The sequence below is a fragment of the Sebastes fasciatus genome, chromosome 11 (assembly GCF_043250625.1).
Source record: "Sebastes fasciatus isolate fSebFas1 chromosome 11, fSebFas1.pri, whole genome shotgun sequence".
NCBI lineage: Eukaryota > Metazoa > Chordata > Actinopteri > Perciformes > Sebastidae > Sebastes > Sebastes fasciatus.
Window position 1 is genome coordinate 27,639,631 of NC_133805.1, and position 218,967 is coordinate 27,858,597.

Below are 218,967 nucleotides of genomic sequence, written 5' to 3' on the forward strand. Positions count from 1 at the left end.
AATAATAATAACATTGATAATAGTAATGATACGCTTTATTTATATAGAAACTTTTACAAAACAATGTTTACAAGGTGCTTTACATGGTAAAAACAATAGCATTAGAAACATGCACGTTTTAATCATAAAACAATAAGAAACAGCCCTATCCAAAACAATAATTAAAACAAGCAGTAAGGCGTTTTAATTTGAAGGCCGGCCTATGCTGAGGCGTGTCTAATTGTTAATAATAATAATGATAATTATAATAATAATAATCATAATAATAAACTGTATTTATGTGGCACTTTTCCAAAACAATGTTTACAAGGTGCTTTACATGGTGAAAACAATAGAAACATGCACGTATTAGTCACAAGTCAGTGAAGTCATTTTAGAGCACATCAGAAACTAGAAATATTGACAAAGGGCAGCCTTGCAACAAATGATCATGTGAAATGTGTGTGTTCACATGTGAAATATCCAAAAACCACATGTGCTTAAACATTGTGGGAATTTAATATCTGTACTTTTCCTGGAGTCCACATAAATGCATTTACAATACTTTAATGAACAATTTCGTGAATTATCTGATGTATATGAGATAATCACAGGTTGAAATTTCACATGTGAGATGCAGTTTCACATGATAAACATGTTACATGTGCTTCACATGTGATAAACTCACAAGTGTTTGTTTTTTGTTCAAAGAAATAAAAAAATACAAATGTTTAATTTAATTATTTATGTATTTATATATTTGTTTTATCTTCTTTGCAGTCTTTGCAGATCCTGGTTACATGTTGGATTGAATCTATATTTTTATGTTTTGGTTTTCTTCTTTCTTTATCTGTATTTTTGTGTGTGTTTATTTTTAAATTTGTGAATATTTGGAATTGTGAATATTATGTGTTTGTTGATTTAAAAAGAGTGAAATCCTATCAAAGCAATCTCATATATGAAAAAAATAATTATAGTTAAAATAAACTAAAATAAAAATGTCATCGACCCCAACACCAGCATGCATTATCCAGACCATTCCCATTGTATCCACCTGCCTCAACACTATGGAGGATTAAAGTTGATAATATAATATCAATACTAAATGACTCAATAAATAAATAAATGTAGAAATAAAAACGTGAATTATCAAATAAATATGCAGGTTAATTTGTTAATTTGATGAATATGCACATAAATAGAAAAATGCATCAATAAAATGTATTTATTTATTTGAAAAATTACTTATTTTTATATTCATTTATTTTCCCAATATATTCTTTTCTGTGTACATTTATAACTGTTTTTGATTTATTTCCCTATTTATTCATTGCCCTATTTATTTATTTATTTATTTATTTATTTTCTCTTTACATTTATTTCTGTTTTTATTTATTTCCCTATTTATTCATCTTTTTTTTTTTTGCCCGATTTCAAAATAACGTACATTCTTTTTCTTTATTATTATAATCCTCTGTCTGTCTCTGAGCAGTCCCACTTATACAGGAGTGGCACAGTGATGATTAAAGAAGAAGAAGATGCTGATGAAGATGATGATGTGGTGGTGGGCTCTCTTGCAGCCACAGCACCCCCTGCTGTCTCACAAACAAAGTGATGTTTTCTCTCTGAGCTAATGATAAAAGCGCTCCTGCAGCATTGGCACTGATCCCTGCCAATGAGTCAGCGTCTGAGCATATCTGCAGGTCAATATCCTCTGATGATTATCAATGCATTCACTTCTCACCTGATGAAGCAGGCTGCATTTATTTAACATCTTTATTTTTTTTTTATCCGGGGCTAATTTCATTCTGAACGCACCATGGATCAGTTTCGTGGTTTATTTGCTAAACTGGATCAAAACGAGGATGGATTCATATCAGTGTCGGAGCTGCATGATGAAATGAGGAAGCATGGGATCCTGTCAGCGGATGGAAAGGTCCAGGTAATATTCTTATTATTTATTTTTTTGTTTAAATAGTATATACTGTACAGTATGTGCCAGACTGTAATTTCATTCATTCATTCATTCATTCAAGCACTAATCACCACAAACCTGCTCATTTTCTTCTAGAATATCATTGATTCTTATGACAAAAACAAAGATGGCCTGTTGGATTATAAAGAGTTCCTCAGCTACATGATGGACAGAGAGAGGAAATGGAAAATATACTTTCATGACCTTGACAAGAACAAGTGTGGTGAGTGGTCACAGACTTACCTCTTTAAACATGTTTTATTTCTCAATGAAACATAAGAACATGCTACAAACTACAGGCTACAATAGTTGAATATAGGTTACTTTAAAAACTAATGTATTTATAATCTGTTTTTGAGCATTACACCTCCTATTTTGATAAACAACACACTGTGTTTTACTACTGATGTAGAAGATGAGTAGTTTACCTGGGCCTGTTCTTCATAAACTACCATAAATGTGAATTATTTGACTATAGACTGTATTTTCAAGGACACACAGGAAAGCGAGGCATGCATACAGTACGACTTGTTTATGGTACACAGTAGACAACACACTGCACAATCCTGCAGGCTGTGACCTTTGCACAGTATCCCTTCCCTGAAACATGATGAGTGGATAAGCAGTACCGGTACCTGTTTATAACTGTGCATTTCTTCTCTGATCAGGGGTGATTGACCAGGAGGACATCATATGTTTGTTTCAGGAGTTAGGAGTGGTCATATCAAAGCCGAATGCAAAAAAAATAATTCAAATGTAAGATTTTTTTGCCCACTACCTCATGGATTCATTGTTGCATCTAAACAAAACATTAATTTATGCAAAAATAATACAACTTTAACAGTTATAGTACTGGGTTCAACTGAGCTCAGAACACATTGGTGCATGCTTTCTAAACAGGTGTTATATAAAGTGTGCTTAAGGGTTGATATGTGAATGGTTATATATCTATTTATGCTCCCTGATCAGTAATATAGATAGATAGATAGATAGATGTACTTTATTGATCCCAAATTGGGAAATTCTTGTTACAGCAGCAAGTTATCCAGACAATGCACAGGGACATTAAATACACAGTAAATATACAATAATCAACACTAGAGATAATATCTATAGTATACACAATATAAAGAATATATTAGAATACACTATAAATATACCAGACTACTACAATTAGCTTAGAAAATATAAAATATGAGCATAGAATAACAATAACATACTATATACAATACAACAGCAAGTATACATCATAATACAAGTAAAATAAGTTTAAATAAGCCATCAAGCCTGCAGTTACACAAGAATAAATGGATGGTTTGTGTCCTTCAGTTTAAACTCATTACCCCTGTGTATTTCTGTATTATAATGGCTTATTGCTGCTCTGTCACAAATCAGTTATTTATTACTGATCATAAAGACATTACCAGCATTAATATGCCTTATTGTAGAGGGATGCTAGGATGATGCCACACAGCTTCTTTCATGACAGTATGTGATTTGTGTTTCTCCACCAGGATGGACAAGGACAGCTCGATGACGGTAGACTGGGGTGAGTTCCTGCACCATGTCATCCTCAACCCTGTGGACAACATCGGGGAGCTGGTGTCGTCATGGAAACACAGTCTGGTAGGATCTTCTGGCAGCATCACGACCATGTAACTTTTGATGATGGTGTGCACTGTGTGACACATCCATGAGTGATAACAGGATGATTAAAAGATGATGAATGTAATTGCTCATTTCGTTCATCTGCAGGTCTTCGATGTGGGTGAGAGTCGTGCGATGCCCATCGAGTTCCCCGACGAGGCGTCTGGTTTTGGTGCGTGGAGGACATTTGTTCTCTCAGCGGGTCTGGCAGATGCTGTATCTCGAACTGTGACAGCACCCATCGACCGCCTTAAGACCCAACTCCAGGTCAGCTCCACTATTTATGAATGTTTCGTCCCAAACAAATACCCAAGTACAGTATGTGCTACTTACTTACAACAGAGTAAATTAGACTAACTTGATATGAAATGCAAAACACACACAGAAACACCTGAGATATCACCTCCAGACATGCATGGTTCTGGCTCAGCTCTTATAACAGTGGTGAACTTTAAGTTTCTTCTTTTTAAACCCGACCCAATATATTTATTGTCATTGCCTTGTACGTTAAAACATCACATCAAAGAAACACACAGTAACATACAACAGTTTGAGTCCAGAAATACGTACATTGCATACACACACACACACATACACACGCACACACGCACACACTCAACTTGCACCGATATCAAATAGAATACAAATAAAACTAAATATTTCTACATTGTTTAAAATGTCCTTTCAGGTAAAGGCCTACATTTCTTCCTACAAGTCTTACCCTTAGCAATGTTAGTTAGTCTTTCCAGACCATAAAGCTCCTTTATTCACATTGATGGAGCGTCCATACTCTTCCAACATAGTGCACTTGGTGGGACAGTTAGTTTTATTTTGTGAGATTTTTGACTGGTCTGAAGCTCAGAGTATGAGGATTTGACATGTCTAAGTGCAGTGCCATTTACTGTATATCTCTATCTATAACTGTTTTACCAGAGAGCAATCTTCATCTGAAACCTCACATAAGGTCTATGAAACAAAGTAATCTAAGCTCAAAAGTCCACTTACTTTAGCTTCCAGCTACATCTCACAGTATAACTTGTTGTATTTGCTGACTGAAGAACACAAGTTGTGGTTTAAAGCCACAAAAACTAACAAAGCGGTCCTTAATCTAAGTGATTTTACATATACTGTTCCTAAATGTCGAGAAGGAACTTCCATGGTTAATTAAACTTGCATAGTCATGTAGTGTCTTTGGAGGAGCATTTAACATCTGATCTGATATTTTAAATGTGGTATACTAAGCCAAACAAGCATAACTCAAACTGTAGAGAATGAAAACTTAAGTGTCTCAATCTCTGTAACAAAGTGTTGTCCCGGTTTTATTTTTATTGTGTCTGGGAGTAAAGATAGCCTGTTATCAGCTGGCTTACCTTGATTTGCCTTTTCCTGATACTGGAAGACCATTTAGTTTACTCAGCCAATTAGACTGTTGTCAGGCTATTAAATAGGCATTATCAGTCGCTATAAGCCCCATAGATGTGGGTCAATAGGCGACTCCTACACCTACTTGTAGGTTTTATCATCTATTCACATGGTAGTTCACCGAAAGAAGGTATAAAAGAACATCACAGCGACCTCTAGCGACTGTAGTAATTATGACAGGAGCAGAAGCGGAAGTCAGGCGCTGTATAAGGCCTATAGACAGTGTGAAAACTGGAGTTTGCATCCCGTGTCAAACCAACAATATGTAGTTGCATTTGTGTTCGTAGTTATTTTAACCCAAAACACAATGTTTTTCCCTAAACTTAACTGTTTTTTTTTGCTTAAACCTAAAGAAGATGTAGTTTAATTGCTTAAACATGTTTTTTTTTGCCTAAACCTAAAGAAGAAGTTTGTGTTCAAAATGTGACGTTTCATTCAGTTGTACAACTTGTTAGAACGTGTTGCTTTTAAGTTTCACTTTCACTTTTACAATGTAGTAGGCCCCTACTGACCCACATCTATGGTGCTTTTAGCGACAGATAACACCTATTTAATGGCTTTATAACAGCCAAATCAGGTGCCCAGCTTACTGCAAAACATCAACATGTGAGAAAGAGAATGTGTTTAGTGCTGTGGTTTGCAGTCGCTTAAGTCAATGCTTCTCAAAATCTTTTATACACTTTATGCTGAAGTATAGCTGAGAAAGAGCTCCGTCTGCATAACATCTAGTAATGTTTCTCTGTAGCTGACACAAGAGAATGACAGCAGCGTCACATAATTATTACTGTCTGTGCTTCTCATTGCTGCACATTTATTGCGTCTTCCTATGAAAGTGACTGATATGAAACTCTCCCCTGTGTGTTCTGTAGGTTCACGGATCCAAAGCCTTCTCTCAGGGCTTTCAGGAGATGAAGGCGGGCGGTCTGCGGTCGATGTGGCAAGGCAACGCCGTCAACGTGCTGAAAGGAACACCGCAGTCAACGCTACAGTGTCTCATCTACGCCCAGGTAAGGCTTACAGTAACTCTCCAGTGTGAATTATTGATACACCAGGTTACTATTTCTAATTAAGACGCTCACTCAGAGCTTCTCTGCTTCGTCCAGATGAAGGTGTACACCCAGAACAGCACGCAGCAGACTCTGACGGTGCAGCAGCGTTTCGGCCTGGGTTGTGTGTCCGGTGCCGTCGCTCACGCTGCCTTCTACCCTTTAGAGGTATTACACATCAGTGGCACGTCTCAGTGCTTTGGTAAAGAAAAAGATAATGCCTGCACACTACTCCATGCCACAATATTTTTATTGACTACGTTACGATCCTGCTTGGATCTTCGTCAGGTCAAAGTGTATGAGAAAATGGAAACACATACATATTTATACATAAAGCACACCAACAGGCAGACAAGCTCTATGATGGCAGGTGTATTTCATCCAGAACACCGGTGTGATAAAAACATCCACAAACAATTCACAATTTGATAAAGCCATACTTCTAAATATCAAACATGTTATTTATGAACATTATGTCATATTCATCATCACATATATCAGAAAATTCATCACCTATGTTCAGAATTATTCCATAAAGGTAGAGTAAAAAGGAAAGAATATTTTATGCATGTACAATAATTGGGTTTAAAACACCCTTCTAAATAAGTTATAAGTTATAAATATATCAAAACCTCTACGTGATGTGTGTATAATTAATCTTCTTCAACTAGGTCTCAGCGCTTTAACATCTCTGTCATGTATTTTGTCATAACAGCTGAATATTATTACACATTTTAAATGTCCGTATGTCCTTGTCAGATTAATCATGAACCCTTGGATTCACTATTGCAAAGAAATGAGAATATTGTGGCGATAATTCTGTTGCATCAAATATTTAAAAAATATTATGCACTTGGGTGCTTTAGGCTTTGATCAGGAGGAACACAATAAAATCTTTGGAGATGCTGAGTAACCAGTGGTGGAATAAAACTAAGTACATTTACTCAAGAACAGTTTTGAGGTACTTGTACTTTAGTATTTCCATTTGATGCTACTTTATACTCCACTACATTTTGGAGCCAACTATTGTATATTTCACTCCACTACATTTATTTGACATCTTTAGTTTCTTTGCATTTTTAAATTATTAATACAAAATCAACTTATTTAATTATGAAGTAAGATGTCAAGCATTATATAAAGTAATTAAAATTAGCTCAAGCTTTACCAGCTGCAACATCAAAGTGATCAATAATTATAATACAATAATATAGGATATATTATTCTGAAATGACCCATTCTGCACAATGAGTACTTTTGGTACGTTATTTTATTTCATTTTGATGCTAATACTTGTACTTTTACTTAAGTAAGATTTTGAATGCAGGACTTTTACTTGTAACAGAGTATTTTACATTATGGTATTACCACTTTTACTTAAGTTAAAGTTCTGAGTACTTCTTTAACCACTGTGGGCAACAATGATGTGTATAAAAATATGAAAAACTACCTGCACACTGCTATCTCTTTGCTCTTCTTCATGGGCATGAAAATGTCATGTCATGTGTAATAAAAAAAGAATCGGTGAAATAAGTTTTATCTTGATACTTAATTCCAGAGGTGAAAGATGTCGGATGTGAGATTTACGCCCCCTTTTGCTTATTTCACTTTCTCCCATCATAACTGAGATGTTAGTATTGACATCTTCTCCTTCTAAAACCCATAAAGCCGTTTCCCCACTCCACTGTAAAAAAGTCCTAGATTTTTAAACCAAATCTGACCTGATGGTACATATTATAAAATGCAATAGTGAGGCCAACAGACGCTTTGTATTAACCCCAATAACCCGTCTGCTGTTTAAGGGAGGCTTAATCAGCATATCAATAGCTCTGATCCTTACAAACAAAATGGGCCATCATGCTCGTTTTCAACCCCTCCTTGTGTGTTATTATGGTAATCATTTTTAGCATCAAAGTTTGGGTGTGTCCCATTCTCCTCAATGAGAAATGACTCTGTAAAGAGGTCACTGAATAGATGTCTGTGTAATTCATTATTTATGATGCTTATAAGGAAGTAGTCACATTCTAGGTGTTGACCCTTGACCCCATGAAGTCAGAAAGATTAGTGACATAGTTTCATTTGAGTAAAACCTAAATACAAGTAAGTTACTATGAGTAAATCTTTGCTGTTTTACTTTATCAATTGCCTATTTTATGTATTGGTTATAAGGACCATAGTTCCTACTACTTCTACTTACTGTTCTGTAATGAGCTGCTCTCATATTTGACACATACATAGAATACTTTGTTTGTTCATATATTCCACCATAAATCTTGAATTCAAGTATTCACATCAAATTAATTTTCAGTTTTAAACAGTCCTGGTTATTCTGAAAAAGAAAATGTGCCATACATCCTTATTTAAAGAGTAATACGAGACTGAGAGGCTGATAAATGGAAGTACTGATCTCCGTTGTTTGCAGTAATCCCACCTCTCAAATGGTTATGACAATGTAAAGAATGTGAAGGGCAATTCTAAATACACACGTGTGTGTATATCATCTAAATTGATAGTGAAAAGATGGACTTTTATTTTGCAAGAAATATTAGGGAAAAAGCTGCAGTGAGCTTTCATCACTCATTAACCATTACCATTGTAGTTAATTTATAAATGAGTGTCACATATTTGAAATAGGAAATGTTTTGAATGAAACTCCTCATTTTTAGTGTATGAATGGAGGTTATTGTAGTAATATCTCTCCTGTTATCTCCTCTACAGGTGCTGAAGGTGAGGTTGAACCTACAGCAAGCTGGCACCTACCACGGTGTTGTTGCAGGCGCCCGATCTATTTACAGACACGAGTCGCTGTCCTCCTTTTACAGAGGATTCAAGCCGAGCATCCTCTGCATGATCCCCTACGCAGGTGTGGAGTGTGCAGTTCATCAGGTGAGACCGAAGAACAGCACTCAACGATCAAACGTGATGTGATGTGTAGGAATGGGTGGATCGACACTGGGGTATCGATACTTTGATACTCACAAGCTACTCATATCGTATTGATTCCTTTAAAAAAAATATCAATAATTAAATTATATACATAGAAACACAGGTGTGGCTGCATCACTTCCAAATGTTTTCACAACTTTTGTATAATGTATGTATGCTGAAACAGCCCTGACACATTTAGCTGGCCCGTGTCACATGACAGTGGAAACCATGTGACATCAGAACCCGGCAGACAGATGCACACTTCCACATCAAACATGAGAGAATGGCAGAAAGGAAACGTAGCATGGTGTGGTGCTACTAGATAAAAATACAACAAGATGCACTATTTGTGACAATACAGTACCACACAGCAACATGAGTCCCTCTTCAAACAGTTAAAAACAACACACCCTGAAAGTTATAAGGAGGCTAATTATTTAATCATAGTATTTCTGTAAAATACTGGACTATTTTTTTTACACGTAGTGTCACAAACATTTTTATTTAATCATACTCATATTTGTTTTTAGTAATAAATGTGTGATTAATGGACGCTGTGTGTCATTATTTTGAAAAATCACATACCCATTTAAGAAATGATCAGTATCGATATCAGTAAAATTGTAACAACAGGTATCAATATCGTATCGAGTATTAAAAAGTTTGGTATCGCACCCTAATGATGTGTTCAGTGATGTGTTCATCTGAAAGATTTTCTTTAACTATTTGCTTCTTGTTGCAGTCGATCATGAACTGGGCAAAGAATGATCCAGCCTACAACAGCGACTCCAAACTGTTTTTCTTCAGTTTTGTGGCCTTTGCTTCTGGACAAATCACCAGTTACCCGCTGGCAGTGATCCGGACTCAGCAGCAAGCACAAGGTAAACACGTGCATTTCCTGTGACACTCTGAGATTATTTAAAACAAGTTGCGATGTTTTACTCATCGCCATTTGTCTTGTTTTGCAGCTTTCAGCCCAGATTCCCGTCAAGCTTCAGGTGTATTACAGGGACTTAAAGGGATATATGAGAGAGGTGGAATTAGAGGATATTATAATGGAATGGGAGCCAGCTTCGTCAGGGCTATTCCCTGTGTTCTGATAAACCACACTTTAACTAGAAAATTTGAAGATCTGGTTTCTTGAGATTTAGCAAAGAGACTGTGAACTCTTATTAATGTTAACTGAGTGTCCAAAAATAAGTGGGGAAAATGCCTGGAGACATGCATTATCAAGTGATTCAGTTTTTAATACCTCTGTAGCTTTTTTTTAAAGCTTGATTTATGTGAATGGTTTACGACTGACCAAGAGCATGAGACATGGTGACGTTTTTAAATACAGCACTTACTCATGGTTGACATTAAACTGTGTCAAAGTGTAATAATTCCCCACTTCAGACTGGGCTGTGTAAATGTGTTGAAGTGTGCAATAAAATGTTATTTCATAACACGGGTCAGACATCTTCTTTTCCATTTATCATTTAACAGTGTTAAAAACAGTGAGTTTGAACTGAATGTGTGTTACGTAACAGGTGTGCTTTTTCTTTTTTTGACAAATAAAAGCAGATAGTGGATTTTTAAGACAATTGTTGCTAACTTATCTACACAGAAGGGCAGCCAAGTTTGGAAAAAAATATATATAATATATAAAAACCATAACATTATAGGACTGTGGGAAATCCATTTTAAAATTTGTAGTATTCAGTATGATAACAAACATAAAACATGGTAATAAAATGATAAAGTCTAGACTAAAGTAACAAAATAATTGCAATAATAGATGCAAAACTTTATGAACAATGTCTTGTTAAATAAATAGCTAAAAGGGTATTACCCTCAGATAAATACAGGGCGATTTGTAAATACGCATAACTTTACTCTGTAAATACGTATTTTAAGGTTTACATGTAAAGTGATAAACACACATTTGTGCATCTATTTCTACACGTGGAATGCTATTTGCGCATATGCAGATTGCTTCCTGTGCATTTGTGGGCCATGTGACATTTGTAACTTTCCTCCAGTTTGTTTACAGAATTGTGTCCAATTACTACTCCACAGATCTGTAGAAACAATGGTGAAATATTTGCAGATCACGGTACACATATGTGGAATGTCTTCTGTGGGTTACAACTAATAAAGTCCAATAAAAAAATCTTCTTTTTCTTCTTTGGTGTTTATTGGCGGTTGGCAAACTATCTTAAAGGTGCATTACCGTCACCATCTGGACTGGAGTGTGGAACAAAAGATTGTGCAGAAACAAAATAATAAAAAAAATAAAAATAATAATAATAATAATAATAATGATGAAAACTCTAGATTCGTTTAACTAAATCAGTTTCTCTTAAAAACTGAATAATTTCACAGTATATATTAACTGCTGTATTCCCCCAATAGACCTGACAATGAAAAGTCCTGATGTTTTGCCTTCCTTAGTGACTGTAAGAGGTGATTCCTCTGGATACTGTAATTCCTGCAGTGTATCAGTACATGTTCGACAGTTTCTGGTTGATCACAATAATGTGCATTTCCCAGTTGGGTGCTTGTCTATTCTATATAATGAGTGGTTAAGACCTGTATGTCCGATTCTCTTCTTTTCCAGCCCACCTTTCTCCCTGCTCCAACATGTTTTTGTATAATATACATATGCCTTCCAGTTTCCTGATCATCCCAGTACTCCTGCCATACTTTTTGTGCATATGTCTTGATGAATAGTTTAGCCTCAGTCCAATAAAAACTTCCATACATTGGAAACAAAAAAGGGCTTCAAATGGAGAACGAGTATGCCAGTTCTCGCGAGATGTCATTTGACCGCGAGTCTTCCTGCCCCTCGGTCTCCACATCCCGTGAGCGTGCTCGGCCATCTTGTCTCCGCGAGCAGAAGAAGAGCAGCATCATGGCTGACTACAGCAGCGTGGCTCCACCGTCTAATAACGCCGGAGGAGGAATGAACGACGCTTTTAAAGACGCGCTACAGCGAGCACGACAGGTAGGAACACCACAAGAACAAGATAAGGTAAAAAATAATGTCGAAATCTGGACGAAAAAAGCGACTTTAGCTGCTTTCTCTGCCGTTACATCCGGCTGCCCCGCGGGGCTAACGATGCTAAGCTAACTATTCTAAGCTAACTATGCTAAGCTTGATGTTTACGCCACGCGGATAAACAGATTTTACGAACGGTTTACGGAAACCGAATATACGTATTAAATTAGACAAATATTATCAGTAATTTTCACACGTTTTTACATGGTTTAATGACATTAATGTTGGTTAACAGTGTAAGTATTTGTTTCCTTTGTTGGCTCAGACTTCCGGGGAGAAGTTGCAGGCCGCAGCAGCGTGTCACACAGAAACACGTCACACAGCAGCGAGGATATCATGTTTAACTCGTTTTCTTTTTGTTTATCTTGTGTTTCAGATCGCAGCGAAGATCGGTGGTGATGGAGTAGCGGCTCCCCCAACAAACGAGTTTGGCTACGGGGGCCAGAAAAGGCCCCTGGAGGACGCTGGTGGGTATTTTCCCATGCCTAACCTGAATATCGGTCAGTGGCTCAAATCGATCTAATGCAAGTCTTCATAGTTAATGCTCGCCTGTGTGATTTATAGCAGCTTCTAAAGTGTATTTGAAATTTCCTCAACTAAGTTTACAGTGATATTTGTTTTTATATCAATGTGCACTAATGACTGTATATTACTACTACTAACCACATGAACATGATAAGAGTGTAAGTTAAAGTCAATACAGTATGTTAGTTATTGCATGCAATTGAGAGTTGGATGATATTTTCACTGTCTGTACTCACAGCTGTTTCTAATCAGTACCTGGCAATGAATGATTAAATCTTAAGGGTGGGGGTTGAGAGTGATTATACTCATTGTTGGTTTCTGTTTCGCTTTGCTAGATCAGTCACGTGTAAAGTATATGATTAACAAATCATACAGCAATCCTACAATAAGTCTTCAAGGCTGTAATGTAGCAAAGCGAAAGCTCAATTGAGTGTATTACAGCTCTGTGTGTGTGTGTGTGGTGGCTAATATATATGCAGGCTTCTGGTATTTGCCCCTAACCATTTACATTTCAGGCAGTGTTGATTAGCCGTTTTTCAGATTGAAGAACACTTGTTAGTGATGTGATGGTGGGTACAATGATAGATACTTATACTGGTTATTATGTCATGTTGTCACAGACCAACCAGAGACGAAGAAAGTGGCTACAAATGACGGTAAGTGACCTGGTGACGTAGCTGTAGTTAGTTATGTATGTGGCTGTAATTTGTGATGATTCCCAACCTAAAGTAATTGGCCCAAAAATTAGCATGAATTGGAAATTTGTTGCATGTGTTAAACTTACATGTTGTGTATTTTTTCCCCTAATGTACTGTAATGTCTGTTTTTGCAGCCTTTTCAGCGATGGGAGGAATGGGTGGTCCCCCAAGGTAGATACTCGAGTTATATTAACACTTTTTTGTCTTCCACATATGGCCATTTAGGACAAAGCTCACATTGATTTGTTCTGTTATTCTCAGGTCAATATCAGAGGAGTTCAAGGTTCCAGACGGCATGGTTGGATTCAGTAAGTAGCTTTTGTTTAAACACTAAACAGCAAAAGCCGTTCCATGTTGCTGATATTGAATATTTGAATGTAACCCTCTTTTTTTATCTTTTAGTTATTGGAAGAGGAGGCGAACAAATATCACGACTGCAGCAAGAGTCTGGATGTAAGATACAGATTGCGCCTGGTAAGTTTACATCTGTTGCTGATATTGTGGAACCTATAAGGAAGTTTGCATTAACTGCTTCCTCTCTGTGTTATAGACAGTGGAGGAATGCCAGATAGGTCGGTGACATTAACAGGAGGACCAGAATCCATCCAGTAAGCATAACAAATTAATTTACCTTCGGGGAAAATCTTAGTTTTTATCTCAGTTGTTGTTTGGTCATTTTCAGGGATTTCAGACTGTATATTACATAACGTTTTCTCTCATCAGGGCTGCAAAGCGGCTACTAACAGACATAGTTGAAAAGGGGCGCCCAGCCCCGGCATTCAACCACAACGACGGCCCGGGAATGACTGTTCAGGAGATTATGGTCCCTGCCTCTAAAGCCGGACTCGTCATTGGGAAGGGAGGAGAAACCATCAAAAGCCTTCAGGTGAGTGTCCAGTCAGTCAGAGTGGCGGTGACCTCAGGGCCTGTCATTCAAGCAGGGCACACATTCGGCAAAGACACACTCTGATTCTTCTCTTAACCTGCAGGAAAGAGCTGGAGTGAAGATGGTCATGATCCAAGATGGACCCCAAAACACAGGTGCAGACAAGCCACTCCGCATTTCAGGAGAGCCCTTTAAAGTTCAGGTGGGTCCTCGCCCGTGCGACCATTATACCTCTAGCATTATAAAGTTGTAAATCCATGTCTACAGACTAAATGTCCTTTACGTGCCTCATTACCAGTGGAGTTGTACTTTAATGAGATGTACCTTCTTTTCTCTTCAGCAAGCCAAAGAGATGGTGATGGAGCTGATCAGAGATCAAGGCTTCAGGGAGCAGAGGGGCGAGTATGGTTCACGAGGAGGTGGAGGAGGAGGAGGAGGAGGAGGAGGAGGCGGTGGTGGTGGTGGTGGAGGTGGTGGAGGAGGACAAGGAGGTGGTGGTGGAGGAGGACAAGGAGGAGGAGGAGGGGGAGACAGCTTAGATGTGAGTATTTGTAATCTCTTGTCTTATTTATCAGTTTGGAGACGTGGGTGGGGGAATCCGTTTCATAACTTTGTTTTTTTTTCACTGTCATCATTTAGGTTCCCGTCCCCCGGTTTGCAGTGGGAATTGTTATTGGCAGAAATGGAGAGATGATCAAGAAAATACAGAATGACACGGGCGTCAGGATTCAGTTCAAACCAGGTGAGTGATGAAGACATTTATGAAAAAAACGATAAGCAAAAGCCATGTGAACGCAGTTAAAAATGTGTATGGTCCTTGATGAAACTCATGCACCACGCTGAGAAGCTGATGTATAACCCCAACCACAAAATCTGAGACTTGAACACAAGGCTATGGTACAATGATAGACAACTATGGTTAATCCATATATGCCTATAATAGTCTCTAATCATCTGCCTATTTTCTCCCTCAAGATGACGGCAGCACACCAGACAGGATAGCCCAGATCATGGGTCCCCCTGACCAGGCTCAGCACGCAGCAGAAATCATATCTGATCTGCTCAGGAGTGTCCAGGCCGGCGGACCTCCAGGACATGGCGGTGGCAGAGGCCGTGGTCGCGGGCAGGGGAACTGGAACATGGGCCCTGGTGGCCCTGGTGGCCTGCAGGAGTTTACCTTCACCGTCCCAACCATGAAGACGGGCCTCATCATTGGAAAAGGCAAGTAACCCCTCAACGGTACTAAGTTAAGCCATGTCTGGTTAAATGTTACAAATAGACTTCATTACAACAGATAGCAGATTTATCACTCTTGACAAACAAACTGTTGATAAAAGGAGAGAAATGTGGGCTCTCAAAGCAGAAAGGCTGGTAAATGTATTTTGTGGTTAATGTTTGTTTCTGAACTCTTCAGGTGGTGAGACAATCAAGGGCATCAGCCAGCAGTCTGGAGCCAGGATCGAGCTGCAGAGGAATCCTCCACCCAACGCTGATCCAAACATCAAAATGTTCACAGTCCGGGGCTCCCCTCAACAGATCGACTACGCCAGGCAGCTAGTGGAGGAGAAAATTGGGGTGAGATGCTAACGGGTTTGACTATAAGCCCCCTTTGAAAACCTTTATAAGCTTGTTTACTGACCTGGATGTGTTTGTGTTTTCAGGGACCCGTCACTCCAATGGGCGGCCCACATGGTCCCCCTGGTCCACACGGAGGTCCAGGTCCACATGGGCCTCCTGGTCCACCTGGACCCCCTGGGGCTCCCATGGGTCCATACAATCCTGGACCATACAACCAGGGACCCCCAGGACCACAGTAAGTACAATGACCTCATCTGTAAAGCTCTTGGTGACAAGAATATTTAGACACAGGCAAAGGTGTGGAAAGGTAATGGTTATTTGTTTTTCTCTCATCAGCGGTCCACCAGCGCCCTACCAGCCTCAGGGATGGGGTAACGGCTACCCACACTGGCAACAGGGTCAGCCTGATCCAAGTGAGTACCTGCTATCAGTTGTCCTGCTGATTAGGGCTGTCAGTAGATTAAAATAGTTAATCGCATATTTTTTATCTGTTCAAAATGTACCTTAAAGGGAGATTTGTCAAGTATTTAATACTCTATTCATATCAACATGGGATTGTGCAAATATGCTTGCTTTATGCAAATGTATGTATATATTTATTATTGGAAATCAATTAAAAACAATGACAAATATTGTCCAGAAACTCTCACAGGTACTGCATTTAGCATAAAAAGTATGCTCAAATCATACACTTGATGTTTGAAATTAAAAAAATCATGATTATCCTCTTGCTCGATCAGTTTGAAGTCACTAACTCAGATCCATATCACATTATATAATGGGCAGTTACGACTGTATGTTTCTAGCTTTTATCTTGGCCTTTTGTTTTGTCCTAAAACTTGTTTGTTTTGTTCAGATAAAGCAGCAGCCGATGCCAACGCAGCAGCGTGGGCAGCCTACTACGCACAGTACAGCCAGCAGCCGCAAGCTCCCATGACCCCGACGAGTGGAGCTCCTGGCACGACTCAAACCAACGGCCAAGGTGACTGAAGTGTTTCTCAATAAGTAACTTCTAGGAAAAGCAGAAACGGTTGAGACAAGAGTAGAGCAAGTGTAGCTTACTAGCTTTACTTTAGTAGTGTTCTGTGCTCACGTCTTCCTAGTGTCACTAACAGGAAGCAAAATGCTTATATATTACCCCAGGGACAGGATTTTTATTCCACCATCTCTAAACTGACAGACCCGACCCAGGCAGGTGGAGGACGAGCTGCTCAGAATAATCCACTAATTACAAGTTACCCTGTTTTTCTAACAGATGACCCTCAGGCTGCAGGTCAGAGTGGACAGGCAGATTACTCCACGGCCTGGGAGGAATATTACGAAAAAACGGGTATACGAACCTAGTTTCAGTGTACACCTATTAACACAAGACAGTCTAAACAGCGACTGGGCATTCAATCGGCTTCTTTTCCAGGTCTGGGTATTTGACCGTACTGCTGTGGAGCGTTTTCAGTGTTCCTCCACTTGGTTTCACATTAAACGCCTTTGCTGTTTAGACTGCAACACTTTTGACTATACAGGACTGAGCTGTCGACACAGAACCACCTTCTCATGAGCTTAGAGTAGCTTATTTTCTAGACTATCGTAGGGCTTTATCAACACTGATGGCAGAACTTTGTCATGTGCCTTGAATGTGTTAACTGCTACTGACCGTGTCTAGAGTTAAATGATGCAACATGTTTGATTTGTGGGTCATGGACATAAGCAATGTAGGATCATTGTTGTGAACAGTTGGATGTATTGACACATTTTTATCTTCTCTTTGCAGGTCAACAGAGCCAACAACCTCAGGACTACACGAAAGCCTGGGAGGAGTATTATAAAAAACAAGGTCGGTACTCCTTTCTGCTGAAATCAGACAGATCACACTTAATTCATCTAACATTTTACTCCCCATTCTTGCATTGCATTGAGTTCAAATTAAGTTGGCGGATACATTCAACTTTATTCTGTTTGTGCATTTGTCAATCCATTTATAACACAAAACCACTGAATTGCACCGTTATGTTAGTGCTGCCTTATATTTTCATAATGAAAACGTAATCAGAAATCATTTTATTTAATATTTTAGTGAAGAAACCTCATAAAACAGCACAACACAGTTTGCAGTTTGTGTGTGAGGCAAATTATTTAGGAATTAAGTGTGATCCGGGTGTTTAGAGTAAGGTAATGTGACAGAAACTCAAGCCGGAAATGGAAATGACCCTTCCCAGCTAGAGAAACTAGTTAGTCTAGTCAAAGTGAATGTTTTTAATGTTGAAGGGTGGCTGTGATCCTCTAGCAGCCCTCTTTAGTAGAGTGGTTGCTCTCTCAGCCGCCCAACAGAAAAGCAGAAGGTTTCTGTCCCGCCACTCAAAGAACGTGGTGGTGGGTTCGTTCCCCTTCTCATAAAATGTTACCTAAAAAGACCTTTTTAACTGTTTTTGTGATCTGAATCTGTTTGGTTTTAGAAATGTGATTAGTAGCAGTTGAAACTATCTGGATGTAAAGGTACTGTAGAAGTAGAACGGACATTCTCATTCAAGTGGAGTGGAGGATGGTCATGGGTTTTTATGTGTACCGATGCCATTGCGACCTCTATAGCTGGCTAACTTCCGTATCAACTAAAGCGTCTTAAGGCAAGTCGCGAACACACTGAGGTGACTTTTCCAGTAACGACTAAAACTACCAGTGGATTAGTAACGTTACGAAGCATTGCTATCGCCAGATAAGTGACAACTCATTTTCTGTAGGGATGCACCGATCCAACTTTTTTAGTACCGATAGCGATACCTGGGATTTGGGTATCAGCCGATACCGAGTACCGATCCAATACCAGTGTTTAATTAGTAAGCTGTATGGCTCACTGTGTGGAAGTGACTGGGATCATTCTTTTATATGTAAGGCAACATCAGGCTTGACTTAAACATTGCTTTCCTAACTTTGTAAAACAAAATGTGACCAATAAATACATAGATATAAATTTCTTTAATTGCTCTTTATTATTAAAATAATAAATCATTCACCAGTAACTTGGTAAATAAGCTGTAAACCTTTTTAATGCAGCAACAAATTGGTCAAAGCAGAACAGGAATTAAAATTCCAGTATATAATGTATATGGCATATAAACATAGAACTGAATTGAAGAGATTGGCCCCATTGTCACCGATATCCAATCCAGCTATTTGAATCCGTATCAGCCCGATATTTGATCCGGTATCGTTGCATCCCTAATTTTCTGTAACCGGTGTAGGTTTGAAGCATGGTGGAATTAGCAAGTTAGCTAGCCTGCTAATGCCACCATGCTTTAATGCTACACTGGTTACAGAAAATGACCCGAACGGCGGACTGGTAGCCAGCAGCAGCGCTGGGTCTGACGGTCCCTCCGCCTCACTCCCCACCGCTCTGGAGGAGGACAAGCTAACTAGCCAGCCATCCATCTTTGAGGCTGCGTACGCTCTCTTCCCAGCGAGCTGCGACCACACTTTATGGCCCCACTGATGTGTTGTCACCATAACAACAATCACCATTTACTTCTGTACTGGTCAGATGACCACGGAAAACAGTTCAATGTCCGTTCTACTCCTATGATTGTATTGCATAGGTCTTACTTGCAAGAAAATCCAATCACTCTGTAACATTTGAATGAAGAGTGATTGCTTTTAAGTTGCCGGGTAATTGTTCACACTGCAGTAAACAACTACTAAGCATTTACATAAACTAATAACCTAAAGTGACTGACTCATTTTCCTGAAGTTTATTTGCCGTTCCAACAAGTTCCTTCTTGTTTCACCCTCCAGGTCAAGCGGCCCCTCAGGCCACCGCAGCAGCAGCAGCAGCTGCCGCCTCGCAGCCTGGAGGCCAGCCAGACTACAGCGCTGCATGGGCGGAGTACTACCGCCAGCAGGCTGCGTACTACGGCACAGGCAACCCACAGACGATGGGTGCAGCACCACAAGCCCCTCAGGTACATCCCCGAATAGAATCTGCCCTCCACATCCACTGAATACTCAATTCTGTTGTGCCCTAACCGCCTTCCCTCCTCAGGATTTACAGGGCTCCAGGTGACCGCAGCAGCCTCACACACTTAACCCAAACTATTTCCTCCTTAAACAGGTTTTTAGCTTTTTATTTTGGGAAGCTGAGTCCACTGTTTCCGCTGTTAACATGCAATGTATCTTCTATGTATTTCTTCTGCACAGGGCCAGTAATGTGAAGCGGACATAAAGTAAATGCTACATTGTCGAAACAAAATCCTTTGTTAAATGTTTGGATGCAGACGCCTTGATGAAGATCTTAAATTTCCTCGGTTTGAAAGTGTTTCACATAGATGGCAGATTACCCGGCGAACACGTCCTCTTCCTTTTTTTGTTTTCCTTTTTCTTGTAAATGCTTTGTTTTTAGTGAGGTAACTATACATATGGTCATTCCAGCCCTGTATCTACATTAAAATGTGGTTAGAAGTCATGTTTATTAAACTGTAGACATTACCATGTAAATCATCTCAGTTTTAAAAATGCTATTGCCTGTTGTGTTTTTGCAATAAAACAAACTGAAACCTCCTGTGTTGGTAAGTTGGGGTGGTTTTAAACTAAAGGGGGTTAAAAGGAGTTTCTGTATGTTTTTATTTTACAGGGGTAAAAAGTTTGAAACGCAGGCCATATGTGGGGGTTAATTGTCCAAAAACTCAAAGTTGTGCTGTCCTGTCTCTCTCCAACTGTCTATAAGGCTCTTAGACACATTATGTGCGTGCAATGATCCGGTGGTTCAGACCAACAATCGTCCTTGTTGATAGACATTACTTTTCTGTTTCCTGACTTTGCTCTGACTTCAGCAGTAGACAGATGTTTTGCCATAAGAAAGTCGACATGTATCGTAACTCATGCATTAACTGCGTTGCTGTGGCACTCCCTTTTTTTTATTAATCTTGTCTGGTTTGCTGACATTGTTGAGATAGTATGCACTGTATATTGCCTTGATATAGACACTTCCTCCTCCACAGGCGAGTTTAGAAAAGCGGTAAGCAAGTATTTCTCCTTAACATGTTCCTCAGAAAAACGTGGTTGCAAGAAATGTTGTTAGTGTTATATATACATATATATATATATATATATTTTTTGTGCTGTTCTTTTTCCAGGACAGTCAGGTAAAATTGCCACTGTATCGAAAAATGCATTGAAACGTTTGTCTTGCCCATTTCGAATTAACTCACATGTATAAAGTTGTTTTTTTTAAAGAATGTTTTTTTAATATAAAAACATTGCAAAAATCGTTTTTTGCTGTCCCCATTCTGTTAGTGTTTATCCAGTATAATAACATAGATGTTGTAGGGTCGGGGGTGGCTAAGCAGTCGTCATCCAACAGTTGAGCCCTCCTATACTGTAAGTACAAAAACTGTGACTGACTGAGAGATAAACGCCTTTTTTTGATGCTTTAATCTGCAAAAGATGTAGTATTTTTGTCATTTTCCCCATGTCTCTGGGTAAGTATGAAATGTTCAGAGGAGAGGAATAGTGCACTAGTTTCTTGTACCACATGTTTCTGAGACTTATTTGCCCTTGTGTGACTCCATTCAGTCTTTGAATCTTTACAGTATGTTGATACTTTTGTAGATTGTGTAGGTAGCATTTCAGCGCCAGTTGGATTTCTGAACTGAGGGTTTGAATGTCAGCACTCTGTTACTCTGTTGGTAGGAACTGTTTTAAGGATGCCCATGTGGATTTCTTGCGTTTTTGAATACCTGACCTGCTTAAGTGCCATTGTCTAGTTGAGACTGTCATGTTTTTTTTAAATGCCATTTATTGCTTAGAAACTTCCTACTGCATAACTCCAGCGTAGCATGCTTAGGTTTCTGCTGTTCTTACTTTTTATGAGCATGTGGAATGGTAGTAGTGGTTCTGACTAGCCCAGTATTGATTATCATGACATTTATTTCTGAATGAAGCACTGTTGTGAAAGGCTGTTAAATTGAAGCATTGTTCACTGACGGCAAACAGTGCAATATATCTGATCTTTGCAGTGTCGTCCCAGACCTTGCACCTTAGGTTCTGCTGCAATAACACAGGTAAGCGAAACCTAAGGAAACCAGTGTTTTTGTCCAGTGACATGACCCGATTTACATGCAAAAGAAATGCTTACCTGTGTCTCTTAACATGCCTCAAATGCATTTATGCTTTAGTCGTAAAGAAATGTCCATTCTGAACAGCCCTTTTTTAAGATCTGCTTTCATTGATTGATCTGCATGATTTTTGTTACATGAAGTTTGACTTTTCAAAAAGTGACTTTACCCAGAAAACGTTGTTGCATAGGCTCACTGAGGAAATGCTGTCATTGTCGTACATGCTTAATATTTGATATTAGCCTTATGTTTTTATTCCGGTAAGTCTGTCAGCGATTGTGTATCGATGCTTTAGACTGGTATATCAAAACTGCATGCCATGCAAATCTGTTGCCAGAAAGTTAGCAATGTTCTCGGATAGAAAAAAAAACCGGTGAAATACATGATTTTTTAAAATTTCTGTCGTGGTGTGAATCTGCCCTCAAGTGCAGTGCAAATCTACTATTGAAACGCTGCTGCCTTCACTTCTCGCTCACAGTGTTGGAGGACGCTGCAAGCGTAGGTCATAGAGTCAGGCGCTGTCGTAGTTTGTCCCCAAAAGGAGGAATCCTTTGAGTCAATCCCCACTGCTGAACGTAGACCGTTCAAGAGCTCCAGTGATAAGGTAAAAAAACAGCAACGCAATGAAATTTAAATTCTGTGATTGCAAAGTGTTGGTTAGATACATGTTTTTCTGCTCGGATCAACTGTTGTTTCTTAAATTATGCCATAGAGGTGTCTGATGGTTTCTATTACCGCTTTTAATGCCTTTCATTAGTAACCTTTAGTCAGTAGGAATGTGCTTTAGAAAGTTGGACGAGGACAGGAACTGATGTACTTTAAATGACATGCACATGTTTTTATTGGCAGTAATATTTGGGAGGGGGGAGGGTTACTGGTTTTTTAAAAACTCACTTCTCTGTAGTTAAAGGGTCACTTACTGTTTGTTTTGAGGCTGTTCACTCTGTATATGTGAGACACTCAGTGTTTCAACACAGGGGTCGTGGGGGTGTAGAAGACAAAACAAGGAGCATGCCTTAGAGGTAAAAAAATAAATAAAAGGTTTCATGTGCTGTGTATATCATCAAATATATTGGTTTGTTTTTTGAACTGTTCTGACTTTTGAAATGTTGCCATGTTAATTAAAAAAGTTGTAAAAAATGAACTGGACGTACTCACTGTTATTTTACACTGTAGATAAAAACTTGGGAAGAAAAACACGACCAATACATTCTCATCAGTCTTTATTTGCTTAATTTATACACAAAAACAAACATCTCACAAATGTAAAATTTTCTCCCCGTGTTGACAAAATAAAATCCACCTTAAAGGATAGTTTAACATTTTTCTTTCAGTCTTGAAACAATGGTCAAATGTACATTGAAACTTCTTGATCCATCATTCCTCCTGTTAATACTGGCTTTGAAAATATCCCTTCATAATGCAATTAAAGAAATGGATCCTGTTTTAAAAAGACATCTAAAAGTTAATGAGGCTTCAGCAGTCTGAGTTAGACAAAGCATAAGTTCAGTCCTTTTTAATGTGCTATTATCTCCACTGCATACTAGCCAACCTTTAGACCTCAAAAATAGAGGGGATTTGGAAACTAAAGAGAGCCCCCCCCCCCCGGAAAATGATTTCTTTTAAACTTTTAAAGAATGAAAACTGCAAAAAATAATTATAAAGTACACTGCAACAGCAGTTTTATGCTCGAGTAGGTCTATTTCTTCCTCATACTCTCCATTTCCTTATTTTCTCACACACTGAAGTGCACTGAGTGCAGCTCAAACCGAGATTAGCTCTCTTCTCCCAGAAAACACATTTGGTGTAGCTATATGTCCGAGTGGAAACAGTAGGGCTTATGGCTTTTACACTCCACAGTGCCAGAAACAGGTTGAGACAACGAAAAGGGGTGAAAAGTTGTCATAAATCCGGAGAGTTGTGACCCCGGGAGGAAACTGGGAGAAGGCAATGCGAAACGAGTCTCCCGGGAAAATCGTGAGGGTTTGCAAGTATACTCCACTGTAGTTCAGCATGGAAATAACTTCTATTATTGATTAATCTGCCTTTTATTTTCTCAATTTGGTCAGCACAAGTTACTCAAGCCCATAATGACATGTTCAAATGTCTTGTTTTATCTATTTAAAAAAAAAAAAAAAAAAAACATTACCATCTGAAACTATTAAACCAGCTCTAAAGTAAACACCGTCCAAGGGAATTTCAAACTAAAAGACTTGAATCTAACTCGATATGACTCAGACTGTTGCAGCCTCACATTAGTTTCAGCTGAACTTCAGATATTACCAGAAGGAACGACCACAGTGACCAGTTACTCTTTAGTAGTTCACAGACCTGAAAAAACATGAATCTATCCTTTTAAGAGGAAAATTCTGCAAATGACAACCAACAATGTGAATCACTCCTAAAATCTATATCTAGCATTTTTGGAACATGAACTCTTCATCGCAGGTTTATTTCTTCCTGCAGTAACTGCTGCTCTAAGCTTCATGTTGTGTTCTATACATGGCAGTGACTGATCAGCAGAGCAGACGATAATATATTGTAGTGTTAAGACCGACATTCAGTGATGAAGACAAGGCTTGAATATGTGCATTTGACAGTAAGGCTTCTTGCGTGTTGTTGAGCAGCTGCAGGATTATGTAATAGTGATATATATATAATCTTATTTCATGTAGCTGACTGTAGGATGGGATTAAAGGCCTTGTAGGCTGCTTCATTTAAATATTGTGTGTCTCTGCTGCTTTTAAGTATCTACATGTAATGACTCCGACACATTTTACATACTTGATTTCCCTGTGCAACGTGTGCTTGTAACAAAAACTAAGTACATTTAATGGTTTTGCATTGTTGATGTTCAGAAGGATGTGGAAATACATCTAATAAATCTCTATGATAAAGTTTATTATCAACATTGATGCATACAGTCTACAACTACAATTTCTAAAAAATAAATCCTGCAACTTTATAGTAAAATAAATACTGTAAAATACCCTTTTTCTTCACACAAATTGCTCTTTAACAGCAATAAATATGCCTTTAATTTACACAGCGGAATATATCTACTACTGTCAAATGTCTCACAGCAAGTTTAAATATTATTGCCATGATATTTTAAAACTAATGTGGCACAGTGAAAGAGGAGGCCACACTGGAGGTAATGATCAAGTGTGAAGGCAAGACAGTTGGTACAGTTTTATCCTCAGATACAGAGCACAAAGCATGATGGGAGATGTGATGAGTGCGCGTCAGACTGCGGTGAAACGGTGTTTTCTTGAATGAGCCGTTTTGTGCAACGGTTGGTGTGAACTCACCGTTGAATAAATGCTGACGTTTCCATCATGTGGTGTTTTGATGACGCGGGTCTGTTAGGATACTTTTAGTCCCCCCCGTCTCGCACTACACCCGAGCCTCCAGCAGGGCGCTGGGCAGCAGCTGCACCGGCGGGGAGCCGCAACCGTTGACGTGCCGCAGGGAGTCGGCTCCCAGGTACGCCACCAACAGTTCAGAGCGCCGGTGCAGCAGACAGAGCATGTCCTCCGCTAGACTCTCCACTGAAGAGTAGCGCACTTTGTCCAGGTCAAAAATGTCCTTCAGGAAGTACAGCACCTGATCCTGAAGGAGAAGAGAGGACACTTTTAGGACGCGTGCTTAAAGGGTAACTTGGGTATTTTTCAACCTGGACCCTATTTTCCCGTGGTTTTGTGTCTAACTGACTAACAGGGACAACAAATTCGGAAATTGGTCAGGGTCAGAGCCAGAGTATATGGATATTCAGATTTCACAACGAGACTTCTCCTTGAGCGGGACTTGGTTATTCACTGGTACTGTGAAATGCATTGAGAGTTTGAGAGATGAGCTGCCTCTGCATTTTGTCCTATTTAAGGTATATTAATAACATTACCTGCAGGTTAATTGCTAAGTCTTTCTAGCATACTGGTATGTTAAGTGATTGGTCATTTTTGTGTCGGAGTTATTAAAGAAAGTATCTGATATCTTGCATACTAATGAGTCTTGGAGTGGCTTCATTATTTTTCAACGTGGACCCAGTGTTTCCATGTTTTTGTGTCTAACTGACGAATAAGGACACCAATTTGTGGTTGTCCCCATCAATCACGTAGACACAAAAACATGGCTACAGTTTTTCCTCTGTTTTATTTATTAGTATGATTTTGTGTGCCCTCTTTGTATATATAAGTCCAAATTATTATTATTATTTAAATATCTGACTACTGTTTTATTTCTTATTTATTACGTTATGTTCTGGTGCTGAGACCGACCTTGAAGAAGCAGCAGAAGTCATGCAGGGAGCTCTTGGGCCCCAGGAAGCCCCAGGCCAGGACGGGGCTGATCTGTTCACACACAGCGTAGAAATGAGCGATGAAGCCATCCGACACCTGAGACATAAAAGAGCGGATAGGTTACTGAAGGAACCGTCCTAACATCGTGGTTATTTGGTGTTTCCAGCCCTAATGACCTGAGATAAAAGTAGATAAAGCATTGAGGCTGATCTCTAAAGACATTGTACAAACAATACATTTTGAACGTTTTGTTGGAGGTGTACCTTCATGTGCTGTCTCTTCTGCTTCATCACTGACCAACAACTAGATGCCACCGCCTGTGAAATACAAGCAGGTTAAATCATTTATGAAAAGCCCAAATAGTCAAAAATTAAATGCACCAACTTAAAAATAAAAAGCATGATACAGGAAACTACAAAGTCTCAGAAAAATTTGGAAAAACACATACAGTATTAATCTCTATATTTGACATTTTCAAACTGACATCAATATTTATGCACATGCTGTACACAATCAACAGCCTTGTCTGGAAGTATCACTGTTCTGTAAGATGTCTACTTCTGTTTACAATTTAATTTTCAGAATTACAAGTTAATGTGGTAAAATAATCTAAGAAGTGCAACATAAAGCATCGTCATGTCTGATCCCCTCTACTCTGCTGCCAGTGATCCACTGAAGTGTGTTTGTGTGTTTTACTCACCGTCTCCTTGAAGGAGCTGTTGAGCCAGCGGTTGTTGATCACGTTCTGGATGGAGATGGGTGGATTCTCCAGGTCCTCGAATGAGTCCATCAGGATGAAGTCCAGCACGATATCGTAGAAGTTCAAGTGCTTCACCTGGTGAGGGTCAGTAGGAAACATAAAATAGTTTAAAAAAAAGAAAAGAGGCTGTCCACTGCTGTTGGTAGCATTTTGTGATCAGACAGGTTGCAGATGAGTTTAATAATTCGGTAGAGCAGCACTCGTACCCCTCTCGTAGCCAGCTCCACCTCTGTGTTCTCCCAGTGCTCCTCGTGCTCCAGGAAGGAAATCATCTCCTCAAACTCGTCTTCAAATCTCTTTGGGCTCTGAAAAAACAAACGATAACAACATTTAGGAAGGGAAGCACTGATTGTAGATCTTATTTTACACTAGTTATTGTTTCAGTCTCACCTTCTGTGCTTTAACAATAATGGAAGACAGTATTTTCTTTCCCGTGTCGGCTAGAAACAGCCGCGTCGTTCTCTCGCACAAAATGAGCTGGAGAAAAAAAACCAAACACATTTTAATGAAACGGATCCTTTTTTGCTTTATAGTAATTCTACACATGGTGGCTTTAAATGAGTGAGTTAAATGGTTCCCATCTGTGACATTAACATGCATTTTATTCAGTAAGGTCGCACATTTCTATAAATTTAAGATTTTATACCTTCCTGGTTGTTTTAGCCATATGAATATTAATTATGTTTATACGATACACCAATAAAACAGCTAAAAAACACCATCTGGAAACAACTTATCACATGGGTTTCCCTTCATTTATGTTATGATGATGATAATTCATGAGGTTTTACTGTACCTGACATGCCTGACGCACACAATGCAACTTGGCCAGGAAATCAATGTCCCCAAGACACTCGAGCATCTCAGTCCTGACGATGAAAATCAAGAAAAAGACCTGATTCAAACGTTGGCAGACAAACTAATGAACTCCACACAGCATGCTCCAGGAATGTAGGTTTTTCTGTGTTTCATGTGTGTTCCGCGAAATGAGTTTAATTACCGCAGCACCCTGCAGGAGATGTCGCCATCCTCGGCCATCTGCAGCGCCTCTTCGTAGAAAAGGTGATGACCCAGAGCGAGGACGCTCCTCAGCTCCCGGTGCTCCGACAGCTGATACAGAGACACGCAGCAGAGGGTAGAGAGAAAGATGATTATGGAGTAAATAATGATCATTTCAATCCTCATTCCTGCTCCTTATTAATAATGCAGTAGGTCGTCCAGACCCCAAAAGACTTTACTACCATTCCTCCCAGTCATCTTGTGATGTACATAGTTGTGTTTAGTTGTGATTAATAGACGAGAGTAATTGTCTTCTTTAAACCCTCTGGCTGCCCATAATAATAATAATAGTAATAATAATAATGCAGTAGATCCTTCTGTATGCATGCAAAAACAGAAAGCTTTTGGATTCTGACACCAAAACCTTTGAGGAAGAAGAAGAGGTACACACATCCAAAAAAAACTCTTTAACGGGTGCTTGACCAGGAAATATCAAGGCATCCACAGTTTGTTTGCTCCCACAATAGTTCTTTATTCACTGTTGTATTTTTTTTCGGGCAGCTAAACCTGACATTATGTTAAAGACAATAAAAGGAAAGATGCGTGTAAAGTTGTATTCTAATCAAGGTGACTGGTGCTGAACATTGAGGTCAACCTGGTCTCATGTCCCACCTAGAATAAATACAGGTTGTCCTGGAACACAGTGTTAACTTCCTAAGTCACATCTGACCTCTGGACTTTACCCCCGGCCGTTATTAGTTCATAAACTGTGCCATTTTCCCGACCAGACAGAGATCTCTCCATGTTGCTGTGGTGCGTGGAAGTTAAAATGAAAACAGCTGCAGAGTAACAGCGAGCTGTCTGTTGTATACCGAAGAATGTTGAAGGTCTATTTATAAGCACGAGTGACCCAGTTTGACTCGTCTATCTTCACTCACTGGTCTGTAAGTGGTTAAACAGGTTTGAGGGCTAAAATGCCTTCATTTAAAGCTTTTATGCATTTTTAAAGATGCATTTACTTAATCGAAGGTGAAGACCTTTATCTGAACATTTCCAGGAATTTAGCTTCAGTAAACAAATTCTTAACAACCACTTTATTTCTGTACTTAGTGGGTCAAGTGCTCCGGTAGCAGCGGATACGCAGCTCGAGCCCCCACAGTGACTTAAGCAGATAAGCTGAGTGCAGGTAAACACGCCGGCTGGTGAACGGACTGGAAGATCACGGCTACTTGAATCAAACTCCTGCTGGGATTTGATGCCTCAGACGGTTTGAGATTTAGACGTTTGCTTGTTGCAGGTGCTCACCTGAAGCATCTTGTTTATTACACTACTGTTCATTACACCAATATCCTACCTTATTATTAGCAAGTGACACCTACACGATTATTTCTAACTGATATTAGATTATTTTGCAAGATAATGAGATGTCCCATTTTCAGTTGTAGCAACACATTGAATAGTATCAAAACATCAATACAATACTCTCGTAGTGAATCGCTCTTTTCACCTCGTGTTTTGATCATAATCTGCATTAATATGCATAAGAATGCTGTGTGAGGGAAAGATGAAAAGATAATATCTTTGTTTTGTAACCACATCTGAGTAGGGCTGTGTATTGGCGAAACGATACATATCATGACATTCAATATATCATGTTATGAGTGTTATTTCTTATGATTATTTCCACCAAATGTGGACTTTGCTTAATGAAAGCCTCTCTAAAAGTCTGAGATGGTCTTTTGTAGACGACTGACAAAAAGGTAAAGAGTTGCTGAGATGTATTTAAGATGACTAATTCATTGTTTTGGCATTTATCAGCCTTTGCTTATTTACAGCCTGATGATGAGAGCGTTTCTCACCTCAGCAGCAGACACAAATGAGTCGGTGGAGGCGATGCTGTTGCTGTCTCTCAGACAGGCGTCGTCCAGCTCCTCTCTGGACAGAATGTCTGCCATTTTATCTGCGATGGAGAAGACTCATTGTAATGTGTTGCGTGATACTGTATCGATCGTGGAAATTACATAATGTTGTAATAGTGACTCACCCTGGCTGTTGCTGTGGGACGAGGGCTCCGACATGCACAACACTCCCTCAAACTCCTCCTGGAGGCTGTAGGCCCTCTGCAGCAGAGACTTGAGCCTGTGGATGAACTCTGCACTGATGACGTCCTGAACACAAAGACACAAAAGTTCAACTAGTCTTAAATGCTAGGAAAGTCGAACTCAACTTACAGACCAGGAAAGCTCCTAGCCCATCACATGTACATTACCTGAACCTGTAGAAATGAGTGCATAATATTTCACTTCAAATTTATTTATTTTTAAATTAATTTCATTTTTATTTATTCTGTATTATATTTTTTATTTATTACTATTTGTATTATTTTCTTTCCTTTAATATAAGTTTCCAATGCATTATTTAATTGTGTTTGTCTGATATGTTTATTATTACCAAGCCAGGATATCTTTCAGTTTAATTATCCCCTGTGACGATTCTTAAAAAGCTTTCTAGGACTGAGACGGGGATATCCTCGACAGAAGATTTAAGCAGCAAACTAGACGCATGTTTGGGTGCCCAAGATTAACTATTTGACCCGCACTAATCCTGGTTGGAGAGCCAAAAAGTTAGCCGTTACACAATCCAAACTGTGTGACACAACGGTGGGTTGAGAGTGCTGATTATTCATATATGTGACCTGGAGTGCAGCGTTTGTGGGCAGTATACTCCTCTCTACCTTCCGGGTATAAAAGGATTACAGAGTACACACACAGTTCAGAAAATGCTGGCAGGGCTTGAATCAATACACCGACTCTTTGGTCTCAAGCTGAGGAAGATGCTGTCCAATTATTTTATTTATTTGTAGAACAAGTTGAAGTCTGTATAAACTATTTACAGGTTGTCAGGAGGAATTTTATAAGACAAAATTAGGGTTGAAACGATTCCTCTAGGAACTCCAGTAATTCGATTACAAAAAAATCATCAATCAAATACTTTGCGAGAGCACACAGCGAGCAAGATCCTGAACATTAATTAATTAATATAAATTTTGAATACGAACACACAATCACAGTTCGATCAGTTAAAGTTATAATATATTTATAGGAGTAGTCCATAAGATGCGTACCTTTTTTAAAGTAATTTGAAATTAGTATTTATTTAATTATTTGTTTGCTTTTCAGATTTTTTTTTATTTAAAACCCAGAATGTAATATGACACTTAAATGCACTAAATGGGTTTAGTTTTGACAGATAATATTATTTTATCCAAATTAAGTAATGAAAAAAATCTTGTTCATTTTAAGAAACCCATCTTATTTTTCTATTTTGTATATTTCTCCTTAATAAAGCAAAAGTATTTTTTTATCTGATTAATTGATGGAATAAATCGGTAGAATATTTGATTACTAAAATAATCGATAGTTGTAGAACTAGAAAAAAATGGCACTTCCTTCAGCTCTATTCCTGCTGATGTGTGACATTAGAATAGATGAAATGTGTTGAATTGGTTTTAAATATCACGGTGTGTGTGTGTTCACCTCCATGCTCTGCTCAGCGATGGCGTCTCCAGCTCCCGTTTTGACGGATGCACAGCTGGCATCGTCGTCGCCCTGCCTGCTCCTGAATGTCAGCGCTTCCTCCCACCGCCGGAGAGCCTCCTCGAATAAATCCATACCTGCACAAACACACACACATAAACTCTGAGTCACCCGAGACAATCACAACTCAAAAGCTCCATTTTGAAACAAAGCAACTCACTAAAAAACATAATATCAACTCATTTATTGTGTGGTCCAGTCTCCTTATTACAAACACAGTGAGGTGACGTAATGTGTGCACGTTTCTTTACCCATGAGGTACAGGTTCTCAGGAGTGGTCACAGGTAAGTTGACCACACTGCAGATATCAGCTTCCCCCGCTCTGTCCCAACAGCTGGAATCATTTGCGCAGGTGCTGCCGCTGGATGAGTTCATGCTTTTTACCTGCAAAGACACAGCGGAAGAACACAGTTAGGCTTCCAGCAGTGGAAACATCACAAATACAATGCAGGCCAACCCTACCGACTCAGCATTTCTGTTGTGTTTTCATGAGTCTAGAAAAGCTGTGGTGAAACTACAAATATTTCTAATTAATTGCAGATCACATGTACAAGTTTTCTGGTTCACACTGGATCGTCCTATATAATCAGCCCAATCTATAGAGCATATGCCAAATAATAAACGATATTTGATCACTTGGTTATTTCATCATTTAGCATTAAAAGGGACTGTATGTAACTTTTTACATGTATAAACTGTTTGTTTTTTTGCCAATGTGTGAACAGGTTGTAACCGAACCTAAAAAATGAGACCTTCCACGACTTCCTGGGTTTCCTTTATCAGCCTTTAGACTGCTTTTAATGTGAAGAACCTGGGCCCTCAGTTTTAAGCTAGAGTGAAGATGCTGGCATCATATGAAACTAGAAAACCTAACCAGGAATCCATTGGAACCATGTCACACTAGCGTGTCGTGAAGGAGTTTAAATAACGCTCCAAACTTATGCTAAATATTGGCGTGGAAAAAAACTATCATGGCCATTTTCAAAGGGGCCCCCTGACCTCTGACCTCAAGATATGTGAAAGAAAATGGGGGTTTCTGGACAACATTTGTCATTGTTTTGGGTTGTTAATTGATTTCCAATAATAAATATATACATACATTTGCATAACCCAAGCATATGTGCCCACTCCCATGTTGATAAGAGTAATAAATACTTGACAAATCTCCCTTTAAGGTACATTTTGAACAGATACAAAAAGTGCAATTAATTTGCGATTAACTGAACAATCATACGATTAATTGCAGTTAAATATTGTAATCGATTGACAGCCCTAATAACAACATAACACTGTTAACATTAAAACTCTGCCTGCGTCTTACCGAGGCCAGGCTCAGCAGAGACCCGGACAGCTTCCTGTAGTCTCCTGCATTGAGAAGCAGACCAGAGGGGAAGCCGTTTTTGGAGTTGAGGGAGAGAGTGATGTTTTGACTGGTGTTATCTGGGAGAGATAAAGATGACAGTTCAGAGATAATGTTTAAAGAGATAAGATCAGAATACAGTGATCACACGGTAGCAGGATTACACAATGGATAAACCACGTTCGCCAATTTGACAAGCGACTGAAACGAACATTTTATGGGAATTTTGCCCTAGTTGCTAATCTGTTTGAATCACTTCCATCCTCTTTAAATGATTGACTTTGTGGCTCACCTGCTGCTGAGAGCTGGTTTGCAAAAAACTGTTTCCAGCTCAGGCTAATTTTTTTTAGATTCATACACAGTTTGTAGAGATTTGCTTTGGAGAGTGTACCAGCTGGGACAACAGTCAAGAGTCTACCTCTGTCATCATTTATTCAAATGAACATGCTGTATTGTATGTTAATTACCACCTGGGTCACATTCTAGCATTATCAAGAGTTTATTAAATCCCATCATTACCCATTAGCATGAGTCTTACATTAACTGATGTAGAAACACAATTAGCTTTGTAAATATCCTCTTTGTGAACTTTGCCCTGGCCAACTGCTCATTTGACTCCATTTAATCCTGCATTTCTGTTAATTTGCTTTGCGACTCTAATCAGTGGTAAATCCTCTAACGTGAGATTAAATGAGGTAAAGCATTTATCTGGAGCTTGCTGTTTACAGTTCAAGGTAACATAGTAGTAGTCAATCTGATTACATCACAAACCACTATCTGGGCTAACGTACTACATGGAGATCCCAGAGGGAGAGGAGGTTTTACCGTTCTCCGCTGAGGCCAGGGGGATGAACTCAAAGCCAGCCTGCTCCCACTGACCCTTCTTCCTGCCCTTCCTCCTCTGGAAGCGGCGAGCGAGGAAGAGGAGCGAGACGGCACCGAAGGCCGTGGCCGCCACCAGCTTCTTGGTGCCTGCGCTGACACTCACCTGGAGGACGGGTAGAGGGAGAAACAACTGAAGTTAAATGTTTATGCATCTTAAAAAAGAAGCCTGAGCAGCACACTGGTTTCTTCTCTATTTGGTTAGTCAAAAAAAAACAAAAAAACAATCGGACCAAACTAAAGCTCATGTTTTTCTGTAGCTTCACATCTCGTTATTTAATTATCACAACCCTTTTACTGACTGTGGGAGTTAGACAATTATTGAATTAAAACTCAAAAGATCTAGAGCTGCAACAATTAATCGATCAGTTGTCGACTATTAAATTAATCGGAATCTATTTTGATAATTGATTAATCCGTTTGAAAAGAAAGTGTAAATTCTTTGATTCCAGCTTCTTAAGTGTGAATATTTTCTGGTTTCTTTACTCCTCTATGACAGTAAACTGAATGTCTTTGAGTTGTGAACAAAACAAGACATTTGAGGACGTCATCTGGGGCTTTGGGAAACACTGATTTTTCACAATTTTCTGACATTTTATAGATCAAACAACTAATCAATTAATCAAGAAAATAATCGACAGAGTAATCAAAATGAAAATAATCTGTAGTTGCAGCCCTAAAAAGATTCCAAAATGTTTCATGTAAAACAGACTGGGAAAGAAGACAGCGTTGCCAGTCATTACAACTGGGTATCGAATCTCAATACCAACCATAGCACTGGGTATGTATGCACAGCTGCTTTGCATTAAAGCTGCTGTAGGCAGAATGTTTTTGGCATCATTGGGCAAACATTCCATAATAACCTTTCAGCATATTGTAATTCAAGTGTTTTGAGAGAAAACTAGACTTCTGCACCTCCTCATGGCTCTGTTTTCAGGCTTTAAAAAATCTAGCCCGTGACGGGAGACTTTGGCCAATCACAGGTCATTTCAGAGAGAGAGCGTTCCTATTGGCTGTTCATTCAACAGAGGCAGCTGTCAATCACTCGCAAACTCTGATCAAACGGTCAAACTAGGCAGCGCTGATCAAATAAAAATTCATATTCTGTTACTGTAATGCCTATTCCTCTCCTCAAATGTTTTCAGAAACATCTTGTAGTGCACTGTTTAGCTGTGAAATTAGAAAGTTTGCTCCGGCTGGTGGGCGGTGCTCAACATGGCGGCCGAGTCACCATCTTTTCAAAAACTACAAGATGTTTCTGAAAAACATTTGAGGAGAGAAATAGGCATTACAGCAACAGAATATTGATTCATATTTGATCAGCGCTGCCTAGTTTGACCGTTTGATCGGAGTTCGGAGTGATCGACAGCTGCTCAGAGACGGCAGACTCCAGCTCGGCTCTGATTGGTTGTTTTCCTCCGGTCTGTGAAATCTTGCAGATGCCATTAGGAGCACCGGAGGACACAGAGACACGTGATTTTTGTCCGATTACCTGTCTCATGCACTACTGTCAGGATATAGTGACCGTTTTATAAAAATAACTTTCTAAAATCATATTGTGAGAAATGTTTTGAAATGCAGAAACTTGTTTGCTAAACACAACAGAGGCAGAGAAAATTGCGGTCTAAAGTAACACGGGGTATCCAATGAATATCAGAGGTCAATGGTATATAGTGTCCAACGTCCAAGGTTGGATTCATCCTTGAAATTCTGTAACTGAGATTGTTAGATAATGTCAACTGCAACACTTGAACATCTTGTCCGATGAAAGTTCATCTGAGGATGAATACTGTAACTCAACTGATGACATAACAGGCAGCACTGACAATCAGCTACAAGCCTGTCATCCAGATTTTAAAGAATCATTCTCAGATAGCGTGCATACAGTACCCCCTCCTCTGTCTATAGATAGAAACACTGAACAACCAGGGAGATTAGCCACACTGAAACAACAACTGATGATTACATAAACACACAGTTCGGAGCCATGACAACAGCCATAATATTGACCTTTTGTTGTAAAGTCAGTAAAGGGATGGGATGATTGAAAAGGTGCTAAAGGCCTGCAGTTGTTCCTGTTCCTAAGAGGAGCACATGTCAGACGTGCTCTACCAGATTCTTAATGATATCAGATCTGCTATGTGACTCTGGCCACGCACGCAGGCACGCACGCACGCACCACACACACATACACCAAGAAACAACAAAATATTCACATGCAAAGGTGACAGTAATATATCACAGGTCACGTTACAGTAATGAGGACTTTTTTGTACGTCTTCTTTTTGTGAATTCTTATAATAAGCCATTTTAATTTGTACTTTATTTGTGTACTTGCTAGATATAAATTAGGGCTTAAAGAATTTGAAAAAAATATTTAATTGCAATTATTTTGACTGATAGGGAATAATGATTTTTACATCATTAGGGCTGCCCCCTCTTAGTCGATTAGTCGACTAATCAACGTTTTGGTCTTAATCGACTGAGATTTCTTTTGTGGTTTAGTCATTTTTTATGCTTTTTTCATGCATAATGACTTATTTCCAAGAAACTTATGAGCACATCTCTGGTAAACACAAGATACAAAGCGGTGCTTTTGTGTGAGTCTTTGTGGAGAAACTCAGTTTTACAGATCTGTCGGTTAAATATACTAATCGATTAGTCGACTAAGAAGTTCTTTGGTCGAGGACAGCCCTAGAGTCTAGATACTGTATGAGATTTTGGAGCATAAGATCCTGGTAGGGCTTTAATTTATGTTTTACGATACAGTAAACTGTTCTAGCCATACGGGGGGAAATATGATTCAAAAATATGGCAGTAAAGTAAAGAAAAAAGTTCAATAGATGTCAGCCATGTTGGAGACAGTGTGGATCTTTTGATGCAGGTCACTCACATATTTTTGGAAATGTCAAAAAATAATTGTATTTTGTTGGGAAATTAAATGGTATTGTAAGTGTTACAGCAAATACTAAGTCCCTCCTTATGAGTTTTATGATACTCTCCCTGTGTTTCTTGTACAAGAAACAGATAGATATTTTCTTAATTATTAATAACTAGTAAAAAAAAAAGCTATATTTTGGTCCAACAATTTATATTAAGACTAAAGAAATGATACAGAAACACAGACAATGTTTGCAATACAGTTAAGAAAAGGAGGAAAAAATGACAAAGTGCAATCGTACCCTCAACAACCCTCGCCTCTCATGACGCAGATATGGAAAACAGTAAGAACCCCTCAATAACAAAGCAGTTGACAAACCCCCACCACTTTCAAACAGCCTCACCTGTGCCAGAGAGGCGTACACGGACAGCGGTAGGTCGACCATGCGCAGGGCAGCCGCCTTGACAGACAGCTGGGAGCTTGTGAGGGTCTCATGTGTCATTGTGGCGATCTATCCATGACTTGGCAACTCTCTTATCGTCATCGCCGTTCTGTTGTTGGAGCTGTGGGGACATGACACGCAAGGATTTAACCTTGGAGGCTCAGGAGGGGATATAATGACGTTATTACATAAAGCCTCTCACATACAGTTGTGTGCAAGTAGCATTGCTGTCCTAACCTGAGTAGAGTAGGGCTAATCAACCTCTTAGATGTTTTATTAAAGGAACAATGTGTAACATTTTGGGGGATCTATTAGCAGAAATGGAATTTAATATATATAACTATGTTTTAATTAGTGTATAATCACCTGAAACTAAGAATTCTTGTGTTTTTGTTAGCCTTCATATCAACATAGGGAGCGGGTCCTCTATGGAGTCCGCCATGTTGCCCATTCTGGGCTCTACAGCAGCCCAGATTTGACAAACCACACACTGGCTCTAGAGAGAGTCTTTCATGTTTTTACGTTACCTAAAGGCCACCATAGTTCTCCGACACCCTTGGAAAGGGATGGGTGAGAGGAGGCGTATTCAGTAGGCTCGTCGCGGTAGTCGGTGTTACCAGTGTTACACGGTGGTCGGGCACACACCGATTACATTATGTACCCACCGCCCCCACCGTCGTTTTGCTTTTTTTTAAAAACAGAAATAAAACCAATTTAGTTCATTTTCACGTACCAGTGCCGTGTTATCAATACATAGTCGGACGACAAACGCTACAATCCTAAAGTGAAAGTATCTGCTCCGTATGGAGTCTCAGCTCAGAGTAGCATGAGTCAGATTTCACACACGGGACAAGAGATAGTTGACAGACAAGACGATGGCGGAGAATTTGGTGTTGAAGCAAAAAGCAAAAGCGCCTATTTGACAATATTTCAGATTTAAACCAAACGCTATAAGGGAACCATAACGTTAATCGCCGCGAGGAGGACGGAGCGGTCACAGCCGGTGTGCGCAGCAGAGCAGCGCCGGGTGGAAACCTGCGTCCCCGCCGGAGAGGCCAGACACACAGCCACCCGACGTTAAAAAGATCAAAGTAAGCGCGCTACACATATTGACCGTCATCTTTTCTTGTAAAATGTCCAGAGTAATCGGTAACACCTGTGTTGTCACAAGTTTATTAACCGGTAGGAAAATGTCCTCAGTCACATCCCTAGTATTCAGTTGGTTACATTCTGCAACCTCAATGCTTGATGCCACTAAGTCCTACACACTGCTCCTTTAAAACATTATTAATTATTATTGCATGAAAGAAGATCATGAAAGAAATGACAGATTGTCAAATGTGTGAGTCATTCACTTATCTAAAGGACTACCAGCACACCCACCAAAGGTATTTCAAGCCTTACTTTGCATTATACACATTCCTGTACAAAGTGGCTGTCTGTGAGGAAATTAGAGGCTTTATCTTTCTGCAAACATAGTATTGCTTCGTCTCAACAAAGTCTCTCACTATAGGACCACATCTTCTAAGCCGCTGTGTATCCAGCTGACAAGACAACACGCAACATCCAATTAAACCAGACAGGAGACTCATCGCATGGATGATTATCCCATTTGAGTCTTACCCTGCCAAATGTGGTTTTTTTTTGTGTCAATCGTTTAATATTGGTTATTAAGTGAGGTTTTGTGTCTCTTCAAATGCTGATTGATTTGCATTTTGTAAACATGAATGACATATCACATCTGCAGGGATGGTTTACAAGCAAAGCATAGATAGAGTGCCTAAAAATATGGATATACTACTGACAAGTTTACTTCAGGTCCTGTCTGCATTAAAACCACTAGCAACCTAGTAAATCAAGACTCAAACTAGTTATACAGTTTCTTTTGAACTTGATAGACATTAATAAGAGAGCAGATAATGTTACATCACTGCTCTACTGTATTTCCTTTATTCAATTTGGGAAAAAGTATCACTGTATTTCTTGTCTATTCTGTTTAAGTCAACTTGTATGTTATGGTATTGTATTTTAAACCACTCTATTGTATTTTAACTGATTTAAAATCCCTCTTCACTTTGCTTTTAATGTTGTTTCTAATGCTTTTCTTTGCCTTATGTTGAAGCACTACTTGCTACTTGAAGGCTGAAATATCCAAAGTTATAGCTTTCATTCATTAGCACAAAAACAAAAAACATCTCCCAATCATATAATCAGCAATTACTGTAAAGTTTCAAATAATGTTTTGAGGGATAAAATATGAATACAAGCAGCACCCTCTAGCTCTGAAACAGTCAGGTTAATCACATTAGCACATGGTTGGAAAATGATAGCACTCCTCTGTTATTGGCCTGGCTGAGCCAAGGCCTATGAGACGGAGGTGAGGACACGGGCGGACAACGGTCTTGGGGTGAGGTTTATGACGCATGCGCAGTGTAACCAGAGTGCAGACCAGATTTTACTGCGCATGTGTGGTAACCCAATGCTATGACATATTGATGACGCGTGTCCCAGCCTCCTTCTATAGGCCTTGGGGGGGCTGAGCAGCTAATGCTAACTGCTCTAGCTAACAACGCTAGCAGCGTTAGCTACGTCTGTTAAACTCGCTTCAATTAAACAGTCTATCAAATCAACTCATCAACACGGTGGATTACTTTCTGACTGGTCGGGACAAACTGAAGGTATTAACGTAGTTACCGTGACTTGTAGAGGTGTACTCCGTAGCCTCCCGGTGTTTCCTCCGGTGCCTCCTCCTCGGTTGACCTCAGCTGCTGCCGAGTGAAGGACTCGAGCTCAGCGCCCATCTAGCATACCTTTCAAAATAAAAGAATTGCTCCTTGTCATGTTTTAAGGAGCTTCAGCGCCCCCTCTTGGCTTTCTCTGGGTATTACAAATACATTCATGTCAGGTTTTTACTGTCAAATACACTGCTGATGGAGGCTTTTATTACATGACCATATAATTCACATCATGCATGTTTGCACTACGTCAATATTTGCACTATCTGTTTATATCATGTTTATGTTTGTTTAAGGCTTATTTTGTATATTGTATATTGGTAGAATTTCAATTTTTTTATTCTAATGTTTTTATCTATTATTTTGTTATTATACTGCTTACTTGCACCAACAAAACCAAAGCAAATTCCTAGAGTATACCTCTTACACCTGGCAATAAACAGGATTCTGATCTGATTCTGATAAATTCCGAGAGCCTCGATTGTCCCTTTTATTACTTCCATGAACATAGAGGCCACTTTCCACCAAGAGAAAAAGAAGAACTGTTAATTGATCAAAAATAAATAAATAAGCTCTTGGTGAGTCAAAAGTATGTGATACTAATTACTAAAACATTTTTGACTTTCTATCTCAAACTTTTGACCTACTCTTTCATAATTATTTTTTAAAAGTCAACATTTCATTCATTCTCACTGTGCAATATCATTTCCACTTGTGCAATTTTGTTAATAGTCTGTTTATTGTCAATACTGTATATACTGCTCCTATTATTATACTTCCTTTTATTTAAATGGTTCATATTTTGTTACATTTTGTTTAGCCCTTTTTTTTACTGTGTTAGCTGATTCATCTTGTTTTTTGCACTATCCCCTTTACTGCTGTACACTGCAAATTTCCCCACTGCGGGACTAATAAAAGAATATCTTATCTTATCTTATCTTATTTTGACTTATTATCTACTATCTTTAACTTTCTATCCCATAATATTTACTCTAAAAAGTCAAATATTTTACTTATTATCACATCACGTTTCATCACGTTTCTGTCATTTAGATGTCGTTATAACTATTTTACTTTAATATATGTTAATGTATCAGTATTATGTTTATAATTACCCCTTTTTTTCTACATGTAAATTTCTTTTTTTTTCATGCACAAATGGAAATGTTTCTGTACATAAATATTGCAATTGCACTGTAAATTCAGCATAATTTAGTTTTAGTTTCAAATCTTTACAAAAAAGACACTAGATGGCGCTTGGGATGGGTAAACTTTACTGTGAGTTGTTGCCTTTATTATTTTCATCACCACTTTTTCCCCCCCAGCCTACTAATTCTTAATATAATAAGTATTTTTTACATTTTAAGGAACCTCTAGGCTATTTCAGTCACATACACATAGCCTACAATAACGTTACACAATACACATCTGCTACGCATGATCATTAATTTCGGTGTCAACATTTTAAGCTAATTAATTGTTGCTAATATTGGGCTCATTGTGATACTGTTAGAAATATGATGCTGTAAAAATATAAAAGGCATACATGTAAAGATCTAATGTAATGTTTACAGTGGGATGGGGAGGGATACATGTAAAGATCTAGTGTAATGTTTACAGTGGGATGGATGAGGATAAATGTAAAGATGTAATGTAATGTTTACAGTGGGATATTTACAGTGGGATGGGATGGGGAGGGATACATGTAAAGATATAGTGTAATGTTTACAGTGGGATGGATGAGGATAAATGTAAAGATGTAATGTAATGTTTACAGTAGGATGAGGACGGATGAGGATAAATGTAAAGATGTAATGTAATGTTTACAGTAGGATGAGGACGGATGAGGATAAATGTAAAGATGTAATGTAATGTTCACAGTGGGATGGATGAGGATAAATGTAAAGATGTAATGTAATGTTTACAGTGGGATGAGGACGGATGAGGATAAATGTAAAGATGTAATGTAATGTTCACAGTGGGATGGATGAGGATAAATGTAAAGATGTAATGTAATGTTTACAGTAGGATGAGGATGGATGAGGATAAATGTAAAGATGTAATGTAATGTTTACAGTGGGATGAGGATGGATGAGGATAAATGTAAAGATGTAATGTAATGTTTACAGTGGGATGGATGAGGATAAATGTAAAGATGTAATGTAATGTTTACAGTGGGATGGATGAGGATAAATGTAAAGATGTAATGTAATGTTTACAGTGGGACGGATGAGGATAAATGTAAAGATGTAATGTAATGTTTACAGTGGGACGGATGAGGATAAATGTAAAGATGTAATGTAATGTTTACAGTGGGATGGATGAGGATAAATGTAAAGATGTAATGTAATGTTCACAGTGGGATGAGGACGGATGAGGATAAATGTAAAGATGTAATGTAATGTTCACAGTGGGATGAGGACGGATGAGGGTGATGCGTGTTTTTTTAACCGGAAAGGGGCGGAGCCAGCTGTAACGTTAGCAACCACGCTGAGCGACAGGAGCGGTTCTCGTTAATGTGAAGGATTGTCGTTTGAAATGTGTCTTTAAATACTCACTGAAGCGGTGTCTCACACATCAAGTACACTTGGATCTACCCGAGAAACGTGTTTATCCTGCAGGTAAGGCTGATATTATCTCTGGATAGCTAGCTAGATCTCTGCTGACTGCCAGTGATCATGTAATACACAGGGACGTTAGCATGCTAACATTAGCTAGTAGCATGCTACTAGTAGCGAGATGCTTATCAATAACAAACCATCTCCAGTGTTATCTACACGTGGCTAAATACATCCACTGACTGCTTGTAACGCTGTTACAGGTGTTGTGGCTAGCTTGCTAAGCAAAATATGAACCTAATGAGCAGTTATTGGCTAGCAGGCTAATGCTAACAGCTAGTCAGCCTGTGACGCTGCTGTCAACGCCTCGCCTGCTTCTGACAGCTCAGTCTGAGCAGTGGACAAGGCCGGAGCAAGCACATCTTCATCTACCACAGAGGAGACTGTGAGGATGTTAGCTAGTTGAAAACCTAGCCCAAATAAGCCGGTAGCTAGGAAGTTAAAATGACGTTTCCAACATGACGGCTAATGCTTCCCCTTTTGTGGATGCTCTACTTGCTAAATGATGCTATTCGGATGCTTATGTTTACTGATTTCGTGGTGCCTTGCTGTTTTGTTTCACTATCATTTAGTTAACAATAATAACATGGAATGTGACAACAGTGGATTCATGTGCCCAGCCTGATTTTGGGTCAACGCCCCACCCTGACTGTACCACCCCCTTTGTGCAAAGTTAAACCTCCTGGAGGTGAATTATGTTGCCTGTGAAGAGGGTGAGGATGGTTTGTGATGGTGCCTGGAGGCTCGACTGTGAAACCACCAGGCTAAAACGATTTTCTTGGTGTGTATTAGCTGTAATAGTGATTGATTACCGTTTGAGACCACAGTGAGTTTGTTCATTTGACTTTATGAACTGATGCATCCAAAGTTTAGGGCAATTATAGGAGCCTCAGACTCAAACATAACTGTAGATGACCTTGTGTCCTATCAGTTTGTTTGGATTTAGCTATATGTGTGAAATTCATGTGCCCTGCCTGGTTTTGGGTCAACGCCCCACCCTGACTGTACCACCCCCTTTGTGCAGAGTTAAACCTCCTGGAGGTGAATTATGTTGCCTGTGAAGGATGGTTTGTGATGGTGCTAGAGATAGGAGATTCTCTCCTCCACCAGCCTTGCCTCGAGGCTCGACTGTGAAACCACCAACCTTGCCTCGAGGCTCGACTGTGAAACCACCAACCTTGCCTCGAGGCTCGACTGTGAAACCACCAAGCTAAAAAGATTTTCTTGGTGTGTATTAGCTGTAATAGTGATTGATTACCGTTTGAGACCACAGTGAGTTTGTTTATTTGACTTTATGAACTGATGCATCCAAAGTTTTGGGCAATTATAGGAGCCTCAGACTCAAACATAACTGTAGATGACCTTGTGTCCTTTCAGTTTGTTTGGATTTAGCTATATGTGTGAAAAATATAGAAGTTCTACATTATGTAAACCAGTTTGCATAATTGATGAAGTGAGGAAACAGGCACATTGACTTGTACAAGATCGAACATGATCTTAAAGCAGCAGTAGAGCAAATATTACTGCTATTTTGGAGCAAATAGGATTAGGTTATTTTTTATAAAATATCCTGACAGTAGTGCATGAGACATGTAATCTGAAAAAAAATCATGTGCCTCTGTGTCCTCCGGTGTCCTCCGGTGTCCTCCGGTGTCCTCCGGTGTCCTCCGGTGTCCTCCGGTGTCCTCCGGTACTCCTAATGGCATCTGCAAGATTTCGCAGACTGCCTCGCTTTCCTCCAGAAATAACCACTGTTGCTGCTTTGTACATGTTGTGGAAGTCCCAGATATGTCAGAAAACCAAACGCCGTTGAGCCTGGGTTCATAATGTCACCCGGCGGCGAGCTGTATTTACATATTGTATCTGTATCTGACAAGCCACACGTCGCTACTGCGGTATGAACCCAAAATAAACAGACTGTGCTGTGATTTAATTGCAATAAACGGATCAATATGATACAGAAATAACGACATTATGATGACGATTTGTAAAAAGATCGAATTCATGCTTTGTCAAGTCTGTCCGCAACACAACAAGCAAACAACTTTTAAAATGCTTGTTTTCTAAACGGAGTTCGGATCAATCAATGCCAGGCTACGCTAACATTGTAGATACTCAATCAACACTCAACATAACATCATCTAGGTATAAATACGGCAGCGACGTTGTTGTAAACGGATCAAAAGTGTGCCGAAATAACTACATAATGATGCTGATTAGTAAAAAGTCTGAATTCATGCTTTGTCGGGTCTGTCCGCAAGATGACAAGCAAACAACTTTTAAAATGCTTGTTTTCTGAATGGAGTTTGGATCGATCACTGCAAGACTAAGCTAACATTGTAGTTGCTCCATTAACACTCCATCCAGGAATAAATACGGCAGCACCAACGTCAGTGATGACATAAACTTTCGCGAAGTATGTACATATTGTTACACACCACTTATATGATGAATGCTTTTAATACACATGCTTTAATAAAAAAATGAAATACGGTTTAACCTTGTATACTGTATGTCACGCTAATACCTTTTCACCTTGTATGAAATGTATAATGACTAGTAAATGTTACCATTTACTATTACTGAATGTCATTTGCTTAATTATAAGTTGTCTTTCAGTCAAACATTAAGATATAAGTGGGAAAAACTGTTCACAAAACATAATAGACATGACCACTGACTATTTGTGTAACAATTTAGCCACAAATTCACATACTGACCATACGGTCCAGCCATATATTCGGTTTTGACCGAGTCTTGTTTTTGGTGGTGCAGAAGTCTAGTTATCTCTCAGAACACTTGAATTACAATATGCTGCAAGGTTATTATGGAATTTTTTGCCCAATGATGCCAAAAATATTCTGTTAATAGTAAATATTCTTATCAGCTGTCTTGTATGTTTGTTGGCAAGCCAAAGCTGTGCATCTTGAAGAAGGTTGGTGCATACCGTGACACTCAGGGCATGTGGTTTTTGCCATGAGCAAAGAGGTCGCACGTTCAATGATCTGTGGATGACAGACACATTGACATTACAAGTTTTAGGTCTGAAGAGGCCTTTCCAGACAGAGAAAGTTGCTCGTTATGATCAATCTTTTTTTTTAAGACAGTATAGATAAAGAGTGAAATATTAACAGCTGTTGTGACTCTGCTGGTTGATAAATGCTCTATCAAAATTGCTTACACTATCTTATTTCCTGTTTTTTTCCTCACATTGTCTTTCATTCACAGCATTTTTTAAGCGGTGCTTTGATTTTGACCGATGCACCTGTTCCCCTGAGAGGATGTGTCTTAAAACCATTGATCAAACCCTGCTTTTATAATTTGCCACTTAACAGAAATGATTTCTGCTCACTCTGAGACACTTGCTTGTTTTATGATGCAACAGTTCTTCTTGATAGACAGACTCCAAGTAACCCCTGTCCTTTGTCACTCTTAAGTGAATCCCCTGCTCCCCTAAGGGCTATATGAAGCAGTGCATGAGCCTTGTTTCCGTTTGAAGAGGAGATGGGAGTGCGACCCTCTCAAGAAGCCTGATAATTGAAACCTCCAGTGGTTTCCCATCATCCCTGTTGTACAGGGATTATACATCTTGTCAGGGTAGCTGCTGATCTTCCCCTTTTCATACACTCTGAAAAAAAAGAAATATAGCAGGAGTTCATCATAAAGGTATAAAGTATGGCTGTCAAGGTTAACGCGATAATAATCGGCACTAATATCTTTATCGCATTAACGCAACTTTCAATTTTTAAGGTTGTAGTGGGTTCAGTTTTAAAGTTGGAGTGAAGATACTGGTATCATATGAAACTAGAAAACCTAAGGAATCCTTTGGTACCAACCATGTCATAGTAGGCCATTTTCAAAGGGGTCCCTTGACATCTGACCTCAAGATTTGTGAATGACAATGGGTTCTATTGTTACCCACGAGTCTCCCCTTTACAGACATGCCTACTTTATGATAATCACATGCAGTTTGGGGCAAGTCATAGTCAACTCAGCACACTGACACACTGACAGCTGTTGTTGCCTGTTGGGCTGCAGTTTTCCATGTTATGATTTCAGCATATTTTCTATGCTAAATGCAGTACCTGTGAGGGTTTCTGGACAATATTTGTCATTGTTTTGTGTTGTTAATTGATTTCAAATAATAAATATATACATACATTTGCATAAAGCAGCATATTTGCCCACTTCCATGTTGATGAGTATTAAATACTGGACACATCTCCCTTTAAGGTACATTTTGAACAGAAAAAAATGTGCAATTAATCGCGATTAACTATGGACAATCATGCGATTAATCACATTAAATATTTTAATCGATTAACAGCCGTAGTATAAAGTAATTTATAGGAACAAAAAATAAAAACGACGCTAGAGATCTTCCAGTACACAAAGTAATCGGATGCGAGTTTCGGAATGGGTTTCTCAATATCAAAAGGATTATTGGGGTGACACACATTCTCAGTATGTTACAAAGCTAGTCAGCATATCTCTAACACTTCATGTATTATCACAATGTTATTTGCTTAAAAATCAAATCTACAGTCAGGTAAGGTGGCACAGCGAGTGGAGCATCCCTGTAGAGAAGGGGGATGAAACTCTTATCCACCACTACAGAGACCTGGGTTCACAGTTAGGGTACATAATTGTATTTTTAAAGGTATACATGGTATGAGTATAAAAATGTACTTGACAGAAATGGTGTGATATCGTACTTTTATAGGTTAAGGGACAATTCTGCTCATCTTTTTTTCCTGTATATAAATTTAAACTGGGCTACCAGCCAGAGCCAGTGAGAACATAAGTAGCGTGGTTTTTGCCTTTACTTCATCAGTGTTGATTGTCGACACATCACTGTCTGTTTCTCCAAACTGGGGGCATTCCGACCGCCATCATCTACTGTAGGCAAATACACTGGCTATGGATAAGTACGTCATACAACCCCACTTCAAAACACCTGAACTATCCCTTTAAGTTCGCTGAATAACTATTATGATGCACCTGCAGTGCACACATGGCGGGCAGTGATCAGAAACTTGGATAATGTGGTTACATGCAGTATCGTGGTTTCATTCAGGGTACCCTTCTCTTGCATACTTCTGAAAACTGGGGCTTATTCAGGTTTCTGAAACCAGGATATGATATTTGCATGAACTTAACCACAATCCACCAAAATTCAAACTTAATCAGGATACTAATGTGTATGTGAACACCCTTGGGCTACTTCTTCTATGTTGCCTCTGCTGCTACGGGTGCAGGTACTGCTGCAGAGATACCATCCGTTCAAATGCCGCCGTCAGTGGTGGTGATTAAGCACATGACCCACGTTTGTGCACATTTGCTGAGCTTGTCTCAGAGTAGGCCATCCTTTTTATATCTTGCTGTCATGGGAAGTGGAATAAAATCACAGGAGTAGACTTGTTTCTAGATAAGCTGGTTGAGCTTTGGTGATTAGCAGAATTGAATCATTTGGGCTGCGTTTGCAAAAGATTTGTTTTCTAACTTGTCCATACATCTTATTGTCTGTCTCTTTTTTTTTCCTGCACTGTCACTGCTAAAATCATTTATGGCGTCGGCATTCAGACACCGCTTGTTCCACACGAGTTGTTGACAGCTATGGCGTGATGAGCTGCTTGGTGTGTCGGTGACTGATAATAAGAGGAATTTGTCAGTTACGCTGGCATGGAAAAAACTTATGCCGCGTCGGTGACTCAGGTTACAGTAGCCTGACTGTTTTACTTGTCCTTTGTGCTCTTGTCTGGATATATCTCCTTTCAGTCAATCAGGTAGCAAATGTAAAAACAAGTCCTACATTGTTTTATAAATCACCTGACTTAAAATACAAGTTGTGTACTGAATGTTGGATTTCATAGCTCTCTCTCTCTCTCTCTCTCTCTCTCTCTCTCTCTCTCTCTCTCTCTCTCTCTCTCTCTCTCTCTCTCTCTCTGTCTCTCTCTCAGATCTGTGGGTGAGTAGTGATGCCGCCGGCGTCCAGCTGTGACTGCCCCCACCTGGACTGCGTGGGGGAGATCACCAAGGAGGAACTCATTCAGAAATCCCATGTGAGTGACCCTCCATCATGGCCCTCTCCTCTGCCCTGCTCATAACATACCACTCTTAATATCAGGGTAACTGCTGGTCTTGAAAAGTCTTAAAAAGCAATAAATTCAGTTTCCTCAAAAAAGGTATTAATATGAATTCATATTATGAGGTATTAAAAAGTCTTGAATTTAGTTTTCAAAAGTTTAAAATATTGTCTCTTGCCTGCTGTAGGTAGAAATGTTAGTTATAAAATGTTTTTGCATGTGATCACTGGCTGTCGGGAGAAATTGTACACCTATTAACTAGGGCTGTTAAAGTTAACGCGATAATAACGTGTAAACACAAATTCGTTTTAACACCACTAATTTCTTTAACACATTAACGCAACTTGCAATTTTTAGGTTGTAGCGGGCTCCGTTTTAAAGCTAGAAGGAAGATTCTGCATCATATAAAACTAAAATGACCTAAGGAATCCATTGGTACCATGTCATACTTGCTTGTCAGGAAGGAGGTTACATAACGCTGCAAAGTTTAGCAAAATTTTGTCGAGGAAAAACTGGCATGGCCATTTTCAAAGGGGTCCCTTGACCTCTGACCTCAAGATATGTGAATGAAAATGGGTTCTATGGGTACCCACGAGTCTCCCCTTTACAGACATGCCCACTTTATGATAATCACATGCAGTTTTGGGGCAAGTCATAGTCAAGTCAGCACACTGACACACTGACAGCTGTTGTTGCCTGTTGGGCTTCAGTTTGCCATGTTATGATATGAGCAAATTTCTTATGTTAAATGCAGTACCTGTGAGGGTTTCTGGACAATATTTGTCATTGTTTTGTGTTGTTATTTGATTTCCAATAATAAATACATACATACATTTGCATAAAGCAGCATATTTGCCCACTCCCATGTTGATAAGAGTATTAAATACTTGACAAATCTCCCTTTAAGGTACATTTTGAAAAGATAAAAAATGTGCGTTTAATCGCGACTAGATATTTTAATCGATTGACAGCCCTATTATTTACTAAAAGTGGGATTGTCCTGACAGTGGATCTTGCACATAGGAGGCTGTCCAATTCCTGATAAGTGGAGTTTCAGTCAGCACCATCAGACCTGTATCACTTTTCATTGGTTAATCCATCCATCCATTTTAGGCCACATACCTAGGTCCAGGTCGCATTCATTTGATTAACTATTTCCATCATACTTTCATTCTTTTGCTGGTACGTCCATAAAACAGATGTTAAATTGCATTCTATATGGTATTAAAAAGGACCTAAAAGTCTTAAATTTAACTTGACCTTCAGAAACCCTGAATAACTTGTTTTATGCCACTTTACCAAGTCTGAATTCAAAGTCTGTTTTTGAACTTGAACTCACTGAGTTTCATTCATCAAACACCAAAACATGTGACTCTAACCTGAGTGTCTTCATATTTTTCTAGGGCCAGTGCCAAGACTGTAAAGTTGGAGGACCAAATTTGTGGGCGTGTTTGGAGGTAAGCCAATGCTCACCAACAAAAAAACAACAACAACTGTTGATTCGACGTACAAAATCCTAACACTTTGTTTCTCTCTTTAGTTCTCTTTTTGATTTATGCATCCTCTGTTTATTTTTTCTCTCCAGAATGGCTGTGCATACGTAGGCTGTGGAGAATCTCACACCGACCACAGCACAGTGCACTCGCAGGTGAGAGATCTCAAACCTTACTGATGCATTTAAGTGGGGAAATATTAACGAATGCATAGAAAAGAGCGAGGAAGGGATGTGACTGAAAGGGAGGACGTCTTGAAGTCTTGACTGTGATGTTGAATTGAAAAAAAAAGATGTAAGACGACGAGGTGAGGTGTCTGTAGAGAGGCAGAGGAGGCACAGATGGCAGGACAGGACAGGAATACCACTTCAGAGTCCCAGGAGTCATGACTTGGAATAAAAACTGCCTCCAGCACTGCTTTATTTTTAACATTTGTCCATCCACGATCTAAGAGCCGGCTCATGCATCTTTTAGCTTTTGAAATCCACGCGTTGTTTAAAACCATCAAGCCAGCTCTGTCTGCCTGCACCTCCACATTCAGTGCAATTTCAGCAGTGGATCATACATTATTAATTGCCATTCCTCTGGGAAGAGAGGGAGATTCAGTAGCACTGTCAGTTCCATGGTTACGGTATCTGCCCCTCCTGGCTGCCTCCTCAGCCTCTGGTGCTCCGAGTGTTGACTGAGGCTTTTCCTCCAGCACGCCAGGGCCAAGTGGGGTTGGAAGCAGAAACGGGGGAATATGAGAGCAAACATGTAATTTGCTCTGCCTATTAGCATCGGCATAGCTGCTCAAACCATTGTCCAGAAACGGCCTGTTCAAGTGCGAACCTCCTCAGCAGTAGAGCACTCCACACAGAGGAAAGACACATTTTTGGATACAGAGCGTGCTGGTTATTTTTATAAAACGGTCACTAGATCCTGACAGTAGTGTATGAGACAGGTAATTTGAAAAAAATCATGTGCCTTGGTGTCCTCCCGTGTCCTCCGGTGTCCTCCGGTGCTCCACAACTCAGTGCTCCACAACCAATCAGAGCCGAGCTGGAGCCTGCCGTCTCTGAGCAGAAAAGTTTGTGATCCGGCAGCCATGTTGAGATCAGTTGAGGAAATCCCAAGCACCGCCCACCAGCCGGAGCAAACTTTCTCATTTTATAGCTAAACAGTTCACTACAAGATGTTTCTGAAAACATTTGAGGAGAGGAATAGGCATTACAGTAACAGAATATTGATTCATATTTGATCAGCACTGCCTAGTTTGACCGTTTGATCGGAGTTTGCGAATGATTGACAGCTGCCTCCGTTGAATGAACAGCCAATAGGAATGCTCTCTCTCTCTGAAATGACCTGTGATTGGCCATAGATTTTTTAAAAGCCTGTAAACAGAGACATGACGAGGTGCAGAAGTCTAGTTTTCTCTCAGAACACTTGAATTACAATATGCTGAAAGGTTATTATGGAATTTTTGCCCAATGATGCCAAAAGATATTCTGCCTACTACCGCTTTAATATTAGCGAACTGATTTGAAATGATATCACTAGTGAATACCGTATATCCGTCTGCTTATCCAGGACATCTGTGTGCGCAGCTCACCAGACTCCTTTTGTGTTTTTTTTCCTCCACATCTTTAAATCTTGGCCATGCTTAATTAGTGCTTTGGAGGCCCTGCGGGGAGGGCAACGTTTGAATCTCTTGACTATGCAATGAGAAAGACCGCTGTTCAGATGCCTCTGCCAGTCAAACTGCACTGCGAGTTAACATGAATGGATGTTTCAAAGCATTAAAAGACTTAAAAGTTACAGCCCGATCAGCTCATTTCAGACGTTGCAGCTCCACTTCTGTGTGTACTTTTGGTAACAGAAGTAGTATTTACATGGAGATCGTATTTCAAACATCATTATGCACCAGAAAGGACTTGCGAGGCAAATCCAAATCTGGATTGGAAATCTTTCATCATGTTGCAGATAAAGGAAATGTTAGGTTAGGCGTAACAGCCTCGTTACAGTTGCTTTTGGGCGACACATACTCTTCTGAAAATACCAGATTTGTCGATCAGTTCTTGAGCAGTTTTACACACATTTATGCAAATCCACTGTGAGCATGACGCTGAGAAGAATAGTGGTCGTTGGCGTTTCTTATTTTTTGTTGATTACGGTCAGTAATGTCTTGAATGCTAAGGGCTAGAGGTGAAACCTGAAACCAGACACATTCCGCCTCACCTTAATCAGAAGATCACACACGGAAGCAGATGTAGAAAACTAAGCTGGTGCTGCAAGTATTTATGTAAGCTGCTGACACGATCAGACAGGTTTTTACATCATTTTAATTTCTCAAACAATACGCTGTGTGTGCGGAAGGAGCACTAAGGATTTGTTTTGCTTGAATACAATTGTTTTTTTAAGTTATTATGTGGAACATTTTAGTAGACAAGAAGTAAATTGACATAACAAATGATCACTGTGAAAGCTACAAAACAGTTCATTGTAATACAAAACATGATGTGGGCTGGTAAAAACATCCTCTAAATCCAGCTTGTTATTAATGCCCTACCTGGTATACTTTCCTTCATCAATTATTTAAGCCGGGGAGTTTCATGGCCGTGCTCAGTCTGCTGTGCCCCCTCTGCCAGCTCTACTCTGCCCCCGCTGTGTGAAGGCTAATGCAGCCCTGATGAATAATGCAGGCTCTGCTGCTCACGTTCTGTCTCCTGTCGACCTGCCAGGTTGCCGGTGTTTGTCAGAGCAGCAGTGGGTCAGCAGAACACGGCCATGTTTCCACAGCAGTAAAAGACTGCCCCGATACAACCCCCGCTCTGTCTCCACCTAAACCTGTAACCCGAGACATTCAACTCAGAACTGGTGTCCAAGATAAAACTTTAAACACAGTCGTGTATTTTTAGGTTTTGTTTTCATATTTAGGAGGATAATGATTTTGATTTTGTTTATGTGCAAGAAATCTCATAGAAGGGGGGAGTAAGTGAGTGCTAGTGTTGAATGTCAGCTTCTTGGGAATATGCTTTTTAAATAAAAAAGTAATGGCATCTGCAAGATTTCACAGATCGGAGGAAAACAACCAATCAGAGCTGATCTGGAGGCTGCCGTCCAGCTGCCGTCTATGAGAGCCACGAGTCAATCACTCGTGAACTCCAACCAAACGGTCAAAGTAGGCAGCGCTGATCAAATATGAATCAATATTCTGTTACTGTAACGCCTATTTCTCTCCTCAAATGTTTTCAGAAACATCTTGTAGTGTACTGTTTAGCTGTAAAATGAGAAAGTTTGTGACCTGGCAGCCATGTTGAGATCAATTGAGGAAATGCCAAGCACCGCCCACCAGCCAGAGCACAGCCAATAGGAACACTCAATAGGAACGCTCTCTCTCTGAAATGACCTGTGATTGGCCAAAGTATCCCGTCACAGGCTAGATTTTTTAAAGCCTGAAAACAGAGCCATGAGGAGATGCTGAAGTCTAGTTTTCTCTCAGAACACTTGAATTACAATATGCTGAAAAGTTATTATGGAATTGTTGCCCACTGATGACAAAAACGTTCTGCATACTGCAGCTTTAAGTAATTTTTCAAGCACCAATGAAACTGACGTATTTCCAGCTTCTCAGTTGTGAGGATTTGCAGCTTTTTTTTGTCTTATGTCTTAATAAACTGAATATTGTGGTTTTGTACCTTTGGTCAGACAAAACAAGCAAGTTGAAAATGTAAAATAGGCCATTTTTTGATTATATAGACCAAACAATTAATTGACAGTAATATACATTATAATATTTGTCAACTGCAGCCTTAAAGTCGAGATGAAATGAAAAATGCCCTTTTAATCCTGTTAGATCACATCAACGGTCATATCGTGCATATATTTATTTTTATTTAACAATACAGTATATGTAAAAAAAAATATATATTTTCATTTGTATATCAAAATATAATTATTTTCTTCCTATAAAACAAAATATGACATGTGCTCACGTAAGCTAGTATCAACCAGTTTCAACTTTTAATATCATGACATCTATCCATCATTTAATCTGCAGCTTTTAGCGACAAGCGAGGTGTGTGTGGAGGCTCCGTATCCGTTTTTAGTGGTCCAATCATGTGTGAAGGATTTGATTTAAATCCCTCTCATAGCTGTACACAGCTCAAATATTCTCTTTCACTGGGGAATAATCACAGTACAGAAGCTAAAGACGCTCTAACTTCTGTTTCACTTTGACTTTAATGCCTTTTTACATGATTATCGATGGCATTTGTACCAAAATGAGAACATAGTTGCGATAGTTAAAGAAAATACAAATCAGAGTAGAATTGTACTACTTGTAGTTAGTTTCTTTTTTGCACTGTGATTGATTTGGTTGCAGGTGGGGGTTGATATGTGTTGCAGAGTTAAGTCCTCCTGTGCACCTGTCTGTAGAAACTCTACATTTGTAGACGTTTTAGTTTTCTGTATATTTTCTTGTTAAGTACTAAATGAATATTGTCTATAAGGCTGACATTTTATAATATACATTTTCATTTAGTCAGTGTTGTACTCTAGACCATAGCAGATTGTTATTAATAGGACAGAAAAGGGTAGGATCTGCATTACCTTATTTGGGCTGAAAACTTGCATTATGCTTGAGGGAAAATGCTTTGTTCAGCTGGACTGTTACAGGAGCTGTGGTCGAATCTTCCATAAAAGTTTAGTTGACAGAAGTAGGCAGGCCTCGCCACCAGCAGGCACACCTAGATTTGTTATATAAGAGCAAAAACAACCTGTTGATTGTCTAATGAGATGTTTGGTAGATTGTGTTGAAGATAAAGAAGCATCTCCTTGATAAGAAAATGCACGTGCGCTTAATCAGCTTTTCCTGGATAAATATTAACCCAGTCTTTCACTTTGTTTACACTGTGTGATGTGTCTGTTCACAAAATAACTTTGACAACTTTTGTGTGCAGGAGACGAGGCACAACCTCACAGTGAACCTGACCACGCTCCGGGTGTGGTGCTACGCCTGCGGCAAGGAGGTTTTTCTGGAGCGTAAACTAGGCCCTCACTCTCCCCGGCCGAGCAGCAAACCCCTCCCTTCTCCACAGAGTGCTGGACTGGTAAGTGCCAGCTTCTCCTCCGTTTGTCATCATGTTTTTATTGTCTTTACATGCTTTATGTAATTGCAGAGTTATATAACAGGTTTAATATTTAGCCACAGTAAATGATAATTTGATTTTACAAGTATAGATTAAATGCAAAGTTTTCTTTTTGCAAGTCTATCTTGTCTGAATAAACATGTTTACTGCATTTTTGCTTCATTACATAACTATATGTGCTCTCTCGTCATACATATCAGAGCTGCACGATAACAATTTCCACCAGTCTATCCTGAGTGACAGTTGAACTGACTGTATGCGGTTATTCATTTACTAGATAAGAGTTTTATGATCTGTTGCTCCAGGATAACTGCAGGGCCCCTGGGAGCCCAACCTCTCTGAGAGTGCCCCCTAATGGAGGTTGTGAAGACCTGGACATGGAGACGGAGGAGGAGGATGAGCTACGTGCCAGAGGTCAGCTTACCATATTTGCCAACCTTGACACCTCAAACAATAGGGAGGATTTCATGAGGAAGCAGTTCAGAGACTTTGTTTCCTGCATTCTGGTGACTTTTAAAGAATGAAAATAACAAAATAATAGGCACATTGCAACAGCATTTTTTGTAAATAGGCCTACTTTTAATTTTATTTTAATTCTTAGGAACTTGTGTGAATCTCTGGTATAAACTAGGCTAATATTTATCAGTTTTCATTCATTCATTCATTCATTTTTTGCCCCTGCTTGAGTATTTCTTTCTCTTAGTACTCTCCATTCCCTCTCCTTCTCGATATCACTGAAGGCCCTTTAGACACAATGCGACAACGGCACCACTGCGCTCTGAAACACGTCATTTCCAATGGCTTGCGCTACGCCGCAACGGCTTTGCTGTGATGCCGTGATGTGCGGCGAGCACACCTCTCCTCAGCCGGGAAAACACATTTGGTGCAAATACATTGGGAAACAAATGTCTAAATGTTGCTAATTAAAGTTAACTTTAAAAAATCGACAGTTTCTTGCCCGGATTATCATTCTTAATAATTAAAATAATTTACTTTTGAAGTCGTTGAGGTGACTAAAATATAATTAATTTTTATCAGCTCTTAGTGCAAGCATGACAAAATTAAAAAATGAGCATTGCATGGATGATTTTGAAGTTAAACCTCTAAACACAGGAGCTCAGTAATCAGCAGTTGGTTTGGTTCAAAGCACAGAATATGATTTGAATTAATAAGAGCAGTTAATGGGGTGCGTCAGACTTCAAAGTGCTGACGAACACCTCGCTTTGCCTCAAGTCCTCTGTTAGAACTTGTACTTGAACACACCACAAAGACCCAACATCCCAAACACCAGTCGAAAGCTGACGAGGGCTGACTAACACCGACGATGGCAGACACACCGCAAAACCTGTAGGCAGCAGAAAGCCACACACGGTCCCTGAGCAGCACTACAGGCCGCTCCTGTGTAGCTCAGTGGGTTGAACCTAACACTTTAGTGCCGAGTGCTTCAGTCCCACTGGTGCCACCAATGCAAATAATGTTTTCACTCAGCGCTGTGAGACACACACAGGCTCCACAAAATAGCATATGTTATGTTAAACCTCATGTGGTGTAGCTCAGGCATTGGCACCAGTAGCTGCCTCGGTTATTTTTGTCACAAATACAGATCATATGATCAGGAGGTGGAGTAAATGAGCTTTGTAAGACTAGTGATTATGACTCGTCACATAAGATCCAAGGTTTATGAACCGTGGGGCGATTAAAGCTGCAGTCAGTAACTTTGAGCCAATACGATAAAGGTTATTTTTATAAAACTATCACTATATTGTGACAGTAGTGCATGAGACAGATAATTTGTGAAAAAAATATCTGGTTCCTCTTCCTCCTCCTAGTGCTCCTAATGGCATTTGCAAGATTTCACTGCACCTGAAAACAACCAATCAGAGCTGAGCAGTCTCTAACGCAGCTGTCAATCACTGCTCGCGAAACTCGTGAACTCGCCTCAAATGTTTTCAGAAACATATTTTAGTTAGGGCTGTCAATCGATTGAAATATTAATCGAGATTAATCGCCTGATTGTCCATAGATAATCACAATTAATCACACATTTTTTGTCTGTTCAAATGTCCCTTAAAGGGAGATTTGTCAAGTATTTAATCCTCTTATCAACATGAGAATGGGCAAATATTCTGCTTTATGCAAATGTATGTATATATTTATTATTGGAAATCAATTAACAACACAAAACAATGACAGATGTTGTCCAGAAACCCTCACAGGTACTGCATTTAGCATAAAGAAATATGCTCAAATCACAACATGGCAAACTGCAGCCCAACAGGCAACAACAGCTGTCAGTGTGTCAGTGTGTTGACTTGACTATGACTTGCCCCAAACTGCATGTGATTATCATAAAGTGGGCATGTCTGTAAAGGGGAGACTCGTGGGTACCAATAGAACCCATTGTCATTCACATATCTTGAGGTCAGAGGTCATGGGACCCCTTTGGAAATGGTAGGTTTAGAGCAGGTTTGGAGCGTTATTTAGCCTCCTTCTTGACAAGGTATGTTGACAAGTATGATATGGTTTGTACCAATGGATTCCTTAGGTTTTAAGATTTAAGATTTTGATACCAGTATCTTCATGCTAGCGTTAAAACTGAGCCAGCTACAACCTCTGAAAGATCGATTGCGTTTATGCATTAAAGAAATTAGTGGCATTAAAACGATTTTGCGTTAACGCGTTATAATAACGTTCACTTTGACAGCCCTAATTTTAGTGTACTGTTTAGCTGTAAAATTATAAAGTTTGTGACCCGACTGCTATGTTGAAAACAGTCGAGCCAAAACCAAGCACCGCCCACCGGCCGGAGCTGATTGGTTGGTTGTTTTGTAATCTTGCAAATGCCATTAGGAGCACTATGAGGTCACAGAGGAACCTGATTTATTTTCACAGATTGCCTGTCTCATGCACTGCTGTCATGATATAGTGACAGTTTTATAAAAATAACGTTTCATCCTATTTGCTCAAAGTTACCGACTGCAGCTTTAAAGCTACTTTGACTCGATTAGCCCAAGTCATAACTTCAAATCTGAACACACAGACATGATACACATATGTTTTGATTCAATGTGGCTTATACTTTCCAAGGATGTTATCTCCGATTGCGAATAAACGTCATAAATCTGCTTAGAAATCACCAAATATAACTCCTTTATAACTCTCCTAACAGAACTTGCCTGTGAATCATCACGTTTTTAAGTTTTCTTCAGTATCAAAGTAATCCAGTGATAGTTGTCTGTGCATTCATACGTAAATTGCAAACAGGAACTGCTAACAGCTAATTCGGCGTACTTTTAATGCTGCCAATTTGCAGAAATGTTAACGAATATAGGCAAAAAAAATAACGAGGTTCAAGTGGTACCCAACAGCGTAACTTGCAGAATCCATGGCAACATTATACCTTCTGTTTACATGACCCAAATTATGGCAACTGTAGTTTCAAAATTTATAGCATGATTATACCCCAAATAGAAGTAGGACAAAGAATAACAGTAGGAGTCTTGATTATGTCTGGGGAGACTTTGAAACCCCTTGTATAAAATGAATGAGCTAACTCTGCCACAGTGTCTGATTTAAAATACACCAGGTAGCCATCTTTTCTGCTCCTGCTATAAAATATTAATCTTGGAAGTGGAGTGTGGGTGTTCCTAAAATTGTGCAGGCTCTCTGGCTGCCATGAAAATTTACAAGCATTTGATGAGTGGCTTGTTTTAATTTCCCCGGTGTGTTCTGTCTCCCTCAGGCCTGACGGGGCTGAAGAACATAGGCAACACCTGCTACATGAACGCTGCCCTCCAGGCCCTGTCCAACTGGTGAGACCTCTGTTAACCTGCCTTCTGTCCCCGCATCACCTCGCTGACATCGCATGGTGTGACCTCTCCACTCACTACTCACACTTTCATTCTTTCCTGTAGTCATTTGCTGTTTTACTCACTGCTTGCCTGGTTCTTGTTGACTGAAAAAAAACAACCATAGCTACGCTCTTTTGGGAGAGTGACGGCTGAGTGAAAATTGCTGCAGTGCACCATTTGAGACGGCAGAAATGGCCTTTTGTAGTTCCCTGTAGGGTCTTCTGTTACAAAAAGAACCTTTCCCGATATCTTCTGCTCCTTCTCCTCCTCCTTTCCTTTTTTCCTTTCCCACCATGTCTTTTTATGAGACGCATAAAACTATACTTAATGTTTCCCTCCCAGTCTGCTACATTTTTTATTGTTTATTGAATTACCAGTCCTTCTGATTCATTCTTTATGATTGGATTGTTGGTGTGGTCACTCAAATTAGGGCTCCACTGCAGAGCCTGAAGCTGTGTTATTACTTACTTTGTACCTCTTACTTTTTATTTTATTTTTCATGGAACAGCAAACCCCTTCCTCCCTCTCTAATACTATCTACCCAGGGGGGCTGGTAAATTTTTCAAATTAAACTGATGATGCCTAGTCTGGATACGAGGTAAAATGGGGAAAGATGTGGGTCAAAATTTGCAATCTAAATCACGTTCCAAATATAGGAGGAACTGAGTCACGCAGCTGCGGAAAGGAGGGACCTTTTCAGAAACTTTCCTTTGATGTCTGCTTGTGTGAGCGCTGCTTCTCTCAGTTACCGTCGGTCATTATTCAGTTCGAAGGACTTTTCTCCTGCCAAGGGAAGGGAACGCTCTATGCCTTATTCATTCTGTAGTTTGTCTCTTTCTCGCAAATTCCTGTCCACTCTGTATCCATCAAATAAAATCCCCTCAGCTGTTTTTCTACTCGGCTATTTCCGATGTCCTTCAACTTTCAGCTGCGTGGGGAGTTTTCTTGGATGAGCCAGTACCCCTGGGAATTTGTGATATTACTCTACGAGTGAGATACAAGTTTAATGAAACAAAATGAATCAAAAATACAGGGCAGAAGACAGCATTATGTAGAAAATGCTGAACTGGAATCTCTCTGGATTTCCTTTCCTATTTGTCATTTTTTGAGCGACCTACGTGAAAGTAATAGCAAAAACATACTAAACCTAAGATGACTTGCAGATCTTAAAGGAACAGTGTGTAACATTTCGGGGGATCTATTAGCAGAAATGGAATATAATATTCATAACCATGTTTTCATTAGTCTATAATCACCTGAAACTAATGAGCATTGTGTTTTTGTTAGCTTAGAATTTCATCCTTCAGTCCTTCATATCTACATAGAGAGTTCTGCCAGCTGTATGCGGCTGTAATAATAGATATAATTGGCTGTGATTCATCACTTTTATTATCTTAAAATACACCCATGGGCTGTATGCTGTAAGCCTGGACCGTGGTGGATGTATTAACGTCTCTGTTACCAAACAACCGGCTATGGACCAGTAGCTAGTAGTGCTAGTAGCATGACATAAACAGAATTTAATATAGCTGTAGGCTATTTACTAACACGCAGGGCCAAAGCACAGAACACAACCTCTTATACATCCATGGTCTGTGGTCTATTGGACATCGATTTTGGAGCTCTTTGACATGAAAAAGTTTGAGATTGCTCTCAAAATGATGATCGTAATCAATCTGTTGACAGGCAGATATTCAGTAAAGCTCGTTTGGTGCCCACATAATGATATATATTTATCCCTCTTTCCTCTGCAGCCCGCCCTTGACACAGTTTTTTCTTGAATGTGGTGGCATGGTGAGAACGGACAAGAAGCCCGCACTCTGCAAAAGTTACCAGAAGCTGGTGTCAGACCTGTGGCACAAGAACAGGTAGGCGTTTTTTAAAAGAGCATACAGTATAAGCTCGTCCACAACTCCTGACTTTCATTATTTCCCATGTTTCGAATGGGACTCCAGAGCCAAACCGTAATCACATTTCTGGTCCTATTTTCAAACTCTATATCACAAAAGACTTTATTGTGATATTGTGTATAACAACACGTGTTGAGCATGCTGTGTTTTGTCACATTGCAGACCCTCCTACGTAGTCCCAACCAACTTGTTCCAGGGGATCAAAGCCATAAACCCCATGTTTAGAGGATATTCTCAGCAGGTGGGTCATTGCAGATGGTGAAAATAAATGTGCAATTTAAGTGCATGCGCACAGATTCATTATGAATAAAACATGGAGGCACTCTTCTTCACGGTTGGAGACATATTGAACAGTAAGTCTGCGATCAGCTGTTGTGACCTAAACGGGTGGATTTTTTGCTATTGCCTCTGTGCTTTGGGAATAATATGAGTAAATATGAATATAAAACACGGATTAAGGTTTGAACTGAATTGAATCCTTTAAGAATGAATTTGTGCTGAGCTGGGATTATTATGGGTCTGACACCCAGACTATGAAGTTGTCCCAGATCTTATACAGTCTCTCCCTTTTCTCTTCCACTCCACATCCCGCCGTGCTTCCTTTACAGAAAGGACTTTAGCTCCAGCTCAAATCACTCAGCCAGATAAGCTGAATCCTCTGCCTTGCAATTACTAACTCAGATCTTCTGACTGTCATTCACATGCAAATGCACACATTGAACCTAACTGACAATCTAAAGGTAAATTGCTTGATTTGATTCCGGGCGGTGCTTGAAAGAAAGAGAGAAAGACTTTTTTTACTGGAGCACGTCTCGTCTTTGTCCAGTGTCTGTAAATACGGGATTTCTCAGCCTGAGTGGTGAAATGATAAAAGGGGCCTGTTTCCTCTTGGCTTGCCAGTGTTTGTTCAGAGGAGTTAGCTGAGGAATATTCATTTGTCACGCCATGCTGGGCTGCACAGCCTTGGAATTAGCATTGCCATGAATGAAGTTAACATTCCAGTTCCTGGGAGAGGAGAGTTCATTTGGCTTGAGAGGGAGATTGGATGTCTGAGGTTCATTAGGTTTGATTACACATTCATGAGCATTTGGTTTCGGATTTTGCAATGCAGAATTGGGATAAACAAGGAGGCAAAGTGGTTGTTGTTTGTAATTCGGAAAAAGATTGACTGTAGGAAAGCTCTGCTGTGTCTGTCAAACTCGATTATATTTAGGAAGAATTAGTGCTGCGATATAGTTCAATGTTCTTTTCAGGGAGAGGAAATTAACTATTTTTTCACACACTGCTGTGTCCAAAAAAAAAGTGTAACATTTTCTCAGCTGGAACTAATTTGCTATCTCAGCTGACATTTCCTGTGGTTATCCCACTCGGCCTCCAGGACTCTCAAGAGTTTCTGCGCTGCTTGATGGATCAGCTTCACGAGGAGCTGAAGGAGACGCTGCCCGAGCCCTACGACCACTCCAACGGCATCACCGTGGACGACGGCCCCGAGGAAGACAACCGCAGTCAGTCTGACAACGACTTCCAGTCATGCGAGTCCTACGGCAGCAGCGAGCGGGCCGACAACGAGGTGCAAGGTGGGAACGTGATGATGGAAGACACCAACGAGGCCGAGATGCTGATTCCTGAGCAGGATGAGATCCAGGCCAACAGGGAGTGGCAGAAGGAGAAGAACATGATTAATGACCTTTACCGCTCTGGAATTACTGGTGTTATGGGAGGAAGCACCGGAGTGGACATGGACAAAGATGTTGACACCACCACTGAAACCATGCCCATTATCAGCAGCCAGGGAGCCATCAAGGTCCAAGGCAGAACGTCAGGTAATAACGTTTTATTTTATCCACAATTCACTTTCTGATACTCGGCGTCAAATTTATGGTATTGAAACTCTTAATATTTTGCGTCTGCTCCACCAAGATTCCTTCCCAGACATCCAAATGTCCAACTCCACAAGACCACAGAGTCCAGTCCCAATGGAGGGACACATTCCCAAAATGTCCAGCAGCCCACCCAAAGCTGCCTCAGGCTGGCCCAGCCTAAACCCTTCACATAAGAAAGGTACTTGTGCATAATCAGAGGCAGTCATATCCAGATATCAAGCTTAAAGGGGACATTTCATCAAAAAATCACACTTTTTCAGAGCTTGTGCACATACATTTGGGTATCTAGTCTAGATCAGAAAACATGTGATTCAACAAGACATTCGGATTTGTCGCCCCTTCCTAAGTCACATGCAGGCTCATTAGAATATATCCAAAGAGTACAGAAGCAAAGAGATGAAACTCCTGTGTTTTTTTTACAACAGCTGCCATTTTGGACTGAAAATGTTTATTGTATTTATATTATTTTGTTGTTCAACACAGGAGGTCTTAAAGAGACGGGCGCTAAAACGGAGCGCTTCAGACAGAGGATGAATACAGGTATATTAGACAGACAGTTTGAGGAAAATTATGTGTTTTTTGAATATTAAAGCATGTAAACTTGTTCTAGTAGAAACCCAAAATACAAGTATGAACCTGAAAATGAGCACGATATGTCCCCTTTAAAAAGTCAGGATTATAGCAAAGTAGTCACTGTATATCATGTGTCTATCTTTGCTCACATTCTGTAAAGCTATATTCTCACATTTCTCTCTCTCTCACACAGCAGTGACCACATTCTGCCCACCAAAGAGCAAGCGTCAGAAGAAATACCGCAGTGTCATCTCAGATGTGTTCGATGGGACCATTGTCAGCTCAGTTCAGTGCCTCACCTGTGATCGGGTTCGTGTTTCCTCTTTTTTTTTTGTTCATTATTGAGATTATGGGATTGCTGAGAGTGTGAAAGGGACAGTAGTCTGGGAGCACTAGAGGACGGGAAATTGTGTCATTTCAAGGTCCTAAAAAATGAATTGTGGAAAAATTTTTTACTTCGGTGCTTAGCTCTGATGTTCCTACACACTGTTGATACGGTCGTACATCCGCTGTCATGTCACATATTGTGATGAGAATAATATTCTGCAACAAAGTGACATTTTCTGACAAAATCATGTATTAAAAAGAAAAAGGATTGAAATGTGACCAAAGCTTTAATGTCTGTGTGCTGTGTTGCTGTCAGGTGTCTGTGACCCTGGAGAACTTCCAGGACATCTCGTTGCCCATCCCAGGGAAGGAAGACCTGGCCAAGCTCCACTCCGCCACCCACCAGACCTCCCTGGTTAAAGCCGGCTCCTGTGGGGAAGCTTATGCACCGCAGGGCTGGGTTGCATTTGTCATGGAATACATCAAGAGGTCTGTTATTAATATGTACATTATATTTGTTTTTTTAAAGATGATTTTTGGGGGGCATTTTTGCCTTTATCTGACATACAACAGTCAATATTCAGTTTTTTGCCCTTATTCTGACAATATTCTTACTAAGTTGTTTACATGGCTAATGAAAATGAATATTCCATTAATATTCCTGTTTACGTGCAGCTGTGCATACTCCGATTCAACGGTGACAATATCAAACTTGCAATATCGTTCACGTAAAAAGACTAAACTAAAATGTAGTTTAAAAACATAAAAACTTTACCGAAAACTCTCTTTATTTTGTCACCTGTCACCTTCCACCTTCTTGTCCCCTCTCTCTGTCACTCTCTCTCTCTCTCTCTGTCTGTCTCAAAAACAAAAACACACACACACACACACAACGCACTGCGGTGGCGGTGGCGGCGCTCAGTCAATCTCTGTCATTCTCGTCTCACACCTCAGTCCTGACAGTTGTGTTACTATAATGCATAAAGTTGGTGGATGAGTAATGCATATTTACATGTTTGGGGTGGGCGGATTGGATCTTATAACGGACCTGTGGGTGCGACTGAACTGCTCATCATTAATGAGCGCAGTCAGGAGGACTCGGAGTAACTGCAAAGCTGCATTCTTAATCATTCAACCTGTATGTTTCATCAGATAATGATAAGATACAATTTTATGTGAAATAAGCTTGACTAAAATGACAGAAATGGTCAATATAATCTGATGACTAAACAGGACTAAGATTAAAAAACATTTTTAAATAGCTGACAAAATTAAGAAAGAAAACATTTTGACTAAACTCAAATGACTTTTTGGTGACTAAAACTGGAGTAAAATATTTTGAGTTGTCGTCAACTAAAACTAGACTAAAATTATGAAGGATAAAAATTACTAAAATGTGACTAAAACTGATAAGCATTTTTATTTTAAGATTAAGACTAAATCTAAAATAGCTGCCTAAAATTAACACTGCTCGGATTAACGTAACCGGTGGCGGACACAGCCTCCCTCTTTCATTCCTTCAACCACCTTCTTGAAAAGGTTGGCGTTGAGATATTTGCTCATATCCAAAAACCTGTTCCTATCCAAGTCTTTCATAATGTTTAAAAGTAGTTGTGTTTCTTTTCTTTCTTTTGGGCATGCATCTCTGCAAACAGTCGCCTAACTGTTTGTGTACAACACACAGAGCTGGCCGTAAACAGGCAAGAGGCCTTCGGTCGCAAACTGACGTCAAAACCCCATTGAGATTCTGAATGCGCTGTAAACATGTCCAAAGAACACTAAAACCTGAATAAGATGCATATTCGTACTGTAATAATAGTGTAATATTAGTGTGCATTTAAACATAGTCAGTGTAGGAATGGGGAGAGATAGAGGGGTATGACATGAAACAAAGACACCAAGGCTGAAATCGATGTACTGTATGTACACTATAGTTATTTACATTCTTCACAATCGAGCTTTCCTGGCTCTATACTTTGCTCTTTGTGTGTAAAATTCACCCCTCTGTTTGTTTCTATTTGTAGTTGGTTCTGGGGTCCCGTGGTCACGTTACAAGATTGTCTTGCAGCTTTCTTTGCCAGAGATGAACTAAAGGGTGAGCAAGTGGGCGTAAATGCTTTCTACCAGCACAAACATCATGATTGATGTCTCAATAACTGTGTCCTTTCTTTCTTTTCTAGGAGACAACATGTACAGCTGTGAAAAATGCAAGAAGTGAGTTCCTAATTATGACTTTGGACCACAAATTTATTAAAAATGTCTTATACTGTAATGATTGCTCATCTTCTTCATCTTTTTTCCTCTTAGATTACGAAACGGAGTCAAATTTTGTAAAATGCAGAGTTTGCCAGAGGTATAGAGACAACTCTTCATGTCATGTCTTTTACCCTCATGTCTTCACACACCGGATTTCTAAAATAAAACTTCCTCTGCTCCAGATCCTTTGTGTCCACTTGAAGCGCTTCAGGCACGAGCTGATGTTCTCCACCAAGATAAGCACCCACGTCTCCTTCCCGCTCGAGGGCCTGGACCTGCAGCCTTTCCTGGCCAAAGACAGCTCCGCCCAGACCACCAACTATGACCTGCTGTCAGTCATCTGTCACCACGGCACTGCCAGCAGTGAGTGGGCACAGTTGCTCCTCTTTCCTCTCAGACCGGGGCATCCGCCTTCAGTTGGCACGCAGGAGTGTCCTGCATTCATTAGCCTGTAGACAAATTTCACATGTACGTGTTAGGTTTGTGAACGCTGCTCTAACGCATTCCCCTGTCTGATCCCAGGTGGCCACTACATAGCGTACTGCAGGAATGATTCGAACAATCTGTGGTATGAATTCGACGACCAAAGCGTGACCGAGGTGTCTGAATCCTGTGTACAGAATGCTGAGGCTTATGTGCTCTTCTATAAGTAAGCTTCAGACAGTTGTGAACCCTTTTATCTGTGGAACATTTTAAGATTCACTGTGCTGCTTTGATATTCATAACTTGCATCTCACTTTCAGTTGCAGCAGTGATTAATCTGTGGGTCTGTTCCTGTCACAGAAAGAGCAGCGAGGATGCACTGAAAGAACGTAGGAGGGTGTCGGGTTTATTCAACATGATGGAGCCCAGCCTTCTGCAGTTCTACATCTCCCGCCAGTGGCTTAACAAGTTCAAGACCTTTGCCGAGCCTGGGCCCATTTCCAACAACGACTTCCTGTGTTCGCATGGAGGTGCGTGTTGCTATGTCAACTTCATACTGAAACCGCTCCGAGGTGAAAGTGTCCCCAGGACACAGGAATCCATTTTTCTGTGGAAAAGATTGTGCTCTATCCTCTCGTAACACAGCTTTTGCTTTCATCCTTTTGCTATGGAATTTTTGACTTTGACAAAGACTGCAGAGTATTCCCTTCACAACACAGCGGACTTCAAAAGGGGGTTTTACATCTCTTTGTGCAGATGATCCTCCTCTCTCGTTTTAGTAGAGAAGAGGGGAGAATTGTTAAAGGCTTTTGTGCCAATCAAGTTGCTTTCTTTTCTGCCCTCTATTCGGAGAGCGTTGGAAATTATGGAATTGAAAATGAAACAGGAAAAATGTATGATAAAGCGGTTAGAATACAGCTGCAGCAGAGAACGTGTTTCATTCTGTTTATAAGCACCTACAGGTTGTTTCCTCCTCCTTTGCAGCCTCCAGCACATAATAACTGGCAGGTGCATAAGTAGAGACACTGGTAATATAAGTGCAGTGAAACCATGATTGTGTTGCAGCTGTTCGGCCAGTTGTTTTATTTTAAGTGCAAATCCGAAAGTGTCCTTGTTTATTTTCACTTTCCTGTTCATAGCAAAGGGCGTCATCAGAAATATAAATTTAGGCATTCAAAGCCGTTATTAGGGGCTCTGGCAACATGTTTCCCCAGGAGAGATTTTTCAAATAAACAGCCATTAAATGGTTATTGCCCATAAATCTTTCAAGAAGAAATAATTTGTCCTCTAATCTAGTGGTTTCCAATCTTTCTGCCTTGTGACCCCTTAAAATGAAGCGAAGTCTACTTGTGATTCCCAGTCGCTTTAGTGTAGATATGAGAGTGATCGTTTCTCCTTGGATTGTTTCATTGGAAAGATTTTTAAAGAGGACATATCATGCTCATTTTCAGGTACATACTTGTATTTTGGGTTTCTACTAGAACATGTTTACATGCTTTAAAGCTCAAAAAAGACATTATTGTTCTCATATTGTCTGTCTGAATATACCTGTTTTTACCCTATGTCTGAAACGCTCTGTTTTAGCGCCCTGTCTCTTTAAGACCCCCATCCTGAAAAAGAGGTCAGGGGACCCCTTTGAAAATGGCCATACCAGTTTTTCCACGCCAAAATTTTGTGCAAGGTTGGAGTGTTATTTAGCTTCCTTCCTGACACGCCAGTATTACATGGTACAAATGGATTCCTTAGGTTTTTCTAGTTTCATATGGTGCCAGTATCTTCACTCCAGCTTTAAAACCCGCTACAACCTAAAAACCGCAAGTTGCGTTAATGCGTAAAAGAAATTAGTGGCGTTAAACGAATTTGGGTTAACGCGTTAACTTTGACAGCCCTACTCTTCGCACAACCATTACCTTTAAAATGATACACTGTTTATGTCTAATGGATGTTTCAATGTGTTTCATCAGGCGTGCCCCCCAACAAAACGGCGTTCATCGATGACCTGGTAGTGATGCTGCCGCAGAACGTGTGGGATCACCTTTACAGCAGGTACATACAGTAGACAGGGCCAACTGTGAGTACATTGATTAATGGGGAAAGTCAGTCGCAGTATAATTTCCTTTTTGTAGAGTTACGTTCATCCGTGTGAGTCAATGTGGACTGCCCCTCCTGCAGGTACGGAGGAGGACCAGCTGTCAACCACCTGTATGTTTGTCACACGTGCCAGATTGAAATAGAAAAACTGGAGAAACGGCGCAAATCAGAGCTGGACATGTTCGTCAGGGTAAGTTACGTTCAACAGCAAGACATGGAGCTTTAGCCAGTAAAAAAAAAAACTGGTGCGAGTGAAAATGCATTGTGTGTCAGTGTACTCATGGGAGTGTATAGATGTATTCTCCAGTCTATTGAACCAGTTGATAGGCTGCATGTGTTGGGGCTCTTCAGTTCACCCAGCAGGAGATGAGAGGTGTGAGCCCGATGAAAGCCTTATCATTAATGCATTGGGACAGATGCAGCTGTTATTGCCTGCTCAGTCTGCACACTCACACAATGGCTGCTCAGAAGGAGAGACGGATGTTGTGTTTTGTGTGTGTATGAAAGCCAGAGCTTCAGTGAGATAACACGAGGAACAGGGATTGTGTCATTTCCAAGAAAAATGAAATTGGTGCAGTGTGGTGTTCAGACTCTAATTGGAATAACCAGAGAGAATTGATTAGGTTTTCCATCTCCTCTCAATCCTTTCATCCTCACTTAATTTTTTTTTTGTGTCCCCCCCCACCCCTCCCGTCTCTTCTCCCCATCCCTTTGCGTCTCTACTGATCGCTCCTCCCCCATTTCCTCTCTCCTCCCTCTCCTCTGTAGCTGAACAAGGCGTTCCAGGAGGAGGAGTCTCCAGTGGTCATATACTGCATCAGCATGCAGTGGTTTCGTGAGTGGGAGGGCTTTGTCAAAGGAAAAGACAATGGTAATTGGACAGAAGTCCTGCCTTTCCACCCCCAATCCTGTTTAAATGTCTGATTTAAAAGGCTGCGGTCAAAAAGTATTTTTTGCTTAGGAAGGTTCCTAATGGAGTGAAATGACCCGGAAGTATCTAAGTAGCAGCCATGATAAGAGCTGTTTGAATTCTCTGCAAAGGAAAGGAGCTTCAAATAAAAACATAAAATGAACAGTTAACATATAGCAAACTGTCAATAAACAAATAATCAACATAAATAAATATTACATGTCCGAAAAGGAGTAGGAAGAAGTATATATTTAATGGTTCTACCCCTTCTCCATAACTCGAACAATTAACTCAATATTTATCATGTGTTCATTTTTTTATTTCAATTCCAACCTTGGTAATAAAGTGATATTTTTCACCGGTTGTCCACGTTAGGTCAGATGATCCTTTATTATATGTTGATGTAAAGTGTTAGAGAGCAGCAGGAGGACCTGTGGTATCGCTCTTTCACACACCGCGGGTGAAGCAGCCTTTCACTGAAAGAGCTATTTATTAACGCACGGGTTGAATTTGCGCCTTTTTTAGTCCATCTTCGGAACATTGTAGTTTCACCACGGCAGACCCTCATCAATAAAATCCGCCGCCGTTGCATCATAATTACAGAGCCTAGTGAAGTGCAGTCGGATTCTCTCAACACCGCGGTTGTCTTTTCTCTAGTACTTATGAATTATCTTTCTTTCCTTAACCTCATGACGTGTTCCATCGAGGTAAAGGAAAAGTGGTTCGGAAAAGAAATTGGGACGTAATTTTTTGACTTTTCGACCGCAGCCTCAATGTTTCCAACTTGACAGTTGTGTCTGATATGTGGTGATGGAAAAGCTGTTGTGTGTTTCTTTGATGTAAATTTCTCTTTTAAATTAAATGTCCTATGTCAGGCCTGTACATTCACATGGATAAGAGAACATGGCAAATGAACTGTTTTATATGGGACATCCAACTTCTCTTGTTCCCAAAAGCTTCTCATGTTCAAAAGAAACTGTGAAGTCCCATTTCTCCTCTTGATTTATCTTCAAAGAGTTTGCTTTAGTCCCCCGAGTCAAGTTCCCCTCCCGCTACAGCAAAATGAAGCGTCAAAATATATTTTCTTTTCTTGCAGTCGTTCTAATTTTTTTTTTGCTTCCCTTGCTTTGTATTGTCACATCTATTTATAACAGCTTACATCTGGCAGGTCTAATAGTGTCTTTTTTTCCTCTGACTTCTGCTCCTCTAATATTTGTTTTCTCGCTGTAGCAAGTGGGGAGCAGAGATTGCTTTTCATGGTGTGACAAAAACGTTTGACACTTTAACATCATTGTTCTTTGTAACAATTAGGATTGAGAAAATGTTTCTGAAAAATAGACATGCATATCACTGCTGTGTGTAATTATGACAACTGGTTGTCTTGCTTTCTCTTTAAGATCCACCGGGACCCATTGATAATTCCAAGATTACAGTAAACAAGAACGGCCATTTAACACTCAAACAAGGTACTAACTATTATTATTATTATTATTATTATTGTCATATTGTATTATTATGTTTCTACTTTTATGCTGTTGAATTGAACTGTAAAAAAAGATGTTGTTTTGTATCTTTGTTCAGGCATTTTAGGAAGAATGAAATAATAAGTAATCTAGAAAAAATGTAAACAGGATGGATAAATAAAGCTTTTTTGTGAGAGCTAATCTCGCAGAGCCTCTGAGGATTATAGTATTATGTTTAACTATGTAGAGATGCACCGATCCGACTTTTTCAGTTCCGATACCGATAGCGATACCTGGGCTTTGGGTATCGGCTGATACCGAGTACTGATCCGATACCAGTGTATAATTAATGAGCTGTATGACTCACTTTGTGGAAGTGACTGGGATCATTCTTTTGTGTGTAAGGCAACATCAGGCTTGACTTACACATTGTTTCCTTAACTTTGTAAAACAAAATGTGACCAATAAATACATACATATAAATGTATTTAATTGTTATTTTTTATTAAAATAATATATTGTCCACCAGCAACTTGGTAAAAAACTTTATTAAAAAACAAAATTAAAAGGAATTACAATTCAAGTGTAAATCTTTTTAATGCAGCAACAAACTGGTCAACACCTAAACAAGAATTTAAATTCCAGTATGTAATATATATATATATATATATATTATATAAACGTAGAATTGAATTGAATAGATCGGCCCCATTGTCACCGATACCCGATCGAGCTATTTGAGTCAATATCGGCCCGATATCCGATCCGGTATCGGTATTGGTGCATCCCTAGAACTATGCAGATATTAGTGATATTTAAGTGTGTGTGTTTGACCCTACAGGAGCTGATTCGGGTCAGATCTCCGAGGAGACGTGGAACTTCCTCCACTCCATCTACGGCGGCGGTCCACTTGTGACGGTCCGGCCAAACGTCAGCCACCAGGAGGTAGAATCATCGCAGTCAGAGGAGAAGATCGAGATGGAGACGCGCTCTGTTTAATCAAGCACTCTGCAGAAGAAAAAAAACGGAAAAACATTCAAGAAACGGGAAGCCTTTTTATTTTGCACTTGACTTTTATTTCAAAAGCATTCAAGCAAAGGACCTCATCATTAGCGCTACAGGACAGCCTTTGACTGCTGACCGAGGGAAGTAACATGTCTGAAAAAGATTTGTCATGTTGTACAAATCTGTATAAAGAGCTCTTAAATTTCTAATAGCACTCATGTGTCAGGTTGTTTTCAGAACATTTAATTTATGTGCAGCTAAAAATTCCACTGAATGAATGCCATATTTCTTTCTTTTTTTTTTCTTGACCAAATGAGCACATATTGTATGTCCATGTGTCATGTGTTGCTGATATTGATGAATCACAATACATCTTGCTGTAGATATATCACACATTTTTCCTGTTGTAAGAGAATATTGTCCAATGAATGGTAAGAGAAGCAAAATGTGACACTTAAAGTGATGAAAATCACAAGGTTATGAAGGGACTAATTACTGAGTAGTCTCAGGAATGAATTTTGTGTTTTGCACTGTTCTGTAGACGTACAAATTGGCATGCTCATGCAGATGTCTGGTTTGTATTTGAATGTACCAGTACTGATAGTATGTTGGTCAAGATTCAGCACTTGGTTACCACAGAAGGGAGTGATTTAATATGATGTTAATAGTTTTTTTGTAGAAAATATGTGGCAGGCAGTCTGTTAAGAATGCATGCTTTAACACTCATCACGTGTAAACTGCATGTAAATGCAAAGCTGCTCATAAAATGTGCACGCAAACTATGATCTGGATCTATCTTCACTAAATTGTACAGCTACAGAAAGCATATTGCAGTATGTAATCAGCATCATCATCCTCAGCAGCAATCTAGTTAATTAAAGGCATTATTTTTGTGTATGGGCATGGTGTTGCTTATACTGTGTTGGAGGGTAAACAAGAATGCTGTACTGTAAGGATTTTGCATATGGATGTCACTTTGAGTAAGATCTATCCTGAATTTTGCTGGCTGACACTATTAAAACTTGATGAAAACATGTTGTGTGGCCACATTGATTTTTGTCACCATTTCTACTAGTGGTTGCTAGACGAGAAACAAGAGGTGAATTAGAAAAGAAAAGTAAATGATGTAGAAACACTAGTAGAAGTGTTTTACATCATTTGTTGTAAAAAAAAAATATATGTAAATCATTTACACTACACTAGTAGAAATGGTGACATTGATTTTTGTCACCATTCCTACTAGTGGTTGCTAGATGAGAAACAAGAGGTGAATTAGAGAAAGAAAAGTAAATGATGCTGTTTATTCTCCATCGCGGAAAAAAAAAATGTGTCATACAGTCATCGAGGTGTGTAACCGAATAGTGTGTGTGACCGATTGCACTCTTGTCAGGGGCTAAAATGTATAGTATAGTGTTGCATTTAGAGGAGCTTGGCTGAGTTGAGCAGCCTCTCTCTCACACACACACACACACACCCCGGCTAACTAACGCGAGTGGACTGGAGACTGAAAACATGGCTGCGGCCGAACGTGCAGCAGCTTTACGGAAGTGAGGTATGTGTAATTCTTCAGCTACAAACAGACATTTAACAGAGAGCCTCCAGTCTGCTGCTTTGTAGGACAGCAGAATGACAAAAACATGACTTTATTAGCACCACCAAAACATGTCTATGAGCGGCGTTTGCTTAGCAGTGCAACAAATACACCCGCAAAGTTATGCACGGAACAATCGAGCTAGCTAGCTCCGGCTAGCTGATGCTAGGCTGCAGCGGCTAGCCGGAGCTAACTGTGGCTAGCTGCTAACTGGTGTCTAAACTGCCGTTATAGAGCAGTTGGTTGCTAACCAACGGGCTTCTGTCTGTTTGAATCAGTTTAAATGTGAAACACGTGTTAGTATTGATTCCCGCCATCCGTTAATGTGTTATTAGTGGACTTAGTGACTCTCTGTGGTTGAGCTAGTTGAGCTAGCATGTTAGTAGCGCTACTAGAGGAGCTACTAGCGGTTCATCTACCACCGCCACACGATGCAGTTTAACTAGTGCAGCTAACGGTAGATAGCCAACTGGGCTAACTAGTCGTTCACAAGAAGGAGAAGAGAAGCTGGGCTTTATAGGGCTGTAGTGTTGGTTGGTTGTCATGGGACGCGTGGGAGATAATATGTGAATACCACGGGTGCAACAGTGTGGTGTCTCAAGCGTTAATGTGTTATATTTAGCCGGAGCTGAGAGCTAACGGTAAGTTAGTTCAGTCTGCTGTGGTTAGCCCACAGCTACACAGCGAGCTAGCTCTGAAGTTGGTCCATGCTAACGGTTAGCCTGCTGTCTCTCTCTCCAGCTCCTCCATGAACCCACTCCGGGGTTGTTGTGCTTTAGCTGTGTGGTTGTGTAGTTTTTAATCCTGAACTTTATAAGAGTTCAACCTGCTACAGACTAGTGTTCAGTCACGTGTAGCTGCACCGTTGTGTCTGCTCTCTAGTTTAACAACTTTAGTCGACATGGAGCTGACGGGAGGCTGATGCTGTAGCTGGGATGTTGGGATCTGAGCGATTCTCTTCGGTATGTATAGCAACACAACTTCGTGGATGTTTAGTTGCCAGTAGGCCTACTGTGGTAGTGTTGATCTACAGGTCAGCAACAGAGATGAACAGCACTTTAACTCGACGGTGAAACAGCACAAAGCTTGTTTATTCATCATGAAACTAATGTCTCACTCTGAACTTAGCTTAGCCAACAATATCAGTCACACCTAGCTAGTAACAGCAAAGGTGTGTGTGTTTACTTATGTAGTTTAGCCTTAAAATCTCAACCAAACCAGTGTTTCGTTCATGGTGGTAAATAACTCGTGTCTAAGTCCAGGTCTGTCATGATAATAGCAATGTAATACACACGTGTTAACATAACTTCACAACCAAACACGCGCTTTAGTGAAGAACAGGAAGTGGTTTGATTGAGAATTACAATCACACATGGGTCCTGTCTAAGTAGCTGCACTGACTAATAATAACATATTCTGGCTTTGACACGTTAAACTGCTTACTGTGAGCACACCAATCAATCAAACTCTATTTATATAGCACCCTTATGCACCTAGGGTGACCAGGTCACAACAACCCAAATGTGGGACAAAGAGTATGTTTGTGTGGGACAATGTGGGACATGTTCCTAAGGCTGAGAGTTAGTTTAAACTCTGGATATAATGTCCATCTAACTTAAATAATAAACATTTCTATTCTGCCCCTTATCAAATGCACTTAGGGTGACCAGGTCACAACAAACCAAATGTGGGACAAAGAGTATGTTTGTGTGGGACAATGTGGGACATGTTCCTAAGGCTGAGATATAATTTAAAATCTGGATATAATTTCCATCTAACTTAAATAAATAACATTTCTATTCTGCCCCTTATCTTATAACATCTCTGTGCTTTGCCCGAATGCATCCATAGACCGGCACATCTCCTTTTTGAGCCGCACGTATCTTGTGAGACTCACATGAACTGTGTCGCTTCATGTTGTATTCACAACAAATCTGAGAATCGCCCTTTCACCGGCTTATCAATACTTACTAAGTAGTTTCAGTCTTTGTTGTAGCTGCTCTTCCTTTTCTTTGTGGTAGTTTCCATCATATTCCGCCTAAATCTGCATATAGCTTGTGACTTTGCGGTGACTCGCAATTTTCTCTGTTGGGCATAGCATAGCAAAGACGGTGAAATGTTAACCTGCACTTACTTGACCCACGGGTGTGCAGTTTGACAGCAAACACAGCCCCGTGATGACAGCCTTCACTGCTTTCTTCACAGCCATTGGATAAAAGCCAGATTTGAAAAAAGCATCTGTCCTGCAGAGGTTTGACTTTTGAGAACTAGAGCCAATGAAAATGTGGGACATCATTTCAATATGTGGGACACGGGATATAAATGCTGTGCAGTTCCTCGTAAAGTGGGACACCTGGTCACCCTAAATGAACTTCAAAGTGCTTTACAAGCGAATGACAAATAAATTGATAAATGTCAAACGGTTACTCAAAGTAGTAAAATGTTGATAAAACAAAATTAATAAAATAGTATGAATAATAAAACCACTAAAATTGTAAAACACTACATGAAAGCCACACTAAATAGATGGGTTTTTAGTTTACGTTTAAAAATATCAATATTTTCAGCTCTTCTCAGATCCTTTGAAAGCAGCATCGCCAAATCTTTTTGTTCTGCTTTGTGGAACAAGTAAAAGAGAAGAACCAGAGGATCAGAGGCGTCTTCCTGGTTCATAAACCAAAAGCACTTTTGAGAGGTAGTCTGGTGCATGGCCATGCGTTGCCTTATAAACTAATAAAAGAATTTAAAAATCAATACGAACAGGTATCCAGTGTAAAGACTTTAAATTAGGCCTAATGTGTGGTCTCCTTTTGGTCTTGGTCAGCACTCGAGCAGCAGAATTTTGAATTGGTTGTTGTTGATTTATTGTATTCCTCAGTAGACCAGAAAGGAGAGTGTTACAATAGTCTAGCCTGCTAGTTATAAAAGCGTGAAGTGGTCTCTGTGTTGCTCAGAGAGAGAAATGGCCCCACTTTGGAGATAATCTTCAAATGATAAAACATGAGCCTTGAAATTAAAATCTGAATCAAAAATCACTCCTAGATTTCTTACTTCTTGGCTTGGTTTTACCAAGCTTTTAGTTCGGAGACCAGTTTCTCTGTCTGAGCCTTTGAACCAATGATCAGCACTTCTGTTTTATCCTGGTTGAGGTGTAAACAATTCTGTGACATCCAGTCCTTGATATCTAAAATACAGTTCAAAAGTGAGTACATGTTATTTTCCATCCGGCGATTTTCGAATGATAATCGAATAAATCCCAGTGATTTTCGAATAGTATTTTTGCTTGGAATGCACATCCCTAACTGATACCGGATCGGATATCGGGCTGATACTGACTCAAATAGCTGGATCGGGTATCTGGGACAGTGGGTCCACACAGTGAGGCATACAGCTTATTAATTAAACACTGGTATTGGATCGGTAGTCTGTATCGGCCGATACCCAAAGCCCAGGTATCACTATCGGGACTGAAAGTTGGATTGTACATCCCTAGCTCAAACCCTTCTGCTATGAAATGATAAATTAGTACCAGTGTCCTAAAATGTTCATTGAAAAGGCAGGGCTATTTTTTAAGTTTTCTTGTATTTTATTCAATACAAGTTATCACCATTAATTGTTTATATATGCCACAAAAAATGCTCAAAAAGATATTTCTCTTTGTATCAGTAACTGTCACCGTTGTAGACCCACTAACAGTAGAGAGAACATAAATCAAATGCTGGTCTGTGGTGTAGAGCGGTGGTTCCCTTTTGACCCCCATAAAACAAAGCAATGTCTACTTGCGACCCCTCATCAGACAGTATGGCTGTAAAGTTGACATGAGTTACAAGCAGTTCAACCAAAGAGTGGTTTAACTGTATCAGATTTTTTCATTTGAAGCATTTTTGAAGGGCCTCACGAGTTGAAAGTATCCAGTAATTCATGAGAAAAAAACACAAATGGAAGAAAAAATTAACATAATTTTGTGTAAAAGAAAAACTTATTTATATTTATTTTTTACTTCTTTAATACCGTTTTTTAATCTTTTCCAGATTTTGAACCACTGGCCTGAAGTATATCTATATTAATCAATATTAATGTTTATAGTCTGAATACTTAAGCTAACCTATGCTGTGGCTTATGGTTTGATGCTGATTCACTACACACCCCACAACCAAGGAGACCCCTGTTTAAAGTTCTTGCGTATTTATTTACTTGATAACAGTGTGGACTGGAAAAAAGCAAGATTTCCCAAACACTGTCCAACTACTTGCACTCTCTTTATTTTACGACATTCCTGACATTACACCTCTGCCAGACATGTTTTACATTCATTTGAGCCTAAGGTTAGATAGGATAGTCAGATTTCAGTAATAACAACTTGCTTTATATTGTTTCATGGGTGCAAAACTTATTCTGATATTTCCAACAGTGACCTGAAGGCAGCATTAGACGTTAATTAATTATTAATTTAGGCTTTGCCAGCTGTGCCAACAATGTGTTAATTATTGGGACAAGGGAAGTGTGAGCAAATGTTTCAAGTTATTCCGCTAAACTGTAACCCTGATCATTTTGAAGTAGTGATTAGTTTTTGAGAGCAGGTCAGATGAGCAGGCTTAATTAGTTTTGTCGATTTGTGTCTAAGGGTGAGTGCTCAGTCTGAATAACATGCCCCCCCTCTCTGTTTTTCTTTCACTCTCTTATTTTATGCATGGACAAATCACATTAGCTTTCTCAGCTGGAGTCTTTAGCGGCGTGTGAGTAATATGTGCATGTGGTAGTGCTTGTTCCAGGTGACTATTATGTTAGCTCCCTGAAGGAATATTATCAAACTGTATTTGTAGCTAGGGTAGCCTCTGGCTTTGATGTTGCTGTGTTAGCACAGTGTAGGAAAAGGGAGGAATTGTCCCAGGAAAGGCAACAAGGAGCTTTTTTAATCAGTTTTGACAGAGGTCGGTCCACAGATTGATGTACTTGGAATTAATGTAAATGAGCACCATGTCCACAATGCTAATTGATGCAATAAATTATCTCAACAACGGGACGCTATGACTATGTCTCATCTTCTGCAAAAGGACACCAAGTGAGATCATCTCTCCCTCAATTTCACTTTAATATGACCTTTACCACGTCACATTTTTATAGTCCTGTGTTGTTAGATTTATTATTTGGAGCTATTATCTAGAGGATACATCAGTGGCAAGCTCAGTGTGTGTGTTGATTGGGATTTTTTCCGGGAATGAACTAGTGCAGTACCTGTTCGGGGCTTGCCCATTCGGAGCACGTGTCCGTCTTCCCGTTCGGAGCGGCCGATTGCTTGCCCCTTGGAAGTGCTGCTTGCAGAGTTCTCGAGAGCCGCTCGTCGCTTGTTGACTCCAGGGAACTGAAGAAGAGTTCGGTCGTAACGTTAGTATATCCAGCATCCAGCAGCAGAAGTGAACTGCGTTCAATAAGCCGCGGCCTGTACTCATACTCATTACTGTCTACCTAGAATACGACGAGATGATTAGGTTTACAGTCGCTGACTTGCCCTCTAAAATGAGTTGTTTGATTGTCGAGTTAATGTCTGGAAAATGGAGACTTTTTTTTTCTTTTTTCTTCACATTGATGAGTTTCCAAAGCAACCTTAATGTAATCTCTATTACTTGAGGATCAGTTTGTAATGTGAAAGCTACTTTGCTATAGTGTTTTTAGTCACTACATACTAGTTTTGATACATTGGTTTGTATGCGCTTCACTCCATGACCTTTATGCCATGCGCAGAATCAAAATACTGAGACAAACCAGAATAAACTGTATATGTATTGATGACAGCTCTGTTAATCAAGTCATGTTTGCCTCAATAACAACCTTAATGTGAGTGAGTTGGATGTGAGTGATAGTGAAATTATGATTGAATGTCTGAGATTACATTTGAATTGTTATTGCATGAAGGTGAAATGGATTATTTAGTATAGAATAAGTTATCTAAGATTGACCACTTTATTAGTGCCTGATGTGTGTTCATTTTCCAGTTCACACTGTAAGCAACACGATTTTTGTTCAAATGCACAATAATGTACTTCATCTGTTCTTTGGTGTACCTCAGGCGACACGCAGAGCGAGTTTGGGAAGGCTTTGTTGTACCTTAAATTGTGTCAGAGGTTTAGGACATGACGATTAACTTCCTGTGGTTGTCCACACTCTAAGCCTGTAAGCCTTGTGTAGGGTTCTTGTTGTCGGAGCATTTAAATTTTTGTACGTTCTGATAAATTGTGGAAGGATTGCAGCCTGTTGGTCCTCTGGCACACCTGTTCTAGAGAGATAAACAGCCTACAGTGTGTGATGACAAACCCATGTCTGCAGTGTTATCTCTGCTGAATTGGGTGCAAGAATTACAGTGTAGCTTCTGTGTTAGAAATCAGTCAACCATATGTATTCTTTGTGTGAGAGAATAAGCAGTAATCTCTGCAGGGAGGAAATAAATATGCCCTCAATGAAACACATACACACACACACATTTGATTTGGTTTTAATGCAGGTAGGTTACCCTTTTATAAGTCATCTGCTTGCCAGCTTTAGGGGCTTTTCATTACTTAAAATGCTTCCTGCGCTGTTGTCACCTCTATCTCTGGAGTTACCAAGCACATACAGATGAGTCTCAAAGCTGTGACATTTGTGAACTGTCGAAAGAGACTGTGTGATTTGTCATTTAGGCTGGATGGAAGATCTGACCTTATTGTTTCCTGCTTTGTATTCTGCCAGTTTAAGATCCTCCACCTTTTTAATGTATTTCCTTTGTACGGACCTGTGATAAGACATCTAGTTTTGCCTGTGGACAGAAGGTGTTGCTTAGCTACAATGACAGGAGAAATCAATACCCCTCTGGTGTGAGCTGAGAAATGACCCAAGCAGTATTTAACAAAGGCCTTTTGGTGAATGCTTTTGTTTGAAACACCCCAGGGCACTGTTCATGCATTCATTTTTAGCATGCCTGGCCAGTGAAACCAACCAAACTTATAGCCGTTGCAAAGGTAGTGCTATGATGTAACAATTGAGCTATAAAGGTTTGCAGTTTTCAGTGATTATTTTGACTTAATGAAGTTCATGTATCTGTCTGCATGTGTTTTGCAGGTGCCCACATTCTGCTGCAGAGGAGACAGCCGCAGGATGAGGAGACTGTAGGCACCCGCCGTAGTATGGCCGCGTCCCGTTCCTCGCGCGTCACAAGGTCGTCAGTGGGGCTCAATGGATTGGATGAAAACTTTTGTGGTCGAACCCTCAGGAACCGCAGCATCGCCCAGCCGGAGGAGACCTCGGTGCCTCCTCTACCAAGGGCCCGCTCACCCAAGAAGAAGCAGGAGTCGAAGCAGGAGGGCAAGCAGGAGTCGAAACAGGACGGCAAGCAGGACACCAAACAAGACGTTAAGCAGGAGTCAAAACAGGACGCTAAACAGGACACAAAGCATGATACAAAGCAGGACACTCCGCAGGACGGCCAGCAGCAGGCCTCGTTGCAGGGAAAGGTAACTGAATCTAATGCTTCTCCAGCTGAGGCGGAGCAATGGACCAGCTCCAGGAAGCGGGGCGTGTCCTGTTTAGAAAAAGTCATTAGTCCTGAGAATTCCGAGAACTGTGATAGAGGGAAGGGGGCGCGGGATTCCTGTCCTCAAATCAAAAGGGCCAAGCGGTGCTCCCGCTCTGGAGAGTCTCAGGGACACGAGGAGGACCCTGAACCTCTGAAATCTGAAAGTCCAGTCTCTGTCCCAGAGCCTAGCAAGGACAACAGTTGTGAAGAATTTCCCAGCCAAAACTCTGCTAACACATCTCCTGCCTCACCTGTCCACAGTAAAGAGGAAGGTGAGCTGACAGGGGGGAAGGCAGAGGATGGTCATGTGGAGTGTGACGGGGCAGCTCAGCCCCCAAATGCTCACAAGGCTTCTAATGGACTCAGAGAGAATAAAGCAAAAGAACCGAGCACACTCACTGAAGAGCCTAGTGCGAACCCGAACTCTGCCACCAACTGCCCGTCGCTGCTCAACGGCAGTCAGACGGGGGCTCCCTCATCCCCTGACCCCGCTGTGCCTTGTAGAAACTCTGTCCCTCTGCAGATGGAGGTCTCTGGCTCAGGGGAATCGCCAGCCTCAACTGCACCGACATTTGAGGCTGTTCCAGAGGATCCTGTCCCTGAGTTGATAGTGGCTAAGGAGCAGGAGGTAGAGGAGGTAGAGGAGGTGGAGGTGGACGTGGTGGGCGAGCCGATGTGTCTGTCCCACGAGGAGCAGGTGACGGAGGGTGAGAACGATACCAACGGCCGGCCGCTAACACCGGTGCAGGAAGCTGCTGCCTCCACCTCCTTCACTACCACCAACATGAACAGTAGTCCAATCAACAACAACAACAGCAACTCAGGAGAAACTACACCCCCACTAGCAACAACCCCCTCCCCCACAGAGCCAGGGTGCAACCCCTCAATATCCTGCACGTCCCCCTCTTTCACAGAGCTCTACGAACACAGATACACCCTGAGGACTTCACCCAGGAGGGCTGCTACTTGTGGCAAGGCCTCCTCCTCCAAGCTCAGCTCTCCTCCCAGAGACAATGGTCCCTTGAGGGAAGAGGGGGAGGTGGTGGTTGGGTTGGAGGAGGACTGCTCTGTGGTGGAGGAACCTGCTCCATCAGACTCTGTTGGCCCCTCCAGCTTGGATCCTGGAGACGGGGCAGGTGGTGAGGACAGTGTGCCTGTGGAGGGAAAAGAGGCTGAGCGAAGCAAGGAGCTGACACGAAGCCAGACTGCAGAGGAGGAAGATGAAGAGGAGGAGCCAGACGTGTATTACTTTGAGTCGGACCACCTGGCTCTTAAACATAACAAAGAGTATGTGGTAGCTCCCCAGGGATTCTGCTCTCTCCTCATCTTTTGTTGATGTAATTCCCTCACATGTTGATCACTGTATACTGTGATCATTGCGTTACTTCTGGTCTTTGGTTTTGAATGAACCAGAGTCGCATTCGAGTTGATGAGGATTTGTATGTGCTAAGAATATCCGGATGTTTTGAAAGTGCTGAACACAAAACCTCAAGTATTTTTCAGTTTAGTCCAAGTGTTAATTACGTAGCAGATTTAGTCATATTGTGTGAAACATTGACTATGCTTGTGTGTTTTTAATTTAGGCTGCATCAATAGTTCCCAGCCTTTTTGGCTCTGTGTCTTGTTGTGATCCCTCTTCACAGGTTGAATATGTTTATGAGCTATTTTCTCCTCTAAGCCGTTTTGGATTATTTCATTTAGATAACCGTGAGAGACCTGAAGAGGTGAAACTTTAAACATTCTTATTTCATAAGAATTAAGCAAAGATTAGAGAAAACTCAGGGGGGGAAAAAGAATCAAGATTTGAATGACAGAATAATATTTTTCTTCTTTCTTGCCCCATTAATTGCCACACAGCCCTCAGATGTACAGTATCTTTCAACCCTGTGATTGTTGACAGCATGGTCTGAAATTATGTTTTTTCCTCACCTGTCACTGAACATTTCTACCAGTCACTCAATTTTTTTGTCTGCTACTTCTGAAATTTTTGTAGAGCGCTTTAGAAATGTAAATACTAAGGAGTCAGTGGTACAAGGCAGCAGAAATATGGAATATATAATATGTAAACCTCATCCCGGACTAGTTTTAATTTAGGATTAGGATTATTGCTTTTTAAAAATAATTAGGGCTGTCAATCAATTCAGTTATTTATCACAATTAATCACATGATTGTCCATAGATAATTGCGATTAATCACACATTTTTCAGGGAGATTTTTCAAGTATTTAATACTCTTATCAACATGGAAGTGGGAAAATATGCTTGTTTTATGAAAATATATATATATATATATATTTTATTGGAAATCAATTAATAACACAAAACAATGATAAATATCCATGCCAATTTTTTTAAGTTTTGAGCATCATTTAACCTCCTTCATGTCAAGCTAGTATGACATGGTTGGTACCAATGGATTCCTTAGGTTTTATAGTTTCATATGATTCCAATAACTTCATTCTAGCTTTAAAACTGAGCCCGCTACAACCTAAAAATCGCGATAACACGTTTGTGTTAATGCCACTAATTTCTTTAATGCTGGAGTGAAGATACTGGCATCATATGAAACTGGAAAAACATAAGGAATCCATTTGTCACACTAGCTTGTTGCGAAGGGGGTTAAATGATGCTCCAAACTTGCGCTAAATTTTGGCGAGGAAAACTGGCATGGCCATTATCAAAGGGATCTCTTGACCTCTGACCTCAAGTGATTTCTACCCCAGTCCCTCCTTTACAGACATGCCCACTTTATGATAATCACATGCAGTTTGGGGCAAGTCATAGTCAAGTCAGCACACTGACACACTGACAGCTGTTGTTGCCTGTTGGGCTGCAGTTTGCCATGTTATGATTTGAGCATATTTCTTTATGCTAAATGTAGTACCTGTGAGGGTTTCTGGACAATATTTGTCATTGTTTTGTGTTGTGAATTGATTTCTAATAATAAATATATACATACATTTGCATAAAGCAAGCATATTTGCCCACTACCTTGTTGATAAGACTATTAAATACTTGACAAATCTCCCTTTAAGACACATTTTGAACAAATAAAAATAGTGCGATTCAATATTTTAATCGATTGATAGCCTTATTTTAAATGTAATTTGAAAAAGAAATTAACTTTTTTGGTTTAGCAGACATTCCTTCAACACTTATTTCCAAAAACAAATGAAAGGAAACATATCACATATAAGTGGATCCAGGTTTTTGCAGCACCAACGCGTAGACAGAATGTTTAATTATCTCCGTTATTTTAGGAGTCTTTTCTCAAGTTATTATGGGAATATCTAACTATAGCTCCTTTCTTATTGTTCAGGTTTTACGTGTTTCAGCATTTAATTTCCACCTTCAATCTGTTGCTGTGATTGTGTGAATTAGCTGCCAATTGTCGGCTTTGAGATTGGATGTTAAAATTACTCCTCCGCCTCCGTTCTCTCTTTTCTCAGTAAGGGGAGTTATTTTAGAGGAAAAGGTTTATCCAGTGTGGGGCTTTGTTCCTAGTTATGTTGTTGGCTGTCAAACAAGATGGGATGTTTATGTTGGTGGACAGTTCCCATGCTGCGCTCAGTCAGGCACTGCTAACCGCACCATGGCAGGTCAGCTGATTTATGATGCATCTTCATAGGAGGAGGGGCAGACGGCTGTAGGGGCTCAGAGACATCATCAGCTGAGGTCCCTTTGTCTTTGACACCAGTATCGGTGAATGTTTCAAATTCAGAGATTGGCTTTAGAGTAAGATTTCACTGCTCTCGTCTTGCAAGGTAATTCGATCAAGTTTCTGTGACATGCCAAGTTTTAGGTTGTGCTGAGCGAGGAGGATTTCTGAAGGCTCAGATCAATGCAGTGAGGAGTCATTTTTAGGGAAGCATGACTTGGCATTTTAGGTTTGCTGAATATGGAGAATTGACACAGACATGATTGATGTGTTTACAGAACATTTTGTATTTTTATTTTACAGATTTGTCTATTTTGACACAGTTCCCTCTTCCTATTTCATGTAAATATTTCAAAATCTCAATCCTTGATTACCAGCCATTACCATAGCACTATTGTCCTTGGCCAGCTTTTCATTTGGCACCAGTGTTTGTCAGTGGACCTCAGGCCCAGTAGGTGGCAATGGTACACCAGGTTTGTCCCTGGACACCTGGCGGGAGTCCAGAGGGATGAGAAGCAGAGCCAAGTCCTCGTCATTTCTCTTAAACAGATTAATGCACAGATCATCTGCTCATCTGAGGAAGTCAGCATGCTTGCTGCTATCTTTTGCACAGATCTTCCATTTGAATCAGAATCCCTATGTAGTACAGGAAATGTGCAGTAGTATGGTTTGGTGCCACTGCTGCAGAGACCGGTTTGCATTGAAGCACAGCACTCACTGATGCTGTGCAAGGTCAGCAGAGCTTCACCTAGTGTAAAAGGACGGTGTCTATAACTAATGAAGGGTTATGAGGTTAAACACAGTTGACTTGTTTGAATGTTTTGCTTGTAGGATTTTCAAACTACCAGCAGCTGTTGAATAAATTCTGTCCTCTGCATTGATTTTCATTCATGTCCTGTTAGGGCTGATTGATCCACTCTGCTTCACTGAGCACTTGCATTAGGTTATAGCCATGTAGGATGCTGTCACATTCCTGTCGATTCCTCCTGCTCTGCTCGCACTGTAGGGCCTCTGAGTCAGTACCACACTTAGTCATTGACAGCTCAGTTTGCAGCTCTTCTGTTGCCCCAGAGGGTGTGAGTGGAAAGGTCGGACTTGTACGGCACGGAAGGCTCCTCGAGCACTGCAAAACCCAAATGTTTGTCTTGCAAAGATTTCGATATTACTATGAAATCTGAGTGATGTGCACAGTTACAGTTCAGAAATGTGTTTCAGTGGTTTAAGTCTCTTACCATTTGTACTTTTCTTTACCAGCTGCAGTTCTTGATATGCTACACTAGAAAAGTAATTCTAAAGATGTTATTTGCCAAAGCAGCTGGTTTGAGATGCATAATTTCCAGCCTGTAAACACTTTATTTGCAAAAAAGAAGTGGAAAGGACTGGAGAATGGTTCATGTCTTGTGCAAGGATTTAAGTTCACAGCACCCTGGTTGAATTATGTATGGTCTGGGGTCTGAAAGTTTGATGCACTGCAGCATTGCAAGTGTCAGGTTGAATAATGTAAGCAGTCCCTCTCGTCCACTGTTGTCTAACCTAGCCTCCCTCCGTGTCAGTTATCAGAGGCTGCTGCAGACCATCGGTGTTCTCGAGGCCCAACGCACGCAGGCCATCCTGGACCTGGAGACGTTGGCGTGTCACCAGAGAGAGGCACTCGGCGATCCCATCATCTTTGTGGAGCATCTGCAGAAACGGGTAAAAAACATGCAAATGTGTGTCCTTGACAAACTGAAAAGCGTTTACCTATAAAAGCAGATATTTTGTGCTGTGTTTTAACTACACTTAGTGTCCACTTCATAAGGTTCACCTCTATAGTATAGCGTAATTAAATATTCTGCCATAAAATCTACTTTTATTATACCTATAATGTTCAGTTTTTTTGTTGACATTGTCAAAGAGGTGTTATTTCAATTATATGTTTTAGCATTGAGGTCACAGAGAGGTGTTTCTAATATTCTGCCAGTCTTGTGTATGGAAAGGACAAAAATAGAGATACACCGGCTGCAATTTTTTTGGATGATTCCGATTATTATTATTTTTTTGTAAAAGTCTGACCTTGCAATTCAATTTTTTCCGATTTTCTTTCTAAGGGCGTTTTCATATTAGGAATGATTGAGAGTTCATTTGCCCCCCCTCTCCAACCCTTGCCGCTCAGCTTTCACATTAGTGAAGTTGTTCTGTACCCCAGTACACTTGCATCATCATCCATGTGTATTGTTTATGTGCATTGTAAAACACTTCATTCAAACTTCCCAGAAACAAAATAAAACTCACCAACACCGTCTTTCCAACAATCACCAACTCTGGTTTGGTCTAAATAAACCCTTATTTCACCAAGATTGATGTGAAAATAAGCAGACTCTACACACTGTTTCCCCCTGCTGTCTCTCGCTCTCTGCCCGCTGAGCAGAGAGAAGCTGAGCTTCCTGCTTTATCACCCATGGCCGTGCAGTTCAGAGGATGAAATCGGCGCATGGTGCGCGCATATACAGATTTTGGAGGAGACGGGCGGCGTTGAAATAAGCCTGCCCTTTCAGAACTACTTGCTGATTGCTAACGTTACTAGCGTTAAATAGCGGCCCACTTCCGTGTTTTGGTACAGTTGACTTGCACACCTGATGCGAACAGTACCTGAGTACACATGAACCGAACCCCGGACCACCTTTTCAAGTGGACTCGAGTATGGCTCAACAAGCCTGAGTACGGTACGGAACATTCACAATAATCAAACGAACTGGACTTTGGGGTTCAAGTGTACTCGGATTCCGGCCCCAGTCCATGATGTGAAAGCACCCTAAGAACTGTAATTGACAGTTAGGCTGCAGATTCATTTTTTTCACCACTGTCCCAGAGAAAATAATTTCAACTGTCCCAAAGTCAGTGTAAACCATCAAAAATTCTCATCTATAGTGGCTATTTGCATAAAACACACAATTCAAATAAGGAAAATCCATTGATTTTTATTTAATACTTAATTTGATTTTATTTATTTTTTTGATAGTTTTAATTATGTATAATAAGCTGCTCAGAGCTAGCGTTAGGAAGTTGAACAGGTCATAATTCCCTCTCTAATATATATTTTATATTGCTGTGAAAACGTCTCCTTCAAACAACTGGATTTATTCAAGTTTCTCACCAAAAACGACATTTTACAAGATTACATTTGAACACACCATGATAGTGTTATAATTTACCTTCAACCAACATTTTTACTGAGTGTATCTTGAACGCATCATAATGCAAGTCAATGCAACCTCCGTTAACGTTAGCTGTTAGCTCCGTGCTGTCAGCAGACGAGCCGGTCACTGATTACAGCATCATGGGAATGAATTACAATATAATAAGTGTCGATTAAGTTAGTCGTTCCAAATGTTTTTAAGGTTGTTCCTCCACGGCTTATTTTTGACTTACTGTTGTGACAAATTGCAGCTTTATGTCTTCTTCACTCACACTGAAGAACTTACACACCGACGACGTGTGTGTGTGTTACTGTCTGTTCCGCTATGTGCCAACGTAAAACTATCATGTCGTGGCGGCACACGTGTGTAAATGTGACCGAAAATATGAGACTGATCGGCCGCTCCTAGCCAATCACCTCAAAACTGGCCGGGTTTGATCCATTTCCAACTACGTCACCAAAAACTGAACAAAAAGATGGATGTTGTGTTGGACTGCATTCTATTGTAAAGGCGTAAAGGGAGTGTATGTTGCATTAATATATGTACATATGTTGTGCATTAAACAACTCATGCACACGAGTTGTACAAAGTGTGCAAATACAATGTGCATGTTTCCTCAGTTAATATGTAGTCCTTCACTCTGCACCCACCCCTCTCTGAGACATGGCACGTAAGATCTTGTTCTTGGATTTTTGCCCGAGGAATACCTTTCTGGTTGAAACGTTGCTTGAATAAATATTTTTGAGCTTGTAAAATTCAGTGTGCAGACTACTTCTGCTTTTCCTCTGTATGACTCAGATTTTGTTCTGCACCTGTTCACAACTGGGCCAGGAAGTGCAGACTGTCCACCTTTTTTTTAATATTTGAGATATTTTTGAGTGCTTACTCAATAGATTATGGTGAATTAATTCATATTTTTGTGCAGTCAGGTAAATGTAAATACTGAATACAATCAGAACACCCGCAAAGCAAGTACCTGCAAGTAATGCCACTTTTAACTCATTAGCATATGTTAATTTGCTTGCACAGAGAAGGATATAATGCATACTAGAAAAGGAAAATGAGGATGTGAAAACTTGTGGTGAACCTTTTTAGTAAAGCTCAGTATGAAGATGGAGGGCCCTCTACAGCACACGTTTGGACATCTCTTGAATCTAAGAGGATTCAAGAGACGAGAGGATTGACTAGAAAGCCCCTGTTGAGGGAGCCATTTGTAAAAATCTTGAAAAATCACAGTAATATATACCAACTTGAATTACATTAAGCAATGCCTGGACTTTGTGTTTTATAAAAGCACAGATTACAAAGTTATCAAAACATAAGAAAATGTCCCAAAACATAAACATTTGTCTTACAGTGTTTGTTTCTCTTATTATGCTGTCACATACGTATCTAACCTTGTTGCAGTATAGTTTATAGAAGTGTTATTGTTATTTGTTAATTGATTGTGACCCCCAATTCTTGTGACCCTCAGGTTAATTTGGGCTTGCCGTGTCCTCAGCGAGTCGTCCAGCTCCCTGACATTGGATGGGAGCAGTACACCTCAGGCCTCGGAGACTTTGAGAGAGAGTTCTGTGACAAGAAGCGCAAAACCAGGCGGCTAAAGCTGATCTTCGACCAAGGCACGTACAAATTTGTCTTTGTCCTGGCGTGTGTACATTTTTCAAAATATCGAAATAAACACCAGAGCGATTCTTCTGCTATTTAACCCCCTGAAACGCCACAATCCCGACCGACTTTACTGTCTTTTAGAGGCTGTAGCAGGTTCAGTTTTAGAGCTAGAGTGACGGTACAGATATCATATTAAATTATAAATCCCGAGGAATCCATTGGTAGCAAACAATCAAGTAATGCTAGCTTGTCGGGAAGGAGGCTCAGTAAACTCCAAAGTTAGGCTAAATTTCGGTAAGGAAAAACGGGCATGGCCATTTTCAAAGGGGTCTCTAAACAGTCTTAGAATTGCATACGTTGGGTATCACTGTAAAGCTGAGCCTCTTGTGGATCCAATGAGCCCAATTGTGTTCATCTGTGATGATGTTTGTCCCCATTTCATTTCAGACCATTTTTTAAAATTTGACTTCACTGTATAAAATGACCTCTAGGATAATCACAGCGTCATAAAACTTAACAGCCACAAACTAGAGACCTAGAGCATTCAGAGGATGGATGACGTTCCTAGCTAGATTGACAATAAAGGGGGTTTCTGAGCAGTTTCCAGAACCGAATTGCTCGCCATTCAATCGCCGGAAAATGCAATTCTTGCAGAAATCTCCAAATGTCAAAAGTTTTTTAAACCAAATCACGGCATGGCTTTTTCTACGGTGTTCCTCAAGGTCTTGGTGTCTTAACGTTGTATTTTGGAGAAATTATTGATATTTTTTATCAATTCTCAAGTGGTAAAAAAAATGGTTAAAATTATTACCAAATCTGTGTAACAAATGGTATCAACCCAAAAATTGTGCAACAACGACATAATAGAGCATGGGAATGGCCATCATATACTTCTATTATAATGTCCTAAACCCCATTTATTTTAATGAATTCATGTTTATTTCTGATTTATGACTGGAACAACTTGACACACAGTGCTGAGCTGCATCTCAAATTAATCTTCAGGTTCCCAGCTTTCAGATGATGTACACCACTTCTTTGTGACATCTACTGTTCGCCTGCTATCTCCCCCTAAAAATGAAAAACACGGGTCTATTTTGGGTCTCAGGGGGTTAAAAATTATGACTAATTCTGCTAATTTCCTCCCTCCAGGTTTGCCTGCTCGACCAAAAAGTCCCGTGGAGCCCAAGAAGGAAGGCGAGTCGTCCACCATGTACTCCTCTCTGCCCACTAGTGACGCTCTGGAGAACAGCAGGCAATCGCAGGTATGGCTCAGTCTCCTTACTAAAATAACCTGTACAGCACACACGCTGCCACTGTGATTTCCCCCCAGTATATCATTAGTGCAGAAGCAGCTCCATCCGTTCCCAACTGTAGCTGGTGAGTCACCGATCTCCTGCAGGTTGGCCTACAAATCATCAGGTTATTACCATTTTACACGCCTAGGCCTCCTCAAACCTCATCTCCCCCAGTGTTACTCCTTGGCAGAGTTGAGCATGTGTGAGCGCAAAAGATGGTCTCTATGGAAACATGAGGAGCCCGCCTCTCCCACACCTCTGATTACATCTCATTGATGGCCTCTGTTATGTGCCTTTTCCCTCATTGTCTAAGCAGTAAGGTTTCACTTTTTGATTGATTGTTGGGATTATACGGCGCCAAGCGTTCAGCACTGGGCAAACAACTTGATTATTTCTGTTGCTCTCCCTGTTTATACTGTGCAGGCACATTTGCATTCTCCCGGGTTACACTCTCTGAATTCTAACAGGATTCTGTTTGTCAGTCAAAAGTGTTGCTGTTTTTCTGCGTCTTCCCGATGACACCTCTCGAGTTTCATCTGACAGCCGGGCTTTGTCTGTCAAACTGACGAATTCAGTGTCTGCCAGGCAGTTCATATGCACAGATCTCTTCAAATGGTGGAGTGCCCATTATTTTTGTATTTTTTAACATCGCTGTCACTCGTGTTTTCTTGACAGATGATCAGGGGGAGGATTTGTCATCCAAACAAGTCTGACACGTTTAACCAGCTGTGGACTGTGGAGGAACAGGTAGGTGGCAAGTGTTTACGATGTTACACTATATTTGAGTGTGTGCTTACCTTGCACGGCAGCTGGATTCTCGCGAGATCACATATCACACATCTTGTCAGGCTTCAAGTGATGAATTTGGGTCAAGCAAGCCAGACTACGGACCAATCAGCGTCCTGTGAGCAGCTACTGGCAGCTACGAGCGTGGCTTAGGTGTGTTAGGCGACGACACAGAGAGGCGACTGTTTGTTCTAAACAACAGTGGCGGCGCCTGAAGAGGTCAGCATAGATGCTGCAATAGCATCAGTTCTATCAGAACTGGAGAGTATTTCTTTCTCATTGAAAGAAGAGCAAAGAATGGCACTGAAGGCTTTTTTTGATGGAAACGATTTTTTCACTCTTCCCCTGACTGGCTTCAGCAAGAGTTTGATTGATATCGATGGTTCATCCAATCACCTGCCTAGTGTCTTTTGAAGGTGCCTTCCTTTTTCCAAACAGTTTCCAGTGACGGCTTCTCATACAGTTCTGTGTAACAAACCATCTGGCGGGTCAGATTAAGTGTGGGCAGGATCACATTGAAACATTTTTATGTTCTTTCCAGATTTTTTTTCCCATAACACCATTTCTCACTTTGAATTTTAGAAAAAAAAATCAATTTATTATTAAATATCTGGCTATTATCAATTTGCAAAATGACGGCAAAATTTAAATTTAAATTCCTTTTATAATTTGTGCTACCCACCTGTTGTACAGTATAAGCCTGTATAGGCTGCTTTTGAATGGTGCATAATACTGTCACAGAGCGGCCCAACGGAAGGACAAAGAGGAGAGGACAACACGTGAATTTTTAACTTTAGCTGTAAAATGAGAACGTTTGTTACCCGGCAGCCAAGTAGAGATCTGTTGAGGAAATACCAAGCACCGCCCACCAGCCGGAGCAGCTTTCTCAACTTACAGCTAAACAGTTTCTGAAAACATTTTAGGTGAGAAACAGGCATTATAGTAACAGAATATTGATTCATATTTGATCAGCGCTGCCTAGTTTGACCGTTTGATTGGAGTTAGTGAGTGATTGACAGCTGCCTCCGTTGAATGAACAGACAATAGGAACGCTCTCTCAATGAAATGACCTGTGATTGGTCAAAGTCTCCGGTCACGGGCTAGATTTTCTAAAACCTGAAAACAGAGCCATGAGGAGGTGCAGAAGTCTAGTTTTCTCTCAGAACACTTAAATTACAATATGCTGAAAGGTTATTATGGAATTTTTGCCCAATGATGCCAAAAATATACTTCCTACTGCAGGTTTAACTAAATAATAGGGCTGTCAATCAATTAAAATATTAAATTGTGATTACTCGCATGATTGTCCATAGGTAATCATGATTAATTGCAAATTAATCACACTTTTTTTTTTTTAAATCTCTTCAAAATGTACCTTAAAGGGAGATTTGTTAAGTATTTAATACTCTTATCAACATGGGAGTGGGCAGATCTGCTTGTAAAATGCTTACGCTTGCAGAAATATGTATATATTTATTATTGTAAATCAATTCATAACACAAAACAATGACAAATATTGTCCAGAAACCCTCAAAGGTGCTGCATTTAGCATAAAACATCAACAAGGGGAGACTCGTGGGTACCCATAGAACCATTTTCACTCACATATCTTGAGGTCAGAGGTCAAGGGAGCCCTTTGAAAATAGCCATGCCAGTTTTTCCTTGCCAAAATTTAGCGTAAGTTTGGAGCATTATGTAGCCTTCTTCGAGACAAGCTTGTATCACATGGTTGGTACCAATGGATTGTAGTTTCATATGATGCCATTATCTTCCCTCTAGCTTTAAAACTGAGCCCGCTACAACCTCCAGAAGATCGATTATGTTAATGTGTTAAAGAAATTAGTGCCGTTAAAACAAATTTGCCTTAACGTGTTATTAACGCGTTAACATTGACAGTCACATTGACAAAATCTAAGTTAAAGGTACAATGAATAGGATTTGTTGGTTGCGGGTTGTAAACACATCATTCAAAGTTGTCAGTTTATACATTGTATTTTTAGGAAGATCCTACTCATTGTGTTTTTAAGCAATAGTATGTAAATTAGTAGTGTTTTGTGTGTTTGAATGAGTACAGTGTAATGAACAAAGAAAATAAACGCAAGGAAAAGCCTAACCCAAACATCAAACCATACGTCCAGGGAGAGAGAGACAAACTGACTGAATCCACCAGCTTATATAGCTGAGGAGCAGCAGCCACATCAGTGATGCACTTCCTGCTCACCTCAATAAAAGGGAAAGACAGCCCAGACAGGAAGCCAAGAGAGCTGTCACAATACATTAAACACTAATATGCCAATGCTGCAGATAATCATTTATGCAGTACATGAATTTGTTCTCGCATGGTTTTCACCTGTTTTCTTCCGTTTTTATAGAAAAAACTGGAGCAGCTTCTTGTTAAGTTTCCTCCCGAGGAAGTCGAGTCCAGAAGATGGCAGAAGATTGCTGATGGGCTCGGCAATCGAACATCAAAACAGGTGACAAAGAGGAAACTAAGATTAACTGAAGGAAATGCACGTTTGTTTGATCCCCACTTATTACCTGCTTAGTTCAGAATATTTGGTTTATTTGCACATTTGAGCAGAAAGAATTCACCTCAAAGAAGCTTCAAGATGACATGAACCTGACTTGGCTAAAATTGTATGTTGCCGGCTAAACAACACATTTTCAGTAGTCTTCACTGTCTTCTTGTGCTTTATTAGCATGTCTTGACATTGATAAATCTGTGTGCCTTTACTATGGAAACAGACTGTTAAATTGCATTGAGTGTGTACTTTGCAGTACTAAAAGGCCCCTTGCAAGTACTTGGATCATACATTTGCATGACCTCAATTACTCCAAGCAGCTTTATCTCAGTTGGAAATCCTTAATGCGGCCGTTTTCCTGTTAAAACATTCCAGGTCGCCAGTCGGGTTCAAAAGTACTTCATCAAACTGACAAAAGCTGGTATCCCTGTGCCTGGAAGAACACCCAACCTGTGCATGTACACTAAAAAGGTAACTCTTTACTCGTTTATCAAACCCCTTAACACACTGAGTTACTAATGTCATTTAAACAAATGCTTTCTTTAAGTGTCTTTAAGTAAGGATTGGGCAGTTAATTCATTATTGTTCTGTTTTGACTAGGGCTGTCAATTGATTGATTGTCCATAGTTAATAACGATTCATCGCTAATTAATCTAATTTTTTATCTTTTCAAAATTACATTAAAGGGAGATTTATCAAGTATTTAATACTCTTATCAACATTGGAGCGGGAGAAATCAATTAACAACACAAAACACTGACAAATATTGTCAAACTCAAGCCTAACAGGCAACAACAGCTGTCAGTGTGTCATTGTGCTGACTTGACTATGACTCGCCAAAATGTAGCATAAGTATGGAGTGTTATTTAACCTTGTTTGTGACAAGCTAGTATGACATGATGTTGAGGACTTGATACCAATGGATTCCTTAGTTTTCTAGTTTCATATGATACTAGTATCTTCACTCTAGACAACAATCTCTGAAAGTGGTCCAGTATTGAGGGAGAACGCTGTAGATGGCAGCTGCTCACAGGTGTCAATATGGTGCTATTGGGGCAAGCTGGCACCTTCATTTACGTCCACTAAAAGTGCTTGTTTTTGTCACGACAGGCTCTGATTGTTATTATAAGTGTCTGACAACATTATGGAAAGAGTCTCGTTTAAAGAGAAGTCTCGTTGTGAAATCTGGCGAAGTGACATGTTGCTAGAAGACGAAGGTGGAATAGTGGAATACTTCCATGGTGGAAACGCGAGAGCCAGCCGGGCAGAGTTTGTTGTGTTAGAATAAAGAAAGCGTAGTTTAGTGTTATCTAAAAGATTTTCAATGTCATGGCTGAAAATTTAGATGATTTCGACAATGTGGATGAGGTCTTTGAATTTGATGGCCGCCCGTATGTATTTGAACCGGAGTATACGGATATTCAGATTTCACAACGACATTTCTCCTTGAGCGGGATTTGGACACAATAACAAACAGATCAGGTCAAGTGAAAGGTCAGAAAAACGTTTTGTTTCTCTATAAGGTCTTTTCCACAATGTTGTCAGACACTTCTAATAACAATCTGAGCCTGTCAGCAGCAAAAACAAACACTTTTAGTGAACGGAACGTTACATTGACGCTGCTCTCTTGCCCTCACAGCTCATTTAGCGGCTGCTGTCTACAGCGTTCTCCCTCAATACTGGACCACTTTCAGAAATTATTGTCTCCATTAGTCACTTGGATAAAAACACATGGGAAAATACGGTCAAGGTTTAAAAGATATGTATTCGGTGTAAAAATGTACAGTTGAAAAATAAACGTATCACTTACACTTACCAACATATGCTGATACCAATAAAGCCATGATGAGGTTAAAACAGCTGACGACATCGGCATCATTTAGCAAAATCAATGCTTGTTACATGCACATTTTTTACATGCAATTTTGCACTTCAATAGCCATTTTAATCAAATCTGTTATAATGTTTTTGTCAACTATGATGCATAAGAGTGGAACATTGTATTGAGCATCTGTGTCATTATTTCATATCTAATTCTTCATACTTTTCCCACACAAGATACATGTATGTCAATATTGAAAAGTATTTCCCAGCCCAACTTTAAGCATCTGCAAAAATGTTATAAAAATGTCATTGTTGCTATTGTATTGACTTCTAAGAAATGACATAACATTACATGTTTAAGGGGACTTGTCTGCTCTTGTAACGGTACATGTTTGTTCCCCAGGCATCCAGTAAGAGGCAGCACCACCTCAACAAGCACCTGTACCGGCCGTCTACTTTCCTGACCTCCTACGAGCCTCCAGTCTATATGGATGAAGATGACGAGCGCTCGGCGTATTACAGCAGCGTGCAGGACCCCTCTGCTGATGACTCGGTCAGTCCTCTGTCACATCACACAACACTAATAACTGGAAGTCCCACTGATTTTTCATTAATTTTAAGTGTACTTCTTTTTGCACACATCCAACTCCCATTTATTTATCTTGGGAGATTATCCTGTAATTAAGCCCACTACTTTTTACTGTCACTGATCACCGAGCGGACTGTAGTACTTTGCTGCTTAATTAAGCTTATCACGAGCTCCCATGCCCTCTTCTCTCTCACCGTCCACAGTCTTACCCTCTCCTCCGCATGTAAGCAGTGGCCTGTAAGATAAAGAAAGGGCAAAGCTGCATGTTATGTGCCCTGGGGAGCTTGTTTCATACCTGACTACTCTATTTAAATCCATTTAAGAAGAGGCGACTTAAGCAACTGCTTCCTGCCTTGTCACTTGTCTGTTTTCATATGACAGACTCTCCCTCTTAACTCCACTTTAACACCTTTGGGTGAAATAAGCCATTTGGCCCTTGATCATGCATGTCTGTACCCTTTTTTCCCACTTCAATCAGGGCAGCGTGTACCGTTGAAAACGGCTAAATCAGAGCAGGGGGTCCGGCAAGCCTCGCCTTGCCTTTCTTTCCATTTGAACTGCGCGACTCCTGACGCTCGCCGTTACCCAAGCGCTGACATTTCCCTTCTCTCCCTTTGATGGCAGTAACCTTTAAGTAAAACCGGGTCGCCGCGTCCTGCTGAGAACACAGGCTGCCGGCTCCACCAACGCATTAACAAAACCTCTGACACCGCCGGTATGAAGTAAAGTCACAAAGGTGCTGCCAGCATGGGCCACAATAATTTCTCACCTCACCAGGTTGTCCTTTACTTTGGCCGCGTTTGCAGGAAGGAATCGAAAGTCTGCTGAGGGCAAATGCGTCAGCAGCTTGGCATGATTTTCACAAAGCCATTTCCTGCCAAGACCTGGAAGTGCAATGATAGATTTGTACAAATTTTTTGATTTGCACCTCGCAACTTTTCTTCAATTTTGAAGTTTTTTCCCCGTCTTCCCTTCCCTCCTCTCATTAAAAAGATGAAGGCATGGCTCAAAATGAACTTTTCACCTCGGTGTTCCGCTACTGTCCCGAATTCAACTTTCAACTGTCCAAGTCTTAACAATCAATGTCTTTTTTTCATTCTACATCATAAATATAGTTTTATTATAAACGGTTTATTATAAACTATGCAAGATAATCCTCTGAGACCCTCAATAGACCCATTTTAATCTTTTTTAGGGGGGTACAGAGGGTCTCTAGGGGGAGATAGCAGGTCAGCAGTAGATGTCACATAGAAGTGGTGTACATCACCTGAAAGCTGGGAACCTGAAGATTAATTTGAGCTTCAGCACAGCACAGTGTGTCGAGCTGCTCTAGTCATGAATCAGAAATAAACATGAATTTATGAATTAATAAATGATTTGAAATAAATTGTAAAAGTGTATAAGGGTTTTGAACATTATGAAAGAAGTATTAGTACAGTATTTGATGGTGTTTCCTCTATTATGTCTCAGGAGTTGTTGCAGCAATTTTTGGGTTGATACTATTTTTTATACAGATTTGGTGCTAAATTTAACAATTTTTTACAACTCAAAAATTGCTGAAAATGATGAATAATCCGTCCAAAATACCACGTTAAGACACCAAGACCTTGAGGAACATCATATAAAAAGCAATGCTGTGATTCGGTTTCAAAATCTTTTGACATTTGGAGATTTCTGCAAAAATTGCATTTTCCGGCGAGCACTTCTGTTCTGGAAACTACTCCGAAAGCCCCTTATTGTCAATTCCAAGACTGTTTAGGGACCCCAGTATGCAGGAATATTAATACAATACAATACACCATTTTAGAATAGGCAAAAATAACACATTTATACTGCATGCAAAAAACTGCATGGTTTTGCCCCAAACTGCATGCGATTATCATAAAGTGGGCATGTCTGTGAAGGTTAGACTCGTGGGTACCCATAGAACCTATTTTCATTCACATATCTTGAGGTCAGAGGTCACGGGACCCCTTTGAAAATGGCCATAACAGTTTTTCCTCGCCAAAATTAGCTAGTCAGACATGGCTGGTACCAATGGATTCCTTAGGTTTTGTAGTTTCATATGATGTCAGGATCTTCACTCTAGCTTTAAAACAATTTGTGACATTAAAACAAATTTTCGTTACGGCGTTATCGTGTTAACTTTGACAGCCCTAATAGTTTTATTATAAACTATTTATTATAAACTATGCAAGTTAGCTAGCATCACTTCATTAACTCACTCTGGTCCGCCGTGGACGTTCTGCTAGTGGTTTCCTGCACTTACTGTATATCTGAATAAAAAACGGAGATCACCCCCGGTGTTTGGCCACAATCAGCTTCCATTATTCTTTTAGTCATTGGTTGATTTACTGTTTCTTATTTATTTGTAACTGTTTGATCGATAAATGCATCACTGCAAATTAAGGTGCAGAAATGCAAACCTGTTTCTGATTTGTATACAGCGATGGAAATTTACATACACATGAACATATCTCACAGAAAACTTAAATAAGTGTCAATAATATTTCCATTTTATTCTGAAATGTGAACTTGTCCCCGGGACAACGGGACATCCTTAATTTCGAGCGCTGGGTGGAGGCTCGCAGTGGTGTCTTTGTGAAGGAGACAGCGGTTTGCACTCATGTACTTTCAGCCGAAAGACAATCTCTGCTTACTGCAACATTATTGCCCAAACAGAAGAAAACCTAGATTGGTGTTTTATGGATACGTTGCTCTTGTTCAGCTAAGATTAGATTGATCAATAGTGGCAGCAAATTTGTCTGCAGGTTCATATCAGGTACATCTAGAAATATCATCAGATTGGATCCCTGGAGTGATGTTGAGATATTTTGTCTGTGTATGTCCTGACGCCTATCAGTCATCATCTTTCTGTGTGTGTTTGTCTTTCCTTCCCTCACTCTCAGGATGACGAGGCTATACCTGTGGAGTTGAGAAATTTGCCCGAGTACAAAGAGCTTTTAGAGCTGAAGCGCCTGAAAAAACAGACGCTCCAGGAGATCCATGAGGACAAGGCCGGGATGCGGCACGCAGGCTACAAGGTGAAGACTTTGCACACTTCTGTACAACACACTGACAGCATTAAAGCCGGACTTCTACATATAACTGTGCCCTCAATATATGAGAGGTAATGAAATCACATCCTGAGTCAGAGGGATTATACTGTAATTTGATCAACGGGGACAAAGTTTGTGTCCAGTTTCCACCAATTCTAACAGTTCTGAGTACGTAGCATGTTCCCACTGTTCCGAAAACGGTACACGGTGTGTTTTTAAAAAGGAAAACATCCACCCTAGAATTCCTCCATTTTTGACTGTGATGTTGATGGACTATATATCCCATAATGCAGCACACATCAAAAATAGAGGAAGCCATTAAATAGCATACATTTATAGTAGAAAACCTGCTCTGGTTACAGTGTGGAAATCCAAAAATAAATAATTAAAAATACATATTTTATTGTAGTTACTGTAGTATTCCCTTATCCGAAATACTACCTTCTCTGTGACGTGTTGTGACAATATCGACATTCAAATGTTAGTGTCCAAAGAAATCAGTGTTTGCTGTTCAGTTATCAATCAGTTTATACCAGCTTTTAATAGCGGTGTCACGATTCGATTTGACTTTCAACTTTAAGGTCACGATTCGATTTGATTTAAACACGCCATTGTCGACTATGGAGTCTTGATTGTTAAAGATCAACACATCATTGGTTTTATGCCCTGACAACTGTCATTTACACTCTCAAATTCTTCTTTAAAAAGAGACTCCCTTTTTTTTAGAAAGTGTTTCAAAAATTAGACTACAACAGTCTACAACATAAGAACGCAGTGGCTTATGTTGGAAATTGTGATTTTTGTGATCGGAAGCTAATTTTGATCGATTTCCGATTTTGGAATCGAAATGGTGACACCCCTAGTGTTTAATGCTGTTATACTATTTTAAACATGTTGGGTGTGTGTGTTTGTTTGTTTTGTGCAGTGTGACGTCTGCGGCATGGAGCCCATCCAGGGAGTGAGGTGGCACTGTCAGGATTGTCCGCAGGACAACTCGGTTGATTTCTGCTCCAACTGCTCCGACTGGTGAGATCCTCCACCTCCTGTCATGAGAGTGAAATTACCACATACAGACATGCAACTTAAAACAATATTGATTTGTCTACCATAAGAAATGTTTTCATAGATTTTACTGTGTTTTTTAAATTTTTTTTATCCCTTTAATATCTACTGTTGTAAATAAAAGGGAGTGACTGCATGAATGTGATGACGGAGCTTTATTTGTCAGGTATTAGATTTACTGGAACAGACAAAACAGACATTCCTGTCTTGTTATTTTAGTGCCATTTATTTAAAGTTGTTTTTTTTAGTATAGCAGAGATACAGAGTGGAGATTCTCATCAACGGCCCCAAACTGTCCGTTGGCTTGGTGTGTCAGGGTCTTAACTCTTCCTTTCCTTCAGGATCGTGAGACTGACACAGCGGCTCTTTCACTGACATTTTCCCTTTTTTTTTCCCCTGCTCGTCCTCCAGCTTGTTCAAGACAGAGACCCACAAGCCTAACCACCACTTGGAACCGGTGCACCAAGCAGACACTTTTCTGGACAGGGACTACTGCCTGCCGCAGAGCACAGGCTACAACTACCTGGACCCTAACTACTTTCCAGCCAACAGATGACAGGGTCCCAGGCGCCTCTAGCTCCAGGCTCTCTCCACATATCCCACAGGCCACTCTGTGCATGGCTCCATCCTCCAAGTCCAAGATAACCGCTTAACCCGCCGCCAGGCAGGAAGGCCAGCAGGCTGGCAGACAGCCAAGGGCCTCAGAGCAGACCACAGTGCTGCTGGTGGGGTAGGGTGGGGGGAGGGGGGGTGCTGTTGGTAAACTGGCCTCCCTGACTCAAGCAAAGGGCGGCCATGTTGGTTCCTCAGAACAAGGGGGCCCTGCTCCACCTCAGCCAGGTTAATCAATGGATCTGTGATTTGAAACGATACACTATTTTTAAAAAAAACAAGGCACACCGACATTCCCGAGCTCTGTGACTCCAGGAGGGCTGCCCCCCCCCTTTCTCCTCTTCCCCTCATCGCCCTCCAGTTTACCTCCCTGTGCTGCTTCGAAAACTGGAGAATTGACGATCAGTCTGGTGAGGCGCCACCTGATGGAGATGTGTGGTCATAGTGGACTGTGAAGTCATCAACTGAGATACACATAGGTGGTTTGTATGTGTGTATGTGGTCTCCGTGTTATGCAAGAGTGAAAAATGTTCTAGCTAGGTATCCGTAGATTGAGTATTTATGAGTCGCAGCTTCCTCAGCGGGAGCTGCTGCGAAGGAGAAGTTAGGCGGCGTGGAGCGTGACGCCGAGGTGGGTGTGTTTTTTCCGGCCGCAGACTGTAGGAAGTTCTGCTGATCCACAGACCTGTACGTGTTGAACGGACCGTGCGCCCATGTTTGAGCTTGGAGCCATTCCCTACCACTGTCACACACAACGCTGCTCTCTCACCTTTCAAACACAAACACACTGACACACACTTTCATCTCTATTTCCTTTCCGTTTTGCTCTCTCCACTAAAACATGTCTAACAAGGAAGCACTACAGCACGGAGAGCAAATGTTTTTGAAGGCAGGCGAATGGGAACGTATGGAAAGTTTTTTGTTTTCATTTTTTTTTGTTCTCCTCCCCCCAATGTGTGCCGTTGTTGATCATGTTGAGTGTAAAAGTATATGGTGAAAAGTAGTCAGCGCTAGTTGCTGTGTGCCATTTTTAAAAAGAGAATTTTTCCTTTTTCTGGGGAAGGGAATTCCACCTCTGAACCTGGCCACAACTTCTCCCTTTCCTGCGTGGCGCCATCGACCCACATTGTCCTACATCATCGATCCAGTCATCATGCCTCTAGATCTTCTTTAATTTTGCAGTCCACTTTAAAAAGGTCCATTTAAAAGATTGTATTTTTATTAATCTATTTAAAAAAAAAAAAAAAGAATTGAGGTAGTGGTTGGTGCCTCCACAGCGGAACACACCCACACAATTTTATACACATAGATTTTGTTGTGCTTGAGTAGACACCATTTTGTATGGTTTTCGTCTCCTTCCCTCACCCCCTTTGCCCTGCTTCAATATCTGTGTATAACAGTCTGTTCTTATGTAAAAAAAAATAATAATGTAAAAAAAAAAATGCTAGAGGAGAACCGTGGAAATAAAAGTATGTGAAAATAGTGTTTCTACACCTGTGGTTCCTGTATTATTATTATTATTATTATTATATGGTTCTGCAGTTTAGAGCTGCAACGATTAGTAGATTATTCATTAGTTGATTTGATTACTTAAAAATATATGCAATAATTAACTAAAAAACATTGTATGGACTGATTATTGATTAAATGAATCCCTCAATCATCAGGCTTGAGTTTGCCATGTTATGAATTGAGCATATTTTTTAGGCTAAATGCAGTACCTGTGAGGGTTTCTGGACAATATTTGTCATTGTTTTGTGTTAATAATTGATTTCCAATAATAAATATATACATATATTTGCATAAAGCAAGCATTTTGCCCACTCCCATGTTGATAAGAGTATTAAATACTTGACAAATCTCCCTTTTAAGGTACATTTTGAACAGATAAACAATGTGCGATTAATTTGCGATTAATCGCAATTAACTATTAATCGTGATCCAATATTTGAATCTATTGACAGCCCTAGAATGGATGCAATGTAGAAACCTCCAGGTGAAGTCAAGAAGATGTGAAAATGTTCAAGTGCCTGATTTTTTTTTTTCTCTTTCCGTTTGTGCTCCCAACATGTGACCTTTGGTGGTTCAAACGCTCCGTGACTCATCACATGCTGCGGTTAAAGCTAATATTGCTGATCTTGGATCCATGTGTTGTATCAGCTTAAAGGTGGATACACACAGGCAAAATGTTTTTGTGCATTTTAAACAGTATGTTAAACTGTATCCCTTTTGTTACTTTATATATAATTTCGGCACCTTTTTGTTGTGATCTTCTCACCAGCAGATGGCGATATCAGATCAGCTGTGGCCATTCCCTGTCCTCACACACACACACATAAAGCACCAAAGCACACACTCAGAAATCCTCCTCTTAGCAAATGCACTGGCTTTATTGAATGTTAAATACCAGACTTAAACAAACACCTGCACGATGAGCTTGGAAACATACAAATGCAATATTCTTTAATACTCTTTTCTGATTTTTATTGAATGCACAAAAGGCAGTTAAGCTTGATTGTAATTCTTGCATGCTTGTTACGATATAAAGCATGTTTGCTGTGCATGAGAGCATGAGCGCACACTGACATTTCCACTTTCTAACGCGGCGGGAACCCTCCCTCTGCTCCTTCGGTGGGAGAGATTTCACATTCAACTAGAAACATGCTCTCAGTCACAGCAGGGAATGCTGTTTTCTCAGTACAGTTATCTGCCTCGGTCCGGCAGTTGGCAGCATATATTGAGGTCAATGTAAGAGAGAGACAATGCAAGTGGATGAAGCAGAATGTGACAACCAGGCGCTTCGTCAGTGTCAAAAGCAGAAAGAGGTTTCACTGATTGCTGGGAGTGTTTGGGGACATGCATACCACAGTTCAACGAGCGTATGTCTGGTGCAGGTGTGATGTTATGTAGGTGTGGTGGGCGAGTCTCCAGAGAGAGAGAAGGTCTTCACAGGTGGACCCCCCCCTGGACGGCAGAGTTTGGGGAGGAAATTGTAGAAATCAGAAGGTCTCCATCACCTGGCAGATCTGGGCGAACACTTCGTCTGGCGACCTCTCTGCGTCAACCTGCAGACGGAGACAAACTGTGCTGAGACGAGGCCCTTTCAAAAACCATCAGTGTCTTAATATGCAGTCGAGGACAGAACAGTCTGCCGCAGTGCAACCTCTGCGAGCTCACAGCAGACTGGTGACCTCAATACCTGCTGTGGCATTTAAAGCCTGCACACACACACAACACCTGATGTGGCATTTAAACGTTCAAACGGCTCATTTTAAAGGGACAGATCAACCCCTGAACAGAAATTCTGTGATTATCTACTGACCCTCGTGTCAGTGGAAACGTCAGTGAAAGGATCAATCACACAGCGAGCTAACCCCTGTGCTTACATCCTTCAGCTCCAAATATATTCTAAAATAATCATTTCTATTAGAGAGAAATGAAAATTGTATAGTTGTTTAACTTTATTGTTTTTATTTGTTTTGTCTATAAAGCTTGGAAAAGAAGGCAAATTAGCTGTTTGCGTGTTCCTTATGTTGATTTTTCTTGTATGTTTATATACAGATTGGTAACAAATCAAAGGAAAAATTAAGGAATAACAAATGCAGATGCTTCCATACACGGCATGAGGAGTCACTGACTAGTTGGATGTGTGAAGCTGATATGAATCAATATGTAATGGACCGTGACGCAATATTAAAAACTTAATGTTCATGCATTATATTTCTCCAAACAGCTCATGAAACCTGATTTATTTTAACCGAACACTTGCACTGTGTCCAAAAACTCCTTCACTATGTCCTATCATGCACATAAACTAGGGCTGTCAATCGATTCAAATAGTTGGTCATGATTAATCGCATGGTTGTCCATAGTTAATCGTAAATTAATCACACATTTTTTATTTGTTCAAAATGTACCTCAAAGGGACATTTGTTAAGTATTTAATATTCTTATCAACATGGGAGTGGGCAAATGTATGTATATATTTATTATTGTGCATGTGATTATCATAAAGTGGGCATATCTGTAAAGGGGAGACTCGTGGGTACCCATAGAACCCATTTTCATTCACATATCTTGAGGTCAGAGGTCAAGGGACCCCTTTGAAAAAGGCGTTGCCAGTTTTTCCTCGCCAGAATTTTGTGTAAGTTTGGAGCGTATTTAGACTCCTTCGCGAGAAACTAGTATGACATGGTTGGTACCAATGGATTCATTAGGTTTTATAGTTTCATATGACAGCAGTATCTTCACTCTTGCTTTAAAACAACCTAAAAATGTATCGTGTTAACTTTGACAGCCCTAACATAAACTAAAGTAAAAGTTCTGCCAGAATGTTAAATAGAAAAATATGGGAGATAATTAGATAAGTATTGGGGCCTTTTGTACCCAGGGTGCAATTGTTTGGCTACAAAAACACTCGAGGAACTAATCTTTTACTTTAAAAGAAGGCAGGAATGTGTTTGAGGGGCCTTTAAATGTGAATGAATTTCAGCTGAGATGAAGTGGATAGAAGTTTGCTAATTCTCATTTGATGGGTGAAGTGCTCCTGACCCCTGACCCCTGACCCCTGACCCTGGCAGAGTTAGCTGCATCCAGCCACACAGAATAAAAACTAATTTCTCTCTAAAAAACAATGTTACCGTGTGCAGAAGCTTCTTGCGTTCATAATGAGCTGCCACTGCCTGGCTGTCGCTGCAGAAGCTCTCAGCCCTCCTGTGCAGGACGCCGTCTCTGTCTGAGGCCGGGTGGAGGCCGGAGCTGGATCCGCGGCGACATTGCAGGCGACTGGACATGGTGTCGGCCGAGCAGCTCAGCAGGAGCACCGCGCTGGGCTCCCCCATCTGACACACAAGGCACAGGAGGAGGAAAATCAGCAACAAGTCCAGGTGACTGTATATCACTGTGCTGTTATCCCATCAGTGTTAGTGTTACTCTATCACACTGCATCAGGAAAAAAGGAAAATGTTTCTTCCATTTGCTGCTCTTGTGACAAACAAATAATTGTCCCTCTGAACACATCATTTCAGTTTGTCGTGCTTCACCATTTTCTACCATTATCTCCATAATGTTTTACTATACGTCATATTTAGTTGTCATTTTAAATTTTGTTCTAAATCAAATGAGCTGAGCATGAACATGATTTCAATTTTCTCTTCTTTTATTCATGTTCCTGTGTACAGGTGTGTCAGTCCGGGGCTCCGACCTTGGCCTCATAGTCCTCAGCATGTCTCAGGTCTCTGGGGAAGCTGCTGATCACGAGACTTTTCCCCTGCCGGACTGCCGCCGCCACCGCATCACCCAGCAGCTCCAGCAGTGTGTCCTGGACATCCAATACACACAAACAGCACAAGCATTCATTACCATGTAAACACCAATGACTCAACTTAGACCACCAAAAAAAGCAGGGATATGCACGCATTTATACATTTGTGTGAGGCCTTCCGTATACGTACAGCAGGCTGGATTACCAACTGAACAAAGCAGGTTCACTGTGTGTCTATTAATGAGCATGAAAAATGATTCTTGAAATATTTCCTATCTATAGGGGCCCTGCCTTATGTCACAATTTAGTTCTAAGATCTTTTTTATGTTTAAAGTTGTGCTTACATGGCGAATAGTCAGAAATAAACTTCTGTTGTATCAAAAAATAGCTGCAAACGGACGATTTTAGATTAATATTTATTTTAAATATTGCTTAATCTTTTGATTATGTCGATTAATAGTCAGAAGAATGTCAGAAAAATGCCCATAACATGTTCCCAGAGCTCCAGGTAATGTCTTCTTCACATTGCATATTTTGTCTGACCAACAATTCAAAACCCAAAACATGAAATCAAAAACAGAGAAAATCAACAAAATCATCAGGTTTGAGAAGCTGAAACCAGCAAATGTTTGACATTTTTTGCTTGATAAATGACTTAAACGATTTATAAATGATCAAAATAACTGTCAGGATATAATGAACGTTTTATAAGAATAACTTTTTTTATTAGATTTGCTCAAAGTTACCAACTTTAGCTTTAAGTTGTTGTTGAAGATCAGAGTGAATGCAGATGTCACACTGAAGCTGAGGAGTGAAATACAAAACACAACATTCACACATGTGAACACAGTACACTGCAATGCTTTTTCTTTGTTTGCATTTTTATTCTTTTCTTTTTCCAGTTTGTTCCTAGAAATGCTGCACATGATCATACGGTATATCTTGTTTTATTATATTCAGACAAACATCAAAATGCCTAGAGTGACATAATAGACATAATACATGAACACCTTTTGAAAAAGGACTTTCAGTTTGTTGTCAACACTGCTTCATATTAGGTTGCATTGTAGTTTCAGTCCAAATCTGTCACACGTACATGTACATTAACTACAGTTTGTGACCACTGTACTTTCAGAGCCATTTCCCTGTATTCATATGCACTGAAGTAATGACTTTCAACACTCTTCTCCTTGATGGTTAAATAATGAAGCAGTTTTTTGACTGATGCAGTTCTGTTAGGCCTCTTGGGTCACTACAGGTATACTATGTGAAAACTCACCAAAACAGTGTATGCAGAGATGTCACACTGAAGGTGAGGAGTGAAATACAAAACACAAGGTGTTTCACATATCTTGGAGCACTGTAATTGTTGCTTTGAAAACTCACATATTAAATCATCATTGTGTGTATGTGAAAATGAATTGAGTGAAGCAACCAAGTACATTAACTACAGTTTGTGTCCACTGTACTTTCAGAGCCATTTCATTGTATTCATATGCACTGAAGTAATGACTTTCAACACTCTTCTCCTTGATGGTTAAATAATGAAGCAGTTTTATAATTATTATTATTATTATTTATTATTATTGATGGTTTTAAGTAAAGTGGGAAGATACCGGAGCACCCGGAGTAAAACCCACGCTACCGAAGTAGACAACACACTGCTGCCCACTAAGGAGGCCCTGAGAGACCATTCACTGGTCCTACAGGGACTCATGTCTGTCCTATAGAGGACATTCACTGGTCCTACAGGGACTCATGTCTGTCCTATAGAGGACATTCACTGGTCCTACAGAGACTCATGTCTGTCCTATAGAGGACATTCACTGGTCCTACAGGGACTCATGTCTGTCCTATAGAGGACATTCACTGGTCCTACAGGGACTCATGTCTGTCCTATAGAGGACATTCACTGGTCCTACAGAGACTGATGTCTGTCCTATAGAGGCCATTCACTGGTCCTACAGGGACTCATGTCTGTCCTATAGAGGACATTCACTGGTCCTACAGAGACTGATGTCTGTCCTATAGAGGCCATTCACTGGTCCTACAGAGACTGATCTCAGTCCAATAGAGGCCATTCACTGGCGGGAGGCAGGACTAATACATTATCACTTATAAAATAAAGTGTTCAAGCTCTTGAAGCAGCAGAAGAACTTGCTGGTGGTGAAGCAACAACCCGTTGGTGGTGTCTTCAGGTGGTTTTCTATAGTGGAGGCTATGTATTCATCAAATTCAGTCTGGTTCAGAATTATTGAGACCAGCACGCCTGTTGTAGAGCCCCACTTCTTGCAAAGGTCCTTGTGGATCGCCTTGTCGGCCTCATTTATCATTTTCGGGGTGATTTCAATTTCTACTCCCTCGACTTCTGCCCATATTTTTTCAAAGACGCGCTCAATGATGACCTTTGGGTTTTCAAATTTGCAGTTCACCTTGACTTTGCGGAAGATCCGCGCCACCAGCTTCTCAACAATAAGCAGGATAGCGTGTTTTTTTTGTTCTATCTGTGCTTTGAGCTGCTTAGATGCTGTGAGTGTCGATTTTGCCAAATCGGTGTTCTTTAAAGCGTCTGTGGCCCGGCCAACGTGGATGCCAGCATAAGTGGCCAACCACCACCTCAGCAGTCCAAAGTAACACCAGACTTTGCGGTGTATTTGAGCCTCCATCATCTCACGTATTGAAGCATACTCTGACTGTATGAGTGATTGTGGCACAACGTCAGGTATCCCCTCCATGATGTAATCGTAGAGGAGATCACAAAGTGCCTTTGTAAAGACCAGGTCTTTTCCACTGCTAATGTCTTTGAGTCTAGCCAACAGAGCTTTTTGTTTTCCATCACCGTTTGACAGAACTGTAGAGGTAAAATCACTCATGAACTCCTGAATCTCATCCTTGTTTTTAGCTTCGGAGTTGGGGAAGAATTTTTTCTTCAGCTCAGTTGCGCATCGATGAATTGACAGTTTGGCAAACTGTGTGGCAAAAAAGGTCTTTATCTTTTTTGCCAGTCCCTTCAATTTCAATTTCCTCTCTTTTTTGGGTTCTGGGCAGGCACTGGCCAGACTCTCAACCTCGTCGCTGATTGACTGAACGATCTGAGCTGCAATATTTTCGGTGTCAGACTGCAGCAGCTCTTGCTCGGTGTTGTGCATATCATCTAGAAGAGGTCTGGTGATTTCCCTGAGCTCTTGCCTAATTATTTTCTGTGCAAGTTTTGTGGTTGCAGTCACAAAGCTGTCGTCACCACGCTGTTGTCCGTCAGTTACAGATGTGTCCTGATTTGCGGGACGGTCCAAATGGCGGAATTTGGTGAGTTTGCAGGAAGAAGATCTTGCAATCTCTGGCCTCGGTGATTGTCGAGGTGTGCATTTCATTTTGCCCATGAATGTTTTAAACATCTGGCATGCATGACTGACCATTTCAGCAAGTGTCTTAGACTCAAGGTAAGACGCATCCTCTGCTGATGAGCTGTTGACCTGTTTTGCAACTTCTTCAGCAATCAAGTCGGTCAAGGAAATCGTATTGACGCATGTTATTTCAATGCTCACGTCCAGAACCAAGGCAAGAGTCCGAGGGAGTGTGTCTCCCAGACGGGACAGAACACAATCCTTAGACATGGTCGTGTCCTGAGGCAAAATGGACTCTGCCAATATTGAAATCAGTTCCAAAATCATCTTTGCCAACATCACTTGTGTGGCTTCATCAGCTGCACCTGATTTCAGCAATGCCTGCTGTTCAGCTGTGATCCTTTGGAAAAAGGATTCAATCGCAGGACGAAGAATCTCCATTGCAATCTTTCTAGACATTATGATTATCTTTGATGCTTCTTTGAACTTCTGTCAAAATCCTGCTGTAAAACAAATTCTCCTACTACCCTGCTAGTCCTGCTCTTACTGTCCTGCTCTCTCAGTCGCTCAGCCTGCAATGATGGCAGGAATTATTCTCTCCTATAAGTAAAATTATCTTCAAAGCCAAACCTGAGATCAATGCAACCGACCTGACGTCACATAGCAACTCCGACCTGACGTCACATAGCAACTCCGACCTGACGTCACAGATCAAAGGAGCCCCATTTTAAACTCTGACCTGACGTCACAGCTCACTCCGACCTGACTTCAGTTGCCCTTAGCAACCGTTGCTAGGCACCTGCAGCAGCTCTTGATCGTTTTCTCGGGAATCAGCTGGACATATTCAAGTCAGCCAGTAGTTTTCAAATCAATAACCACAAATAAACTATCACAGTTACCATTCTAGCTACCTTTACTTTAGTAAAAACACCATTGGTAAGGTTGCTTGTTTTGGGATGTTTTTGGGGGGAGAGTTTCTTCTTTTGGGGGTTTCTGTCGTAAGATCTGGCAACACCGCACGTGACGCACTCCGCTCAAAGTTGCCAAATCCAACTGCTCTTCTGCTCTGCTGTCCTGCTAGCTAGCTAACTAACTGCTAACACCTCCTGCTTATGTTTAAAGCATTTTATAATCAGATAAATTGTTAAAAGCTGCATCATGTTGCTTCAAGAGGACTTTGTGGGTGAAGAAACATCGTGTTTGTTGCAGGAGAATCCTCTGTCATCCTAAACCACTTCAACCTGGAAGGTATGTTTCACTTCAACCAGCTCTGAGGCCAGAGGCCTGGACTACGAAGCAGGGTTTATGGTTATCGAGGTAACTTCAGGGTTAACTCTTCTGGGTTTCCAGTCCTACGAGGCTGGTTCACGTCTTACCGGGTAGATCTCCATGGTAACTGATGCTGAACAGCTAACCTGCTCCGGAGCAGGTTAGCTGTTCAGCATAGAGATCAACTCTATGAAAGCACCTCCTGCTGACCAATCAGAGCTCAGTGCGCTGATTATATGATAATATTACACACATATGAAGAAGTTACAGTCATAATCCAGGCTAATGACAACACAGTTTAAACTGAAAAATGCAGAAAGGACAGCTGGATTTATGCTGTGGTAGTTTACCGCTTTGATTTATATTCTTTTATTTATATTTCTTAACTTGCTCTTGAGTCCGTTTCACACCGCCAGGGAGGGGGACGCAGCTGAAAGAAGGTTTAAAAGATGATAGACACCTCGTGTTATACCCAGGGTAAAATGATGAGTAGTCTATTCATCTATTACACTCTTAAACACTATTTATATTTAGACAGCATATCTGACATTTGAGTGTTCCGTTAAATTAATAAGTCTGTTAATTTACGCATTCACACATCAGAGTTTTTTCTTTTACCAGCTGTTCTTCCTGCATTTGGCAGCTTCAACGGTGTTTTTTTTAGTCTGGATTAAGTGTTTAACTTTTCGTATTTGTCTAATATAGTTTACTCTTCCTTTGTTAAATGTGCCGCTCTGCCTGTCTGTCTGCTGACAGTAGACTTGTCCATGTCTGTGATTGGTCAGGAGCTGCAAACACCTCCCCGTTCATGTGAACGCGCTCATAACCAGACTGAGAAACACACAGGGTCTTTCCCATTAGTGCTTTTATACGGCTTGACTCCTCGACTCGCGTCTTAGTCCCGCCCACGGGAGATGCGAGCGGAGGAGGCGAGGAAAAGACTCGAGGAGAGAGGAAACGAGGAAATATGTTTTTAGAGACATGAGACGTCGTTTCCTCTGAAGCGTCACGTGAAGCGACGTCCGTTTCTGATGACAGCAGCAGCTGATCACAGCTGGATCAGCTGTCAGTTGGCTTCAACAGCTGTTTATGTCTGAACTGATCTAATAGTAATAAAGAAACAGAGTTATCAGAGCAGCAGTGTTTCCTCTCTGTAGCCTGTTACCTGTTTAACAAACACCTGCACATGAATAACAGCTGCAGTCTGTATTTCTACTGTGGACTGAGTCCTGCTTAGAGGACCAGGAACCATCTCTACTGTGGACTGTGTCCTGCTTAGAGGACCAGGAACCATCTCTACTGTGGACTGTGTCCTGCTTAGAGGACCAGGAACCATCTCTACTGGCACAATATCTTTATATTATTTATTCATTATTAGCGTCTGTATTAATTTATATTCTGACAGTAGAAGTTATGTATTAGTTTGAGGGGAAAGTGAAATGATATAACTCATATCAAACCCGACGCTCAGGAATTATCAGCCTCATGTGACTGAATGGAAATGAGGATAAATGATGTAAAAGGTATAAAAGACAGACTCTCCTTCTCTCTCTGACTTTAACTGGATACTTAATAAAAGTGAATGAGTGAAATAACAGATCATCAAAAGAAAACTCTTTCTAATAAATGAAGAAAGTTATTTTAAGTCTGTTCGTTGTCAGCTTTTATAAACCCCTCTCAGTGTCAGACTCCTTCAGTGACGGTGTGTGAAGCAGAGAGACTGCAGGTCCTTCTGCTGCTGGAACACTTCACCATCAACATGCTCCGTTTGTTGTTCACACCTACAATTAACACAGATTATAACTAGACGGTAAATCAGAAGACAACTAAAATATAAAACTGTTAATCTGTGATCTGTCTTCACTCTGGTATGAAACTCTAGTGATGTTGATGTATCAGATCAGTCTGATCGGCGCAGCGTCCAATCAATAACTGATATCCAGTAAGGGGGCGTGTCGGTCGGTGATAAACTTCCGTGCAGGAAACACTGGAGGATGCACTGGTGTATCCTCGCTCATAGCTCCTCCAGCAAGCCTCCTCGCTCCTCCATCCTCGCTCCTCGATGCGCATTTTATGAATTGGGACGTCCTTCAAGATGGAGGACTGAGATCGATTTCCGGGTCACAGCCGGAGGATCGAGGAGCGAGGAGTTGAGGAGGCGAAAAATGCTGAAATGAGATGCAGCTACAGTGTACTTGTCTAAATAAAATAGCGTTCACGATAATAATAGATGAATGGAATACACGTCTTTTAATCCTGCGAACATTAAAATGCGTCTGAGTATTTAAAGATCCTTTCACCTGCTTCTCCCCTCTCTGGCGGTGTGAAACGGACTCAAGAGCAAGTAAAAATAAATAAATATAAAAATATAATTCAAAGCGGTAAACACCCTCAGCATAAAGTCAGCTGTCCTTCCTGTATTTGTCAGTTTAAACTGTGTTGTTTTTAGTCTGATTATGACTTAAACTTCTTCATATGTGTGTGATATTATCATACAATCACTGCACTGATCTCTGATTGGTCAGTAGGCGATGAGTTGAGCTCTTATCTGGAACATAACCTGCTACGGAGCAGGTCAGCCGTTCAGCATAAGTTACCATGGAGATCTACCCCGGTAAGAAGTGAACCAACTTCGTAGTACCGAAAACCCAGGGTTAACCCTGAAGTTACCTCGATAACGCCAAATCCTGCTTCGTAGTACAGGCCTCTGGTGTCTCCTGTGTCTTTGTTGTGTTCAGTCATTGTTCGTGTGGATTATTGCTCTCTAAAGTCTGCTTGTGGTTGTCTCGGCCTCTGCTAATTGTGCTAATTATGCTAACTTTGCTCTTGTGCTGCTGCAGTTGCTAAATCTTCTTCTTGTCCATTACATTATAGTGCTTTCATGCTACTGATTGCTTTGTGACAACATTATTGGTTGTTTTTGGCGGTTTCCTATTGACCCAGACTCTCCAGCAGAGGGTTATATTGCATATTGACTGTAGGGATGTAAAGATTAGTGTTTACACATGAATATTTCCCTGTAATAGTGGCTTTATGTGAAATGCAATGCTTTTGTTACACATAGGCAGGGTCTAAAATTAAGTTTTTTTCCTCACATGCCACTGTGCCAGGTCACTGAACATTTCTACTAGCCACACAATTGTTTTGTCTGCCACCTCATTATAAACACTAGGACTGTGTATTGGCAAGAATCTGGCGATACGATACGTATCATGATACAGGGGTTACCATTATAATACGATATATTGCAGTACTGTAAGTAAGGCGATATATCGCGATTTTTAAAAAATCTAATTTTAGGAAAACTGTCATAGTATGAAGAACATACCGCCATATGTATAAAAATGTTTTACTTTTTTATGCAATCAGATTAGTAAGATCTGCATTTGCATTTATCACAGAGGACGCATATCTTTGCAAATACAATAAAGCATTGACTGAGTTAATCTTTGTAAACTATTACCTACCTATCTGCCATGGTGGCAGGTGACCTGAAATTTTGACCTGCCACAGCCAACATTTACCCTGTATTTGGCAGGTGGCTAGTGCTAATTTCATTCCCTGCACACAGGATATATAGTGAACACGCAGACACACGGTGCCAGACAGAAAAATACTTCTCCTCCCATTAATGGGTTTATGAAACAGCTTTCTATAGTGTGCTATTCTTCATATCATAATTACTTCTAGACTGCTGAACTTCTGTTCTATTGTTAATGCGGCTGCTTATCAACGCTACATAACCTTGGGTGTCTTGGATTGTAATATGCTGAAGTTAAGAATAGAGTGCTACAGGAATGAGTCCTAAAACCAAGGCCTATTGAAAGAGCCTGAGACACGGGCGGACACGAGTCTTGGGGTATGGGGTGTAATACATGCGCAGTGTAACTAGAGCTGCTGTCATGCGTTGCTATTGGCTCAATTTCGGCAAGCGCAGACCAGATTTTACGCCGCATGTGTTGTACCTCAAAGATATGACGCGTTGATGACGCATGACCTCTCCCGTTTCCGCACTCCTTGCCTAAAACCCGGAAATGAGTTTGCATTTTAGCACTTCCGGTTCCGTCGTCTGGAAGTCAATGGATTTTTTGAATGGGTTTTTAGTTAGATGCCTAAAATAAAGTCTGTGGTTAACACAAGCTTAAGAGATATTAATGTGTTATTCTACGATTAAAAAGTAAATATCCCACTCGTCAATTTTGAAGCTTTTATGTCTTAAAAAACAACTAACAAGTGGCTAAATTAGATTACTAAAACGTCATCACGCCGACTTGTCCGCCTTCACAGCCTCGTTTTGTGTACTTGCGCTCATGCCAGGGTGGTGTAGTTCGTTTATAGCCTATCATTTGCTTTTTACTTCTAGCAATTGCATTTACACCTCAAAAATCGTGACCCCAAAACTGTGATATGAACCGAACCGTGAATTTTGTGAACCGTTCCACCCCTAGTTCAGATGGACGGTAACATGCTAAAAGCTCTGCACTGTTTACCCAACTAGTCTACTCTAGTTGATGTTTTTGGCTGGACAGCAGAGGTCCAGCCAAAAAACGCGTTGCTCCACTCAACTGGCTGTTCAAACTTTGACGAACCCTCTCGTGGAATGCATGTGATTGGTTCCTGGTTTTCTGATTGCCGTTTCAAACAGGAAATAACATGGTGGTCTGCTCGTAAACTTTGTTATTCCGTCTAAACAATCCACCAAAAATCTACTTCTGAAAACATTTTGCACATGTGTGTCTGACCGGCAAAAAACTTGGATATATGAGACTACTGAAAAACCGCCCGGTTTCGATCAGCTGCTGATTGACGGTTCATCTCTAGCTGTTAGTTTAGGAAGCGCTTGATTCATGCAGCAGAGTTTTCTATGAGCGGAGCATTTTAAACGTCAATATTGCAGTTGATCATGTTCATTTAATTGTGGGAAGCCAAAATCGTGATCGCTATTAATATTTGATTTATTGTGCTGCCTTAATTTGCTGGTACAGTGATGTCAGCCTTCTAGAGAAAAACTCACAGGAAGGAAGGAAGAAGGGGGGAGATTTATGTTTTGCGATGACACAACCTTGTCAAATAGCCAGATGTGCTCTTAGCTGAGTATTCATGACCCACTCTACAACCCCCGGGCTGAGACCCTGAGCTGCCAGAAGATGCATCAAATCATGTACAGCCGCCACAGGAAATCAAGGAGTGCACTACTTTTGGTAGTTTAACATATTACATACTAAGGATTTTTGGCTTCAGCTCAAAATATGCAGCTGAGAGTCAATTTGTGTGCTTCCACATGTATTGATCTCTTAAGGCTAGTACTGTATGGCCCAACAGGAAGCTGGTGGTCTGCAGAGGGATTACAGTGAACAGAGAACATTAAATTGCACTTTCTGTGTTGCCAGGCAACTGTACAGTAACATTTTATCAAGTCAAACTCTCACTGTGTCGTCGTTACAGTTTTTACAGTCACTGGTAGGCCACACATGACGGCATTTTATCTCTCTTTGAGATAAAACCATTAAGTCTGAATGCGTGATTTTGTATTATAGTAGTTTTTGTAATGTGTTCTGCTGTAAACCTGCACTTCCGTAATCCCACTGTGGGATTATTCATCCTCCTTTTAAATCAATCTCTCTCTCTCTCACTATAACTAACTCACTCCCACAACATAAAAATAAGCGTTTGGCAGTGAGGATGTTAGAGAACACATGGGACATGACCTTAATGTGCTGTAAGAAGCTTAGACAGCTGAGCCTTGCATCGACGCCTTTGGCTTTCTCCAGAAAGTTAAAGTAATTCTGTGCTTGGGTGTCTTTTTAAATTGCTTGCACATCTGTTCAACTCACCACTGTCTTTTAAATCTTGAAATAATGGAAAGCCTGAAGAGAGTTTTCTATTTTTGTATATATTGTTTGTGTTCTTCCCAAACCTCATGTACAAAATGTGAAATTTAAAAAAATACTTGTCTTTAATCCAAATTACAGAAAACATGTTTTCTCACTTACTTATAATCGTGTCTACTATGGCTGTCAATCGATTAAGATATTTAATCGCATGATTGTCCATGATTAATCACAAATTAATCGCACATTTTTTATCTGTTCAAATTGTACCCTTAAAGGGAGATTTCTCAAGTATTTAATACTCTTATCAACATGGGAATAACAACAACACAGGTACTGCATTTAGCAAATGGTTTGGTCTCACATATCTAGATAAAGAATATCTTCAACCAAAAGAGGAACGTTAAATAGTCCTTCAGAACAGCAATATTTCTTTATACCTTTACAGTATCTGTTATCCCCGGTCTTTGCTTCTAAATTCACTAGAATCATTTTTATCTCGAATTTCAGATTAATGTTACATGAATATCATTGATCTGCAAATCAGCTGCTTGTGGCAGATATCCTCAGTCATTAATATTCCTTTGTTCCAGTGCTCAACATTACATTTTCCAGTTGAAAGAGTTCAACTCTTGTCTCACCTTTTTCTTTTCTCTCTGAGGTGGCTGCTTTTACTAACAACCACAGAGAGTCCAACAGTTGCTGCAGGTTGTGTCACTTTATACTGTTCTGGAAGTGTCTGCCAGCTGCATCCAAAGCAGGTTTTAATCTTGGTTTGTTTAATTTTGTCCGCACTCAACATTTTGTTTACAAAAACAAAATACTCTGACAGACTGGACGGACACTTTGTCAGAGGGTTTTCTGTCCAGACTGCAGTTCAAGTGATAGAAGTTGGTGGTGAGAGAAGCAGGCACGTAACTTGAAGCCTGAAGCTCAAATAAAAGTGTACAGAGAAAGAGTAACAACCACCGTCAAAGCGGCCTTGCAAAGGCATTAAATCAGCTGTGAGTTTATTTACTAGTGCTGAGAATATGAAACTGCAGTATCGACAGAACTGAGTTTTTGTATTTTCACAATATGAGGAGTAAGAAATCAAGCAGAAGCCTCCAGTGAAGAAGTAATAGAGTATATCACAGACATTTCTTTTTTTTTTTAATCGAGAATGACGCTTTTTTAGTCCTTGTAGCAGAAATGTGTCAACATCAGCAGGTTGTTTGTTCGTAGCAGTTGGGTAGAGGTTCTGGGAGTGTCTATGGCCCTGTTCTGACCTGGTATTAACATGCGTCCTGGGTGATCCGATCACAAGTGGACAGCTCTCAGTACAGGAGTGAACGCACCAACAGTCCAAAACTCAAATGAATCAATTTACATTGATATAAAACAGAAAAGCAGCAAATTCTCATCAGGAAGTATTTCTGTTTGTTTGTTTGATAAATGACTTGAATGTTAAATGTGGCACTATACTATATTTTTATTATTACAAGCAAAAGACCAGAATCAACAATGTTAGTTTATCTCTAAATGTTTTCTTCCCTGTTGTGGTTCTCAGCCCCGAACCCATTCATTGCTAATGACGATATATATCTATACCTCTATCTATCTATATACTGTATATATATCTATATAGATAGACTTGGTGTGTCAGGTTAGTAAACAGTGAAAATGTTGCCATGGTTACTTCCGATAGACATAAACAACTGTGTAGTAGTATTATTTGTTTGGCCACCATCCACAATTAGTTTGATTTTTTTTGCAGCTGTGAGCTGCTCCTCGGTGTCCTTGTTTCCTTTGTGCATTGCATTGTGGGAGAATAATGTACATCTACAGCACATGAGTTTTTTTTTAGACTGCACAATGTCTGGTTTGAGTATACTTCATTTTGTGTATACAGTACATACTCAAATCCTAGAATTAATATGTAGCATTGATTTGTTTCATCCACACAAATATAGTATATATTATAAAGCTTACTGTGCTTCAGATAGGACTGGGCAATATCGTGATATGAGACAAGATATCGCCTTAGATTTTGGATATTGTAATATTGTAATATGGCATAAGTTTAGTCTTTTCCTGGTTTTAAAAGTGATTTAATTTTCTGAACTTGCCAGACTGTTCTAGCTGTTCTATTATTTGCCTTTACCCAACTGGTCAATATGTCCACATACTTTGTAATTGCCCTAGTTAGAGCAACTAACGTTATATTTCACAATAACTCCACAGTTAGTTGATCGAGTTCATTTATTCTGTGGGACCACCGCAGCCCCTAGACAGTGTCTTAGCCCACTAACGTTGTTAACTTAGCTGATGTTACTTGTTTCATCATGTTAGGCTAAGGTTGGGCAGCTGAGAACTGTTCAGGTTTTTCCCGAACTCCTAGACATCGTTGTCAAAAGTAACGTTGCATAGAAAGTAAAGGTAAAAATAGAGAATTGGACAACTTGCATTCAAACTCACACATATTGTATGGAGACGCCACCGCAGTAATTGTGACTTGTTTACTTCCGGTTAGGGATACAACCATCTGACTTTTTCAGTCCCAATACTGATACCTTTGGGTATCGATCCGATACCGAGTACCGATCCGATACCAGTCTTTAATTAATAAGCTGTATGCCTCACTGTGTGGAAGTCACTGGAATCATTCTTTTATGTGTAAGGCAACATCAGGCTTGACTTAAACAGGAATTACAATACAGGTGTAAACCTTTTTAATGCAGCAACAAATTGGACAAAACCTAAACAGGAAATAAAAATTCCAGTATTAATGTATAATGCCATCGATATCCGATCAAGCTATTTAAGTCAGTATCGGCCCGATGTCCAATCCGGTATCGGTGCATCCCTACTTCCGGTACTTCCCCGGATTCGTGTATATATTAAGTAACATAAATGCCACACTGACCTCGGGCAGCTGCTCTCCTCTCTCCAGGACGTCTCGCAGGTGACGCCCTCTGTCACCTTGAGACTGCAGCTGGGTACACAGCAGGTCACCCAGGGCAATGCAACGCAGGCCGAACCTCTCCTCCATCCGCTCACACTGGAGGGATTTCCCTGAACCTGGACCACCTGAGAGAGCACACACACACACACACACACACACAACACACACACACACACACACAAAGATACAAGCAGGGGTCAGTCCATCTTCACAGACGAACAAGTAATCACTGAGGCAAAACACAAAGTGAGTTGAGGGTGATGAAGAGGAAATTGAGAGGTGGAAGAAGAGCATGAAAATATGTTATGGCTGGAAAGGATCTGTCCTGTGTAAATATGATGTCACGTTCTTGTTGTAATCGGAGCGAATCGGGGAAAACAACTCAGAAGGAATCGGATGCTCTTCGTGGGGGAGAGAAGACTTTGCGTTGCAAACAGACAAAATCATGCAGATTCACTTGAAACTCCTCCAGCTCACTTCAGCGTCAGCGACCAGCCCGCCGTGGACTAACTCAGATCTGGCTTTCCGGCCGTCCGTGCTCTGGCGGGAGGTGGAGAGCTCGGCACCCGGCAGAAGCGCCTCCTCCTCCAGCCAGGAGCAGAGCTTCCCCTTGCTTCTCTGCCGGTCCCCCGTAGGAGCCAACACCGATCCCACGCTGCTGGAGACACAGGCCATATTGCTGGGCCAGCTGGAGGGAAGGGGATGCACGGGAGAACCAGAACCAGGACAAAAGCGGGGCAGACTGTCAGACCCTGCTGCAGTAAAAAAAAATGTAGGTTTTCTAAAGGGACTCTGGTGCTTGGAAACACTACCACTTTTGTCCTAAGGGGCCGCCAAAATCAACACAAAATGATAATGAAATGAAAATGAAGACAATAAAAAATAACCTTAAACTTGAACTTGATTCATGACATTGCATTACTAGAACCGTAATGTAAAACAAATTACACACTGCATTCAAATTAGCATGTAAAAATGTCACATAGAATTGCAAATGCAACCTTCCTACAAATGTAGAGATACAAGATGCCTGCAGATGTAAATACATGAACACAAACTCTGCAAACACAAACATACAAACTCTAATGAGAGTTTTACACAAGTCGGATCCTTTCTAGCCATAACCAAGAAAATGGAATAGGAAATAGATGGTATGTGTGTGTGTGTGTGTGAGAGAGAGAGAACTTCGTCTTATTGTGAATATTAATGTAGAAAAAAGTGATAAGTGAACTGTATGTGTGTGTGTATGTGAATGTGCACATCACATGTCTGATTCATTGCTGAGATTCAGGTTATCACAGATCATTATCATCTCCTCTAACTGAATCTACCTGCGGCGCCACCTTGGTTCAATAACACGCACGCACCCACGCATGATATTATTTTCAAATAAAAGGTGAATGTATTTGCCATTAATCATTGTGTTAACTTGTTTATACCCATAAATAATTTATCCCTGATTCCCTTACAAAACTTTGAGGAATCCTGACCTGCTCTGTATCCAGCTATTTATTTCACAGAAACACGGACTGAAATTATTCTGATTTTGAATTTTTACTGTATCGATTTCAAGACATTGAATCGTATCATATCGTATCCCTCTAGGTGAGCCAAATATCGTCCTTGAATCGTATCGGAACCATGGAGAGTGATACGTAGCGTATCGTTGTAAAAACCATCGTTAAACCCCTACCTAGCACCTAACCTGCAGTGAAGTGCTTTACTCAAGTACTGTACTGAAGTACGAATTTGAGGAACTTGTACTTAACTGTATTATCTTTTCTTGACACTTTGTACTTCTACTCACACACACTCACGCTGTGATTTGCCGGCTGTGTGGAGGTGATAAAGGAGCCAGGGTGGGAACTTCTTTCTTGACACAATTATTTCTGTCACCTTTCATGTGAATAAGTGTTGAGAAAAAGCTTTTGAAAAGATGGGAGGTGATTGGTTGTTCTTAGTGGTTTTAAATCAAGTGTACTTGAGGAGCTCCAGGATAAGCATCTATTTCGCAGATGGCCTATCTCAGGTGGAGAGACTGAAATGAGTGTTTTTTTCACCTTATTACATTATACAAATGTAGCATCTCCCCCTTCTCTATGGCAGCTGGCTTTTCACTCTTTGAGTGTGGCCGTTTGGAACAACTAACATTATCGATTTCTGACGAGGTTGGACGACACAGCGTATGAACAAGTTCTTTTCTCGCCTAACCTGGCCCTTAATAATTACTGGGTTAGGTTACGTTGTTGCTAGGGCTGTCAAAGTTAACACGATAATAACGTGTTAACGTTAATTTGTTTTAACGACACTAATTTCAACGTCCTATTATCTTTGGGGACAACAGGGTAAACATAAAATGAACATGATGATATGTTTTCAATGTCCTGTACACATGCTGTACGCATCGGTGTTCTTTGGGGTCAATTTGACCCCAGGCTGTTTTAGCTGTATAAAAAATATAAGAAATATCAACATTTTACACACATTTGTTTTGGTTGTTTTGGATGATATTGAGGTCACTATAACATGCAATTTTATAATCTTCAAAAAAGCTTTAGGGTACTAACCTAACATAACCATAACTGTAGTAGTGCGAGAACCACTGATAGTTCACACGACATGGGGGAGGGGGAAACATCATTCTTGCGAGAACTTTGATATTTCCCACGCTGTGGGGGCGGCAAAATATGGTTCCCGTGAAGATATTGATACTTCACACAACATAGGGGTGGAGCAAACATATATCGGTTTGCACAGCAGCCTTCTAAACCATTTCTCTTGGTGCTCTGTGTGCTCTCTCTCAACTGCAAATGACTTCTAAGCAAAGGTTTTCTGTCAATGAGGTGTTGTCACGTCTCTTTAACCATGAAAGTGACATAGAGGAGAATGTGTCTGAGACAGAGGATGATGTTGAGGAGGACCCTGATTATGAGGCATCCTCCTCTGATGAGAATGAGACCCTCAGTGTTGACCCTCCTGTTGTCTCTCAGCCACCAGCAAACACACTACCTTCCAAAAATGGAAAGTTATTATGGTCCTTCTCCCCACTTGAACAACAGGGTAGACTTAGTGCTGCTAATGTCATCAAAATGGTTCCAGGCCCCACCAGATACGCTGTCAGCCATGTCCAAGACATAAAATCAGCATTTGAGCTCTTCATAACACCATCAATCGCAAAGGATATGCTTGAGATGACAAATTTAGAGGGGAGGCGCGTGTATGGGGACAGTTGGAAAGACTTGGATGTGACCCTCTTGCAAGCCTACATTGGGTTGCTCATTTTGGCAGGAGTGTACAAGTCAAAAGGCGAAGCAACAGCAAGCCTTTGGGCTGCTGACACTGGAAGGGCAATATTTCCAGCCACCATGTCTCTAAACACATTGCATGTTTTCTCCCGTGTCATACGCTTTCATGACAGAGAAACAAGGCAGGGCCGACGAGAGCGTGACAAACTCGCAGCAATACGGGATGTATGGGACACGTGGGTTCAGCGATTACCCTTTCTTTACAATCCAGGCCCCCAGGTGACTGTGGTTGAATGTCTGGTTGCATTTCGTGGGCGCTGTCCCTTCAGACAATACATGCCGAGCAAATCGGCCAAATACGGTATCAAAATATGGGCAGCATGTGATGCACAGTCCAGCAATGCCTGGATTATGCAGGTGTACACTGGTAAATCCCCTGGGGAAGCACCTGAAAAAAATCAGGGCATGAGGGTGGTACTTGACATGGCTGAAGGACTGAATGGTCATAACATTACATGTGATATTTTTTTTACATCGTACGCCCTGGGTGAAGAACTGCTGAAAAGGAAGGTTACCATGTTGGGGACAGTGAGAAAAAACAAGCCGGAGCTTCCCTCTGAGCTGCTTGTGATGAAGAACAGGAAGGTAACATTTTCAATGTTTGCCTTCACTGACAGAGCTACTGTCGTTTCCTATTGCCCCAAGAAAGGGAAAAATGTCCTGCTGATGAGCACCATACACAAAGATGCTGTCCTGAGCAACAGAGAAGACAGAAAACCACAAATGGCCTTGGACTACAACAAGACAAAGGGAGGTTGTTTTATTCAAAGGGCTATTTAGGTAGTCAACAACAAACATAAAGTACCTGACACATAAACTTGGGTAACAATTTTAATTATAATCCTTTTCTGGAGGTTTAAATTGCTGGGGTCAAATTGACCCCAAGGATAAAAGATGTTAGTAAATTTGAAGGTAACAGGAGGGTTAACACATTAATGCAATTGATCTTCCAGAGGTTGTACCAGGCTCAGTTTTAAAGCTATGTCATACTAGCTCGTTGCGAAAGAGGCTAAATAACGCTCCAAACCTACGCAAAATTTTGGCAAGGAAAAACTGGCATGGCCAATTTCAAAGGGGTCCCTTGACCTCTGACCTCCAGATATGTGAATGAAAATGGGTTCTATGGGTACCCACGAGTCTCCCCTTTACAGACATGCCCACTTTATGATAATCACATGCAGTTTTGGGGCAAGTCATAGTCAAGTCAGCACACTGACACACTGCTGTTGTCTGTTGGGCTTGAGTTTGCCATGTTATTATTTGAGCATATTTTTTATGCTAAATGCAGTACCTGTGAGGGTTTTGTAATTTTTTGTGTGTTGTTAATTGATTTCAAGCATATTTGTCAATCCCATGTTGATAAGAATATTAAATACTTTACAAATCTCCCTTTAAGGTACATTTTGAACAGATAAAAAATTTGCTAGCTGTTGCCCAAATCTTGTCATGGATCTCTCTGTTCCAGTGGATTTCGCCGTTCCTTTTTTTTTTCCTTAATGTTATATTGCCTCCAGAATAATATAATTATTTTTTTTTAAATGGCTGATTTTCCCCTTTTAAGTTACATCTTAAAATGCCAGTGTGTAGGATTTGGCGGTATCTAGTGGTGAAGTTGCAGATTGCAACCAACTGAAACGTCTCTTATGTGCCAAGTGTAGGAGCACTACACTTCATCCACCATTTAGTAATTACATTTTTTACAGATTTCCTTTAAAATATTTAAAAATATTTCAGCAGTCTGTCTGCTGTGAGGTCTGCAGGTGTTTTATTGCAGGTTAACTTTATTACATGGCCATGAAGCTGTGTGAAGCATCAGACAGTGGTGATTTATCTTAAGCAGCCTTGGGCACAGTAATAAAACTCAGGATGTTCTTCACATTCATCAGTATGCTCCTCGAGTCCGAGTGTCGCTGCCCTCTGCCAAAACCAAACGTCCTTATCACTATTTCCTCTAAGAGCGAGGACTGATATGAGCAGGGCTCCACTCACCCGGGGACGACCGTGGAGTCAGGAAACGCCAGAGGGGCCAGTTATGAATTCATTCATTGTACAGTCAGCACATGTTCACCAACTGTATATATTTCACCAGCCCCCACGCCCCCTCGCTAGAAGTATTCCTCTGCTGCTTGACACCTCTGCCAGGAAGTAGATAATGACCCACCAGGGCTGAAGCAAAAGCCCTGAGAAGCTTGTTAGGGACTCTCCTTGTTAGTAATGTCGAACTCCAACCTGCTGTATAAACTGGCTCTGTGGGTAAAGACAGATCTCTGTCTGAGACCATTTGAAATATAGGTTAACTGGCCTTGAGAGACAAAAGCTTTAGACAAGATGAAGTGTATTTATAAGCCTTTGCGCTGTTTTATACTGTACTAAAACGGCTGTTGCTTTTCATATAGTTAATGTTCAGCTTCTCCACTATAATGACTTATTCACCACATACACAGGATTATTTTTAGTGCTCAGGATAAGTGGGACCTTTACAGCTGCACTTAAACCTGAAATAACAGATTTTTTTTGGCCACTTTGGGGGGCAATGGAAACAAGTTGTGAACACAACAGACTTATTTTAAGTTTATATGGAGAACTTGTTCGCAAACAGCCGCTTATTTTCACATCCAACAGTTACTGAGCAACATTATCAGTAATTTAGAGTCATGCTTTGGCCACCTAGTGAATATAAATCCAAAATTGACTTTCTTTTTAACTCTGTTTTTGGTCTCTACCAACTCCTGAAGGAAATATCCAACTCCTTCGTTGCTAAATGCTCTGCTTTTTTCCCCAGATAGTCTCTAACCTTATTTATCAGCTGTTTGGTGCTGAGCAGGTAGTGTACAGTGGGTCTTTACAGCTTTTTCTCTGAAAATAGCTTCCTGCTTGGCCGAAAACAACACTATTAGAGTTGTGAGAGTGAATCAAAACAGTGAAGTCGTGGGCCGAACAGCTAAACAACGAGCTCATGAAACTCCCTATAAAGCTCCGTAAATCTGAGGGGAGCTGCAGACTCTGCAGTCATAATTCTATGTAGATTCATCACTTCTTAATTGCTACTGCTTGATATCAGTAGCATTTGAGACTGTTGATCATGGCCTGTTATTACACCACCTCCAGTATCTGATAAGACAACAAACACAAGGCTTTCATCCAGGAGACTGCTGTTTGTGTCCAGTGCATCACGTTACAATCAGCTGTTTGTTCGTGTCCCATGTTCAGAACGTTCAGTGTCATTTTCACTGTACAAACGTAGTAGTTTTAAGCACAACCATATAGTTCTTTCCTAAACCTAAATAAGTGGTTTTGTGCCTAATCCTAAAGTGATGCCAAAGGTAACTATAGTGTTTTTGATGCCAAAAATAAAATGACGCCAAGGGGTGTGACATAGTGGTGGTATGTGACGAGTTGGGATGAGAACATGTTGGATAAGCATCAAATTTGAATGAAACTTTTGCCTTCTCATCATGTATTTCATAATAATAACCTGCTTGACTCTGGTTTACCTCAAGGCTCCATCCTAGGTCTTCGTCTCTTCTGTATGTTATCATTAGGTGAAATAATTCAGAATTATGAGTTCCATTTTCATTGCTATGCGGATGATACGCAGTTATATATGCAAATTCAAACCAGTAAATCCATCAAATCTTCACACTTGCCTGTCTGAACCTGAATGTCTTCAAACTTGAAATGCTCATTGTTGTACCATCCAAACACATACATTTATTTAAAGATGTCTCCTTGGATCTTGTGGATGGCTGTGTGATTTCTCAGAGCGAAACAGTTAAGTCTTGGTGTCATATTTCACCCGTCCTTGTCACTTGAATGTCACAATTAGTCCACTAAACTTAACTTATACTGCAGCTTTACAAGTCAGACAATTTGGTGAGCATTGGCAGACGTCTACCCTCTGCTGACCACTTACTAGTCTCAACTAGGCGGAGGTTTAGATTTGATAAAAACCCACCATGTGTGAAGAGCTATGTTTCAGTATTTTCCTTGATAAGAGCCAGATGGATTGCATTAGATGTTGATGGAGCCGGAGACAGAGACGAAACGAGGCAAAGAGGGCAGAGGACCATATAGATGGGGGAAAAATATCTCTGGTAATTTAGTTTTTGAATCCATTCCTGCTACATAATTATTTTTCCATCAGAGCCTCAGCAGATAAGACTTCGATGTAAAAGATAAATCAGTCCAAATGACAAAGGACACAAGCTTCTTTCCTCCACTAACTGAGATGCTTCAATTATTGACAATCAGATTGAATCTGCTGTGAAGAGATTATTCTTTTCACTGTCACCCTCCACTAAGTAGAAGAGACCGAGGACTTTGGAGGACGTTCTTTACTGATGTCAAAAGAAAGTATTTTTGAGTGATAAACACAGACTGTAGTAAGACAGACTTCATTTCTGGACTTCAGCCACTGGTTTCTGCAGAGACACAGTGTTCTGGTTTGTTCATTGCCATCTTGTCAGTTGTTTTGAGCCAGAATTTCTAAATTTCTTCATGCCTTATTATCCACTTATTGGAATAAAAAGGTAAAGAATCTCACTTAGGAGAAGATAAGTCAGCTATAACTAATAGGGAAGCAACTAACAATGGTCTTTATCATACATTTTTATTTGATTAGCTGAATAATTGTTTAGACCATAAATAGGGATGCACTGTTCCAACCTGGGCTTTGAGTATCAGCCGATACTGAGTACCGATCCGATACCAGTGTTTAATTGATAAGCTGTATGCCTCACTGTGTGGAAGTGACTGGGATCATTCTTTTATGTGTAAGGCATAGGGATGTTAATAATTAACCATTTAAACGTTAACCTACATTAAGCATTTTAACCGATTAACACTATCGGTTAAACGGTTAAAAGAAATGTTAATAATTAATTAAAAAGCTGAGAAAAACTCGTCACTTAAAGGAGAAAAAGCTGGTCCACCTTAAGAGCCCACCTTAAGAGAGTCTGAGCTGGCGTTACAGATACAGGAAGTTGGCTCCCGTCTAGAGCTCGCTTGAGCGGAGTAGTAGTAGCCTCGTAGCATTTATTCACCGACAAATAAAGTGTACACACACTGTCTGCTACACCTACGTTCACAGCTATAACGCCAACGACAACACACACACAGTCTGTCGGACACTCGCTAAAGTTACGCCGTGCTGACAGACTGTATGTGTGTGACAATGGTGAGCACGAAGCTACCAGCAGAGCCACAGATGCTAACGCAGCACAAACACACACTGTTTGCTGGACAATCGCTATCGTTAATCCGGGCAGACAGAGTATCGTTAATCCGGGAAGACACACAGCTGACAACCTGCTAAACTAACCTAATGTGGGGTGGAAACTTTTATTAGGAAAGTGGCTGCATGTCACACCACACCAACATTTTAGAAATCTTTCCAAAAGGGCAAAACCTTTGGCCCTACTTTAGCAGGGGTCAAGCAGTGAGCGGGGGTATGTGAGCCATGCTCCCTTTTTGCTTTTTAGTAATCAAGTAGTCCTCTTACGGTGTTCATTTTGGGTCTTTTCATGCAACATATGGAAAAACATTTTAAAACTACGTTAGACTAATGTTAATTGAATTTTTGTTTTGTTTTTTACTTTACTCCCTTGATACTTTGCCTTGCGGACCGTCTGCTGATTACCTTAGGCTGGCGCTGCCTAACCCTGCGAAAAAGAAAATCGATGATATGATAATGTTGAATGAAAAACAAATGTGCACAGGGAAAGCACCTGTGGTTGAAGCCACGCTCGTCAAGTGGATCGATAATGCCCGGTCACATAATGCCCCCAAGGTGAAACTTTGCCGATCCTCAACCGGCTCTACGGCACACATGCAGACCGGCGCCCGTCTCCCTCCATGCCGCTACCAAGTGAGAGAACGAGGAGCCAAAGGGGCGCCGCTCTGCATGCACGCTTGCACTGCAGAGCCGGCCAAAAACAGCAATGCCTCACCCTTGGTGAGGGAAAAGGCAGAAGAATTGGCAGCAAGGGAGTAAAAAGCGAAGTGGTCCGTTTCATTACTTTGTATTCATGTAATAAATATACAAATGTCAATTAGAGAAATGCATGAGAAATGATGCACAATAACAAAATTCGGTTATAATATTCGTCCACTTACAGTAATCAATTTGACTCGAACAGACGTGATCACTATAAGTGGTTTCCACTGTACTTAAAGTAGTTCCAAATAAATCTTCTCCTGTTTGATTAATGATTACTACAAACTAGACCTCAGCTGTTTTAAGAAGTTACTGAGCCTATAAAAGAAAATGAAACTTTTGTCTTCAGTGGGAACCAATGGACTTGGGGCTGAGAGTCATAGAGTATGTAGGGAAGTCAGAACGTACTGAGAGAAGGACTAATCAATTGTTGGTTTTGATCTTTACATTTGATTATCTTACAATAGGAAACACCAGCCTTTAATCCTTTAACACTGGGCTGTGGTGGTTGCTGTTTGTTAATGACATTCTTGGTTTTCATCAAGGGCCACCAAAGTGCAAAATTGCCATTACAAAATTATTAAAACAACTGATAATGTAAAAATAGTATTTTTTTGCAAAGGAAGGAAACAGAAATGAGGATGATGGAAGTGAAGAGAGCAGCGGGACATGGAGAGAAGATGAAAAAAGACTGAAAGCTCAGGCACCAGTGAAACCTCACATTAGCATTTCCCTCAGGCATCATCTCTGCCTTCTTTCTGAAGCACCGCTGCAAAACACGGCTTCAACTTTTCCACCAGTTTTTATAGATGGATAAGCCCACATAAAGTCAAACCACCTAAAACCCCTCTCTCCCAACTTTTAATTAAAACACTTTTGAGAACATAGATGCCTATATAGTATTTTTCCTGAATAGACTTTTATTAATTTTAAGATTCTTTATACTTCCTGGTTCACGATTAAGTGGATTAAATACTGGGATGTGGGATGTATACGAATTACAGTGTATTACGTTTCGTAGGTATAGCTAAGAGCGGTGTATGAGAACAGCCTGCTTAATTTATGGACAATGTTTTATAGATTTTCAGTATTATCAGTATTCAGTATTCAGTAGTACTACTTCATTCCTTGAAGGCGCCCTGATACTCGGTATCATCAGCATTTCAGAGGGCAGGTAGATGGGCAGCAAGTGACTCTGAGCAACTTCTTCGTCACCAGATAAAAGAGCAGAGTCTGACAGACAGCCCCCTGAAGCTGCAGCATCAGCAGCAGTAGAGCAGGTTTGGAAAAGAACAGCAGGAGACGAGGGGACATTAACTTTTCATTTATAAGTGAGGGAGTCTAGAAACAAGTGTTTTCAAAGTCAGCATCATGTCAAATGTGGCTGGAAAGAAAACCTGTCCTATATGAGGTGACACAAAACTGATCCCCCAGGCAGGATTCAGTTCATGTGGTACACAAACTACCTGCTCCACCAGATGAGTCATCATGAGTGAAAAGTTGGTTTTACTTGCACTACATAATTTAGTCCTTGCAGTTGTTCTTTGTTGCGAAGCACTTTGTAACTTGACTTTTGAAAGTGCTCTTGAGAATTTGAAAATGCTATAAAACACAATATTAAGGGGTTCATATTATGAAAATGTTTAAAGTTAAAAGCATCAAACTGGGCACTTTGAGAACAAAATTACGAGGCTAGATCTATGAAGAACTTGGTACTCTAGTAAACGATTTAATCATAAAGGTTGTAGGGTCTTGAAAGCTGATGGCAAAAAGTCACACAGCATAAGCATGGTAAATGAAACGAGGTGCCGACATCGCCGCAACCCATTGCACTGAGGACAGTCCGCCTCGGTTGAGAAGTGTAAAAATATTTTCGTCTCATTATGAAACTGTAGCGGGCTGGATGTCAGATCATTTTTAATTCATTTGAATTAGGCTACATAGTGGTTGATTATGATTGGATAAAGATCCACAGCCTACTCTGCTCCGCAAAATGTGGAAACGAAACAAATCTGTAGAGTAAAAAATACTTCTGACACCCTCCAGTCTGGACGGAATGATTAAAACGTCTTTTTTTTTTTTTACCGTGTTGCAATATACTGTAGGGGCATTTACGCAGATACAGTACTGTGGGACCTTAAAAAGAAAGTGGAACAGGGCAGTAAAGTGGGGCTAATGGCCCCCCTACTTCCAGCGCCCATGCCTACTACATATACGTATATAAGTTGTTCATATTCATGTAACTTTTCATAGTGCTAACGGTCTGTGAATTGTTTCACGTATTGCTTCTAGCAACCTGCAGGCTGAACAGTGAGCGGTGAAAGGTTTAAAGGACCAGTGCGTCACATTTAGGGGGATCTATTAGCAGAAATGGGATATAATATTAATAAGTATGTTTTCTTTAGTGTATAATCACCTGAAATGTTGTGTTTCCTTTACCTTAGAAAAAGCCGTTTATATTTACATAGGCAGTGGTTCCTCTTCAAGGTATGATCACAATTTGCTGGAAGCGGAATTAAATCATGCATGTAAGCCGATGTGGCCAACCTTTTCATTATATGGTATAAAATCTGCTCAGGAGACACATGCGAGTCGAGGTGACATTTGTTACATGCAGTTGGCATTTTCCTCCAATTATCTGCTCCTGCCGAGGGAAAGCTCCTGGTCTAACTCAACGTCTGTTTGTCAAACATTCACACAAACTGGTGTTAGTACAGATCAGTGGAGATTTGTCATGTTGGTTTTCATGGAAATGGGGTTTACACACCAATACACATAGCCGTGTGAAAGAGAATACTGATTAAATCATCTTTTAATGACCATATCTTTAGTATTGGTCCGTGGTAGTGAAGTGAACGGTGGTTAACAGAGACTCTGTGTGTCCCTGTTCTCTCATTAACCTTTGCCTCTCTCCTGCCTTCAATTAGCAGACTGAGCCACACCGCTTCACTGTCACAGCATGATAATTGATCACAAAAATACACCGCACTCTGCCTCCAGAGAGCAGAAATAAATAAGGATACGTGCTCATCTGCTGTACCTGAGCAGAACTTTGAAGCAGTAGTGTTAGTGTATTTCAATTCTGTGAGGCATTTGACTTTTATTTTCTCTACATTTCAGAAAGAAAAGAGAAACCTCGCCAAAATGTCTGGAATTTCTCCATATACAATGAATAGCGAGAGATGTTCTAGATGACACTGAGAGCACCCAGGGGAATGTTCTGAGTATATGGGAACATTTTCTGTTTCAGAACTGAGTACACTACAATAGAATAAAGTGCATTTGGGTATAACACAGAAAACAAAATCAGTCTCCCATTCATTGACTATGGAGCAGCTCCAGACTTTATACCCTATGACATCACAAGTTTGAGACTTACTTCTCTGATCTCTGGCTTTGGGAGGTATTAGTTCACAAATATTGATTGAACGTTCCTGCCATGGAGACAACATATTGGAATTCTAGCCACCGGCTAAGCTGTCGCCATTTTGAGAGCTGTGCGGAGGCAATAGGAATGCTCACAATCTCGCATTTAGCACCTTTAAGCTCATCAAATATTGGTGTTGTCGGAAAAAAATCAAATCTAAATTGTATTGCTGCAAACAACAAATATTTTTTATTACCGAGTCATAATCATCGTTAAAAAATGTCCATCAAAATGTCCCAGAGTATAAGATGACACATTCAAATAGCCTGTCGTGTCTGCTCTACAGTCCAAAAACCCAAAAGATATTCCATCCACACGATGAATCAATTATCAACATTGTGTTAACTTTCTATTAATAAATGGTTTGTCTAACTCTACCGTACAGTAAATGTCAATTCAGAAAAAAAGCCTTGTTTCAGCTTGGTGACGCACTTTTCTTTTAGATATCATCCAGATTCAGGGCCATTCTCTACCCTCAGCTGATCCCAGAGAAGGGAAATAGCCCCGAAACTGACAGAGGATTGTAATTATATGCAAATCATTTAAAGGTGCAAGACTGCTGGAAACAGCTGCACACCGACTTATTTATTCAAATACAATATACAATATTATATATACAGACTATATTTTGATCCCAGCTGGATCCTCATTGGTTCAAAATGTTTATCATGTGGTTACCATAATAATAAAATAACAATAAACTGATAGGCTGCCATAGGTAATAAATATCTCAAAACAAGTCATCTTCAAAATAACAATAGAAGATAAATAGTCCATAATAAATACACCCATTAGTAGTATGTGATAAATAAACATATATACATATTCAAATGAAACTAACTAATTAAATTAAAGTTACATTTTCACCATAAAATCTACAAAACCTGTAGGATGACAATAATAAAGACTCACCTAAAATACTGTTTTCAACACTTACTTTGATGCCTTTTGTAAGTGAAGTTTTGAATGAGGACTTGTAGTGGTGTACATTACATCTTCAACTTCTGTTCTCTTCATATGATAATTAGGACTGACCACTCTCAGTCGACTAATTGGTCGTTGTGGTCTTAGTCGACTAAGATTTCTTTAGTCGTTTAGTCGTTTTTTATGCTTCTTTAATGCTGAATTATTTCCAAGAAACTTATGAGCACATTTCTGGTGAACAAAAGATTTAAAATGGAGCTTTTGTGTGATTCTTTGTGGAGAAACTCAGCTTCAAAGATCTGATTAAATCAACTTATCAATTAGTCGACAATACTGTATGAGTCAACTAAGAATTTCTTTGGTCGAGCACAGCCCTAAGAATAATCAGTGCCTTCTTGTTTTCTGCTGATGAACAGTGTTGAAATGAGCCGTGAAATTCTACAGGAGCAAAGGTTTATGCTGAAACTTTTTTTAATTACTTCATTAACTTTGCTTCTGTTGTCTGAATCTAGCGAGAGCCTCTAATCTGAACATGTGTTCCCCTCGAGCGATCAGAGCTACAACAGTCCGAGTTTAGTTCACTTGAAACATGTAGATAAAGGTCAGCTGATCAACTGATCGGTACCATTCTGTCTGTGTGCATGAATGAGGCCAGTTTAACTACCAGCCAGCCCAGCAGTCAGCAGCTGCTCATTATTATCCTGTCTGTGTGTGTGTGTGTGTGTGTGTGTGTGTGTGTGTGTGTGTGTGTGTGTGTGTGTGTGTGTGTGTGTGTGTGTGTGTGTGTGTGTGTGTGTGTGTGTGTGTGTGTGTGTGCTTGCTTTCAGCTCTTTCTAATGAGGTAGGCTCCACCCGTGCTGAGGTGTGTGAGTTTGACTACATGTACGTACCCATCATGAAGATGACCTTTGGTTTCTTCTGTTCTGTACAATAACCTGTCAGAGGAAAGAAAATCAGAGTTTAACATGCGGTGCAGATCCACACACACACTTTTAACAGACAAACTGTTTTGTAAATTTGTAAAAATGTATTGACATTATTAACATATTACTCTTTTGAATAAATTACGAATTTAATGCATGTTAATGAGCCTCTTCATTTACATAACATAAACAAACATAGGATCCCTTAAATTCACTCATTAAAGAATTGTGCCCATAATATGTACTGAGCACAATATTTACAGTTGAAAAATTAACTAATAAAAGCCTGTAAAATGAAGATAAATAACCCGTCACCAATGACTCATTAATTCCTATGTATTAATCAGAGCTGTCAATCGATTAAAATATTTAATCGCGAATAATCGCATGATTGTACATGATTAATCGTGATTAATCGCAAATTAATTGGACATTTTTTATCTGCTCAAAACTTTAAAGGGAGATTTGTCAAGTATTTAATAATCTTATCAACATGGGGGTGGACAAATATGCTTGCTTTATCAATTACCAACACAAAACAATGAGAAATATGCTCAAATCATAACATGGCAAACTCAAGCCCAACAGTCAACAACAGCTGTCAGTGTGTCAGTGTGCTGACTTGACTATGACTTGCCCCAAACTGCATGTGATTATCATAAAGTGGGCATATCTGTAAAGGGGAGACTCGTGGGTACCCATAGAACCCATTTTCATTCACATATCTGGAGGTCAGAGGTCAAGGAACCCCTTTGAAAAAGGCTATGACAGTTTTTCCCCACCGAAATTTTGGTTTAGAGCGTTACTTCATGACAAGCTAGTATGACATGGTTCCTTAGGTTTTGTAGTTTCATGTGATACCAGTATCTTCACTCTAGCTTTAAAACTGAGCTCACTACAACCTCCGAAAGATCGATTGCGTTACTGAGTTAAGGAAATGAATGGCTATAAAACGATTTTGCGTTAACGCGTAATTATCGCCTTAATGTTGATATCCCTAGTTTTAATTTGTCCTTAATTCACCTGCACGCTTTGTTACCTTAACTTAACATTCTTTTAACATCAAATTGTTTTAGTGCAGGACAATATTTTATAAAAAATAGGTTATTTTCAAAAGGATGACCAAATCAAGAATTTTCTTTTTCTGCTGTTACTGACCTTTATCACAGTGAACTGTTTGACTTGTCAACTTTTCAATGACTGAAGTATCACTGTGACTACAATTGACTACTGTGTCAATTAAGGGTCTAGTGTTTAATGTATTGTCCTTCATGCTAACTTGCAGTATTAACTTACAATGCTTAACTCGATGCTAAAGAAAAGGGTTAAAGCAAAAATTGTCAAAATTTCATCTAAATTGAAGTCCGTTTTGCTGGTTCTGTTTATATTTGAAAGTGATGAGCAGCAGCAGTTGGTTTAGAAGAAACAAAAGTTGTGTCCTAATCATTTATATACAAAAATTAAATAAAGTATTATACACTAAGGTATATACTAAGTATATCATGGACCTGCACAGACATTTTGAACAGGCAGTGGCTCAGTTTTAGAAAGGGGCGTTCCCTCTGAATAACTTCTCTATACTTGCAGAATATCATTTAGCAATGGCATTTGTCATTATTAATGTAACTTGAATTTAGCTTTGTGAAGACAGCGCAATCACCAAGATTAAAGTCGTGTAATTTGGTCTCATATAAATTGTTATTATAATTATATTGTTGAGCAACTACAACCTCAATCACTGAAAGAAATGAATGCCGACATTTACATCTTTAAACGGGGGGCATTACCGGGAGCGTTCTCACAATAAGCATGAGATAAATCTGCAGTGGCAACAACAACAATTATACCAGTAATGTGTGTGTGAGCTCGTCCCGGCTAATCTTTTTGCAGCTTTTCGAAAAGTAATGTACTTTAATTTCTTGTACTAAAAGAACTTATACAAGATGTGGACTGGAAGTGTGTCAATCAAACTACATCTTCACCAGTGACCACACCCAGCATCAGAGCCATTTGGCTTAAGTGAGGAGGAGAGCGAACAGTTTGTTGCTGTGTATTAAAATGCATTTCATGTTATAAACATGGCTCTTGCAAATTTGCCAGCCAACATGCCGACTAAACGCAGCGTTTGGTCTCCTTTTTTTTTTTTTTTTTTTTGGGGGCATTTTTTTTATGACAGGACAGTGGATAGAGTCGTGAAAGGGGGGAGAGAGAGAGTGGATGCGGAAAGGGCCACAGGCCGGATTCGAACCCGGGCCGCCGCGGTCGGGACCAAGCCTTAATACATGGACGCCCGCTCTACCAACTGAGCTAACCCAGGCGCCGCGTTTGGTCTCCTTTAATCATACAGGTGTCCTCCTCGTCCTCCTCCTCCTCTCTGTCCTCTGCCTGCTGCAGGGTGATGTTAGCGTAGCGACAGCTAGCTGACGAGATAAACATCAGGTCCAACTGGCAACAGTGAATCAACAGACGAGCCCTCCTCCCCCACCATTACCCAATCAATACTGTTGATGCAGAGCAAACGCTGATGAAAACATGCAGACACACACACAAACACACACACACACACACCCACACCCACACCCACTCCCTCCCACACACACACACACACACACACACACACCCACACATTTGTGTGTGATGAAATGCTGAATGGAGTTAACTGCTGGTTGGTGGAAGAAGAAGACAGAGGAGGACTAATATGTAGTAGCTAATAAAAGGTGATAAGTTGTTCTGTCACCTGCAGCTTATAGAAGAAGGACAGGGGGGTGTTTTCACTGTTTATACTGAGACAATCACTCACAATGAATCCTTTCATCAACTCACTTTCTGTGGTTCCTTCAGCATACCCAATGTCTTCCTCCTCTTCTTCGACCTGTAAAGACAGACAACATTTGTTTTATATTGTGTTTGTAGAATCGCCCATTCAAAGCGTATTTGAACAAGAACTTGAGATAAAGGAAGAGACAAAACTATGTGGACACTCAGGCTGAAACAGTTAGTCAAGTGATCGGTTAGTTGACTGAAAGAAAAATACATGAGTATATATCCACGAGAATAATCCACGAACTGTTCAGTCATCGTTCGTGTTAAAATGACAAACGTTCCCTCGCTCCCATCTCTAAATTGTGAGGATTTCCTGATTTTCTTTGTCTCTCTCTTTCTTCGGGTTTTGGACTGTTGTTCTGACAGAGGAAGACATTTTAAGATGTCCCCTTACAGAAATTTTGAGGTGAATTTTCTACTCTTGTCTGATATTTTATAGACAAAATAAAGAACTGATTAATTGAGAAAACAACTGTCAGATTAATCGATAATGAAAGGAATCGCAGCTCTCTTGGACACCCAAACATTATGTTATTGTTTCCTCGCTGCTGTACATTTCTATACATCCATCTTCATACAGTCTTTTTAAAATAAACTTCCGTCTTCACAGGACACAACTTGGTTAGGTTTAGGCAACAAAACGACTTGGTTAGGTTTAGGAAAAGATCGTGGTTTGGGTTAAAATAACTACGGAAGTGGCATTACTTAAGTACGGAAGTTACGTGACAAATAGATCAATGTTGACTTCTGGTTTCACACGGTGCACGAACAGCGGTCTCCTGGGCAAAAGCCTGCTGCTTTTTTCACACACCCATCCACCCCGAAGCAATATGTTTGTAAGGGGGCTGTTGAGGTGTTTTTGGGGGGCGTTTGAACTTTACACCAAAGATTCATGACAAGATGAGTTGAAACTTGCAACTACTGGCAAAAGAATGTGGTCTGCAACATTAAAAAACCTTCCAGTTTACACCTATACAACTAGATGAGACGGTGTATCATCTTTACTTCAGTGTTTCTGTCAGCTTTCTGTAGCGCTGCTCCATATGTTGCCTTCGTTGGAACGGGACGTCAGAGTATCATCTCTATAAACTTTAACCAACATGCCGTTTACTGTTTCAAGTCAGGAAAATGGACGCTGTCTTCCTTGGTATTACCCGTGAGGAAATTAAGAGTTTCTTCCTCTTGAAAGCATTCATTTCTCTCGAGGATACACAGTGTATCCTCGGGAGAAATGAATCCTCCAACGCCATGTTATCGCCGTGGTTACAAATTTACAAGAGGGATATTCCTCCGTTGGACTACCAGTGAAAACAACTTACTGTCGAGCAACCAGCCACACACATACTTGCCAACCCTCCCATTTTTCCCGGGAGACTCCCGTCTTTCATTGCTTTCTCCAGCTTTCCTCCCGGGGTCACAATTCTCCCGTATTTCTCCCAATTTCTGTCAAATTTTAACACCTTTTCTCCTTTTCATTATCTTAGTCTGTCTCTGGAACTGTACTCTGTGTATAATCCCTACTTGTTTCCCCCCATGCTACAATAGAGCTACACCAACTGTCGTTTCTCAGGGGAAGAGAGCAAATTTAGCAACTTGCTTCAGCTAAATTTGCTCTTGAAGTGCACTAGATTGATGCATTTAACTTTAAAATGTAACTAACAAAAGGGTGAATATTCCTGTATTTTTTTCATATTGCAATACATAAAGCAGAAAGAAAATATTGCAGTGTCTGATTTTCTAACATCGTGAAACCCTAATTTGTACTTTAGCAGGAATTTAGCACAGCATGGAAGTGAAAGCATTCTGAATAATCGTGATAAATAATGGTGATATCAATATTGATCAAAATAATCGTGATTATCATTTTGGCAATAATTGTGCAGCCCGACAAGAGACACAAAGAAACTGCTAAAAATAGAGACAGTATTTGACAGAAAAAAAACGGGAAAGAGAGAAAAGACAAAAAGATGAAATTGAATTTGAGAGAATCACATGGACCGAGCCTGGAGGACGACTGAAACTCTCTGCAACCTCATTTTCTGAATCATGACTACAGTTACGAACACATGTCAAACCGGGGCAGAAATCGTTGGCTGAAAGACACATTGTTGAATCTGTTTCGAGAGGAATTGTGATTCATTTGATTCAAGCGCACGTCAACTATTTCAGATAGACCGTTTTCAAAAATAATTTCTCCCTAAAGTCCGATTGCTGCAGGTTTCCATGGTTATCCTCAGCTTTCACCATCTGCATCATTCTGGCACAAATGACCTGCGAATAACTCGAGTGTTGGCATTAAAAAATCATGAGTTCTCATTATCCAACAGTCTGGTGACACCAGAAACAGACAAAAGCCTGCATAGCTGATATTAATAATGATGATAATGAAAGATAACGGCTGATATTTGTGAAGTGTGTGTGTGTGCAGAGGAGGATAATATTCAGAGTAACGATAGAGATAAAAGTAGGAATCCTTTAAGTTAATAAAGGGAGGTATATCATTAATTCATTGGTGTTTTTTTGGGGGGCAGCAAAACAATACAACAGTTGATAGCAAACTGTTGCTTATTTACACATCCAGCTAATACAGAGCCACATTAGCATTCATTTGGAGTCGTGTCTCTGGCCACCTGATAATTTGAAGTCCAATATTCACTCTCATTTAGCTCTGTTCTCCACCAACTCCTGGGGGAAATATCTGTCTCGTTAGCTGCGAAATGCTCCACTATATTCACTGGCTAGTCTCTAACAGTGTCTGCCTGCTGTTTGGTGCTGAACAGTATGTGAACATTGGGTTTATCAGAGCTGCTTGCAATGACGCTGATGAGAAACTGAATCAAAACAATATAGTTTTGGGCTGTAAAATAGAGTTGTTCTGATACCAGTATCAGAAATGCGTCCGATACTGCCCAAAATGCGGGATTGGGTATCGGCGAGTACGCCCAGTCTATGCACCGATTTGATACCAGGGTTTCCGCCGGGCCCGAGATGACTCCCTGCCAGGCCAAAGCATTGGGGAATTGTGTATTTTTAAGATGAATTTAAACTGAAATGTGTCATACAAGTAGCAAACTCCTTTAAGGAATATCAAAGTGCGTAGGTTGTGTGTTAAACATTGACGAGAATCGGTGTTTGCAGTCAAGAGAGAGGGACAGCGAGAATAAAGAAGTGTGTGTGTGAGATGGAGTTATGGTGAGATGAAGTCAGCCGTAACTAGCTGTGAGCGTAGCAGTGCAGTGTGTGTGTACAGTTTAGGCGGTCATCGGTGGATAAAGGCTACAACTCCTCAAGACACAAGCCAAGTTCCCGTGTCTTGTAGGGTTTTTCCATACAGGACTCGGCGCATCAGCCCAGCACGGCAGGGATTTACGTCTCCATTACAGCAGTGTGTGTGTAACGATGGCTGTGATTAGTGGTCAAAGAAGCGGCTGTAAAATGGTAATAAAAACATTTCATTTCCTATATTCTTCACAATAAAAGTCCCCCGTTATATTGTTATTTAAAAGCTTTTATTATGAAGCTGCAAAATGGAAATGTTGCTTTCATCAGAAGCAACTTAACACGACTCCTATGCAGCTGAAAGTGAACCAGTAAAATAAAGCAGATATTTGAAAGTACAAACAGGGAAGCAGGAGATTCTGTTTGAAGCTAAAAAAGTACATCGTATCACATCCATACATGGTCAGCAGTAAACGGTTGTTTTAATAATAACTATATGTTTTGTTTTTTTATCACGCTGGTATCGGATTGGTACTTGGTAGTTCAGATATCAGAATCAGTATCGGGAAGGAAAAAATTGTATCAGAACATTTCTACTGTAAAACCAAAACAAAGAGCTGAAAGACGTCCGCAGAGTAGCGAGATAATTCTCTATTGGTTCACCATGAGCAAATTCTTTCAAATTTCACATTTGACGTCCTGCAGCTTTAATTTATTCCCTGCAATTAATCTTTTGTACCTTTACATTACTACTAATTGCTGAAATTGATGATTACTCAATTGCCCGCATTTACGTTCTTGTGGCCGTTAAGTGCTCCAGAACCTTGAAGAGTCAGAACAGAGAGGTATTATGGCAGTGCAATCTGTTATCTCCATGAATATTAATGTTAATGGGATGTCAAACATAACATGATATTTACAAGTAGAGTAAAGGAGATAAATTAACTCTATGAATTATAATGAGTTAAGCAATTTGAGGACCGAATAAAGTGAACAAAATAATCACACTGAATGCATGATTTAATAATATGAATGAATGATTGGTAATCTAATTTGGGACAATTTGAGGGAACAGCTTATGAAATATTTCCCTAATGGACTCTGTAGTTAAATACTGTCTCATTTCTATTCAAATAAGGGAGAGAGGGTTCAAAATTAAAATGTTAATGGATCTTTTAAAAGATAAACAGACACTGATCAGTCACGCAAGCAGCAAGTTGTGAGAGTACGGAGGGAATGTAAAAAAACTTGGATACTGATGTTGTCATTGTGTTTCTTTAGTATAAACTGTTACTTAACTTCATTATGCAACACAAACTTACAACCTCACAATGTTTGTTGGCTGTATAAACTATTCAAAGTATGCAGCACATTTACAAAAACCTGACTAAACGGGCATCTATTGTCTCTACTAGCCAGGTCTCTCAGGCATGCAGCTATTTAAAGGAGCCCAAATAAGACATTAAGCGCTTCATCACCTCCATTCTTTTTGTTCACTTCCCACCAAAAAGCAATTGAATGTGTGAAAACTGAGCATCCGACTTCATTTGAAAGAAAAACATCTGATGTGCACATAAATGTAGCGTGAGATGAGCGTCTGAGAAGAGAAATACATGATGCGGTTCTCGTTCTCGCACTGTGCCCAAGTCATTTAACTAATTTGTTTTTGCATTTTATGGAGCAACAGACTATAAGCATCCCAATATTTATATCAGCTGCAAAAAGGCATATCAAGAAAAAGGCGTCTGCACACTGAAAAAACAGTTTTATTGAGATTACGTTTTCATCAGATATAATCAGCACGTGACCACAAAGGTCCATAGATGGTTAGATTCAACCCAGATGCCAGTCTGAGGTTGAGTTCTACCGTCAATTACGTCAACATGTACAGATGAAATTACTATCAATCAGGGATGTTAATAATTAGAGAAAAGCTAGTCCACCTTAAAGGGACTGTTTGTAAGAATCAGAATTGCTTGTTAACAGCTACACCTGTGGATAAATATATATAAATATATATAATATATATAAAAAACTGCAGGTAAATGATGGATTTTACGTGTTTGTGCATCGGCTTATCGTTGCAGCTGGGCGGCTTGTTATGCACTAAAACCACAGCACCGCTGCATGCAACACACTAATCTTGTCGGATAACAGTAAACAATTGATGAACGAGGGTCGGCTATTGGTTGGAAAATTTGTTTTAAATTGGCATCCCTACTAGCAATCTAATCAGAGAGTGTCCTCCCCAAGAAGAATGACACCAAGTTCCCCAAGGTTAGGGCTGGGCGATGTGGTTTATAAATAATATCTCAATATTTTTAGGCTATATTGCGATATACGATATATTTCTATTTTCATATTTTCTCTAAAAAAACAACTGTTTGATTTAACCCTTTGATGCGTATGATCATAACGGCGTGATCATTCCAGCAAACTACTATGAACACTCTGAGGTAGTGCACTGTCGTATTGAAGTCAGACTGGTCTTTGGAAATGTATTCTTATTAAGTTTGACTAATAATTCACACAATTGAAATTAAATTTTTCTCCAAAAAACTGTTTTTTTAATTATCATTTTATTTATTATTTAATATTTATTATTGACAGACTGACTGACTTGTCGAATTTATGTGAAACATTCACATTCACCGGAAGGTCACTTTTATATTTGTAATGCCTAGTATACACACGTACCGCAAAACAACGTGGGGGCTAGTTTGACCATCTTTTTCGAAGAAGAGGCTGGCACAGTTTCCGACCTCAACATGTTTGCTTTAACGCTTCACTTCTTTCGCTCCCTCCAGGCTCTTTCCCATAAAAACACATGCTCCATATGCACATCCATGCTCATACGCTACACACACTAGCCCAGGACACAGTGTGTCTGTGAGAGGGAGAGAGACACACGGGAGAAGCGAAACGCCAAAGCGAGTCTCATGCCAGCTGCTTAAAGGGACTATTTGTAACTTTCAGAAATGCTTCTTAACAGCGACACCTGTGGCCGTGAAATCAACGAAAGTCAGCGCCGGGCTCGCGCTTGCTCGCCCTCAATATACCTGAACGAGCATCACTCAACACAGTGAGGTGACACACGTCAGCTAAAACCACAATATCACTCTATATTTCAGCTGCTTGGCAGTAATGTTAGCTGACCAGACGAAGGTCTCTCCATGAACATGATTTAGATCTGATCCTAGTGTTGGCTTTTCCTGCCTAAGTGCAGGCTAAGGCAGCGGTGCTCTGCAGCGTGTCTCCCTGCTCTCTCGGCCCGCAGCCGGAGAGAGCAGAGGAGACACCGGCACCCGGTCGGTAACGAGAAGACAACGTAAATCTCTGTAGAGCTCCGTCACTTCACAAGACACGGAAAGCCTCTGTTGGTCTGGAGGAGCTGCAGCAGTTATTTCTGCACAAACGTCCCCTGTACATTCACTAGATATTCTCAGAGCTAAACTAACTCTTCTGCAGTGTGGAGTGAGCGCGCGTTCACGTCTAGAGGTGGAACGAGCTGAGCTGTCTGAGTGAAGGAGAGCAGGCAGAGGAGGAGGGTACAGCGGCTACACGCGAACGCGCATATGCGAGCGCGCATGTGTGCCGACCCGCTACATTTATACGCTTACAAAGTTACAAATAGTCCCTTTAAAAAAGTGACAATTAATATGTATTTGATGTTGTTTATGATAGTCATTTACTACATCCCACATGGAACATGGCACAATACATCGAGTATATTCGATACATCACCCACCCCTGGTTTACGTTGATGTGACAATGTAGTAATTATGACAGTAGCAAAGGAGGTGACGTTGCTAAAGTGCGACAAAGTCCATGTTGGGAGGAGGTCGGGGTGAATGGATGGGTCAACAAAATGTAAGACTTTAACACAAGACACAGATGTTTACCAGCCATGCTACCTATCACAAAAATCTGTCCACAGACACACACACAGACACACAAGGTGAAACCAATACCAGCGTCGCTGTCATGGCTGGTATTAAATCTATGTTACTAAGAAGATTTGGACACAAGATACAGTAGTGTTAAACATGTTTACACAAAAAATAACTACCCAACAAAGAAATTAACAATAGAAATTGAACAAACACCTGCACGCATGAGTGATACAATGTACTAGATGATAATTGGTCATCAATGAAAAAGCCTTACAAGAACGGGATAGACTATCTTTTTCAGTCCCCGAGTAGATTCAGCATTCAGGGTATTTATCCAATAAGTTTCCTTTAAAGACTTCCACCCCTAGGTGGAGTGTCAGCAGTCTCAGTGACGACTGAAGCGACGCTGTTTGAACGCCTCGTTTTGTGCCCAAGCAGTGAAACTGACTTGATTTTGTATCTTTATGGAGCAATTTGCAGTCTGGAGACAGCTGACTGTCAGTAAACGTCAGGAAATAGCTCGGCATCATCTGCAGACGGATGACTGAAAGACAAACGACCTCCCTTGACATTTCCATCTATTAGCAGCTCTTGACCTCCCATTGTTCTGAAGCTGCCTTAATGGTTGTGATTTAGGCTTGTGGCTGTTTGCAGAGGGCTCAGTGTGAAGTGGAGCTGCAGTTATATTCAGTAGAGGAGAACAGTAGAGACGCAGAATAAAGTGAAGCAGAGCTCTGGGAGTGTTAAATAAATGCCGTCAGTGTGGGGGAGTGCTGGGTGCCAACGATGAGCCAGCTTGGCATGTGGGTACACCAACTGGTCCGATGACTCAGAGAGAGAGAGAGAGAGGGAGAAACACATGCACAGCACGCATTGCGAACACGTAATGGAGACAAAATAAGCATGTAAACACACACACACACACAAACACTTTGTAAAAACACTGTTTTTCTTAAAGGGACTGTTTGTAACTTTTTACACGTATAAATCGAGTAGGTGTCCCATGCGCGCTCGCGTGTGGCAATGCTGTTCCAACACAAACTACACGGAAGCACCAAAACCGTAAAGTTAAATCTAATGAAGCCCGTCTTGCAAAACAGTGTTGGCTCTTCCTGCTCCAGCCCCCCGACCGCGGCCAGAAGACACAGGAGAGCTTTGGTCTGCCTGCTTTGCTTGCCTTCACTCACACACAGCGCATGCGTTCTCACTCCGCTCCACCTCTCACGTGCATGCGCGCACACTACACAGAAGACTGGGGTCTGAAGCAGGACAACACAGTATCAGCGTTGATTCATTCATTACATTCATTACTGCCAAGCAGGTGAAATATAGAGTGATATTGTGGTTTTAGCCGACGCGTGTCTCTTCACTGTTTTGACCGATGCTCGTTCATGTCTATGTAGAGCGAGCACAAGCGCGTGCAATGGGACGCTGACTTTCGTTGACTTATCGGCCACAGGTGTCGCTGTTAACAAGCAATTTCTGATTCTTACATAGAGTCCCTTTAACTCCTGGGAAGTTGATGCTGTATGTGGTTGCGTTGAAAATGTTACTTAAGTAAAACTAATCAGTAAAAATGGACTTAAAGTACTAAAAAGAAAAGTCCTCAATGCTGAAAACTGGCCCATGTGACCGTTAGATTATTATTACTCATGCATTAAAGGAACAGTGTAACTTTAAGGGATCTGTTAGCAGAAATGGAATATAATATAAATAAATGTGTTTTTTTGTGTTTAATGACGAGGCGTGCCGCAGTCGTGTGTAGTGGTGGTAGTGGTGGTAGTGTTACCGGTGTTACGTGGTGTTCGAGCATACACCGATTACATTACGTACCCACAGTCGTTTTGCTTTTTGTTATAGGTATATAACCCATTTAGTTTATTTTTTGCGTATTAGCGCCGTGTTATCAATACATAGTCGGATGATGGACACTACAGACTGAAAGTGAAAGTGTCTGCTCCGTATGGAGTCTCAGTGCAGAGTAGCAGGAGTCAGATTTCACACACCGGACGAGAGAGAGTTGACAGAAAAGACGATGGCGGAGGATTTGGTGTCAAAGCGAAAAGCATAAACGCCTATATGGCAATATTTCGGATTTAAACCCAACGCCATAAGGGAACCATAACATTAATGAGGTAATCGCCGTAAAGAGGACGGAGCGGTCACAGCCGGGGTGCACGGCGCAGCGGCGCCGGGTGGAAACCTGCGGCCCCGCAGCGAAAAGCTCTACCGAGAGGCCAGACAACGTTAAAGATCACAGTAATAATAATAATAATAATACATTTTATTTAGTGGTGCCTTTCTGGACACCCAAGGACACCTTACAAAAATCAGTTAAAACATTGACAGATAAAATAATCTAAAAACAACAGGACATGACAGAAACATATTTGTACAGACACATATGATGGGTGATGATGAGTTCTAGAGAGAGTAGGCCAGTTTAAACAGGTGGGTTTTCAGGAGGGATTTGAATGATGTGATATTGTCGGACTGCCGGATGTGTGGGGGGAGTGAGTTCCATAACCTGGGAGCAGAGCAGCTGAATGCCCTGGCTCCCATGGTGCTGAGGCGTGAGGTGGGGGTGGTCAGAAGTCTGGCTGATGATGAGCGGAGGGAACGGGAGGGAGTGTACTCCTGGAGGAGGTCTGTGAGGTAGGTGGGGGCGAGGTTATGGAGAGCTTTGTAGGTGAGCAGAAGGTTTTTGTAATCGATCCGGGATTTAACAGGGAGCCAGTGCAGCTGGATGAGGATGGGGGTGATGTGGTAAGCGCTCTAAAGATGTTGACCGTCATCTTTTCTTGTGAAAATGTCCGGTGTAATCAGTAACACCGGTGTTGTCACAAGTTTATTAACTGGTGGGAAAATTTCTACACCATGACATCCCTAACAATGAACTGAAAATAAGAATTGTGTTTTTGTTACCTTAGAATGAGCCGTTTTCTATCTACATACGGAGCGGGGCCTCTCTTCACAGAGCCGGCCGCCATGTTTCTACAGTAGCCCAGAACACTGTGTTAACATTTCCTGCTTGGGCCGGAGTCGATTACGTTACTCACTCTGGAGTTAACCTCGGTCACTCCACTCAGCCGCCGGGAGACAAGACACAGTAAACTTCTGTTGGTCTTGAGGAGCTGCAGCATTTATTTTTGCACAAACTACAAATCAAACTACATTCACTTGATATTCTCAAAGCTAAACTAACTCTGTCTTCTGTTTCACTATCTCACTTGCTCGCTCACACACATCCGCCACCGCATTCTCTCTCTCTTGCTTCTCCACTCACCACCCACATACACACACACACACACACACACACACTCTCTTACAACAACTGGCTATAGAGAGGGCCATTTGCATTTTTGTGTCAGCCACTGTAGTTCTCCCAACACGCTTGGCACACGGGAGAAGTTATAGTTGGTTGCAATCTGCAACCTCACAGCTAGATGCCGCCAGATCTTACACACCGGACCTTTAATGTAAAAGCAGGATTTTCCTGATGTAGTTGGTTGAGGTGGAGCTCATTTTGAACTATTTTGAATCGGACTGCAGCTAATGATTATTTTCATGACGGATTAATCTGATGATTATTTTCTCGATAAATCGATTGATTGTTTGGTTTGTAAAAATTCTGAAATTGGTGAGAAATACCGTAACAGTTACCCAGAACCCATTCACAATGACTGAAAATAAATTGAAATTATGAAACTCATCAAAAAGAAATGCCGCAAATCCTCACATGTGAAGCTGGAGCCATGAAATGTTTCATGAAAAATTACTGAAACGATTATCAAAATATTTGCCGATTAATTTTCTGTCAATTGACTAATTGATTTATCAACTAATTGTTTCAGCTGTACTTGTCTACTGCATCCAAGCAGGATCAAAACGTAGTCAATAAAGATATTGTGGCATGGAGTAGTGTGCCGGCGTTACCTTTTTCTTTAATAAGAGGAGTACTGCCACTTATTTTTTTCCACTTGTAGCACTGGTACTTGCGTAATAGTTACATTCCACCACTGGAATAATTATATAGGGATAAATGAATCCTCTGACGACTATGAATGTCTGTACTAGATTACACTGGAGACTGACATCTCATCATCACGTCTAGAGCCCCCTACTAAAAATCCCACTGACATCTAATGGAGCGGGAGGACGATGGTGTTGTTTTTGGCAGCAGCCCAAGTTGCCTCTCAATCTTCATTACTAATAATACCTTCACGTCAGACTCTCCCGGTGAGTCACCTGTGTGAGCTAATCAAATAAGCTGTCACTTTTGAAACCTCAGGACCACGATATCGAACTGTCATGTCTGTCAACACGAGTCTGGTGACGCTCTAGTGGGCTGAAGAGTGCTCGTCATCATCTTCATCAGCATCGCTGCATGACGCTCTGCACATTTCTGATGTAGTGATGATGGTTTGAAATGATCATCTATGTGGCTTTAAAAAAGTACAGCCTTTAAATAGTGTTTCAAGTACTATAAAGGAGAGGAGTCCAAGGCGCTCTTCTGGCAAAAAAATAGAAAGCCGTTATTCAATTGTCTATATCATGATGAAATGCTAAAAACAATGCTGGTACATGTAAGATTGGATTAACAACCCACGCGTAGCGGCACAAACAGTCTTCTTCAGGGTTTCAAGAACTGTTCTTAAGCACAATTTTGACACACTTGTACTTTACTTAAGTATTTCCATTGTATGCTACTTTATACTTCTACCCCAGCACATCTCAGAGGGAAATAAGGTATTTTTACAATATTTTGAAAATTCGCAGCAACAACAGAAAGATATTATGGCAATGTAATCTGTTATTTCCGTAAATATTAATGTTTATGGGATGTCAAACATGACTCAATGTTTAGAAGCCAACTCCCAAAATGCAGTATATACAAGTATTTAATAACATAAAAATAAAACCATTAAATTGAACTGAGCCATAGTGAGAGTGTCGAGGTGACAAAGACAAACAGAGTAAAGGTGATAAATTAACACTACTAGTTTATTTGAGGACACTAATGACCAAATAAATGTAGCAAAATAACTGATAATTTTTATTTCACTACATTTATTTGACACTTATAGTTACTAGTTATTTTTTTTTACATACAAAATGATATACTTATATGATATGCAGTACTACATTATACTATTAATCCACCCAGTATTATACAAAGTATCTAAAATTTGCACCACATTGACGAACTACTAGGGATGCACCGATCTGACTTTTTCAGTCCCAAAACCCATACCTGATACCTGGGCTTTGGGCATCAGCCGATACCGAGTACCGATCCAATACCAGTGTTTAATTAATAAGCTGTATGCCTCACTGTGTGGAAGTGACTGGAATCGTTCTTTTATGTGTAAGGCAACATCAGGCTTGACTTAATCATCGCTTTCTTAACTTTGTAAAACAAAATGTAACAAATAAATACATAGATATACATTTATTGAATTGTTATTTGGTGCATCCCTACAAACTACAACATTAAAATTTTGTTAGTGTTAAAAATGGAATAATATAATATTACATAATAATATAAAACTTTGAAATGAGCAATTCTGTATACTCAAGTAAAGTACAAGTACCTCAAAATTGTACTTAAGTACAGTACTTGAGTAAATGTACTTAGTTACATTCCATCACTGAGGTGCAACATCAAACAGATGGACTCAGAAATGTAAAGCACATCCACATTAGATGTCCTTCCATCAGGAATAAATTTGAGGTGGCGAAAAGCAAGAAATAATTGGAGGAACATGGCCACGAGATTTGACACCAGTGGCCCAAAATAGCCGCTCTGCCCTTCTGTGGATCGCCACGCTAACAAAATCCATCTCCGTCTCACATCCGAGGCCACAAATATGAGATGACAAGGCTGCACGGCGTCTTCGTTCCACTTCACAGGAAAGATTGTCGCCACAGGAAGTGCTGCACAGAGACGACGTCGTCTTTAACGAGACGTTTTTTGTTTTCACTCTCCTTGTCCTCTACGAGGATTACCGGCATTATTGTATTGATTGACCCTGGCTCTGAATGTGTCAGATAATTATTGAACTACTTATTATTATTCAATCAGCCTCACTTAAATTCACTTTTATGTGGCATGACTCAGAGTGTTTTATTAGGAAATCTCAGCCGGCAATGAAGGCCAGGAGACAGCCAGCAGGATGTTGTTGGAACGAAGCACCCGGCTGTGAGAGTAAATCTGCCCATGAACAGGCCTGGTGAAGATTAAACACTGTGACAAGCTCAGTGGACAAGAGAGAAAAGATGAAGAACTGTAGCCTCTGATAAATTAAAGGTGCTCTGTATGATACCCAGAGCTTTAATATACTGTAGGAGCAAACAAGTATGTAAAGATATAGAGGAGTAATGTCTACATGAGCAGAGAATGAAGTCTCTCTCCTTTTGTGTGTGTGTTGCAATCCGGGCTTCCCCGCGCTTTGTTGACATAGCCGGGTCGGCTTTAAGTGCATGTGAGCGTGCCCCACTGGCTAGCTCATGGTTGCCACTCTGTCCCGTACTCATACAGCGGTTACAGCTGATAACGTTGCGTAAGCATAGCGCCCAGCCTCCGGTTCCCTCCCCAGGTTAACACTTTTAGCTTTGTCAGCACTGTTGCCCACTGTTAGCACCGTTAGCAAAGAGTATAGAAGCAAATAGGCGAAACTCTGGTGCTTTTTTGACAATGGCCGCTTTTGGACTGAAAACACCAATGAGTCCATAGCCATGGATGTATAAATAGATGTCTGTAAATCAGCCTATTAGACAATCTATTTGGTAACCCTTTCCTCTAAAAGTATCATATATGTTAGTTGGAGTGACCCCAGGATAGCCAACATCAACCTTTAAAGTAGAGGATGACGGAGAGTGGATTTTTAAAGGCCGATATAATAACGATAGTTTGGAGCAGGAAAAGCAGATAGCCGATTAATTGGCCAATATCTTCTTTCCCTCTGTAGCAGCCTAGTCGATTACTTGTGCATACGGTGTTTTTAGTTAATAATAATATTTTTTTTATCACTCCAAATAATAATTCTCTTACGAATTTATAATTCGTAAGAGAATATCCTGAAGTATGATTTGGTGGATTACGTCGTTGGAATATGTTCTATTTATTTACAATGGGCGATGCGCCGTTCTGTGGCGTATGACTGGCCAGGACTACTTCTGTTGCGCGTCTCGCGTCGGTGATGAACGTCCCCGCCTGACTGGTGGTGGCTGTGCAGCCCTTGGCCAATATCAGAGCCCAGTTCCACCGATAATGACTTTGTAAAACGTACCTTTACATTAAAGGTACAGTGTGTAGGATTTGGCGGCATCTAGTGGTGTGGTTGCAGATTGCAACCAACTGAGTACCCCTCCGCTCACTCCTCTCTTTCCAAGGCTGCAGTAACGTGAGCCGCGGAGTGCAAAAGCGCGGGAAATGTCGTTTGCTATGCTCGGAGACCATCCTTACCATAATAACACTACTTGAGGAACAACGGAAGTCAGACGGCGGCTGGCGGTACCACGGTTTTACGCTCTGCGTCTCACGTTACCACAGTTTCACAAGTGTGTCAGAGAACTACATTGGACTTCAGGTAACGTAAAAACATGAAAGGCTCTCTCTAGTGCCAGTGTTTGGTTTGTCCATTCTGGGCTACTGTAGAAACATGGCGGAGCAACATGGCGGACTCCGTGAAGAGGACCCGCTCCCTATGTAGATATGAAGGTCCTATTCTAAGCTAATGAAAACACAACAAATCTTAGTTTCAGGTGATAATACCCTGAAGAAAACATAGTTATGAATACTATATTCCATTTCTGCTAATATATTCCGCTAATTGTTGCACACTGGCCCTTTGAGATAAACTCTACTGACACTCATTAAGAAAAATGTGCAAGGTGTTAATAAAAACAGATAAGTATACATATTTTATTAAGAAGGAGGAGGGGAGAGGGAAATAAAAAAAAATTATAGCAAATGTTGCAGAGGAGGTCTTTTTATTCAACAACTGCTGGATTACTGCGAGCAAAACACTCTCCACTACTGAGCAGCCAAAAGTAAACGGAGCAGCTCCCAAGTGTGAATTTAATGCACTGTATGAATGTGAGGAGGTGGGCTGCTGCTGAAAGAGAGAATATGCTCTGAGAAAACGATGCCTGGTTAGAAAACTGAGAAATGTTAAAGCACCTCAGGCAACAACTCTCCCAAGCAAAGAAAACCTTGAGTCATGGAAATTCTGTGGAAGAGAAACAGAGAAATGGCTAAGGTAAAGAGGTAGAGAGAACTGAGCAATATGTTTCTAGACACTCGGAGGCTGCGAAATGAGACGGAGGTCATGGTTACGCTTCACTGCAGCGCCCGCATTGTGCTGAGGAATGATGCTCGTCTGCACCCTCGCCAAGCATTACACAACTATATTCTCCATCTCTGGACCTCGCTGAATCACCCGGCCTTTGAAATTACTTGACTTGCCATTTTTTTGAAAAGACAATTTGTCATTTTGTATTTCTGTAGATAAAAGGCAGGGAGAGAGTGAGATCAGAGGACGCAGAAACAGAGGAAAAGATGGGGTTTTTTCTGCTCGTTAATGGAGGTGATTCAAAGTCTGATTCTGTAATAAAAGATTGTTATTAAGTTACTGCAGATGATAATATTTGAACAAGTTTGCTACAAAGATGATTGAGTTGAAAGGACAGCATTCAGATGTTTGACATTTGGCTCATTCTTTTATCTTTAATGCTTTAACGCTGAGTGAGTTTATGGCTGAAGGTGCGGTTTGGATCAAACAAGTGGGCTACCTCCAGGTCTGAAAAGTGAAGCCAAAGCGGAAGTGCCTTAAACTTGCATTATTTTTAATAAACAGCAGGGGGCGATGGCGTTGTCCGGTCTGGGTGTTGTCCACGTTTTCGTCTTGCAACTTTAATACTTTCACTGTGTGTTTTCGGTTCATGAAAGTTAATGATAACCTTTTGGGTCGCCTAAAAATGTTTTATTCAGTGTTTGGTTGCTCCACCTTCTTGTGTCACTTCAGGTTGCAAAAAACCAAGGTGGCGACCACAAAAAACCAAGATGGCGACAGCCAAAATGAGGAACCCGAGTCTTCAAAAGTTCACAAACCATTGGGTGACGTCACGGTGAGTACATCCACTTCTTATATACAGTCTTTGGATCAAACTCTTCTGTTTTAATGACATTATAGCTAGAAACTACCAACTGTATTCCTCTGTTTTGGCTCGCTTGGCTGACTTTGGCTGCATTCGTGTGTAAACAGGAAGTTTGTTTTTGAAAAGTCGAATTATTGAATTTTTTTCAAATATAAAAATACAGCATGATAGGAAAATCATCCCAGTCTGTCTGACTCTGACCTTTACAGTGCAAAAATTATAAAAAGGATAATTTAATGGTTTGTTCTTAAAATTGTAATTTTAGAAAAGTTATTGTCGTTGTATTGCTGCTTACAGTATTTCAAGACAACATTTAATACGACTGTATTAGAGAGGTTTTTCTTGTGGGAAACAAACGGGTAAACAATAAAAAGGAAAAATCTTGCTCAAAATAAGCTATCAGTACCAAAGCTCACATAGCATATTGACAACAGGTATCGAAAACTTTAAAATCCAGTTCCACATTCAAGAATTAGAAATTAATCTTACCTCATCGTACTTGCAAGCAAGATCTGCCAGGCTGCTGGTTTCACCCAGTAGACTGAGATCCAGCTCACTGGGACCTGAAGACAGAACCAACAGAACAATCATCAAACTCTGACGCTACTGTTCATTCACTTCAAATGACTCATTCCTTAAAGGAAATCCCACGAGTGTCAATCATTTGAATTTGAAGTGTGTAAATAAAGATTATTTTAGATTTGCTTTAGTGAATAAATAAAAAATGTGTTTGGTCTATATTTTAAAAGTTTCACTCAGGCAACATTGATTTTCATTTGTCTTCCAGGCAATTTAGTTGCTGCCACATTGCATCTCAACACGGCGACGGCTGAGTCAGCAGCTGGCAGCTAATGAACAAATAATTGTTTGATGCTAACTTAATGCTCTGAATATCATATAGAGCACCCTTAACACATGCCTTCTACATTCAAATAATATAACTAATGGTTATTTTCATTTTCTAACATTTATGTATTTATACATTTTGTGTGGTGGTTTTATGCCTTTACTAGACAGTGATAGTGGAGAGATATCAGGAAGACAAAGATACAACAGTCAATATTGTTTAATTTTAGGTCTGTCAAAGTTAAAGCGACTATAACGTGTTAACGCAAATTTGTTTTAACGCTACTTGAGGTTGTAGCGGGGTCAGTTTTAAAGCTAGAGTGAAGATACTGGCATCATAGGAAACTAGAAAACCTAAATCCATTGGTGTCAACCATGTCGTGCTAGCTTGTTGTGAAGGAGGATAGATAACGCTCCAAACTTGTGTCAACGTTTGGCGAGGAAAAACTGGCATGGCGATTTTCAAAGGGGTCCCTTGACTTCTGACCTCAAGATATGTGAATGTAAATGGGTTCTATGGGTACCCAGGAGTCTCCCCTTTACAGACATGCCCACTTTATGATAATCACATGCAGTTCGGGGCAAGTCATAGTCAAGTCAGCACACTGACACACTGACAGCTGTTGTTGTCTGTTGGGCTGCAGTTTGCCATGTTATGATTTGAGCATATTTTTTATGCTAAATGCAGTACCTGTGAGGGTTTCTGGACAATAATAAATATATACATACATTTGCATAAAGCAAGCGTATTTGCCCACTCCATGTTTATAAGAATTATTAATTATTAAATACTTGACAAATCTCCCTTTTAAGGTACGTTTTGAACAGATAAAAAACGTGCAATTATTTTGTGATTAATCACAGTTAACTATGGACAATCATGCGATTAATCACAATTAAATACTTGATTCAATTTACAGCCCTGATTAATCTATTTTTTTTTTCTCAATTAATTGTCTAAAATTTCAACAAATAGTAAAATGCGTAACGCAATTTGTCTTGGAGCCCAAGGTGATGTCGTCTGATAGCTGTTTGTCCAACCAACAGTCCAAACCCCAAAAGACATTTAGTTTACAATGATATCTACCTTTAATATTTTACTGTACGGCAAATTCCTCATGTCGTCCTCCCACCCTTCACTAGTAGACGGTATGATCACATTATGCTGTTTGAGGTGTGTTCCCACATCATGTATTTACCCAAAACCTCTAAGAAAAGGGAAGATGGGCGCCTGGGTTAGCTCAGTTGGTAGAGCGGGCGTCCATGTATTAAGGCTTGGTCCTGACCGCGGCGGCCCGGGTTCGAATCCGGCCTGTGGCCCTTTCCGCATCCACTCTCTCTCTCCCCCCTTTCAAGACTCTATCCACTGTCCTGTCATAAAAATGGAAAAATGCCCCCAAAAAAATAACTTAAAAAAAAGAAAAAGAAAAGGGAAGACACCTGCAGCATATCACTGACTCTCACAGACGCCAGATCAGTGAAAGGAATAACTAAAAAATTAATATAAGGTATCACACAGTAGAAATAAGGTGGATAAAACAGAGAAAAGCACCAAATCCTCACATTTAAGAGGCGGGGAAACAGAGAATCATCAGCATTTTGCTTGAAAAAAGATTGATTTTCTTTTTCTGATTTATTTTTCTTTCTTGAAATTTTTTTTAATTGTGAGTAAAATTTGTGTCTGGAAAATGTAAACAGAAATCTTATAACAACTCATTTAAGATGAAACATGAGAAAATCAAAAATGTTTCTTGGATCGTTGTTTCAGCAGATCGTTAAAAAGAAAACCATAATGTTATTAATGTATTATTAATATAAAGTATGTACGGTTAACTGTCACGGCCAAATCAAATTACAATAGATATATGCCTCTACTGTATACAGTATATTTCATGATCTCGTTACATTAGAGCGCATTTAGTCTCGTGTACCACTATAACACGCAGTACCACAACAAACTTCCAGATGTAAACATGCAGCTGCACATCTGCATTTTGAGAAAAATAAAATATCCCCAAATCAAGCTTAATTTTGTCCTAATAAACACCTGAACCTGAACTTTCTGTTGTCAGAAAGCAACAAAGAGGGTGATGCTGGGATAAACTCTTCACCCATAGCATCTTCATCCCCTTCCTCGGAGGAACTGGGTCGTGAATAACACTTCCCCTCGGCAGATTTTTTTCCCCCGCACGCCAGAGCTCCTCCTGAACGAAGAACTGGGTTAGATTCTGCAAGGTGCAGCTTCAAACGTTTAGGCAGATTCCAGAGAGACGGCTGCTGTGCATTTCTTACATTCATTATGTTAAAAAGCGTCAGAATGCACAGAGAAGATCAGAGCTGCATTCTCTCTGCAGTTCACAACTTAAAGAGTCAGCAGCATGTCAGAGTGCAGAGGGGCTGAGGTGTGACAGTGTGGAGATCTTTGTTGTCGCTGTTGAGACCAGTTATGTCAGGTGGCCGAGGCTGCTGTCGTCAGTAACTCCTCAGTTTGATCCACATAATTACAGACTGAGGATGGAGGAGAGCGGCAGCACTCTCCTCTCTCCTGGGGGAAATGTGGCGCTAGAAGCAGCACATGGCTACGAGGCAATTTCTCTTGAAGGGTTTGCTGTAACTATAATCTATTTTTAATAGGGCTGTCAAAGTTAATGCAGTAATAACGCGATAACACAAATTTGTTTTAACCCCATTAATTTCTTTAACACATTAAGATAACTTGCGATTTAGCCCGGCCACTATTCAATATTTTGGAGGCTGTAGCGGACTCAGTTTAAAAGCTACGTAAGTAAAGATACTGGCATCACATGAAACTAGAAAGCCATCCATCCATTGATACCAACGCCGAGCCCCTTCAACCTGTGAATCTGACGGTTGTTATGCTGAGTTATCTTCAGCACGACTCTCCAATTGTTCCATTCATTTTGATCATTTTCTCTTTGAGGCCTGTTTCCTCAAAGAGATGATTAAAAATTGATTTTTTTAAAAAATGTACCTTCACATGTGTTCAACTTTCCATAAAGCGGGTGCAGCTGTGCATCTGGTTATTTGTCTTACCACACCTGAGCAGTAACGGTATCACTGTCAAATGAATTGTGATACCATTGTAACTACAACAGAAACATAACAATGAGACCATCACCAGGCTGGAAGGTGGGCTCTATCTACTGCCTTTGGTGTTATTGGCGCTTGAGATTCTCAACATTTCGACCACTTTTTGGAACAATATTTGCTCCCTTTTCTCCTGATTCTTCCATCAGCATTTCATTTGGTCTTTATCAAACATTAAAAGACTTCAGGCTGCCTCATTAGGAAAAAACCTGTAACGGTAAACATGTCATATGAACTTATTAAGGCTGTCAAAGTTAGCGCGATAATAACGTGTTAACGCAAATTTGTTTCAATGCAACTAATTTCTTTATTGCATTAACGCAACTTGCAATTTTTTTAGGTTGTAGCATGTCATACTAGCTTGTCGTGAAGGAGGTTAAATATCGCTCCAAAGTTATGCTACATTTTGGCAAGGAAAAACTGTTATGGCCATTTCCAAAGGTCCTCTCTGACCTCTGACCTCAAGATATGTGAATGAAAATGGGTTCTATGGGTACCCACGAGTCTCCCCTTTACAGACCTGCCCACTTTATGATAAAGACATGCAGTAAAATGCAGTACCTGTGAGGGTTTCTGGACAATTTTTCATTAATTGTTTTGTGTTATTAATTGATTTCCAATAATAAATATATACATACATTTGCATAAAGCAATATTTGTTCACTCCCATGTTGAAAAGAGCATTAAATACTTGACAAATCTCCCTTTAAGGCATTATGAACAGATACAAAATGTGATTAATTTGCGGTTAAATCGTGATTAACCATGGACAATTATGCGATTAAATATATTTTGGATTGACAGCCCTAATTTTTAAATTTCACGTTTTGTGTCCTGCAGCTTTTCCTTCCACTTTTCTATATCAGAAGATTGAAGCAATTTCACCTGATCTCTGAGTGGGGTGTGTGATTCAGATTTCCGTTTTTTCTTACGTGTATTTAAGAACTTAATGGTGCAAAAATAATCCTTTCAAATGCACCCCACTCAGGGTGTTTTTCTTTTTATTCCTGGGTGGAACACCTATTGTGAGACTCCATTACAGGAAACATATGCAGCAGAACATCTTGACAAATGTACAGATGTCACGCTGCTCTTAAATGCATCTCAAAGTGCAGCTACATGAGTGCTGTATGGAAGTGGATTCATGATGGGGAGCTCTCTCAGTCAATCATGCTCCAAATGAGGAAAAAAAAAGATCTTTTCTGTAAGGTTTTTTCATTCCTATGGGGGTAATCTATTATCTTAAGAACAATATAACGATATTTTACTACATGATCGTTTAGTACAAATACATCGGCTTTGAGTGATCATTTCTCTGTTGCTCAACTCTCTCATTTCTCATTTCTCCCAGGATCTATTTTTGAGTTTTTGCAGACTTTATGCAACTCAAGTGGTATAAGTACACAGTTTTTCTCAGTCTGTATTTCAGGGTCCTGTCATGAAGCACACTGCTGTCAAGTGTGTCAGGTAGCTGTCGAGTAGCACGAGACAATTTTGATGTCAAGGATCGCTGTGAATGTGAGCCTGAAAAAAAAAAAAAAGCTGACAAACTTGTGTAATAATCATGCCACATCCAAACTGTCCCTACTCGTCCAATAACAGCTCTCTTCTGATCAAAATAACGCTGTATCTAAACAGATTTCCTCCTCCTCAACTATTTTGAGGAGCCATATGTCGTCTCATGGTGATTCTGCTCCTCCTCACACGAACCTCAGTTTCCTTCTGAGTGACTCTGTCGTGGCAAATCTGCTCCCTTCATCACAAAATTACCATTTTGGTGTAGAACACAAAAGAAGAAAAATAGCTGGTAATTTGATTGGTCGTCACTAATAATCAATTCATGACATAATGTATTCCTCCCAGTTCCTACGCAGCTTCCTGCTGTGCTGCAACTGTGCCCGAGCTGACAATGAACCGCAAGCACAAAAACAAGCCAAGTCAAGTTTATTTATAAAGCATAAAAGCACAAGTTGTTCTTAGAGGGCTTTATAATCTGCACAGTTTGCAACAACCTCTCTCCGTAGACCCTCAACGCAGACCGGAAGGATTAAAAAAAAAAAAAAAAACACCTCAATCAGGCAAAAACAGTAGAAGAATCTTAGAAAAAGCAACAAAGGAGTGATTCTTCTTCCAGAAAGATCACATTTAAAACGTGATGTCGCACAAATTTCCATCAGTACACTGCACTTTATTCACCAAATTCATTAAAAGACCAGTGTGTAACAATTAGGGAGATCTATTGGCAGAAATGAAATATAAAATGAATAAATATGTTTTCATCAGTGTATAAATCACCTGAAAATAAGAATTGTTGTGTTCTCGTTAGCTTAGAATGATCCGTTTATATCTACATAGGGAGCGGGTCCTCTCCAAGGAGTCCACCATGTTGCACCACCATGTTTCCAGCCCAGAACGGACAAACCCAACTCTGTTAACTTTTCCTGCTTGGGCCGGAGTCGATAACATTACAAGCTCCCGTTGCCGCCGCTCTCTCTCTCTTGCTTCACCACTCACTTCCCACGTACACACACACTCTATGCAATGGCTCTGCTCTAAATGGCTCTAGAGAGGGACATTCGTGTTTTTGCGTTGGCCACCGTAGCTCTCCAACACGTTTGCCACATGGGAGAGGCTTCATTTAGTTGCAATCTCCTCACCTCACAGCTAGATACTGCCAGATTCTACACACTGGACCTTTCAGAGTTGTATGACGTGTTTTCATTTTTGATAGATTTGCATTGAAGCTCACACTGGTCTGCACTCTGCTGTGTGTGCTTATCAAACAACAAACAGTACTGAAGAGGAACCAGAAGTCAGAAATCCTCATTGAAATCCCATTGACATTTATAACTAATCTAAATGCAGCCTTGGAATGGAGCCTTTCTATACATGCTAAGCTTGGTTCGCTTCGTATGTCTAGATAAGGACATTTTTCCTGGCCAACAAATAGTCTGGAACATAACCTCTCGTAAAACAGTTGTTTTGTGTTGATTAGTGAGCTGTAATAATAATAGCTTTATTCATAGAGCAATTTTGAGCAATATTACACAGCACAAATTTTTGTCTTTTTATTTTGCTAATTTAATGGTCTGGCTCCGAAGAATGAGTGACACACCTGCGAGATTATATCAGCAATTGCTTCTTGTTGGGCTGACAGTGGCAGGGTTTGAAAATGTTAACATACCGCCCAACCCAAGGCTGCAGTAAAGTATATATACAATATACATCCCAAGAGCTCCAAAACAACACAACGACAAAGTAAAGACATTAATCCCTTAAATATCTGATGGCCCGCCGGCGGGCCTGGCTGCTATTCTGTCTTTCAGAGGTTGTTGCGGGCTGAGTGTTCAAGCTAGAGTGAAGATACTGGTATCATATGAAACTAGAAAACCTAAGGAATCCATTGATTACTTAGCTAGCTAGCTTATTGGGAAGATTGCTGAATAATGCTACAAAGTTATGCTAAATTTTGGCAAAGAAAAACTGGTATTGTGATTTTCAAAGGGGTCCCTTGACCTCTGACCTCAAGATATGTGAATGTAAATGGGTTCTACGGGTACCCACGACATGCCCACTTTATGATAATCACATGTAATTTGGGACAAAAAAACATGCAGCTTCTTGAATGCAGAATAAATGTGTAATTTTTGCCTGTTCTAAAATGGTGTATTTGAATATTTTTGCATATTGGGGTCCCTGGAGATCCAATGAGCCCAATTGTATTCATGTGTGATGATGTTAGTCCCCATAGTAGCCCTTTCATTGTAGTGAGACCATTTTTTGAAACTTGACGTCACTGTATAAAATGACCTGTGGCTACTTCTAGGATAATCACAGCCTCATGAAACTTTACAACCACAAACTAGAGACCTAGAGCATTCAGAGGATGGATGGCTTTCCTAGGTAGATTGACAATAAGGGGGTTTCTGAGTAGTTCTCAGAACAGAAGTGCTCGCCATCTAATCTTGCAGAAATCTCAAAATATTGAACGTTTTTTTAAACCTAATCACAGCACGGCTTTTTCTATGGTGTTCCTCAAGGTCTTGGTGTCTCAATGTGGTATTTTGGAGTTTTTTTTTTCAATTCTCGAGTGGTAAAAAATTGTTAAATTTAGCAACAAATCTGTGTAACAAATGGTATCAACCCAAAAATTGAAGCAACAACTTATGAAACATAGTAGGGGCATGGGAATGGCCATCACAAACTTATATCATCATGTTCTACGCTCTTATACACTTTCACAATATATTTTAATTGATTAATTAATTTATCAATACATTTTTATTTCTTATTAATGACAAGAACAACTTGACACAAAGTGCTGAGCTTTCAGATGATGTACACCACTTCTATGTGACATATACTGTTGACTTTTTTATCTACTCCTGAACATCCCCTGTCCCCCCCACCCCTACCCCTCTAAAAAAGAGGGCGGAATGGTAAGGAAGGTTAAGGATCTCCTTTTCCAACTGATTCCCTGAAAATATAAAATGTCCTAGAGTAAAACAGTTTTGATCAGCCTTTGCTCTACCAAAGATGTGGGATGTCTGTGCTGCGTTGGAACCATTACACCCACACTTTATTATGATGAACAATAATGACAGCTTTGCAACCCAAAGCAGGCAGATTTTGCCAGCTCGGTTCTGTGCCAACGTTAACTAAAACCTTCATGGTCTTCTATCATTTTATGAAATCACTGCAGAAACACCTACAGAGCGCCGACTGATCGTATCTTTTAAACCGACATGAGGCTGTCTCAGTCGGGGCTGTGGAGGTGTCTGGCACATTTTTTTAAAACGGTAAATGATCAGGTTTTACACAACACGTATGTAGTCTCCATGTGACTGATCAAAGACCGACTCTAACCTTGTTGATTCTGTAATTCTCACAAAGCGTGGCTAACACTGCTTCACTGGTTGCTATGCCAACTCTTGTGGTAACCAGGGAGCTGGTGGGTGATGTTTTTTTTTTCTCTTCTTGTATATGTGGATTATTTTGGAGAAGCATTTCTACACTGAACACATGATGCAGCTCTTGAAAGCAATAAAACCCTCGAGGCTGTTCTTTGCTGTCGGAATTTTGATGCATATCTATTGCATCACATTTCATCACTATTTGGCCTGTAGCTACTGTAAATAATGCCTTTCACTACATTATACATACACACACAGAAGTAGCCTATACATGGAACACACTCTAACATAATGTTTTCTTTATTTGTTATAACTTGGCCTTGAAAGTTATCTAATTGTGGCTGCATCTCGTAAGCAACATTTACTACCATTTACACAGTGTAGAAATACTCCATTACAAGTAAAAGTCCTGCATTCAAAATTCTACTTAAAGGGACTGTTTATAACTTTTTAAGCGTATAAATGTACCGGGCTCCGCTGCCTGCTTTGCCTTCACTATCACAACGCCCACGTTCTCACTGTCTCGCTCAACCTCTAGAAGTGAACGCGCGCTCACTCCACACTGCAGGAGAGTTAGTTTAGCTCTGAGAATATCTAGTGAATGTACAGTGGACGTTTGTGCAGAAATAAATGCTGCAGCTCCTCCAGACCAACAGAGGTTTCCCGTGTCTTGTGAAGTGACGGGGCGCCGCAGCGAGAAACGTTATTGTCTCCAACCAAAACTCCGGTGTCTCCCTGCGGGCGCATTCGGGAAGCGATAACGTTTCTCTTCCTGCTTCAGCCCCGGCACCGACCTGCTTTTCCTGCTTCGAAAAGCCAACACTAGGATCAGCAGCGATTCATGGAGAGACCTTCGTCTGGTCAGCTAACATTACTGCCAAGCAGCTGAAATATAGAGTGATATTGTGGTTTTAGCTGACGTGTGTCGTCTCACTGTTTTGAGCGATGCTCGTTCAGGTATATTTAAAGTGAGCAAGCGCGAGCCCGACGCTGACTTTCGCTGACTTTACGGCCACAGGTGTCGCTGTTAACAAGCAATTCTGAAAGTTACAAATAGTCCCTTTAAGTAAAAGTATTGGCATCAAAATGTACTTAACGTACAAAAAGTAAAAGTACTCAATATCCATTTTATATATCATTATAATTTTGATGCCTTGAATATTGCAGCTAGTAAAGTTAGGGCATCTTTTAATCACTTTATTTATCAATAAAGTCTATCCAATCTTAAACTATAATAATACGTAATCAATTTGTTGATTCTATTTTGCATTATTAATCTAAATCTGCAATGTCACTAGTGACGAAATCTTTAAAATAAATGTAGTGGATTAAACATTTGCCTCTGAATTGTTGTAGAAGTATAAAGAAGAAGAAAATGGGAATACTCAAGTAAAGTACCTCAAAATTGTTTTTACTGTACTTTGTTATTTTCCACCACTGCATTTACAGCACTATATACAGATAACACAAAATAAGCAACTGTGTCTATACATGATATTCACATATTGGATGATATTGGAGGAAATATAAAGCTGCCTTGATTGTTTTTTTTATCAGCACTACAACAAATATATCTGCAAATCGTCTTAACTTACCTAATTTAAACCTCTATTAGGTTGTAATATTGCCCAAGATGAGCTTACTGAGGCTAATATATAGGGGTGTAAGAAAATACTGATACACATGAGTATCACAATATTATGTGTTGTGAAACTGTATCGACCAATCCAATTGCCTGCCCGCGAGCCTGGCCGCTATTCGATCTTTCGGAGGATGCAGCGTGCTCCATTGGTACCAACAGTGTCATGCTAGCTTGTTGTGAAGGTGGCTGAATAACGCTCCAAAGTTACACTAAATTTAGTTGAGGAAAAACTTTTGTTTCCAAAGGGGACCCTCTGATCTCAAGATATGTGAATGAAAATGGTTGCTATGGTTACCCACGAGTCTCCCCTTTAAAACAATGCCCACTTTATGATAATCCTATGCAGTTTTGGGCAAAAACAGTTTTTTGCATGCAGTACAAATGTGTTATTTTTGCATATGGTGTATTTCTGGTGTGTTCTTTATACTATGACAGTTTTCCTAAAATTAGAATTTAAAAATCGCAATATATCGCAATATATTGAATCGTTACCCCTATATCATGATATGTATCGTATCACCAGATCCTTGCCAATATACAACCCTACTATTATCTAGTTTAGCACTTTAGCACTGCCCATAAAAAATCTCTTGTGTCCCAGTTTAGTTTTATAAAATAAGTGTTCATCTTACCGGCTGCTGGCTCTTTGGAGGGAAACAGCTTGTTGTCCAAAGTCATGCTGATGTCACAGAAGACCTCCTCCTCGTCTCGGTCGGCATCCAGCTGAAAGGAGAACAAAACAGAAAATCAACTTTGATACTCTATTAGCTATTAGTTAGCTTTCTGACCTTTTAATTCTGTCCGCTTGACAGAAATGACGGCTGACATACACAGAAGTCACGACCTGAAACCTACGACATCCCAAACACAAACGGACATGCTCAGTCCGTTAAGCCGCCGTGACATCCAGAAAGAGACTCATTATAAGATCAAACATGAGGAACGAGCTCTGATGCCCGGGAGCTACACACTCCGGGTCATTTTGTATTCAACACAGACTGGAAGTTTTAATAACACTAGAGTAATTAGCCTCCCTTCTGTGTCAATGGGCCCCTTTCAGATTTTTCGGAGGCCGGCTGTCTTCCTTTTGCACGTACAGTACTCGCAAATTGACCGTGAAGAATCTGGTTTGTGAGCGAGCTAGAAGCTGATTGAAGCAGACTTCTCCTCCGTCCCTCTGCTCCTATCAGGGACGATGACAATAAGCTGACAGGCGACCTTGTGCACACAAAAGAAATTAACAGATTGGACATCATTTCCCGCTGCCTTCAGGTGTGTGATTCTCAGCAGCGTTACTTACTCGATATGTAAACTGAACAGAGAAATGAATGAAGCTGTGGTAGTGGAGGTCATATGGTGAAATGTAAGATAAGGATAGCCCACAACCAACAGCCAGCTTCCTCCTGGGGTTTCCATGGTAACATTATGTAAAAAAGGAGGCTGCTGTCTGATGAATGGGAGAATCCCCCTGAGCCTGAAGCCCTGTGAGTCCACCTGCAGAAGAGGAGCAGAGAGGATCAAACCGAGGATTCCCCCCGAAAACCCCTCAGACCTCTCGATGTGTCCGGCACCAGGAGAAGAGAAAAGTGACCGACCGCTCTCACACTGCAGCGTCTTAATAACCAAAAATGTGTTCCAACTTTGACAGAGAGGCTCCGTATAATCCATTTATATTTACAGGAAGCTTCCTGAGACTCTTCAGAGAGAGAGTGTCACTTTCTCAAGGACAGATTAGGAGCTTTAACTTTTTGGAGGAACGCTGAATGACTCAATGTCATCACAGACTGGCTGTTCAGGCAGAGGACGAGGAGTGGGAACTCGCAGCGCAGCACAGCAGAGTGTTTATAACAGAAAGCAAAGTGCTCTTGTCTCCTTTTATTAGGCTAATAATCAAAACAAATGCTGCATCCATGCTGAGCCGACTCATGATATGAAAATGTCGTGTCCACGCTTGAGTTTTCAGGTCATCCTGTTTTGGTTCAGCAAATATGAAAACCTGTTTTCTAAATCAGCTACTTACTGAGAGATATAGGGCCCTATTTTACACCTGGCGCTGAGCCGCGTTGCGCAATATTGATTGCTAGTTTCAGACCGACACAGGGACGCTCAGCAGCTATACTCCTCCTCAGTTAAATACAGTGACGGCACTGGAACAATATTTTCATTTATGTTAAGGAAAACACAAATCTAATCCTCTAATGGCATCTCCTCTCCCCTCTGTGCAAGTGTAGACGTAGGCTACTTCAAAGTTTGCTGACCCTCTCCCCCTAAATGGCGGCATTTTAGGCTGATGGATCCGCACGTTACGCTGCTCCGGAGGATTCCGCTCAGTCGGTCCGAGCCCCCCGTGGGTTTCATCAGAAAGTAATACAGTTTTCATTACTTATCAATACATGTTTATCTTATTTAGTCTAGTGCTTATTATCATATAATGAATTTTGGTTAAATAGGTTATCGGTACATTTGCTCGTATGCAGTCAAAGTGAGTTGTTGATGGGACAGAGGATGGGGAGACGGCGGAGGCAGAGAGTCCACTGGGCGAGCACCACATACATCTGCTCGCTTCTCCAATTTGCAGAATCCGCTTTTTAAATAGCAATGCGCCAGGTGGTGGTATGATTAATAAAGAGACTAAATACAACCCCTTTGTCCCTTGTGCTTTACTTGGAGGTGGACATGCCCTAAATGCACTTTAGACCATGCGCATGTTTTTTATCTGTCCAAAAAAAATCAAGCAAGGTAACAGTCCTTGTTTTCAACTTTGTGTAAATATAAATTCAGAGTAGCTATGCTGTATACTGAAACTATCATGACCGAGCAATCTCTAAACCATAAATAACCTCTGGCTTATAATGTAAATGTATGCAAATGCAGATCACGTGCCCTTCATAGCACTCAGTAAAGAAAACAGAACTTTAACCTCATTCTCAATTTAAAACAAATCACTTTTAACTGCTATTCAATTTCATTCGGCTTCAACCTTAACATGATTCTAAGGCTTGTCAATGAAATGTCAATCTACAGTAGTTGAGTCGTGTAGGGACTGTTTGTAACTTCTTACACGTATAAATCAATCCAGGTCAGTGTCCCATGCGCGCTCGCGTGTGGCTACGCTGTTCAGACTCAGACTCCAACACAAACTACACAGAAGCACCAAAACCGCAAAGTTCTATCGAGTGAAGCCCGTCTTGCAAAACAGTGTTTGCCGCGGTCGGAGGACGCGGGGGAGACCGTTGCTTTGGTCTCCAGGGTCGGAGTCTCTGCTGTACTCTGCTCATCTGCTCCAAAATTTAGCGTAAGTTTGGAGCGTTGATTAACCTCGCCGACATGCTAGTATGACATGGTTGGTACCAATGGATTCATTAGGTTTTCCAGTTTCATATGATGCCAGTATCTTCACTAGCTTTAAAACTGAGCCCGCTACAACCTAAAAATCGCAAGTTGTGTTAATGCGTTAAAGAAATTAGTGGCATTTAAACAAATTTGCATTAACGCGTTATTACCGCGTTAACTTTGACAGCCCTAATACATGTATTTAGGAAATTATTTGTGGAGTAAAAAAAATATTCTTAAAATTAACAGCAAAGGACAATCATGTTTACAGCCATTAATAATCAATATTATAATCGATGGGTGGAACACTTCAGAGGACTGAGGTGCATGCTTTTGTCAAATCACTATTCTACCTCCATGTACTGAACATATTTAAAGTATAACAATCTTTTATTATGAGGACCACTGATGGGGTGAAGCGAGGTAAAAGCCTTCATCCTCCCATCTCAAAGATCTCAAAGAAGGAGTAGGAGATTAAAGGAAGCAGAAAAAGCTTTGAGCAGCAGCTCCTTTCAAACTTTGCAACTTTTTTCAGTGTTTTCTGTTTGATCATCTGAATTAATTCATGCGAAGTTCTTCGAGAGTTTGAGCTAAAAGAGCTTCCCCCAGCACATCACAACAGCATTACACGTCAAGTTGTGTTGATGTTACGTAACGCTCATTGTTGTCGCTCAGAAGGGATGTAAAAAGATATGAATATAATAATTATAAAAGATGCAAATGGATAAAGGAAAAAACTATTTCAGGTTCTTCAGTCTTATTTTCAAAGCGAGAGATATCTTGATGTCTCTTTGTAACAAGAGGATAGTTCATACTGATTAGTTACAATGCGGGTATCTTATTTATATTCCAGGAATAATGAATACCTTGAAACCATCCCCGGAGAGATAGGACTCCCGGAGAGATGGAGCGAGGTGTCTTTTGTTTGTTTATATCTGCATGGTATCTACCAGCGTGTGGGAAGGAAGCTGGAGCTGAACTCACTCAGGGAATACTTCATTAGATCGGTACCTTTTTCCTAGAATGACAGGACGGCTTCAATTCAGCAAACTATTATCTCTCCTTTGCTGCAATTTCCGGTTTGGCTTCATGTTGAGGTGTGTGTGTGTGTGTGTGTGTGTGTGTGTGTGTGTGTGTGTGTGTTTGATAAATTGAGTCATCCTGCATGAAAAAACAAACCTTCAGTCGTTCATCATCATTGTTAGTTTTTACACAAAATTCTAAATGTCACAAATCCAAAACTTTGTCTACAGCTCAAAAATAAAAAACACTGAGCAATTGTATGTCAGCGGCTCTCAAACTTTCTCCCAGTGACAGAAATAGGACGAGTTAATTCAGTGAAATGTTGAGAATTAATAGACTTGTAGACATGTGTATCGACAATTCTGTCGTTCCATTTCAGCGGCGACAATGTGGAGAAATGAGTCACTGCGATTGTTCTTTTATCAACTTATTCCTTCCTTTATTGGACCTGACATTTAAAATGAAAGGATTACTTTCACACAAAAGTCTTTTGCTGAGCGAAAGCAGTTAAGCCTCAGAGGTTATTGCATTCATTAGAAACGATTGAGTGCTAATTACTGAAGAGCAGGAGGAACTCATCCAATCAGAAGTTATTACCAGCGACGCCGGTATTGTTTCCGCCCTCTGAGTCTGTTTGTGAGTCACCTGCTGTTTATATTTCTGTCTGTGGACAGATTCTGTCAGGGCAACCGCAAGATGTAGTTACAAAGCTTTACAGGTGTGTAGTTGTGTTTTGCGTTGCGGCTGGTGTGATCCCATCGCAAGATGGTCTTTAGTTTAATGTCATCTTTAAAACCTGTCTGCGGCTGTGGCTCAGGAGGTAGAGCGGGTTGTTCACTAATTCGAAAATCGGCGGTTTGATCCCCGGCTCCTCCGATACTGGATCAGGTACCGGACCGGGCTGACTCAAATAGCTAGATCGGGTATCGTGACAATGGGGCCGATCTATTAGATTCAATTCTGTGTTTATATACTAGATACATTATATATTGGAATTTGAATTCCTGTTTAAGTTTTGACCAATTTGTTGCTGCATTAAAAGGGTTTATACTTGAATTGTAATTCTTGTTAATTCTGAAGATTAGTTGCTGGTGTACGATTTATTATTTTAATAATAAATAGCAATTCAGTAAATGTATATCTATGTATTTATTTGTCACATTTTGTTTTACAAAGTTAGAAAAGCAATATTTAAGTCAAGTCTGATGCCTTACACATGAAAGAATGATCCCAGTGACTTCCACACAGTGAGACATACAGCTTATTGCTTAAACACTGGTATTGGATCGGTACTTGGTATCACACAATCCCCAAAGCCCAGCTATCGGTACCGGTATTGGGACTGAAAAAGTTGGATCGGTGCATCGTTAGTGAATAGTTCATTAACTGATTAGTCAGTTGACATAAAAAGAAACACAATTTTTTTTTTAGATTTCATAGATTAATCGAAAAACAAATGTGTGTCACCACGAGCAACCCCTCTCACATTAGACATCATTTGATAAATTGTTATCAAAATATATTGATTATTTCCGCTTTAATGTTAAAACACTTTACGCTGCATCCTTTGCCCAAACTCCCTCTCATAGAACAACAAATTGTATTGTGTGTTTTGTATGTTCTTTCTTTTATGACTGTAGTATGTTTCTTTGTTTTGACCTGCCATGGGACTACAGATGTGAGTAGTTTAAAGCTATAATCTGGTACGGTGCATCAAATGGTGACATTTATGTTTTAAACTGTACATGGTCCCTTTTAAATAAAATAATAAATAAATGTTCTAAATTGCTGTATTTCCCAGTAGTTTACTGCTAAAGCCAGAGTAAGATGTCTTTTGCTTATAATCCCTAAGAAGGGTGTTGATTTAAAAAGGAAAGATGTTCCTCCTCCTATAACAAAGCACAGATGAACAAATCAGTCATCAACTATAAAGGGACAGAAAATTAACCAAGAATTGACACAATATACCTCAAGGGAGGATTTATGACTAATAATCCGTCACACAGCTGTGTGGTTTTATCCTTTAATTGCTCCCGAACAGTGTTGATCTGTTTTCCCTTCAGGATTTATCATCAGCGTCAGCATCTCAACGTCTCAGTCTGACGCACAGTTATTCACGTAGATTTAAGGAATCACAAGGAGGAACTTGTGCTGGTATAGTCGACAGACATTTGACCATTCCAGTTTCATGTGGATAAAGATCATACAAGTTTTCTCTTCTGTCTGTTTTCCCCTTTTTTAAACTTATATGAGAAAGTGTAATATTCTTTTTATTAAGATAAAAGGAATATAAGAGCATTTCAAGGGTCTTTTCACACTCATAACCACACACACAAATACGATGCACTCAAGTTGTAAAAGCTCTTACAGTATATGTTCAATAAAACATGTTGTTCAGAAGCTCAGAGCTGAAGGACAAGACATGCTTCTATAAGGGAAACAAAGCAAACCCTCCACACATCTACTGCACATATAGATATATATATAGATACAATGATAGATACTTTTTCCCCCTGCAAAGCTCTTATGATTTCTCAGAAGGACAAGGACTGCCCAAGTGTTCAGCATTTGTCATGAAGCTGTTTTTCTAAGAGCTCTTCAGACTGAGCCAACCTTTGTTTTTCGAGGTGTCAGTTCTGTGTGATTGCAAGGACGATTTGACGAGTAAGAAGTGTGTGTGTGTGTGTGTGTGGGGGGGGGGGACCATAAACTACTATACTGAACAAACATATTTATCTCCTGGTAAGTCTAGAAATGAACCAGTAACTGCACATTTACACCAAATATGCTGAATGTTGCAATCTTCAAAAAGCCATTTTTTTGTCCTGGACTGAAATATATGATTTTTGCAGTTTTGCTGCAAATCCTAAAAGATGTTGAAACTTGTATTTAAACTTGAAACATAAATACTATCTAATATGAATACTATCTTACAATCTACTGGATATCCATGATTACCCTGGATGTATGAAGCCCAAATGTAACCAAATAATACATATTTAGCATCAAGAATGCTAAAATGATTACATGGGCTTGTAGAGACTTTAGTTTGAGAGTATTTTACAGGAAAAAAACAAAACACTGCACTATCATACGCCTGCACTGAAGAGACAACAGAATCGTTCACTCAGTGTGTCTTAATTAAAGTTGTCTCCACTGGGAACTACCTGTGAAGTGGTTGATGGAAGATGTAAAATTCAAATTACAAAAAAATAAAGAGATTACACTTGAACCCACTTTTCTCCACAGTGGCATCTAAAAACCCAGTTGTAGAGAATCGCTTTAGAAATTCAGCCGCTGGGCTTTAAACTAGAATCAAGAGACGGGCTCACCTACTTCTGACCTCCCTTCGCTGGCTGCCTGTTCATGTTAGAATCAGTTGGGAAATTTGTAAAGTACTTCATGACGTGGCACCTACAAAGCAACATCATTCTATCCTTTTTCTCCGTTTGTGCTTTTACTTTATTCTGTTTTAACTGCTTGTCTTATTCGCTTGTTGTTGTCTCTTGTTTACACTGCTCGCGCTGTTAGCTGCTCAGCCGTTTCAATGTCGAGAGCTGTGTGGAGGCAATCCCTCTATCATAGATGTGCTCTGAATTGAAAATTTAGCACCTTTTATTAAGAAATGCCATAAATTCACTGGTTTCAGGTTCTAAAATGTGAATATTTTCTTTTTTTTTTAGCCTTGTATGATAGTAAACTGAATATCTTTGGATCTGGGACAGTTGCTCGGACAAAGCAAGACACTTGAAGACAACATTTGGGACATTTCTTTTGCTATTTTTTGACATTTTCCAGACCAAAACGATTAAATGATTAATCTAGAAAAATAATAGTCATAGTAATTGATGAGAATACTTGTTAGTTACAGAGGAACTTTGCCTAGAATTGGTAGTTTCATGATTTCAATCAGAAACTGTCTGATCAAACATACCAGTAAAGAAGAGTACACACTATTCAACATGTACCCTGCATCCTTCCCAGTGCATGCTGGTAGAGGCTCTTGGAAACGCATGTACAGATAGAATAGATGTATGAAAGATTTAATGTACAGCAGTAAAATAAAGTGCAAATATAAAGATGTGAGTTTCATGAACTGATGAAACAAGAGAGCAAAGGGAAAGAGGGACCAGAACGCAATAAGCAGAATAAAAAAAGACGACGTTCCAAAATAAACAGATATCACACAAGAGGAAACACACGTTTCCGCAGTAAAATATTTAATTTGTGTTAATGCGTCGGGAATCCCAGAGTCATTAAGTCTATTTTCACTTTTACTCTTACAGCATCGACCACAGAAAGTTAAAGAGAGGACTGAAACATAAACTGCAGGCTCTGACTTCTAGAGGGCATCTGATTATTTTCATTCTCTCTAACATTAATGTGAGATCCACCAGAGATTATCCTGAGCGTTTGATTTTAAGACGCCCCAAGACAACAATCTAAAAACATGCAAACAGTATCTCTTTCTCACAGTAGAGCAGTTCTTCAGTATTCCCTCTGCTGCGCTGAGACTCAGACAGATCAATAAGGCTGAAGAGTGGGAAGCCGATTCCTGTTGGCTGCAGGAGTCAATAGCTCTATTACCGCCTGCCTCACACATGCCCCTCTGCACCAGACCACACAATGTCCTAATGACTAATGACGATCCCAGTGGTCTCCAATTAACACTTGGCCCTCGATCCCAGCAACAACAGTCTGCGTTTCACCTCGCAAAACAATCAGGAACTAAACAGAAACTGTCTGGAAACCCTTACTTTGTCACTGCAATCTTCTGGGTGCATGCTAGGAATGATGCTGAATATCTTTGGTTATGTTCACATGATTACTGTGCTCAGTGAGTGTCAATTCTGAACGATTCTATAAAACTACAGATTATGTTAAAGGACATTTTTGATCATTGACTACCGTACCATGTTTTTTTTACAGAGTAATTTTGGGGGATTTTACACTTTTACTGGACAGCTGATTGTGTAGAGACTGAATAGAAACAATGGTAAAGAGAGAGGGGTATAATATGCAACAAAAATCTCAGGGCCAGAATTGGCCCCGGGATGTTGTAGTTAAATGTTATGTTACAGTAGCCTATCATGCAAATATGGCTTAGGTTATGGAAAGAATGCGGTTATGGGTTAGGTTAAGCAGCTAAATAACTTGGTTAAGGTTCATAAAAGGTGGAGCTTCTGTTTTAAAACAACAACAGCACTGATGCCATGTTCACACGTTTGTTCATCGTAATTAAAGGTGCAGTGTGTAGGATTTGGCGGCATCTAGCGATGAGGTTGCAGATCGCAGCCAACTTAAACTACTCCCGCGTGCCAAGCGCACAGCGTAGGAGAACTACGGTAATTACCCACACCTATAGTGCTTAAAGCAACCGATAACACCTATTTAATGGCCTGATAACAGTCGAATCGGGTGAATTTATAGAAATAATGGACTGCTTTAGGAAAATAAACATTTCTTTCTCTCTAATGCAAACACACACACAGACATACACACTATTCCACGCAACTTACCGTAACAATAAGGCCCCTCTCCTGGAAGTATTTGACCAGAGGAATGGTGTTTTGTTTGAAGTTGGTCAGGCGGCGGTCGATGGCCTTGGGATTGTCGTCCGGTCGTCCCTGCTGCTCGGCACGTTTCTGCAGCCTCTCCTTCAAACGGTGGTTGGTGCAGGCCAGGAACACCACCAGGTCAGGAGAGCAGATCTACCAGGAGAGAGAAAAACGTATAAAACATTACAGCCAAATCCTGTCCCCTCAGATAAACCTTCATCATCATATGTGACGTCCACGGCCTGACCCTGAGAAGAGCTCCGTCTCAGAGGTGCAATCTGGGGAATCGGAGAATCAGCTCAAGGTCAGTCTCATTTATAAATTCAATGCACTCAGGTCAAAATGTCAAAAATGCAATTCACACCAGAATAAAGATTTCATTCTCAGTAATGTCTGGAGAGATTGGATATCTTTTTTTTTTACAGCAGTTTTTGAATTTTGAAGTGCGTCAAACACCTGAATGTCACTGGATTGAAAGATTTAAGATTGTAGCCTTGAAAATAGCCAGCAGCTGCTCCACTGTTGACGCAATTTTAATCCAGGTGAAAAATTATGAGTCAAACAGGATAATACTATTCTTTCTCAACATTATTACCCGCCACACAGACAGATTCTCTTTGTTTCAACAGAAGAGATTGAGATTGTAGACGACCACGGGAAAGTTTCTTTTGTGTGACGTGAGTAACAGCAAAGGACATTATAGGTGCGATCACACATGCAGCCTTCTCCGTAACCGTGACGGTGGTTTTCTATTTAGAGATCAGACGTGAAGAGGAGCCAGTTATGAATACAATTCGACAGCTCAGGACTCGACATTCCCAGATATCATGTGTGAATCAAGCTTACTTATTATTCTTTTCTTGCTATGGCTGCAACAAACATAGAAACTTAGATGAGGATTTCTTCTATAAATAATTATTGTTTGGTTGATTTTTTTCGTGTTGTGTGTTAACTTCCTGCTCTGCTGCTCATATTTAATTTTGTTCTAAAATAAGTAAGATGCTAACTGAAACTACGGTGGCCGGCGTGAAAAAGTGAAAACATGAATGTCCCTATCTAGAGCCAGTGTTTGGTTTGTCCCTTCTGGGCTACTGTAGAAACATGACGGCCGGCTCCATGAAGAGGACCCGCTCCCTATGTAGATATGTAGGGCTCATTCTAGGTTAACGAAAACACAACGATTCTTATTTTCAGGTGATTATACACTAAAGAAAACATACTTATTAATATTATATTCAATTCCTGCCAATAGATCTCCCTAAATCCTACACACACTTCCTTTATACTGTATATAACGATGTTTAAAGCGGCAACATTTTATTTATTTATTTATTTATTGGCACTTGGAGGCAGTATAGACATATCAACTAAAGATGATAATGTGTTTGCTGGATGTGCTAATTTACACATCCAGCAGATATGAAGCAGCGTTGGTCTCCACCAACTCCTGAGGGAAATATCTGTCTCTTTAGCTGCTAAATGCTCCACTACGTGCACCAGCTAGTTGCTAACTGTGTCTGTATGCTGTTTTGTGCTGAACAGGTAGTGGGCAGTGGGTATTTAGGTTGTTGTATTTAAAAAAAAAAAAAAATCAGCTTCCTTTTTGCTGGTGAAAACAATGATAGTGGGGAGACTTGATGAAAACAGTGGTTGCATGCCGTAGAACCAAAACAATGACTTAAAAGACGCTAAAACTACTGCAACTCCCTACTGGCAGGCCTCCCTGCTTGCACATTCAAACCTCTGCAGATGATCCAGAACGCAGAAGCATGACTGGTCTTCAACCAACCTAAAACAGCACACGTCACTCCGCTGTTCATATCCCTCCACTGGCTCCCGGTTGCCACTTGCATCAAATTCAAAACACTGTTGCTCGCCTACAAAACACCAACAAAAACGGCTCCCGCCTACCTGAACTCTGCCAATGAAAGGCATTTGGTACTTCCATCACAACAGGGTTAAAGGATGGGTTAAATGCAGAGGTCAAATTTCATGTATATAACTGTATGTACTATGACAAATAAAGGTTTCTTCTCTAGCTAGACTCTTCTGTAGTCCCCTGGTGGGTGAATGAGTTACCAAACTCTGTTCGATCCGCAGAGTCCCTTTCCACCTTTAAGAAAAAGCTAAAGATGTTGTTGATGTTGATTAGGATATTCATAATGATGATGATAATGATAATGATGACATTGTTGATGCTGTTAATGATGATGATAAAAAAAAAAAAAAATCTGCTTCTATCCACCCTGTGCGTTGCCTCTGTGCACTGCTTGTCAGCAGCTGTGTCTGATCAGACTTGAAGCTGTTGTTGGCACTTATTCATGTTGTTCCCTCCTGTCTAGAGCCTTGCTTGTGTTGTGTGAACTCTCAGATGTATGTCGCTTTGGACAAAAGCGTCTGCTAAATTAAATTGTAGAATTGTAAAACGCTCCATAAAGCTGCAGAGTCAGGTGATAGCTATCCGTGGGTTCGTCACTACCAGCGACCCCGTTCACATGACACAAAGTCATTTGATCCATTGTTGATATAAGAATATTGATAAGTGCAGCTTTTTTAAAGATAATATGAAATTGAGTTTATGAATTTCTTTCTGCACTGAACCACGTTACAGAAGCACAATTACACATTGACAAAAATCTGACATTCACTTCAGTCTTGTTTTTTTATGAGAGACAAAAGGCTCTGAAACCTGAACAAATGCTTGTGTGTAGAGACTTTAAGCATTTGTAAACTGGGAAGGATAAACTAAAAGGAATTTTAACTGCCGCGTACCCATTAACAATCGAGTTCTGAGCAAAGTTGTCTCGTTCCGGTCAAATTACTGCAATCAGGAGACTGTGTAATAACTACGTCAGGTTGCCAAGTTATGATAGCAAGCAAACAAACACTGGTTGTTCTCATTTAAAGGAAAAGGTCAGGCAAAGCATCAGCACTGACTGAGGCCTGAGTAATTGAGATTTCATTTGTGACACGAGAAGGAGCTTGACCACTTCTGTTTTTACAAAGTCCAATACACAAAAACATTCCTTAGTAACCAACGAGTACATGGAATCAACAGGCTGACGTGTGCGCTGGCTATTTAAAGATCAGTGAAGGATGCTGTTATCTATCTAATGCAAAGTAGCATCAAAGGGAAATGACTTGGTTTCTATGGCTCTGACGTCTTTAGGTGAGGCCAGTTGTTTTATAAAGACGAAAGAGTGTTAAATACTCTCCTCATCCTGAACCTGACAACTGGTCACCCAGCTCACCACCACCGGGAACTTCTCTCTATAAAAAGCATCAAGAGTGGTTTATTAATATTCCTACTCTGGTGTTTGTTTTCCTGCTTTGTTAGATGTAATGCACACAATGAACACGCCAGAGTCTGCATTTGATCTGGCGCACACCCAGAGCTAAAAATAGCTCCGATAACGCACGCCACTCACGGCAACGGGACTCAGTTTTGAGTCTTGCAAATCAAAGTTTCCGTTTCCATAGTGACAACAGTCGTGCCCTCGTGTTTTTGTTCTCAGGTTGTGCTGGTTGTGATGTGGAGCAGCCATCGGGTGCCGGCTCCGCGGTTGTTTTGTAACCAGTTATGAGATTCATCATCATTAAAATGTCTCCAGAAATGTATTATCATTGCATCACGTAAGAGCATCTATTTTCAGAAACAGCTTTAATGCCGGCAGTTGTGTCAGTGATGCTATCTCTCTCGCTTAAAGGCCAGGAAGCATGTTGTACACTTCCTCTCTAACACACACACACACACACACAAACACACACAAACACACAGTCAGAGTCCTAAAAACGGTGCATAAGCAGGCAGATGTTGACCTGATCACTTTGCCAAAACGACAGCTAATACCCTTTTTAGGGATGTTCTGCTGAATTAGATTAAAGCAGTGAAATGCTGAAATGGGACTTCCTGTTCCGCTGCGGCATCTTCTATGAAGCTAAATGTAAGCTAGATGATACTGATAGGCTTACTGTCACTTACAACTTATAGACGTTCTATACTTTTTTGCATTAAATTCACTTTTATACTTTATTTTGTTCGGTCGCAACTGCTATATGAAAATTGCTGTACCAAGTTTTGTATTTGGTTTGGTGAACAGAGCTTTGTTTAAGATAAGAGATAAAACATTGTTTCAAAATAATGGTATTCCAGCTGTTCAAACTTTAGTTAATCATGATGGACTCTTTCCTGAAATTGATCTTATATATATATACCAGTTAAAGCTGCAGTAGATGAAGAAACAGCTGATTCTGAGCATCAGTCCAGACTGCTTTTTGTTTTGGTTGATTATGTTCTACTTTGCCTTTTTAAGCACGTGGAGCTGCTGACTATCAGTCGTCTCAATCTGTCTCCATGAACCGGAGCGTTCTGGGGTCGTTTCCTCTCCATCCTCCATCCAGTAGTTCTCATGGAACAAGTCAAGTCAATTTTATTTATGTAGCCCAAAATCACAAATCACAAATTTGCCTCAAAGGGCTTTACAATCCAATCTGTACAGCGTACGACACCCTCTGTCTCTAGACCCTCGATTCAGATAAGGAAAAAATCCAACAAACTCTTCATTTTGTCTCAGGGAGGTTTGAATGGCATTAATCTGACTTGTCTAAACAAAAAGAGCCAATAGTACATATACTAGTATAATATATAACTAGTACATATAGTGGAGCGGATAACATCAATATTTGAGAGGAACTGTGCAAATGATGACACAGGCATGAAGTCTGGCTCGGTTGTTCTCCAGGGCTTATTCAAAATCTGCCCGATTGGCCCGAGTTCATTTCTGTCATGGAAATGTGTGTGGTCTGTCGATTTGAATGATCTTGGTGTCGATTCCTATATTTTCCAGCCTGCTGGAGTGGATTTTGCTGATTTTTATAACCCTCTAACTTACACTTAGTCTCATTTACAAAGGGGTGTCCCGAATAGTTGCCTACAATTCAATCTAAGGAGCCTGATTTGACTGCCAGTCTCACAGTTCAAATGTTGCACTGCTGGAAAAATGTGGTTGTGAAACAAAGGATCAGTTTTCTGATCAAATCTGCCCAATTTGCCTTTTGAAAATCCAAGATTAGATTGGCCTCCCGAAGTTGATTTCTTTCACAGAAATGTGTGTAATTGGTCAATTTTGATTGATTTTCTTTTTCAAGCCTGCTGGAGTGGATTTTGCTGATTCTATAGCCCTCTGACTTCCACTTTTTACATTTACAGGATGGAAAAAATAACTCAAAGGAAACCAACTGGACCAAGTGTTGCCTATGTCAGCAGGATAAGAAGAAAGAGCTCCCCAGGCCAATCCTGTCAAAAGAAGAGATGACGGGTATGTGAACTTGGCAAGGACTATTCTACTGTGTCACTTACTCCATGCACTACCAATCAAGCTAGACCCTGCAAGGCTTACGAAGGTGGTGGGATAGAGGAAACCTTGAGACAAAACAAGGCACACTATCACCAGAGTTGCAGGCTCTTGTTTAACACCACAAACACTGAGCTGAAAGATCAACCCCAGCAGCTACTAGAGATGAGGGTGGTAAAAGCAGGAACCCACGAAATGTCCAAGAGACAAAAACACTAGAGTATTTCCTATGTGAGACTAAAGGAGGTGAGCTAAGACAAGCAATGACTAATGAAAGTGAATATAGGCTCGTTCGAGATGAACTGCGCCTCGCCTGGAAAGTAGACGAGATCAGGCGGCAGCAGCAGGGGGGAGGGTGACTAAAAGCTGCGGTAATGTTGGACAGTTTCCAGCAGCCTTCTAAGAATTTACAGGAAGTCACAGGAAAAGTGACATCCTGTTAGATCCGATCTGTAGGCTACTTTAAGTTCTCAGACCACGTTGGGATTTATTTATATTTGTTTGTAAATATATGTGGAAATGTGCGTGTATCTGGCATTGGATTCTATCCTTGTAAAGCACATTGTAATGAGTGCTACATAAATAACCTTCATTATTATAACTATTCATATTATTATTTTTAACCACACAAGATATGTTTGTTAACAGTTGAAACCTTCATTGCACAACATGAGACTAACAGCCTACAATCTAGCGTTAAATATTACAATTACACAGAAAGTTGTGACTTTCTACAACACGTGGTGTTTGCTGTCAAAACTGAGAGCCAATCAGCTCTTTGATCAGGCGACAGCCAGGCGTTTCCCATCATGCCCTGGGTCTTGCACTCGGTGGAGAGCAACTGGCGGCGCCTGGCTCTAAAAATTGCGGCCACCTCGATCTCGTGAGGTTATCGTTGCCCACGTGTGCATGACGTCAGAGCCAATGACGTCGGGACCAATCCATCCATCCATTATCTGTAACTGCTTATCCTTTTCAGGGTCGCAGGGTTGACATTGGGCGAAGGCGGGGTACACCCTGGACAGACAACCATTCACGCTCACATTCACACCTACGGGCAATTTAGAGTCAACAATTAACCTAACCTGCATGTCTTTGAACTGTGGGAGGAAGCCGGAGAACCCGGAGAAAACCCACGCTAACACGGGACACAAATGTAACCGGCATGCATTGCATGGCGATCGCCGGATATCGATTCTGCGCAGGCCTGACTCATCTCGAACAAGCCTATTGAGAGCATAGATGAATGTGCAAGAACACTCAGTGGTGGAAAACTCCTTGCCAAACTGAGTGGCGGAGATGTCATAGCATCTGCCTGCTTGGTGGCTCTGTATAACCGAGAACGAGACTACCTGAAGGTCCAAGAGCAGGAGAAAGCACAGGAGCACAGGATGAAATTGCCTTCTCTGAACTGGCCACTTACATCAGTGGGATAAAAGCTGCCAGTGATGGTACAGATCCACCCATTTTCAGGCTCTTATGTGAGATATCTGTAAGCTTACTAAATGAAAAATTATATAACATGACTGTCTTTGTGAGTCTCAGTCTCGCAGGAGGAGATAGATGAAGCCATATGCACTTGCAATATGCAGTAATTAATTTGCATAATGTTTAATATCTCTAATGTTGGAGAGTATTGTGCAGAGAGAGTGTCGGCGTCCACACTGAATGTACAAAGCAAAGTAGCTGTTGCTCTGTTTTGCTGTTTTGTCCTCTTTGTTATAACCATCATAATGGATGAGTAATTATAAGGCAAGATGACAGCTGCAAGCAGCAAACTGATCGATCGTCCGACTAACAGTCAAAAACCCAAAGATATTTCATTTCCAATGATATAGACAAAGAAATGCAGCAAATCCTCACATTTGAGTGGCAGTAACCAGTGCATGTTTGGCGTTTGTCCTTGATAAATGGCTTTGTGCGATTGATCAATTGCCAAAATTGATAGAGAGATGTGCGCGTTGTGGATTTAGTCACACGGGTAGATTGACAGGGATGAATAGATAGACTGACACCCCCTCAGTGGAAAGGAGCGGAGGTAAAGAGCCTGGAGTGAAGGATGAAGGGATAGATGGTCTCTCCGGGCAGCTATAAAAAGGAGCAGGACGGTTGTGGCGTCCCACAGGAGCGGCTCATAAATGGCTGCTGTGATGTTTTAAAGGGCAAAGTAGCAGCATGGGGCGAGGGGAGACTAATGAAAATGGATGCTGCGGGTCCCCGGAGGTTCAGTCAGAGCTCTTACTGTGCTTCGGGAATATTGGATCCAAAATAAAGCACTGAACCTTCTAGAATATGAATTACATGATGCTTCAAGAAGCACTCAGTCTGTTTGAAAGTTAGAAAGCCAATGAATCACTCAGTCAGATTTAACCCTTTTGAAGGCCTCTACAAGTATTCTGTGGACTGAAGCTCTGCAGAGGGAATGGTTTGCTTTGGTGCTTAAATTAGGTGACCACTTTCATGCAAAATGTCATGCAAGATTTTCAATTTTCGTGTTGAATAAGCCGTTAAAGCTATATGAGGCTGTCATGGGACTTGAAAACTCTTCTCTGAAATTGTTAAAGTTATGGGTTGCAAAGCAGCTCATTTATGTGTGAATAAGGATGTCTTTTTTTTAAATTGAAATCTAACATCCGCCCGATGTGAGTCAGTCTAATATATTGGTTTAACCCTACAAAACACAGTGTCAAATGAATTAAGCTAGTAGGCTAAGAAAGGAAGTGGATTCACGAATACTGTATATAGACTAGCTGTGAGATTGGATTACATTGTCTGTAGAGTAAAAGTAGAAATGGTAAAATGCACGACAGTTAGCCCAACAGTATATTAACTAGGGCTGTCAAAGTTAACGCATTATTATTATAATAACGCGTTATTGTATTCACACCCACTAATTTCTTTAATGCATTAACGCAATCGATCTTAACGGCGTCCGAAACTGGTGTGTGTAGTATTGGGGTGCTACAATATGAAACAAGAAAACCTAAGCAATCCATTAGTACCAACCATGTCATACTAGCTTGTCGTGAAGGAGGTTAAATAACGCTCCAAACTTAGGCTAAATTTGGCAAGGAAAAACTGGCATGGCAATTTTCAAAGGGGTCCCTTGACCTCTGACCTCAAGATATGTGAATGAAAATGGGTTATATGGGTACCCACAAGACATGCCCACTTTATGATAATCAGATGCAGTTTGAGGCAAGTCATAGTCAAGTCAGCACACTGACAGCTGTTGTTGTCTGTTGGGCTGCAGTTTGCCATGCTATGTTTCTGGACAATATTTGTCATTGTTTTGTATTGTTAATTGATTTCCAGTAATAAATTGATACATATATTTGCATAAATGAATAATATTTGGGGGGGCGGGTTAGTAATGGTGCCTTCAAATGAAACTCATGAGCTTGTGTTTACAACATGGGAAGTCGTGTACACAATATGTGTGGCGTTCAAGCGGTTAAGTCGTGAAGAACACCGCTGCTACGCAACAGCAATATCGCTGTTACTGTCGGCTTCTAGAAGCAACAGAGGATAACAATTTAGCAAGCTAGCAAGTGGGTAGGATAATGCAGGAAAAGCAAAGGCACAATGACGGAGGAAAAAGATGAGGTAGTTGGGAATATCCACATTTTCCTCAGACATATTGTAAAATTACCAAAAAAAATATCCGACTAAAATTAAAATACATTAACTATGCACCGAAAAATGTACTTCCATGGGCTCCGCCATTTCTCACAACGTCAACAAACACGTTACAACTCGTGAACTTGGAGCTTTCAGAAAATTTCCACTTACGAGGTCGTGAATATGACATGAGGGGGGCGTTCATATGGACTCTTCTCTTAAACACGGTAAACACGACCCTATTCGAAGGCACAATAACAACTGTTATGGAGCTATGGTAGCGGTTGCTACTGGCAGAGTGCTGCTGACAGAATACACACAGTTGAACCGACTCTACATAAATCATTAAAATGACATCCGTGTTGTACAACAACTATTAACATGTCAGATTATTAGTACCAGCACTAATTTGCTTCCCTGTGTTACTTTCTATACCTCTCCTTTCCTTTCCCGTCTCGGCTCTTCATCTTTAATCACAGCGGCCTTCTCTTTCACCGTCGCAGCCTTTGTTCCTTACGTCTCTCTGTTAAGAGTCCAAGTCTTAAATATTCTGCTGCTGCTAATGATGAGGAGTTTTTGAGTCACGTCTTCAGCAGCCCCACTGGGACACTTAAGAAAGACTATCTGGTATTTTTAGCAGGCTATATTCAGGTGCGGTTGTTTAATGCCTGTCCAGTAGAAATTGCTCTGTAGTGTAGAGTTTGATAATCTATTCATCTTTTCTAAGCAAAAATTTCCCCAAATTGCTGTTTCCAGCCTCTGAAATGTGAATATTGACAGCTATAGTTTGTTTGTATATGACATATTCAATCTTTGGGTTTAAAATGGTTGTTAGGATAAAACAAGCAACTCAAACACATCACCTTGGGCCTTTTTAAAACGTTTTTCTGATATTTTATACACAATTGATTAATTGATTTAACAACAAAATATTTGGCAGATGAATCAGTAATTAAAATATGCATTAATTGCAGCCAAAATTAATTGTATAGTTTAAATAAACCCAGTCAAATTTAAATATTTGATTCAAAAGTAAGGTGTAGTAGTTGACTTTCTCTGTTTAACTTTCTTTTCAATATAGCCTATACTGTAGAATTATCTAGCATTTGTAACTGTTATATAGGAGAATACATCAGTGTGTACATATAATCATAGTAGAGTACTTGTACCCGACTGCCTAAACATTATCACTTCACAAATCCTTTCACTTCGTTCAGTTAACACATTTTCTGTTCCTACAAAAACAGAAATTGGCATCTTATTTGACATTACCAGGTGTAGATAACGTGGATTGGCATGAGATTAATTTTTTTCTTGATATGACAGCTGATTGGAGTTGGAGATAGATGAACTCGTTCAGATAAATGTCGGCAATAAGCCAGAGTCAGACTAAAAGTGGATACTGAAAGGACACACAAAGATGTTTCTTAGCAACTGGGGAGTATTTATTTCTTGCTAGAGAACTGAAACAAGTTTGTCAAAACCAAAAAGCTTCTTTCTTTGTTTCATTCATTGTAAAAAAAACAACAACATCCTCAAGGTCCTGCTATGATCAAAGATAAAGGCAGTTATGTAGACTAACGGTGTTCGGTACACGAATCACGAATGCTCAGGTTCAGGCAAGGTTGCAAAATAATTATTCGACATGTGTATAAAACAATTGTTTGTGTAACAAGAGATGAAAGCAAACAAATTTGTCAAAATTACAATCCAAACATACGTCAAATTGCATTGAAGTCTATGGGATCTTCAGTTTTCTTTCCCCCAAAAGGGGGCGTGGCCTTGACTTTTTGCAAAGTACCTGTATGTGCCGGTCTGATGTATCCCTTGCCTTACAGCTGCAGTAGGCAGTATATTTTTGGCATCATTGGGCAAAAATTCCATAATAACCTTTCAGCATATTGTAATTCAAGTGTTCCGAGAGAAAACTAGACTTCTGCACCTCCTTATGGCTCTGTTTTTAGGCTTTAAAAAATCTAGCCCGTGACGGGAGACTTTGACCAATCACAGGTCATTTCAGAGACAGATTGTTCCTACTGGCTGTGCTCCGGTCATGTGACCGGTACTTGGCGTTCCTTCAAGCCAGTTCAACCTAATCTCAACATGGCAGCTGGGTCACAAACTTTCTCATTTTACAGCTAAACAGTGCACTACAAGATGATTCTGAAAACATTTGAGGCGAGAAATAGGCATTAACATAGTATAATATTGATTCATATTTGATCAGCGCGGCCTAGTTTGACCATTTGGTCGTAGTTCGCGAGTGATTGACAGATGGCTCTCATAGACAGCAGATGGACAGCAGACCTCAGATCAGCTCTGACTGCTTGTGACACAGAGGCACATGATTTTTTTCAGGTTACCTGTTTCATGTACTGCTGTCAGGGTATAGCGACTGTTTTATAAAAATAACTAATCATATTTTCTCCAATCTCGCCTACGTCAGCTTTAATGCACTAACCCTACTTCAAATAATTTCAAGTTAGGCCTACTGATACTTTCTGGTAGATAATATTTGCATCTTTACTACAGTGAGTCTTTTTTCAGAGAATATTAATGAAAAACAACGTTGAGAGTCTTTTTTTAAAGGCTGAGTAGTGTTTCCAGGTATTCCTTTTCAAGCTGCATACACCAACCTTCACCAATAAGGTAGGGCAACCTTTCTGTAGCGTGAGAGGTGAAACCCAGGGGAAACAAAGGCTGCAAAGCACTTTGGGGCACCATTCTCTGCTGCTTGTCAATATAGATGAATGTATCAACCCAGATCTTCTCTCATCTGGACAGTGGTGCCTGGACAGTAAGAGAACATTGTCAAGGATGCTTTCGTAAAACAACTAACCTGAAACAAAAGTGGGGTTTACAGAGACGTTCACACTGCCACAAATGCTCTCACAATACACCTAACACAAGGTCTCTGCATCTCATTTGACAAAGCGAACCACTGTTATTTACTCTCGTTGCTCCTGAGATGCACAAAAGGCCCGTTAATAACCAGTTGTCACATAATTCTATTGTAAATCCCAGGGCTTCTGCATCTGTGCATTATTGGCTGAGAGGTCATCAGCTCTAATCACCAACAACTGTATGAGCTGTTTGTGAGCGGTTGCTAGGATACAGTTATAAACACAACTGTATGCATGTGTTATCTACGTGATTCCATCTCCAGTGAACTTCCTCAGTCCTTATCTAACCCCCGTGGGCCCCATTTACAAACTGTCATCAACTCTTTTAGCAATCCTTTTATGCGACAATTAAAATAAGATTGTGACAATAAAAAAATCTATTCAGCTGAATCAAATCTTTTCTGGTTATCTATTACGAAATGTAATTCACCAAGATGAGAGATGAAGCAACATTTTAATTATGAGACTTCAAGGCTCCTTGAAAGTGGAAATGCCTGTTGGTGAGTTAGTCACTAACTGCATGTTTATTTTCTATTTACAGCCTCAGCTGATGTGGAGACGCGGAAGGGAAGGTAATCGCATCTGATCTGCTCAATGTTTGAAACAGCGGGAATCGCTGATAAAAGCCATAGTAATAGCTCAATTGTAAGCTCTATCAATGAGAGTTGGGTTGCGTGATTGTGTGGGTTTTGTCTGTTTAGAAATCTCCCTCTCTGTACATGAGCCAGCCAACATATATCATCTCGTTTCTTTGCTTGGGTTCCTCGTGTAGCTTTCAGACAGGGAACATGTACTAAGTGGAATCTGCTGTCAGATGAGGTGGACCTCGAGACAGCAGCAACCACATTACGAGCTCTCATTACGCCGAGGCCCGGCATCTTCTCAAAAAGAGGGAGCGATTGTAACAATTACCGGAAAGACGAGAGAATATAACAAAGACATGAGAGAGGGTTAGCCGTCCACAGTGGTTAGTGTGATGAGCCAAAGAACCTAGACACAACGCCTGTACCAGTTTGCCGTGCAATACATCAGGTATGCCAGGAAGATTCAGTAGAAGACAATTTCTGTCACAAAAATACACAAACGTGGAGGAAATTAATGCTACTTTGTAATGTAAAAGAAATTAAAGTAAAGGAACAGAAGAATTATTTACAGTAGGTAAATAATATACATGTTAATCACCTATAAATGATAGCTGCTTATCAGTCAGGTGATGATCAGTGTACTGAGGTTGTCAAAAGCTTTTATGTTTTTCAATTCTGACCCACACTAATGCATTTTAGTAGGGCTGTCAATCAATTCAAATATTTAATTGCGATTAATATCATGATTGTCCATAATTAATCGCGGTTAATCGCAAATTAATCAAACATTTTTTATCTGTTCAAAATGTTCCTTAAAGGGAGATTTGTAAAGTATTTAATGCTCTTATCAACATGGGAGTGGGCAAATATGCTGCTCCATGCAAATGTGTGTACACATTTATTATTGGAAATCAATTAACAACACAAAACAATGACAATTATTGTCCAGCAACCCTCACAGGAACTGCATTTAGCATAAAAAATATGCTCAAATCATAACATAGCAAACTGCAGCTCAACAGACAACAACAGCTGTCAGTGTGTCAGTGTGCTGACTTGACTATGACTTGCCCCAAACTGCATGTGATTATCATAAAGTGGACACGAACCGTGCTGCAAAAGTAAATAAATATGCACAAAGAAAACAGCATTACTATCAGGATTTACTATCAGGATTTACAGAACGTTAAAGGGAAAATTTGTAGATATTCAACCGTATCTTAATCTATCTGAGTTAGGGATATAGTGTGAAAACGCCTGCAGTTCTGCTGATGTTCTCTTTGTGTCTCTGGGTCATAGCTGCAAAATCTGTTGGACTTCCTGCTTCCAGTGACGTCGTTGGATGCAAAAAAGAACTACAGAGTACTACAGTACTTCAGCTTTGGTAGCTGTGGGACGCAATGCCATTCAAAAACGTACTCGTTCTCTTCGTTTGTGTTACGTTTCCAACAGCGAAAATGTCGTCCCAAAGTATGAGTGCAGAGGATGTTATGGACAAGGATGTTTTACAGTGTTTGGGCTGACACGCATATTCAGCCATAGAGAGGCTACTCAAGGCTGCAGCTGCTGCTGCAGGGAGGATATGGCTGGCGGTGACCCTCCAGAACCTGAGCTGCCCAGAGCAAATACTGTCTGGTGGAGCCTTTGCTCAAATTGCCCTCCGCTGCCAACAGAAACGGAATCATTCTGCTGTTATGAATGTGAGCGTGGGCAGCTTTTGTTGGTTGCTGTCGCAGGTGACAACCCAGAGAAAGCGAGCTATGTGTGCGTTACTATGCATGAAAGTTGTCAGCGGAGTGCTGGAACCCTTCAGGATCCCGAAGATAAACTAGAAAAGACAACCACAAGAATGGTAGGGCGATTTTGAGTGAGAGCCGGCAAAGAGCCGCTGCTCTGTTGGCAGCCGGACGGCAGAGAGATCATTTTCCTGTAAAAAAAAATGTATCCTTTAATATTTATCTCCATCAAATCTGTAGTGGATGATTCTGACTTAATTGTTTAAACAAATATGACTCATGCTGATTCATTAATTCACAGTATCATTTATAAAATGTTTATAAACAGTCAACAAGACAAGTAAAACCTTCACTGAAGAGCACAGCAAATTTAAAAACATGTTCACTGCCTACATGTTCTGTTCATATACTATGAGTGTATGTATTCACTTCCAGAATCTTGCACCGGGATGCACCGATGCAACTTTTTCTCTATTCCTGTCCCGGTTTCTCTGTCTATATATATGTATGTATGCATGCGCTTCTGTGAGCTTGTGTCTTATTTGCCTACATACTGTATGTGTGTATAGTATGTGATGAAACTGTCCTTCTCTGTGTGCATGGATGTATTTATGTGCTTCTATGCGTGTAAATATGTTTGTTTGACTTATTCATGTGTATGCATGCACTTTTATTCATATATGTATAGATCTATATGAGATTGTGTGCCCATGTCTATCTGAAATGGAATAGGGAATAAGAAGAAACACAATATGACAGGCAGATTGCCTTTTTGCACCGTTTGTCAACATACATTAACTAACTGGAGCAGACTGACTCTGTACAGCCAGCTATTTGCCCGAGGCTGCCTACATTAACGAGCCATTCACATGTGTTAAGTGGAAGGATGGCGAGATAAAGCGTCACACCATCTTTCACTAAACGTACCTCCAGGAGAGCCCCATCTGGTTTTCCCTGCAGGAGCCCACAAACACACATTTAATCACCATTCAGAGCCGACGTGGAGCCGCAGACTGTTTGATATTTGCTCTATTTCAATGCTTCCTGAAGTGAAATATCCACAAAACACATGTCGGTTGATGGATACGCTCACTACAGAACAAACTCTGTGCAGCAACTTTAGAATAGTGGCTATAAATGGAAGTGCAGGTCACGTTATGCCCGACGGCTCAGAGAAACGTTTTGCCAGACACATAGATATACTTGCACTCTTTATATTTGCACTCTTTCTATACTTCGTACTGCAACTGCTGCTGCAAAACAATTTCCCTTGGAATACTTTTTTAAAACTTAGATCTTGAGGAATCATTGAGGGCATGCCCTCATTGTCAATGATCAAAACAGAATAAATACACACAAGAAAAGAATTAACAAGAAATAGTTCTATCTTATCTTAGCTAATTAGGGCTTTGTTGAATACTCGCTTCTGATTGGTCAATCACAGCGTTCTACGGTCGTATTTCAGACCGTTGCTATGGGCACAGTTCTGATGTCAGACTGACGGACCGTTTTTGTGTCAAATTATTGATTTCTTAAGTAAGTAGCCATGTAATAAGCGAGATAATGTACAGCTAGCGGGTCATTGTTGTGAAATAAACCCCTTCAGGGCGATGCGAGACCTGTCAGGGTTTATTTCATGACAATTACCGGCTCGCTGTACATTATCCCTTACTAAGCTTTGTTTAGCTTAGCTTAGCTAGTCCCTCTAGTATTCTATCTTGTTATTGCAAGAATCGGCAAATTCAGCCAATCCCCGCAATATTTGTGACATTTTTTTATAACCAATAACTGCATTTTTCTACATAAAAATGATTAAATTATTAAAACGAGATGTACTTTTACAAGCAAAAATTAAATAATGGGTATATTTCCCTAGCATCTGTCTTCTCAGGCAGCGTTTGAGATATGTGTATCTCCAGTTGAACCCTTTTAAAGTGACCCATATCTAATCTAATGTTTAAAACTAAACACAGTGCTACACAGTGAGGTAGGAAACACTAAGGTTACCTTACAGACCTAATTCAGGGGGAAAAAACTCATATACTGTACGTAAGTTCAACATCCTCGCTAGTTAACTATACATACATGCTACCAGACAGAACAGGATCAGGTCACTCCTAAATTTCTGAACTCATTTTCTCACTGAAACATATTATCAATGATTTCTTTCCTGATCCTATAGTTATATATAAATAGCAATTTATCGCAAACACAAAAACAACATACATTTTAGAAAATGTAGTGAGAAACGTGAATACAAATTTTTTTTTTTGGGGCAGCAATAATTACGCAGAAAGTCAACGCAACCCCGGAGGGACTGGACTTAAACTCACACTAATCAGTAATATGATATTTAAGCAGACTAAATAATAATATGACAACGGCCACTTGCTTTTCCTCATGAATTACGAACCACTCCCTATAATTTAACAACTGCTGAATGACTTTAGATATTCACCCCCTCCTGGAGTATGAATCCTGTCCAAATGAGACTTGAGACTCTGATGTCCTTCTCTGTCGTACCCTGTAATGTAGCTAAAATGGCCAGATTATAAAGTCAGTCTTTACTCGCGCTGACCCAGATAGACCCCAACCCATCCCCAACCACTCTACAAGTCATTTAGTGTTCATATAAAAGTTGATAAATGTTAAGTGAGTTTAAATATGATAAAGAGAATCAATCCTTCTAAAATCAATCGATCATTGTGTCACACAATTGGCCACTCAACTGTAAATGATACATTTCCATTACTGGGCTCCAGCTTAGACAAAAGCACTGTACAATATATATACTGTATCATAGCTTCTATATTGTCAGAATAACATTTGTACAACCACCTTTTATCATTTATCGTATTTCGTTGCTTATTTACATGAGGTGAACTCTCTTTTTCATGTCTAACAAAACCGGTAGGTGATGCTTATTGATCCGAGCGACAGGTATTTCAAGTGTTGCCCAAGGACACTTTAATAGGATGGATAGTGACAGCACAAAACCAGTCTGCCATTCAAATGGCAGAGTCCTTGCTCAGTGTGCCGTTACCTGTTCATTTCAGGAACACTAAGCATTGACTGGGCAGCGAAATGAAAAAATGTTGTTTCACTGTTGAATAGCTGAGAAGCAGCAGCAGCTGAAACACGTTGACTTAAGGCATTGTGAGCATGAACAGAGAGAGTTCAAGGTCACTGCTGGCATCAAATATTACACTGCAGAGGAAATCAAACAGTCCACCTGACGCTGCAAGCACACTAACTGGTTTATAGCTCATATTTCACATGCAAATATAATATGTAGTCCATAACATAACAGTTTATCATTAAGAGTGTAAAACATTAATGGTGTTAAATTCAATTTCCAGCGCAGACAACTATTTGCTATGTAAAGCTATAGAGGAGTGATGTCTACCTGAGCAGAGAATGAAGTTGCTCTCCCTCTGTGTGTGTTGTAATCAGAGCTGTGCTTTGTTGACATAGCCGGGTTTGCCGCACATACTTTTAGGTGTATGTTTGTGCATGTGAGCGTTCCCCACTGGCTAGCTCACGGCCGCCGCTCTGCACTGCTCTCATACGGCAGTTACAGCTGATAACGCCGTCCTGACTGGCGTCGTCGTTGCGGAAGCGTAGCACCCACCCTCTGGTTCCCCCTCAGGTTAACACTGTTAGCTCTATCAGCACTGTTGCTGTTGTTTTTACTGTTAGCACTTTAGCTGTGAGCCACAGGCTCAGCTGTCGCCATGTAGAGAGCCGTGCAGAGGCAATAGAAATGCTCTGAATTCCGTATAGAGAACCTTTAACCAAACTCCATCAGTCAGTATCTTTGAAAAATGGCCTCTTTAATTTCAAACACTCCCAATATCCTTCTCTGCCTCTTCTGTTGGCTGCAGACCCTGCTGCCAAAATGTTGCTTCAGGGATCCATACGGGGAAAATTATGTGGCTGATTTAGAATTTATTATTATATTTTATTATTATTATTATTATTTCATTCATGAGAATGGTACCTACGGATGGACGGACAACCCGAAAACATAATGCCTCCGGCCACGGCTGTTGTCGCCGCGGATGCATAAACATGTTCCTTGATAGGGAGGGTAGTTATAATCATTTTAGAGGAGAATTTATGTTAAGAAACTTTGTGTTCGTACAGCTATGAAGCGTATATGTATTTAAATCTGTGGGGTGAAATTGTGGAATGATTTGGATGTGGAATACAAGAAAAGCACAACCATTACTCAGTTCAAGAAGATAAACAAAAGAAGTATAAGAATAAGGAAGGGCTGTGATGATGGTTTAGTTTGAGTTTGTTTTATTGACAAAATGTACTCGTACATAGAATTTGGATAAATGTTTATAACCTGCATATAAATTCAAATTTCAAAATTGAAAAGCATGTTCATGTGACATCTCACTGTGAGTGATAGTTAAATTACACTATTCATCATTTTGTCCAGGACACCCCTCGGGTCCTTCAGGGTGTTCTAGGGGTTTCAGTTTAAAGTATAAATATTAGTTTAAATATTATAATTACATTTGAATTAGTCACAGTTGGGAGATCACTCATTGTGGGCAAAACTTTTTAAATTATCTTATAAAACTGATTCAATATTTGCAACTTGTCGAAGAGTCTAAATGCCCTGACAGTGTCCCAGAGACGCTGTGCAATATCTGATATCAAATACATCAAACACTGACGGCGTGACTCAAACCACAGAGCAACCGACGCTGCCGTGCTTAGATCTCAAGCTACTGGTGATAAAACCTGAGGGATAACGGCACCGGTGTGTGGTGTGCGACCAACTCGTTTACATATTTGGCTCATAGCAGGTGCCACTTGAATAGCTCATTGTGTGTGTTGGACTCCGACACTTTGTCTGGATGCCAAAAGAAAGACATCATGTGTTCCAGCTGGTTACAGGCGGAAACATCTGTAGTGCAGTGAATAGGGAGATAAATAGTAAGCCTAGTTAAATGTCTTATATACAGTAGAGCACAGTTAGGAATCTCTGATTCAAGATGCTACAATTAACTTACAAAATAATTATGCACTTTTTGCACGTCACTCCGTTTTCTCTCAGGCCCTGTCTACACGTATACAGATATTTTTAAAGACGTATATTTTCCCCTCAGTTTAAAAAAAGAAAAAAAAAGGTCCATATGACCTTCGTTTTACAAAATATCTCCATCCACACTAGAACGCAAAAAACGACTCGCCGGGCCAGTAGGTGGCGATAAAGGCTATGTCAGCTATACGTCAAATACCAGAGAAGAAGATTCTGAGCATGCGCAGTAAGCTTATCTTCTTCTGGCGGTATTAACAAATGGCAATACCTAATTATCTCTTTATTTAAACATATTTGATATTTTGTGCAATGGCGAAAACGAAATGTGACCCGTGTGAACAGACGACGAGGTGGAGTTGCTTCTTAGCGTTATCTTACAGATCCAAAACCGAGGAAAGGAAGTCATCGTTTCCCAAACGCTCCGTTTTACATTTCCACCCCGATACAATGTGACCAGAGTTTTAAAAAATCTGCACCTTAGAAGTTGTTTTCAAAAATATATGTTTTTGTGACCCAAAACTCTGATTGCGTATAGACGATAGGCCAAAAGGTAGAGGAAAATATCTTTTTGCTTCCATTAATGGAGGATTCAATTTGGGTCAACTGGAGAGGTTTTCTGTACCTGATGCTGATTCTTTTGAGAGTGAACAAAAACCAGTCTCAAACTCAGCACAAAACGGTGGTCTTGGGGTTTGCTTCGAGCGAGCTCTTATGTTGTTCCACAAAGTCGGCATTAAATATGAAATCCAGCTGCTCCATATGCTGTAGGACAATGTACTATGTGTCTAAATGACACATTAATGGTGGCTGTTATCACATACATTAGCAATTACAGCGGGTAAGAAGGGTCTGCAGATAAGACAAAGTGTCTACTTTAAATTTGACTGAAGAAAATATCGAACTACTAATTGGTCAATACTAAATAAAAAATCTGATATATTTCAAACCGGTATCACGCCAAAGTGTGTAATAGACTCGCCTGTCCACCAGAGGATAGCGTGTCAGTGTTCCATTTTGCCTCACCGAGGCGTGAATATCACACACGCCGTGTTTGCAGGTGCAGTATCAGCAGGGGGCAACAAAACCAGTCAATTAGGTTGGCCTTAAAATAAGTACGTAAAGTAAGGATAATACATACGAAAACAACGTAACATAAGAACAGAAAATATGTCACAAACATTGATTAAAAACAAAATATGTGTTTGTTGGTCCAGTTCACCTCCCTTCCCTCCCACCATAAACTGTCTTTCTTACTTTTTATTCAACATCACTAGCTCTGAGCGTAGCATATTCACACGGATGCATGTACATTGCAGTCACTACAGACTACATGGCGTACAAATGACATGCCTAAAGCAAGAACGCCGCATTATCGTGTCATTCACATGCCTTTTGTGCAGCCGGGCTGAATATTTACATATGCCAGCAAGAAACTGAAAGACTGCAAAACGCACCAATATGACATACACAACTGATTTACAGTTCAGCGAGATTTTCGTGTGTGTGTGAATCTGAATAAACGTGATCTCACCTGGTCTTCGAAGGACAAGGCCTGTCCCACGTCTCGAGGGAACCCATCTATGACGAGACCGTTAGCGTCTGGGCTCTTCATGATCTTCTGCTTGATCTCAGTTATTGTTGTCTCCTGGAAAACAGAGAAAGGAACAGGAATCATAATGATGTGTGAATGTTAAATGAGCAATAAGGAAGCCAATTTCCATATCAGCGGGGGGTTAATTCGATTTTTTGATCAGTACAAATAACTCAACGATTAGCCAGATGCTTGAATTTTCCAAACTCACATTTTACCGCATTACAATTGCTTAACAATGTGGGCAGTTCCCTGAGTGAGCGACTGGTGGCACGGGACATTTCAGCTGCAAATTATAAAGCAAAAAGGTTTATAGTTTTAATTATAATTTGCTCTTCCAGCAGGAGCATAAAGGATGAGATTAGTTTTGTTAATGTTGTCACAATTCCCAGATTCATCAAGGTTGTAGATTAGCTAAAACCCCTTGCAAATTAATAATTAGTAGCTGAGTCATAAAGAAGCTGAATGGAAAACTGACAGCACATTGGAGAATTCCACAATATAATTACTCTGTTTATCCAATTGTACTTTAATATATCTGTATGCAGCAGAACGACTGTCTTGATTGCACCTGAAGCCACAGAGTGCCAGCATCATTTAGCATCAATTACTTCTTCATGGCTGGCGGAGGTCAGCATGTTCGAATGTATTTCCCCGAGCAGAACGCATCATACGATATGGCAGAGATACGTGAGCAACGCTCTGAACTAAAAATAACACAGACATTCAGACTAAAGGCAGCGGTCCGACAGACTACACAGAGTTTAAACCTAATCTAGATTCAATCGAACAGATTAATGTATGTGTGTAAGATAAAATGAGAAAAGCGAATCTAAGAAAAGCCATCTGATCCGCTGCCTGGCTCGATGTCTGAGCTCTCAAAGGAATGCCAGACATCAAACAATCATCTAGAAGAGACAATCTATTCACAGCACTATACCAGCTGGAGAGAATCACCACCAATGCTGCGTCCGAACATAGTTCCCTCATTAACTTCTCCCTATATGATAAACACTCGGTAGTTAACTCTATATAATGACATTAAGGACATTTTGACATTCATGAATTATCATCATTTTGCATCATCACAAACAGGTGCAGTCCAACAAATGTGTGACACATTTAATAGTGAGAGTTTATCAAAAAGTAGGTTACATGCTATAGACGCTACTTTTTTCAATTCTCAGAATTTTTAGTGCACTATGTAGTGAATAAATGTACACACTTAGTCAAGGTTGAAAGCAGTAATACCAAAGATTATAGAAGCAAAGATGTGAAACTCCGGTGCTTCTTTGACAACGGCCGCTGGATGCCGCTGCGGTAGCGCTGCCGCCATTTTGGACTGAAAACGCTGAGTCGTTCACACTCCGTTTTGTGCAACCAGGCTGAATATTTACGTATCGCAGCAAGTAACTGAAAGACTGCAATACGGAATGTCAAAAAACAGTGCATTTTGACATTCAAGAATTATCATTGTTTTGCATCATCACAAACAGTGAACCTTGAGTTGAGTCCGTTGGGTCAACTGCTGTTTCTAAGATCAAGAAGGAGCTGTCAAGGTTTTAAGTCAAAGTGTCGTCCCATTGGAAAAGTGTCCACCTAAGTTTTTATAGTGTTGTTGATGCAGAGCACAAAGGAAATGGAAGAGCTATGAACATCTATAAAACTAATGGCTGGTGGCGGTGAAACAAAATAAAACGTAGTAAATCTTTGGAAAAACATTTTACTTTCTCTTTGTGAAGTTTTTCCAAAATTGCAGTTTGATTGAAGTCCACTGGTGCACTTGCTGTATCATTTCATGTCATTGCATGTTGGTAAAGTACATTAACTTCTGGCACACTAACTGCTTCTGTGACAATGACTACATCGAGCGGGGTTTCACCTGGATCTGGTTGTCTCCGGTATCGTGGCTGCATCTGCTACCGCGTCCGGTGCCTGCTTGACACCAACTGCTACCATAATTAATTAACTACGTCTGTACGAGGGATTACCAACACTTAGTGACAAAGTGGCAGCCTGGAGAATAACACTTCTCGGTCACTGCCAAAGACATCAAGAGCTCCCAGCAAGCATGCTGATGCTGCGGGAACCAACGCACAGGCATCAATCACAGGGACGTCCCACACCAACACACATGGACGTACTGAGGAGAGATGCTGGACAGTGCTGGCGAGCTAGCCAGATGTATGGTGGACTGAGACAGCTGGAAGCTCCGCTTGAAAGCCCGTCTGAGGACGACCCAATGACATCAACTCCGATAGTTGTACTATCACTCTTTCCATCCACCACTTTTGGTTTTGTGTTATCAGTCCTACTTGTATTAGTTATTACAGCTGCTATGCTATTCTCTCTCTCTCTCTCTCTCTCTCTCTCTCTCTCAAAATGAATTGAATTGAATCGAGCATACAGTATATACTACTAGTATCTAGTATGGACTTGGTGCAGCTTTTGTTGCACTGTGAAAAACAGTAACAGACACAATAAGTGGACAAAAATGATGTAGTGCTAAAATTCAGTAACTCAGTCATTTCAAAGGTTACAAGTGGGTAGGCATTGGATCCTGCTGAACCATGTTAACATGAAGATTTTTCCACAGTCTGGGGATATAAATGTGCTATTGGTCTTTAATTTTAGACCAGACTGTCAAACATCCAAGATCCTCTTATGCAGAGACCTGTGGGATTTCTGAGGGAACAGAAGTTCAGATAAATACTGAGTCATATGACCTTGCAGTGAGTTACAGACAAACAGCAAGAACTTCGAGTTGATGTGGCAGTTGGCTGAGAGTCAGTGAAGGGGTTTTGAATCATTTTGAATCATTTGAGGCTGCACAGCTGAGCACAGTTAAAGCACTCGTGGCTACAAGAAGAAAAGCGCATGAATTACTTTTTTTCCAGCCTTACTTAGAGAGAAATGTCTAAATTTTAGAAATATGTCGTTAAAGGAATAGTTTCAGTAAAGAAAAAGGTAACGCGTACGCACTACTCCATGCCATAATGTTTTTATTGACTACGTTTCGATCCCAAGATCCAAGTAGGACAGTCAATAAAAATATTGTGGCATGGAGTAGTGTGCAAGCGTTACCTTTTTCTTTACTGACGCTGTTCTGATAGCCTCGCAGCTACGTGAGGTGCGTATAATTAATCTTCTTCAACTCATTAAAAGGAGTGTTTGATATCAACATTGAGGCTAATAGTACTAAGATTAGACTGACAGGCTGGAGGGGGATGCTGCTAAAGCCCCAAAATACACCACCTCCTCCTCCAACCTCGACCCTTCCTCCTCCTCTTCCTCCTCTCCCTCTCTGACTCTCCCTTGCGTTACTACAGAACTGTTGCCGGTAGGTGTGAGTGTGAATGGTTGTCTGTCTCTATGTGTCAGCCCTGTGATAGTCTGGTGACCTGTCCAGGGTGAACCCCGTCTTCACTCAATGTCAGCTGAGATCGTCTCCATCCCCCCCGCGACCTTGAACAGGATAAGTGGTTACAGATAATGGATGGATGGAACTTGTCAAAGGAGTAGTTTGACATTTTGGGAAATACATTTATTTGCTTTCTTGCCTGAGAGTTAGATGAGAAGATTGACACCACTTTAAAGTTTGTATGCTAAATATGCCAGCAGCTGGTTAGCTTAGCTTAGCATAGCAAAAAGACTGGAAACGGGGGAAACAGCTGGCTTTGCTCTGTCCAAAGGCAAAATATCCACCTGCCTGCACCTGCGAAGCTCACTAATTAACACGCTATTTCTTGTTTGTTAAATCCATACAAAAACTGAAGGGTAAAAAGGCAAGTTGGGGATTTATGGTCTGACTATTTCAGTCCAGAGTGACTGTTTCACCCTGCTTCTGGTCTTTATGTCAAGCTAAGCTAACACTCTTCCAGCTGTCGCCAACCCATTCTCATCCCAACTCGTCACATACTGACGTTTGGTCAGGACCCCTTGGCGTCACCTTCTGACGCACTGGGTAGCTCCACTACGGTGGCAGCAAACACTTGGTTGACATTGTGACTTCAGCCAAAAACACTTTCTTAGGTTTAGGCAACACAACCACTTAGATAGGTTTAGGAAAAAACATCATGGTTTGGCTTAAAATTACCATGTTGGTAAAGTGAAGACAAACAACACGTTGGTTTCACACGGGACACAAATAATGGTCTGCTGAATGAAAGCCCTGTGTTTATTGGACCCATCCACCACTCCTCCCACCCACCCTATGTGTGTTTTCACTCCTCTGAGCGTATGGGATGCGGATGGGTTTACATTGGCGCTAAAGGGCTCCTTATGCGTAAAAGGGCGAGGGACATGACAAAGCGTCAGTATTTGACGCCCGGGGAATGAGAGCATGCTGTATAAACATAACTCTCAAAGTGAACACCCGGGTGTTTCTTGCATGAACCTACTATTCACAAATTGACACATTTACAGCAGTTTCTGCTTTCTGCTATTGACACGAAGAAAGGTATCAGTCTTCCAACACTTTATTCTTTTAGATAGTATTCTGATTGATGATTGATGAATCTATTTGGATCTAAAGGGGAAAATAAAATATGTGTAACCTCCGAAAAACAAACTGTGAATCAGCACTATGCCACTCAACACATCATAAAAATAATATTTACACAAGCAACACTGTCATCTCATCAGGGCTCCTGTTCCTCTTCCTCTTCCATCATTGTATACAGAATCATTATGAAACCAAATTCTCCTCTTGCTTTGCTAAACTAATCATAGCAGGAAATTAAATGCCCAACAGCCACACAAGTCACTTCATCATATCTAATACGTCTGAAGCTTGGCCTACTTTGCTGTTTATCTCACTGGTTCCTGGACTGACATCTGGTGAACGGCCAGATGGGAGAAGCGATGTTGTGCCAGACACGCAAGGAAGGGATGATAAATGATGAGGTGGGCAGTTATTGAAGATAATTCACAAGGGGATGCGAGCTAAAAACTGTCTGTCACGAAGCAGCCGGGGGCTTGGCGTCCGTGTTACAGCCTTCTAGCTCTCTTCATGTTGACCACCCCCGAGGTGTTTTCATTATGTTGATCAAAATGTATACAGATAACCAGAATCACTTGTTTTATATAATTTCATATATAAGATAAATCCCTAATAAGATCATTTTAACCTCATAGGGACTTACTGTAGCAACCAAACCTCTTACCAAAGTAGCATTAGTGACATACTTCACCCATTAGTCTGCTCAGGGACTTGCGTGACAGTGTGTTATAAAAATAAGCACTGTACTGAAGCCAAAAGAGGCTTACAAGGACTTTTGTTTAAATGTGACTTTAACCAGGATGAATGGGTAGAAGGATGTATTTACAATAGGGCTGTCAAAGTTGACGCAAATTACTTTTAACGGCACTAATTTCTTTGACGCATGAACACCACTTGTGATTTTTAGGTTGTAGCGGAATCAGTTTTAAAGCTAGAGTGAAGATACTGGCATCATATGAAACTATCTAATGAACCCATTGGTACCAACAATGTCATACTAGCTTGTCAAGAAGGAAGTTAAATAACGCTCCAAACTTGCACTAAAATTTTGACGAGGAAAAACTATCATGGCCATTTTCAAAGGGGTTCCTTGACCTCTGACCTCAAGATATGTGAATGAAAATGGGTTCTATGGATACCCACGAGTCTCCCCTTTACATACTCTATGTATGTACTTACTTTTATGCTAAATGCAGTAACTGTGAAGATTTCTGGACAATATTTGTAATTTTTTTGTGTTTTAATTAATTGTATGTATGAATATATACCTACATTTGCATAAAGTAGCATATTTGCCCACTCCCATGTTGATAATGGTATTAAGTATTTGACAAATCTCCCTTTAAGGTACATTTTGAACAGATACAAATATACGTTAAATTTGCGATTAATCACGATTAACTATGGACAATCATGCGATTAATTGCGATTAAATATTTTAATCGATTGACAGCCCTGCCTTAAACCAATCGCTCTCTGGATGAAGTTACGGTTTTCTTTGAAAAGTATAGTAAAATAGTATATGTGATTAATGAGCTTAAACATAAAAAACACCTTTGTGGTTATTTATAGTTATGGTTTAGTCGTCCCTCTGTCTTTGAGTATGTACAGTTTAACTGTTAATCAACGTTATAATCTTAATTTCATACACATATTGAACTGGGGAGTGTGAAGGCATCATATGCGTTTTGTATACAGTGTTTGATTGAATGAATGCACAAACAACCACAGGGGGTCTGTGCCCGTTTTTCTTCCCAAGCAAAGTCATTATCTTGCAAACAAGGATGCTAATAAGACGAATAAGCATCCCTCTCTGCAGCATGCTTGTGATACGGATGCTGCTAATTAGTCCCTTCTTACTTGCATGCTGTGATAATGACCTGCGAGAGACTGGACACACTTCCCCTCATATTTTCCCTGTTTCACATACACACTCCCCTCTCCCTCTCTGTTGCTCTAATACCTGTGGTGCCAGCTCTCCGTTGGTGATGATTTTAGCAATCAGGCTCCACTTTCTGTTGCTGGTGGCGTTGTGGATCATCTTCTTCCTCAGCAGCTCGCCCACGGACACGTACTGGAAGCCGTAGCGCTCGGCAATCTTCAGGCTCTGTGTTCCTTTGCCGCTGCCAGGGCCACCTAGGCACAGAGAGAGAGCTGTTGATGTTTTGGGAGCGATTTTGTCGTGGTTGTGAAATGTGTCTGTGTCAGTGTGAAACATTGTGTGTGGGGGTGTGTTAGCGTAGGCGCATGTGTGTGTTGGTGAGAGAAACCCAGACTATGTGAGACTTTGTGTGTGTGTGTCTCTGCGTGACTGTGTGTGTTGCTGCTTGTGTGTGATTTGTGGGGGAGAAGGGCATGTGGGGGGGTGGATGAGAGAAACAGGTATGTGTGAACCGCCTACATTTGCTACCAAATCCTCTTCTTTTTTATCTCTATATCTCAACAGGAGAAGGGATGTGCAGAGGAGAGACGACAGGGGAAGACAGCTCTTAGCGTGATGCTGGATAGTTTGGTAAACATTATTATGAATAAATGTCATGTTAGCCCTTGTTTTAAAGGGGACATATCATGAAAAACTCACTTTTTCAGTGCTTGTACGTTTGGGTATCTGGAGTGCCAACCATCCCACAAACTGTGAAATTAGACAACCCAGTCAGTTTTTCAGTCAGAAAGAATTTTTCTCGCAAGCCCGTCAGAGCGCTTCAGACCGAGGGTAAATACACGTATATTCAGACAGACAATATGTGGAAAATAGTGTGTTTCTTTGAACATTCTAGTAGAAACTCAAAATACAAGTATGAATCTGAAAATGAGCACGATATGTCACCTTTAACATCTTAGTGCAAACAAATTTTACACATAAAATGGTCATAATTCCTCCAAAAGTAAAAAGTGCAAGTCAAAACCATATAAAGTTGATATTTTGGATTTAAATTGTCAATCCAGTCATTAGCAGTACTGCCTTAAAAGTACAAGATAGACGTAAGCCGTGTCTCAATTTGTGTGCTTCTGTACTTACACCTGCTATTTTGAGTGCGTTCACAATGACAAGTATGGCAAAATGCAGTGCACTATGAGTACCCGGATGGTGTAGTAATAACAGTCAAAAAGTTGAGTGTGGAACGCTTAACACTTCTCACCCTCAATGCTCGCCATCTTGGCTACATAGCGGAAGGGTAGAGACCACCAAACTTGTGAAATTGGCAGAGGCGGCGGCATTTTTTCCACCTCACGTAAAACAGGAGGCACACACAAGCAAATAAAAGTAAAATAACATTCATTTTTATTCAGTTAATATATGTAAGCGCCAAGTGAGCAAACGAGCCGGCCGATATATTGGCGGGCAACAATCAAGGTCAAATGTTGGTGGTAATGCTTTGTCCGGTTGCAATTTGCCATTAAAAAGAAGAAGAAGAAGCCGTCAAATGTTGCGATTATCATTTCCGTTAAGTGCAGAACAGCCGTGTTCAATTTGAGACATCACTACCCTGTTGAAATTCACGCACTACGCATATAAGTACATAGTGTCCCAAGTGTACTACATGAAATTATACAAATGGAATTATCCGAATTGAGACACAGCAATACTAAACGAGCTGTCCGTTTGTGAAAGGCCTTTGTAAGTGGCTGTTTAAGCCATCTGACAACCTGAATGCAGCTTTTACTGCGTTTCATTCCAGGATTTCAGAGATGCTACTGTTACCACAGAAATGTCAACTGCTCCAAAATTGCTCTGGTTGAAAGCCAGGACAGAGTGAAGAGAAATTAGTCGGAGAACAAAGCTGTGTGGGTAATTTATTCCATCATGGTGTCAGTGTCAGAAATGTTTTTTTTAGGGATGAGTAGGAGTGTGTGCGCCCACGTGTAAAAAATTATAAAAATCAGTGCTATTATATCATTTGGTTAATTTGGACAACCAAGTTTCAGTGAAGTTACTTTAATGTGTCCTTAAACTGAATCTCAAGTGATGCGTGATCGTAATTATGTAAAAAGAATACAGTTATTCAGTAGGCTTGCCACGGTAGTCGGTGTTACCGGTGTTACACGGTGGACGGGCACACACCGAATACATTACGTACCCACCGCCCCCACTTTCGTTTTGCTTTTTTTACAGAAATAAAACCCATTTAGTTCATTTTTGGGTATCAGCGCCATGTAATTAATACATAGTCGGACGACGGAGTGAATTCATCTGCTCCGTAAGGAGTCAACTCAGAGTCATATTTCACACACGGGGTGAAAGAGAGTTGACAGATCGAGAGATGGCAGAGGATTTGGTGTCGAAGCGAAAAGCAAACACGCCTATTTGGCAATATTTCAGATTTAAACCCAATGCTATCAGGGAACCACAACGTTAATGAGGCAAAGGTACTTACACTAGGCATAGTAATTAAGCGACGGCGGACGTGCTATTGACGTGTGACGCTTTACATGTTGCAGCCGCAAGAAATCGTCGGGTGTCATTATCTCCTTTCCTTCCGTAAAGGATAGTCCAGTATACCCTATGCTAAAGGACATAAGAAAGGAGGAATTGAAGGACCTTCCTTAGCATTTAGAGAATTGGACCAGCTCTTATCATGGCTGCAACTAAAAGGCATAATATGCAACAATTTCCTAAAAAACAATATATAGACTGATGCAAAAATAATCTGTCTCAATCATCTCTTATGACCCACTAGAAGTGTGTGGTGTTGTCTGGACAATCCCTTCTCACTCCCAACTCGTCAAATACTGTACTGTTTCCAGTGCCTCTCGGCATTGGAAACCAACGCACAGAGGCACCCTTTAGTGACAGTAAGTGACGAACTTGTCTTCCAATTAACGCCAATGTAAACCCACCTGCTGCATTATTCGACGGTCGGAGCAAGTGATGTAGTATTAATAGTACGAGAGTACATTCAGGGCGGGCAGGAGGGGTGGTGGATTGGTCAAACAAACATAAGACTTTCAACCAGGAGACTGGTGTTGCCTAAACCTAACTTCCTGTGAGAACGGAAGTTTATTTTGAAAGGACACTATGCACGTAATGAGCGTATATTGACACGCCATCCCTGGTCCTTCCAAAAGTAACACAAGAGGGGTACCCTGTGCGTCGGTCTCCGATGCCGAGGGGCACTGACCAAGTGGCGGTATTCTATTAGTTGGGAGTGAGAATGTGTTGGTCTGGATCTAACCGTTAACATAACATAACTGCTGTGAAAAAATCTGAAAATAACGTTTTATTTCTCTGATTCACTGCCTTGTTCTCACTAACACCGCTCCCTCTCTTCATTCACTCTAGCTGAATTTCACTCTCATAGCACGCTTGACCATCGCTGCTCTCTCACTCCCTCCCTTGCTCGTTGAGCCGAGGAGGAGGGGCCACCTGTAAATGCTGTATTTACAAACAGCAACCGACAAATGTAACATATTATACCTTTAACGGACCAGTGTGTAACAATTAGGGGGATCTCTTGGCAGAAATGGAATATAATATTAATAAGTATGTTTTCTTTGGCGCATGATCACCTGAAAATAAGAATCGTTGTGTTTTCATTAGCTTAAAATGAACCGTTTATATCTATCTATGAAGCGGGTCCCCTCTCCACGGAGTCCACCGTGTTGCACTGCCATGTTTCTACAGTAGCCCAGAACAAACAAACCAAACACTGTTAACTTTTCCTGTTTGCACCGGAGTTGATAAAGTTACTCGCTGTCGTCGCTGCCGCTCTCTCTCTCTCGCTTCACCACTCACTTCTGCTCTGAATGACCTACGCTACTCTTACAACAACTGGCTGTAGAGAGAGACATTCACGTTTTTGCGTCGACCACCATAGCTCTCTTGCAGACTTGGCACACAGGAAAGGCTTCAGTTGGCTGCGATTTGCAACCTCACCGCTAAATAACGCCAGGTCCTACATACCGCTTCTTTCATACTTCTGCGTCATTTCACTCAGTTAGGAACCTTCCTAAACAAAAAAGACCAATCGATCGTAGCCGAACTGTCCCAGTAAGCATAATGAGCCGTGTGCAAAGCAGCCATTATTCATGATATTAGCTGTACCTGTCGTTTACTTCTTGTTCTTATATCGACTGAAAAAGGACCATGGATTTAACAAAACATTCTTGTCACGTTGTATTCTAGAAAACATAAAGTCAAAGTTTTGCAGTAGAGAGAAGCAGTGGGAGGATCAGAGAGATAATGCAATATGTATTCAACAAATGTGCGCTCTTATCTTACATCCGAGTATTTCGTAATGTTCGACCGAGCCTCTTCCTGACCACACATGTTAGTCTGTCTCTCTCTCTGCAAACCTGACAGACAAAACATTTGCCACGATCCTGCACAGAGATGACAGCTGCTGCCATCCTGTTTTCCCTTTAAAATAGGGCACAATGTGCTCACGAAGATGAGATAGGAGCTGGCTTTGTGCTGCAAGGACAAATGACTATCATCCGCACCACAGAGGGAGTGAATATCCCAGGTACACACCAAAAAATCAAAACATGCTGCAGCAGAAGGGCTGTCAGGAGGTTTTTAAGAGCTTTTAACAGACATCAAAGTCCTTTTCTTGCTTATTTAAAACCTTAAACAAACTATTTTCAAGAGGGTATATAAATAGCAGCCTTTTTTTTGGTCCAGCTCAACCGCGGTCATAACTCTTATTGTGCCACTAGTGCTTTAGTCATAAGATTAATGAAGGTATTTGACAGGTTAATGCAGGCCCATCAAGGAAATCAGATTAGGAGAGCGTGAGTGTCCAACACAGTGAGTGACATGCAACAAGATCTACCCTGCTGATACCAACAGAGAGGTGGGGCTACGTTCAACATACCAGGAAACACGCACACACACATACGCGCGCACGCGCACGCACGCACGCACGCACGCACGCACACACTCCCCGACTCTTAGGTTCCCATCCAGGCCATTTATTTTTAGATCATCAGCGAGGCAAATATAAACATAGTATCTTTGTTGAGCTTTTTATATAAGTGGATAAAGCTCTCGAAGCATTAAAAGGCGGGTCCATCTGCGTTCGCTTCCCGTTTTTTTTCAAATGGAAACGCCCTCTCAGCTGAAGTTAGTTAGATAGTTAGTTAGTTCAGATATTATGAAGTGGGGTTGTATGTATACTCCCGTGTTCTGAGAGGTAAAATTACTGCTTTTGTGAATGTAGTCCAGTTGCTTTGAAGAGAGTGACATCATGGTTTAGTTAGGTAAAGCGGCTGTGGACGGAAGCAGCAGAAAAGCGTATTTAAGCAACCTAAAAAAAAAATCAATATCAGTTTAAATGTGCGCTATATTTAGAATATTTTCACTGCTTTACCTTGCCAACAGACAGCCCTTTCCAAAGGGGAACCAAAGCCGTTATATTGCTCTCTTCAAAGCCACCAGACTCCGTTCACAAAAACAGCAATTTTACCTAGCAGGACACAAGAGTTGGTGGTCTACTGCCGCATTGATTGGTTTGTTTATTTATGCTATTGTGTGACTTTCAGATCCGAACTAATGTGGCGTCCACACAGCAGTACATAACTTAGCTTGTCTGCTCCTCCGAACTGGGAACATGCCGACCGCCATCTAAGCTACTCTATGTAACGTTGCTGACTGTAAGGTTGTATATATACTGTACATGTTGCAGCATTATCATGCAGAAACCTACATCAGGTCACATGGGAAAAAGGTTTTAGAAGGGCTTGGGAAATTAATTTTGGCACTAAAACATACGTACTTTGACCAAAATTTTAATTTCCGGATTTGAATACATAAGGAACACCACTGGGAAGCTACAGAATGATATAAAAACCTAAAAAAACAACTAAAAATAAAGGACCGCCCTTTAAATTGACACTGGTCTAGTGTGTAGTGTTTTGTTTTTTCTATGTTTACTGATGAAATGATGTTTACTGCCTTGTCTTATCTTATGGAAAACATGAGTCAGCAGGAATTCAGATGAGCAGCTTCAAATCTAAAACATCAGGTGAGAAGAAACATTTTTGCACAAAGTTTCCTCACTCTTGTGTTATGTAAGGGCACAGATGTTTATTGTTTTAATGTTTGTATTGTGGTGTGGTGTGCTGGTCCTTTACCGATGACGAGGATGACTTTGGGTCGCGGTCTGGATGGATCGAACACCTCGTACTCATCTATGAGCTCCGCCGTCTCCGACAGGTCTGAGTCACTCTCGATGGAAAACTGGCTGATGGGAGGGAGGCGGTCATACCGTCTGTAGGGAAAATTGGGACTGTCGGGCAACACTGTAACACACAAACACACACACACACAAAGGTAGAGATGAGAACTAATTTGTCTGCTTTTGTCTTGAGTATTAATGAAGAACATTTTTTCCCAAAGCCTGAAGTTCACCATTGAAATATCTTCATTATCATAATTTTGTACCGTCACTTTAAAGGTGCGGATGTCACATTATTTCAAATGCTGTGAATCCCATTTCAGAACAAAAAGCAAAAGAAAAAGGCATATCTGCTTTAACAAACGAACAGTAAATTGGAGATGAAACCGTCTTAGTGATGAATTGAATGCTCCATTCAGTTTGGTAATTATACAGCTGTCTCCGGTGATGAAAGCATTGATTATAACGCATTTATTAAAGATAGAAATCATCACTGCATGCTATTCTAAGGGGGCAGAGCCGCTGTAATTTACATGCAGAAGCGATATTATCTCTTTACAATGTATTATAATGATGAGTATGGTATTGATCTTGCTTTTTTTTACCAGTGACAATGCATGTGCCAGAGATGGAAATCGATTTTTTGTTGAATCTGAAGAGAACCGAGATGCTACTTTTCATGAACATTTTAGAAAAACACACAGAAGGCTGCAAATAACTAACCTAATGGCTTATTTTTGCCTCTTTTAAACCTACAGTTGGTAACTTTAATAAAAAAAAGTTTCAAAAATCAGGTTCCTCTGCCTCCTTTTAGTGACTTGACCCGCCAGATGGTTTGTTTCACAGAACCATCTGAGCCGTTATTGGAAACTGTTTGGAAAAGGGAAGGCACATTCAAAAAAAATACTTGGCAGGTGATTGGACGAACCATCTGTCAATTAAACTCTTGCTGAAGCCAATCGGGAGAAAAGCGAAAACATATTTTCCGACGAGAAAACCCCTCAGTGCAGTTCTTTGCTCTTCTTTCAATGAAGTATTAATAGATACATTTTGTACATTTTAAAATTAAATGCATCAATCTGGAACACTTTGAGAGCAAAATTTAGAGGCTAGATCTATGAAAAGGGGGGGGGGGGTTGCCGACTTCGCCGCAGACCCCTGCCCCGGTTGACAGACACACCGGGAGCCCAGACCCTCTCCACCTCTACAGGAGAGAGGGCACACTGCGCAGCGAGCACTCCACGGCCCCCGGAAGCGGTGAGGTCCGGGAGAGGGGTTCTGTAAAACTCCCGGTCGGAGCTGCGGGCCACCTTCACCCCGAGCATTTCCAAGCTGACTGTGCGGACCCCGCCCGTTGAGAAGTGGAAAAATATTTTCAGTTCAATATGAAACTATAGCGGACAGACATTATCGGCAAAGTTCTACCTGGCTTAGACGTAAAGTCTTTTTACCATAACATCTGAAACTGGGTGAGCCTGTAGCTCCTCACAGGACGCTGATTTGCCCGTAGTCTGGCTTGACGGACACGAACACACTACTTGAAGCCTGACAAGATAGATTTTCACGTGATATGTAACCCCGCAATGCTTGCGTGATCTCGTGTCATTGCAAAAATTCAGCTGCCATGCAAGGTAAACCTTTTAGTGCTCCTAATGGCATTTGCAAGATTCCACAGCGCCTGAAGGAAAACAACCAATCAGAGCCGAGCAGGCTCTAAGCAGCTGTCAATCACTGCTCGTGAAGCTTGTGAACTCTGATCAAAAACTGTCAAACTAGGCAGCGCTAATGAAATATAAATCAGTATTCTGATACTGTAATGCCTATTTATCGCCTCAAATGTTTTCAGAAACATCTTGTAGTGTACTGTTTAGCTGTAAAATGAGAAAGTTTGCGACCCATTTGGAAAACAGTCAAGCCAAAACCAAGCACCACCCAAGGGGTAGAGCAATCTTTTTCATTTTACAGCTAAACAGTACACTAAAATCAAGCAGCAACCTCCGGTGCTGAGAAATTAAGCCAACGCGAAAGTGCCAAAAACAGTTAGACTTCAGATAGCCACTTGAAGCTGGCTCCAAAAGCAGGTCAATTCCGCAATGCCGCTTTGAGTGACAGGTTGGTGCCATATCAGGTCACTAGCTGCTATCTGTCTGCTCTGCTGCATCACTCGGGCCAGCTCAGCTCCACCGACGATCCACCTCTTTGCTAATTTTTGGATCAGCTGGGAGTTAGGCTGTGTCGTCACTGCCAAGATGGCGACGGCCAGACCCACCCTCTTTGAGCTTCGCAACTGCTCTTCAGAAACCTCTGGGTGACATCACAGAGACTACGTCCATATTTTATACAGTCTATGACTAAAATATGTCTCTGAAAACATTTGAGGTGAGAAATAGGCATTACAGTACCATAATCTTGATTCATAATTGATCAACGCTGCTTAGGTTGACAGTTTCCGAAGTTCACAGGCTTCGCGAGACTCCTTGGCTCTGATTGGTTGCTTGTCTTCAGGCACTGTGGAATCTTGCACATGCCATTAAAAGCACTAAAAGAGGCAAATTAACCAGATTTTTTCAGATTATCCGTCTCATGTACTGCTGTCAAGATATAGTGACAGTTTAAGCAAACATGACAAAAAGGTTATTTTTATTATTTATACTTACTGACTGTAGCTTTAACATTTCAAACACACTGAACAGTCAATCGGGCCAAGATCTGAATAATTTAGGAGGTCAGAGCAGCTTTCCCTCCCAGCAAACGTTTTGAAACATGCGGCAGATTTGAGCTTCAGCTTTCAGCCGAGAGGGGAATAGCAGGACACGGGAATCTCTATCCCTGATTAAGCTGCAGTTCCCAGCAGCTAAATGCTGCAGCTGGCAATGTTTTCAGGCATCCAAGTGGGATAAATCTGAATTTCTCAAAGCTGTCCCCCCTCAATTCTTCTTGACTGTGAAGTTCTTATATAAATACTATCTGTTCATGTCTGCATTGTTGTGTGGCGTGAGAGGAGTGACGTGCCTGTAAGCTTAAAGATGCAAAACAAATTTTTACTCCATCGTGATAGTTCCTGTGTGTATTGCTGCCATGCTCCACACACATACAGTAAACAAGGAAGTGAAACATAAGTTTTGCATCCTCCTGCATTGGTTAGACCTGCTGAACCACATCTTGAATAAATGATGAATGGAGAGCCGTTTGGTATCCCCACTCATGTGAATGATTAACTACACATGTTCAACTGTCTTTTACTGCACGGTAACACGATTCCCCAGGTCATTGAAGGCAGCACGGGCATGAGATCAAGCCTGAGATCATGTTGGTTTAAAGCAGTGGCAGTGGCAGCGGTTGCTTCTAAACTTTACATTGTGTTGTGTTTGTGGGCGCTCTGGTGTCTCAACAAACCATTTCTGCACTTTTTGGAAACTAAATCGATCTGAGAGTATCGATGCACACAGCTGCACTTCACGCTGTAGCTGCAGAGAAAAAGCCTCCTATTTCAGACCGCTCTAAAAGTCTTCTGAAAGAGTAGCACAATAGTTTAAACAATGTATTCACAATGGGGCTCATGAGGGTGAGGTACAAATGCCAACACCCTTTCCTGTTCTAACAGTGAGCCAGTTGTGATTGTGTTGGAGAGGAAGATGTTCTGCTGCCAGCATAATTGGAAAGAAGTCAAAATACATATTTTGTCTCCTGCCTGTAATTGGAGAAGTTGTGCAATAAACACAACATACTGGGATAGAACAGAGTTCCAAGTTGTAAAATTAGATGTGTTTTGGGGCTGCAACTAATGATTATTTTCATTATCGATTAATCTGCAGAATTATTTCACTTTCTCAATTAATCAATGAGTCATAGTCTTTAATAAAGGGCTGTTACGATATCAGATTTTCACTACACGATTATCGTGGCCAAAAGAATTCACGATAACAATATTATATTGAGCTTTTGTCTCTTTTTTTGGCAAATGAATACACTCAAAATATGAGAAGGGACGTGGAGAGAGAGTCTGTAACCACAACTGTATATATAAAATAGGGTTGTCAATCAATTAAATATTTAGTCGTAATTAATAACATGATTGTCCATAGTTAATCGCGATTAATCACACATTTTTTATCTGTTCAAAATGTACCTTAAAGGGAGATTTGTCAAGTATTTAACACTCTTTTCAAAATGGGAGTGGGCAAATATGCTGCTTAATGCAAATATATATATATATATATATATATTTATTATTGGAAATCAATTAACATCATAAAACAATGACAAATATTGTCCAGAAACCCTCACAGGTACTGCATTTAGCATAAACAATATGCTCAAATCATAACATGGCAAACTGCAGCCCAACAGGCAACAACAGCTGTCAGTGTGTCAGTGTGCTGACTTGACTATGACTTGCCCCAAACTGCATGTGATTATCATAAAGTGGGCATGTCTGTAAAGGGGAGATTTGTGGGTACCCATAGAACCCATACTCATTCACATATGTTGAGGTCAGAGGTCAAGGGACCCTTTTGAAATTGGCCATGCCAGTTTTTTAATTAAAATTAAAATTTTGCGTACGTTTGGAGCGTTTTTTATCCTCCTTTGCAACAAGCTAGTATGACTTTAGATTTTCTATTTTCTTAGATTTTTTCTTAGAAAATTGTACAAAAAAATGGCCCATCACAAGTTTTTAGAGCCTGATGTGACATCTTTAATTGTCTTTTGTCTATAACAACAGTTTGTAACCTATCATATAAAACAAACAGCAGGAAATCTTCACCTTTAAAGGAACAGTGTGCAGCATTTAGGGGGATCTATTGGCAGAAATGGAATATAATATTAATAAGTATGTTTTATTTAGTGTAGAATCGCCTGAAAATAAGAATCGTCGTGTTTTTGTTACCTTAAAATGAGACGTTTATATCTACACAGGGAGCGGGTCCTCATGGAGCCAGCGGCCATGTTTCTACAGTAGCCCAGAACGGACAAACCAAACACTGACTCTAAATAGGGCCATTCATGTTTTTGCGTCGGCCACCGTACTTCTCCTACACGCTTGGCACACAGAGAAGTTTGGGTTGGTTGCAATCTGCAACCTCACCACTAGGTGCTGCTAAATCCTACACACTGCACCTTTAAGAGGCTGGAACCAGCAAAGTTTTCTTTTGAAATGGATTTGTGGAATGGGTTAGGTGATGGGTTGAAGGGGAGCACAAATATAAATCAATTTAAAAAGCTATACAAGAAAGATATTTTTGGGAGGTATATGGTTGAAGAAGAGTTGTGATAAAGGTTGGTTATATACTTTTTAACTCCGGATGTATTTGTGGGTTGTAAATAAACTTGGGATGCTGTTCATATATTCAACTTGGGATGTAAATAAATCTGAGATAGTTTTTATATTATATTATATTATCATTCTATGATATATGAGTTAATAGAGGAGAAGTGAGAAAGGGGTAGGGTAATATAAGTTTTTCTTCTACCTACTCCTTTTCGGACACTATAACTCTTGTTTTGTTTGTTATTATTTTGTATTTGTTTTTATTTATTATATGTTCGAAATAAAGTCTTTCATTCATTCATTCATTCAAATACAACTTTAACGATTAATCAGTTATAGAAATTGTTGCAGATTAATTTTCTATTGATCAACTAATCAATGAACTGTCTAATTGTTACAGCTCTAATGTGCTTTACTGTGCTGTATCACTGCTCACCATTTCTGAAGAGGGATCTGCGTGATTGGCCGCCGTTGAGAGGTGGAAGTGACTTCTTCTCCTGGCCCACGAAGGTATCCCACCGCACCTTGTCTGGTCCTCCGAGCTCCCTGGCTTTCTTCAGACAGCCCTCCAAGTAGTCGATGGGGTCGTCAGGCCGGTAGTACATCAAACCTGTCAGCAGGCTCTGGAGAAAACAATGGAGCAGAATGAGAGGGAGGGAGGAGACGTTTGTTCTGGCATCACTATATCTTTGTTATGATGTGTGGTTCTGTGGCGGCGTGGCGGTGGCGAGCAGCCCGAATTCTAATGAGGAGAAGTTTTGAAGTGCAGATCTGGTTGCCTTAGCTCCATCAAAACATCTCATTTTGTCAGAAGCCCATGAAATTGGACTCAGGTCAACGGGGTTCTGTGTTTATTCGCCAGGCTGTTATTGTCGAGGAGGAAAGCCAACCGCTCTGATGAATGTGAGAACGAACTCCGCGCCAGATCACGAGTCAAGTGTATGTTTGTGTGACATTTGCCCTTTCGACCCCTGACTGTTTTAAAACAATACCTTCCTCTGGGACTTCCTTCTTCATCCCCACCCTCGTCACTAGCAAACTCCCACCGCCAGCCGCATGAATTATACACAAAGCTGCTCCCCACTGAAAACAATTTGATGGGCTTATTTAGCTCATAATGAATACACTTTCATATGAGAAGCAGTAAAATCACAGTGCAGTTATGATGATGATGTGTCACTTCACTGCTCAGTGTAATTTGGCTCTAAATAAACAAGCAGTGATTGCTTGCATACATTAGCTGCACTACACTTAGGATCCAGTCTAATTAAGTGGATGAGCCAATTTACTATCCCCTCAGGAAAATGAGTGATACTTAATTATTATATTTCTATGCTGCTTATGAGAGAATGTAATGCTGTCTTTAAGTTCTTTATAGCATGTTTAATGTATAATAATCCTGTAGAGACTTCAGTCATAGTTCATTTTTAAGCACCTATACCACCAATATATCACTAAGATTCCTTGAGTTAAGTCTTTTATCACCACATTCTTTGCTGCAGTAATTGTATTTTCCTTCTAAAACGGACTTTTAATGTTCTTTTTAATTTCTTCCTAATAAAAGGATGCAGTCTCCAGCTGAGAATAAATTATTAAAATAATAATTAATCTCAAATTATGCTTGAGAGGGGAGGACGGTATGTTTGGTTTGATTGCAACTCGACTAATTATGATTACATATTAGTATAAAAACACATTGAAGCAGTGTGTTAAATGATTCATTAGCAACGTTTCCTTTTCTCATTTAAACCACTGAATTATGCGCATATCCACCTCCATCAAGCCATAACAATATTATTATTATTACATATCCTAAAGAGATCTTTGCCGTCACTCTGACAGGCACAGATGAATCTTTGTATAAAAAAAAAAACACAGTGAAATAAATGTGCATCTGCATCATCTCATCCAACACAAGCATCATCTCTCACCTCAAAGAGTTGAGGTATCTCCCGCCGTGCGAGGTACTCCTTGGCATCGTTGGTATTCATCTCCAGTCGGATTTCCTCTGAAATCACAACTTGTCCGGAGCGTGTTTTTCTCTTCCTCTTCTTCAGATGTCTCAGTGCCGTGAGGTGTTCTCTGGTTAACAACCGATCTCCAGACACTTTCTCTCCTCAGCGCATTTTAGCCTCGTGTGTGGACTTTACAACTGGATTCCTGCAGGCGATGCCACCGCGCCACCCTCCTCCTCCTCCTCGTCGGTGATGCGGATGCGCGGCTCGTGCGTCTCTCCTCCTACAGCGCTCTGCCGCTTCCAGCGCGCTCCATGTGCGCCTCGACGCTGGCACAGAGGTTGCGCGCTGTGCCAAAAGACGCACGGCACCGCCTCGACATGGCGTTTTTTCACACGGTTTCACAGTCAGCCTGCAAACTTAGTGGTGATATTGATACAGTAACGCACACATTATTATAGATTATGAGTATCGATATGATTCTGTGATTTTGATGAGGTGATTGTTTATAGAAAATAGTTTATTTGTGGTTTTCCTCATATGCCCCATCAGAAAACAACAAGGGCAGAGTTTCACCTTAAAGGGACTATTTGTAACTTTCAGAATTGCTTGTTAACAGCGACACCTGTGGCCGTCAAGTCAACAAAAGTCAGAGTCGGGGTCGCGCTTGCTTGCTCTAAATAGACATGAACGAGCATCGCTCAAAACAGTGAGGCGACACACGTCAGCTAAAAGCACAATATCACTATATTTCACCTGCTTGGCCGTAATGTTAGCTGACCAGACGAAGGTCTCTCCATGAATCACTGCTGATCCTAGTGTTGGCTTTTCCTGCTTCAGCCTCCCGACCGCGGCCGCAGGGAGATACCGGCACCCGGTCAGAGACAAACGTCACAACGTCCACTGTACATTTACTAGATATTCTCAGAGCTACTAAGTCTTCTGCAGTGTGTAGTGTGCGGGCATGAACTTGAGGGGGAGCGAGAATGCGCGCGTTGTGTGAGTGAAGACAAGCAGGCAGCGGAGCGTTCTGAACAGCGTAGCCACACGCGGGCACGCATATGCGAGTGCGCATGGGACACCGACCCGGTAGATTTATACGTGTAAAAAGTTACAAACAGTCCCTTTAATGAGGTGATTGTGTATAGAATAATAGTTTATTTTTGGTTTTCTTCATATGCCCCATCAGAAAAACAACAAGGGCAGTTTCACCTCAGTCAGTTTGACAAAAATCCAAACAAAAGGTACACTTTCTTTGTGCTTCCAAAGCTTTCAACCACATCACATAGTCTTCCTGAGCATATGTTATTTATTCCTTATTGTTGTTTACTGTTTCCATGGTCAATAACGAATCTTCAAGCTTAACATTTTGACACTATTTAAGAGGTTTTGTCATATAATGAAACTAATGACACTTGAATCACTTTATCGCAACTTTACCACAAACAGATGGGATTAGCCAGTAGCAAAAATACATCTTCTTCTTGTGTGAGATTAATGGTTTTGTACCTGGTCCCCATGGATGAATTACTGAACGGGCGTACCATGCACAGACCCAGGGGCTCAAAGTGTTAGGGTCCCCCCCGGCCTTCACCTACGAAATGTCACTTGAAGAGACACGTACCAACCATGGAGAGACACAAAAAGACTGCAAAGAGACATAAAACAACTACAAAGAGACACAACAAGACTACAAGGAGACACAAAACAACTACAAAGAGACTCAACAAGACTACAAAGAGACACAAAACAACTACAAAGGGATGCAAAACAGCTGCAAAGAGACTCACAACAACTATGAAAAGTGGAAAAACAACCACAGAGACACAAAATGACTGCAAAAAGACTCAAAATGACTACAAAGAAATGCAAATGACTACAGAATGGGGAAAAACAACCACAGACAAAAATAACTAAAAGACCAAAACAATTACAAAGTGAAACAAAATGACCACAAAGAGACCCAAAACCACAGAGAGATGCGTAACAACTACAAAGAGACACAACATTACTACAAAAAGACTAAAAATGACTGACTATAAAAATGGGCAACACAATCACAGACAAAAATAACTAAAATACCAAAACAATTACAGAGACACAAAATGACCACAAAGAGACAGAAAAAAAACCCACAGAGAGATGCGTAACAACTACAATGAGACACAAAACAACAACAAAAAGCAGCTAAACGACTATAAAGTCTGTTTGTCTGTGTCCAGGGGCCAATTGTCTCATGATCCGCCAATGCTGGTCCCCTGACAGATACATCTTATAAACTAAGAAAAGCATGGCAACACAAAATATTTGACTGACTGCATCACAGACTAAAACTAAATCAATGAAACCCTTCAGTGCAGATAAATATAGCTGGATGTATGTTGTTGGCTGCAGGTCACCCCTTAACTTGCATAACAATGTGTATCTTTAGTTTGGGTTGTGCATGTAGGCTAAACAAAAAGTTCAACACTTGAATTCCACTGGATCAAGGCTATTTTAGGCAACACAAGAATAGGCCTCTCTGATTGCCTGGTTTGTCCCAAAGGATTTGATCCTTATAGGCCACTAATCCTCTTGACAGCTGGACAGCTGACTTCACTGTAAGTCTCCTTGTTGGTTATATCAGAGAACAACTTTAGATTTAGTTCAGTGACATCAGTGCGGTAGAAAGTGAGGATCGCTCCATCTGAATAACATTTCACACGTGACCGAGAATCCGCCGGGACAAAACAGCCTGACAGGAAAATACTAATTTATGGATTGAAAATGGAATAATTATTACGCGACCCAGAACTGTTCTGTTGGAGCGCTATCATCGCCTTTTCATTTTCTAATGTGATGCATTTAGAGGAGGGCATTATTATGATGAGCTGTGTGCAGGCCAAGGGAGTGATGCTGCAGTTCAAAAAGCAGCAGAAGTTTAAGAGCGGTTGGCAGACCTTTGAAATCGCTCTGCGGTGTCTCAGAACTGATTTTGATGAAGCGTTTCCATCAGACCTTCTGCTTGCTGCATTGTGATGTTAGATTGGAATTGCAAGACGGAAATGTTTTTTTCATAGCTTCCGCCTGTACTGCACGACTCCCAGCCACTTATACTTCCCTCAGCAGTAACATGACATGCATTCTGACATCTGCTGCCTGTGATATATATGTCACTTCTCATTACGAAGGCCCTTATACCAATTAACTGGAGAGGGCATTTGAATATGAAGCTGTCAGCATCACTCGATGTCTATTCTGCTTTTTAAACCAAATAGTGATTTGCTGAATTAGACATGCAGTCATCTGTGTACTGTAACCCCTTAAGTGTCTTACTTAAAAATTAATTTCCACATAATGCAAAACCACTCAAACACTAAACAAAACATTATAATACCATAATGAAACATGCAGAAAAAAGCCACTATGTGCCCCTTTAATGATGGTAACAGGGGAAAAAAGTATGTTAATTTGATTTTTTTTTTTCCCCTATGAATTTTGTTATGAACAGTTCAGAAACAAAACGCAACCAAAAAATTAGAAGAACACGTGACTCTATAGGGGACTGAATGAAGGAATATGAACACATTTGCCACAGTAGAAATCAAATAACGCAGTAAAATCCAATTTGCAAGTCCATAAAGTAATTTGCCCATGATATCCCATGGAGTGCTTCTAAAGCAACCCATACATGCACTCACTGCTAATAATTATAATCTTGGTTCTCTTGATATTAGCTTTGAAATCAATTTGTTCAGTCCTACAGAACAGCATCATCTGATAACCACAAAGAGCTTCTAGTCTCAGCAATTTTATCAACGCTGATGCACTAATATTAAGTTAATTTAAACAGTAATTCATCATCATTTCCACATTTTCCCCCAAAAAAACACATTTCTTTCAAATATTTTTATTAGGAAGCATGTGCATATCGGTAATACAGACTTCTGTGAAGTCAATGTCATGCCTCATTATATTTAACAGCAAAAGACAAACAATATCAGGAAATAAAGGCAAAACAAGACAAAAGAGACAAGCAAACACACAAAAACATAAATAATAAAAATAGAAAATAAACCCACAAACCCCCCAAAAAATCATATTGCCGGTCACAACAAAACACAATATAGTTTTTGTTTTCATTGAGCATTCATAATTTAAATTAAGTACATAAGCATATGTACCTATAGGGGCATGGGGATGAGATCAGCTGAAATGATGTACTTTTTCAATAATTATCCTTTCAAGTATTTAACAGAGTTTTGCTTTTTCATTTATTTTCTTATTTTTCTTTCTTTTACTTACAACTAGCATGCATTTGGTGTTTTGCATATACTGTATGTGTAATTGTAATTTACGTTTTTATTTCTCCCCTGCAAATGTTTTGAGAAAGCTATAATATATAGGCACTTTATGAATTGGTAGAAGTGTGTACAACAGTATAGACCAAAAGGAAATATGCTCCAGACCCATATTCCATTTTATG

The 218,967-nt window shown here is 40.4% G+C and overlaps 6 protein-coding genes and 1 long non-coding RNA gene across 33 annotated transcripts; 5 read left to right on the forward strand and 2 right to left on the reverse strand.

Moving 5' to 3' along the window:
- Window positions 1–1,417: 1,417 nt before the first annotated feature.
- Window positions 1,418–10,456, forward strand: slc25a24l (solute carrier family 25 member 24, like). 2 transcript variants are annotated; one of them, XM_074651986.1, is made up of 11 exons: window positions 1,418–1,682; window positions 1,808–1,921; window positions 2,051–2,177; window positions 2,623–2,710; window positions 3,469–3,580; window positions 3,710–3,868; window positions 5,893–6,030; window positions 6,127–6,237; window positions 8,788–8,955; window positions 9,740–9,878; window positions 9,966–10,456. In XM_074651986.1, the coding sequence occupies exons 2-11, from the start codon at window positions 1,880–1,882 to the stop codon at window positions 10,139–10,141; spliced, it is 1,260 nt and encodes a 419-aa protein (XP_074508087.1). In that variant the 5' UTR covers window positions 1,418–1,682; window positions 1,808–1,879; the 3' UTR covers window positions 10,142–10,456. The 2 variants fall into 2 exon arrangements, with proteins under 2 accessions (XP_074508087.1, XP_074508086.1); XM_074651985.1 differs by having other exon boundaries at window positions 1,418–1,921.
- Window positions 10,457–11,823: 1,367 nt separating this feature from the next.
- Window positions 11,824–20,978, forward strand: fubp1 (far upstream element (FUSE) binding protein 1). 17 transcript variants are annotated; one of them, XM_074651992.1, is made up of 21 exons: window positions 11,849–12,010; window positions 12,414–12,537; window positions 13,183–13,218; window positions 13,395–13,431; window positions 13,522–13,568; window positions 13,663–13,734; window positions 13,811–13,868; window positions 13,984–14,146; window positions 14,250–14,348; window positions 14,487–14,607; window positions 14,638–14,687; window positions 14,786–14,888; window positions 15,122–15,367; window positions 15,561–15,721; window positions 15,808–15,959; window positions 16,061–16,137; window positions 16,581–16,706; window positions 16,980–17,054; window positions 17,493–17,555; window positions 19,505–19,671; window positions 19,907–20,978. In XM_074651992.1, the coding sequence occupies exons 1-21, from the start codon at window positions 11,891–11,893 to the stop codon at window positions 19,913–19,915; spliced, it is 2,106 nt and encodes a 701-aa protein (XP_074508093.1). In that variant the 5' UTR covers window positions 11,849–11,890; the 3' UTR covers window positions 19,916–20,978. The 17 variants fall into 17 exon arrangements, with proteins under 17 accessions (XP_074508092.1, XP_074508098.1, XP_074508104.1 ...); XM_074651996.1 differs by having other exon boundaries at window positions 14,650–14,687; XM_074651995.1 differs by having other exon boundaries at window positions 14,487–14,598.
- Window positions 20,979–23,032: 2,054 nt separating this feature from the next.
- On the reverse strand, window positions 23,033–39,865 carry miga1 (mitoguardin 1). The gene is made up of 17 exons (XM_074652007.1): window positions 39,735–39,865; window positions 37,002–37,161; window positions 33,661–33,823; window positions 32,797–32,915; window positions 31,727–31,859; window positions 31,416–31,552; window positions 29,924–30,047; window positions 29,739–29,839; window positions 27,881–27,990; window positions 27,677–27,749; window positions 27,271–27,357; window positions 27,087–27,185; window positions 26,821–26,955; window positions 26,384–26,437; window positions 26,100–26,216; window positions 24,625–25,434; window positions 23,033–24,573 (listed from the first exon to the last, which is right to left on the reverse strand). Exons 2-16 carry the CDS (start codon window positions 37,098–37,100, stop codon window positions 25,219–25,221), a joined length of 1,767 nt encoding a protein of 588 aa, XP_074508108.1. The 5' UTR covers window positions 37,101–37,161; window positions 39,735–39,865; the 3' UTR covers window positions 23,033–24,573; window positions 24,625–25,218.
- A 2,383-nt stretch (window positions 39,866–42,248) lies between these two features.
- usp33 (ubiquitin specific peptidase 33) lies at window positions 42,249–72,082 on the forward strand. 8 transcript variants are annotated; one of them, XM_074652008.1, is made up of 26 exons: window positions 42,250–42,396; window positions 48,354–48,455; window positions 49,883–49,936; window positions 50,065–50,127; window positions 53,019–53,132; window positions 54,913–55,062; window positions 55,407–55,515; window positions 58,844–58,913; window positions 60,707–60,820; window positions 61,025–61,103; window positions 62,241–62,685; window positions 62,783–62,923; window positions 63,229–63,285; window positions 63,512–63,627; window positions 63,962–64,134; window positions 65,670–65,740; window positions 65,826–65,859; window positions 65,953–65,998; window positions 66,084–66,264; window positions 66,424–66,550; window positions 66,685–66,854; window positions 68,289–68,370; window positions 68,497–68,605; window positions 69,184–69,286; window positions 70,723–70,791; window positions 71,630–72,082. In XM_074652008.1, the coding sequence occupies exons 2-26, from the start codon at window positions 48,372–48,374 to the stop codon at window positions 71,785–71,787; spliced, it is 2,919 nt and encodes a 972-aa protein (XP_074508109.1). In that variant the 5' UTR covers window positions 42,250–42,396; window positions 48,354–48,371; the 3' UTR covers window positions 71,788–72,082. The 8 variants fall into 8 exon arrangements, with proteins under 8 accessions (XP_074508112.1, XP_074508109.1, XP_074508110.1 ...); XM_074652009.1 differs by having other exon boundaries at window positions 63,515–63,627; XM_074652011.1 differs by lacking the exon at window positions 53,019–53,132 and having other exon boundaries at window positions 42,249–42,396.
- A 1,116-nt stretch (window positions 72,083–73,198) lies between these two features.
- zzz3 (zinc finger, ZZ-type containing 3) lies at window positions 73,199–102,609 on the forward strand. Of its 3 annotated transcripts, none has more exons than XM_074652016.1 (12): window positions 73,199–73,345; window positions 80,477–82,217; window positions 86,142–86,280; window positions 89,239–89,386; window positions 90,528–90,640; window positions 91,349–91,420; window positions 93,832–93,933; window positions 94,357–94,452; window positions 96,209–96,358; window positions 99,304–99,438; window positions 100,379–100,479; window positions 100,927–102,609. In XM_074652016.1, the coding sequence occupies exons 2-12, from the start codon at window positions 80,542–80,544 to the stop codon at window positions 101,069–101,071; spliced, it is 2,877 nt and encodes a 958-aa protein (XP_074508117.1). In that variant the 5' UTR covers window positions 73,199–73,345; window positions 80,477–80,541; the 3' UTR covers window positions 101,072–102,609. The 3 variants fall into 3 exon arrangements, with proteins under 3 accessions (XP_074508117.1, XP_074508120.1, XP_074508119.1); XM_074652019.1 differs by lacking the exon at window positions 73,199–73,345 and adding an exon at window positions 73,890–74,025; XM_074652018.1 differs by lacking the exon at window positions 73,199–73,345 and adding an exon at window positions 74,208–74,346.
- Window positions 102,610–103,489: 880 nt separating this feature from the next.
- ak5 (adenylate kinase 5) lies at window positions 103,490–214,833 on the reverse strand. Its single transcript, XM_074652020.1, has 14 exons — window positions 214,479–214,833; window positions 212,984–213,170; window positions 207,235–207,402; window positions 201,125–201,297; window positions 194,601–194,714; window positions 173,774–173,965; window positions 164,531–164,621; window positions 153,879–153,952; window positions 137,116–137,164; window positions 134,260–134,304; window positions 119,740–119,903; window positions 106,331–106,447; window positions 105,768–105,968; window positions 103,490–104,192 (listed from the first exon to the last, which is right to left on the reverse strand). Exons 1-14 carry the CDS (start codon window positions 214,536–214,538, stop codon window positions 104,127–104,129), a joined length of 1,701 nt encoding a protein of 566 aa, XP_074508121.1. The 5' UTR covers window positions 214,539–214,833; the 3' UTR covers window positions 103,490–104,126.
- On the forward strand, window positions 110,881–179,159 carry LOC141777599 (uncharacterized). The gene is made up of 3 exons (XR_012595929.1): window positions 110,881–110,982; window positions 174,021–174,116; window positions 179,022–179,159. It is a non-coding gene; the product is annotated as an uncharacterized LOC141777599 (long non-coding RNA).
- Window positions 214,834–218,967: the final 4,134 nt, after the last annotated feature.

What these genes read in the sequence shown, in the direction of transcription:
- ak5 (XM_074652020.1), bottom strand. Translation starts at nt 214,538, where the DNA reads ATGAATACCAACGATGCCAAGGAGTACCTCGCACGGCGGGAGATACCT. An exon ending in TTGCTTGCAAGTACGATGAG is followed by an intron (nt 137,165 to 153,878) that starts GTAAGATTAATT and finishes CTGTCTTTACAG; the next exon opens with GTCGAAGAAGAGGAGGAAGA. An exon ending in CTGAGGACTATGAGGCCAAG is followed by an intron (nt 105,969 to 106,330) that starts GTCGGAGCCCCG and finishes CTTGTGTGTCAG; the next exon opens with ATGGGGGAGCCCAGCGCGGT.
- usp33 (XM_074652008.1), top strand. Translation starts at nt 48,372, where the DNA reads ATGCCGCCGGCGTCCAGCTGTGACTGCCCCCACCTGGACTGCGTGGGG. An exon ending in CTCCAGGCCCTGTCCAACTG is followed by an intron (nt 58,914 to 60,706) that starts GTGAGACCTCTG and finishes TTTCCTCTGCAG; the next exon opens with CCCGCCCTTGACACAGTTTT. An exon ending in AGCTGTGAAAAATGCAAGAA is followed by an intron (nt 65,860 to 65,952) that starts GTGAGTTCCTAA and finishes TTTTCCTCTTAG; the next exon opens with ATTACGAAACGGAGTCAAAT.
- fubp1 (XM_074651989.1), top strand. Translation starts at nt 11,891, where the DNA reads ATGGCTGACTACAGCAGCGTGGCTCCACCGTCTAATAACGCCGGAGGA. An exon ending in CACCACAAGAACAAGATAAG is followed by an intron (nt 12,011 to 12,413) that starts GTAAAAAATAAT and finishes CTTGTGTTTCAG; the next exon opens with ATCGCAGCGAAGATCGGTGG. An exon ending in GGAGTATTATAAAAAACAAG is followed by an intron (nt 17,556 to 19,504) that starts GTCGGTACTCCT and finishes TTCACCCTCCAG; the next exon opens with GTCAAGCGGCCCCTCAGGCC.
- slc25a24l (XM_074651985.1), top strand. Translation starts at nt 1,799, where the DNA reads ATGGATCAGTTTCGTGGTTTATTTGCTAAACTGGATCAAAACGAGGAT. An exon ending in GCAAAAAAAATAATTCAAAT is followed by an intron (nt 2,711 to 3,468) that starts GTAAGATTTTTT and finishes TTTCTCCACCAG; the next exon opens with GATGGACAAGGACAGCTCGA. An exon ending in TGGAGTGTGCAGTTCATCAG is followed by an intron (nt 8,956 to 9,739) that starts GTGAGACCGAAG and finishes TTCTTGTTGCAG; the next exon opens with TCGATCATGAACTGGGCAAA.
- miga1 (XM_074652007.1), bottom strand. Translation starts at nt 37,100, where the DNA reads ATGACACATGAGACCCTCACAAGCTCCCAGCTGTCTGTCAAGGCGGCT. An exon ending in TGAGAACCTGTACCTCATGG is followed by an intron (nt 31,553 to 31,726) that starts GTAAAGAAACGT and finishes GTGTTTGTGCAG; the next exon opens with GTATGGATTTATTCGAGGAG. An exon ending in ACAGCTCCTTCAAGGAGACG is followed by an intron (nt 26,438 to 26,820) that starts GTGAGTAAAACA and finishes TGTATTTCACAG; the next exon opens with GCGGTGGCATCTAGTTGTTG.
- zzz3 (XM_074652016.1), top strand. Translation starts at nt 80,542, where the DNA reads ATGGCCGCGTCCCGTTCCTCGCGCGTCACAAGGTCGTCAGTGGGGCTC. An exon ending in TGTGGACTGTGGAGGAACAG is followed by an intron (nt 91,421 to 93,831) that starts GTAGGTGGCAAG and finishes CCGTTTTTATAG; the next exon opens with AAAAAACTGGAGCAGCTTCT. An exon ending in GCAATCGAACATCAAAACAG is followed by an intron (nt 93,934 to 94,356) that starts GTGACAAAGAGG and finishes AAAACATTCCAG; the next exon opens with GTCGCCAGTCGGGTTCAAAA.